We start from the raw sequence: 231,420 nt of genomic DNA, 5'->3' as shown, positions 1-231,420 counted from the left end.
AAATTCAGTCTGAATGGTGAATTACAAAACCTCTAGCTCCTAGAAAAATATGCTTCTTTAGGAGCCTGTGATGTGTCTGTTTGTCCAGCCCTTTTCCTGACTCGTGTGTGTGTGTGTGTGTGTGTGTGTGTGTGTGTGTGTGAGAGAGAGAGAGAGAGAGAGAGAGAGAGAGAGAGAGAGAGAGAGAGAGAGAATAAATCCAGACAACCAGTGAAGTTTGGAAAATGGACCCTGGAAGGGGAAGGTATCACTGATTTTGTCCATGTCCCTGCCATCTCCCACCTGAATCAGGCTGAAGAGTGGATGGAGAGGGAATAAAAACTAGAAGAAGAGATTCGTGGCAGATAAAAGTGCTTTGGTTATGCCAGAGAGGAGATATGCCTGGGTGAGATAATAACAATGATAATACAACTAATAATGGCCCATACATACATATCAGCACATATTTATGCCAGGGATCATATTTAGCTGCTTATCCATTCATATATATATATATATATATATATATATATATATATATATATATTATTGATTTCAGAGGGAGGGAGAAGAGAGAGAAAAACATCAATGATGAGAGAGAATCATTGATCGGCTGCCTCCTGCACGCCTCTTACTGGGGATTGAGCCTGCAATCCGGACATGTGCCCTTGACAGGAATTGAACCTGGGACCCTTCAGTCCACAGGCTGACACTCTATTCACTGAGCCAAACTGGCTAGGGCTTATCCATTCATTCCATTGAGACCCTATTCTCTGCCATGCTCTGTTCCAGGCATTGGCACTCAAACAGTCAATATGCTCAGTGTCTTTGAATATAATATCCTTATGATGGTAGGTTCTATTATTGTAGTGATTTTACAGGTGAGAACACCGAGGCACAGAGAGGTTAAGAGACTTGCCCAAGATCACACAACATTGGAGTCAAGCAGCCTTGTTTCAGAAGCGTATGCTCTTCCCTACTCTCCTGTACTGCCCGTCTTCGGTAAAAAAATAAAAGATAGTCAGTATGTAATGTACTAGTGCTTCCTTATCTTAGCCTCACTCGAACCTTAGGAAACACTTCAAGATGGATATTATTACCCCCATTTTACAAAGAGAAAACCGAGGCTGGGAGAGGATAAATAGTGGATCTGGGCTCAGACACCTTACTGACCACCAGCAACAGTGCTGGACTGCCCCAAGAGGGCGCCGAACTCCTGAGCTTATGGCTTGCCTTGTGTGTTCCAGGCACCAGAGTTCCCACAAAGGCTGGGCACTGCTACGTCAGGAGAGACAACAAAAATTCTCACTCTGAGGTCAGATTACTTGCATTCAAATCCAATTTTAGCTCTGCTGAGATAGGGTATGTGGCAGAATAGCCGCAATCAATAAAACCCACCGGAGCTGTCAAGAAGATAGTAAGACACAAGCCCATCCCACGCCCTCCACACACACACTCCGAGTTTATGGCTTAAAACCAGCAGAGACCAGCTCAATCCAATACAGCCACTAATTTCACCTAATGGTAACCCCTAGCCTTATTATATGCTTATCATAGTGCATTAGCATGCTAACAACACACCCAGAACTGCCCTGATCAGATATGGAAAGCCCATAGAAGAGCACAAAATGACCCTTGAGCTATGGCCAGGGTGGTTAAGTTGGTTGGGCGTCCTCTCGTGCACCAAAAAGTTACTGGTTGGATTCTGGGTCAAGGCACATGCCCGGGTTGTGGGCTCAATCCCCAGTAGGGGGCATGCAGGAGGCAACCAATCGATTGTCAGATGTTTTTCTTTCTCCCTCTCCCTTCCTCTCTCTCCAAAAATCAATTTAAATTTTTTTTTAATTGGTTGATGAAACTCCTCTGAAATTTCTCAGAGGAGAAATCTCCTTTCCCTGGAAGACCCTAAATATTCCTCCCCCTCATTGAATACCCTCCCCCCCATTAAATGAACCTCAAAAAGGAAGCAAATTCCACTAAAGGGGATCTGTGGAGTAGCCCATTCTCTGTCTCACTGTTTCACTAATAAACTCACTTTCACTTTAACCTCTATACTAGCTCAAATTTGAATTATTTCCAATGCGAAGCCAAGAACACACAGTGGGTCACGGACACTCAGATCCCTAGGCCCCTCCCTCCCCCCCCCCCCAGGACGCCTGCATCACTGCCACTTACTATCTAGGTCATCTTGGGTGGGTAACATCATCTCCTTATACCCCTGCCCCTCAGCTGTAAAGTAATAAAAATATCAAGATAAAGCACTTAGCATATCCTGCCTGGAACACCAGAAGGAGTTTCATAAATGCTGGTAATTTGTGTTTTTTAAACAGGACAGTGTAGGGGAGGAAAAATAAAATTTGCTCCCACCTTTCTAAGTTCTTCTGGCTAGGGGACTATTAATCAAATTAACATGAGACAGATTAACAGAAGAAAATAACCAAATGTATTACATATATACACTTTGGGGTTCTTTAAGAATATGAGACCCCAGGACAAATCAGGCAATTGAGGCTTATATGCCATCTTAGCTAAGGAAAGCTGTGTGGGGGGGCGGGGAGGGGAGTGGAGGGGAGTGGGGTTTGGGGGTGGGTACTGATTTGGGACTTCAAAGGGGAGGAAGGCAATTCACATGGAGATGGAAAAGCAAATGTTTGGGAAATAAATGTTTAATGGACCATCTTTAAGAATGGGACACAGAGAGAACTTTGATCAAATAGGCTAAATAGCAAGCTAGGTCCCCCCATTTCTAGTTCACATTAAAGTATAGTTATCTGTGATAATAGCTCCCTTCTTGGAGCAGGTCCTCTAAATTCTTTTAGGTAGTCAGGGTGGTCAGGGAGTCTTCTGTTTCTTAAGAATTACAAGAATCAATGTCCCTAAAAGCATATTTTGGGGTGGTAAACTCTAATTTCCCTCACAGGAAGAATGAGAAGAGTACAGTAAAGTACCCAATGGGATGTTGACTTGTCCCCAAATATGGATGAAGTTAGCAAATGTTGAGGGGCAGGAAGGAGGAAGGGAGAGGAGGACTCCAATGATGGATGATCTGGGGGAGGCAGGGCTATGGAGAAAATGTACCCAGCTGCCTATCATGTGAGAAGGTAGAGAGCACCTTGGACAGGGAGCTGGGGAAGCTGGCTCTGGTCTCAGATGAGCCTTTGGTGAGTCACTGTCCTTGGCCAGCTCAGCTGTAAAGGGAGCCTACCTGGGCTCAGGGCTATCCCAAGACCCGAGGAAGACCAGGTATGACACATACTATATACTGGGACTGCGAGGTATGATGACAAAGTCATTTTGGGGGTCTCATGTGGGCCATGACATCTCTTGTCTGCCCACCCCCCACTTGGACACCTGAGATGGGGAGACGTTGCCAGTTCCAGGTCAGGAAGCTTAGGGGAAAGGATCTGGAATTCCCTTTGGGTAACCCTCATATTGCCCCCCTCCACACACCCTGCTTACTCCTGTCAGTCCTGGGCACACCCACTCCAGGTGCAGGTACCTCTCTCAGGCTTCTTGGCCCCACCAGCCAGGAGGATTCAGACGAGCTAGCTCTGAATCCAGATGGTTTTCCAGGGGAAGATATAGGATAGTTCCTGTTCCTTACGGGGGGACTCAACACTTTGTCAGTGGCTCCCACACTAGAGCTGGGCCAAACACCCAGGTTCCCTTAACAGCAACGCCACTGGAGATGAAGTGAATCTTCTCCTGGTGGCAGCCCACATGGCTTCCCAGCTGCTCAGTTCTGAGACTCCCAAGGAGAGGGCAAGCACTCCTGTGACAGGGAAGTCCAGGTAAGGATGATCCTTGCCCTCTGATGGGGAAGGAGATGCACAGTATGAATAATATTGGCTTGAAAACCTCACAGAACTGATTTTGAATCCTGACTCTGCCACTTAGTAGCTGTGAGGCACTGGGCAAGTTACCTGCCTTTCCTGGGACTCAGTTTCCTTCTCTTTATAAAGGAAGCCCAGCTTCCTAGTGTTGTTTTTAAAAGTGAACGACATAATTCTTACTTGGTGCCTGGCAATGACAGGATGATGGCCACTTGCTCACTGTTAGGAGCACGCACTGCTTTAGGAGGGCTCCTGGGTAGATGGAGGGTTCTTTCCAGCTCCCTCCTTATTCATTTATTTCTTCATTCAGTTCATCACACACTTCTTCCCCCTGTCATCCTTCAGATATCTGCTTAAATGTCACCTCCTCACCACCCTACCTGAATATCTTCTGTCACCACACCCTATTTATTCATTCCCTTCACTGCACTTAGCTCAATTTGTAATTCTGTACTTCGTTCATTTTTAGGATTTTTCTATCTCCACTACTAGACCACAAACGATTTGGGCAAGAACTATATCTGTTTTGTTGTTGTTTATTCACTCTGCACAAAATAGCTAGCCTAGTGCCTGGGACATTGCATGTACTTAATATTTGTTGAGTGAATATCCAGTTCCTGACCTTGGGGAGCTGAAGGAGGGGCTGCCACCGGAGTAGTGACTAGTGGGAATGGTTGGTGGTAGAAAGGAAGGCTTTTTACCAATTGAGAACACAAATGGAGTTGCAGAATTTCAAGGTAAGATTTAGCCCCTTCTGAGCCGCATATCTCTGCATTCCTTTGATAGAGGACTTCAGGGTCCTAGTCCACTTAAGAGCTGTTCTTCCTCTGAATGAAGACTTCCTCCATATGACTGAGCTGAATTGTGTCTCTTCTTTGTCCCCATCATTTTGTCCTAGAGCTATCCTTGAGGCCATCCTTGCTGGTCAGTGTCCCATTTCTGGCAAGCCTTTCCTTAGCTTTCCAAGGAGGAGCCAATTGGAAAGTGGAAGAGAGAGGGAAAGACAGAGAAATATCGATTTGAGAGAAACACATCAATTGGTTGCCTCCTGCATGTGCCCCAACCAGGGCCCAGGCTGGGGAGGAGCCTGCAACTGAGGTAAATGCCCTTGACCAGAATCAAAACCAGGACTCTTCAGTCCGCAGGCTGATGCTCTAGCCACTGAGCCAATCAGGTTAGGGCGATAAACTCGTTCTTGCTCATGATGCCAGTGAGCCAATGTGAGGCTTCCTTCCTTTTTGAAGGCAGCTTCTGAAGACAAGATATTTTACCCAAAAAAGGGATTTTCCCAACCTGGGCAAAAATGAAAAAATAAATGCTGAGAATCCTAGAATGTAGATTTTTCTTAGAATCAGTGGCTGTTGGAAGGGAATTTGACGAAGTAACTTCCTATCTGAAATGGAGTTTCTCTCTGTAACATCCCCACCAAGTGGTCATCTTGTCTACTGCCAGTTCACATGACTTTCCAGGTCATGATAGCTTGGCAAACTAGAAAGCTCTGCTCTAGAAAAAGTTTGCTTGTGGCATTTGTCCTTCCTGTCCCATTTGGAGTCACTCAGACCACATCTAGTCCTTATTTCTTTCAGATATCTAAAGATTATTATTACATCTTACCTTCTACAGGCTAGTGGTCCTAGACTCTCTGAATTGCCCCATATGTACAGTAAAATATGGTTCCTCTGGTGCTAAGTGCCTGAAACAGTCACATTTTTAAGAGTTCAAACATTTTAAAAATCATGTTATTGCAGTAACCAAAGAATATGTTGTTATGATGAGTGTAGCATGGTGATGGCATAATTCACCAAGTAGAGAATGACCATGTGTTGATGTCACGGTGACCCAAACTTTAAGATATGGACAGGGCGGTTCAGGTCATAACAGATAATCTCAGGGATATCAGGGTGGTCTTTCTGGTAACACAAGTTTTATTATGTTTTTCAAGATTTGAAGTGATAACTAATATTATAAATGTTAAATTGTAATTGAGTATTACATATGTCATTCTCTATTTCAGATGGGGGCGGGGAGGAGACCAGGAGAAAATAACCAGAAGTTAGGGTTAGATCAAGTTGTTTTACTGTCATTGAAATGTTGGAGGGTAAATATATCTAAACTCCATAATTATCAGGTGGAGTCAGATTCCAAATAGGTCAGATCTCATTTATTGTACATAGGGTTTAAAAAATCCTTCATGTGGATGAAAAAGAGGTTCTATATAAGGTAACCTCACAGGGTGAAGTGATCATAAATCCCTAACTGGAAAGGTCTTGGTGGATAGTCACTCCTGAGGCATATACCTTTTTAGAGAAAGGAGCGCTGTCCATTGATTTTGTGCATCTAGATCAGCCGTGGGCAAACTACGGTCCGCGGGCCAGATCCGGCCCGTTCGGCTGTTCTAGCCGGCCCACGGAGCCAAAAGAGTGGAGGGTTCTCTTGCTCTCCCCTCTGCTCCTTCACCAGCAGCTGTGTTAACATGGCAACGTCGGGAAACACGGCCGCAGCTCCTTCTTCTGAGTGGGCGGAATTATATCCGCCCATTCAGTAGAAGGAACAACCTCTCAATCTTCCAGAGGCTCCTTGTAATGCCCGTGGACACGTCCCCCGACATCACCCTGGGAATGCGTAGACACATTATCGTGGTGATGTAGGGAGACACGCCCCCGGAGAGCACAGTATCAGAGCATTAGCTAAAAAGGAGACCAACAACACTGTTCCCACTGAAGTTGATGTTTTAAAGACCAAAAACCTTTCAACCCAGTCTAGATTGCCATCTACATCTACGTCCCGGGCATAATTTGGAAGTTGCACTAAAGAAAATGTTTAATTTACTGTTTACACATTTTGTTATTTTCTATTTGTTTTAGTTTTAAATTATTTTATTATATTTAAGTTTAATTTGAAAGGCTTTTGTACCTTTCCTTTGTTAGGCAATTTTATTTTGCCTTTGCCATCTTCAATATAAGGTATGTTATTGTGCTATGATTCCTCCATTTTTTGAAGTTTCAAATTATAATAATTAGTGTTTACATTCTTCTTGTTAAAATGTTTGAAATGAATAAAACTATTGAAACAATAAAAAAAAGACCGTACCCTTTTATGTAATGATGTTTACTTTGAATTTATATTAGTTCACACAAACACTCCATCCATGCTTTTGTTCCGGCCCTCCGGTCCAGTTTAAGAACCCATTGTGGCCCTTGAGTCAAAAAGTTTGCCCACCCCTGATCTAGATTAACACACCTTCGAAATAAGAGGACACATAATCTTGTTAACTATCCTGTAACCCAATTTCCACCTCACTGTCTTCCAACTTCATATAATTTTCCTTACGTTCCCTCCTTGTTTCCAAATGGATAAAAGAAACTGCAAACTTATTCTTGGGAGCATTTGAGATCTTGCTTAACAGTAACTGCCATCAGTTTGGGCTCAAATAAACTCATAAAAATTCTCTACAGATTTGGACATTTTTACATCAACATAGCAGCCTGGCCTTCTTAGAATGAGATCCAATTACTTATATCTCCCCTGGAGAGGTAGGTCCAGAGGGAGCACAGTATTTTCAGTACAATATTATCCTATATAATAACAGCCTAATATGCTAAGTGTCCAGTCAGCCGTTTAACCAATCAAAGCGTAATATGCTAATGATATGCTAAGGCTGCTCAACTGCTCGCTATGATGTGCACTGACCACCAGGGGACAGACGCTCTGAGTGGTAGGTTAGCTTGCTGCTGGGGTCCGGCTGATCGGGACTGAGCAAGAGGGGCTGGACAAACCCTGAAGCCCTCCCGTGATCTCTCCCCAGCTGGCCAACCTCCTGCATCCCTCCCCAGCTCCGATCGTGTACTGGTGGGGTTCCTTGACCTGGCCTGCACCATCTTGCAATCTGGGACCCCTCAGGGGATGTTGGAGAGCCAGTTTCAGCCTGATGGCAGAATGACTAGTCACTATGATGCACACTGACCACCAGGGGGCAGACGCTCAATGCAGGAGCTGCCCCCTGGTGTTCAGTGTGCTCCCACAGGGAGAGCGATGCTCAGCCAGAAGCTGGGCTCATAGCGGGCGAGCAGAGCGGTGGTGGCAGGAGCTCCCTGCAGGCCTAAGCTATCAGTCAGACCTCCCCTGAGGGCTCCCAGACTGCGAAAGGACACAAGCCAGGCTGAGGGACCCCCCTCTGAGTGCTCGAATTTCATGCACTGGGCCTCTAGTATTATATATTTGTTTCTATCCCTTTCTCTTCTCAGCACTGACACAGCAAGGGGCAATAACCACAACAAGAATGAAAAGGTTAAATGCACACACACCTTTCTTTAAATTCAATATGTATGTTTAAGCATAGATTACAAGGTAGTTCTCTAAGGAGGTTTATAATCTCAGTAAAAAAACATTTAAATATTGCCCTAGCTGGTTTGGCTCAGTGGATAGAGTGTCTGCCTGCGGACTGAAGGGTCCCAGATTTGATTCCAGTCAAGGGCACATGCCTCGGTTGCAGGCTAGATCCCCAGTGGGGGGCATGCAGGAGGCAGCCAATCAATGATTCTCTCTCATCATTGATGTTTCCATCTCTCTCTCTCTCCCTTCCTCTCTGAAATAAATAAAAATATATTTAAAAAAAAACATTTAAATATTCATCTACTACCTGATGGCTTTATGTAGACATAGATAAATGACCCGAGTACTCACAAGTCTTTGGCTTTCTGGGGCTTTTCTTCTCTCTCATAATGTTACCAGAAAGGGGAACCAGCCAGGTGCAGGTATGCCTAGGGCCAGCCAGTAGAGTGTGGGTGCTTGACTTCGTACAGGAAAGATTTCACAACACAAGTCCAGGTGGTTGTGAGAGTATGTTTATTAAAGTTGGAAAGAGTGAGACAAGGAAGGGCTTAGGATAGAAGAAGCAACAAGGGCTTAGGATAGAAGAAGTGGGGTTGGGGCAGGGGGTGATGCTTTGTCTCTCTAGAAACATTATAGGAAAGAAGTGAGCCAAGGTGGGGCCTGCTGTCAGCTCACTGGAGAGTCAGAGAAAAGGGTGCCGTAGGGACAGGTTCAGGGGGTTCGCCTGGGACGAGCTGCTGCTGCCCATTGCTCCCTTGGTTGCAAGTCTTGTGAGGCCCCTTAGAGTTTAGGAGATGCTTGCTTCTAGGGGCAGAAGAAGAAGAAGGAAAAGGCGTGGATGTGCTCCTGGAAGGGAGAGTGAGCACTGGGTCCTTGTCTTGAGGCTTTTAAAGGCTAGGACTTCAGGGGAGGGCTTAGGGGTGGATCTCAATAGCATATTCATCAGCTTTATGCTGATGCATCAAAATGAGATTTATTCCCCCGATGTCATAGTCCTTGGGTGTGGTTGGCACAAATGGTACTACAGTGGAGCCTCGGTTCTCAAACCTAATTCGTTCTGGAAGGCTGTTTGAGAAGTGATTTGTTTAAAAACGGAGTCGTTTTTTCCCATTAGAAATAATTTAAGTTGAATTAATTCATTCCAGACCCCCAAATGATTCCCTGTTTTAACCTTCCTTATATACAGTACATGTCTAATGTACTGTTTAATCTATAAACAAACACTTCTTTTCCTAAATTTATTGAACTACCTCCTACTAGCCTTAAAGGAATCATTTTCAGCATTCGTTCCATGAGTGTCTTTCAGGAGGACAGTATGCAGCATCTTCACTTTTTCACATGTCACTGCCTCTGAAATGCTGTCACCAGCTAACTGCTTTTCATTTATCCAAATCAACAACAGTTTTTCTACCTCTTCAATGGCCTGAGATCATTGTTTCTTTTGCACAATTAGCAACATTAACACTCTCGAAAGCCTCTTTATGTTTTAAAATTGTGCTAATCTCGCCAGGAACAAACAAACAAACAAACAAAAAACTACAAAAGTATTTACAGCACAATTTCTTGAGATGTTAACAACATAAGGTTTAGGGGTAATATGACTCATACTGGTACATTCTCTCCTTTGTTTGTGGCCTGGGAGATGCTTTTTGTCATGCTAATGTATCAGCATGAAAGAGTTGTCAAGTCCAGAACCAAAGTTTGTTTAACTGTGACATTTTTTCAGTGAACAACTTGGTAAAGAACCAAATTGTTGGAGACAGGTGAGGTTTGAGAACCAAGGTTTGACTGTAATTGGATTTCTGCTATCTTCTGAGCAGGGTTATTAAAACTAGTTACCCTCTAGTTGGGGAGGGAAAGTGGAGAATTAAAATATTTTTTCCTGTCTGAATGGTTGTCATCGGATATCACAGTTTAGTTGTTGTTTCTATTTTGATGCCCTTACTTTGCAAATTTAAAAATTGGCAAGCCTATACATCTCCCCAAATTGTGATCTGAAATCTTACTGTGGTAGGCAGTTAGACAGACATGAGCAGAGCAAGGACAATAGGCCAGCTATAGGGGGTCACCTGGGTGGAAAGCCCCAGGTACCCAGCAAAGGACAATTGTAGGGTAAGACCTGATCCCCGGGATGAACTTTTCTTCACTTAGCATATCGCTGTTCATGCAGTTTGGATAGTTAAAACAACGACCAGTTTACACCCTTCAGTAAGTTACAAAATCCCATCTTCCCTAACCAAGGATACTTATAAGTAAGCGATTTACACCTATCCCCCCACCCCCCATCGGGGATACATAGCTTAAATCACTATACTCAGGGAGATAAATCACAAAAATCCCATTAGTGCCATTTGTGCCAACCACACCCAAGGACTATTAAATCAGCGGAATAAATCTCATTTTGGTGCATCAGCATAAAGCTGATGAAATTCTATTGAGACCCTCCCCTAAGTCCTACCCTAAAATTCCCGCCTTTAGGAAACAGATAAGAACCCTCAAGACAAAGACCCAGCACGGGCTCTCTCTGGAGCACCCAGGCCTTTCTTCCCTCTTAGGCTTGCATCCCCACTTTTCTCTCCTAAAGTCTAAGGGTCCCTAAGAAACTTGCAACCAGGGGAGCAATGGACAGTGGCAGCTCATCAGGCTAATCCCCTGAACCTGTCTCCAAGGCCTCCTTTTCGCTGACTTTTCAGTGAGCCAAAGCAGCACCCCCCCATGGTGCACTTCTTCCCTAGAGAGCCAAAGCAGAGCACAGCCTAGGGCAGGCTCTCTCCCGTTGCTTCTTCTGTCTGAAGCCCTTCCTTTAACAAAACTATCCTTTGCTATCCCCAACTGTAACAAACATGCTCTCAACATCACCTGGACCTGTGTTGTGAAGTATTTCTTGCACAAAATCAAGAACCCACACATTACCAGATGGCCTGAGGCAGACCTACTTCAGGTCCAGTCTCCTGCCAGTGACATTCTCACCAATAGTGGGGTAATAATGTATACCTTGTATTGATTATAAAGATAACCTATTTAAATGGTGGCATATCAGAGTTTTCAATGACAGTCATTATCACAAGAATTATTTTGGTCTCAATGAAAACTCCTGCAATGGAATTCTTTCCGTTTCTGTCCCTTCTTTTGGGGACGACACATTGAGAAATAGGAACTGAAGGCAACCCATGCACAATTTGGCATGGCTTCTCTCCTATAGTCATGACTCCCAGCCTGAAGGCTCACAGAAGGAAACACACTTGCATCTGTATTTCTAGAAGGGAGATTAAATCTAGGATTAGTCTATTAGAAAGAAGACATTTCAAAATTTGGGTGCACAGCTGAATATGAAAAGTAAATTGCACTATAAGCCAGATGTTCCAAGAACTTCCTTTCTATTTTTTTTTTTCCTGAAGGAAAATTCTAGTTCATAAAGACAACAATGAGCAGAAATTGCTATCACAAAATTGTTCATTATTATTTAAAATGAGCCCATTTGAAAATAATCAAAGATGTGTACAATGATTTATAGAGAAAGTTGTTCATTTCAGTGTTATTTATCATGTGTAAAACATAGAAACATTCTAAATGGCTTAGCATAAAGGATTTGTTATATAAATTACAGTACTTTCATTTGATGGACTGCCATACAAACATTAAAAATCATGTTGTTGAAGAATATCTAATGACTTGAAAACGTGTTTGCAATATTTTCTAAGCAAGGAGAGCAGGTTAAAAAATAGATTTTGTAGTATGATCATATTTTATGTCATTATAACTCAGATATCAGCTGGAACTTTATAAAACTTTGGGATTCAGATAAGATTAACTCAAATTTCCAACCTCATGGTCTGGGGACATCAAAGCTTTGCAAAGATTTCTTCAAGATCCTAGGGATCTTGCAGTTTCTTCTGCCTCTTGTCAGTCACCACTTCTGTCTCCCATTTTGAACTCAGTGTGAAACTCAACCTCTCTTTTATGTTTGCAAAGCAAACTTTATAGCATCTAAGTCAACGTTATCAAAGTTCCTCCTACCTTTCATGATTTTGGGGTTGGGGTAAAGAGATGGAGTGAATGGAAGAAGCATAGAGAGGTAAATAGTGACCCCAAAAAGATATGTCCATGTCCTAACTTCATGAACTTATGAAGGTGACATTATTTGGGAATAAAAGGGAGTCTTTGCAAATGTAATTAAGTTGATAATCTCTAAATGGGATCATCCTGGATTAGCATGGACCCTAAATCCAATGATAGGTATCCTTATCCTATATAATAAAAGGCTAATATGCAAATCGACCAAGTAGCAGAATGACCGGTCACTACGACCAGAGCTGCCCCTGGTGGTCCATGCGCTCCCACAGGGGGAACGCTGCTCAGCCAGAAGCCCTGAGCCGGGCTCACTGCTGTCAAGTGCAGTGGTGGTGGCAGGAGCCTCTCCCGTGGGGAGCGTGCCTAAGCCATCAGTTGAACATCCACCGAGGGCTTCTGGACTGTGAGATGGCACAGGCCGGGCTGAGGACCCCCCCCCCAAGTGCACAAATTTCATGCACCAGGCCTCTAGTTCTATATAATAAAGAGGTAATATGCAAATTGACCCTCACACCCTCACAAGATGGCCGCCCCCACATCATCACAAGATGGCCACCCCCATGTCATCATAAGATGGCCGCACCCATGTCGTAACAAGATGGCCACTCCCATGCCATCACAAGATGGCCACCCCCAAGTCATCACAAGATTGCCACCCTACATCATCACAAGATGGCCGCCCCATGTCATCACAAGACGGCCACCCCACATCATCACAAAATGGCTGCTCCCACATCATCATAAGATGGCTGCCACAAGATGGCCATCCCCCACATCATCACAAGATGGCTGCCCCCACATTGTCACAAGATGGCCAGCAGGGGAGGGCAGTTGGGGACAACCAGGGCTGCAGGGGAAGGCAGTTGGGGGAGATTGGGTTGGCAGGGGAGGGCAGTTGGGGGTGATCGGGCTGGCAGGGGAGCAGTTAGGTGTCAATCAGGCTGGCAGGGGAGCAGTTAGGGGGTGATCAGGCTGGCAGACAGAAGTGGGTTAGGGGCAATCAGGCAGGCAGGCCGGAGAGTGGTTAGTAGCCAGCAGTCCCGGATTGTGAGAGGTATATCTGACATCCCCCAAGGGGTCCCAGATTGGAGAGGGTGCAGGCTGGGCTGAAGGACACCCCCACCCCCAGTGCACGAATTTCATGCACCGGGCCTCTAGTAAGAGATAAAAAAGAAGATAGAGGGAAACATAAGGGAAAGGTCATGTGAAAATGGTAGCAGAAATTTGAATTATGACACAGACAAGGAACACCTGGAGCTACCAGAAGCTGGAAGAGGCAAGCAAAGGTCCTTTCCTAGAAACTTCAGAAGGCACATGGCCTTGACACACCCTAACATCAGACTTCTGACCTCCACAACTGTGAGAAAATAAATTTCTGTTGTTTAAACCACCAAGTTTGTGGTAATTTTGTTATGGCACCCCCAGGAAACTAACGCAATCACTGAAGTGCATATAACAGTAAAACAACAACAACAACAACAAAAACCCTTGACTTACTAACATGGCCCTTTATTTCCTCCCACTGCTGCCACTGTGGAGTTTGCCAACCTTACTGATGCTTCCTTGAGCTTTTTTTTTTTTTTTAAATCCTCACCTGAGGACATGCTTTTATTGACTTTAGAGAGAAAGGAAGGGAAAGGAGAAAGAGAGAGAAGGAGAGAAACATTGATGTCTGAGAGAAACATTGATTTGTTGCTTCCCACACACACCCTGACTAGGGACCTGCAACCTGGGCATGTGCCCTGACCAGGAATCAAACCTGTGACCCTTCAGTGCACGAGACGATGCTACACTGACCAGGGCTCTCACTCTCTCTTATACCGCTCCTCTTCTTCCTATTGTCCCATGAGCTCTAACTTTTTTTCCCCACCTACAGAGCTATCAGCTCACAGCTCACTCTAACTCCTCTTCCCCAACTTACATGTTCCAAACTTACTTTACCCACAGCTTTCCCCATCTCAGTGAGGGCAACTTCATCCTTCTGAGAGCACAGCCTACAAGCACTGAACTCCCCTTGTCTCTGCTATTTGACTCAATGCACATCCAATTCATCAAGAAATCTTGTAGGCTCTACATTCATACTTGACTACTCCACTGCTACTAACCTGGTCCAAGCTACCATCACCTCCTACCTGGATGGCAGCAAAAGCCTCCTAATAGGTCCTTCTGATTCCATCCTTGTCTCCCTACTGTCCATTCTCAACCTGGCACCAGAGAAATCCTTTTATAAACATGGTCTTATCACATCACCCATTTGCTAAAAACCTGGCAAAGGCTCCCCATATCACCCAGAATAAAAGCCAAAATCTTTAAATGGCTCCAAGTCTAGATGATCTGGCCCCTGTTGCTCTTAGTCCACATCTCAGACTTTTATCACTTCATTCACTTCTACCTGCTCTTCAAACACATGGGGCACACACCTGCTCTAGCTTTTCCCTCTGTCTGGAATCCTCTTTTCTACTTGACCAATTCCCTGGCCTCCTTTAATTCCCTACTCAAATGTCTTCTGCTCAATGCACCCCGCCCCCTTTCCTTCTCTTTAACATGCTCTAAATTTTCCAATAAAAATAATCTAAGTAAAAAACTCATGGCAACAAAAAGAAATTCCACAATCAATCAATCTACCTACCAAAAATGAACTAGTTGTCATAAAGGTGTTATTATATTTATGTGAACTGAAATATGAAGTCATATTTTTTCTAACAGCTAATCATTAAATACAATTTGAAGCATAGAACTAAAAAAGAATTCAAATCCTTTGATCTGGCTGATTGATTTGACAATGTGGACTAGCTGGGTCAAGTATATGATAAATATTTTCCATAAGTTGCATGAGGTAAACCTTTAGTTATGAAGTTGTTTGAAAATATATTTAAGATGCATGATGGCCCTCACCAATTTGGCTCAGTGAATAGAGTGTTGACCCGTGGACTGAAGGATACCGGGTTTGATTCCCAGTCAAGGGCAAATACCTCAGTTTCAGGTTCTATCCCCGGCCCCAGTCAGGGCATGGTGTGGGAGGCAACCAATTTATGTGTCTTTCTCATGTCGATGTTTCTCTCTCTCTCCCCCTCCTCCCTTCTACTCTCTCTAAAAATCAATGGGAAAAAAATATCTTCAGGTGAGGATTTTTTTTCAAGATACACAATAATATTAAAGAATTTTAGCAAAAAATACTGCATTCACAATACTGTATTTGTATTGAAATTAACTATTTGATTGACCAAATTTTGAGTACATGTAGTTAAACAAGATGCCTCTAAGGGAAAGAATAACAGCCATTCTACAGGGCCACCCCACCGATAGAAAGGAAATGTTTCTGCTGGCATTTCCTCTCTCTCTTCTTCCACATTCCTAAGGCTCTGCAGTCCACATTGTGTGTTTGGACCCCCACACCCTCCCCTGCATTGCCCCAGTTCATGTCCTCTTATCTAAGGCTCTCCCTCAGCTCCATCTTATTCCACAGGACTTAAGGGAGTGGTGCAGGGATGAAGCTTCTTTGGAGCCTGGGAGTTGAAGAAAGAAGTGGCCTCAGATTGGATTATCTAAGAGATTATCAAACCTTACAGAATTGCCAAGATTAATTTGCTGACCCTCTGGGGTGTTACTCACAGAAGGCTATCAGAAAAACAGAGTGAAAGCAGAGGAATAGAAAAAAGAGTGAATGAGTCCAAGAGGCTTTGTCAGGCAAAATTAAACTAATATGAGAATGAAAGAAAATAAGGGAGGCCTAAGCTAGGTATTACTGGAGATAAGAAATTTACTTCTGGGCATTAGGTTAAGATAAATGGACCATCCCCATAAATAAATCTCAGTGGCAGATTCATATATATTTGGGAATCATCAACTCAGGGTTCAGAATTGAAACCAAGAGAACTGAAGAGTTCTTTTAGGTGAAGGATGTAGACAGTGGAAGAAAAGAAGGCTGAAGGTTTTATCCAATTAGGAGCTCGGAAGAAAATTAAAAATAAGCGGGGTGGGGAAGGAGCCAAAGAAAGGAAATGGAGAAGAGGGATGAAGTAAAAGGGAAAAGAGGAAGAGGGGGAGAAGGTAGAGAAGAGCATACTTATGTAAGTGCTCGGTAAAAGAGAAGAGATTCTACAGTGACAGAGAAATCCAAACACACAGCTAAAGAGAAGAGGTTCTTCGCAAAAAGGAAAATCTAAACAAATGCTACGTTTTAATTTGTCTTACATAACTGAATCCCTAATGAAACATCTGTGCAAGAATTGCATTCAATACATATCATGAACTCATAGCATTCACAGCACTACCTTTCGTTTCTTCGATGCATCTGAATGGCATACGTGTTACTTTTCAAGAAACACCACCAAAATGTTCCTTGCAAATAAAGATGGAGAAATTAAAGCAGCTTCATCTCTGTACGGTGCGCCACCTATTCATTTTATGCTGCACTGCCAATGGTCTCTGACGGGGGGGGGGGGGGGAACATTTGGGTACGCTGTGGGTTAGGTAAACACCAATAAATATTGATGCATGCATAATTAGAATGACTAGAATAATCCTGGCATATAATTACCCTTGCAGTTAGAGGAGAAACAAAATAAATACAAGTCAACTCTCAACTTCCAATGCAGCGAATTGAAAACCATTTATTATTCAAAGCTCGTTTTCTCTCCTGGTTTGTACATTTTTCTTCTTCCCTTGAGAAAGAGGAAGGAGAGTCCCAGGGGCAAAGCTGTCAGATTGAGATGGTGGAGCAAGAGAATTATGCTTATTTTTTTAAGACAGTGGCTCCTAAACTTTTACCCATATTGATTTTGCCAACTATGACACACTTCCTTAGGACATCCTATCCCCTTCCCACTCAAAATACATTGAAATTACAATGACATGTTGTTCTTGTTAATCTTCACCTGAGAATATATTTTTCTTTTCTTTTTTTTTTTTTTTTGCGAGAGAGAGAGTGGAAAGGAGGGAGGGAAAGGGTGGGGTAATGGGGAGGGAGAGAGAGAGAGACATCGATTTGAGAGCGACACATCAATTGGTCGCCTCCACATGCGCCCTGACTAGGGCCAGGGATAGAACCTGTAACCCAGGTGCATGCCCTTAACCAGGAATCAAACCCACGATCCTTGGATGTGTAGGCCACCGCTCTAACCACTGAGCTCACCAGCCAGGGCAAAATGACATTTTTAATAATACTTTTATTGAGATATAATTAACATATCATGCAATTTACCCACTTAAAGTATACAAATCAATAGTCTTTAGTATTCACAGAGTTGTGCAACCATCACTACATTTCATCACCTCATTAGCTGTCACCCCATTTCACCCCAAACCCTCAGGCCACTGGCAACCACCAATCTGCTTTTTGTGTCTATGGATTTGCCAATTCAGGACATTTTATAGAAATGAAATCATGTAATATGTTGCTGCCAATAACTGGCTTGTGAAACTGGCTGATAAAAATATAAGCTTATTGTTTTCTAGGCCTATCCATTGTTGTAACATGTATTAGTACCTCATTGATTTTTATGGCTGATTAATACCAACATGTATGTATATATCACATTTTATTTATCCATTCATTCATTGATGAACTTTTGGGTTGTTTCTTCTTTAGAGCTATTATGAATAATGCTGCTGTGAACATTACTGTACAAGTTTTGCATATGTAATATTTTAAAAAATATTTCTTTTATTGATTTCAGAAAAAAGGGAGAAGGATAGAGAGATAGAAACATCAATCAGTTGCCTCCTGCATGCCCCTCAGTGGAGATCAAGCTCACAACCCAGGGCATGTGCCTTCCAACCTGGAATCGAATCATGACCTCCTGGTTCATAGGTCAACACTTAACCCCTGAGCCACACCGGCAGGTGTGCACATGTAATCTTTTTTTTTTTTCTTTCTTTTTTTTTTTTTTTTAAATATATTTTATTGATTTTTTACAGAGAGGAAGAGAGAGGGATAGAAAGTTAGAAACATCGATGAGAGAGAGACATCGATCAGCTGCCTCCTGCACGCCCCCCACTGGGGACGTGCCCGCAACCCAGGTACATGCCCTTGACCGGAATCGAACCCGGGACCCTTGAGTCCGCAGGCCGACGCTCTATCCTCTGAGCCAAACCGGTTAGGGCTGCACATGTAATCTTAATCTTGATCTCTAACAAATGCAGCTAACACTGCCCAGGGAGTGTCAGTGAGGGACAAAGGCATCATCTTATTTATCATTTAGAACTCTTTTGTGCAGAACCAGGGTTCAAATCTCTATTGCTCCTACTCCAAAATCCATGCTTCTAGTCTCCTTGCCATACTTCCTCTAAGTCTAAAGATTAGAAAGGTAAGTCATTCATTAGTTCAAGTTAATTACTATACCATAGGTAAGACATTAATTAAGACAGCTCTTAGGTAATCATAGCACATCCTATTTAATAACCATCACCCCTAAAAGTGTGGCTCCCTGGAGAAATTATCTTCAGGGGTGAAGGAAGCTCCTCAAAGTGTATGAGGACAGTACTTTCAGATACTGCAGTTCACCATTACCACAGCAGAGCTCTAAAGAAGTTTCCAGAAGCCATCAAGTGAGTTATTCTGAGAAAAAGGGTATGTCAGGAGAAGGGTGGAAAATGGGGATCCATCCAGATCATGCCTTTTCCTTCCTGTAGACTTCTTTCATCTTGCTGCAGTGTACTGCACAGTCCCAACACATAGACAAGGTCTTCTCCTTCAGATTGATTAATCCGAGCCGTACACAGAATGGTATCTCCTTTTCCCTCCCAGCACAGACATAGCCAGCACCTCTTCACCCCTCAGACACATGGCACTCAATTCTGACTCTATGCTTTTGCCCATGATTTCTTCCACCAAAAGGTGTGTTTCTTCTCTTCTCTCTGGAAAACTTCTTTGCATTCCATAGGACTCATGCCACAAGCCCAAGCCACTTCCTCAATAGAAATTTCAGGAGTTGTGCCCAAGGAAATGACTGGGATAAGAGAGACACTGGATATAAGTTCAATGTGAAGGATCCTTAAAAGGCAAACCTTTATAGGATTTTGTATATATCAGATGCTACTGGTGCCCCACTGGCATCCCCTTCCTCCTGCCACATTGGTGCCTTCCTGCCCAGCTTCCAAATGCCAGCATCTGTATTGTTTTTGCATTGCTCTGTTATGGGAAGACTGGCAGTGATAGGGAATAAATACACCCTCATACCAGGCCCATAACATACCCTTAACAAATAATCAAAGGGTGTTAGTGAGTAAATAGTGAGCTGCCTTGCCCCTACCCCCCATCCCAATGAGAGGACTCTGAGAACGTTGTTTACACTGGGTTTCAGAGTTTTCCCAGAAGGAGTAAATGACAGTTATCATAGTAAGAGCTGGATTCCTTTTCCTTCCCTGTCTGATTTCCTCACTCCCTTACTGGTATTTCCTGAGGTCATTTCCCAAATAAACTACTCCACTTGACTTCTTGCCTCAAGGTCTGCTTCTGGGGAAACTAAAAATAGAATGTAGTGGTTTTCTCTTACAGTTCAATCAGCAGAATTCCTTGCAAAGCCTATTCTCAGTTATATCACCCCACCTAAGAGGAGGCCCCCACACAAGGAAGGAGTTAATGGGGTTTGCTCTTCATTTTCTGAAGGGGGTTCAAAAGAAGTAGCTCTGGAGCAGATGCCTGCTGGAGGATCCAGTCATTGTGAAGATGAGTGTCTTCTATATCCAGGTTGCTGCACAGCAATAGGGAGCAATATAACAAACGCCTGCTGCATGATAAACATACCCACCAGGGCTGTCATTTGCATTGCTCCCAACTTGACATGATGCTTGGTACACAGCCAGTGCCTAATACATGCTGACTATCACTTAATAAGATATTATTTGCACACCAGATAAGGAATGCAAAGAATATGGCTCAATCAACAGAATATGCGGGTATGCACAAGACAAGAAAACAAATTATCCTCTAGAATCTCAGAGATAACAGACCTGCCAACACCTTGACTTTCGCCCAGTGAAATTTATTTCAGATACATTTCAGTATCCCCTACCTTTGAATACATCATTCTTTCCTGGCACATGTTTTTCAACTGTCTTGTATTAGTATAAAGGCTAAACTGCTGAAAAAATAAAGCAAACCCTCAAATCATAGTGGCTTGATACATAAACTTACACATGATAAAATTGTAAAGAACTAAATACATAAAATACACACATAAACACAAATGAATACATGTAAAATTGAGGAAATCTGAATATAATTTGTGGACTCTATACTGTCAATATCTTGATTGTGATATTATACTATAGTTTTGCAAAATGTTACATGTAAATCTATAATTCTCATAAGAAAATTTTAATTAAAATGTATAGTGACATAAATAAGTTATAGTGCAGCTAATCTAGATTGGTGAGACAGCTCTATTCCACAAGGACATTCAGGGACCCAGGTTCCTTCTCTCTTATAGCTCCAACATCCCCTAATGCACCATCCTCACTCACTGGTTGAAGCTGGGTTACTGACCAAACTGAGTTATAGTCTATGGGAAGGGAGAAAAGAGGGCAAACAATTTCTTTTAAGCATGTGATGCAGAAACTGGATACACCATTTCCATTCATACTGTATTGGCAAAAACTTAGCCACATGGGCACATGTAGCTTCAGGGGTTAAATGTAGCTTTTATTCTGGTTGGTAATAAAACACTCTTATTAAGGAAGAAGGGAAAGATGTATTTTCAATAACAACTAGCAGTGTTCCACAAGCATAATTGGTTTTGTTGGTTGCTTGGTTGCTGCTGGTTGGTATGCTCTTTGGTTGTGTACCAAGAACCCTTTCTTTTGAGCAAATGCACAAGACACCTGATATGTTCTATAATAATTTTTCTTTATCCATTGGTTTGGTGGGACTGGATCCCATCTTTGGTAGGCTGAATATTGACCCCCAAATATATCCTTGTTCTAATCCCTGGAACCTATGAATGTTACCTTCCACATCTAAAAGGGCTTTGTAGGTGTGATTGAGTTAAGGATCTTGAGATAAGAAAATCATCCTGTATTATTTGGGTGGGCCCTAAATGTAACTACAAGTTTCCTTATAAGAGGGAGGCAAAGAAAGATTAAACTGTAGAACACAGAGCAGGCCATGTGACAACAATGCAAACAAAGAGAGACTTAAAGCTGCTGTGTTACTGATTTTGAAGATGGAGGAACAGGCTATTAGACAAGAAATTCAAAGAATATAGATCATTAACTGCAAAACACAAGGAAACAAATTCTCTTCTAGAGCCTCCATAAGGAACCAGACCCACTTACATATTGATTTTACTCCAATAAAATTGGTTTTAGATCTGTAAGAGAATAAGTGTGTGATTTTTAAGCTACCATGTTTGTGGCAATTTGTTACAGCAGCCATAGGAAACTAATATGCCATGTCAGGTAAATAAAAATCCAGTCTCAGTCAATCAGAATATATCATCTTCCAGCTACAGTGTTTCGTTAAGAGATGGTCACATGAATCCTGACTGTCCAATCAGAGTCTTCCCTGGGACTTCTGCTGGAAGTAACAGAAAAAAATCAGTCTTTCTCAAGGATACCACGTATTAGGAAGTTGTTCACTTTGACTGCCAATAATCTACCTTTTTTTTAAAATATATCTTTTATTGATTTTTTACAGAGAGGAAGGGAGAGGAATAGAGAGTTAGAAACATCGATGAGAGAGAAACATCAATCAGCCGCCTCCTGCACACCCCCTACTGGGGATGTGCCCGCAACCAAGGTACATGCCCTTGACTGGAATCGAACCTGGGACCCTTCAGTCCACAGGCCGACGCTCTATTCACTGAGCCAAACTGGTTTCAGCCAATGATCCTATCTTGCCACAGGAAGATTACTAGCCAAACAGTAGCATGAGGAGATGAGAGATGAAGAGAGAGAGCTCTGATGATGTTTGAGGCCTAGAAGCTAGAGCTACCTTCTGGGCTTCCAGTTACAGGAGCCAATGATTCCTACCTGGAATTTATCTACATTGGATGTATTTCTATGATTTGTAACCATACTCTTCAATCTCTGAAAACAATAAAGAACAAAAGGGGCAGAGGTAAGCTTTACCATCTCAGTAGGTTCTTTGTGTCCTTCTAAGAAACCTCCCATGCTTGAGCTCTGAACAGAAAGCCTTTGGCCAAGATACTCAAAATAACATCTAGTTTTAACCAGCACTATTTAAACAGTTTAATCAGCACCGAGAAAGGCATGGGTCATAATAATGAGATATCTCAAAAATTTTTAAAGGAAAAAGAAAAACCATTGACCTAAATATGATGCTTGATAATTCTGAATCAGTGCTGTAAATGATTATAAAAGAATACTAAGATGCTTAATTGCTGAATAAATGAAATATAAACATTCATTTTGTTACTTGAAGGGTTCTTTGATATGTAATGGGGAAGACATTTTATCAAATGCCCTATAAGTGATAAATACTAGTTTCCCTTTCTAAAACAAATCAATTCTTAAAACCATTAACCACCAATTAAGTGTAACTTTATTTTTTTTCTATTTATTTCTCCCTTTTATTTTTTTTCACTAATGGAAGAAAACATATTTATCCAGAAGATAGAGCAGCATAATGGAAGGATTGTGGAGGATAGAGAGATTTGGAGTTAGAAGCCTTCACTTTTAATCCCAACTCTGTCAATTACTGGTTCTGTGACCTTGAGCAAGTCACTTAAAGTCATTTGGCTTTTCAGTGTAGCATCTGACAACTATAAGGAATCTCTTACCCACATCTTCAGTTGTAGTAGTAAACACCTTTTAGGGCAATATCACTCAGCCTTTACTATACTGGTACATAGGAATTCCCTGGGTAATTTCACATTTTGCTAGAATTTTACAGATTCTTGTTAGGTTTGGAGTGGGACCTGAGATCTACATTTCTAATAAGCTCCCAGGTGATGTTGATGTTACTGCTTCACACTTTTGAGTAGCAAGGTTTTAGGTGTCTTCTAGGCTCACAATGATTTTGCTTCTCCAGAAACAGCCTCAGTTTATAGTGGTGGGCTATTAATAGCTATTCTTATACTCCCTTGCCATAGCTGACTATAATGGAGGTGATTTTTGACCTAACCTGGACCAAAAGAAGGTCCAGGATAGGTCCTGAAAATCTGATTTTGAACAGAGATAACCAGAGATGTGATATTTAATCACTCATTCATTCAGTAATTCTTTACATTCTCTCTCTGTCAGACACTATGACAGGAGTGGATAGACTAGCGCCAGTGGTCGGCAAATTGCAGCTCGTGAGCCACATGCGGCTCTTTGGCCCTTTGAGTGTGGTTCTTCCACAGAATACCACGTGTGGGTGCACACGTACAGTGAGATTGAAACTTTGTGGCCCATGCACAGAAGTCGGTTTTCGGCTCTCAAAAGAAATTTCAATCGTTGTACTGTTGATATTTGGCTCTGTTGACTAATGAATTTGCCAACCACTGGACTAGCTAGTCAAGCAGGTCTCTGACCTCATAGAGCTTTCACTCTAGTAATATACAAGGTAAGTCCAGATGGGCTGAGTGTTGTGAAGAGAGTGGATCATTTCAAGGGTTTCAGGAGACCTGGTTTAAATGGGGATGTTGGGGAAAGCCAAGCTCTTGCTTCCCTTTCAGCAGGCACCTTGGAGGCCACATGTTGAAGATGATGGCATAACAAATGAAAGAAGGCTGGGTCCCTGTGTGATTGTGTGGAGGAGAACCACTCTCCCCACTCTTCTCTTCCCTGCATACAGAATTGGACTATGATTAGAGTGATAAATAAACTTTATTATACTAAGCCATTGAGATTTCAGGGTTTATCTATTATAGAGGCTTGCACTGCTTACTGTAAATTTATAAATTGTTCAACTCTTTCCAAGTTTCTAAAAATTGCTTTTTTTTAAGGCTTAAACTAGCTAGAGCTACTCTCTACTACTTAGAACCCAAAGAACCATAATGAATTTCAAGAGTTGCAGTACTATTGTGAACTTGCTGACAATTACTATCATATTCACATCATGGTTTCCATTGTGCCATCATTCTCAATTTCTTTCTCTGGTCATTTCTATCATTGATTTCTTTTTCAGACCTTTACAAAATCAACTCTACTAAATTTCACTAAATTGCAGCAGAAACTAAGGAAGTAATTATAAAGTTTGTAATTTTCCTTTAAAACGTAAGTGCTTAGATTTTAAAAGAATCCTTGGTGGTACAAGAATATTAACATTTAAATTTGCCACACTTATTCTCATGTGCTACCAACATGGAATAAATCTGGGCATCCCTCAGAGGATCTGAAATCCCCAAGGGAAGTTTGTCTTCTATACTGCATCTTCAGAGGAGTCTTTTCTTCTTTGACTACTGGTCTCAAGAACATGTAGCTGGTCTCCCAACCCCCTCACTAACCTTCCTCTTCCCCTATTCTAATTTTTGTGCATCGTGGGAAGCCACAGCTAGGCTGTTAGTTAAGACTATTTGGGAGTGTTTCATCTTGAAGGATGTTTGCTGGTTTCTGTTCTGAACAAAGCTGCATTTAATACCAGTCTGTGCAGGTAACACTCATCATGATCTCCACCACTCAAATTGATAATCTGGGCCTGGTTGTGATGAATAATGCAGAGAGGATATTCAAGTAGAATCTGCAAATATTTCATGATTATTTCTGGCATTATGTTTCTTATCGTTCATAACCTGATGGCCTTTTATGACAGACTAGAGGCCTGATGCAGGAAATTTGTGCAAGAGTAGGCCTTCCTTTCCCTGGCTGCCATCACCGGCTTCCCTCTAGCACCCGGGACCTGGGTTTCCCAAGCAGCGCCAGCTTCATCCAGAAGGTCATCCAGAAAGACGTCCTATTATGCTTTTATTATTATAGATACTGGGAGTCACAGCAAATCTCCATGATCCAACAAGAATTATTGGGTGTTTCATTAACAAGGATCAAATTGATGCCTCACAAAAGGAGAAAATGACGGACATCACCACAGAATGATCTTAAATTAAACTTTTTCACCTTTGTGCCTTTGAGCCTTTTTAAAGTCTCTTGAGCATTTTTAAATAGAAATGAATTTGGGCTTCACAATCTTAAAAAAAAGAAGACTATTTGGTACAACCATAAGATTTATGGCTGGATCACAGTTGAGGACAAGACAGATGAACAAGATCAGAGAGGCCAATGCTAGAGACTTATCTTCCTTCACCTGGCCTTCATTCATTTTTATATTGCGACTAGAGGCCCGGTGCACGAAATTCGTGCATGGGGGGGTGTCCCTCAGCCCAGCCTGCACCCTCTCCAATCTGGGGCCCCATTAGGGATGTCCGACTGCCTGTTTAGGCCCGATCCTACCAGGCCTAAACATCCCTCTCACAATCCAGGACTGCTGGCTCCCAACTGCTTGCCTGCCTGCCTTCCTGATTACCCCTAACTGCTTCTTCCTGCCAGCCTGATCACCCCCTAACCACTCCCTTGCCAGCCTGATTGATACCTAACTGCTCCCCTGCCAGCCTGTTTGCCCCTAACTGCCCTCCCCTGCAGGCCTGGTCCCCCCAACTACCCTTCCCTACAGGCCCGGTTGCCCCCAACTTCCCTCCTCTGCCAGCCTGGTCACCCCTAACTGCCCTCCCCTGCAGGCTTGATCGCCACCAACTGCCCTCCCTTGCAGGCCTGGTCCCTCCCAACTGCCCTCCCCTGCTGGCCTGATCATCCACAACTGCTCTCCCTTGCAGGCCTGGTCCCCCCCACTGCCCTCCCCTGCTGGCCATCTTGGGGTGGCCATCTTGTGTCCACATGGGGGCAGCCATCTTGTGTGTTGCAGTGACAGTCAATTTGCATATTACTCTTTTATTAGATAGGATTGTCCTTGTAACTTTGTGTTCTTTTTTTAAAATATATTTTTATTGATTTCAGAGAGCAAGGGAGAAGGAGAGGGAGATAGAAACATCAATGATGAGAGAGAATCATTGATTGGCTGCCTCCTGCACGCCCCCTACTAGGGATCTTGCCTGCAACCCTTGGCATGTGCCCTTGACCGGAATTGAACCTGGGGCCCTTTGATCCGCAGGCCAATGCTCTATCCACTGAGCCAAACCAGCTAGGGCTAACTTTGTGTTCTTCTTCTTTTTTTTTTTTTTTAAATATATTTTATTGGTATTTTACAGAGAGGAAGGGAGAGGGATAGAGAGCTAGAAACATCGATGAGAGAGAAACATTGATCAGCTGCCTCCTGCACACCTCCCACTGGGGATGTGCCCTCAACCAAGGTACATACCCTTGTCCGGAATCGAACCCGGGACCCTTCAGTCTGCAGGCCGACGCTCTATCCACTGATCCAAACCTGTTTCGGCTAACTTTGTGTTCTTAATGGAAACAGCAGTAAATGGCATGGCTAATATGAGTTTCTTTAAGTCTGAATGCAGCAAGAGCAGCATATGAAGTCAAAATCTCCATCCTTTGAGGCATCATCATGAAATCCTCCCAGCCATGGGAGGGGGAGGGTGCACACAAGTGCGCCCGCAACTTTTAAGCAAATTACCACACAGAGCCTAAAACTTTCCATAGAACCAGCCTCCTGATGAGGGGACAAAAGATGGGCCTCTCAGGAAAACCTCTGAATGAGGATACCAACCTTCCTTTTTACATGGCTGTTTAAAGTTTTTGTTTCCTTCAGCAACAAAGGTTAGTCTTGGCCTTATTGCCTGCTCAGTGACCAGAAGTGGAACTGGAAAAAAGTAGTGAAAATCAGAAACACGGGAAAACATATGAGCATACATCAGTGGAAACTCAGAGATAAATATAAACTTTAAAAGATACATGGAGACTAAAATATTTAGGAGTGCCGTGGAGCCTCATCCATCATCCATCCATCCATCGGTCCATCCAATACTGACTGAGCTGAGCCAGGGGCCAGGGGACACAGAGATGGAGGTGGAAGTCTAAAGGCAGGAATTGGAGGTGGGAATAGCCGTAGATGTGACTCTGTAAGGGCTCCGACGACGCTGAAGTAGAGGAGTTGGGCACGCGGGGGTGTTCATGGAGTGAACCTGCAGCCCCAACACAGATGAGGCTGGACGAGAAACCTGCGCATCATAGAGATGCCAGGACCTCCGGGCTTCCTAGAGAGTCCAGGAAGTGGCTCTAGGAGACCCGTTGGAAGGCTTGAGAGCCGTCGAGACGGGCTGGTACCGGGCACACTTGAGGTCTGCCCTTCCCGTTCTCGCTGTCGCGGCGCCGGCGCCGTCTGCCGTCGCTGTGAGTGGGCTGGGGTCGAGAGGGCCGCCCCTGCGCGGGGACCCGGCCGACGAGCTGGCGGGAGCACCGCGGCTCCAACGCGCGCGGGGGCCCGCCGAGGGCGACCCTGGCTGTACCTGGGTGGGTGGCAGCCCAGGTGGACCGAGCCCTTGGCAGGGGGGGTCCACAGCGCGGCTGTGAGCAGCGCTGACCCGGAGGCGGGGTGTGGGGGGGGGGGGGCGGTTTGACGGGAAATCCTCTCATTTTCAGTTCTTTAGGGTTACAAAGATCCGGGTCAGCGTGGCTTTCTAGAAAGTCTCGAAGACCTGAAACGCTGGATAGCCCCCAAGTTCAGAGCTTTCAGCAGGCTCTGTATCTAGCTAGACTTCATTCACATCTTTTCGTTTTCTTCTCACTTTTGGGGGGAAAGATTACTCACTCTTTGACAAATGATAGTGGTTCCCCATATAAGTGGCAGCATAAAGTTTCCATTTAACGTGGATGTATTTCTTGTAAAAAGGTAGTAGATTTAAATAAAACATAATAGGTAAGTCAGTGCCACAGGTGCCAGGAGTGACTGAAGTTGTGAAAGTGCCACGTGAACACTGCATTACATTAGCCCAACCCAGGTGGGAGCCCCACAGACCGAGCCTCAAGCCCTGGGAAGCTCAGCCACCTTTAAGTGTCATTTGTGAGCCAGTTTTTTTTGTTTTTTTTTTCTACCAGCTTTATAGAGATACTAGAGGCCCACTGCACGATATTTGTGCACAGGTAGGGTCCCTAGGGGTCTCCAGCCAGGGCCTTCCTTCATTCCGCACTGCTCCCTGGTGGTCAGCGCACATCATAATGAGCGATGGAACTCCTAGTCAGTTGAACTCACGAATTAGGCTTATATAGATAGATAGATAATTGGCATGTAACCTGTAATTTTAAGCTGTACATTGTGATGATATATATACATGCATATATTGTGAATGATAACAACAAGGTTAATACCTGCATAACCTCACATAATTAGAATTTTTGGGTGTGGTGAGAACATTAAAGATGTCTTTTGGCAATTTTAAATCATATAATACAGCAGGGGTCCTCAAACTTTTTAAACAGGGGGCCAGTTCACTGTCCCTCAGACCGTTGGAGGGCCAGACTATAGTTTAAAAAAAAGCTATGAACAAATTCCTATGTGCACTGTGGGCCCGGGAGGAGCCGGCTGCTAAGCAGGACAGGCAGCAGCACCTGGCGGGCCGGATAAATGTCCTCGGCGGGCCGCATGTGGCCCGCGGGCCATAGTTTGAGGACCCCTGCTACAGTATTGTTAACTGTAGTCACCATGCTGAATATTAGATCCCCAGAACTTATTCTGTCTATATAATTGAAAGTTTGTACCCTTTGACCAACATCTCATCTCTCATCCTGACCCTCCACCCCCCAGTCCTGGTAACCATTATTCTACTGTTTCTATGAGTTCAACTTTTATATATATAAGTGACACATAGTATTTGTCTTTCTCTGTCTTATTTCAACTAACATAATGCCATAAAGTTCTGTTTGTGTTCTCACAAATGGGAGGATTTCCTTTTTGTGGCTGAATAATATTCCATTGTGTGTTTTTGTTTATCCATTCATCTGTTGATAGACACTTAGGGACACTTAGGTTGTTTCCATGTCCAGACTATTGTGAATAATGCAGTGGATGTGGGAATATAGATATCTTTTTAAGATAATGATTTCATTTACTTCAGATATATGTATGGGCAAGTTTCTTACCCTTCAAGCCTTTATCCTCATCTGAAAAGCTGAAGATCATACTAATTACTACCTCAGAAGACTGTTCCTGAGGCTTCAGTGGTAAATCTGCGTGTGTGTGTGTGTGTGTGTGTGTGTGTGTGTGTGTGTTAATCCTCACCCTAGGATATTTTTCTATTGATTTTTAAAGAGAGTGGAAGGGAGGGGTAGAGACAGAAACATCGATGTGAGAGAGACACATCGATTGGTTGCCTCCCACATGCACTCCGACCAGGGCTGGGGATCAAGCCTGCTACCAAGGTATGTGCCCTTGGCCGGAATCAAACCCAGGACTTAAGTCTGCAGGCTGCCGCTCTGTTCACTGAGCCAAACTGGCTAGGGCCTCAGTGGTAAATCTTTAAAGCCTCTATTCCATAAAAAACAACAACTGTAGCTATTGTTAGTTTCAATTCAGCAAAGAGGAAGTAGGATCAGAGAGATTAGTGACCGCCTAGACTAGAGTCACACGGGGAATTGGTGGGAGAGCCAAGTCTACAACCTAGGTTTTCTAATTTTCAACCTGCATCCCCATTACCTCTGTCTCATGGGAGGGGATGGGCACCTCTTCCCTCCTCCTCCAGGAAATGGAGGGGCTCTTATGAGGTTGCAGAGTATGTCAGCTGTGAAAGCCCCCACAGGACTCAAGTCAGTAAATTTGGAATTAACAAATTAGTACTCATCATCAGGAGAAATAATTCCTAGAAAGGGCTTAATACAATGCCTGGCACACAGTAAGTGCTTAGTAAATGGCAGCGGGTATTACTTGGATATGTAATCCAAGTAATCCAGACATGCTGAGCTAGAGAGGGAAGTGCAAGTGTAGTGCTCTGCAGATATGACAGAAAGGGGCATTAGAAAGGGTCGCAGAGCACTCGTTCCATTTGGATTTATTAGGTCTGTGATCGGCCAGAAACTCCTTGTTTCTGCAGATACTTCTGTAGCAATGGCCTGTGTCCACATGGAGTTTGGGAATCAGTGGGGAAATACCAATTACAAAATTATGTAATTACTTTTGTCATAAGCATTATGAAGAATTGCAAGAATCTTGTGCAACAAATAATTGAGTAAAAGAAGTTTGAGCGGATGGCTTGACAAGGAGGTTTGATACACCTAAACCAGTGGTGGGCAAACTCATTAGTCAACAGAGCGGCAAACCGCAGCTCGCAAGCCGCATGTGGCTCGCAAGCCGCAGTTTGCCGAACACTGACCTAAACTGATAAGAATTAGACAGCTGCCTTGCCACCTTCAGTTATATTCAAATTAGTGTGTGCAAATACCCCTATTTTTTATTAGTATATTGACTTTCCACTTGATGTTGTGTCCTTAGTTAATTTCCTCTCAAATGTGTTCGGCCTTTTTTGTTTTACACCTCAAATCCCTTTTACCTGCATCTGGGTTACTCCTTATTATCTCTAACTACTTCTTCTTTAGTGCTTCGACTGCTTTACATTAAACACAAATAATTTTCAGTTCATGCATGGAATTTGAACAGCACCATTTCTAAGCCCTCTAGCCTCAGTGTATTTTCCTGCTCTCAGTACAGTAAAGAACAGTTACCTTTTGCCTCTAATCAGTACATAGGCAATCATTTAAAACATATCATCAGCCCTGGCCAGATAGTTCAGTTGGTAAGCACATCATCCTGACACGCCACGATTGTGGGTTTGATCTCAGGTCAGGTCACATATAAGAAACAACCAATGAATGCATAAGTAGAACAACAAATCGCTCTCTCCCTCTCCTTTCCTCTCTAAAATAAAGAAAATATTTTAAAAATAAAACATCATCATAGGGTTAAACTACCTGAAGATATTTTTATCTTCCTTAAAATAAATTCAGTACATTTTTATTTTTAAGAAAGCAGTCTTCAATTCTCTCTGTTCCATACTCTAGTGCAGCCTTGGGCAAACTACGGCCCGCGGGCCAGATCCGGCTGTTCTATCCGGTTCTCTTGCTCTCCCCTCCGCTCCTTTACTTTGAATTTATATTAGTTCACACAAACACTCCATCCATGCTTTTGTTCCGGCCCTCCGGTCCAGTTTAAGAACCCATTGTGGCCCTCGAGTCAAAAAGTTTGCCCACCCCTGCTCTAGTGGCACCTAGATTTGTATATTGCATCATAATACCAGAGGGTTAGTAACATCATCTTGAACTCAAGGAATGAAGGAACTGTGTGTATAATCTAAGGTTCTTATTACTGATCCTTAGCATTTAATTAGGTCTTTGTAAATCTAAAGCACTCCTAGTCATTTTTATGAGTTTCTTCTCCTAACTTCCCTGTGAGATGTCAACTTTATTACCCTCATTTTATCTTCATATTATCAGGAGGTCAGGCAGGCTTTAAATTTATTTTTTTCCTCTTTGTAATTAAGATTCCTTTTTCTTGATCATGTATTTAACTTGTATCTGCTGAAATGACTGCTCAGGTCAGATGTGACCCTCCCCCGCCACCCAGAGGAAAGCAATTACTGAACACAGCCACGTTTTGGAAGAGCCTTAAAGCAATTGTGGTTACCAACGCCAATGAGTGCCCAGCCCCTAGGAGGAATTAGATGGAAATGAATTAATGGAACAGAAGCCATAAAGTATATAAAAATCAGGCAGCTGATGGAAGAAAAACTATGTATACTCTTTTTACCCCTTTTGGTTTAGAGTTTATGGGAATTACTTGTGGCTTTCTGCAAAATGTGTTTGCTGCCGTTTTCTGTGCTAACTGATGTAGGGAGCCAGCAAGGGAGAAAGTGGCTCCTGGGTGCACCATTAAAGCTGGTAATCTAAAATCTAGAAAGCTTTTACTGACCTGGTGGATAGACTTCTTTTCATTGTCGTTTGTCCTGCTAACGCATTTATTCTTCCCTACTCCTTGACACCTTTCTCTTCTGACCCTCCTGATCAGGTTAGTTATGCAAATTCTTGCCTCAGATCATGCTGGGATTAGTTGGGAGGTAATGAGGAGTAGCATGAATAGATCTGGCAGGTACTCTGAAGCATTAATAACTTGAACTTGTACATCCCCAGCATGATTAATGTGCACATGAGCCATGATTGACCCACTGTGGTCTTGTGACTGGCCTGGAATGTGCAGTTTTAAAAACAAAGTATAATTAGAGATTAAGAAGAATTCCTGTTGGAATTTTTTTAATTAGACTCTTTGGGGCCTTGTCCATTTTTGGAATCCCTTACAGTGGAATTCCTGTGGCGAGATTAAGAATATCTTAAACTTTGTTATCTGGCATCCTTTTAATCAAAACTCAATTAACCAGACGGCATTTCTAAAAACCTGTGTGTGCTTTTACTTAGATTTACAAAGACCTAGTTAAATGCTAAGGTTGTCACACTTTCCTCAGACTTCATCTGGGCACTGCCTGCTCCCACCTCATTCAGTTGCTTGCCAGCCCTCATCCTGAGTTCAGCTGAACACACGCATTTGTCCTCACAATAACCCTCTAGCCCAAGCATGCCAAACTCAAAGGCTAACACGGGCCAGGTAAACAAGGTGTAAGTTTATGTGGGCCACAAAAAAACAAAAGGTCCAATTTTCATAGAAATGTACGTTTATTTCAATAGAGACATGCTGAATACAAAGGGTTGAAATAAATGAGTAATCGTTAATATAGAATAATAGAACATTTTAATAAAAATTAATATTTTTCTTGAACATTAACTTACCAGACACTGAATAACTGCACAAATCAATAAGTGTAACACAAATCTATTTTTCTTGTTCTACAAAAGCAAAATATTTCCTGTTGCACACACCAAACAAGTCAGTCCAAGACTAATGACATGGCAATCGAATGCTAAAATATTCGCTGCTGGTATTAGTGGAGAGAAAAGGTGCGCCTGTAAGGGAAATGAATGCAACACCATTATAGTAATTAGTCATTAGTGAACGTTGTAGTTTGTTATTAATAACTAGAGGCCCAGTGCATGGATTTGTGCACCGGTGGGGTCCCTCAGCCTCATCTGCGCCTTCTTGCAATCCGGGACCCCTTGGGGGATGTTGGACTGCCAGGATCGGACTGAAATCGGCAGTTCCAACATCCCCCGAGGGATGTATTAGTGCACAAAGTGGCAGGTGGCCGGGGAGGAGCCCAAGCCCGGGCTGGGCGCTGCGCCACTCCTCATCCCGGCCCCGCTGTGCCTGCCACCACTGCTTGGTAATGCTGCTGCAGAAGCAGGAGGGGCTCACGCCACTGCAGCTGTGCTCCTCAGCTGTGAGCCTGGTGTCTGGTGCCCCTGGGTCAGCTGAGTGGCACTCCCGCTGTGGGAGCACACTGATCATCAGGGGGTAGATCCTGCATTGAGCATCATAGCAACCAGTTGTTTGGTTGCTTAGGCTTTTATATATATACTAGAGGCCCGATGCATGAAATTCATGCACCGGGGGGGGGGGTGGTGTTCCTCAGCCCAGCCTGCACCCTCTCCAATCTGGGACCCCTTGAGGGATGTCTGACTGCCCGTTTAGGCCCGATCCTGGTATGATTGGGCCTAAATGGCAGTCGGACATCTCTCTCACAATCCAGGACTGCTGGCTCCCAACTGCTTGCCTGCCTGCCAGCCTGATCACCCCCTAACCACTCCCCTGCCAGCCTTATTGATGCCTAACTGCTCCCTTGCCAGCCTGTTTGCCCCTAACTGCCCTCCCCTGCAGGCCTGGTCACCCCTAACTGCCCTCCCCTGCAGACCTGGTACCTCCCAACTGCCCTCCCTGCAGTCTGATTGCCCCCAACTGCCCTCCCTTGCAGGCATGCTCCCTCCCAACTGCCCTCCCTGCTGGCCATCTTGTGGTGGCCATCTTGTGTCCACATGGGGGCAGCTATCTTTGACCACATGGAGGCAGCCATCTTGTGTGTTGGAGTGATGGTCAATTTGCATATTACTCTTTTATTATATAGGACTAGAGGTCCAGTGCACGAAATTTGTGCACGGGGGGGGGGGGGTGTCCCTCAGCCCAGCCTGCACCCTCTCCAATCTGGGACCCCTTGAGGGATGTCCGACTGCCCGGTGGGATCGGGCCTAAACGGGCAGTTAGATATTCCTCTCACAATCCAGGACTGCTGGCTCGCAACCGCTCGCCTGCCTACCTGCCTGATTGCCTCTAACCGCTTCTGCCTGCCAGCCTGATCACCCCCTGACCACTACCCTGCCAGCCTGATTGATGCCTAACTGCTCCCCTGCTGGCCCGAATGCCCCTAACTGCCCTCCCCTGCTGGCCTGGTCGCCCCTAACTGCCCTCCACTGCAGGCCTGGTCACCTACAACTGCCCTCCTCTGCTGGCCTGATTGCCCCTAACTGCCCTCCCCTGCCAGCCTGGTCATCCCTAACTACCCTCCCCTGCTGGCCTGGTTGCCCCTAACTGTCCTTCCCTGCAGGCCCGGTCACCCCCAAATGCCCTCCCCTGTGGCCCGGTCTCCCCTAACTTTTCTCCCCTGCAGGCCTGGTCCCACCCAACTGCCCTCCCCTGCAGGCAATCTTGTGGCAGCCATCTTTGACCACATGGGGGTAGCCATCTTGTGTGTTGGAGTGATGGTCAATTTGCATATTACTCTTTTATTAGATAGGCTAGACTAGAGGCCCGATGCATGAAATTTGTGCATGGGTAGGGTCCCTAGGCCTGGCCAGCGATCAGGGCTGATCTGTGGGGCAACTGGCAGGGCGATCGGGGGGCCCTGCTGGCACCTGCCTTGGTCAGCCTAGCACTGCCCACTTGCTGGCCCCACGGCCGGCCCCACCCCCAAATTGCCCCGGCGGGGTGATCGAGGGGTGATTGGGGGGTGGCCCGCTCAACGGCTGGCCCCGCCCCCTGCCACTGCCGCTAGCCTCCCTCTGCAGGGCTATCATTATTTCTTCAAATAGGTTTTCAATATCTTGCTCTCTCTCTTCTTCTGGCACCCCACAATGCAAATGTTGGTATGCTTAAAGTTGGCTCAGAGGCTCCTTACATTATCTTCATATTTTTGGATTCTTTTTTTTTCTGCTCTTCTCATTGGATGTTTTTTGCTTCCTCATATTTCAAATTGTTTATTTGATTCTGGGAATCCTCTACTGTTGAATCCCTGTAAATTATTCTTTATTTCAGTTAGCGTATGCTTAATTTCTGACTGGTCCTTTGCCATGTCTTTGGCATTCTCACTAAGATACTTAAAAGTCTCACTAAGTCCCTTAAAGCTCTCATGAAGATCGTTGAGTAACCTTATAACCATGATTTTGAACTCTGTATCCATTAGTTTGCTTTCTTCCATTTCTTTCATTTGTGACATATTTTTTATGTCTCTGCATTTTGGCTGATTCCCTGTGTTTGTGTCTATGTATTGGGTAGAGCTGCTATGTCTTCTGGAATTGGTAGTGTGGCCTTGTGTAGTAGGTGTCCTGTAGGGCCCAGTGGCTCAACCTCACCAGTCACCTGAGCTGGGCACTCTAGGTGTGCCCCTTTGTGGGCTGTATGCACAGTCTTATTGTAATTGAGACTTGATTACTGTTGGTGTCACTGAGAAGAATTGACCTCCAGGAATATTGGCTATAAGGACCAGCTGTGACTATAGTGGGAGATCTGCTGTGCAGGAAAAACCCCTATGAAGCAGGACTTGCTTCAGTAGGGCTTTGGTGCTTACTGAGTCTGCCCCTTGAGTGTTTCACTTGTTGATGTGTAGAGTTGTAATCTGATATGGTCTGAAACTGTCCACCAGATGCACTGGCTTTTGAGTCTCCAGGGAGGTGCAAAGTCAGTCACTGCCTGGGGCCACCCAGCAGGAGCAAAAGAGAGATCTGCAGATTACTCCTTTTTGTCTCTGGTTTGGAAGTGCCCAGGTGAGGCCCAGCTGTGAAGCAAGGCAGGCTGGTGCAGGTGCCTGGTCTTGGGCCTTTTTTTGATAGGTTTGGGGCATGCTGTAGCTTGTTTGAGAGATTTTAGCAAAGTCTGAAGCCTGAGCCAGGACAGGCCATTCATATGGAAAAGCTACTGTAAACAGATCGGGTGGGGCTGCAAATTGGATGGGGTGGGGTCTCTGGGAATCACCAGGGTGGAGCAAACAGTGTGCTCCAGTTTGATGGGGACTCAGATATGGTTGCCAGTCAGCCCTGGGATAGGGGAGGTCTCGGCATAGGAACAATGACCCCTGTGAGCACTTCCGTCTGGTAGAAAGCTGCCCCCGAATTCCTGCCCCGATTCCAGGCAAACCAGTTCCTCCCCATTTGTGTCTGGGTCCTCCAGTGCCTCCTGGCACTGGAACTCAGTGGAAGTGAGTCTAAGTAAGTTCATGCCCAGCCCTTTAAGAGGGATACCTAGGTCTCTGACAGCCTCTGTGTCCCTTAGCCACAATCCCCACTGGTTTTTACAGCCTGAAGTTATGGGGACTTCTCTTCCCAGCTCTGGGACCCTTGATGGGGGGGGGGTCTGGTGTGGGGCTGGGACCCCTTGCCTTTCACGGCGGTTTCCACAGAGATAATCTTCCTCCTGATTAAAAGAATGGCCCACATGAGTGCCAGACCAGCCCATTCTGTGCCTTCGCCCTTCCTACCATTCTCAATGTGCTTTCTTCTTTACTTCTATAGTGGTAGGACTTCCATTCAACCAGATTTCAGGTTGTTCTGAATGATGGTTGTTCTGTATTTTAGTTGTAATTTTGATGTGGTTGTGGGATGTCCCAAGTACTATGTTTACCTCTGCTGCCATCTTGGTTTCTTGGTTCCTCCAAGGTCTGTTTTTCTAAATTGGATGTTTTTCATGGTTCAAAAGCATCCACAAACTCAGCAAGTATTTGTTGAACATTTACCATGTTCTACATTCTGGTGGGGACACACTAGAGAAAAAGGCCAATGGTCTGTGTTCTCGTGGAACTTACATTATATTGGAAGGAGATCAATAATTAAAAGTACAAACAAGCCCTGGGTGGTTTATCTCAGTGGTTGGAGCATTGGCCTGGGCATTTGAAGGGTCATCGGTTCGGGTCAAGGGCATATACCTGGGTTGCACATTGGATCCCCGACCTGGTCCAGCCCATGCAGGAGGCAACCAATTAATGTTTCTCTCTCTCTCTCTCTCTCTCTCTCTCTCTCTCTCTCTCTCTCTCTCTCTCTCTCTCTCTCCCCTTCTCTCTCTCACACTCCCTCGCTTTCACTCTCCCTAAAAATCAATGGAAAAAATATCCTCAGATGAGGATTAACAAAAAACATGTAAATTATTTTAGATAGTGAAATGTGCCATGAAGGAAACAAACAGCATTTATGGTAAGGGAGGCTGTTTTAGATGGGGTGACCAGAGAAGCTTCTCTGAGTTGTGTGTGTAACATTTGAACAGACCTAACTAAATATTGAGAAAAATGCAGCCATGCCATGACAGTGACACTGAGGTGAAACAGGAAGTGGGCCTCAAGGCACAACTGAGCTTGGCATCTTTATGGAAAGAAAAGGAAGTCCAGGTTGTAGGGTAAAGTACTAATGGCGGAAGAGTGTGAGGTGAAGTTGGAGAGGGAGATTGCCACCAGGTCTTACAGTGAAGGTAAGAAGTCTGGATTGAAAGGTCTGTGTACTGTGTTTTGAAACAGCATCTGTAACAAAGTTGTGTGGTTATGTTATATACTAAAATTGACTATGTTTAGTTTTATGGCTACTCCAAATCCAAAAATGAGTGTTCTGCATTGAAAAAATAATATAATCCTAAGGTCACTGTTAAGTGGATTAAAGGAATGCCAGCACATCAATTTTTTTTTCATGACTTTTCTTGTAAGCACAGCTGTGGCAATTGCTTAATCAAACCTTTGGAATCTGTCAGCCATCCTCCCAAGTCCACACCATTTTGCTCAGTTTTTCTAATATTTCTCATTCTTCTCTTCTGCATACCCTCAAGCCATTGAGACAGCCACTTGCCGAAACTTGTCTTCTGCTGTCATAACAACTGAGTTCTGCATGAATGATCTGATTAGCTTTCCCTGCAATCTGATCCACTCAGTACACTTATTCAGAAGAACCTATGCTTTTGAGAGACCTAATTATGGTATGTGGGAGTGTAATAGAATAATCGAATCCCCAGACTCTAGAGCTTAAAAGAAAAGGAAATTAGAGAAATTACATCATGGAGCTCCCATATTTTGCTGGGCATTTTTTATGCACTATCCCATTCAGTCTTCATAAGCCTGTGAGCTTACTATCAGCTCCACTTTTTAAATGTAGCAACAGGCTCAGAGGGATAAACTTGTCCAAGTGGTAGGGTTCTTAGTTGTTTGCAGTCTCCTGCCTAATCACATCTCTGAGTGTAACAGTGGGATATTATAACCCACCCCACCATTATTTTGACATGATTTCTGTAAATGCTGACTCTAATACATAGTTTGTAGATAAACAGCATGTTTGTATAAGAATCCTAGGAACTGCCCTCGCCAGTTTTGCTTGGTGGCTAGAGCACCAGCCCTTGGACTGAAGGGTTGCAGGTTCAATTCAGGACCTGGTTGGGACGTGTGCAGGAAGCAACCAGTTGATGTGTCTCTCTCACATCCATGTTTCTCTCTGTGTGTCTCTCTTCCTGCCTTTCACTCTCTCTAAAAATCAATAGAAAAAAATGTCCTCGGGTGAGGATTAACAATAGCAAAAAACGAATTCTAGGAACTAACTTCAGAAAATACCTTGAGTCATCCCAGTTACAGGACATTTGCTGACCTTCCAACATAAAACCAGGATGACACAAACCATGATGCTTATCAGACAGTCACTTAACCAGTTTCAAGATCCTATCTGAATAGACTTTGCTGGCCTGCACGTAGAGAACTTTTCAAACCCCTCCCTTTGATCTATTTTTTCTGCTTTCCCTCTCCTTATAAAAACCTCTGCCTGCACTGAGATGTTGAGATGGGCTTTGTGACAATAGTCCTCCATCTCCTCAGGTGACCGGCACTTGAATAAAACCTCTTTCCTTTTTTCACCAGCATCTGTCTAACAAGTTTGGTTTTTTTAGCAGCAGGCAGCCAAACTTGGGTTCCAGTTACATGAGTGTCTCTAATTACTTGAGTGAATATGTGTGTATTCCCATTGCATCTGAGGTCCTTCATGCCTCCTGCCTGTTCCATCTCTTCTTAAGTGGGAAGAGTTGAGTCACCCACTTTTTGCTTATTGTCTTGTTCTTGTCAGAATGGGGCCTTGGAGACATGAGAAAATATTACAGATATTTTTAATAAGCTATAGCATATAATAATAATTATTATTTTGGCATAGATGAAAAGGGAGGGAGAAGTAAGACCCCAATAGGCCTTGAGCACATGCAGTACTTATAGATCTCCTGGGATGGGGAATATGTTTTGCTATATGAAGGAAATTTTTGCCCCTTATTTAAAAAAAAAAAAAATATATATATATATATATATATATATATATAGTTAGTAAAGTACTAGTATTAAACCATGCTGCAAGTGTGCTATTTTATTTATTTATTTATTTTAATCTTTATTGTTGAGAGCATTACAGATGTCCCCCTTTCCTCCCCATTGCCCCTCCCTCTAGCCCAGTGGTCGGCAAACTGCGGCTCGCGAGCCACATGCGGCTCTTTGGCCCCTTGAGTTTTTAGCAAAGGCCAGCTTAGGAGTACCCTAATTAAGTTAATAACAATGTACCTACCTATATAGTTTAAGTTTAAGAAATTTGGCTCTCAAAAGAAATTTCAATCATTATACTGTTGATATTTGGCTCTGTTGACTAATGAGTTTGCCGACCACTGCTCTAGCCAATTCCCATCCTGCCCCACTCCAGACCTCCACCACCCTATTGTCTGTGTCCATAGGTAACATATTTGGTTAATCTCTTCCCACCCCTCTTCCCCCCTTTCCTCTCATATTCCTCAGTCTTTTCCATGTTTACATGCCTCTGATTCTTTATTTCATGTAATACTGGTTTGGTGGTGATGAAGCTCCTTGAGCTTTTTCTTGTCTGTGAAGCTCTTTTTCTGACCTCAAATTCTAAAAGATAGTTTTGCTGGGTAAAGTTATCTTGGTTGTATTCATCACTTTGAATATTGCTATTCATCATTTTGAATATTTCTTGCCGCTCCCTTCTGGCCTGCAAAGTTTCTGTTGAGAAATCAGCTGACAGTCGTATGGGCACTCCCTTGTAGGTAACAAACTGCTTTTCTCTTGCTGCTTTTAAGATCCTCTCTTTGTCTTTAACACTTGGCATTTTAATTCTGCTATGTCTTGGTGTGGGACTCTCTGTGCTTCCTGGACTTGTAAGTCTATTTCTTTCACCAGGTAGGGGAACTTTTCTGTCATTATTTCTTCAGATAGGTTTTCAATATCTTGCTCTCTCTCTCTTCTAGTTTCTGGCACCCCCATAATGCTAATGTTGGTATGCTTGAAGTTGTCCCAGAGGCTCCTTACACTATCTTCATTTTTTAAAATCTTTTGTTTGTTTTTTTTGTTAATTTTCACCTTAGAATATTTTTCCATTGATCGTTTAGAGAGAGTTGAAGAAAGAGAAAGACAGAGAGAAACATCGACGTGAGAGAAACACATCAATTGGTTGCCTCCTGCATGCACCCTGACCAGGGCACTGGAGGAGTCTGCAACCAAGGTATGTGCCCTTGACCGGAATCAAACCTGGGACCCGTTGGTCTTCAGGCTGATGCTCTATCCACTGAGCCAAACTGACTATGGCTCCTCATATTTTTTAATTCTTTTTTTTTTCTGCTCTTCTGATTGGGTGTTTTTTGCCTCTTCATATTCCAAATGATTGATTTGATTCTCAGAATCCTCTACTCTATTGTTAAAACCCTATAAATTATTCTTTATTTCAGTTAGTGTGTTTAATTTCTGACTGGTCCTTTTCCGTGTCTTTGGCATTCTAAGATACTTGAAAGTCTTCTCACGAAGTCTCTTGACACTCTCATATAGATCCTTGAGTAATCTTATAACCATGGGTTTGAACTCTGTATCTAGTAGTTTGCTTGCTTCCATTTTTTTCACTTGTGACTTATTTCTTTGTCTCCGCATTTTGGCTGCTTCCCTGTGCTTTGTTTCTATGTATTAAGTAGAGCTGTTATGTCTCCTGGAATTGGTAGAGTGGCCTTGTGTAATAGGTGGCCTGTAGGAGTCAGTGGCAACCAATTGATGTGTCTCAACCTCCCCAGTCATCTGAGCTGGGCATTCTAGGGGCACCCCTGTGTGGGCCATGTGCACAGTCTTATAGTTGAGCCTTGATTGTTGTTGCTGTCACTTGGAGGAATTGACCTCCAGGCAAATTGGCTATGAGGACCAGCTGTGACTATAGTGGGAAAGCTGCTGTGCAGGAAAAAACCCTATGGAGTAGGCCTTGCTTCAGTGGGGCTTTGGTACTCATTGAGTCTGCCCCTTGAGTGTGTAGCTTGTGAATGTGTACAGTTGTAACCTGCTATGGTCTGAAGCTATCCACCAGGTGCACTGGCTCTTTTTGGTCTCCAGGGAGGTACAAAATCAGCCACTGCCTGGGGTTACCTTGCAAAAGCTACAGAGAAATCTGCAGAAGGCTGCTATTTGTATTGGGCTAGGAAGTGCCCAGGTGAGGCCCAGCTGTGAAGCAGGGCAGGCTGGTGCTAGTGCCATGTTTTGGACCTTTTATTGATAGGTTTGGGGCATGCTGACACCAGCTGCAGCTTGTTTGAGAGATTTTAGGAAGTCTAAAGCCTGAGCCAAGATAGGCCATTCATATGGAAAAGCTGCAGCAAATAGCTTGGGTGGGGCAGGGTATCAGGGAATCACCAGGGTGGAGCAAACAGTGTGAGCCACTCTGATGGAGACTCAGATATGGCCTCTGTCAATTAGCTCTGTGGCAGGGGAGGTCCCAGCACAGGAACAATTACCCTTGCATCTGTGAGAAAGCTGTCCCTGAGTTCCTGCCCCTTGCCAGACAATCTAGGTCCTCCCCATATATGTCTGGGTCCCTCAAAGCTGCCCAGCATAGGAGCTCAGAGGAATGGAGTCCAAGTAAGTTCATGCTCCGGCCCTTTAGAAGAAACACCTGGGTCTCCAGCAGCCTCTGTGTTACTCAGCTTCAATCCCCACTGGTCTTTACAGCTCGTAGTTATGGGAACTTCTCTTCCCAACTGTGGAACCCTGGGCTGGGGGTCTGGTGTGAGGCTGGGACCCCTTGCTCTTCACAGGCGGCCTCTGCAGAGATGGTCTTCCTCCTGATGAAAAAAACGGCCATGTGGGTGTCTGACCAGCTCATTTTGCAACTCTACCCCTCCTACCAGTTTCAATGTCCTTTCTTCTTTACTTCTCTAGTGGTAGGACTTCCATTCAGCCAGCTTTTCGGTGGTTCTAAATGATGGTTCTTCTGTATTTTAGTTGTAATTTTGATGTGGCTGTGGGAGGCGGCATGTACAAGCATTTACCTACACCACCATCTTGGTTGTCTCCAAGTATGCTATTTCATTTTTATTTTGTTTTGTTTTATTTTATTTTATTTTTTATTTGTTTTATTTTATTTTTTAAGCCTCACCAGAGGATATTTTTCTATTGATTTTTTAGAGAGAGTGGAAAAGAGAGAAAGACAGAGAGAAATATCAATGTGACAGAAATACATTGATTGGTTGCCTCCTGCATGCGTCCCAACCAGGGCCCAGGCTAGGGAGGAACCTGCAACCAGAGTATGTGCCCTTGACCAGAATCGAACTCAGGACCCTTCAGTCCACAGGCCGGTGCTCTATCCACTGAGCCAACTAGCTAGGGCCAAGTGTGCTATCTCTACATATAAAAGCCTAAGTGACCTTTACGACCAGTTAGCAGAATGACCGGTTGACCAGTCACTATGATGTGCACTGACCACCAGGGGGGCAGATGCTAAACTCAGGAGCTACCCCCTGGTGGTCAGTGCACTCCCATAGCCAACCTCCTGCGGCCAGCCAAACTCCTGTGGTCCCTCCCCCCTGCTGGCCAACCTCCCGGCCCATGATTGTCCTGATCAGGACTGGGCAAGACAGGCCCCGATTGGCCCTGATCACGAGCCAGGCTGAGGAACCCCACCTGTGCACGAACTCATGCACTGGGCCTCACGTTTTAAATAAAAGATGTTAGAAATTGGCTTTAGACTTCTTTTGTGTGTGTGTGGGGGGGGTTGTTTTTGTTTTTAATCCTCACTCGAGGATATTTTTTCCATTGATTTTTTAGAGAGAATTGAAGGGAGGGAGAGAGACACAGAGAGAGAAACATTGATGTGAGAGAGACTTATCAATTGGTTGCCTCATTCATGTGTCCCAACTGGGACCAGGAACTGAACCTGCAACCAAATTATGTGCCCTAGACTGGAAGTGAATCCAAGACACTTCAGTCTGCAGGCAGATGCTCTAACCACTGAGCATAGTGGCTAGGTCTAGAGTTCTTTTCTTGCTTTTTCTGGTACATGGGAGAAAATGGCTCTCCCTGTCAAATTTGAATGAGTTCTTTCCAAAAAGGCTCTATTTTTTCCCAGTGATTAAGAATAATGCCTTACATTTGGAAAAGTGTTTTGCGGTTTCCAAAGCACTCCCAGGTAATTATGTTATTGAACCTTTACATTAACCTCATCAGGCAGACAGGGCAGATATTTCTGTCCTTATATTACATAGGAAGAAATTTGAAGCTTAAGAAGTGAAGGGAGGAGGAGTTGGCTAACTTCACACAGCCATGACTAGAACCTAGGTCTTCGCTTTTCTTTCTATTAGAGCATACTGCCTTTTTGTTTTTGTTAGCCCCAAATTAGGGACAGTCATATTTGCATTTGGATCAGTAACAGTGTTGCATACTTCTTTCTTATAGGTCCAGTTTTCTTTTTATTGCCACGTATGGACTCCCAAAAATCTCCGAAGGAAACTGTCCTCATTACAGGAGGAGGTGGCTATTTTGGTTTCCGGTCAGTGCATCTGTAAAATATGTCTATGAATTATTTACTGGTGGTTGGATAAAAAATATAGCTTTCAACTCTGACATTAATACAGTATATACTTTTACTTGTTTGTATAGTGTTAAGCCAGTAATGAACTATTTTGCCCACTGCTCCGATACTAAAATTGAGAGATACAGATATATTCCATGTTAAGAAAAATTATTTTTTAATTAAATCTTTATTGCTTAAAGTATTACATATATCCCCTTTTTCCCCCCATTGACCCATTTTAGCCCACCCTCACCTCCCGCCGCAGGCCTTCACCACCCTATTGTCTGTGTCCATGGGTTATGCATATATGCGTACAAGTTCTTTGGTTGATCTCTTCCCACCCACCCACGTCTGCCTTCCCTCTGAAATGCCACACTCTGTTCCATGCTTCTATGTCTCTGCATCTATTTTGTTCATCTGTTTGTTTTGTTCATTAGATTCTACATATGAGTGAGATCATGTGATTCTTGTCTTTCTCTGACTGACTTATTTCATTTAGCATAATATTCTCTAGGCTCCTTTATGCTGTCTCAAAGGTTAAGAGATCCTTCTTTTTCACTACTGCATAGTATTATTCCGTGGTGTAAATGTACCACAACTTTTTTATCCACTCATGTACTGATGGGCACTTGGATTGTTTCCACATTTTAGCTATTGTAATTGTGCTGCTATGAACATAGGGGTGCATACATTCTTTCTGATTGGTGTTTCAGGTCTCCTAGGACATATTCCTAGAAGTGGGATCACTGGGTCAAATGGCAGTTCCATATTTAATTTTTTGAGGAAACTCCATACTGTTTTCCACAGTGGTTGTACCAGTCTGCATCCCCACCAACAGTGTACTAGGGTTCCCTTTTCTCCACATTCTCGCCAGCATTGTCCTTTGTTGATTTGTTGATGGTAGCCACTCTGACAGGTGTGAGATGATACCTGTCATTTTAATTTGCATCTCTCTGATGATCAGTGACTTTGAGCATTTTTTCATATGTCTCTTGGCCATCTGTATGTCTGCTTTGGAGAAGTGTCTATTTAGGTCTTTTGCCCATTTTTTTAATTGAATTGTTTGTCTTCCTTTGGTTAAGTTGTGTGAGTTCCTTATATATTTTGGATATTAACCCTTTATTAGATGTATCATTGCCAGATATGTTCTCCCATGCAATGGGCTCCCTTTATGTTTTGTTGATGGTTTCTTTTGCTGTTCAGAAGCTTTTTATTTTCATGTAGTGCCATTTGTTTATTTTCTCCTTAGTTTCCTTTGCCCTAGGAGATATATCTGTAAACATATTGAAATGAGAGATTTTGCTGCCTATGGTTTTTTCTAGGATTTTTATGGTTTCATGACTTACATTTAAGTCTTTTATCCATTTTGAGTTTATTCTTGTGTACGGTGTAAGTTGGTTGTCATTTTTGTGTGTGTATCTGTCTGATTTTCCCAACACCATTTATTGAAGAGATTGTCTTGACTCCATTGTATGCTCTTGCCTCCTTTCTAAAATATTGAGTGTAATGCCTTGGGTCAATTTCTTGGTTCTCTGTTCTGTTCCATTGATTTATATGCCTGTTTTTGTGCCAGGACTAGGCTGTTTAGATTACAGTGACTTTGTAGAATAAATTGATATCTGGTAATATCCCTCCAACTTTGTTCTTTATCGAGATTGCTGTGGCTATTTGGGTCTTTTTTGGTTCCATAAAAATTTTTGGAGTATTTGTTCTAGATCTGTGAAATGTGCTGTTGGTAGTTTAATAGGGATTGCACTGAATCTGTAGATTGCTTTGAGTAGTATGGACATTTTAGTGGTGTTAATTCTACCAGTCCATGAACACAGTATATTCTTCCATTGTTTATATCTTCTATCTCTTTTTTCAACATCCTATAGTTTTCTGAGTACAGGTCTTTTAAGTTTGTTCCTAAGTATCTTAATTTTTTTGTTGCAATGGAAAATGGGATTGTTTGTGTAGTTTCTCTTTCTGAGAATTCATTATTGGTGTATTAAAATGCCATTGATTTTTGGGTGTTGATTTTGTATCCTGCTACATTGCCAAATTCATTTATTAAATCTAGTAGTGTTTTGGTGGAGTCTTTATTTTTTTCTATGTACAATATCATGTCATCTTCAAATAATGAGAGTTTTACTTCCTCCTCTTGAATTTGGATGCTTTTTATTTCTTCTTCTTGTCTGATCGCTGTGGCTAGGACTTCCATTACTATGTTGAATAAGAGTGGTGAAAGTGGACATCCATGTCTTTTCCTCTTTTTATGGGAAATGGTTTTAGTTTTTGCCCATTGAGTATGATATTGGTTGTAGGTTTGTCATATATAGCCTTTATTATGTTTTACCTTCATTATACCTCTATTCCCATTTTGCTAAGAGTTTTTATCAAAAATGAGTGTTGGATTTAGTTGAATGCTTTTTCTGTGTCTATTGATATGATCATGTGATTTTTGTCTTTCATTTTGTTTATGTGATGTATCATGTTTATTGATTTGCAAATATTGTACCAGCTTTGCATCCCTGAAATAAATCCCACTTGGTCATGGCGTATGATCTTTTTAATAAATTGCTGGATCTGATTTGCTAGAATTTTGTTGAGGATTTTAGCATCTATGTTCATCAGGGATATTTGCCTGTGATTCTCTTTCTTTGTAGTGTATTTATCTGGTTTTGGAATTAGGATAATGCTGGACTCATAAAAAGAGCTTGGAAGTGTTCTTGGATTTTTTGAAATAGTTTGAGGAGTACAGGTGTTAGTTCTGCTTTGGATATTTGATAAAACTCCCATGCGAAGCCATCAGGACCTGGGCTTTTGTTTGCTGGGAGTTTTTTGATGACTGCTTCTATTTCATCAGTTGTTATTGGCCTATTCAGGTTTTCTGATTCTTTCTGATTCAGTTTTTGAAGATTGCATTTTTCTAGGAATTTGTCCATTTCATTCACATTGTCCAGCTTGTTGTCATATAGTGGTTTATAGTATTTTCTTATAATCCTTTGCATTTCTGTGGTGTCAGTTGTTAGTTATCAACTTCTGTTTCTGATTTTATTTATTTGGATCCTCTCTTTGTTTCTTGATGAGTCTGGCTAACAGTTCATCAGTTTTGTTTATCTTTTCAAAGAACCAGCTCTTGGTGTCATTCATCTTTTGTATTATTTCTTTGGAGTCTATGTCATTTATTTCTGCTCTAATCATTATTATTTTCTTGTTGTTTTCTTTCTAATTCTTTAAGTTGTAGGGTTAAATAGTCTATTATTAACTTTTCTTATTTTTGAGGTAGGCCAGTAGTGCTATGAACTTTCCTCTCAGGACTGCTTTTGTTGTGTCCCATAGATTTTGGTTTACTGTGTGTTTATTTTGATTTGTTTTCAGTAAGTTTTTTATTTCTTTCTTGATCTCATTGGTAACCCATTCATTGTTTAATAACATGCTATTTAGCTTCCATGTGTTTGAATGTTTTTGAGTGTTTTTACTGTAGTTGATTTCTAATTTCATTCCATTGTGATCTGAGAAGATGCTTGATATGATTTCAATCTTCTTGAACTTGTAGAGACTTGTTTTGTGTCCTAACATGTGGTCTGTCTTTGAGACTGTCCCATGTGCACTTAAGAAGAATGTATATTCTGCATCTTTGGGGTGATATGTTCTCTAAATGTCAATTAAACCCATTGATCCAGTGTGCCATTTAGAATATATGTTTCCTTGTTAATTTTTTGTCTGGAGTATCTATCCAGTTAAGTCAATGGGGTATTAAAGTCCCCTACTATGACTGTATCCCTGTCGATCTCTCCTTTAAAGTCCTCTGGAAGTTCTTTTATATATTTAAGTGCTCCTATATTGGGTGCATATATGTTTACCAGGGTTATATCCCTTGTTGGATCGATCCCTTTAGTATTATGTAGTGACCTTTACTGTCTCTTGTGACGGCCTTCATTTTGATGTCTATTGTGTCAGATATGAGTATTGCTACCCCAGCTTTTCTTTTTTTTCGTTTCCATTTGCATGGAAAATTTTTTTCATCCCTTCAGTCTCATCCTGTATGAGTCTTTTGTTCTGAGGTGAGTCTCTCGTAGACAGCATATAATTGGGTCATGTTGTTGTATTCATTCAACTATCCTATGTTTTTTTATTGGAGGGTTTAATCCATTTACATTTAAGGTTATTATTGATAAGTACTTATTTATTGCCATTTTAATTATTTATGCCTATGTTTCTCTGTCTCTCTATTTCGTCTTCTCATTACAGAAGTCCCTTTAGCATTTCTTGCAGTGCTGGTTTAGTGGTAATAAAGTCCTTTAGCCTTTTTTTGGGGGGGAGGGAGGAGAAGGGGGATCTGGGAAGCTTTTTATTTTACAATCTATTTTGAATAATAGCCTTGCTGGATATAGTAATCTTGGTTTAAGATCCTTGCTTTTCATTACCTTGAATACTTCATGCCATTCCCTTCTGGCCTGTAGAATTCTAATGAGAAATCATTTGACAGCCTTATGGGAGCTCCTTTTAGGTAACAAATTGCTTTTCTCTTGCTGTCTTTATGATTCTCTCTTTGTCTTTAATTTTTGGCACTTTAATTATGATTTGTTTGGGCATGGGCCTTTTTGGGTTCTTATTGTTTGGGACTCTCTGTGCTTCCTGAACTTCTGTGACTTTTTGCTTCACCAGGTTAGGGAAGTTTTCTACCATTATTTCTTCAAACATGTTCTATATCCCTTGCTCCCTTTTTTCCCTTTCTGGCATATCTATTATATGAATATTGTTACATTTCATGTTGTCCCACAGCTCTCTTAAGCTGTCTTTCTGGTGGGTTTTTTTTTAGTTGTTTTTTTTCTTTTTGGATCTCTGGTTGAGTGATTTTTTTCTACCCAGTCTTCTAATTCACTGACCTGATCCTCAGCTTCCCTTACTCTGCTGTGTATTCCTTCCACTGTGTTCTTTATTAGTGCTATGTCATTCTTCATAGTTACTGTATCTTTTCTCATGCTCTTGAGCAACTTTGCCATCATTATTCTGAACTCTATGTCTGAGAAATTTCTTATCTTCATTTCATTTAGCTCTTTCTCTGGAGAATTCTCTTGTTCTTTTATTTGGGGTTTGTTCTTTTGTCTCCCCATTTGGGCTTCCTGTTTGGGTTTGTGTCTGTGTATTAGATAGATTTGCTATGACTCTTAATCTCTAATGCAGGACACTGTCAGATGCTGTTTGTGACTGGCCTTGAATACCCTGTTTGGAGGTATCATCAATCCACAGCTTTTGGCTCTCTCTGCTGGGGCTGGGTCCCTTTGGAAAGGAACAAGGTGTACATCAGAGTCTGCTTTTCTTATCCCTGGGCCTAGGATTAGGTCAAGCAAATACTCAAAACCTCCAGAGACCCACCTCTGCCTGCAATCTCATTGACCTTCAGTCTTGACTAGCCTCAGGCTATCGACCATACAGTGGGGTGAGAGGTCTTCCAATAGGGTGGGGTAACTGCCTTCCCCCCAGGTAAAAACCTCCTGGATAGCAAAGGTCTGCCAGAGAAAGATGTCCTCTACAGTGTGAGGGGATAACTAAGCACAGGAAACCAGGGTGGCTGCCCTCCAAGCTCCAACCCCAGAGCCCCCAGTCCTGGCTTCTGCTCATACAGCTCCAATCCACTCTGTCAGAGCCCAAGATGAGTGCTGCACGTGAAATTTTGTGCATTGGCCCTTTAAGAGGGTGCCTGCATTTCCAGCCATCTCTCTGTAGCAGACAGCAACTCAGCTACTTTTCACATCCAGATGTTATGTGGGCATCTTTCTCAGTTCTGATGCTCTGGGCTGGGGAGTCCAGCTTGGGGTTTAGACCCCAGAGTTCTCAGTGCAAATCCCCCCACAGCTGAGATATCTGCCCTCCCCTGCCCCCCTGGAACTTCAGCTGCTGTCTGTGGGAACTTGCTTAGCTCTTTTGTACCTCTGCACATCCTACCAGTCTCTATGAGGTCTCCACTTTCCGTCCTTGGTTATAAGATTCTGTCCAGCTAGTTTTCAGTTGTTTTTTCCAGAGTGTTTTTTCTGTATTTTAGTTGTATTTCCAGTTTGGTCCTGGGAGAGTGTCAATGTGGCTTGCACTTACTCTGCTGCCAGTTTGGAATCCAGATAAGCACTATCATCACATATTGTCCATTTTGTCAAGAAAATATCTTTATAAAGCCATTAAATTGTGGAAGGGAGAGATTCACATCACAAAACAATTTTAAATAATAGCAATTCTTGTCTGGTTGGTATTTCTCAGTGGTTGAGTGTCGATTCATGCATCAAGAGGTGGCTGGTTCCATTGCTAGTCAGGGCACATACCTGAGTTTCAGGCTCAATCCCCAGTAGAAGGCATGCAGGAGGCAGCTGATCAATGTTTCTCTCTTATCAGTGTTTCTATCTCTCTTTCCATTCTCCCTCTCTTTCTAAAAATAAATTAAAAATTTTCAATAATAGCAATTCTTTCAGTTATTATTCATAAATATTCCCAAGAATGGATGGTAGGTCCTAGAACCCGGAGGGGGGGGGATGAGGTGGTGGGGGCGAAAGGGGGGAATGTAGCATGTAGGTGCCACCATATCATCATAATTTAAGTAGATGTGAGTATTCTCATCCTATCTAGAGTAATATGCAAATTAATCACTCCACTACACCGACAAGCCACGCCCACCAGCCAGTCAGGAGTGAGTAACTCCACCCAAGATGGCTGTGGCTATGGAGCAAGCAGGAGGCTTGGGTTTCCCCGGCAATGGAGGAAGCCAAGCTTTCCACACACCCTGGCGGGCCCAGGCCTCCACTCAATGCTACAAAGTTTCAATTATAGAAGATAAATAAATCCCAATAAAAATGGCTGCAGCCATGGAGCAAGCAGGAGGCTTGGCTCTGCTCCAGGCTACAAAGTTTCAATTATAGAAGATAAATAAATCCCAGATACCAGAGCCTCCGCTTGGGTCATCGGGGGGCGTGGCAGGCCTGCAAACCACCACAGGCCCCTCGCCCAGGCTGCCTCACTCCCCAAGGGAACCCCCACCCTGATCTGGGACACCCTTCAGGGCAAACCAGCTGGCCCCCACCTGTGTACCAGGCCTCTATCCTATCTAATAAAAGAGTAATATGCAAATTGACTGTCACTCCAGCACATAAGATGGCTGCCCCTATGTGGTCAAAGATCCTACCCCCATGTGGACACAAGATGGCCGCCACAAGATGGCCAGCAGGGGAGGGCAGTTAGGGGTGACCAGGCTGGCAGAGGAGAGAAGTTTGGGGCAACTGGGCCTGCAGGGAAGGGCAGTTGTGGGGGACCCAGGCCTGCAGGGGAGAGCAGTTGGGGGGACCAGGCCTGCAGTGGAGGGCAGTTAGGGGCAAACAGGCTGGCAGGGGAGCAGTTAGGCATCAATCAGGCTGGCAGGGGAGTGGTTAGGGGGTGATCAGGCTGGCAGGCAGAAGTGGTTAGGGGCAATCAGGAAGGCAGGCAGGTGAGCAGTTGGGAGCCAGCAGTCCTGGATTGTGAGAGGGATGTCCGACTGCCCGTTTAGGCCCAATCCATCCCTCGAGGGGTCCCAGATTGGAGAGGGTGCAGGCTGGGCTGAGGGACACCCCCACCCCCGTACATGAATTTCGTGCACCGGGCCTCTAGTTTTTTAATATTTGGCTAAGACTTGCCCCAGTGAACATGTAAGGTGTGGGATTCAGATTGAGTCAAGAAGTCTTGGTAAATTATTCTACACACTTTTCCTAGGCATAGCTTAATAAGTGATTTGATCTAATTTTTACTCTTTATTATTTCAGCCTGGGCTGTGCTCTGAACCAGAAGGGGGTCCATGTGATTCTGTTAGATATCAGCAGCCCTGCTCATACCATTCCAGAAGGAATCAAGTTTATACATGGAGACATCCGCCACCTCTCTGATATAGAGAAAGCCTTCCAGGATGTGGACATAACTTGTGTGTTCCATATTGCCTCTTATGGTATGTCAGGGCGGGAGCAGCTAAATCGAAAGCTGATTGAAGAAGTCAATGTCGGGGGCACAGAAAACATCCTCCAGGCTTGCTGGAGGAGAGGGGTGCCAAGATTAGTTTACACTAGCACTTTCAATGTTGTGTTTGGAGGTCAAGTTATCAAAAATGGAGATGAATCTCTCCCTTACATTCCTCTTCACCTCCATCCTGATCACTACTCTCGGACCAAATCTATTGCAGAGAAGAAGGTGCTAGAAGCCAATGGTACATCCCTGGAAAAAAGCAATGGTGTCTTAAGAACTTGTGCTCTGAGGCCAGCTGGCATCTATGGGCCTGGAGAACAAAGGCACCTTCCTAGAATAGTGAGCTATATTGAGAGGGGTCTGTTCAAGTTTGTGTACGGGGATCCCAAGAGCCTGGTTGAATTTGTCCACGTGGATAACTTGGTGCAGGCTCACATTCTGGCCTCAGAGGCCCTGAAAGCTAACAAGGGCTACATTGCCTCTGGGAAGCCCTACTTCATCTCAGATGGCACACCCGTAAACAACTTTGAGTTCTTCCGGCCTTTGGTTGAGGGCCTGGGCTACTCATTCCCATCCATTCGCCTACCCTTGAACCTCATCTACTGTTTTGCTTTCCTAACAGAGATGGCCTACTTTGTTTTGGGTCAACTCTACAACTTCCAGCCCTTCCTCACCCGCACAGAAGTTAATAAAACTGGCATCACACATTACTTTAGCCTAGAGAAGGCCAAGAAGGAGCTAGGTTATGAGCCTCAGCCATTTGACCTCCAGGAAATAGTAGAATGGTTTAAAGCCCGTGGTCATGGCAGAAGTCCTGGGAGTCGTGACTCTGAGTGTCTTATTTGGGTTGGGCTGTTGGTCTTACTCTTGGTTGTAGCAGTTTCTACGTGGCTGTCCTTCGTGGGCTTGTCACTGTGAAGGATGAGTTAAAAATAAGGAGCTGACCACACTTGCTGAGATGCTTTCAAAGAAGGAGGACTTCTTAAATATAGATAGATCAGTATAGATATCTGGTGCCAAATTTTGGCTCTTCAAATTGCTACTTAAGAATAGATTATTGGAGTAAGTCTTAATTTCTTACCTCCTTGTACTAATCCTGATGGGAGGACAAAGAAGCAGATAAATTTGAAAATTTTTTTTTTGTGTGTGTGTGTGTGTCCTCCCTCTTTAGATAGATGCAGTATTAGTCATTTTGGAGCCATGGAACTAAACTTAGTTAGATTAGAAATGCCTTACCTGAATTTGTCCTAAGCCAAAAATGTACTTATTTTCATTTCATACACTCTGATTCTACTTAAAAGGGACTAAAACACACGCTGATACAGGAATGACAAACTGCTAACAGGCTTAAAATGTATGAAAAACACCAAATTGGGCCAGATCCCTACAGACCCACGCTCTGGGGAGATGGTGGGTGTTGTAGGGGAGGCATTAGCTATTCATAGCATATGTTTTGGAAATTAGTCTTTGCCTGTTGTGATATAAGCACATTACAGCTGTGTGACCATGTGCTAATGTGTGATGTTTAAACTAATAGACTTTTATCTCACCTCCTAAGATTCTTTTGAGGATTAAATTAGTCACAGGATATAAAGTTCCACTCAACAAAGTTAAGCCATTATTTTTAATATTGTTACTATCCATTCCTTATAAGGGTTTTCTTACTCAGGGTATCCTGTTGAAAAGGTGTTGCTACTAACCTTTCTGGAATGCCCTCAGAGTCTGTAACAAATGTGTTTGAATATATTCACTGTTCGTGATCTTTTAGTCTCTGAGAACAGCTTGAAGTTTAGGAAACAGCTAAAAATCCGATGATTAAGGAAGATGAGCAAGCTAGTGATGCCATTTATAATTAAAAAGAACACATAACTGTAAACTAATAGATTGGTTTTCTTACTGGGAAGAATTTTAGTTCTCTGAAGGCAATTTCCAATGAGGAATGTTTTGAACAATGGCGGCACTGCCTTGGGGACTGCCTTGGAAGATATTCAAGTTGTACCATTGCATAGGAACCAAAGTAGAAAGAAGACAGAGAATCTTACCTATTCCATAGTTCCAGCTACAGAAAGGACAGTATTATAATATTAGAAAACATTATAGATTGCTGTGGAAAATAATGTTAGAGTTGTCCTGAGAGTATTTGTAGAAGGAGGATGCTAGATAAACAGTTCCTGGTGAGTGCTGCCTGGATGTTTTGGATAAAGTGTTCAACCTCATACCAGAAGGCCTGCAATTACAAATATTTTATGTGGCCTTAACCAAGTAACTGAAGCCTCTTACGCCTTAGTTCCCTCATTTGGGAAATGGGAATGATGTATGATTATTTATAATCAAGTTTATAACCATCTTTCTATAAACCCACCTGCCTACCTCATAGGGTTTGTTGTGAACATAAAATAAGATGTGATGAAAATCGATTGCAACATAAATGTGGTAGTAATAGTTGTTTCTGGTGAAATATTTTTGGAGTTTTATAAGATGCTTTTGCTTTTTAGTCCCTGGGTAACTTGCATGAGCACCTACAGCATATCTATCACTCAAGGTGCTATGAGGCAGGTTTCTCTGCCCTTACAGTCTTACAGTCTAGTAATGACATGGTGTGTCCATATGACAAGGTCACTGATAGACCAGATAAGTACAGTAAACCATTTGTTCATTGCCATTGAGAGGTATCACAGACTTTCAAAGCATGTTTTTAATGAAATCTTTCAAAAGATTGATAGATACTTCTCAGTTTTCTCAAGCCAAGTATATGGAGCATAATGGGGTTTCGCTTGTTTTTAAAATGTTTTTGTTTTTGTTCCCTCACTCAATAAATCTAAATGAAATTCAGAATTGATATGTGGACTTTATTGTCATGCAGGTATGAGACATTTGGCCATTTCACATATTTGACATAGTTATCTACTCTGTCCTTGAAACATAGTTTATTTACTTTCCATGAACTCACACTCTTCTGGTCTTTCTCCTTGTATTAATGATCTATTGCTACATAATAAATTATCCTAAGACATCCTATCTAATAAAAGAGTAATATGCAAATTGACCGTACCTCTGCCACACCCAACAGCCATGCCCACCAGCCAATCAGGAGCAGGTATGCAAAGTAACCCAACCAAGATGGCTGCAGCCATGGAGCAAGCAGGAGGCTTGGGTTTTCTGGGCAATGGAGGAAGCCAAGCTTTCCGCACACCTTGGCAGGCCCAGGCCTCCACTCAAGGCTACAAAGTTTCAATTATAGAAGATAAATAAATCCCAACAAAAATGGCTGCGGCCATGGAGCTGGAGAGAGCAGGAGGCTTGAGTTGCCCCCAGCGATGGAGGAAGCCAAGCTTCCTGGCCGACCTAGGCCTGCGCTCAAGGCTACAAATTTTCAATTATAGAAGATAGATAAATCCCAAAAAAATGGCTGCGGCCACAGAGCAAGCAGGAGGCTTGGCTCTGCTCAGGGCTACAAAGTTTCAATTGTAGAAGATAAATAAATCCCATATCCCAGGGCCTCCGCTTGGGTCGCCGGGGGGGCGTGGCTGGCCTGCAAACCACCACAGGCCCCTCGCCCAGGCTGCCTCACTCCCCAAGGGAACCCCCACCCTGATCCGGGACACCCTTCAGGGCAAACCAGCTGGCCCCCACCTGTGCACCAGGCCTCTATCCTATCTAATCCTATATAATAAAAGAATAATATGCAAATTGACCATCACTCCAACACACAAGATGGCTGCCCCCATGTGGTCAAAGATGACTGCGCCCATATGGACACAAGATGGCCAGCAGGGGAGGGCAGTTGGGAGGGACCAGGCCTGCAAGGGAGGGGAGTTGGGGGTGACCAGGCCTGCAGGGGAGGGCAGTTAGGGGCAAACAGGCTGGCAGGGGAGCAGTTAGGCATCAATAAGGCTGGCAGGGGAGTGGTTAGGGGGTGATCAGGCTGGCAGGCAGAAGCGGTTAGGGGCAATCAGGAAGGCAGGCAGGCAAGCAGTTGGGAGCCAGCAGTCCCAAGTATTTGGGTATGCCAACTCTTGCTTAGAATCCCTCATGAGGGTAATCTCATGGTATTGGATGGCACTGCAGTCATCTGCAAGATTGACTAAAGCTAGAGAATCCACTTCCAGGATGGTCCATCCACGTGACTGTTGGCAGGAAACCTCAGTTCCATGCCATGTGGGCATCTCTGTAAGATTGCTTGAATGTCCTTATGACATGGCAACTGGTTTCCCTCAGAGCAGGTAATCCAAGAGAGCCAGATAGGAGCTGCAATGTCTTTCATGGACTTATCCTTAAAAATCACACACAGTCACTTCCCAATGTACTGGTTTCATAGATTAACACTATTCACTGTGGGAGGGAATTACCCAGTGTAAATAGCAGAAGATGGGGAATGTTGAGGGCCACCTTAGAGTCTGGGCTCTGGCTCCACCCTCTGAGTCATCCTTTTCTAGGAAAGGTAGCCCATATTTACAGCTACATAGTTTTTCTCATTCTGCTTTCACTCTGGAGAAATTAGGGGTGAAGGGGGTCCGAAAGCCTCTTTAGATTTTGTACTGTATCTCTTTCACTTCAGGGTGGTAGTGTTACTGTGAATAAAATTTTGAACACTATGTTTCCCCCTGAGTCTTACTTGCAGTTGACTCCAATAGAAAAAAGCTATGCCCACAAATTTTGAGATAAGTCCTCCTCTATTTTGGGCTTCTGCTCGTTAAGATTCTTATTGTCAGTACAGCTCTCATGTCTCTCTGAGGTCTCAAAATGTTTTATGCCCAGAATCTTGGCCATGCACCGTCATTTCTATAATATATTAGCTACATTGGTTACATTAGCTCAACTCCATGTGGGAGGAGACCACACAAGGGCATGAATACCAGAAGGGGATCATTGGAGTTTGCTGCCACACACCTGCATCTCACCAGTTTTCATATATCCTCCACTCCCATTTAAAATGGTAGATTTCTTCAGTGCTCAGAGCTAGGTCTTCTAATACAATAATTTTTCCCTAAGTGATCTTGTCCAAATCTCTGACTTTAATTTCCATCTCTATTCTAAATACATAGTTCTAAAGTTATAGTTCCAGCCCAGACTATTCTTCTGAGCGCCAGACCCGTCTATCCACCTACCTCTGCATCTTTATCTGGGCATTTCATATGTACCTTTCAGTCAGCATCCAAAATGGACTTCACAATCCCTTCAAATTCTTACAGGCTTTCTTCCCCTGGTAAATGTCACCATTATCTATTGAATTTCTCATGCCATAAATCAGTGGTAGTCTTTGATCGCTGCCTCCCCTTAACTTGGCACACCCAACCCACCTTTAAGCCCATTGATTCTACCTTCTGCTCATACTCAAAACTGCCCAGTCTACAAGTGTTACCTCTCTCCCCTATACTCCAACAATAAAACAATAACCTCCTTTCTCCCACCTACATCCATTCCTCCCTCCCTTCAATCCATTTTTCCATATGCCAGGCAGAGTGATGCTATAAAGATGTAAATCTAAAAAAAAAAAAAAAAAAAAAAAAAAAAAGATGTAAATCTGTTACTTCCCTGCTCAAAACTCATAGTGCAGGTTGAATACCTTTATTGTGACCCAAAAGGCCTCGTCTGATCTGGCGCCTACCTACTGCTCCATACTCATCTCACACCATACTTCTCTGCCCTCACTGCATCCATTTCTGTAGGTTTGTGAGTTCCAAGTTCCTCATGCCCCCACTCTCTTTTTTTTTTTTTGACTGCATAATGTTTATTTCATGCCTCAGCTTAAGTCTCTTCTTCCAGAGGCCTTCCATGATTCCAACAAGTTAGGTCTGCTCCTGCCACAAGCTCTTACAGCACCCTGCTTATCTTCTGTAGTCTTTATCACAACTATAATAGTTTTAAATTGCCTCATGTTCATAAGTTCCATGAGGGTAGGACCATTGTCTTGCTTACTACTGTATCCCTAGTGTCTAGCACAAAACAGGAGTTCAATAAGTATTCCTTGAATGAATGCTATTTCCCCCCTTTTGGCACATATACATAATTTACTGTTTCTAATCTGTTGAAGACAGGGAAAAATAGCCAATCTACTATGACTGTTTGTAAACTAAATCAAGACTAGATAAGGTCCAGTAAATAAGTGAGGTCATTCAGCATGTGATATGGTGGAGCTTTTAAATGCTGAAAGATATTTAGAGAAGGGGGAGGAATGTGGGCAGAGTGGAGAGTTATTTGCTCACTCCAAATCTCAGCTGAAAACTGACTATTTAAAAGAACTCAATTTATTATCTGCAAGGTAACTCCCTTCCTAAGGTCAGAAGATAATGATTCCATTAGTTCTAGGGTTCCCAGCTGCACTCACCTTCCCTCAATCTTTGATTGAATCCCCAAAAGTGCATAAAGCAAGGGAACAGTGCTCACACGTGTGCATGTGGGGCACTGCTAGATACCTGGGCAGAAGCTACCCAGCACTGCCACCCCAAGGTGACACTTCCAAGAAGTAGGTGGGCAATTATCCATTGGAAGATCACATTGGACAAAGAGCCCTGTAGTAATACAAAAACTACTCATGTCTGGGGGCCAAATGACTAATTCTGGCATATTACCGAGGCTATAGTATTTCTCAAGCCTGCAGCATAGGCCAGGGATTCTTTTCAAGAAAAGGTTTTATTTTCCTCAATCACCTAACATGGTAATTATGAGAAAGCCAATATTGCTTTGTCATAGTTTCAATAAGTTTATTAATAATTGTAGGGGTGTCCCCTGCTTTCTGTTCCAAATCCCTACCAGTTCAGCGAGCCTTACAGCAGAGTAGACGTAGCCTGTAGAATTCTACTCTCAGCATGACCCAGCTGTGAACCCTAGGGCTAATGGCCTGGCCCCCTGGTTAGCTGGCCCTGGCAGCCAACACTAGCAGTTAGCATCTTATTAAAATTGTCACTGTTTAGCCCTAGCCAGTTTGGTTCAGTGGATAGAGCGTCGGCCTGTGGACTGAAAGAGCCTGGGTTCGATTCTGGTCAAGGGCACATGCCTGGGTTGCAGGTTCAATCCCCAGTGGGGCCCATGCGGGAGGCAGCCAATCAGTGACTCTCTCTCATCATTGATGTCTCTATCTCTCTCTCCCTCTCCATTCCTCTCTGAAATAAATAAAATATATTTTTAAAAAATTGTCACTGCTAGCATCCCTTTGCTTTAGAGAATGATACCCCATTCCCTTTTTTTATTCGAGAAACCCATTCCCAGTCTTTCTCTAGGGCTGACCGCCAATTGCAAGGGCTGGCCAATCAGAAGCCTGCTGTAAGTTTTGACGGCAAGCATTGGGACAAGGTGGGCCAATCCGCGAGCTCTTCTCAACTTTTCTCCGGTGTGGTTCGGAGAAACTCTTTGCGGTGGCTGCTTCATCAGGAGGTTAGGCTTTGGGACTGCCCTGGACTCTCCTGCCCCGATGGAGAAACGGAGCTCTGATAATTTTGTTTGTGTTCCTGGCTGCAGCTGCGAGTCAAGGACACCAGGAAACTCAGAGAAAACAGGGTGGTGAAAACATCATTGGGGCTCTGCCACCCAGGCAAGCCCAAGGCTAACTTCATCCTGGATCACCCCATCACGTGAGTCTCAGAACATTTTCTTTTCTGCTTAAAGTCTTTAGAATTGGCTTTTTTCCCCCCATGAATTGGAAAAGTTCCTCACTTATAGTCTCCACAGTCCATTCCTGGACACGGGTGACCATACTCTGTGGTTTCCTAAGGTACTGACTCTCCTGTCTGCCCCCTTCCTTACAGAGGAGCTCACTTTTAGCCCCTGGGGAACCAAACGTTTGCTGGCATTCTTCCTCCAGAATCCGACTGATTTCCTTTTCTAGAATCATGTATAGTTGGGCTGGACGCAACCTTTAAGCAGTCTAGTTCAAACTCTCCTGTTCCATGGTAAGAAACTTTGGCAAAGTGATTTGTTCCCCCAGAATTTTGGCGTCCGTCGAGGGCAGGGACCGTGTGCTTTATCAACTTCTATATCCAGAGAACACACAACTTATTTACCCAATAAGTGCTTGTTGGTTGGCTGAGTGCATTGATCAACCAGATGGTTTTATCTGAGATTCCGACTGATCTCACAGTTACCCCTTACTTTAAGGCTGTGACTTCCAAGCCTACCTGAAAATAAGAATACTGGAGGCCCAAGGAAAAAAAAAGGGGGGGGCCAGTGTTCAATACAGTATTATTAATTACAATCATCATGCAGTTTATTAGATCTCTAGATTGATTTCAGGTGCTCTCATCAAAAAAAGAAGTAACTATGTGAGGAGAAATGTTAATTAGCTTGACTGTAGTAATCATTTCACTTTCTACATGTATATCAAATTATCATGGTGTCCACCTCAAATATATACAATTTTTATTTAAAAAATAGACTCTAGAGGAGTGATGTCATGCAGAATAGCAGAGTGGGAAACCCTAGGGGTCAGTCCTTATAGCCACAACAACCAGTAAACTGGTGGCAGGTGTGTGGGGGGGAAGATGATTAAAACCAACAATTTCAGAACTCTTGATGTTGTCTACTTTACCACAATACAAAATACAGAATGTCCCCAAAAATGTATACACTACTAAAAGCTGATAGCTCAATTGAAGTTTCTTTTCAGTTTTAACCCATTGGAACTAATAATTATTCAAAGTGTATATACATTTTGGGGGGACACCCTATATATACCCACATACTCCAAACTCTTCTCCTGGTTGTTCTTATTCACAAGGCCTGTGTGGGCTGGGAATCCTCACTCCAGGTGTTTATCTCCCAACAAGGAGGTGAAATGCTGTCAGATCCCAAACACCCGCTCCCTTTGCAACATGCTAAGTGAGAGGCTCCTGGGTTCTCCATTGCTCTCCCCTTCCCAGTGCTTTGCCACACCAGGTGCTCCACATACATTTGCTGAGTGAAAGAATGAGGAGATCGGACCCCCAAAAGGACATCCCTCCTCCTCCTTTCTGCAGGTCCAGTTGTTGTTTGTTGACTGACAAACAGTGCCACATCTCAGCACTGACTTCACCTGCCTGCAATGTGCTTCCTTTGGCCAAAGGGGTCCTGTTGGGACCCATCCAGCAGGGCATGATCACCTGATCTTTTAACACCAAATAGCCATTTGCTATTGAAAATCTTACCTGAAATGGAATCAGTGAGACCCCAGCATCTCTAAGCTGGATACACTCGTATAATGTTACGCTTCTGTATGTTAGGTCTCATGTACCAGGAAAGATACCTTTGGCATTGAACTCAAATAATTGTGACTGAGGCAAAATCTAGCTTACTACAAAGAAATGATCATAGCAAAGTGACCTGGGAAAATGTCTTTCAGCCAACAAGGGGTTCATCTGCAGTAATTTGTAGTGTTTATTTTAACAGAGCTGGTTGAGGTATAGTAATTTTTAAATTCTGCATTACTAATATGGAGGATTTTAATCCTGGCAAATATTCTAAGTGTCTTTTCCCCCAGTCACCCAGGATTGTCTATTACAGATCTAAAAATAAAATACTTCTTTACCAATATATATATTTAAAGACATGTACCTTGTCTTCAAGGTACATGTAATTTATTTTTTGATGTTTCTTTTCAATTGATTTTTTTAAAGAGAGAGAGGGAGAGAAAAAGATAAAGAAACATCTATTGGTTGCTGCAATGCAATTGTCCCAACCAGCGATGGAATCCACCACCTTTTGGTGTAAGGGATGCCATTCCAACCAACTGAGCCACACTGGCCAGGGTGAGGTACATTTAATTTAATATCAAGAGTGTGATACAAGAGGTCCAAATACAATGAAGGAATGCATTCCCGTTAACACCAACAACAGTGCTCTTTCAACATGAGCTTGTTGAATGGGATTTAATAAATTTCACTACTAACAAAATAACACAGTGAGTCTTATCATGGCCAATATCCTTATACAATCTAGTTTTGAATTGAATGTTTATAATGCTTCAAACAGTTTACATCTGAAATTTGATATCACTCCTTCATGTTTGTATAGTCCTCAATAAGATTATCCACAGCATTAACAAACATTCAAAGAACAATTTATTAAAACCACATTGATTTAAGGCTCATTCAAGTAAACTAAATGGTTAAATATATAAACTACTTGTACTGACATCTATTATTTGATTCTGTCATAACTATTACATTTTCTTAGCAAACAAACCCTTTAAAGACAGAAATCACTTCATTTGAGTTCTGACCCAGAAATTTAATCATGAAATCCAGTCTTACTGGCACAACTGAGATAGAGTGTCTCTAAGTCACTGTGCACAAGGTTAAGAGTGATGCATATCCCATTTTTACATTTTATTGGGATTTGACATGTTCAATTCATGATTTTAATTCTCCAGGTTTTCATTCCTCCAAACTCTCTAAAGACACTGAAACATTTCTCAAGTGTCCAGGTGTTCTAGAAGGGGACCTTTTCAGAGATGGCCACTTCCTTAGAATAGTCTGATGCCATGAGGCCTCTGAAGCAAGGGGAAGGGGAAGAGCAAAAAGCTGAAGAAGCACAAGGTTCATCAGGTAAGTGTTACATTAACTATTACAAGCGGATAGTATAAGAATGTGGCTTTTTTTTTTTTTTGGCTCAAAAAATCTGAGTCTTGGTGTGGAAACGAGTATTTGGCTGTCTACAACTGGTTTCTCGTAATGGGACTGTCAGGGAAGTCTTGGCTGAGGAGTGTGATTTGTCTGCCTATCAGGTGTAAACTTCCAGGCACTCAGCTCATTTTGGGCTTGTTTCAGTTTGTCTTTAGTCTGTTCCAGTTCAACTTTCATTTTTAGGAAAATGAGTTGATTGCTATCATTGTGGATCTCAGCGGGGCAGCACTGCAGGACTTGCTGGAGGAGCTGGATTTGAGGAGTACACTCTGGCATCGTTTGCTCCTGGGTTGCTAGTCAAATTGCAAGCATGTTTGACCTGTGTGCAGACTCTGGCTGCTGCTGCTTTTGTTTTTCTTCCAGCTCCCTTAAGCCAGCTATGTCACTGGAGTTCACATCTGTGCAATTTGCCCTCCAAAACTTGTAATATGCTTCATACCATTTCCATCTTAAAATCAACTCATCTTGTCCTTTTTGGGAAGAGATTGCTCATTGGTCATCTTGAATCCTCTCCAGACAGAGGACGCGGGCACGTGGGTGCCCCCCAGTTACATAGGTGGAGGCCACACTGACTGCCCAGGCCACCCGTCCTGCTGCTGGCCCCGCTTCTTCCACTTCAGCCCTACATTCCTCTTTATTTTGGGGTCTTGCCACCACAAACAGTGCTGAAGGAGAAAGTGAGGCTGCCACCCTTATATTTTTAAATTGTTACGAGGATGAGTCATCTTGTGCTCCTAACCATCCCTAGTGTCCTGAATAGCTAATATGGGTCTGAAATACTCCCCAGCTTTAAAGAGGAATGATTTGCTGTGTTGCTGGGGCAACTGCAACATCCCCACTGAGTGTGGTCAAGTAACTGCTACTGAGATTTTGCTTCTGGATCTGCTCAACATTGGGCTAATGATTGATATTAACCCTCATTGACTAAATTACTCAAAGATGATCATTCTTAAGAGTTAATTGTAACTATTTGTTGTGTTTGGGTACTATGTGCAAGGCTATTTCTTAAGATCGTATAGTTCTCTTAATGACTTTAAGAAGTATGTATATGTATTTCCAGTTTACATGTGAAGAAATAGAGGTTTAGGGACATGGAGAATCTTGCTCAAGATCACTCTGCTAGGAATTGGTAAAGCTTGGATTTGAGCCAAGTCCACTGAATCCAGACACCAAACTCTTGACTACTATGTCTGAGGTGGCTTCATGGTTTTGGCATTCAAGGCCAAACATCACCCAAACTTTCATTTGCAATGAAAAATAAACTATCTTATTTATTTGTTGCTAAAACATGTAACTGTACATAGTGAGTTTTGCTGCACAAACTCTTAAGTTACATTAAAAAAAAATCAAAGCGTTATTTTACCATTACAATGTGTGTGGGGTGGGGCTGTAGTGTGTGTGTGTGTGTGTGTGTGTACACGCGTCTGTGTTAATGTATTAAAATTCAACTTATTTAAAGTAAGGAGTATGAGGTGTTAACACTAATAACCTATAGGACATCCTCCAAGAAGAGCTGATTTGCTTTTGTATCTAATCATGTACTGACATTGGTCATGTTACACATGTTACACAATATCCTCTCACTGAGTCAGCTTTCTAAAGCAGTATCTTGAGAACAGAGCTCGCATATTATTTAGTTGGTTAGTACTTGCCTCCCCTGCAGTCTCTTGCATCATGCTTTATTAGGCACAGAGCATGGGCCTAATAAAAAATGTGCCAAAGTAATAAAAATGCGAAGTCCAACTTGTAGAGATACCCTTAGATGTTTGAATTTTCCCACAGGAAGGTAGACTTTTCAAAGCACTTCAGAGTTTCTCTAAGCACTGGGAGCACTTAGACCTTTGGCCCAAGTGGAAACCGGTTCTTTGGTGGTGACTGATCATGGCTCCTCAGTGCTCAAGGGACTCATGAGAATGCTTCACTTCCTTCAGCAGGATCTGTGCCTTATTTGCAATTCAACTTTGGGCAAATCTGCCCCTCCTCTGAAAAGTGGAGGTAATGCACTATCTCACAGGGAGCCTGTGTGGATGAAATGGCACGGAGGCCCTTTTGTAACCTGCAAAGAATGAATGCACGTGGATCCTATACTTAACGGTGGTTCTGCTGGGAGAGGCCAAAGGAGTTGGGGGGTAGCTGGTACGTACAGGAAGAAATGTGACATGTGCTGGTTGAGCTTGAAGCGTTCAAGTGGAATGCTCAGTGAGTAATGTAGGGCTGGAGTCTGAATGCAAACTGGTTGTAATGAAAACGTTTCATTGATTCACTGTTGTATAACAGGTGCTTGTTTGTTTACTGCGGTTTTAAATACCTCAATGTGAGCTCTAAACTGAAAATGGGAGGGCTTTTTTTTTTAAGTTGCAGAGTAGATTACACCATGCTAGAGGAAAAAATGCCACTGTACTTTAAATTTTGATGTATTTAAACACTCATCATGGTGTGTGTTGGTTTTCAATCACACGGGCCTGAAAAGCTAGCTCAAAATGGTCAAGCTCTTAATTCTATCCACTCAGAATACTTTTCTTCCGTTTTAAAAGTAACTATACAAGTAATGTATGAATACATTTTTATTGTAAAAAGTTAAAACATTGCAAATAAGGCCAAAGAAAACCTTTTACCAACGTGCCCCAAATTCTGCTTATGTTTATATTTGTATAGAGAATAGGTCTGGAGTGTTCATTTGTCTCATATAATTGTCCCCTACCCCACATTTCCTTCTGCTACTTGTGTTTCTCACTAAATAGTACATCATGATGGCCTACCAATATTAGTGTGTAGGTAAATATTAATATATTAGTATTCCTTATTTGCTGACGTAGGTATGCAGGTATATAAATATGGTGACTGTATGTCCCAGTTTGCCCAGGACCATTTCAATTTTATGCCTGTAGTCCCATCCTAATTTTTTAAAATATATTTTTATTGATTTCAGAGAGGAAAGGAGAAGGAGAGAAAGATAGGAACATCAATAATGAGAGAGAATCATTGATTGGCTGCCTCCTGCATGCCCCACACTGGGGATCGAGCCTGCAACTGGGGCATGTGCCCTGACCGGGAATCAAACTGTGACCTGGTTCATAGGTCGACGCTCAACCAATGAGCCACACCACCTGGGCCCATCCTAATTTTTAATAGTGTCCCTATCACTCTTAAATGTGTCCCCTTTGCATAAGCTAAATGGTCACATAATAAATACATATGTACTATTACAATTACATAAACAATTAAGTATTTTTCATAATCTATGTGTTAGAAGTTATCAGAAAGTGGTTGTGAGGGGAAAATGTCATTTTTACCTATATATAGTAAGGAAATCCTAAATCCTGAGTATGTGGCAATATTCTACCAACACTTAAATATCAGTATAAAATTACCTAGCTAAAGAACATTTTATGTATATATGTTTGTCAGTGATTCTTTCATGTAGCTAGCAGCAAAACACAAGTCCTGGTGGGAGAGAAGGTACTCTGACATATCCTATCTAATAAAAGAGTGATATGCAAATTAACCATCACTCCGCTACACCCACAAGCCATGCCCACAAGCCATGCCCACCAGCCAATCAGGAGCGAATATGCAAATAAACCCAACCAAAATGGCTATGGCCACAGAGAGCAGGAGGGAGGCTTGGGTTTCCCCGGCAATGGAGGAAGCCAAGCTTTCCGCCTGCCCTTGCCGGCCTAGGCCTCCACTCAAGGCTACAAAGTTTCAATGATAGAAGATACATAAATCCAAACAGAAATGGCGGCAGCCATGGAGCTGGAAAGAGCAGGAGGCTAGGGTTGCCCCCGGCGATGGAGGAAGCCAAGCTTTCTGCATACCCTGGCTGGCCCAGGCCTCCGCTTAAGGCTACAAAGTTTCAATTATAGAAGATACATAAATCCCAATAGAAATGGCTGCTGCCATGGAGCAAGCAGAAGGCTTGGCTCCACTCCAGGCTACAAAGTTTCAATTGTAGAAGATAAATAAACCCCAGATACCAGGGCCTCCGCTTGGGTCACCAGGGGGCGTGACCAGCCTGCAAACCACCACAGGCCCCTCGCCCAGGCCACCCCAAGGGAACCCCCACCCTGATCCGGGACACCCTTCAGGGCAAACCAGCTGGCCCCCACCCGTGCACCAGGTCTCTATCCTATCTAATAAAAGAGTAATATGCAGATTGACCATCACTCCAACACACAACATGGCTGCCCCCATGTGGTCAAAGATCCTGTCCCCATGTGGACACAAGATGGCCACCACAAGATGGCCAGCAAGGGAGGGCAGTTGGGAGGGACCATGCCTGCAAGGGAGGGCAGTTGGGGGCGATCAAGCCTGAAGGGGAGGGCAGTTAGGGGTGACCAGGCAGGCAGAGGAGAGAAGTTGGGGGCTACCAGGCCTGCAGGGAAAGGCAGTTGGGAGGGACCCAGGCCTGCAGGGGTGGGCAGTTAGGGGTGACCAGGCCTGCAGGGGAGGGCAGTTAGGGGTGACCTGGCCAGCAGGGGAGGGCAGTTAGGGGCAAACAGGCTGGCAGGGGAGCAGTTAGGCATCAATCAGGCTGGCAGGCAGAAGCGGTTAGGGGCAATCAGGAAGGCAGGCAGGCGAGCAGTTGGGAGCCAGCAGTCCTGGATTGGAGAGGGTGCAGGCTGGGCTGAGGGACACCCCCCGCCCCGTTCATGAATTTCGTGCGCTGGGCCTCTAGTGGGTAGTATAAAAGCACACACTGGCACTCAATTTCACTGAATGCTGGTAACTAAGAAAAGAAAGCCATGATGTAAAATATAGTCAAAGGAACTCCTTTTTAGTGCATGCAAAATAAAATATTAGTCAAAATTGGTAAAGCCATGTAGAAAATAATGATAATACATTTGAATAAACTCCTCTGCCAGTAACCATTGTGCATAGGAATGAATAAATATTTTAGTAAATATTGGTAGAAATTATGCAGCACAATGGTACACTTAAAAGAATTCCAATATCAACCTTGTGAATGCAGCAAAAACAAACTCAGAGAATACTGTAGTATTCAAACATCAAGGAAAATATTTCAATGAATTCAAATGGAACTTGATAGTTCAGTAAATAGAGCAACGTTAAGTCCAAAAGTATTTGTAAAATGCATCATACTCTTCATTCTCACAAAACCTAAAAAGCCCAAGTATAGGTAATTCTCCATGTAATTTGCCAACACTGCATTAGCAGTAGAGTCAATAATAGCTTCAAACAGTGCATTGTTTTGATATTGTGGTAATTGTCCTAGTAATTCTGCCTGAAACTTGTGAAACAATAAAACACCCTGGTGGGGCCAGCCCTTAGGAGCAGAGGTGTTCGGAGCAGGTGGAACTGTTGGCCCCGCTCCCACCTCAGGCTGCTCTGGAAGCCTGTAACTCCCCAGGTGTGGGATCATTCTTGCTTTATGTGCACATCCGAACTTTCCTAACTCTAGTTGTCCATCTGCATCTGGTGGTAGCGGCACATCTCTCTCTCCCTCCTCCTGCCAAACTCCCAAAGCTGAGTCATCTCCCTCTAAGGGTGAAGTCTACAAACTTGGACAGGCCTTCCTGGACTGCCTTTCTGCTCCTGAGCCTGGCACACATGCTGCGCTGCAACCTGGCTCCAAGGGAAGAGCCTGTGAACGTGGTGGCCCCCAGCCTAGGAGGGTGATACTTTTTTTTTTTTTTAAAGATTTTTAGAGATAGAGGAAAGGAGGGGGGGAGAGAGAAAGAAACATCACTGTGAGAGTGCAACATCCATTGGCTGCCTCCTGCATGCCCCCTACCAGGGATCAAGCCCACAATTTTGGTATGTGCCCTGACCAGGAATCGAATCAGGAATTGAATCAACCTTGCAGTGCATGGGACAACGCCCAACCAGCTGAGTCACACTGGACAGGGCAGGAAGGGTGATACTTTTTGATACCATGATGGCATGGTATCTTTATGATCATCAAATAAGATAGATATATCTAATTCTTTTTTTAAAAAAAAATTATTGATTTGAGAGAGAGAGAGAAAGAGAGAGAGAAACATTGATTTGTTGTTCCACTTATTTATGCATTCATCGGTTGATTCTTGTATGTGCTCTGGCCAGGGATCGAACCTGTAACCTTGGTGTATCAGAACGACACTCGAACCAACTGAGCTACCCGGCCAGGACACTGTACAAATACTCTTCCACCAGCCCTTGCTGGTTTGGCTCAATGGATAGAGTGTTGGCCTGCGAACCGAAAGGTCCCAGGTTTGATTCCAGTCAAGGGCATGTACCTGGGTTGCAGGCTCCTCCCCAGCCCAGCCCCTGGCGGGGCGCGTGCAGGAGGCAACCAACGGCTGTGTTTCTCTCACATTGATATTTCTCTCTGTCTTTCCTTCTCTCTTCCGCTTTCTCTGAAAATCAATGGAAAAATGTCCTCAGGTGAGGATTAAAAATTAAAATGTGCACTTCTCTGATGACTGCTGCAGGTAACATCTTGTATATCACTTTTTAAAATGTGCACTTCTCTGATTACTGCTGCAGGTAACATCTTGTATATCACTTTTTAAAATGTGCACTTCTCTGATGACTGCGTTTCCTCTCCGGTGCATTGCATGGGCATGCTTTTCCCCACTTCTCTCAGTTGCTCATCTCCTTTGTATAGGTTTGTGGGATGTAAGACATGGATAGTTTCTCAAACACTTGCCTTTTAACTTTGTGTCAGTTGTCTTTTTAACTACATAGTGCCTTTTTAGCTATATTTTTCTTTTTTAAGTTTTTGTTTGTTTTTTTTCAATTACATTCAATACTATCTTATATCAGTTTCAGGTGTACAGCATAGTTATTAGACAATTATATATTTTACAAAGTGTCCCTCCCACCTGATATTTCCAGGACCCACCTGGCACCATACATAGTTATTACAATATTATCGACTATATTCCCTATGCTGTATTTTACATCACTGTGACTATTTTGTAACTAGCAATTCGTACTTCTCAACCCTTGATCTTTTTAATTAGATAGTACTTTTATTTTGATGTCAAATTATTTCATCTTTTCTGTTATTTTTCTTTTGATAATTGTGTATGAAAGTCTTTTCCATTCTGAAGAAAAAATATTGAATGATTTCTTCTAATAACTTACAGTTCTGTTTTTACCCTTTTACCTTTATCTGGTGTTTAGTTTTGTGAAGAATGTAAGGTTCTAACTTGGTATTTTCTAAGTGAACAGGCAATTGTCTCAACATAATTGGATTACTCATCCTCCTATCAAATGCAAATACCAAATTCGCTCCCTCTCTCTTTTTCTTTCGCCCCTCTTTCAAATTGATCTATTTATATCTTTCACCATGAAAATAGCATAGTTTCAATTTTAAGGATTTACAAGGTCTTTTATATTTGCTAGGATCTATGTTCTCCCTCTATTTTTTTTTTCAAAATTGTCAGGCTATTTATATCCATTATCCATGCGACTTTTAGAATCAACTTATAAAATTCAATGAAAATCTTAAGTTTTTAAAATTAGGGTTGCTTTAATAGTATAGTTTAGATATCACTGACATATACAGTTTTGAGATATTTCCTTCACAAACATGGTATATCTTTCCATTTATTTTTGTGTGTCCTTTTGCAAAGTTTCATAGTTTTCTATATTAAAGTCTTGAACATTTTTTATGTTTATTCTAAGCAACTTAAAAGTTCCTATTTCTGCAGTTGTGAAATAAAAAAAAGAATTCTAAAATTTATATGGAACCTCAAAGGAACCCAAAGAGCCAAACAATCTTGAAAAATAACAAAGCTGGAGGCCTCATACTTCCTGATTTTTAACATATTAAAAAACTATAGCAATCGAAGCATTATTTAGTATTAGCATAAAGACAGACATAGGGCAAGTGAATAAAATACAGAGCCCAGGAATAAACCCATGTATATACACTCAGCTGATCTTTGACAAAGGTGCCAAAAATACCCAATGGGGAAGGAATAGTCTCTTACAATTTTTTTTCCACTTTTTAAAATTACAGTTGAAATTCAATATTGTATCAGTTTTAGGTGTAGAATGTAATGGTTGGACATTTATAACTTATGAAGTGGTTTCTCTGATAAATCTAGTACCCACCTGGAACCATACAATTATTTCAATATTATTGACTATACTCCCTATGCTATACTTCTCCAGAGAAGTCATACAAATGGCCAACAGGTATATGAGAAGACTAGAGGCTCAGTGCACGAATTTGTGCACCAGTGGGGTCCCTCGGCCTGGCCTGCAGGATCGGGCCAAAACTGGCATCCCCCAAAGGGTCCTGGATTGTGAGAGGGCACAGGCCAGGCCGAGGGACCCCACTGGTGCACAATTGGGGCCATGGAGGGACGCAGGAGGTTGGCCAGCCAGGGAGGGACCACAGGAGGGCTCCAGGGTGTGTCTAGCCCTTCTCGCTCAGTCCCGATTGGCCAGACCCCAGCAGCAAGCTCACCTACCAATCAGAGTGTCTGCTCCCTGGCAGTCAGTGCATGTCATAGTAACTGGTTGACCAGTCAACTGTCTGTTCCCTGGTGGTCAGAGCACGTCATAGTGAGCAGTTGAGAGGTCTTAGCATATCATTAACATATTATGCTTTGATTGGTTGAACAGCCAACTGGGAAACCAGACACTTTGCATACTAGGCTGTTATTATTTTAGCTTTTATTATATAGGATGCTCAACATCACTAATCACCAGGGGAACCACAATGAGATATCACCTCACACCTGTTAACATGACCATTATGTATATGCAGTATATTTTTTAAGTGTTGGAAAGGATACGGACACTTTAGCCCCACTGGTGGAATGTAAAATGATGCAGCCACTAAAAGAACATCTTCAAAAGATTCAAAATAAAACTACCATGTGACTCCGCAATCCCACTTCTGGGTATTTATCCAAAAGAATCGAACTCAGAATCTGATACTGCATCCCCGTACTTACTGAAGCATTATTCACAATAGCCAAGAAGTGGAAACAATCTAAATGTCCATACACAGATGAATGGATACATATACAATGGAATATTATTCAACCATGAAAAAGGAAATCCTGACATGCTACAGATGTGCATGAGCCTTGAGAACATTATGCTAAGAGAAATAAGCCCATCTCAGAGGACAAATGCTGAATGATCTCGCTTATCTTAAGGGTTGGAAAGAGTCAAACTCTATGAAGCAGAAAGTAGCTTGGTGGTTGCTAGGGGCTGACTGGAGGGGGACATGGAGAGTTGTTCAATGGGTATAATGTTTCAGTCTTGCAAGATGAAAAATTCCTAGTAATCTGTACAACATTGTTAATAATACTGTACTGTACACCTAAAAATGTAAGAGGGTGGGTGACAGTTTCTTAAATGTGTGCATTTTCCTCCTGAGTAAAGAACTGTGAACCGTAGACTACTAGCATCTGGGTTTTGCAGCACTATAGCCCCGTGCTACACACTGCTGTCACAGGTGGAGAATTCACGTGCTGCCACCCTACCTGCAGCTTCCCGGGAACTGTGTGACTGGAATTTCATCTCCCCTCTTACGGTGCCTCTGCTGCTTGCAGTGACAAGTCGGTAAAGAGAGGACACAGCTAGTTCTAGTCTCCACACTGTACTTTTTTGTGAGGTCTCGGAAATGTCTCGTTTGCCCAGTGACCAGACCAAATGGTTGGCTCAATTCTATTCATCTACTAAAGATACTAGTTAATGTGAATAAAGCATTTTTTTAATTAAAAGGGTGCCTGACCAGCGTGGCTCAGTGGTTGAGCGTCGACCTATGAACCAGGAGGTCACTGTTCGATTCCTGGTCAGGGCATATGCCTGGATTGTGAGCTCGATCCCCAGTAGGGGTTGCAGGAGGCAGCCAATCAATGATTCTCTCTCATCATTGATGTTTCTCTCTCTCTCCCTTCCTCTCTGAAATCAATAAAAATATATTTTAAAAAAATTAGGAGGGTGGTATCTCTCTCTCTTACACACACACACACACACACACACACACACACACTCACACTCACACACTCACACCCTCACACCGCACACACATGTTCTCTTTTTCTTTGATGTTTGGTAGAAGTTGCTCATAAAGTCATCTGGAGTTGCTGCCACCTGGGAGGCAGATCTTTGGCTGCTATTTCTGCTTTTTTTAATTGTAATTGGATTAGTCAGATTTCCAGTAATTCTTGGACATTTTGTAATTTTTCATTTTAATATAAGGCCTGTTTGTCTAAGCTAGCTATTTCCTTTCTTTTAAAATCTCCTCTATAGTTACAAAAACTTGCTTTTCAAAATACTTGGTACTGTTCATTTGTTCTTTCTTTCCCCCCCTTAATTTGTCTATTTTATTAGCCTTTTTCAAAAAGAACCATTTTATCAATTTTATTAGGTTTTAGTTCTCTGCTTCATGAATTTCTTTTATATTAATTTCTACTTTTACTTTTGAGGGTTTTTTTTAGCTTCTAAGTTAAAAGTTCAGAGTATTTCAACTTTTTATTGTTTTTATAATAAATGCACTTAAAGCTCTAATTTTTTCTGAGCAGAAATGTTCTCTTCCCTTTAACCTAAAAATATATTTTGGAAATAGGTTTTGAAGTTTTCAAGTGTAAGCACTTTGGGAGGGGGGTATCTTTTTGTTTGTGACTTCCATGAGGCAGTGAATTTGGACTTGTATTAGAGCAATTAAAGTAGTCCTTCCCCACCCCCCCCCCGCCCCCCGCCCCCCGCCCCCCGCCCCAAGGCTTGGCGTGCACTCAGTGTTTGTCCATGTGCTGTGCCTGACCCAGGGGTGTATTCTCCAGATACAAAGTTCAGTGTGTGTTAGCAGGAGCATGTGTGTGCATTTAGTCTAACTTGTGATTTATATTATTCAGATTCTCTATGTCCTTATGATATGTTAACCTAAGAATAAAAGGCCAACGTGAGAGGTAACAAGCATGCATTTGAGAGTATTAAAAAAAAAGAGTAGTTATTCCGGAAGCACAGATTCAGGCAGAAACTCAGTGTTCCTAGTAGGAGACAAAGGCAAGGGGAATAATGACATCAACAGAAGGAAGGCATTTCTAGAAACTAACATAATGTTGTTCACTCTGAACAATGGAATTTTCAGTCCAGTAACCATCAGTCCAGTCATCACAGTATCTGCTTCCTTGTTACCTTTGTGAACAGATGTTTGGGACATACTGTTGCGTTAGGCCTAGTCCAAAGGTTATTTTGCCCTGTTTTTACATTCCAGAGGTTTGAGGCACAAGGCATACAAGGCAATTCCTCTGCGATAGCAGCGCCGACTCCATTTCCCTTTTTTTTTTTTCTTACATTTCTGTCTCCTTAAACTATCGTTTTCTGAGAGAGGACTCTTGGTCTCTCACTATAATTGTGAACCTGTTGATTGTCTTCCTCAGTTTTTTCAAAACTATGCCGTGGGAAGCATAAAAGTTTGTGTTTGTTACAATTTGTTACGGCAATGTTCTTGTTATGGATATAAACCTGACCTTCCTTAGTGGTACCTACCTACCTTGCATAGAATTTTGTCTGATTTTAACAATATTACACCAGCTTTATTTTTTTTATTAAGGTATTATATGTGTACATATCTTACCATTGCCCCCAACACCAGCTTTATATGTATTAGAATTTACCTGCACATCTTTTTAAAAATAATGTTATTATTCCTTCCATCTTTTTTTGGAAAATAAAATTGAAAAATACAGGAAAATGAAAATAGTAACACAGCAACATTTTCTCACTGCCCAGAACGGCTAGCAGCTCACATCGTGTACTATTTCTCTTAGTCTCAGTGTCTCAGTCTTCCTCCCTCTGATCCCCCAACTCCCATTCCTACCTCTCCCTTGTTTATTTATTTTTTTATTCTTCTGTTTAAGTTTCACCTAGGAAACAGAAAGCTTGCCTGTGGCTAAATATTTTTTTGGTAGAGCAAGCCTACTTTTACATTTGTGCCAAACAAAGTGACTCTTCTAGTTTTAAAAAAGAAATAAAACATAGAACAGATCTAAAACTACCTTTCCCTGTCTCAGTCACATCGCCTTTACCTTACCCACTGACTCAGTTTTTACCACAATGTTCCTTTCAGTCCACTTTTATGCTTTTATCTATCTAATGGTATGTCTGTTACAAGCAATATTGTTTTGCAAGTAGTTTTTTAAATGTGTGTGAGTGGCATCACTGGGCATGCATTGTTCTGCGTTCTGCTTTTCTGTTTAAGTGTGCCCATCTGCTATATATGTTCTGGGCTCCATACCATTTCACTTCCTTATACTATCCCACCTTACAAGTATCCTATGTTCTATGTTTTCATATGCCCTTCTGCTAATTTATATTGTTCCATTCTTTCCTCTGGTACATTGGTGTGTGTCTAGCTTCTTTCATTCAAACTTGTACTTGCAAGATCCATCCATGTTGTTACCAGTTGGTGTAGCTCAGTCATTTGTTATTACTGTATATGCTCCATTGTGAAAACACACAGTTTACCAATTCGGCAGTAGGTGGATAGATAGTAGGACTCTTCATTTTGGCCTACTGTGAATACTGTGGACACTCTTGTACATGTGTACATGTATGCATCTCTAATAAGTATATACTTAGAAGTGGAATTGCTGGTTCATAGGCATGCATATGGTTAACTTAAGCAGAGAGTGTCAAACATGTTTCAATGTGGTTTTGTACCAATTCACACAACCAGTGTGCCAGTTGGCTCTATATAGTCTTGCCAACAATTTTGGTAGTATTGTTAGGTTTTTGAGTTTTTATCACTCTAATAGGTGTGTAGTGATATCTCACTGTAGTTTTAATTTGCATTTTCTCTTTCAAATGAATATCTTTTTTTATGCTTTCAGCCATTTGGATATACTCTTGAGAGGTATTTACTAATTAAATATGCCCATTTATTTCTAATGGGTTGTCCTTATTGACTTGGGGGGTGGAGTCATATTTATTGAGGTTCTTTGTCATATATATTATTGCCAATATCTTCTTCCACCCTTTGGCTTGCTTGCCTTTCCACTCTTCTAATAGCATCTTGGGGTGTTTTTGGTTGTTTGTTTGGTTTTTTTTTTAGAGAGGGAGAGAGAGAGAGAGTGGAAGGAAGGGAGGGAGGAGGAAGGAGAGAAACATTGATGTGAGATGTTGCCCTCCTCACATGCCTGACATGGTCAGGGATCAAACCTGCAACCTACGTACATGCCCATGACTGGGAATTGAACGCATGACCGTTTGGTGCTTGGGCTGACACTCTAACCATTGATCCACACAAGCCAGGGCTTCTGCTAGTATCTTTTGATGAACACCAGTTGTGAACTTCAGTCGCGGCTCATTTAACAGTCTTCCTTTTGCTTAAGCAAGTTTTCCCTACTTCAAGGTTGTGAATACCTTCTATGAATGTTACTATTTTACCCTTTACATTTTTCTCTATAACCCACTGGACTTGATGTTTTTGTGTGGTGTAAGTTAGGCATTAGATTTCCTGCCCATCAGTGATGCTGAAATAGTGTTCTTTGAATTCGCCTTAGAATAGTTTTAACATTTTTTTGTTCCCTTGTTAATTAATGAGGTATACATCTTTTGACATGTGTTCCTTTTATATCTTTATGAAGTATGATTTTATCTATTTAAGAATGATCTTTTAGCAGCTCTAATTCCTTCCTTGCTCTTTGCCATTTGCTGTTTATCTTCCAATGCAGGGGTTTATCATAGGCTGTTGTAAAATTTCTGGACCAGGGCGACTAATCCAATCATCAGTGGCTGAGGTTGGGGTGGGACAGTCATAACACAACATGGCTTCCTGTGCACCTAGGATTTTTGTCAAGAAAACACAGTGATTGACAGTTCATGCCTCTCAGTTATCTGAGAAATACAGGCCCTTACAACACCCTCATTGCTCCTCTGGCACCAAAGGTCCTTCCAGTGTTTAATCCAATGGCCACATATTAATTTTGTAAACTTAGGTTTCTATATAGAATGAGTTTTTGCTGAAAGCAAGATAGACCTGTAACCTACAGAAAAGTGTAATAGGATAGAAAAACACTTTAAAAAAATAACTGAAAAAAGAAAAATGTCTTGGTCTTGGTGACAGTTAGCAGTGGTTCCCAAGTCTCTTCCCATTCCTTAAACATGTCCCCTTACCTCAGAGCTCCTCCTCACGAAACACCTTTGCTCCTTTTCCTTTTGGTATTTAATAAGAAAAACACAAAAGATCCAAATCTCCCTTCTCTTCAAGCACCGGTGAATATCAGGTTAGAATAAAGTTCTTCTCATGGACGTCCCTTCAGGCAACAAGGAACCCACTTAACCTACCAGTTGACTGAAGAGGAACTGACCACCACACCCAAGGTCTTGTACGTGCCTGCTCAGGCGTTCAGAGAGTTCAAAGACCAGGATGGATGGGGAGATAAAAGGCATGAGGACAGCCTGACAGTCACAAATATCCCCAGGCTGGAAGAACCATGGAGACAGCTTCTTCGGGACAATGTTCTGTTGACCCTGTTAACCCATGCCACAGGCTGAGCAAGCTTGACTCAGTGATAGGGAGGCGTTCACCAGACTCAACTGGAGGGAACAGTGGGCCTCACCAGTTCATTATGGTCAGAAGATGATCTTGCATCAGTTGTTGGAACTGACAGGATAGAAAAACACATTTTTGTAAAGAATTGTAACTGTGCCTACCTCATGGTTGAAGTATTTCTTTACTTTATGTAGGAACAAAAAGTGACCAGCTTTAAAAAAGAAAAAAAAAAAACAGTTCTGGACAAATTGTTGCATTCATTCAGGCCAAATTTTTATTTTTTAAAAATCTGATACAGCCATTTAATTTTCACATGAACAATAGTCAACGTTTGTGTGACTCATACACATAATTCTCTATGTACACACAAGCACACACTATTTATATAGAAATAAATTAAGCTTTAATAATGAAATACAAGTTTACAAATGCAGCGTTTTAAAGCCTAATGAAAAATAAAGATGGAAATTTCTGAGAGACAGGATCACTGTGGAATCTGGCTCTTCAAGATGAAAATATTTTGAAAATTAAAAACCTGAGACAAATCATTGAGTATTTTTAAAATGCCAATTTTGTAATTCTGCATATTTCTTAATCTAATTATTAACTTTTTATTGGCTAGAATATGGCTTTTAGGGTTGCCTCCAAAAAGTTAAATGTCATGTAAGTTGAAAGTTAAGTTACATTCCTTTTAAGAGTTAAAAGTTTTAAGGCCCTTTCCAGCCATCCTTCTTGCTTCCAAATACAACTCATCATTTAGTGGCCTTTGATGAGCAACTTAAAATTTTATGCTCTGATACCTTTTCAGTAATTTTTTTTTGTGTCTAAAAATTTCATCTTAAATAGTTGCAAAGGATGTAAGTGCTGACATATTGTAGATATTGCATCTTTAAATGAAACTGTTACATTCCTTTTTAAATTTGGCCAAGAGGCTCTAAACCCAATACTTGTTTGAGAGGCAGTCATCCTTTCAAAAATTGCATGAAGAAAGCAATTTTTAATAGTAGGAAATGCCACATTTTTCCTTTTACTCCTTGAATTTGTATTTTTAATCTATTCCCTCCTCAAATTTTTAGCTTAATTATTTTTGGCCTTTTTATTATAATATAAAATTATATCCTATAATCATAAGGCTCTATGTATTCAAATTTTTCCACTGGATTGAACTTAATGAACAAATATAGTACAAATTTTAACAAATTGTTAAACATAGTAAAATTCCATTGGCAATGTATCTATCACTCAGTGAGATGAGGAAGGCCTCTCCCTGCCACCATTCCCCCAGTTATTTCATCCTTCTATAGATTAAGATGATCTTTGTTAGAGTGGCCATGGTACAGCATCAATTCTATTCTCCTTTTACATTTTCTATATGAAAGTGTAGATAATCCTTGTTAACACCAGTAAGTAGATGGGAACAGGAGTTCTGTGATTGGCAGGACAACTGAATTCTTCCAGCTCCTTCAGAATTACATTTTTTAAATATTCAGAAATCTTGGGGGTTCCTTCAATTTTGTTGAAAACAAAGAATAGGGAACCATCAGACTTGCAAAAGGATTTGTACCCTGCTGTTAAGAAGCTTTCACTGTGTAAACACCCATATTTTTTAATTTTATACCTTGAGTCATGTTTTACAGTAAGATTGAAGACGGGGAAAGATATGTTTTCTTTTGTGAAGGAGAAAAGGGCATTTTTCTCAGGCAGATGATTCATATAAAACTGTACGCTAGAAAAATGAGGATCTGAGAATTGATCCCCTAAAATGATTCAGGCCTGTGTATTCCTTGGAAAGCTCTGGTAGACTACTTAGGGGTGAGGTTGGCCCAGTTTAAAGACCATTGCCTGCCCAATATAGCTCAGTGGTTGAGCGTCAACCCAGGAACCAGGAGGTCACCAGTTTGATTCCCAGTCAGGGCACATGCCTGGGTTGCAGGGTCAATCCCCAGTAGGGGGTGTGCAGGGTTAGGGTTTCTATCTATCCCTTTCCCTTCCTCACTCTCTAAAATCAATAAAAACATATATTTTTTAAAAAGACCATTATACAGTTGACCCTTTAACAACACGGGCTTCAACCACATAGGTCCACTTATATGTTCATTTTTAAAATAAATTCTATAAATATATTTTCTCTTCCTTTTGCTGTTCTTAACATTTTTTTCTCTAGTTTACTTTATGATAAGGATACTATATATACACACACACACACACACACACACACACACACACACATATATATGTATGTGTGTATGTATGTATGTATTACAAAATATGTGTTAATCAACTATGTTGGTAAGGCTTCTGGTCAATATAGGCTATTAGTAGTTTAATTTTGGAGGAGTAAAATGTTGACTGCACAGTGTGTGTATGTGGGGGGAGGTCGGTGCCCTAACTCCCTTGTTGTTTAAGGTTCAACTGTAAACTATTAGACTATGTTTCCTGGCTGCCTTCTTAATGGAGCAGCAAGTCTTCTAATACATTCCACTATACATTAGTCCCGTGAGATATTCCTTGGCAAAAGGTTTCTGAGATCAAATTTGGGAAATGTGATATTCTACACCCCTCTTAACTATGCAAATTAGAATACCCAAGTTTTACAGGAAAAAAAAAGTTAACTTTGTATAACCTAAAATTTCCAAACTCAAATGATTTCACCAGCCTCCCCCTTTATTTTTTCTATGTAATAACTGATCCCTCAATAATACTAATCCGTAGAGAAATTATGAACAAAAACAATTTAACAACATCCACAATCATGGTTTTGGTCTGTCAATGCTGCTGCCATATTTTAGGATATTCTTGTCTTCTTCTGCTTGATCTGAATTAACTGTGTTTAACACATGACTGTTAAATCATAATCTCAGCTAGATATGCTATAGGACTTGGGTTTTGTGGCATCCAGGCAAACTCTAGAAAGAGCAATGATGTCATTTGCACCCTTCCCTTTCCCTTTCTGTGTCTTTCCTGAGAGAATCCTACCACCACCAAGAATCCAGATTCATGTGTTACCCTATTAAGAGAATGTTGCAACCAAAGCAAATACTCTCTACTGGTGGATTCAAGTTATGATAGCACCTGGAAGGCGGAGACAGTTTTAGGGAGAGAGTTTTGCCCAGCACCATTTATATGGTAACCCTTCCCGCCCCCCCCCTCCCATTTCCTGCCTGTTCTTTCTTTGCACTTGTTGCTAGGTGTGGATTTTACACAGTGGCAGCTGAAAGATGCTTAACTCCTGCTTTCTATGCCACCACTTCTCCATTTCTTTGATATGGTAGCAGAACATCCGTTTTAAGCAGAAAGGGGATCCAGGCCTTACTTAGCTTTTTGGCTTTAAAAGGGAGTGAAGTGCAAAGGTTAATGTCTTTTACTCACTCTTGAGCTGAAAACAGGTAAAAGACAGCAAAAGCTGAGCTCTACTGTGTAAGGTAATAATGGAGCCGGAAGAGGTATGGGGGTAGCGGCGGGGGGGCTAGTGGGGCACTGGCTACAGAATCTGTAAAGTCCTTCCCTGCAGCCTTCGGCTCAGTGCCTTTTCATCCAGCCTTTCCTGAAAGTTGCTTAGAACATCTGCTACCATCAGGAACAGTCTTCCCTCAGTTACTGGCTGCCAAATAAATAGCAGTTCCCAATTCAAGGAATAACTAAAATAATGTCACAAAATAAGAGCCCCACCTTGGTCAGACTGCTATTACCTATTCTCCTTGCTTCCTAGAAGGTAAAATGCATTTCTTTTAGAAGCATATGTAACCATAAGACCATGGCTTTTTTTTTTCTTTTTTAAAAAAACTTTTGTTAAACATTGTACCCCCAGACCTTGGCATAGTACTTGGCGTATGGTGGTGCTCAAGAAATTTTTGTGGAATGAAGGAATGAGGTCTTTTGATCAGAGAGAGCCTGGCTGGTTTCAACGTACTCATCAGCAGTACATGCACGCTAAGCCCAGGATAACCAGGGGAGGCCTCAATGCGTTTCTAGGACCCAGTTTCATCCAATTAAAGCCACCAGTCTTACCGCTTGCTAGTTTGTTCCTGCCACCACAATCGTTTTCACGATTTCACCTTTTCCCCTCTACGTCGTTTCTCGGTTCACTTTGAGTGATTTTGACTCTACTGACTACTCCCCCAACCACTAACCTCATCCTTAAAAAGCCTCCTGAAGTCATCACACTACACATCATTAAATTGTATCGCAAGGTGCAGAGGAGTGTCTTGTCCCAGGTGGGTCTGAGGCTTTGGGGTGGCTGCATTTGAGATTGTCTGTATCTTTCTAATGCTTCAGCCACAAGACTCAGCCAGCTGATTCAGAAAACTGAGAAACTGCCCCATGGAACCCAACTTGCATCACCTCCTTCAGTCAGTAAACTGACCTCTTGTCTGGGGGAGCCGCAGACCCAGAGCCTCCCCCGTGGTCACCCAGCCAGCTCAGGAGTGGGCAGAGCAGGAGTAAGAGGCTGGCTGAGCCTTCTCTGGGTCTCTGGTTTTTAACAGGTTTTTTAAATCAGCAGCTCCAAGATTTCCACCTCCCACCCCCAATAACTCCAGTCAGCAAGTAAATCTCTACCTTTAACTAGAGATTGTCTTAATGAACAGAGAGTCCAGGGACTCAGGCACCACAGCAGGTCTGTCTAGCCAGCTAGCCAGCCAGTGGTAGTTAAAGTGCATTGAGCTGAGTCCACTGACCTGGGGCAGGGAAGCTGGGCAGATGTGGCAGTCAGGGGCAGGGCTCCGCTCTGGGTCCCGGTGAAATCCGATGGCCTTAACCGTAGAATCATTTGCCTTGTAGTTAAAATCCTTTTCCAAAGCTAATTTAGTTCCTTACATTGCGGGCTCATCTCCCATGGAAGTCAATTACCTGGGTCTTTAGAGGCCAGAAAAGGAATCCTGCTCACTGTGCAGGTCATGCACAGAAGGTCTAACTGTTCGAGATTTTCACTGCTTTTATTCAATGAGGTTTGGAACACAAGAGGCCAAAGATGAGGAATGTGATTTGGGGATCCTCTATAGAGAATTATAAGTTAAGAAATTGTCCAAGACGAAAACATTAGGAGGAAATCACCCAGCTCATGCTGATTGAGTCTTCTTCAGGAATGTCATCTTGATTGCAGAGGATGATGTCACAGGCTAGCATGATGCCATGGTCTGAATACAGCACATTCTTCTACATGCAAACACATACACACACACAACACCCTTATACACGCACCCCGGCTTCTATGAGTAAAACTTGCTGTTGCTGACTCTCTTCTCTCTTAACCTGAAATAAAACAGATTTCACCATCATCCAGTAGGCTGAGGCACAGGCCATGTGCTTTGTAACGCACAATTGCAGGTCACTCTTGGTGGCGTGGTACAGGGCTGAGAATCGGGGAGGCGGCTTCCTGGCAAGATTTTTAATCTCTCTGAGTCTCAATTTCCTCACTGGTCGTTGCATTGAGGTCACTGCTACTTGCTAGGTTGAAGTAAAGATGAAATAAGAATAATTAAGGAGACTACACTCTGATTCCCATTGGGGCTGCTATAGGAATTTGGGGGGGCTAGTGCTTTTTAAAATTTTATTTCTTGATGAGAGAGAGAGAAACACTGGTTTGTTGTTCCACTTATTTATGCATTCATTGAATCTTTTTTTTTACTTTAAATTCTTTATTGCTGAAAGTATTACATTTGTCTCCTTTCCCCCCATTGACCTCTCCCCAGCTGCTCCCACCCCCCAGGACATGCCCTCGCCCCATTACTGTCATTGATTCTGGTATGTGCCTTGACCAGGGATCGAACCCACAATGTTGGCGTATCAGGAAGACACTCTAACCAACTGAGCTACCTGGCCAGGGCAGATAATGCTTTGTTAAGCAGGACTATCTGGCACACTGCAGGACACTAGGCACACCTGTCTGTAGCACAATCAAAAGGATCACTTGGAGGGGATTCAGCCCTGATTTAGAACCACTGGGCTAGCCCATTCTTGAGCTCGATAGGGTCTCTTTAAAAGGTAGTGGTAATTGTTTCTTTTCACTATTATCTTGAAATGTCCTCCTAGTGATGATAGTTCCTCTCAGGGAAGGTGCAGATCTAAGACACTACTGCAAGTTCAGTTATTGAGCAGAGAGAGCTAGAGTCAAGGGTACCAGGCAAAGGATTTCTAAAGACGATGGCGCCTTCCTGAAGCCTGGCCCCACGTGCCTGATGTCACTGTGCTCGGAGGAGTGAGATCTGAGAGTCTGCAGGTGGGGAACAGGTGACCTACCTCCGGTTGCACTTCTCCTGGTACAGATGGAGCTGGTTCTCGTTGACATTGAACTCTTTAACGAGGGCATCCCGGTTGGCATTGCGCAAGTTCTGGTGTGTGTCATATAGGAAGAGTTGGTTGTTCAGCTCTTCTTGCCGCCTCCGCAGCTGGCGACAGGAAGAGTACAGTTCCTCTTCACTCTCCTGGCGAGAAGAGAACAGCCATGTGGTGACAATGTCTTCCAAACCAGAAGGTGGGCCATCACATCTTAAGAGTGTGAAGGAAGTACGGGGCAGAAGCTCTGCACACTGGGATTATCCCAGAAAATCCAGAGCCCATTTTAACCAAAGGTAAGACTGGCAAGTATTGATTGCATTAGAAGCAAGCAGTTTAAAAAACCCTTGTTCACAATAAAGGAAGGCTTTATTGGGAAACACTGGAATAACAAATGCATTGCCCATTGACCCTATTTCTTAATCAAATCTGGTTTTTCACTGGTCTACACCATCTTTGGGACCTTATCCCAGTGCAGAGGGCCTAAGCAGCTCTGTGTGCAAAGTGGAACCCAGCAGGTGAGGGGGGAACAGACTAATATGAGGATAGAAAGGTAAGCAGGATGCAACAAGGCATCTAAGATCTCACAAAGAGCCTTATTAAAAGGCAAGGTAACACATGACAACATGGATGAATCTTGCTAAGGCAGTGTGGTTGGCAAACTCATTGGTCAACAGAGCGGCAAACTGCGGCTCGCGAGCCGCATGTGGCTCACGAGCTGCAGTTTGCCAACTACTGTGCTAAGGGAAAGAAGCCAGTTCCAAAAGACCACATACCATTATTTCATTCCTATAAAATGTCCCAAACAGGCAAATTCATAGAGTCAAAGTCCAGGGGTCCTCAAACTTTTTAAACAGGGGGCCAGTTCACTGTCCCTCAGACCGTTGGAGGGCCGGACTATAGTTTAAACAAAAAGCTATGAACAAATTCCTATGCACACTGCGGGCCCAAGATGAGTCGGCTGCTAAGCAGGACAGGCAGCGGCACCCGGCGGGCCGGATAAATGTCCTCGGCGGGCCGCATGTGGCCCACGGGCTGTAGTTTGAGGACGCCTGATAGACTATCGTTGCCTGGGGTGGGGATGAAATGACTGGAGACAACGAATGAACAGAACATTTCTTTTGGGGGTGATGAAAATGTTTTAAAATTGATCATGGTGCCTGGCCGGTATGGTTCAGTGGTTGAGCATTGACCCATGAAAAAGGAGGTCACAGTTCGATTCCTGGGCAGGGCGCATGCCTGGGTTGCAGGCTTGATCCCCAGTAGGGGGTGTGCAGGAGGCAGCCGATCAATGATTCTCTCTCCTCATCGATGTTTCTATCTCTCTCTCCCTCTCCCTACCTCTCTGAAATAAAAATAAATAAAATAGAATAAGTATTTTGAATGTCTGAAAATACTTTCGTTTTGCCCTCACTCTTGAATGGTAGTTATTAAGGTACAGAATGTCTAGACTTACAGCTTGTGTCTTAAAATTTAAGATATCCCTTAATCTTTAGGCTACTGTTGCTGCAGGTGGGAGTATTCCTGTCATTGGTCAGTCCTCTGTCATAGTCTGTCTTTTCTCATAACTTTCTTTATCCTGGTTCTGCCAATTAAACTCAATATGGTGTGTCTATGCATGGATCTTATTTAGTTATATTGCTGTGTTTATAGTTGGAGTCTTCAATGTTGGGAAATTCTCAGTCATCAACATCTCAAATATTTTATGTTGAAGTTTTTCATCCTGCCGTCCTATTTTTAACTCTTGTTTTTCACATTTACATCTTGTCTTGCTTTGTTCAAAGCAAATTCTCCAACACAATCTTCATGTTTACTAATTCTTTCCTTAACTGTGTCCTCCCTGGAATTTCCCACTTACTAATCTTGAAAGCAATTTCTTTCATAATTTTTCATATTGCATTTCCAGAATTTCTAATTGGTCCTTTCATTCCTACATGATCTTGATTAACAGTAAGAAGGGTTGGTCTTCATTGGGTTCTCTCTGGGAAAAAACCCCACACATTTATTTCAAGGTTATTTTTAGATTCACTGGAGTGAATTCTCTTGCTTTTACATTTGTGAGCTAAATTGGCATCGTTTTCCTTAAGTGCTTTAAAATTTTAATGCACAAGCTCATCTTGGATGGGAAGGTTGATTCCTCCCTTGAATCTATATGTTGATATCTGGTTTTCTGAATGTTGTAAATGGGGGCTGGGGGTGCTCCCAAGGGCAGGATCAGCTAAGTTTTAGGGTGATGGCTTAGGGCTCTGGGTTCTCAAGAACCCTACAGGTCACAGCCTGTGTTCCGGCTGCAGGACTGTGTCCACTTTTATCCCAATCCCTCAAGCAAGAGCTGGCCCTGGCCTGAGTCCTGCGTACTTGCCAAATCTCTTTCTGGAGGGGTTTTCAGAAAAGCGAAGCCCACCTTGCCCTGAATCTTCTATTTGTGCACAGCCTTCAGTGCCCATTGCATTAGCCACAAAAATAAAGTAAGTGAATTGAGTATCCAAACACAGGAGTTATAAAATGAAAGAAGTTTGAGGAAAGCAGACTGAGTCAGTAAAGATAATCATGGAAATGGTTGAATAAGAAAACCAAAATATAAAATTTAAAATAAATGCAAGAGCTAGGTTGTTTTGTAGGAAAAACACAAACAGAATCAACCAAGTAGATAATCCATTATCTAATCCAGAAATGTGTGAAAGTCCAGTAAGACATAGGCACAGGTATACAACTATAGATAAAAAGCAATGGAAGGAACCTGTAAAATAAATAAAAACCAAGATGATAATGGAAAGAATGAATATATGTATTCATACTTATTCATTATAAGGTTCTATCTCCAATATATATAAGTATATGTATATATAGATATATATACACACATACATATATATTTCCTATTATAGAAAATTATCCCATAAGAGAAAAAAATTGAAGAGACTTTTTTTATTCCAGAAGAAAAGGACAAAGTTTTATAACCAAGCCCAGAAAGTTTCACAAACAATATCTGTTACATGTTACAGTTAACTAGTTTTATTCAAAATGTGCCATAGCCCTGAGAAGGAAGGAAGGTCTCCAAGTAATTTTAATGAAGCCAGTATAACAAAACCTAACCAAAAACTACAGACTGAATACTCAGTGAAAACCAGTGCAAAACTCCCAAGAAAAATATTAACAAATACATTATTGAAGCACATTAAACAATGCAATCCTATATTTCACTAAGGAATTCTCTTTTCTGCCCCTTTAAGATGACTGTTCCACACCTCCGGCTCTCATCAGCCCTTCCCAAGCTCAGCTGATGGTTTTGCTTCCTGTTTTACGTAAAACATAGAAGAAATTACATGGGAAACCTGCCCATCCTGGGCCCATATATCACATCCCATGCCTTCTCTCCTGCTGGCCCCAGGGTCCCATGTCCTCTTTCCTACTCAGTTCTTCCTTCCTGTGCATACCCTTTCTCTCTCCTGTATCAGTGTTGCCCTTTACTACTAACGCATCCCCCTCACAGCGTGCAAATACATCTTAAGAAGCTCTCCCTTCACCCCACATTTCCCTCCAGCTACTGACCCATCTCTGTCACCTTCACAGCAAATGTCCTTGAAAAACTCCAATGCTCCCTATCAATGTATCTGTCATCTACTCCCACTTAGATTCCATTCTAATTTCAGTTATTGCCCTTCAAATGTTTCCTATAGGATTTTGTAAATTTTTGTACTGCTTCTTGAAACAATTTTAGCCCATTTACATGCTTCAAGGCAGTCACCCATTTGCCCTCATTTTTCATATTTATTTATCTTATTATGTGGAGTTCAGTCTTCTTTTCAATATTTACTCCTGTGTTTTTGCTCTTACTGTATTCCTTGATTAAACAGGCAAAGAGTTTACTTAGTTGGTCTTTTAAATGAGTCAGCATTTGTTTTTTCTTCTATTCTCTTTGTTTTATGTTTCATTTAGTTGGCTTTTATCTCTATTATTTTAGTCCTATTAATTTATGAGTATTTATAAAATTTTAAAGATGAATGCTCAGTGCATGTGTTTTAAGTCTAGTTTCTAATACTAAAATGGACAAATCTGATGTTAGATTTATTTTTTATTTGTAGATGACTTAGTGTGTTGGGAAGTTCAGTTTCTTTTTAATTTATCCATGGCATTCAAAACTTTTACTAAGCCCTGGCCAGTTTGGCTCAGTGGATAGAGTGTCGGCTTGTGGACTGAAAGGGCCTGGGTTCGATTCTGGTCAAGGGCATGTACCTAGTTTGTAGGCTTGATCTCTAGCCCTGGTAAGGGTGTGTGCGGGAGGCCACTAATCAATGTCTCTGATGTTTATCTCTGTCTCTCCCCCTCCCTTCCACTCTCTCTAAAAATCAATGGAAAAATATCCTCAGGTGAGGATTAACAACAACAAAATAACCAAGAAACAAAAAACTTCTACTAAAATACAATAGGGGGTGGGTGGGTGTGTTTTCCATTCATCCAAGTGAACTCTTAAGCAGCAAATCAGAGAAAAGTCCCTCTGTTAACTGTTTCATTAATAGCTCCTCAGCCATCTGTCCCACTTTGTCCTATGCAACATGCTTGCATGTCAGGTCATTTGCGTCTGTCCTCTGAGCTTATCTTTTCCTTTATGATTTCCATCTCATGGTGGTATCATTCTCAGTTGTGAAATATTTCTTTCATGTTATCTTTTACATCACTGATTAGGATGTTTCTGCTCCTATGCTGAATTTTTAAATTTTAAGAAATTGTTTTTTGTTTCAAATTCATTTTTTTTCAGTGCTCTACTTGGATATCCTTGAAAGCTCTTATTGACATACTAGAAGCCTGGTGCACGAAATTCGTGCACTGGGGGGGGGGGGGTTCCCCTCAGCCCAGTCTGCACCTCTCGCAGTCCAGGATCCCTCGCTTGTTACCACCCACATGCTCGCTGCTCCTTATCGCTCAGCTCGCTGCTCCATAGTGCTGCCATGGAGGTGGGAGAGGCTTCCGCCACTGCCACTGTGCTCACCAGCCATGAGCCTGGCTTCTGGCTGAGCGGTGAATCCCCTGTGGGAGCACACTGACCACCAGGGGGCAGCTCCCGAGTTGAGCGTCTACCCCCTGGTGGTCAGTGCACATCATAGCGCCTGTGCTCCGCTGGTCGTTCTGCCGTTGGGCAATTTGCATACTAGGCTTTTATTATATAGGATGAGTTAGGGTTCTCATTGGATGCTTCCAACGGTTCTACTTCAACTACCAGCAACCTGTAGCAGGTGTCTACCTGGGTTTATCTTCCTTTTGTTATTCTACGCGAGTTCTTCTTTTCATTGTGTGCTCATAGTTTTTTTGTGTGTTTTTTTAATATATTTTTTTTATTGATTTCAGAGAGGAAGGGAAAGGGGGAGAGAGAGAGAGATAGAAACATCAATGATCAGAGAGAATCATTGATCGGCTGCCTCCTGCATGCCCCATACTGGGGACCGAGCCCGCAACCCAGGCATATGCCCAGGACCAGGAATCGAACCCTGACCTTCTGGTTCATAGGTTGATGCTCAACCACTGAGCCATGCTAGCCAGGCTGTGCTCATGGTTTTGTCTGTTTGGTAGTCAGGTCAAGTTTTGGGTCTTTGTGTCAGGCCCAGAGTTTCTGCTCTTTGGGACTGACAATGGGCAAACTTTAGCTGTTCATGTTCAAGGAGGGTCTTTCTCTGTGCCTCTGGATCTCCCCAACTGTAAGGAAATCTTCCCCAACCTCAAAAACCAGGACCAACTCAGCTCCAGAGTGCACCCCAACCCCTCCTGGTCCTGTAGGACTCCGGAGTGTGTGCTGTACCCTTCCTGCAAAAGGATTCACACGTCTTGTGGCTGAGCACTCACCAGGACCCACAGCATTCTGGTCTTCCCACTAGGCTACTCCATCCCCGCATGTCAGCTCCCACCCAGTGCAAAGCTAAAAACCTTCCACCCCAGGGTCAGCATTCCAAGGTCCCAGGGTGGCCAGTTTCTCAGTCACACCATCCAGGTGCTGCCAGCTCGCCCATAGATGATGTCTAGGATGGAATATTCAAGTTCCTACACTTTCTCCTGGCCTGTTTTTCTGAATCTCACAAGTTTAAATCAGTTGAGTAAAGGCCCTTTTCTATTAACGGCAAGACTGGATATAATACATCAACTTAAAAGAAACTACTTTCAGAGAACAATTCGACATGTATCCAAAAGTATATGGTCTTTCTTTTCTCTCTTTGATCTATTATTCCATTACTAAAGATCTAGCCTCAGGAAGTAATTTTTAATCAAAAAGTGTTATAGGAAGACTTTCATTATTTATAAAGTGAAAAGCTACCAACAACCTGTCCATCAGTGAGAGAATGGTTAAGTGAGTTAGGGACTCACACCTAATAGGCCTTAATGGTTTGGAAAATCATATAATAATATAGAAAAAATGCTACAAATCATCTGTGAAGTGGATAAAGGGCACACATTCATATGCATTAGATGACTCTATGAATATATCCTAGGCAAAAAATTATCAGGCAAAGGAAATATACCAAAGTGCTAATAGAGGTTATATACAGGTTGTTTATGGGAATTTTTTCAAATCCCTCTCCTTTTCTTTTCCTGCTCCAAATTAAATATAGTATGTGATAAAACGGTACTAAAAATTCTCTTTGTAAACCATTCATACAGCTGAGTAAAGGACTGGGAATTGATAAAGTAATTGTGCCTTGTAAATAAATGGCTTCTTCAGAAGGGGCTTAAAGTGTTTATTGACAGTTTTCGGGCTTTAACCTCTCTCTCAGCAAATGTTTTATGAGTAAACTCCATCTCAGTCCTCACTGGATCAATCATTTGCTCAGACAAATCTCTCGTGAAGCTGTTTACCAGGGCCTCTCCCTGGCATCACAGAGGATACGGTGATAAATCAAACAGGGTGTGACCTTGGGCAGCGAGAAAGCCCAGGTCTATGGAACACAACCCAGCTCGGCTTCCCAGAAACTCCTATGGCAGTGCGGGGCAGACACACCAATGGCCTGGTGGCTCAGAACCCGGCGACAGCTGCAGAGTTAAAGAAAAGCCCGAAAACCAGCAGCTGAAATGAAATTTGCACACACTCAGTCATTTCCTCCAAATTTCCTTCTCAGAGAAGCTCTGTGAGAGTCACTGTTCCACCTGGAACCCACACCACGGCCTGTATCCCTGCCACACTCCATTGGCATCCCCAACAGCACCCAAAGCATGAAGCTTCCCACACCCAGGACGTCAACTCTGGATAAACACATTTTCTTTTAAATATAGTAACTTTCTCTGCTGCCAGCGGTACCTAATTATTTAAATTATGTATAATGTTTCCAAGTTGTTCACGACAGCTTTGCACAGCAAAGGCAGAGGAGGGAGGCAGACGAATACTGTCCAACCGCCATCTGAAACTGCTTTTATCACTTCATTTTTCAGTGAAACGTCTGGAAAAGGGCTTTACACGCAGAGGATGTGCTGGCTTCCTTTCCCCAGGCAACCTAATCCCAGACCTTTCAGTGGGCTGGGGAAAGGTCAGCTTGACTCAGGCAAGATTCTTCAAGCTTGCTTATTTGTTCCAGGCTTTTGCGGAAGGCCCAGGCTTTACAATTTTACCATCCTGCTCAATGAACTGATCCCACTAATTCCATATCTGGCAATTGATCCTAAGGAATTACTTCTGAATTATAGGAGGAAAAGAGTAACCACATGAAGATGTTCCTGAGAGCCTTATTTGTAAGTGGCTCCTGTCTAAATGCCCAATTTAGGGGAATGCTTAATCTATGGTCCATCAGCTTGATGGAAAAATCTGTCAACCATTAAATGCTAATGAAGACTAATAGTATGAAAAGTGCTTATAATCTTGCTTTAAAGCAGTGGTTCTTGATTGAAGATGAATTTTGCCACCCTGGGGACATGTGACAATGTCTGGAGATAGTTTTGACTGTTATACTAGGGCAGTGGTCGGCAAACTCATTAGTCAACAGAGCCAAATATCAACAGTACGATTGAAATTTCTTTTGAGAGCCAAATTTTTTAAACTTCTTCTAACGCCACTTCTTTAAAACAGACTCGCCCAGGCCGTGGTATTTTGTGGAAGAGCCACACTCAAGGGGCCAAAGAGCTGCATGTGGCTCGCGAGCCGCAGTTTGCCAACCACTGTACCAGGGGAAGGGCATGCTACTGGCATTTAGTAGATCACGATGCGACTAAGCATCTTACATTGCATTGAATACCTCCCACCACAGAGAATGATCTGGCCCCAAATGTCAGTAGTGCAAACAAACAAAAAACCCTGCCCGGCCAGTGTGGCTCAGTGGCTGAGTGTCGACCTATGAATCAGGAGGTCAAGGTTCGATTCCAGGTCGGAGCATGTGCCCAGGTTGTGGGCTCAATCTCCAGTCATGGGGTGTGTGTAGGAGGCAGCCCATCAGTGATTCTCTTATCATTGATGTTTCTATCTCTCTCTCCTTCTCCCTCTCTAAAATCAATAAAAATATAATATTAAAACACTGCCAATAAAAATATCTTTAAAAAACTGCTTTAGCCAAAACCGGTTTGGCTCAGTGGATAGAGCGTCAGCCTGCGGACTGAAAGGTCCCAGGTTCGATTCCGGTCAAGGGCATGTAACTTGGTTGCGGGCACATCCCCAGTGGGAGGTGTGCAAGAGGCAACTGATCAATGTTTCTCTCTCATCGATGTTTCTGACTATCTATCCCTCTTCCTTCCTCTCTGTAAAAAATCAATAAAAATATATTTTTAAAAAAAACTGCTTTAAAGAAAAAAATTATACATGTATACAGGAATCTGTTATCATATTACACTTAAAAATGCATTGGCCTGGAAATGAAGGAAGCAAACAGACCAAATGCTAGCTTTATCTACTCATCTCTTCCCCCCAAATTAAAAGACTACTAGAGGCCCGTTGCAGGAAGATTCCTGCAATAGGGCTTCCTGCAGCAGTCTGCTTCCCTCCCTTCTCGCCTGCCCCGCCTCCCACCCTTCTCCGCAGCCCCACTTGCTTGCTTCTGCGCAGCTTCGCTCCCTTCTGCAAAGGCTTGGCTTCCTTCTACGCTGTCTTCGGTCTCAGCTCTACTCCTGGATATGCAAATTAACCACCATCTTGGTTGGGTTAATTTGCATACTCACTCCTGATTGGCTGGTGGGCATGGCTTGTGGGTGTAGCGGAGTGATGGCTAATTTGCATACTACTCCTTTATTAGATAGGATATTTTCTACACAATCTGGGCTATGCATGGTTGTTTTTGTTTTGTTTAGAATCCTCACTGGAGGATATTTTTTCCACTGATCTTTAGAGAAAGTGGAAGGGAGGAAGAGGAGGAGGTGGGAGAGAGAAATATTGATATGAGATAGAGAGATGGACTGGGGCTGGGGATTGAACCTGCAACTGAGGTATGTGCCCTTGAACAGGAATCGAATCTGTGACCCTTCAGTTTGTGGGCCGAGGTTCTAATCACTGAGAAAACCAGCCAGGGCATGTGTGCAGTTTTTAAAAATCATTTATACAAAATAATATACTGTGGCTTCAGTCTGTTAATGGACTTCTGAAAGACCTCAGGTAGTCTTATTAATGATTAATTGACAAATGCATAATTCATTGTAAAAGAGGAGAAATTTAAGACTTGCTCATTTCCAACAAGGACCCACTGGCTGACTCAGGCGCCTGGTAAAGGGAGGAATTGATATAAACTTTCATGACCAAGCATTTCTATCACTGGAAGAATCAAGAAAGGTGATTTTTTTATCCATAAATCAAGGTTCAAGTGAAAACTATAATTTTCACATAAACACTGCACTTATTTTGACAGAGTCCAAAGCACTACCATTGAAAAATTGTTTCAAAATGGAAAACTTTCCATCATCTACCCCCTTACCTTTTTGAGACAGAATTTCATTATTGTGAGCTTATGTTTTACCAATAGAAAGTGATGCCTTTGACTGCCACTGAGGTTCTAGGGCCCCCAACTAGTGCTCCTTTTAAGTCTCTGCTTCCTGTTTTTATTGCTTTCTGTCTCTTCTTATTTTTGCATCCCCTTTCATCTCGATGCTTCTAAAATGCTTTGGAATGTAAAACTATCACAGTTGCCACACTGAAACAGCTATGCAGAAAAGGCTATGTTCTCTCCTGTGAGTCGAGTTCATGAATTTTTACTGCATGGACTATGGCTATTAAAAGGCGTCCCCACCCCTGCCATCCTCCTTTCCCATTTGGTAGTTCTCAGCTAGATTCTGGAAATTCCCAAATTAGCAACTTCCATTCTTTTTGTTGTTGTTGTTAATCCTCACCTGAGGATATTTTTCCATTGATTTTTAGAGAAACATTGACATCGATTGGTTGCCTCCCACCTGCTTGGGTCTGGATCAAGCCTGCAACTGAGGTACGTGCCCATGACCAGAATTGAACCTGGGATCCTTCAGTCCACAGGTTGAGGACATCACTGTATAGTTCTTGCAGCCAAAAGAATGGCAAACCATACAGGCTGTGACTTCTCTACCCAGATAATAATCAGATTGAGAAAACAAGATGTGTATCCAGAAGCACTGACTAACCCCACATCAGCGTACGGGGGTCTGGAACCAGGATCCTCGTTTATCCCAAGAAAACTGGACTGACCACAGAAATCCCCCCCCGCCTGCACTGGGTTTTGTGGCAAGGGACTGGAAAGGTCTTTGGAGACTGTATTGACCACGTATGAGCACTTGCAAAAACACACGCTGAGTGGGTTTCATTCTGCGGGAGAGACCACCAAGAAGATTCAGAATCTGAAAGTCCAGAATCACAGTAAGGATCCACATCTTCACCCACCATCAAACCAAGGCCTTAACTACCTACAGCTCAGAGCAGTGTTCTCAGCATCCCATCACAACTTCTTGCATAGTTCAAGGAGGCCAAGCCCTTTCTGCTAAGTCTACCCTAGCTGGCTAATGAAAGGAGGGATTAAGTATCTTCAAGGCCTTGGCAAAACAAAAGGACCCAAAATGCAGGCCTCTCCAGTAGCAGAGAGAACCACAAGAAGAGCGCTGCTTACTGTGGGAAGCTGTGCTCTATGAATGTCCTTCCCCATGACAAGGCCTTGTTGGGTGCTTTTAAGGGATTACCCTAGACCCGTGGTCGGCAAACTGCGGCTCTCGAGCCACATATGGCTCTTTGGCCCCTTGAGTGTGGCTCTTCCACAAAATACCAAGGCCTGGGCGAGTCTATTTTGAAGAAGTGGCGTTAGAAGAAGTTTAAGTTTATAAAATTTGGCTCTCAAAAGAAATTTCAATCGTTGTACTGTTGATATTTGGCTCTGTTGACTAATGAGTTTGCCGACCACTGTCCTAAACTAAATGTTACCGTGTAGTTGGAAGCTGTGAGGATTAGGCAATTGTGGCATATTGTGTGCAAAGAGGTAAAGGGTAGTATATGAGAGTGGTCGGTACACTCATTAGTCAACAGAGCGGCAAACCGCGGCTCGCGAGCCACATGTGGCTCACGAGTTGCAGTTTGCCGACCACTGCCCAAGAACCACAGGCAGAGAATGGCACCCAGGAAGGATGAACTTATCTAGAAGAGCATTATCTTGCCTGGCTCTTGCTAAAATGAAACTATGAGGAGCTTCCAAAGAGCTTCTCCCTTTCCAATGACATAGCCACTCCTAGAACCATGCAGTATTCTCCAAGAAGGATGGATGCTGGGAGAAAAAAGGACCTATGGGGAAATCTGTAGCTGAAAGGAATTCTTTTGTAATGATGTGGCATGTTTGGCTAGATAATTCTCGGTGGGTTTGAGTCCATCAGCCAAGCATACTCCTTGACCATTTCCACCCCACCAGCAGACGTAGCTCAGGGAACCCCGAGGTGTCTCTTCACTCACCAGCACTGGCCGCATCTCACAGAAAACCAGGAGGGAAGCCAGCTCAATGTCTTCACTGTACCCGTTCTTCAGAGGAACAGATCTAAATCCTGCAGCAGGATGGAAAAACAAGGCAAAGGCAGGCAATTAATGTCTGACCTTGGCTTTCTTGGGGTACCCAGGGGTCACATGCCTGGTTTAAGGCACAGAGAGGTCAGTGCCCCATGCTGGGGCTGACTTTCCGGAAGCCAGAGATCCTGTCCTGATGGTTATGGAGAGGGGCTCCAGGATACAGCCTTGACTGACAGGTCCATTCGGAGAAGTGAAGTAAAAAAAAATCTGCCAACTAGAAATGAAAATGATTCCCTCAGAAGAAATTAAAACCCACAGAACATTACACATTGAATTTAGAGTGACTGCAGCTATGGTTCAATTCCTTAAGTACTCCAGAGGCCAAAGACTCAAAAGAATAATGAATCCTCACATCCATTTCCTCCAGTTAGCCCTTTACAAAGCACAGGAGGGGGAGTGTCTTTAAAGATTTCCAATGGGAGGAAATCTTCCTGTCCCTTGGCAGTTCAGAGCAGTATTGATTATCCTCCACTGAAAGTCTATCCCTGTTTACACTTAGGACCTGAGTCTGACAATCAAATGTTTACTTAGAGGAGGTGGAGGTAGAGCTGAATTCCCCTGCCGCCACCACCACTCATTAAGTAATGTTTGAGGCAACACATGTCAAAGGTTGGTTGGTTTGCTTGTTTTAGTTAAGTAGTATAAAAGAATACACAGTAAATATGCAAGGCTCACCCCCACCCACTCATAAGCCCTTATTCCACAAGGAACCATTGTTAACAGTATCATCCCAAAACAGTCTCTGCATTTGTTTGAATTTCCTTTAAAATCGCAAAGAATAGTACCCTGACCTAAGCTATTCTGAACCTTCCATTTTCCATTTAATCCTGTGTCTTGGGGATTCACTGTATGGCTCTAGGTTGACTTGAAAGCTTTATTTGTTAAATTAAAATTTTAAATTTAAGTTAATATACAATATTATACTAGTTACATTAGTGTCAGGTGTACAATATAGTGATTCCACATTTTTATACCTTACAATGTGATTACTCCACTAATTCTAGTAATCTTATTACATACTAGAGGCCCGGTGCACGAAATTCGTGCACTTGGGAGGGTCCCTCAGCCCAGCCTGCATCCTCTCACAGTCCCAGAGCCCTCAGGGGATGTCCAGTAGGGGGAACAGGCCTAAGCCGTCAGTCGGACATCCTTACTGCTGCCACAGAGGCGGGAGAGGCTCCTGCCATTGTTACTGCGCTTGTCAGCTGTGAGCCCAGCTCAGGTTTCTGGCTGAGCGGTGCTCCCCCTATGGGAGCACCCTGACCACCAGGGGGAAGCTCCTGCATTAAGTGTTTGCCCCCTGGTGGTCAGTGCACGCCATAGCAACCAGTCGTTCCACCATTCAGTTGATTTGCATATTAGCCTTTTATTATATAGGATTATTGACTATTCTCCTTCGCTTTTTTTCAACCATTCCCAGCATCATCCTCCCCTCTAGTAACTATTCCTTTGGTCTCTCTTTCTATGAGCAGTTTTTGTTTTGTTTGTGGGTGTTATATTTTTATTTTTATTTCTTTTTGGTTTCCACAGATAAGTGAAACCATATGGTACTTGTCTTACTCTGACTTATTTCACTCAGTATAATACCCTCAAAATCAACACATATTGTCATAGATGACAAAATTTCATTTTTTGTTGCTGTGTAATATTCCATTGTGTGTGTGTATCACATCTGCTTTATCCATTCATCTATTGATGGACATTTAGGTTGATTCCACATCTTGGCTTTTGTAAATATTATAAATAATTGTGCAATGAACATAGGGGTGCATATATCTTTTCGAATTAGTGTTTTTGTTTTCTTCAGATAAATACCCAGAAGTGGAATCTTCATCCTGTTTTTCATATTGACTACACCAATTTGCAGTTCCACTCGGTGCACAAGGGTTCCCTTTTCTCCAACACATGTTATTTGTAACTTTTTAATAACAGCCATTCTGACTGGTGTGAGGTGATATTCATTGTGTTTTTGATTTGCATTTTCCTGATGATTAATGATGTTGAGCATCTTTTCATGTCTGTTGGCCATCTGTATGTTTTCTTTGGAGAAATGTCTTTTCATGTCCTCTGCACATTTTTTTAGATTGTTGTGGGGTTTTTGTTGTTGTTATTGAGTTGTATGAGTTTCTTATATCTTTTGGATATCAACCCCTTATCAGATATCATTTGTAAATATATTCTCCCATTCAGTAGGTATTTTTTTTTTTTTTTGGTTTTGTTTTGTTGATGGTTTCCTTCACTGTGCAGAAGCGTTTTAGTTTGAGGAAGTCCCATTTGTTTATTTTGCCTTTGTTTCCCTTGCTTGAGGGGATGTATGCTAAGATATTCCTCAGATTGGTGTCAAATAGCTTACTACCTGTCTTTTCTTCTAGAGGTTTGTGGTTTCAGGCCTTACAGGTAAGTCTTTCATCCATTTTGAATTTATTTTTGAATATGGTGTAAGAGTGGTCCCATTTCTTTCTTTTTGGGGATGGGGATAGGGAAGGCATATATCTATCCATTTTCCCCAGCACCACTTGTTGAAGAGATTGTCATTACTCCATTGTATACTCTAAACTTTGTTGTAGATTAATTAACCATAAAAACAGGGTTTATTTCTGGGCCCTCTATTCTGTTCCATTGGTCTATGTGTTTGTTTTTTGTGTCAGTACCATGCTGTTTTAATTATTATAGGTTTGTAATATAGCTTAAAATCAGGAAGCGTTATACCTCCAACTTTGTTCTTCTTTCTCAAGATTGCTTTGGCTATCTGTGGTCTTTTGTGGTACCACATAAGCTTTAGAACTAATTATTCTAGTTCTGAGAAGGCCTATTACTATTTTGTTATATATCCTGAGGATATATTTTCCATTAATTATTGGAAAGTGGGAGAAAAAAAATGAGAGAGGAAGAAACATTGATCTGAGAGAGACACATCAGTTGGCTGCCTCCTGCACGTGCCCTGACTGGGGCCAGGGATTGAACCTGCAACCCAGGTACATGCCCTTGACCTGGAATTGAACCCTTTAGTGCACAGGCTGACACTCTAACCCAGGGGTGGGGACCGTTTGGCCTGCGGGCCACATAAGGCTCGCAAACTCATTTAGTCTGGCCCTGCCAGGGCATTAGGGGTGAGTTAATTAAATGTTTGACCAAATATAGCAGGCTAATTTTTTTTTTATTAAATTGATTGGGGTGACATTGGTCAACATGAACATATAGGTTTCAGGTGTGGGTTTCTACATTACAAGATCTGTATATTGCATGCAGGCTAATTTTTAAGTGGATAATCCCTAGGGCCCACGAATGATGTTATAAATATCATCTCCTGCAAGTCTAACCTCCAAGTCAAACCGGCCAGGGCAGCCATTGTTATTTTGATAGGAATTGCACTGGATCTGTAGATGGCTTTGGGTAGTATGGTCATTTTAATTATATTAATCCTTCCAGTCCATGAGCATGGTATATCCTTCCATTTATTTAGGTCCTTTTCACTTCCTACAGTGTTTTATAGTTTTCAGAGTACAGGTCTTTCACTTCCTTGGTTAAATTTATTCCTAGGTATTTTATTCTTTTTGATACAATTATAAATGGTATTGCTTACTTAATTTCTCCTTCTGATCATTCATTATTAGTGTGTAGAAATGTGACAGATTTCTGTATATTAATTCTGTATCCTGCTACTGTACTGAATTCCTTTATTATTTCTATTAATTTGGGGTGGATTCTTTAGGGTTTTCTATATATAGTATTGTGTCATCTGTAAATAGTGAGTTTTATTTCTTTCCAATATGGGTGCCTTTATTTCTTTTTCTTGTCTACTGTGGCTAGCACTTCCAATACTATATTGTATAGTAGTGGTGAGAGTGGGCATCCTGATCTTGTTCCTGATCTTAGAGGAAAAACTTTCATGTTTTTACCATTGAGTATGATGTTAGTTGTGTGCTTGTCTATATATATATATATATATATATATATATATATAGAGAGAGAGAGAGAGAGAGAGAGAGAGGGGGGGGGGAGAGAGTCTTGATCAAGTTAAGCTGCATCTATACCCACTTTGTTAAGAGGTTTTTTAAAATCATAAATGGGTGTTGAATTCTATGAAATGTTTTTTCAGCATTTATTGATATCATCATGATTTTATCCTTGGTTTTGCTGATGTGATGAATCACAGTACTAGTTTTGTGGATGTTGAACCTCTCTTGCATCCCTGCTATAAATCCCACTTGATCATTGTGCACATTCCTTTAAATACTGTTAAATTTGTTTTTTGTTGTTGTTGATAATTTGGCATCTATGTTCATCAGAGATATTGGCCTGTAATTCTCTTTTTTAGTGTCTTTGTCTGATTTTGGTATAAGGGTTATGCTGGCTTGTAGAATGAGTTTAGAAGTATTCCTTCCTCTTCACTTTTTTGGAATAGTTTGAGAAGGATAGGTACTAATTCTTCTTTAAGTGATTGATAGAATTCACTTGTGGCCCTAACCAGTTTGGCCCAGTGGATAGAGCCTGCGGACTGAAAGGTCCCAGGTTCGATTCCAGTCAAGGGCATGTACCTTGGTTGTGGGCACATCCCCAGTGGGGGGTGTGCAGGAAGCAGCTGATCGATGTTTCTCTCTCACCGATGTTTCTAACTCTCTATCCCTCTCCCTTCCTCTCTTAAAAAAAAAAAATCAATAAAATATATATATATATATATATATATATATATATATATATATATATATATATATAAAAAGAATTCACTTGTGGAATCATCTTATCCTGGGCTTTTGTTTGTTGGGAGTTTTCTTTATTAAATGTTTGTTTTATTGCTAGTAATTGGTCTGTTCAGATTCTCTGTTTCTTCCTGGTTTAGTATTGGAAGGTAGTATTTCTTCTAATTTGTTGGCATATAATTGTTCATAGTATTCTTTAATGATCCTTTGTATTTCTGTGATGTTGACTGTAAAATATGCAAAAAAGAAAAGGCCACAACCAGAAATACAGGAAGGAAAAATTTTTCATTTCTGATTTTATTTCTTATTTTATTTATTTGTATTCTTTTTTTTTTTTTTTTTTTTGCTTAATGAGTATTGCTAGGCTTGCCAATTTTATTTATCCTTTCAAAGAACCAGCCCTTATTTTCATGAATCTACTGTTTTTTCTATTTCCACTTTGATCTTTATTATTTCCTTCCTTCTACTTACTTTGGGTTTTGTTTGTTCCTCATTTTCTAGTTTCTTCATGTGCAAATTAAGATATTTTATGTGGGATTTTTCCTCCTTCTTGAGGTAGGCCTGTATAGCTAGAAACTTTCCTGTAGTAAGTGCTTTTGCTACATCCCATAAATTTTGTAAGGTTGTATTTTCATTTTCATTTGTCTCAAGGTAGTGTTTGATTTCCTTCCTGACTTCCTCTTTGACCCACTGGTTGTTTAGAAGCATTTGGTTTAATCTCCATGTATTTATGATTTTTTCAGTTTTCTTCCAGTAGTGGATTTCTAGTTTCGTGCCATTGTAGTTAGAAAATATGTTGATATAATATCAATCTTCTCTCATTAACTGAGGCTTGTTTTGTGGCCTTGTAGGTATGTGATCTATCCTGGAAAATGGTCCATGGGTAATCTACAATTTGGGGGTGAAATGCTCTTAAATGTCTATCAAATCAAACTGGCCTAATGTGGAATTTATGGCCATTATTTCTATATTAAGTTTCTGTCTGAATGATCTATCCACTGAGGTTAGTGTAATATTAAAGTCGCCAACCACTAAAGTATTACTGTTAATTTATGTCCGTTAACATTTGCTTTATATTCTTGGGTGCTTCTATGTTGGGTGCATAGGTATTTACAATTGTTATATCCTCTTCTTGGGTTGACCCCTTTAAAATTATGTAATGTCCTTCTTGGTTTCCTTTTACATTCTTTGTTTTGAAGTTTATTTTGCCTGATGTGAGTATTGAGACCCCAGCTTTCTTTTTGTTTCTATTTGCATGGAATATATTTTTCTATCCCTTCACTGTCAGTCTGTATGTGTTTTTCAATCTAACATGAGTATATTGCAAGCAGCGTATAGACAGGTTGATTTCTTGTCCATTCTGCCACCCTATGTCTTTCGATTGGAGCGTTTAGTCCATTTATACATAGAGTAATTATTGATGAGCATGTGCCTGTTGACATGTGTTTTTTTTGTTTTTTGTTTTGGTTGTTTTGTTCTTTGCTGCTCCTTTCTTCTTCTTCTTGATCTCTTTCCTTTTAATTTGTTGGTTTTCTTTTTGGTTTATGGCTACCATGAGGTTCATATCTATCTATCTATCTGTATATGTGTGTGTGCGTGTGTAGATAGATCAGTCTATTTTAAGCTGATAAGCATTTAAGTTCAATCATATTCTGAAAGCACTATATTTTTGCTCCCCAGTTCTGTTTTTAATATCATGTTTTCTATCTTTTTGTTTAGTGTAGCCCCTGATTATTTATAGTAGTTATAGTTAATTTTGCTACTACTGTCTTTTAACCTTCATATTAGTTTTTTAAGTGGTGGATTCACTGAGATTATTTATATTTGCCTTTACCAGTGAAAATTTTTTCTTTCCTGTATTTATTTCTGGTTGTGGCCTTTTCTTTTTTTGCATAAAGAAAAAACCCTTTAACATCTCTTATAAGGCCATTTTACTGGTTATGAACTCCTTTAGTTTTTCTTGTTTAGGAAAATCTTTATCTTTTATCTCTCCTTCAACTCTGAATGATAACCTTGTTAGATATAGTACTCTAGGTTATAGATTCTTTTTTAGTTTATTTTTCAATTACAGTTTATTTTGAATAGTATTCTGTATTAATTTCAGCATAGTAGTTGGATACATTCCTTTCTTTCAGCACTTTAAATATCTCCATCACTACCTTCTGGCATGTAAAGTTGCTTGTGAGAAATCAGCTGATAACCTTATGGGGTTTCCCTTATATGTGATTTGATGTTTCCTTCCTGGTGCCTTTAAGAGTGTCTCTCATTTTTAACTTTTACCTTGTATAATTACAATATGTCTTGATGTGGGTCTCTTTGGAACTCTCTTTGCTTCCTGGACCTGGATATTTGTTTCCTTTGCTAAATTAAGATAGTTTTCAAACATTATTTCTTCAAATATTCTCTCTGCCCCTTTCTCTCTTTCTTTTCCATCTGGACTCCCTATAATGCAAATGTTAAGATGTTTGATATTATCTCAAAGATCTCTTATATTATCCTCATTAAAATTTTTTTTTCATTTTGCTTTTCTGATGGGATGATTTCTTCCATTCTGTCTTCCAGGTAGCTAATCCATTATTCTGTATTAACTAATCTTCTGTCAATTCCTTCTGTATTCTTCATCTCTGATTGCTTCTCTATTACATTTTCTCTCTCTTCGTTGGGGTGCTGAGTTCCTCTACTGCATGACCAGGTTCATTGAGCTTTCTTATGACCATTTCTTTGAATTATTTATCAGGCAAATTACTTATATCCATTTCATTGGTTGTTTTTTTCTGGAGATTTTTCTTATTATTTCATTTGGGTCAAATTCTTCTGTTTCTCCATTTTGTTTGACTTACTGTGTTTGTTCCTATGAGTTGGATAGAATAACTATCCATCCCAGTCTTGAAAGAGTGGTCTCTGTGTAGACCAGGGGTTGCATAGTTTCGGCAGTCCCATTGTATTCAGAGCAGGCATGTGAGGTGCCTTGGGTGTCTCCTGGCCTGAGAAATCAGTTCCAAGTGGAGCCAGTCTGCTGTGTGTGCTTCCTTGCCCTTCTAATCTGGGTGAGGCTACCTGATGTAGATGGGACGGCTAGGTACCTTCTTGGTGTGCCCTGTTGCTCTATCTGTGATCAGAACAGAGTCAGGGCCTGGGTGGGGCTGCTTTTCATGCTTGTGTCTTAATGCCCCGCCAGTTCTGCCCTGTCTCTGAGGGGGCAGGTATGGTGTATGCACAGCTGCACTTTGCTTGTTCTGCTCCCTCTCAAGGCAGTGCCGCTCCTGTGCTCAGCTGTGCCAGCAGCCCTGTGTGCATGTCCGATTGCTTTAATTGTCCACCCTTAGAGCAGGGTCTGGGCGGGACTACTCTGCAAGCCTGTTTCTCAATGACCTAATGACTCTGCATGAAAGGCTGCCCTACCCAGAGAAAAAGCATACAGCAGGACCTTACTCACTGCCTGGGGCAGCTCTGTGTATGGGCACTGCAAAGTTTTGCCACGTCTTTGTGGACAGGGCGAATCCCTTGTGTGTGCAGCCCAGTGGGTGTAAAAAGCAGCATCCTGCTGTACCCACTGGATCAATCTCCTGGTGGAGGAGCCAACTTTGTATGCATACCATGGTGCCTTCCTCTTTCTGCTGGGGCCTGCAGGTCAGCCAGAGAACCTGGGTGGAGCTCTTAGAGAACCTTTTACTATCAGTTGGTTTATAACCTGTGAATAGTATCTATTGAATCAATTGCTTTCCACTGCTTAAGATGAGGATATTGGCATGCTTACACACCCTGTACACCTTTTCTCCCCCTAATTTGGTAAAACTGCATTATTTCTACACTGGCATGGTGTATAATGTATGTTCCATTTTATAACCATAATTCTCCCACAAAGGGAGGCTTGGTTATATTTTTCTGACATTTATACAGCAAAGCTAAAAAAGAATATTATAAGGAACACTTGTATAACGATTACCTAGATCTCATCATTAACCTTTTACTATACCTTTTTATCACATTTCTCCACCCATCAAGCTATCGTGTGTATTTCAAAGTGAGATGAAGACATCTGTACACTTCCCCCTGAATATGTCAGCGTGCATCTCATTAGCTAGTGCTCAACATTTATTTACTATGTTCTTTTTCTGATATAAAATTGATACAATGAAATGCATAATTTAAAAAAATGTTCAATTCTCACCACCCTTTTACTGAATTTTTCTGTTGATATCTTGGCTGGTAGATGTGTCTTCTTTGTTCTCTTCAATATGAACTCCTGGGACATGTAATCCCTGAACTGTGCATGTTTGAATGCATCCGCCCTTTAATTTTATGCCTGAGTGCCAGTGAGTGAGTTTAAAACTCCCGAGTCTTAGTCTTTTCCCTGGAGGATTTTGGGGACATTGTTCTCCTGGAATACTGCTGTAGAGAAGTTTTCTGACCTATTTGCCCTTTACACAGGTGATGGGAATTCGGTTGTTGGTTTGTATGCTTGGTGACTTTTGCCTGGATCCCCTCAGAATTCTTGCAGTCTAGCTTAGTGCTTCCTCAACTTTAACGAAGGTGTGAACAACTTGTGGGTCTTCTTAAAATGCAGATTCTGAGTCAGGAGGGCTGGAGTAGGGCCTGAGATCCTGAATCTCTAAGGAGCTGGTCTGTGGACAGTGGGGAAGAAGGCAGTCTGTTGACAGACTGTTCGAATGTACTGGAATCTGATTGCTCCATGGTGTCTGGGGAGGCTGCCAGGCAGCCCGTGCCCTCCACTAACATGGTTCCAAGTAAAGTGGGACTGCTGCACTCAGCATGTGGAGAAGAGTGTGTTCGGTCCCCTTTGCCTCCAGCTCCGTGTACCTCCCCTCACTGCCCAGGTCTCATGGATACAAGCAGCCCTTCATGTACACTGGGAATTGGGACTGAAAGGTGTTTGCCAGTTTCACCAAAAACAGAGTTTGTTTCTAGTTGTGTCACAGAGGAAAGGGGACTAGCGACTTCTTTTGAAGTAAGAGCAGTATTTTGGCTTAGGAAGAGTAGAGGAGGCCTGGACAGCTGGAAGAACACAGGGTTTGAGGTCAGACATTCCTAGGTTTGGATCCAGCCGTCGTCTTACAGGTGTGTGACCTTGAGCAAGTTCATTAACATCTCTAGGCCCCCACGTGTTCCTGTTTAAAAAGCAGAGGTGATAAAACCTCTTTCACCGATTGCTATGAGGATTAAAGGGGAAAGAGTTTAAGGCACCTCACACAATAAATGATGTTTTCCTTCCTTCCCCGGGCCCAGCTGGCTTAAAAGCTTAAGCGCATCCCTAATGACAATGGGCAAAGTTTATTTTTGCGTTCAGAAGGCCCCCAATGCCTTCTGCACAAAGGGGTTGTTCACTTTATTTCATTTCCTCCATGAATATGGATGTGCCAGGCATTGTCAAAGCTGGAACAGGGAGAGTCACAGTTTCCATCCTCCTTGAAGTTTTAGTCTTTGTTTTTTAAATCTTCAAGCTAAGCCATAGCATTTTCTAGATAACACGACACAGTGTGGTGGCAGGTAAAAAGGCTCTGATCTCCTCAAGGAGCTGGGAGGGGCTGCGGTGCTCATGGCCCTTAGCCTTCCAGGGGACATATGTAACAGCTGGGTGAGTCCACATGCAGGGTGGACATGGGCAGTTACCCTAAAAAGGAATTGGTCCTAAGCCTTATTTATTTTAAAAGAGGCAAATTACAAAGTTAAGAACTGTACCTAAATTGCTGGGTTTAATGTAGTGGGCAAGTTAACCAAGAGGGGTTGCACAATATAAGGCCTCTGGGACTTAAAATGAGCATTTGCTATCCTTATTAGAGTAAATTAGGAAGCGGGATATTTCTAAAGTACTAAAAAGCAGGCAGTTTAAACATTTCTAGGGTTCTTGTTTAATCTACTCATTTGCTTAAGAATTTGTTTCCTTGATGATAATAAGATGGGCAGCCTCAGTCTAGCTCAGTTTTCTCAAGTGCCATCCTGGGATCCATCTGAGGAGCTGGCTAAGCACGCAGATTCCTAGGGCCCAACCTGGACCAGCTGAATCCACACCTAGGAATGGGCTCAGGGACCTGCATGTTCTTAACCAGAATCCCCAGCATGCCTGGCAAGTGCCCAGTGATGGAAATGATCAGACTTATCATCTAGAAATGTAGGGAATATCCATTATGTTCTACGTTTGGGGGGAAAGACCCCCAGGAAACAGGACCAAAAGTTTCCAAACAACATCGAGAAAAGAATGCTTAGAAAACAGGGAAACAGTGACCTCATGAGGAATCCAGAAGGATCTATATGATCTTATGTCTCAAATACTAAGAAAGGGGAAGAAGGGAATTCAACATCAAGTGCGGGTCTGTTTGGCAACATTCTACATAAAATCCGGCAGGAAAATGAATTAGAGAAACTATACAGGAAGCGGCACCAAGCTCATCTGCCCCAAATCTCCTCCTGCCTGGGGGAGTCTGTCTGGCCTGGAGCTGTGCGACTCAGTCTCCTGATTCCCAGCAGCTGGTCACATGACCCAGCTTGGGCCCAGGCAAATATAAAATGCCCCTTCTCAAAGTATAAGGGGTTTTGTGTTTTGTTCAGCATGAAAGAAAGTTACAATTGAAAAAAAGAGGCAAGTGAAGCCCTGAAGCTTCAGCAATTTGCCCAGCTGACTCGGAAGAGGCAGACCTATGACCTATGATGGTAATTCACTCCATTGCTGAAGGCCTTCTCCTTCCCAGCCAGAGCGAGGGTGGGAGGCCCAACTAGCAGCTAGCCCCTGGCTGAGGACAGGCATCAGCTTCTCACCTTCCCAAATGAAATCAAACCACAGTGCCAGGTGGAAAATCAACTCACAGTCCAATTCCGTCACCTTCCCCGTGCCTGTGCTGAATGAGGGCCTGCCCGTGTGCCACGGGCACTACCACGAGATCAGCCGCCTAAGCCTCCTAATTGGTTTTGCAGTGACTTCAGAAAAACCAGGGAAAATGCGTTTTCATTCTTTTTAATCCAGCAGCACGGACCACAGAACAATGCTAGCCCAAGCCGAACCTCTTAATGAGAAGCCGCTTACCTGATTTGATTCCTTTAATGGGGTAAGTAGCATGAGCGAGAAAGTTGGGGTCGCTGAACATATCTTCCTCATACACAACAAAGCGCAGAAATGCCAGGTTTGGATCATAAATTTCAAATGTCACCTTCTCCTGCGTTGAAGCCCAAACAGGGCTTAGGCCATTGTCATCTGGAAGGTGATCAAAGCTTATTAAAGACGCCATTCGTCCTGCCCCCTCCTGGGAAAACCATCTTTACATGCATCGGCTGGGCTTTGAATCTCCTTAGCAACTGTGTAAATATGCATCTAAGACAGTGGTCAGCAAACTGCGGGTGGCTCGTGAGCCACGGTTTGCCGCTCTGTTGACTAATGAGTTTGCCAATCACTGATCTAAGAAAATAGGAATAATCTTTTTTCCAGTAGCAATCGTGGTAAAGCGGTTGTCACAGGCCTGAGTAAGGCGGGGGAGACCCCTTTATACAGCTCCCATCTCAACTCCCCAGGATGCGGAAGGGAGGCCGCAGCAGAGAAGGAATGGTGGGCACGGAAGAGCTGAGGGGGTGGGTCAGGCCGTCTGAAGAGGTAGAGCCAGCGTGGGTCTGTGGTTGTCAGGGGAGAACCTGCCACCCTCCACAAACACCAGTTTCACTGATTAGCGTGTGAGCTGCCAGTGAGCCACCTTTCACCAGGAGCAGTGACCCCAGCCTGCCAGTTCACGGTGTCTTCCTGGATAAAGTAGAAGAACAAGCATTCCTAGGTCTCCCTGCCCTCTGTGGGAAAAGATCCCCCGGGTTAGGCTGCAGCCTGTGGGTCAGGCATCACATCCTCTGTGTCTCTGCTCCTGTCTTGGGCTAAGGAGATGAAGCGGGTGGGGCTGTGGCACAGAGCGAGGGCCCTGCTGCCTGCGTTAGGGGCAGAGCATCACAGCAAGGGGTACAATCCGACTAATCACGTGGTCCCGTTTCCCCTCCCCAAGCTGAACCACAGTGAGCAAAAGGGACGAAGGAAAAGACACGGCCAAACAACGTGCCTTACAACCCCCCCAACATGTGACTCAACTCGCTTGAAGTTTAAGAGAAGGATGTACCCAGGCGACTTACTCACAACCGTCGTCTTAAACTTGTTGTTGTCATATTCGGCTCCACATATTTCCACCTCCACAAAGGGACATGCGATACTTCGTCCGAGCTTGGGGAGATGGCGAGCCCCGAGAACCTAGGAGACCAAAGGTAAGTACTGGGATTCTCCCAGACCCACCCTGGGAAGAGATAACAAGTTCTGCGTGGGTGGGCTGGCAGGGAGCTAGGTGGATTCTAGGGTCAGACCACATGAGTTCAAACCAGCCTCCATTTCTTCATTGGAGAAGTCCTGACAACCTTGTCAAGTGGATCCCACCACTGTTTCCTTCTCGTGGATGAGAAAATGGGGGTGGATTCCTACAGCTGTGAGGACAGGGGTGGGGAACCTTTTCTCTGCCAAGGGCCATTTGGGTATTTATAACACCATTTGTGAGCCTTACAAAATTATCACCTTAAAAATTAGCCTGCTATATTTGATCAAACATTTAATTAACCACCCCTAATGCCTTGGCAGGGCCTGATGTTCCCCACCCCTGTGTTAAGCTGAGCTAGGAGCAGGGCGCCCAGGCCATCAGAATCAACAGGAGGACCTCACCTGAGCACAAAAACGCATCCGCCCATGCCCAGGTGCGCACCCACAGGGAGAGCTCCCAGGAAAGGATGGGGGAGTGTGTGTGATTTTCTTTTAAAGGCCTTTGGTTGCAAAAGCTTCATTTTTTCCCCTCCTTAATCTTATGAGAAATGCAACTTTTTTTCTACCTTGCATAAAGAGGAAAAACAAAAATTCTCATAAAGAGACCATACATTCTCTGAAAGTTGAATGAATTTTAAAAAGCTTTCACCCTTAAATATGGCCACTGTGGGGACAAACACTCCCCTCTATAAAGACCAAAGGTCCGTTTTCCTGTCGAGAATCTGTCCTCGCTGGGACCCAGGAGATACCCTCCTGAACCCTGCAAGAGCTGGATTCATACCTTAGCCCCGCAGATGACATGAGTAAGGTGTCCAACATGGATCTGAGAGGGTCTGTCTCCCTTTCTCCTCTGGGGTGCACTGTAATTTAAATCCTCAAACCATGTGATGGTTTAAACAAAATGACAGGCGTCACTTACCTTGACTGTCAAGGTCATCAGAATCTTCCTCTGGGACTCGGGCGGCATGGGGTCGTACTTCTCCGTCCTCATGCTCTCGGGTTGCAGGACGTAGCCGGTCCTCCCGTTGAGTGAAAACAAGGCCTGGTTCATCTGCATGTATTTGTCTGGGAAGGAAAGGGCACTGCTGATGGAAGTCAGGCAGGAAAAGGCTGGCCTCCTGGGCCAGGTGGTGTCAGGTGGGGAATGATTTGCTCATTTTTCCAAAAATAATTTAAGCCAGTTGTTAAGATATCTAAACTCAAAATATGGATTTTTTTAAAAATCCATGGAAAACTCATATTACTGGGAGAAAAATATGAGCTTTTTAAAAAAATTATCAGACCAGGAAACACTTTCCAAGTATGAAACATTAAAAAAAAGATAATTAAAAATATGTCTATAGAGGAAAAAATTTCCGCAAAAGTTAAGACATGCTGTGGAAAGAAAAATCCTTCTAACTCAAATGTCAAATAAATATACGGTGTCCCCCAAAAATGTATACACACTTTGAATAATTATTCATTCCAATGGGTTAAATCTGAAAAGAAACAAACATCAATTGAGCTATCAGAAAGAAAGTGTGTGTACATTTTTTGGGACACCCTGTACATATAAAGTTAACCTACTAAGAGATCTGATATGTGTGCGCTATAAATACCTACACCCCATTAGAACAGCTGGGTCAGAAGCGTGAACAGTTTGTAGAAAAGAAAAAGCAAGTGCTTCCTAAATACATGAGAAACTGCTCCTGTGACTCATAAGGGCAAAACCAATAAGGGAAGCTTCAATGACAGGTGACAGCAGTTTTCATCTATCAATCAGGTGGGCAAAGATTAGAAAGTGTGATAAAACTAAGTTGATGGAGTTATGCCAGAAGGATGTATTCAAATGCATTACCAGTTTGCAATCGCACACACAATCTCTAGGGAGGCGTGTGGCCGAGTGTCTCAGCTCAGGCACCACTGGATACAGGTGTTCAGTGGTTGTCCTCAGGGCCAGGTTGATCAAAACGCTAGTGATGTTTGACGCACCCTGCCTGCCTGAGAATTGTCTGACAGATGCAGCGCCGCATCTGTGACGCGATGCTCACAGAAGGTTACAGAAGGCAGTGCCATCTGGAATAGCAAAAGATGGGGAGTAACCTAAATGTGCCTCAGCAGGGGGCAGCTGAATAAATGATGGTTCTAGTCAGTGGGATCCTACACAGGCATAAAAGCCAGAGAGAGGACACCACTGACGAAGAGATCCCCAAAAGAGGCTTAACCAACACCTAAAGTCCAAAACACTGTAATTTATGCTACCATTTGTGTAAAGGAGTTCTGCATGCTGGTTCTCCCAGCATGTAGTCCTCAGAGATGCACCAGGAAAGGAGGAGAGCGCTGAAAAAAGTCACTGATCACCTTCATCCACTGTGCCTGGAGCTGATACAACCCCTGAGCTTTTTAATTACATGAGCTAATGCATTTCCTTTCTCTCAATCCAGACTCACTCAGTGTTGTCACTTGCATCATGGAACCTGCCAAATACAAGTGCCTAGCGTCAGGCGTGCTCATCAGCTCCCTCAATCACTCTATTCAACCGATGGCCCTCACCCTCGCATGCTGGTTGGACCTGTTCCTCAAACAAATCACATGTTCTGGACGCCACATCCCCTCGGTGGCCCCAGCAGACTGCCTGGACTGACACCACCACCATCTTAGATTTAGTGGCCACAGGAAGCCCCACTTTACCTCCAGTCTGGAAATTGAGTGCCACCATCTGGGAGCCGCACAGCCAGAGGCGGAAGGGGTCGTAGTTGGAGGAGTCCACCCTCTGTCCCTTCGGGTAAACACGGGTCAGGCCCTTCTGATTGTACTTCAGGAGCTCGATGGGTTTCTGTCTGACGACGCTGTCGGCCTTCGTCTCCACAAAGGAACGGATTTCTCGGAAGTCGGGATTTTCTGCACACAGCGACAGAGGCACGGCTTATTTTGTGTCTCCTGCATTTTCTTAGTGCAGAGGCTTACAAAAGGAAACCAGGAATCTCTGTGACAAGACGCGCACGTGCTTCTGATGCTATTGCCATAATTGGGACTGCTGTGGGCTCCTGCGCTTCGGGGAGCCTAGCTATTAAAAGTGCCGAGTGTTCCCGCAACCTTTTCATCTAGGATTACTGTAGTTTCCTTTTTGTTTAAAATTACCAGCAGCCTTGCACCAGAAAACACAGAAATGGTACAATTATAGAAAGGGGGCATGGCCTCAGGGGTCAGCACGTAGCCGATCTTAGGAGCGCTTTCTCATCAAAGGTACTGTAGATACAGATGAGTCAACAAGCCTCTTGGAGGAGGGGGCACTGAATGGGGGGGAGGGATGGGAATATGCAAACAATTCTTTGTTGGATGAAGCTTTGCTACTTCACATCCAGCTGTGGTGGGACAGCCCAGAAACCTGGGGAGTGGAGGTGCCTCCCAGCGACCATTAACTCAGGGGTTTAGTACTGGTTCTCTGGAATCACAAGTTCTTGAGATCAAAGATAGGATCTGCTCAAAGAAAGGGGGAAGAGAATGTGAATGGGATCCTTCTAAGATCAAAGAATTGGCTACTTTAGAGAATCTGGTAGAAGAGCCATTTTTTAATCCTGTGCTGGATACTAATCCCTGGAACCGGTGAATATGCAGCCTTTTATGGCAAAAGGGACTTTGCAGATATAATTAAATTAAGGAGCTTGTCATGGAGAGATTATCTTTGCCCTCAATGTTACCACAGGGTCCTTATAATAGGGAGATATTTTGACCACATAGAAGAGAAGGCCATGTGACTGAGAGGCAGATTGGAGTGGTGCAGCCACCAGAAGCTGGAAGAGACAAGGAACATACTCTTCCCTGAAGGGAGTGGCTGAAATCTTCCCACAGCCTAGAGATATTGACTTCAGATTTCTGGCCTCCAGGAGACCAGAGCATAAATATATATGTTGTTTTCAGCCACCAAGTTTGTAGTTAACTTGTTATAGAAACAGGAGGAAATGAACAACCTTCCCTCTGAGAGGGTTTTCCTCCTAAAGCTATCAGAAGGGCCTGTTACGAGCACCATGGCCCTAAGGGCTAATTCAGGAGGACGCTCTACCTAGAGCAGTGCAGAATGAGCAGGAGCCACACTCGCTGTGCCCTCTGACATGCCACCCTCAAAGAGGAAACGCGTTCCACCATGTCTGGAGGCAGTCATGGGAGACAGTACCTAAATTGTCTTTGGTCTTGCTGGTTGGTTTGCAGTAAACGACCAGGTCCGAGAGCTCGATGGCGATCGACTGGTTCTTCTCCCAGTATTTCATGTTGTTTTCCTGTTGGGGGCCAACTGTCTTAGTTTCAGAACTCAAGCCAGCACCCGCGAAATCCCATCGCCCCAGCTCACCTGGCAGGCCTTCCTCTCCTCTGCTTCCCCTTTCACTCCTCTTGGCCCTCCTGCATGCTCAGATCTTTGACATGGTTGAATATTTTCCTGGCCCCTGCCCCTCCTCTCTTCCCTTCCTCTTCCTACCGAAATTCTTGACCACATTATTTCCACCCAGGATTGGTGTCTGTCACCACACCATTCTCCTTAACCCTCTGCTCCCTGGCCTGTCCCTTCCCCTAAAACCACTGTTAGAGTTCGTCCAATTCTAGTTCTCCAAGCCCATGACTTCATGTCCTCCTGGGCTCTGTAGACCACAGCATCCTTCTTATAACTTGCTGTCCCCTGCACCCCTCTCCTCTGAGGCTGAGGAAGTGTGCACAGCCTCTTCCTGCCTCTGATTTCTCTAAAATGCCCCAGAGTTCATATCCCAGGTCCCCTGAATCACAGCAGTGACCTCCTGGCTCCTCACCCTGCAGCTCCTGTCCTCTCTCCTCTGCATTCCATCAGTTCCCTCCTCTTGGACCCTGCCCAGATCATTCCTTCTCCAGGGAGCTTTCCTGGATTACTCTAGCCAGGACTGGAAAAGGATATTGCCTTCCTCAAATCTCCCAGAGTGCTCATCATTTCACCCACACTTGGCCTTGCTCAGCCTTACACTGTCCCTTGTCCTGCATTGATGCTATTCATCACTATTGCCCACACCCTGTTTCCCCACTGAGACACGTCCCTTGGGAGCAGCACCCTGTGGGGAACAAGCATTCAGGTGGCAGGTAGTGAGGGGGGCTACTAACACAGTGTTAATGACAGGGGAAACCAATCAGAGACATGGGTTTGAAAGTGGGCCCTGCTATTTATTAGCTGGGCCAACAGGGCAAGTCATAGACACTCTCTCTCTGCACCTCAGTTTCCTCAACTTTAAGGCTAAGACGAGTACTCCACTCTTAGAGAATTAGACAAGGAGGCCTTACCACTCCTCCAGGCTTGTAGCGCCACTCAGAAATGTCCCCCAGGCAAAGGATAGAAAAAGTTCACTCTTTACACAAGCGGGTGTGGGACCTGATTTCTTCTATAAGAATGCCTTCAATTCCTAAGTGCTCACATAAATCCTGGGACCAAAGTGGACCTTGGCAATGACCGGCAAAGCCTTTTATATGAGCCCCAGCAGTGAACACATCACCAGGACAGATTAGAACGTGACTGTAACCCTCCGAAATTTGTTCTAGCTCATCTATGCATGCCTAACTTTCACCAGCCCTTTCCACACTTCCTGAATGCAAGCCATAATGGTAGGGCTAGAAGGGGTTGTTGTAGGTGGGATGGGCCAGAATAAGTGGCAAAGATGTCAGCCACATAGTTAATAGCAAAATGCCATGAGGAAAACAGAAGCCTTACTTGTTTTCGGACTTCAGGTGTTTTCTCCTGAACCTTGTATCAACTTGGCTTTGTATTCTGGGTGGTTTCACCATGGGGTGGTGAGAAGACAGAAAACCCCAGCAACAACACAGTTCACCTCTGATGACAACAGAATTGCTTTAAATGTGTGTGTGGGAGGGACATACCTATGGTGAATTATGGAACTTTGGTCTCACAAAGCACAGAGCAATGACAAGCTATGGGCTTCACTTTTTCCAACCTTAGCAGGAGACATATTAGTTTAAGATGAAATACCACTTGCTTCCTCAAAATCTTATAACAATTATTCTGAAAAATGGCAGAATTTGCCTGCCAGGCCATCTCAGAATATGAAGTCACAACCCATTGCATGGGCAGGCTTTGGAAATTCACTAACCAGATGGATCTTAGTGACTGGTCTTGTGCCATGGACTGAAGGAGCCCAGGGACTGTGTAAAATTACAGGTCCCTGATCGTGTTCTTATGGGCAGGCACGACAGTGAAGCCTCGGTGAGGAGCTCCCAGCAGTGAGCTGAGAGCTCACCTCACCTCGGTCTCCCAAAGGCAGGATGGGGCCTCCTTCCTGTTCCCGCACCAGCTCTTCTTACAGCTGGTTGTGCCCAGAGCAAGACTCCGTCAATTCCAGTGACTCCTGTTTTTTTTTAACCTTCATATACTACTATAATAAGACTTTAAAAAGCTTTTCTCATGAAATCTTAGCAGCTATAAAAACCAATTAGAGAGGAATGTTGATCAAAGAGAGGACAGCAGCCTTGAACAGCTAGGCTTAATTTCCGAAGCCTTATGCAGGAGAGGAGAGAAAGGGGCAGAGAACCTTGGAGTGAAGTCACATTTTCCTCCATGAATAGCGGTGGAGAGCTGGGATGCACCGGGTGGAGGAGGGTGCCATCGCCATGCCTATACCGCTGAGCCCCACACTCAGACCACTTTGAGGGGCGGTTTGGGTGCCTCAGAATAAAGTCTACGGAGAACAACTGCTAAGGGCTTCGTCAGTGGTGTTTTCTCCATTCTCAGCTTTAGGGGCCCAGAATCACAAATCCTAGAACATGCTTAGGAGGGTCACATGCTGGCAAATGGTGCCATTCAGTTCATGATGACAACCATTCAACCGGCAATGAGAACACACCTGGAAGAAGTTAGGGGAAAATGATCTTTCAAATGAACCTTGGTACGGTGGCACCCCCCTGTGCCTCAGAGCAGTTCTACATGGAAGGCCCGGAGGCAAATGAGATGCCCTGACCAGGAAAGATGGGAACTTGCTGACCACAGCTCATCCTAAGTATCTGGTGATGGTGTAACAAGACAAGGGAAGAATTAGGACTCATATATGAGCCAGTGACTAGACCCTGGGACAGGAAAGATGACAGGTCCTACAAGGGAGGGTGCTCTTCCTACCAGCTCTCTGTAGAAAGTCTTCTTAGTAAGAGGACATCACTTTAGGCTGTTGAAAGGGTGAGTCAAGGTGACCAGAGACTGGCCGAGTGTGAGGTCCCCCAGGGGCAAGGAAAGACCGGGCTGCTGCCGTCCTCCCAGTACACTAAAGGAGGAAGACCATCAACTATAACCAGAGGTCACAAAGGCCCAAGAGATCCTGGGAAAACTTTAAAACCAGTCCTTTGGGTCAAGACCTATCTTAGAAGCACGTGTGCATATGGGAAACCCTGAAATTTCTTCCCAGTTCTTTCACAGGAAAGAGCAGACGGCACCTTACACCTCCCCATGCCCTCCTGGTGTGACAACAATGTGGTGACTAAATACCATCATGAGCTGAGCACTTGATGTACGTCAGGCACCAGCCTAGCACTTCTCACGCTTCATCTCATTTCACCTTTGGCTCCTCATTTTGCAAACAAGGAAACAGGCCCAGAGAAGTTTAGTGACTTGCCCAGGGACCAGCCCTGCCTAGAACTACCCCTCCTGCTCTTACCCAGGACCCTTCTCAAACCACGTCCAGCCCAACACTAAGCTCCGGTGAATGACCCTATAAAGTCCACGCCCATCTAGAGTGGAAGTTCCTCCACAACACAAACTTCTGGAGGGAAAGAATGGGTCCTGTCGATGACATTTTCCCAGGGCCACTGCAGGCCCAGGGAGGTGAGCTCGGGGCATGCTTGCTGTCGGAGGGATCCCGCCGGCTTTGAACAACGTTTAGAGACAAGAAAACACTCAAAATAAGGAAGGCAAAACTCTCTTGTCAAGCTATGGCCCCAAACATCAAGAGTCGCTGCGCACACTCTGACTTCTGAAGGTCTGCACTAGCCCCAGCTTCCAGGGGACCTCCAACATCCCTTCCTCTTCAAAATGATTGGCGCTCCTATTATCCGAACCCACCCCATCGCCTCCCTGAATTCTGTGTGGCCCCCGGGCCCGCACCTCCTGCTGCCGAGACCCACCCACATCTCAGCAGAGCACACCAGGCCCACCTGGGCCCAGCTGAGCCAAGGGCCTACCTTGGTGTCGATCTTCCAGGTGATCTGCCGGATGCTCTGAAACCACTCGAAGAGCTCCTCCACCCGGTCCGTGGCGAACTCCACCGGGGGGTCACCCTGCTTCTTGGGCTCCAGGATAAAGACAAAAGGCTTCTGGTTTTTCCCGTGTGGGGCTTTCACTTGGTGAGAGAATAACACAAGCCCTGGTCAGCCTGTTAGAGAGCCACGAAGACCAGCCTGCACGCTGCCCGAGCCACGTCTGTCACGAGCCCAAATGGCACTGCGTGGGCAGTGCCGACGGGGACGTGGGCTTTGTGCCAGGCAGTGTCTGCACTCCACACGTCACTGCGCAAGCTGTGCAGCAGCCTGAGCTGTGTTCTCCCAAGCCCTGGTGCCTAGGAAGGTGAACACAGTTGGAAACGGGGTCTTTGAAGATGTACTTAAGGATCTCAGGATGAGGCCATCCTGGAGTCATCCAAGAGCCAGTGTCCTTGTCAGAGAAAGAAGAGGGAAACTTGAGACACGGACACAGGGATGGCGGCCACTAAAGACAGAGGCAGAGACTGGAGTGATGCAGCCACAAGCCAAGGGACCCCGGGGGTGGCCAGCAGCCACCAGGAGGTGGGAGGGAGGCATGGAACAGATTCTCTCTGCAGAAAAATTGTTTTCTAGGTAAGAAAATGAAGGCCACGAGAGGGTAAGTATCTGCCAAGTAACATTAGTCACTAAGATCTCTGGGCTTGTATATGCTAGGCAATGTTCTAAGCAGATTACACACACTGTATCTCATTCAATCTTTATCACGGCCTTCTGGGGTAATACTCTTGTCACACCCATTTTACAGGAGAGGAAACAGAGACACACTGAGGGGAAGTGACACATGGAGGGTCGCACAGCTAGTCACGGCAAAGCTGAGGCTCGAGTCAGACCCGGCTCCGAGGCTCCTATTCGTAACCACTCAGCCACGTGCCTGTGCCCTGCAAACACGGGGCAGACGATACACAAATCAACACAAGTGAGTCTCAGCTCAGCCATGAACTTGCTGGGGACCTCGGGCAGGGATTGTGGTCACTTAGGGGCTTGGTTTTCTCACCTGTTAACTGGAACCAAGAATCCCTCTCTTACCTACCCTATCAGGTGTTGTCAAGAAAAAAACAAACAGGTAATAAGTGGAGAAAGCAAAGAGCTGACCCTAGAAGCAGAAAGTTCCTGGCATTATTGTTATCTGAGGCTTGGGACCCTGCTCAGGCCTCCCCAGCAAAAACACTGGTAGGAATAGGCCCAGGCTAACGCCTGGATGGACTGCACGGAGCTGTGGAAACACGGCTGCTCGGAGAGGAGCGCTGTGTGGGCTTCTGGCCCAGGGTGTTCTCACTGCCTTCCGTCCCTTCGTGCGGAAGCTGCTGCATCCCCACCTAAAAGCGGGCCTGGTCAGGCCCAGATGGATGTCTCGGAGGAGGAGACTATCACTGGTACCGTTGGATGTGCCTGTGTGCGTGGTCTGTGCATTCACATCTCCCCTTGCACCAGACTCCAAGGTGGGCCGGCCAAGGTTTCCCCATGTCCAGCTGAGCAGCCAGCAAGTGGAGGTTCAGAGAGAAGTGACAGATCCAGGGTCTCATAGCAACTGAGAGGCTGAGCTGGGCTTACAACCGGACACTCCTAACTCCATGCTCCATCACAGCCAGGCCAACAGCCCAGCTCCTCTTAAAATAGCGTGGGAAACCCCAGCAGATCTCTGGAATGATGATGTTTGGAATAACAACATTAAACATTCATCTAGCACTTACTCTGCACCAGACCCCATGTTAGCACTTTACAGTTATTAACAGCAGGCATGACACTGCAATCAGCAACCAGCCTGGCCCAATACTCAACTTGAGCATCCAAGTCAAGGCTAGAAGGACCCAGCGAGAGCCGCCACCCTTCGGGGGGTGGTTCTGAGGCCAGATTGGAGGATTTGGGTGGGAATCCAGGCTAAGACCATGTGTGAACGTACCAACGTTATAGGTGTTGAGATCCAATATTCCTTTGCAAAGAGACCCTAAGGGATTGTCTTCAATAATCTGTGAAGAAATAAGACATAACTCACGTTAGCCTTAACAGGTATAAACACAAAAGACAACCCGTTTCCAAAGCACACCGTTTAGCAGAGACACTGCCGGTGGAACTGTTTAAAATGCCTTTTCATTACAGGATACGTCCAGGGGGAGAGAGCTAACTAATGAAGCATTTTACTGATAGGGACTCAGCAGTGAGCAGGTGCCAGCAGGTTCGGCGATTCATTTTCCAATCTGTAAAAATGTGCCTTGTGAATTCTAGAACAGGTTTTGAAGCATTTCCATAGATCTGATTTCAAAAACATCCCAGGCCCTTTATTCTGACATTATTATGAAATGGGACTATCTGGTTTCCTAAAGCACAACGCAAGAACCTTCTGTGACTCTCCATGTCCTATGGGAGCAACATCCACGCTCTGTCATCTGACTTTAGCAGGCGTCCTCAAACTACGGCCCACGGGCCACATGCGGCCCTCCAAGGACATTTATCCGGCCCACCCGGTGCCGCTGCCTGTCCTGCTTAGCAGCCGACTCGTCCCGGGCCCGCGGTGCGCATAGGAATTTGTTCATAGTTTTTTTTTTAAACTATAGTCCGGCCCTCCAACGGTCTGAGGGACAGTGAACTGGCCCCCTGTTTAAAAAGTTTGAGGACCCCTGCTTTAAGGCTTTCTAAGAGCCCCGATCAGCCTTCCAGCTCTACCTCCCACTGTACATCTGAACCATCCCAGGGTCCAGGTGAGATAGGGAACACATTGTCTTAGGAGAGCTGGCAGAATTGTGCATCTGCCCATTGCCTGTACACCTCCGTTCCCCCACCAGGCTAATGCTCTGTGGGTAGGGGCATCATGGACAGACGCAATAAGGGGGTTACATCTCTGCCTCAGGTTGAACACACTGAACACAATCACGTTCCCACCACCACACCTTTGCTTAGGCTGTACCTTCCACCTGAAATTCCCTACTGTCAGTCTCTTGCTGTTGATCTCTAACTTGACTTTTAAGGTTCAAATGCCCCTTCCTCCATGCAGCCTTCCCAGATTGCCCCAACTCACTTGGAAAATTCCTTAAGCTCAAAGAGGACCTTAAAGCCCTCATTATAAAGAGTTCATCCCTGGTATAGTGCTGTCACAATCAGAGTGGCTTCTCTTTCAGTCTGCTGGGCAAGAGGAAGCAAGAAGCAGGAAGCAGAAACCAGGTTTGTAGTGTCACCAGGAAGGCCTCAACGCGCCTTCCACTTTGGCCTGCTTGCTTATCCACACCAAGCACGTTCGTTCTGAATGTCTGGCTGGCCAAACGAAATGTGTTTCATTTGCAAGCTGCTTTAGGCAAAGGACATATTCCCCATTTGGCCATTTTCACTCTAGAGAGGTTTCTCCTGCATATTCAAACCTTTCCAGCCCAGAACAACCTGATTAAAATATGATGGCTCGTCACAGTGACTTTCACCCACGACAGCTCAGGGCACACTCCTGATTTCCATGTCACTCTGCTTCAGGGCTCCTCGGGGACCACACGCTGTCATGTATAAAATATAACCACTGAGGTGACTCAGTGGATTCCCCGAGGATTAGCAGGTCCCTCCCTGCAACGATCGAGACTCACCTGCTTCTCGAGCTCCTCCACATCAACCGTTGAAATGTCCTCGACGTAATTGGACGGGAAGTAGTGCTGGATTTTGGTTCCATAGTCTCCTTTCCACCTAGATAAACACAGAGGGCATCAAGGGCCTCGCTGGGCCGTATTAATCCATTACTGTCCCTTAGACCCCGGTTGCTGGTGGGAGAAAGGTGGCCAGTGACCGAATGACCAGAAGAGGTGTTGAGATAATGGAGCATTTCAAAGGGATCCTCTTGATTTTTTATCAGCAATGAGTGGGACTGGGGGGAAATCCTCTTGCCATTTGGTCGAACTCATGGACCCCGTACATGAGTTGGGTTAAGAGTGTGCGCTCTGGAGTCAGAAGGTCTGACTTCAAATCTCAGCCTGCTGTGTAGCCCTGGACAAGTTACTGTACTTCTCTGTGCCAGTTTGTTTGCAAAATGCAGGTTCAGCTCTCTTGGGGGAAGATGAGATACTGATCTTGTGAGGTGCTTGAATCTCTGCCAGTGTTCATGGCTACGAACAAATTCTTACGGCTCTCAAGTAGAAATCACCCCATAAAACCACCTACGAGGGGCCTATGGCTGGGCAGCAGGTTTTTCTTCCCACGTGAAAAGAGGGAAGAGCTAACTGGACCTCCGCACATCTGGTACCTCTGACCTAAAATGTGTCTTCTTCAACCCAGGATGGGGCCACTGCATAGGGCACAGGACTAAGCTGTAGCATAAGAATTTGAATTCAAAATAATGCCAGGCTTATGGAATGGAAACAGCCTGTGTTACTTAGCAGCTGTGGAAGTTTGGAGAGTCTCATTTGCCACATCTGTAACGTGGGGATAATCATAGTAAAAACTCCACAGGGTCGGAATGAGGATTTGGCTAGATGACATCTGAAAGCTATTAGCACAGTGCGTGGCATACAGGAAGACCTCAGAAATGGTAGCTGCTATTACAATAAAAATAACATATAATATGATATTATGCTATGTGATTTAACATGATAATAATTGGTGTCTATCCGCTTTTCCGCATACAGCATGCAGGTATGAAGCCATTTCCCAGAGAAGGTAGAACAGGTCAAAGCCAGCTCGGAACACAGAAAAAAGGGGTCTCAGCTCAGCTGGCACTTGTGTCTCACCACCAAAAAGTGACCCATGGAGGGCATCCAACAAGCGGCTCAACCTTACCAGCCCCCAGGCTCCTTGGAGACGTTGTGAATGAGGGCGCCACGGCAGAAGCTCAGCTCATCACTCTGCTTGGCTTTGTAGTCATACAGAGCTTTCACGGTTCTCTGAGGCTTTCAGGGAAAACAAAAAGAAAAAGGTCAGGCAGGCTGATGAGCCGAGGGAGGCTTCTGCATTTACTAGTACTGTCGCACATTTAGTTCTCCTTGAGGAGCCAGAGGCTTCAGTCCAGGGTTACAGCGCCATCTGCTGGCGAGTTTCTAGCATTGCGAAGACTCCGTAGTCTCAAAAAGTCACCAGTAGAGATGGGGACTGGTCAGAGCCAAGGGCACCTCAACCACTCAAAATTGCTCAATTTCCTCAACACGCCTTTCAGATTAAGCCATGACCACCACCTTTGAAGTCCTCAGAGCCCATGCTCAACAACCCTCCCAGAAGTTCAAACTCAACACCATTCCTGGCCATCCTCGGCCTCACCAATATTTAGCCAGGAGGGGTCCCCTAACTGGACTCCTGCAGGACACTGACATTTTACAAGAGTAACGGAGGCACTCCGCCATGAAAGTCATCAAAAGGTGGTCTTGGCAGAAACAACCCAGAACTTACTCAGGATAAAAATTTTCTTCAATGAATTTGCTTTAATGCCTGCATGGCAAGCATAAATCCATGGCAAAATGAATACCCATGCAGCAAGCAAATATTAATCATAAAATCTGAAGCTGTCAAACCTGTTTAGATCAGCAACTCCCCTCCCCTCCAAGGAAAAGTGGACAGGTTTTACAAGGAATCCAGTAAAACGGCTCCTTCAAGCAGAGGCTATGGAGTCAAACATGTGGGTTCAAATTATTGCTCTGCTCCTTACTACTATATAACCTTGAGGCATTCCCAGACTCAGTTTCCCCATCTGGGAAAGGGGAATTAAAACTTTACATGCTTCACAGGGTTAAGACTATTTAATGAGATAGTGCATGACAAAAATGATAATATCTAGCATTTATTAAGGGCTTACTACAGTCAAAACACTGCTCTAGGCCTCTTATCTATAGTATCTCCTTTAATCTTTCCAACAACCATAACAGGTAGGTAGCAGTGTTATTATGCCCATTTTACAGATGAAGAAACTGAGGTTCAGAGAGATGAAGTATCCTGGCCCAAGGTCAACTAGCTGGTAGGTGGCTGAGTGCAGAGATGAATCAATCAGCCTGAGTTATTGCCGTAGTTTATGATATTCCTTAAGAAGCAACCTAGCCCTAGCCAGTTTGGCTCAGTGGATAGAGCGTTGGCCCGCGTGGACTGAAGAGTCCCCGGTTCATTTCCGGTTAAGGGCATAGACCTCAGTTACAGTCTTGATTCCTGGCCCTGGTCAGGGCTCATGTGGGAGGCAACCAATCAATGTGTCTCTCTCAAATCGATGTTTCTCTCTGTCTCTCCCCCTCCCTTCCACTCTCTCAAAAATCAATGGAAAAATATCCTTGGGTGACGATAAACAAACCAAAAAAAGGCAATCTAATCTGGGTACTGCAAGTTCTACCATAGGTACCCCCAACCAGAGGCTAACCAGGTCTCCTGCCCTTGTCTCCCTCTCCTGCAAATGGAGACTAACTGCCCCTCTTGCTTCAAGGGTGGATATCAGAATGTGAGCCACATCTCTCCCCATGAATCTCCACAAATCACTGCCAGGGTCCCAGAACACAAAGAAGGTACAGCCAGTGGCAGAGGTGGGGGTGCCATAGAATGGCTTCCACAAGGAGCAAGTCCCCGGCCTGACACATGGTCCCACAGAATCATCTGACCAAGTAGGCAGCAGCAATGCCAAGTGGCTAAGAGCACACACCTCACAGCCAGACTGCCTGGGTCCAAATTCCAGCTCCACACCTTCCTAGCTACGTGGCCTCAGCAATTACTCAACTTCTGTGTGCCTCGGTTTTCTCAGCTGTACAATGAGCACAAAAATAGTACCCACTGCATGGAGCTGTTACGAGGACTAATAAGCTGTCAAGTACTTAGAACAATGCTTGATGTGTGGTCGTGGATGTGTTACCTGTTATTATTCATCTAGTCATTCCAGTTCTAAGAACACATCCAAAGGAAATAATGCTAGAGATGCCCAAAGCTTCACAGGGGAAGTAGTTCACGTGAGGGTTAACTAAAGAGCAAGAGACCAGAAATGACCCCAATGGCCACTGGATGGGGACACTGCTAACCTGGCACAGTCTCCCAGACTATTCTACAGCACAGACAACATGCTTTTTTTAAAGTTAAAATTCCAAGCCACGTATTTCATCTCAGGGGCTTGGCCTACCAGGTTAGACAAAAACGGTCAATAGGAAGGTTAGTGATGGAGAAGCCCACCCGTGACCAAGTGGCAAGTGAGCAAAGCAGAATGTGGATGACAGGTGCAGGTGGTGGTGACTGTAAAGTACGGGCCAAGACCAGGAGAGACAGAACGCCCAGCAGCGGTGCAGACAGCCACTGCGTCAGGACAGTGAGACGAGGACGGACTATTGGCCTGTTTTTCAAATGTGTTGTTTTAATTGTCACACCATTTTCCAATCTTTAATAGTAACAGCTTTATTTCCAGGCATTCATCTCAGTTGGGCAACTTGCGATCAAATTCAGCATGCAGCCACGTTTTGCTTGGCTCACGTAAAATAGGAAGATTTTCTCTTTTAACTTAGTTGCCAGGGTTTAAAAATGGGGAGATTTCACATAAAACATCTAACGTATTGGCTTATCTTAAGCCAGTCAGAGAAAGATAAATGTCACATGATCTCACTCATTTGTGGAGAATAATGAACATTAACTGATGAACAAAAATAGATCCAGAGACATAGAAGCATTGAACAGACCGATGAACCTCAGAGGGAAGGCGGGGAAAAGGGGGAGGGCGGGGCGGGGGGGGGCAGTAAGAGATCAACCAAAGGACTTGTATGCAAGCATATGAGCATAACCAATGGACACAGACAGTAGTGGGGTGAGGGCCTGTGCTGGGGGGCGGGAGCAGGCGGGGAGAGGTCAGGGGAAAAGGGAGACATATGTAATACTTTCAACAATAAATAAATAAATAAAGTATTGGTTTATCTTGATAAATCAGAAGACCTGACCTGCTCTCTGGAGAGGCAAGGATGGCTGCCCCTGGGGAGTCCCCGCCACCCCGACATCCCGCTGACATGAGGCCAGGTCATTCTCATTACCAAAGCATCTGTCTTTAATAAAAGGTTTTGCTATCAAGCGAACACATTTCGCACACAGCTTCATTTGCCGACAACTTTTCAAGACTTCATTTCTTGCTGAAAGGAATTTGCATTGGCCAAGAATTATAAGTTAAGCCCTAACCGGTTTGGCTCAGTGGACAGAGCGTCAGCCTGCGGACTCAAGGGTCCCAGGTTCGATTCCGGTCAAGGGCATGTACCTTGGTTGCGGGCACATCCCCAGTAGGGAGTGTGCAGGAGGCAGCTGATCGATGTTTCTCTCTCATCGATGTTTCTGACTCTCTATCCCTCTCCCTTCCTCTCTGTAAAAAAATCAATAAAATATTAAAAAAAAAAAGAATTATAAGTTAAAAAAATAATAAATTTGTCTCTAGATTGCCACAGAGCCCACAGTGCAGCCCCTCTCTGATCAGGAATTTTATACTGATGGCGGCCCAGACAGCGCCCCCAAAAACAGGAAATTCACACCATTCTTCCTCCTCCACAGGCTCACACTACATTTGAGATGAAACCAGAGGGAGGAGGAGCTGGGGGCTGAGAGTAAAATCCAGCCCTACCTGCAGGAAGTCACACTGCAGCCGGGTTGGGAATATGAAATGGCGTTCTCGCTGCAAGGTCAGTGAACGAGACAGAATTTATAAACACCACCCACTCAGCTGGCGAGCAAGAAACATTTGAAAGACTTTTAATTAGAAGCTGTGTGGCCCAAAGGTGATTCATCAAACCTCAGAATTTTAGCGCGGCACAGTCACATTTGGAAGGAATTCTATTAACCTCTTCCCTAGATGTCATATTGTCAATCATTTCCTCTAAAAAAAAATTTTTTTCTTTTTTTGGCTGTTTCCCAAAATGTTCTCTCGCCCTATTATGACCAGGGGAGGGGGGACCCCGGGGGAGGGGGGGCAGGAATTGGACTCCATGTCAATCTAGTGACCAGGAAAGAGTGTAAATTAAAGGTTGGCACTTTACCATAGAAGGATTGATTTCACTGGGATCCACATACATTCTGCTGACGTCATACAGGGAGTTTATATCTCTTTCCTAAAAAAGAACAGAGAGAATAAATGGAATTATCCCCGCTCTGGGACAGCCCAAGGACTGCAGAGCCCTATGGCTTCCTGCCCTCCAGCAGAAGGGGTGAAACCTCACGTTTACTCAGGCCCTGTGGGTAGAGACAGCGAGACATCATAAAGAAGTTCCCCAAAACTTGGAAATTTTACCCCCAAGTGAGAAAAGCCCTGTTGTGGCCTCCTGTGCGCCAGGCTGTGCGCCTTTGTAAAACACAAACCCTGGTGTGCGGGAGCCTGTGGTATGTCTCTTCCTGACTCGCATTCTGTGGTGGTCGCTAGAAACTGGCCACCTTGGAAGTGTTTACACCATGGAAACTGGCAAATCCCACACACCAGGGCTTCTTTCTGCAGAGAACTGGTTAAACGTTTACCGCACACACTGGATCCCCCCCCCCCTTACCCACCCCTCCCCCCGTCCCCCCCCCCCCCCCCCCCCCCCCCCGTCTGCTTCTCTCATTGGGTTCCAGCCACATCAGCCACCTCAGTCACTCCCGGGCTTGTGGTGGCTGCTCCTCTGCAGAGAACCAGCTTCCTTCACAGCAACCATGGCCAATTCACTGCCTCTTCCAGCTTTCAGCTCACATTTTAGTCCTCGCAAGAGGCCTTCTCTGACCTCCCCACCCCAACCTAATGTAACGCCCACCCCTCTGCACCATCCTGTTTGATTTTTCTCCTTGTGATTCACACTGCCTGAAGGCACCTTATTCTGTGACTGCGCGTTATCCAGCTCCCCTGCCTGGAACCCAAACTTCCCGAGGGCAGCCACTGTACTCTCAGATGGAGGACAGTTCCTGGCATGTGGGAGGTGCACAGTAGATCTCATAAGTTAATGAATGCACCTGATAGGAACTGGGACAGGAAATCCGATCAGGTCTCGTCTCTGCTCAGAACCCTCCAATGGCTCAGAATAGAAGCCAGTGCCTTACCATGGCCCTATACCACGCAGAGCCTGTTAGTCCCGATCTTATTAAGTTCTACCCCCACACTGGCTCTCTCTCTGCACCTCCAGGGACGTCCTCACCTCAGGACCTTTGCGCTTGCTGCTCTTCCTCCACATAACTGCATGATCCACTCCCTCACCCCTGCTAACGTCTGCTCAAATGTTTCCTTCTCAGTGAGATCTCCCCAGACCACCTTTGAGAACTGCAACCCCCTCCACGTCACCCTGAATCCACTTACCCACCTGCTGTGTTTGTTTTTCTCCACAGCACTTACCACCGTCCCACAATGCTCTCTCTCTGTGTGTGTGTGTGTGTGTGTGTGTGTGTATTTTTTTAATTTATCTCATCTATTATCTGTCTCCCCCTCACTAGACTATATATAGGCAGCACGACAGGGTCTCTGTGTGCTGTGCCCAGTTTTGTATCCCCGGGACTAGAGCAGTATCAGACACGTGGTAAGTGCTCCATAAGAGGTTTGCTGAATGAATGAACAGACGAGTTATAACCTCAGGCAAGATATTCCACCAAATGACAGAGTCAGCCGCCTACCATATTGTAGCGCTCCAGGAGCTCGGGGGTCACGGGGTAGCGCAGTTTCATCTTCCGGTAGAGCGCGTGCTTCTCGTAGTAACTGACGAGCTCCACCAGGCTCTCGAAGTAGGCGGAGGTCCCCAGCACGAAGTGCCGGCCGTCCCGGTTGATGCGACAGTGCTTCACCTTGCCCCGGGCCCTGGGGGAACCACACAGGCTGACACGCCGAGACTGTGGCAGCCAGGCGACTGCTGCGCAATAGACAGTCCCCACCTCTTAGAAACCACCTAGTTATCCCTTCTTAGGGGACCACATAAACAGGGTATAACGTGCCTACGACTACAGCGATGTGGATCTCTTCAAAACAGAGAAGAGTCTGTACAGCTAGCTCCTCTCACCGGTCCCCTCCTCCCCAACTACAGGACTTGACTTCGGGAACATCCAGATCAGGGTTGGCAAACTATGACCCACAGGCCAAATCTGGCCCGCCTCCTGTTTTTGTAAATAAAGTTTTATTGAAACACGACCATGTTCATTTGCTTACGTATTGCCTGTGGCAATACCATGGCAAAGTGGAAGAGCTGCAACAGGGACCATATGGCCTGAAAGGCCTAAAGTATTTATTTTCTGGTCCTTTACAGAAAACGTTTGCCAGTCTCCGCTCTAGAACTCTAGGACTTGCTGCCCCAATCCTTAAATCTTACCCAAAAATTCCCCATCTGGTGCAACAACGGCTTGTTTTCCCCAAAAAAAGGAAACAAGTCTTTTATTTCCTCACTCACCCATTGGAAACAAGAGGCAGAAAAAAAAAAAAAAAAAAAAAACCCAACCCAGAACAGACTCCTCAGCCTTATTCCTCAGCTTTTATCAGCAAGAATAGACACATTTGGGAAAATAGGTATTGAGCTTAACTTTACAGCCAAGAGCATCTTTTTATTAAAACTGTCTAACAGTACAGTTACTACGGGCAAACTACTCATCTTTTTTAAAATGTTGCACCTTAGAGACATTTTTTATGGATTTAAAACACACATCCTGTTTAAGCCACTTCTTCAGAAAGCCTGTAAAAAAATGCCAGAAGACTTCTGTTTCAGTAGCTTATTTGCAGTGATATTTTAATAAATTTTTTAAAAAGATATACTGCTGAGTAGAAATACAAGTTGCAGAATAAAACCATGGCATGATCCCATCTGTATTTTTAAAAAGTAGCACAGACTGCCCACACACAAAACGGCACTATGGATTTCCCACAGGTGTACCACACATGTGTGTACGTTGTTCTGTCTAGATGGAGACACCAGTTAGAAACCTGCACTTCCTACCAGGACAAGGATGCAGGCGAGTAGGACCACAAGGGGCTTTCGCCTTCACTGCAAATGTCTTAATTATTTATTATAAGGAGGTCACATATTTATACAATTAAAGATTGATTTTAAAGCTTTTTACAAACCCCCGGGGGACAGGGAGGCGCTAGGATATCAAGGGCGTGCATCAGGTTCGGTTCCTCACCACGTGCTGGGGTTTGCAGCTCCCGTCTCACGCAGCGTCAGGGCTGCTGTCTGTCAGGTCACCCGGGGTAAGCCCGTTGCAGTGTGTCCCGCCCCAGGAGGGTGCTCAGTAAATGAATGGTTAGGAAAATATAACCACGGTCAAGGCCACAGGAGCCACCCTGGGCAAGAGCAGGAGACGGGAACAGGCTGGAGGTGAGCTGTGATTCCTGGCGCCCTGGAGGCTGTTGCCACAAGCCCGTGGTCACCACAACCTGAGGTCTCAGCTTCGCCAAGAAACCCCTCGCCCCACCAAGGGGTGCCTCCCACCCTGCAGCCCAGACAACAACTTCCTCTCTTCACAAGGGTTTGAAAGCTGATGCTTCTCTGCTGTGGATGGCAATCTATCCAGAAGTTTAGTGCATACGCTCAAGGGGCCGGGCCAGGGGAGAGGTGCTCCCCAGCAGATGGGGAGGGGAGGAAGAGCCTCTAGGCCTGTGTGCTCCTCTGCCTGGAGGACGTCCCCCACCCCCAGCCCCTGTCCCCCGGGACGCCTATTCCCCATCACCCTGCCTGGCCTCTCTCTGTGGCACGTATCACACACACCTGTTTATGTGACTATCCTCCCAGGGGCAGCAGTTCTTAACGAGGGACAGTGATGCCCACCCCACACCCTGACCAGAACGAGTATGAAAAGGTGTGTGTGTCAGGGAAAAAGATGTCCTTTCTGACTGTGACAATGACTGAGGGCCCCCAACTGGCACTCAGTGGGTGGAGGCCAGACGTTCCCCATCCCAAGCGAAGGAAACGGCCTTTCCCTCCCTGCTCTTGGCGACACAACCTGCTGGACGAAGCCTTCCTGGCAGAGAAACCGACCTCATCGCTGACTCATGGGCTGGGAGACAGCACGTACTGACCGCCTGCGGCCTCCCAGCCCATGTGAGACAGGAGAAAAACGGTTAAAAGCAAGAAACCCTTGAGAGTAATGTGTCGTCTTCATCCCCACCAGACCATTGGCCTATTTTTATCACTCCTGTATTTCTGGAGCCTAGCACAGGGCCTTTTTCCTAAGAAGCAATCTGAATTTTCAAGTGAGATTTCTCCGTTTTTAACATCACCATGCAGACGGAGCAAAATAGCGGCAGGCCCAATCTGACCCGAGTCTGAAATTCTGGCTCAGCCCAGGACTAGGCTGTGTGGCTCTAGACAGCCCACTCTACCTCTCTGAGCCTCCTTGTCCTTACTTGCAGTAACTGGATCTACCCTTCATCGCTACAGTGGAGGACTCAACCAGATGAAGATTCAAAGACAGCCCAGTGTCTGGACATTAGCTAGGAACTCATACAGCAGCCAGCCTTCTATCAGCATCCTCAAGCACCCACTGGGGCTGGGAGGACAGATGACGGACTGGGTCTGAACCTCACCTCCTTGTCATTGGTGGAAACTAGAGGAATCAGGTGTCATGGGTTGGAATTAAAGTAGAGAACCATAATCCTAGAGATGGTTGGCCTTCCCACTGGCAGTGTTGGGTGGCAAGTGAAGCTGGGAGGAAATCAGATCTATGACATCACTGACCTGGGCTGCCAGGGGTGCCTGGGTTCGAATCCCAGCCCCACTACTTACTGGCTGCATGTTTCAGCAAGTTACTTAACCTTCCTGTGCCTCAGGTTCCTCCTCTGAAAAAATAACTGTCATGGTCCTAGATCACTACGAATATAGACCAGTGCCCAGCACAGTGAAAGCACATATTAACGAAGGCGGCATGTGTCACTATTTTTGCCTTCATTATTGTTAACCCGAGGGAGAGAACCTGAGCTAAACCTGCAGTTCCCCTTTGTTCTCCACACCTGGCCTTCCTAAGCCTCCTCCCAAGAGCACGCTGCAGGCTCCAGCCGTGTGCTTACCTGAAGGTGATGGCGTAGGAGTCGCTACCTTCCCGCTTCCGGATGAGGAAGGCGCCGTCCCGGGGAACCCTCATCAGCATGTCCTCCGCTTCTCCACGGCTCAGCCCGTCGTAGTACCACCTGCAGCAGAGGCCGAGAAACCGCCAAGTGAGAGGGTCACCCACGGTGGGGGCAGCGGGCTTGAGGACGCCTGAAATACGGCCCCGGAAACCACTGGGCAAATGAGTGGGCCTCCCATCCAAAACCCTCTGCAAATAGCATTTTTGGAAGACCACCGAGACATAGCTTGGGTGAAACGTGCATGTAGCGGATCTGTTTGAAGCACAAGACAATAAGTCAACCAATCTTGACCCCTCCTCTGCCCAACTCTGAAGGGCCAGTATCCAAGGATGTCACGAAAATCAGAGGCAGAGAACACAGGGAACAGCGTATCCGAGGATGGCACAGAAAATCAGAGGCAGAGAACACAGGGAACAGCGTATCCGAGGATGGCACAGAAAATCAGAGGCAGAGAATACAGGGAACAGCGTATCCGAGGACGGCACAGAAAATCAGAGGCAGAGAATACAGGGAACAGCGTATCCGAGGACGGCACAGAAAATCAGAGGCAGAGAATACAGGGAACAGCGTATCCGAGGATGGCACAGAAAATCAGAGGCAGAGAATACAGGGAACAGCGTTTCAAACAGGTTCTCTTGTTTAGTTGGTCATTGGTTACTTTTAAAGATGTGAAATAGCAAATTTTAAAAGGCAATCCGTACAAATATAGATGAGATGTCAAAAATAAAGTTGCTGTGTGTTACATGGCTTTCTCAGAAATGTGCACTTTAACAACCTCCTGCTTAAAAAATGTGGTTTTTGTTTGTTTTGTTTCCAAAATTGGTTAAACCTTTGCAAGGCATAACTGATATTCACTTTATCAGTAAAAAAGTGAAGGGGAAATCTTTACCATTATTTTTTCCTTGTCTGCTTTCAGAACAAACAGGAATGATCTTTGACAAATAGAAAGACATCACCGGGCCAAAGTTAAGCTCTTAAAACCGAGGCCCAGGAACTCAGGACTACGAAGATAAAGTAGAAGGAAGGGAGAAGAAAGAAATGGGGCAAAAGTAAGGGGGAGCGGGCATTTGGAAATGGTGGCCACCGTGGGAACTTTAAGAGACCCTGAGGAATTTGGGCCCCAGCACGCCCACAAGACTGGCTTTTCTGACTGGTGGACACACTCTGCAGGGGTGTCTGTCCCCGCTAAACCCATGGATGTGCTGCCCGAGATCTCGGGCTCACGTACGGCTTTGATTCATGGGGGTTGGGGTTGGGCACGGGGTCGGTGAGTCGGAGCTCAAACTCGGCGCAGCGCAGGTGCGTCTCGCGGTAGTGCTGGATGAGGGCGTAGATGCTGGTGAACATGAGGTTGTCAGTCAAGTAGTACTTCATGGTCCCGCCCTCCATGGTGGAGCGGATCCGGCAGTGCTGGACCCGGCCGGACCGCCTGTGGGCAGAGGGACAACAACATCAGTGTCCAGGCCAGCCAGCTGGCCCTCTTGCACTCTGGGCATCAGACAACACAGGCGGGGGCCAGACTGAAGCCAGGGGTGGACACTAGATGTGGCCTCACAGGCTTCCCTCTGCTCTTAGAATAGACCCCAGGCTTCCAGAACATTCTTCCTCCCTCCTCCACCTCTGCCCCCTTTTACCTACATAACTCCTACTCTGGAGCAAGAGGACTTAGGTTCAAATCCTGACTCTGCCACATGACCTGTCCTCCCTTATCATCTTAGTGGTCACGCAGGGATAATAACAGTATCCGCCTCACAGAGTTGTCCTGAGGCTTAAATGAGATCCCACACAGAACGTGCCTGGAATGCTGCCTGGCACATGGTAAGACTGTGTTAGCTATCAGAATTTTGTGTTTGTTGTTATAGTTTTACTAGAGGTCCAGTGCACGAAATTGTGCATGGGTAGGGTCCCTAGGCCTGGCTGGCGATCAGGGCCGATCTGTGGGGCAACTGGCGGGGCAATCGGGGAGCCCCCCGCTGGCACCCACCTTGGCCAGCCTGGCGCCGCCCGCTCGCCAGCCTGCCCCCCTTCCGCCTGTCACTTCCCTCTGCAGGGCGACCAGCTGGCCTGGGGCCTGCAGGCTGGGGGAAGCTCCTGTGTTAAGCGCCTGCCCCCTGGTGGTCAGTGCACATCATAGCAACTGGTCGTTCTGCCAGTCATTCTGCTGTTCGATTGATTTGCATATTAGGCTTTTATTATATAGGATTCTTCAGGTCTCCATTTAAACACCACTTTTTTCAGGAAGTCTTCCCTGACCACCCCTCCCCGCCCCCCAATATTACATTAGATCCCTCTCTAACAGACTTTCATAACATCTTGCATTTTTCTCATTGCACTTACCACAACTACAATTATGTATCATTTGCATGATTACGTTTTCATTGTCACCATCAGGACAGAGCCCCTGTCTGTCTGATCACTGCTAAATCGCAGTGCCCACCACAGAGCAAGCACTTGATAAATATTTTTTCATGAGTGAGGCATAGATGAATGAATGAAAGTGTGAATGAATGAATTAAAGAATGAATGAGAAATCTCATGACAGCTCCATAAGGCTGCTTTTAGAATCTCCATTTTAGAGAAAAGAGGGAGAATCCCGAAGATTGAGAGAAGTGCCCAGGGCCATATCACCTGATCCAGGGCTGAGATTAGGGGAAGGTGAACAAGGTCACATTGTCTTATGTTGATATTTGGCTCATCATGATTTTCTTAAAATACATTTTTATTGATTTCAGAGAGGAAGAGAGAGGGAAAGAGAGATAGAAACATCAATGATGAGAGAGAATCATTGATTGGCTGCCTCCTACACTTCCCACACTGGGGACCAAGCCCACAGCCCGGGCAGGTACCCGAACCTGAAATTGAACTGTGACCTCCTGATTCATAGGTCAACGCTCAAGCACTGAGCCATGCCAACTGGGCCATTATGGTTTTTTTGCATTACTTGTTACTTTTTTAAATAGTGCATTGAAATATCACTAATCCTGACTACTAAGTTTTTAGGCCTAACCCACCTCATCCAGTCCTGTCCCACACAGCTCACTAAATGAGGTCTGGGGTTCCGGTCCAGGCCTGCCCGAGTCTGGCCTGCACTCCCACTACCTGCCACCGAGCCTCCCCGCTGGCCAGCTGCGCAGAGAAGGCTGCACGCCCTGGGAAGAGGGCCATTACCAGAAGGACAGGGTGTAGTCGTTGGGGAATGTCTCGCTCTCCCGCACCAGGAAGGTCCCATCCTTGCCCCCCGTCTCAGAGCAGTATTCCTGCAACAGCTTCTCAGCACTTGTCCTCTTCTCCACCTTCTTGTGGAACCACTTCTCTCCAAAATGCAGCTCTGTGGGGGGCGTGTCCTGGGCCACAAAGAGAGGAGGGGTTTCTGAAAACCTGGACCAGGCCTCCAGCATTTCCAGACTGGCCCCCCTTCACATGCTGACCCAGGGGACTGGAAACAGACAGAGACCTCCGCTAGCCCTCACCCCGAGAGTTTCCACTGCCCTCCCCTGCCTGCTAACCTACTCCAGACAGCCCCCATCTGTGGTAGCCTCCTGGAGTCCTGAGACAAGGGGTGAGCATTCCCCAGTATAGCCCTCAGTCTATTGAAAAGGAAGTCTGAGAGCAAAAATACCCTGGGAGCTCAAGAAACAGTACCAAAGACAGCCAGCAGCCTGAGGGGAGAGGGCAGGAACATTGGGTACAAGGCCAGGGCGTGGGGCTGGACAAAATATCCAAATGACCTCATCCTCTGGAGGGAGCACAAGCCATTCAGGCCCTTCAAAGAGCAGGAAAGACCCTTGAACCTCATTGGTGAAGTCCCTGGGCCAGCCAACCAATCAGAGAAGAGCCAGGGAGGAGGCCTTGGTACCCAAAGAGGCAGCTCCTTAGGCTGAGGACGGCCAGGCCTGATGGCCACAGGATCAGAGGGGCCATCTAGGAGGTCTCCACCTACCTGGGGCAATTCCTCTTCCACACTCTGCTCAATGTCGTCGCTGAAGGACAGCTTGGCATCGGCAATGGCGCAATAGTGCCGAGTCCATTTCTAGAAAGTAAAACCAGCATTGGCTCCTCCCCAAAGTCTCTACCCTATCAATTCTGGGCCCAGAACCCTGCCTGGCATCATCATCCCAGCATTCCCTGGGGGCTAGCATTTCCCACATTCATAGACATTCCTGGTGGTTTCACAAAATTTGATCGCCTTTGAGACATTTCTTTTAAAGCATTATTTATTTGGGGTTTCTTTTGGCATTTTCAGAACCATTTCTGTTCAGTATATGACTTACTATCAAATTTCTGCTTCATATTTCATTGGAAGCCTTTGTGAATGGTGGCATTGTTTTTTATGTCCTCCTGTCTTTTTCTATTTCATTCACTTTTTTAAGGATTTCTCTGCCAGCTTGTTTAGAGAATCTTTCTCCAACATTTAATTATTACTTAATTCTTTATTTAAATTTTAATCATTTTTAATGTTTATTTCTAGGATATAAGAATAGTCGTGTAAATATGGATTTGCATGTTAAAGGATATGAGAAGTGGTGTTAGCACTCAAAATGCCTTCTTCTCATAAAAAAAATAAGGTTACCAGCCTGACTGGCATGGCTCGGTGCCTGAGGGTCGACCTAGGAACCAGAAGGTTCGATTCCTGGTCAAGGGCACATGCCCGTGTTGTGGGCTCAATCCCCAGTGCAGGGCGTGCAGGAGGCAGCCAATCAATGATTCTCTCTCCTCATTGATGTTTTTATCTCTCTCCCCCTCTCCCTTCCTCTCTGAAATCAATAAAAATATATATTTTTTAAAAAGTTTGCCAGTGGGAGTGTCTCAGATTGGAAGATACTAAGGAGTTAGGACCACTAAATGCCTGAACTGGTCCTTGGACCAGAAAAAGGGCACTAGCGGACAAATCGGTGATGCTGAAGTAAGGCTCATGAATTAGTAGTTGTGCCAATGTTAACGTCCCGGTTATAAAATGATACTCTAATTATGTAGGGTGTTATTATCTGGGGAATCTGGGTGAAGGTTATATTCGTTGTGTGTGTGTGGGGGGGGTAATATACAGTAAATTATATTGAATACAAAGTTATTTCAAAATAAAAAATAAAAATAAAAGTTTCATTGTAATGATAAACTCATTGCGGTCAAAATGGGATCAGGCAGGAACAGCCTCAGAGCCCTCCAGCAGACCTCGGACACACTCAGGGCTTGAGAAGGGGTGCGAAAGGCTCACCAGGTCGATGGGATCCCACATGTACAGTTCCCCCTGCTGCTTGTGCTCATCTTTCTTGTCCTCCATGTTGACATCTACGTCGCCTCGGGGGCCCAGCTTCTTATGCTGAGGGGGGAAAATACAGAGAGCCCGTTGCCCTGGAGACCCAGGTGTAGGATGTTTGAGCCAGCAATCATCCATCCGCAATGCCACACCTCAGGGCCTTTGCACTGTCTGTCCTCTCTGCCTGGCTCCTCTCTCCCTACATTCTACCTGTGGATTCTCTGGAGGTCTGTGGAACCCCAGCTGAAAACCCCTTCCCTGGGGGACTGTAGAACAGGACTCTGCACCCCTGGATTACCTGGTGGGCCAGAGCTCAAAGCTTCCAGAACACTCTCCCTCAGATGAGGAAGAAATAAACTCACACGCTTTAAGCCACTGTGTATCTGGTCTCCTTATCCTAGTAATTCAAATACCCAGATGCCACCCCTGCCCATGGCATCCCTGGCACTCTTGGGCACAGCAATCACTCATTTCTCCCCACAGTACTTGGCAGCCCCCCCATTAGTGCACGCAGCCTTTTTGGGGCAACTGTGCACCTCCAGTCCATCTCCCACACTGGACTGGGAGCTCCTGTGGGCAAGAACAGTGCCTGGGACCCTGGAACACCCCTGGCACCTTGCACATGACTCAGAGGGGCATGGGGAAGGTTTGCCAAAAGAATGGCCGTGTTAATATTTACATGCGGGTAGCACCCGCAAAGGCACAGGTGCAGCCCTAAGTGCTTGCAGGCATTCTTTCACATTATGCTCACAGCACACCAGCCACGTGGGTTCTATTGGTGTCCCCACCCTCTCCCAGACCAGTGAGAACACAGAGGCACCAAGAGGCTAACTGACCTTTGGAGAGTCACTGGTTAGTAAGGAGAGCCATGTGAGCCAGGGCAGCGGGACCTGGAGCCCGGGCCCTGAGCCTCTGGCTCTCCTGAGTGAGTGACAGCAGCCCGAGGCTGCCTACCTTGATGATGATCTTCTCCCGCAGCTGGCTGGGCGAGGGCAGCTGGTCAGCGCTGGCCTCCGTGGGCTTCGTCAGCAGCAGGTCGCCAAACACCTCCTTGAACACTCTGGCCATGTAGCGCTGCTGCTCCACGCAACAGTGCTCCTCGATGGACAGGATCACGGGGAAGCTGCGGGCGGCAGGGGCCGGTGAGCTCAGCAAGGGGGGCAGGCACCCCGCCTGTGCCGGCCTGGCAGAGCTGCTGGGGACCCCAACCGTGCCTGCCCAGCAGAGGGCAGGTGGGCTCAGGCAGGGGGAGCAGAGGTCACTGAACAGCCACATGGTTTACCAGCTCCAGGTTCTGGAACCAGGGAGTGACTTGTGCTCTTGGCCTGTAGGGGGCGCCATCACTCAGCTGAGGAGTTGGTCGTGACTTTGCTCAGGATGGAGCCGAGGCTGGTGTGTTTGCATCTCTGTGTGTGTCTGTGTGTGGGCAGAGGGAGGGGCTCCGTCTGCTCAACCTTTGCTTCCTTTCCCTTAAAAGTGAACACACTGACCTTGAGGTGACGAAGGCGTGGTCTTTGATGGCCTGCACAACGTCATCGAACTTGATCTTGGTGGTCCGGGTCCAGCCGTGGTAGATGATGGGCTTCCCGTCGGGCCCGTCCCAGCAGTCCACTGAGGGGAGAAACGGGCAGCCTCACCACCTGCCCATCACTCTCGGCCTCATGCGCGCACTGATGGTGGACATGTGCCCAGCCAGCCACGAACTCGGCCCTGACCCCCATGCCAGCTCAGTTACTAGAACCTGGGGGTCAAACCTGATAATCACACTCAGGGGCCACCAGCATCAGGACGGGGTTACCTGTGCACATGTGTTACCTCTGCGGTTATAGGACGATTTTGGTTGTTTAATTAAAGATCCTTTCGTAATGCAATACATTTGTCCAAAGAAACTATTTTACATGTTTCTCTTCGAAAAAGATATTTACATTGTGTTTTATTTTCTGACTTTACTTGTCTAAACCGTGGCTTGCTCTTTCTGCTAGTGGAAATAATACGCAGCAATGTGATTTATCCTTAAAGGTTCACAATAAAATATTCAAACGGAACTAGATTATGTAGAAAGTGAACATCCCTATTTCTTCATCCCCCAGAGGTAACAGGAGCTGACAGTTTCAAAGTTAATTTTTTCACATTTGCTCTTTCCTGGTGGGGGGAGGGGTAATAAACTAGGCAACATGCTGTAGAAATAACTGCCGATAGAGTTTCATACTATGATGAATTTATTTAAAATAAAATTGGAGCCTAAATCAGTGGTTTGTGTCTTTTCTCAGCCTAATACACCTATGAGCCTCTGGTGGTCAAGTCAGGCCAGGAGTAAGAGGTGAGGAGAAGGGAGGAAGCAGCTGGGTCCTGGGTGTGTGCAGGTGCTTGGAGTCACCTGTATTGGGGTGTCTGTGAGCAACCATGACAAGAACGGTCAGGATGCCATCCATGGCTGAGCCAGCTGAGGGGCAGGTGGGCTCAGCAAGAGAGAGCAGAAGTCACTGAACAGCCACATGGTTCCCCAGCACCCGCCTCCTTCAGGCTCCGGACCCAGAGAGCAACTTGGGCTCTTGGCCTGCAGGGGGCGCCAACCATGAGCTGAGGACTTGTTGGCAATGACAATTGGCTTCACTTCTCAGTAGATGTTAGCTCCACCAGGAAAAGGCTACTCACGCTCAATGCAGCGACAGCCCATGCGCAGACAGCGGATATACGCCTCCGGGGACGACTCACTCCGCAGCTGGTCACCTGTGAGGTACCTGAAGGAGAGGAGGCGGGCCTGCACCTAGGGTGTCCTTGGGGAACTTCTCAGCCCAAGCTCCCAAAGGCCTGAGTTCTTCCTGTCTAGAAAGACCCGCCGTTAGGATCTGGGCCAGACCCTTGCCATTGAGTGGCCACGCCTTAGACTCAGGCAACGATCACAAGATGTGAACAGTAACCACCTTGGTGATCCAAGTGTGGGGTCAAGACCGTGTGTTCTTTTGAGAACTGGGTCAAAGGGTGTCAGGAGTGAGATTAATGGTGGCTGATAAATTAACAACCCTCCCTTGCCTACCCACCGGCCCTCAATCTAAAGGGGGCAGAGATGGGCCAGCATTTTGATATCAGGGAGCCAGGCATGAAGAGGTAGGTGACCAACAACTATAGGTGGAATTTACTATGCTATGAACTATGTCCACCAGACATAAAAATACATATTTTTATGCACGTTCCTCCTCACCATGTTCTCCCTTTGAAGGGTTTGTGTTCCTTAAATGTCTTCTGGGTTTGGTAGAATTCACCATTCTAAGACACAACTCTTAAATCAATGGACATGGTGGGGAAGCAAGAACCATTAAATCAATCTGCCCCCAGCCAGGCTTCACCTCCCAAAGTGCCTCGAGGTAAGCGTAAGGGCTTTCGTACAAACTCCTGCCTGGAATGACACTTGGGAAACCCCAAATCTACAGCTCTTAGGGTGCCCAGGATCCAAGGCCTTCACCCTCTCACCTTATAAGGCACACTAAATATTGAAACTTGAGTGAAACATCATTTCTTTCTTCTAGTCTATTTTCTTTTTTGCAATCAAGGCAATCTTCCAAAGATGTAAATTTGAGCATGTTGCTCTCTGGCTTAAAAGCCACCAGTGGTTCCCACTGCCCCCCACCCCCTGCTGTCACTTAAAGATTCCACTCAATCTGTAACAGACCCTGCTTGGTCCCTCCTGCCCCTGGACCTTTGCACACGCTACTCCTCAGCCTAAAACCATCTTCCTCTCCTCACCACCTGTTCTCCTCTCACCTTCTTTCCTTTGTTAAGATTCAAAGGAGGTCTTTTCCCCTCCAAGCACATGACAGCAGTGTTGCTCTGTCCTACCCCGCTCACTGCTATATCCCCAGGACCCAGCAAGCACAGGGTAGACAGTAAATAGCAGTTCAATGACTAATTCAGTTGCTTTGCTGTGGCTACTATGAGATGCCCAAACGGTCAAATCCAGCTTTGCTGATTGGCTTCTTAGGGCCACTGAAAAAGGATGACCCTTGCAATGCCAACTGGGAAAGAGAGGAGCACTCCCCCACCCCTCCCAGAAGCGTTTGTTTATTCCAGTCTGAGCAGCGTGTCCCTGCACTCCATCTGCACACTTTGCCAAAGCAGCGCACTGGAACGTCCGCCGTCTCGCCCTTCATGGGCAACCCATCCCAGGCTGGTGGCAAAACTCACGTGTTATGTGATGAGGAGATCCAGTAATGAGACAAGGGGTTGTTCATGTCCTGCATGTCCACCACGTCATACTTCTCATCCCAAATGCTGTTCTCCCGTGAAAACAGGTACGTGAGGAACTAGGTACCACAAACACAAAGACCGGATCATCATGATGGAAGATAAGGAGGGTGGTATCTGGTTCTTTCTGGTCTGACCCGCACGGGGAAATGGTAACTCTGACACATTAACTGCACAGATAGTCTCCAGGCCGTCTGACCCACGTTTCCACGCAGAGACTCAGAGAGCCACAGGCTGTACTGATGCATGTTCCACTGACCTACACAATGTTTTCCTTATTAATGTGTACCCTAAAATATTTGTTGCTACAAGAGTATATATGCGTCCTTATATACGAAAAGTTTTAAGGCATAATACCATAAACATTTGTGAACCCACCAACTTGATAAACAAAACATTAACATTGTATCATAACATTTAAAAGGCAGGAAATGTCATATGCCAATGCTTGACCCTTTTAAAAAAAATCAGAAGACTGAGTGACACTGGGCAACACTGCTTCCTGGGAATAACCTTACAGATAACAGGAGCTCCCAGTTTTCCCTCAGTCTTACCTCCCTGCTGCCTGCCTCACTCAGGGCCAAGTGCAACCATTTCAACAGCTCACAGGAACCCCCAAAACCTTTGGATTTGGTATGTTTACAATGCGCTCCCGGGCATTAGACGCCCTCTAGTGGCAAAAACAAGGAATGCACCCAGGAAACGAGGTCAACAGATAAGGAGTGAAAAGGAAAGACTGAAGAAAACCAGCCCCTGGGGAACAGCTCAGAAGGAGCCCACTCACCTCATCGACAAACAAGAAGGGCTCCGCAGTTTCCCTCATCGTGTCGTCGATAAACTTTGTCATCCTCTCACGGACTTTGTTCACATCCTGGGCCCAAAGTTCCTTAGAATGACAAAGAAAACAAGAAATCACCGCAAGGAGTCATGTCAGCCCGTGGGGGTGACGCGCCTGGCTGACCCCAGCAAGTCGCGTACTCTGTCTGCTCCTCTGCATCCACTACATGGAGGGATAATACCCTTGCACAGAGATTCCGTGAGGATGCATACTATAAAGTAACTTCACTGTTTTCCTCTCCAAACCCTAATCCCCCCTCTCCCGCCAAGTGTTTATCAGGCACAGGGAGGAAACAGGACCCACACACTCAACTTTGACTAATGCTTTCCGGGTGACGAGTATTCTAAAGCCCTTATCAATAAGAATAATGAACACAAATGTGCGGTATATGTGGTTGGGTGAGAAGGGTCGGACCAGGATGTCTGAAAGAGAGAAGAGCTTAAGGACAGACACAAATGAGGGGGCGGAGAAATGGCCCCCTGGCATGTGGGTGCACGTCAACAATGAGCCGTGCTGTTGATTCTTGCAAATCTACTTGGATAAGGGGCACAAAACAGCTGGGAGACTGGGGAGCAGCCAGTCATTTGAATACAGAAGTGTTAACATCTTTGAATACTAAAACATGAGACTCAAATTGTAGGATACTTTATGCAAAGGCCATGCCAGGCCTCGATGTTCCCCCCCCACCCCCCAAGGCCAGAAGCTTCCTCCTTTCTTCTGCAAAGCTTCCTCATCTCATCAACCCCAGGAGATACTTACTATCCTCCTCATCTACAAATGGGAAACTGAGATGTCGAGTCATTAAAGAACTTGACCCAACGTTGAGCTTGAGACCAACTCAGGCCCATCAGTTTTGGGGTCTTCCCCTTCACCCCCTTTCTATAATGTGACCCACCCCTCCCACAGCTAGACTGGGGCATAGTTAACCAGTCCCTTAACGTAAATTTAGATTAGTTCCATGTTTTCATTTCTATTGAAAATGATGCTTTAGGATAAGTTCCTAGGAGGGCAATTATTTAATCAAAGTATATTAACCTTTTTTCAAAGTTTTCATTTTAATTGCTTATTGCCAAAGTACTTTCTAGAAAACTTGTACTAATTTACACACCAAGTGCTACAGTGACTATTCCACATATGAGCATCCATCACACCAAACAAATGTCCTCGATGATTGGCTCTGCTTCAGAGCACCGGCACATGGGACAGTAAGGATCAGCCAGGCTGACGGCTCAGGGTCCCCATCCCTGTCATCATGCCTGGCGTTCCTGTCACACTCACACAGATGCTCAGGGGCTGTCCTGCATGTGAAGAGCTCCAGTCTATATCCCCAATCTCCAAGGACAGCACAGCAAAGGGGCTGGGGTGGCGGGGGTGGGGGCAGGAGGGGATGAGGATGGGGAGAGCTTGTCATTCTCCCCTGTAATGAAGTTAAGCAGCACTGGGTGGTCACTTCTGGGATGCAAGGCCACTTGTCCCCAGGAGGTTAGCCATGTAACTGCTGACAAGGAGAAAATTCTGAGCTGTCCTAAATTACATGGCAGCCGACCGGAGGGTGGAAGGAAGGGACAGGACAGGTTAATCCGTTAAACGCAGGGCAAAACCAACAAAAGACTGCGTGCCATCCTGCGTGCATGCTGAAACCCTGAAGTAACTTCCAGGTGGCCGTTCCGACAATTTCCTAGAGGACAGCCAGGTGCCACCGGCCACCAGGACTTTCTGACTGCTTCCTCCCACCAATCCAATGGGCACACACTTCCTCCTTTCAGACTGCCCTCCCCCTGAACCAGCCCGCTTCACCTTCTCCCACCCCCTTCATCTACAGCCAACGTGCCTTCTTTCTAAGCAACTTACACCTTTCTTCCCGCACTGCTCTCCTAGACAAGCCCCTCAGCTCCAGGACAGCTTCACCTTCTCCCACCCCCTTTATCTACAGCCAACGTGCCTTCTTTCTAAGCAACTTACACCTTTCTTCCTGCACTGCTCTCCTAGACAAGCCCCTCAGCTCCAGGACAGCGAGCACGTCTCCCCGCCAGCCCTGCTGCCAGCTGCACAGGCTGCGTGCCCCGGGCCCTGGCCCTTTTCTGGCCGGCGTTTGGCTCAGTAAACCCTTTCTTTCAGAAAAGCCTTTGGTCATGAATATATGTGTTTAACACGTCAGTAGCTCCTCACAAAAGTGAGTAATTCGCCTGGCAAGTGTGACTCAGTGGCTGGGAGTCGACCTATGAACCAGGAGGTCATGGTTCAATTCCCTGTCAGGGCACATGCCCAGGTTGTGGGCTCAATTCCCAGCAGGGGGCGTGCAGGAGGCAGCCGGTCAATGATTCTCTCTTGTCATTGATGTTTCTCTTATCTCTCTCTCCTTCTCCCTTCCTCTCTAAAATCAATAAAAATATAGTTAAGCCCTAGCTGCTTTGGCTCACTGGTTAAAGCATTGGCCTTCGGACTGAAGGGTCATGGGTTTGATTCCGGTCAAGGGCACATACCTAGGTTTCAGGCAAGATCCCAGCCCCAGTCAGGACATGTGCAGGAGGCAACTAATTGATGTATCTATCTCACATCCATGTTTCTCTCTGACTCTACCCCTCCTTCCACTCTCTAAAAAGTAATGGCAAGCATGGTGAGGACTAACAACAACAACAAATATATATTATATTATATTATATTATATTATATTATATTATATTATATTATATTATATTATTATATATATATTATATATATATTTAAAATGTTATATATATATATATATATATATATATATATATATATATATAGCATAATATGCTAATTAGACCCGATGTCCTTCCAGACGACCTTCCGGATGAAGCCGAGGCTGGCAGGGAAGCCTGGGTCTCAGGTGCCAGAGGAAAGCTGGTGCCGGCAGCCAGATGAAGGAAGGCCTACTCTTGCATGAATTTCATGCATTGGACGTCTAATATGTGTGTGTGTGTGTGTGTGTGTGTGTGTGTGTGTGTGTGTGTGTGTGTTTAAGTGAGTAATTCAGTGCAAGGAAGAGCATGGTGGAAAAGAAACAAAACATACAGCTCTCTCTCTGCTTCACTGCACTAGCGGCTCAGTACTGAGGGTGTAATTGTGCCAGAGAGAACTTTTCCTTGGTGGTAGCTCAGGCTGAGCAAATAAGCCCTCTCTTGATCACTCGCACTCAACCCCCACATGGGCAAAGCATGACACCTCAATGTCCTCAGTCACCATTCATCATGTTACAGTAGCTACAGCCATTGCCTGGGCCCTCCATGTGGCTGCCCTGCGCGAAAGCGTGTGTCTGTTCATTGTTTTCTCTACAGTCAAAGAAATCTTTACACAGGATGACAGAGAAATTAGTGTTGAGTGTGCAAGGTATAATAGCAGTGTTATGATTATGCTTTTTAAAAAAAGAAGTCCATTTCATGAGAGAGGCAAGCTATTTACAAGTGAAATGATACATTGTCTTAATAATACATTGTGGTTTACTTTAGAATTTTCCGGGCCAAGAAACAAAGACGGGGGAGGAAAGGGAAGGAAGACGGGTGTGAGATGGAGGACAGATGTAATAAAATGGCACATGTTCATAAACAATGAATCGGAGTGCTGGGCACATGGTGGCTCTATGCCAGCGTGGCTATTTTTGTGCATGTTTAAAACATTTTGCAACACAAAGATTTTTTTTAAATATAAATGAACTGAATATCGTTATGAACCTAAAACTACTCTAAAAAAGTAGTCTATCAAAAAACAAAAAATTAAATCGAGAGAAAATGTAAATGAGACTCCAGTGATATAAATAAAACGCTGATATGTGATTATGCATGTAGATGCATATACACAGAGATCAATACAACCTTCTCTGACCCCCCACAATTCTGAGAGGCGGGGCTCTCATCCCCATTAAAAAAACTGGGGTACAGAAAGGTCAAATTGCTGCCCAAGGTCACACAGCTATTGGGAGGAGCTCAGCTTTCTCTTGGCCTAACTCAGTTTCTCAGCTGCGCCCCATTAGCCCTTGGGGTCGGGTAATTCCTTGCTGTGGGAGGGCTGACCTGTGCATGTGAGGCTGTTGAGCAGCATCTCTGGTCTCTACCTACCACATGCCGTTAGCTCCCCCAGTTGTGGCAACCAAAGCTGTCTCCAGGTATCGCCCTGGGGAGCAGAACCGCCCAGTGGAAAAGCCCCCCCAAAACTGCCCCCCACAAAACTCATGCCCCTGCCACCAGCGTGGAGCCTGGATGTTAACACTCCAGGAGACTTCTTCCCACGTGTCACCTGTTAGAGGACAACTGGGCTCACATATGCCCAGGGGACCTCGCAGGCTCACCGCCTTAGTCACATCCTCCACCAGTCAGAGAAGGCTTCCTGAGGAAGGGACACCTAAGCTGAGCCAGGAGCAGGCGCAGAAGCCAGCCAGGTGAGGCACAGCTGCCTGTAGGCCGTCAGCCTGCCTGCCTACAGAGAAAAATTCTCACTTTTGCTCGTTCTCAATTTGCACCTTGAAAAGGGGCTAATTATGGGGCTGTCCTCGTTCCAGAGGCTAAGACAGCAAAGAGGCACTGGGCAGGGAGACCACAGCTGTTCATGACTACCGGTGGCCAGAGGAAGGCACGCGGCAGGTGGTGAGATGGTGAGAAACCATCCAGGAAGCTCCTCCCATCCCCCCTCCCGCCATTCTGTTCTCTCACCTGCTGCTCATGTAAGAGAAACCGCTGGAAGTCATGCAGGTGAACCGCGGAGGCATCCGGCCGGTCGGTACTGCTGCCCTCGGGGAAAGAGAGGGTGTTTAGAGAGGGACACACGTCAACAGTCAAGAGGCCATTCCTGCCAGCAGACTGCCTGCCACCCAGACACCCTGGCAAGGCCTCCTCTGTGCCAGGGCCAGGCTTGTCAACGGGAAGACAAAGGGGACCTCGATGACATTCCTGACCTCTGACAGTTCAGAGAGAACGCGGACACCTTGGAGGGTGGGCCCTGGGACCTGCATTTAGCTGCTCCTCGGTGTTTCCAGTGCCGAGGAGGGAGGAGGGAGGAGGGAAGGAGTGCACGGATATGCGTGTGCCCACAAATGCATGGGCACACTGGGTGTGAACAGATTTTAAGGGGAGCTGGGGCTACATCAAAGCGTCTCCTTAGAAGCCACAATGCAGAGTGTGCTGAGCCAGGGGCTCTGAGGCAGGACTGGGGCCAGAGGAAGCCCCCTACTCTGGGCAGCTGGGAAGAATCGGCGGGAACATGCAGGACCTGGCCATGGAGCAAGCAGAGGCCCGCTGTTGGGAGAATTTGCCATTTGGGATGAGGGAACCCTTCACCCTGAATAAAGGGGACTCCACCTCGGCCAGCAGCTTGATGACCAGTGGCCTTGGGGAGAGGATGCTCATGGCTATCAAAACGCTGGGCCCTCCCGACTGGCACAGGCAACCTGGTTCCTACGGAAGTGCAACCTGCACAACAGCGGCCCGGCGAGACTCGTCCTCGTCCCTGAGCCCTTGCCAGCGGGTTGGGGGTGGGGACTTTTCAAAATACAGGAGAAAAAACATGCTTTAGGTTTCTCCCTTTACTAAGCACCTGGGGTCCAAAAGCCTATTGTCTTTCATTACAAGCGCATTTCTACTCTTCTTTGCAAACAAGCCTCCTAGTTTGCTTCACAGCTTTTCATCAATTCACTCGTCTTTTCATTAAAATACTACATAAACTTGAGGTTTGGTTTTTTATACACTCTGAAGTCTTGGGGTTTCTGGTTTAGAACGTGACAGAGGAATCAGTGCCAGAGTGTCCGCATCAGGGAGGGTGGTCCCAAAAGCAGGTCCAAATCACGTTCTAGGTGCTGTTAACTCCGCGGAAAACCTTTCTCCCCGAGCGCACGGGCTCGGGAAACACAGAACACTACAAATCCCCTACTTAGGACACCGGTAGCACAGTAAAGGTCCTGACATGTCCTGCAGCACTTACTTTTTCATAATATCATTACTACTATTTGCAGGTCCTTGCCACACCCCATGTGAAGCGCTTTATATGCCTTCCACTCCTTAATTCAGTTAAACCTGCTTACCCAGGGATTTCCCAAACTCGCTTGGCACTAACAGTGTTTTAATTTGTATTTTTTTAAAAATGACCTCTCGCCAAAGCCGGTTTGGCTCAGTGGATAGAGCGTCAGCCTGCGGACTGAAAGGTCCCAGGTTCGATTCTGGTCAAGGGCATGTACCTTGGTTGCGGGCACGTCCCCAGTAGGGGGTGTGCAGGAGGCAGCTGATCGATGTTTCTCTCTCGTCGATGTTTCTAGCTCTCTATCCCTCTCCCTTCCTCTCTGTAAAAAATCAATAAAATATATTAAAAAAAAAAAAAAAAGTTCACTTCCTGTGGAAGTTCCTTTAAAAAAAAAAAAAAAAATGACCTCTCCACCAGTCATGTTCTATGAAGCACACCCCAAGAAAGGAGGTCCTAAAGCATGCAGGGCCACCCGCCTCACCCCCAACACCCCACAAACTCTGTTGCTACTGTTCCTGTGTATCCATGCCACAAGGGTCGGCATGGCCAATCCCCAGATAGGCAGACCCCTCCCCCCCCCCGCCCCCCCGCACCCAGTGCCCACCCACAGAGAGGCGGCCCTCCCAGAGCCGCTAGCAGGACTGGGAGGAGCCCCAAGGGCACCAATAACCGGCTCGGCCACCCTGAACAACCATAACCCAGAAGAGGTGCCTCACCCCAGGATGAACACGGAGGAATCTTTTTTGAATTCGTCAAGAATCTGAAATGGAAAACACACACAAAACAAGGACAGTAGACAAGTCAGGCCACTTAATGCAAATGGACAGATCTGGGGGGTTAAAAAATTAACACCATCATTTGTGTGACTTGTTAATGCAAATGAACAGACTTCTTTTTTCTGCGAAATTATCACTGTAATCTGAGTGACTTGTAAATAGTCAAATACAACCAGAACGTATGAAGCAAAAGGCAGAAGTCCTGACCTCTGGCATAATCTTATTCCTGAGAATCAATCACTCTTAATGATTCTGTAGGCTTCCTCCTAGAATTTATGTTATGGATATTAGTCTGATTATATCTAATCATAATATATTACGTCATGTCTCCCAACTTTCTGCTGCTGTTTCAAGCTTTAAATATGATTCTATAACCTCAAATAGTCCAGCCTCATTCCTTTGAAAACCCACATGGTATTCCATAACATATGTACCATCAGTTTTCTGCTACTATGTCCAGTCTTACAAAGAAGGTCCTCATACATATCTTTGCCACGTGCACCAGTATGTCTGTTGGGTGGACTCCTAGCCAGGAAAACACTTGGACGTGGGGTGTGCACATGAACCTCAGTAGATTCCATCAACTGGCTCTCCAAACAGTTGTCCCAACTGACACCCCCACCAGTGAACACACAAACTTTCCTATACCCTCATGCTACATTTCAAGTCCTTAAAATTTCAGAGTATTTTATTAAAATATTTAAGGGAAGATTTATACAAAAATCCTATGAGAAGAGGGAAGTGGGTAGGGGCATGGATGAAATAAGATGGCCATGAATTGGTTGATCATTGCTGAAGCTGGCTGATGGCTACATGGCGGTTTGTGATACTATTATCCCTGTTTGTATGTGTTTGACATTTCCCTTAATTCAAAGTTTAAAAACTTAAAATCAGTGGCTGGGCACTGAAGGTGGGCATGGGAGAACTCAAAACCCAGCTCAGCTTACTAGCTGTATGACCTCCAGCAAGTAACCTCTCTGACCCTCAGTTTGTTCATCTGTAAAATGGGGTCACGGTATCTCTCTCACAGGGTTGTGAGAAGAATTAAATGTATGTAAAACACTTAGCACAGCACCCAGCATAGAGTTCACACTTAGAAAATGTTAGCTATGATCTGTGTTCATAATCCTGTTATTATAGCCAGGTTAGAGGTATAGCCCCTCACCAGGGGGACACACGTAGAATTACAAGTCTTATCTTCCTGCTGCTGTCAAACTTTTGGAAGCTCTGAAGCAGGTGGGTAGATACAAAGAACTGACAACCTCAAGTTGGAAATGTCTCCCCAAGGAGCCCAAGAAATCCAGCTGAGCCCCTAAGAGCACAACTAATCTTTTCTCTGTCCTGCTCCCAGGTAGAGCTCAGGAAGTAAATTATATGCTAAGAGGGGAGGGGCAGTCACCTACCACAAATGCGCTGCAGTTTCCCAAGTCAGCCAGCAACTACCTAGGGAGCTTGGGGCTTCATTATTCAAACTCCAAGTCACTGAATTAATATATGCAGTGGCCAAACTGGACAGGAATACCACCCAATGGTGGAGACCACAGGTTGCCAACCCAAAAAGTCTTCAGGGCCAGGTAGGCAACAGAGATTAGCAGGAAGCTGGCTGCAGGTGAGGACAGGGGCCACCAGGGAATGCCTGCCTCCTTTCCACTCAGAGGTCAGCACTGGAACGCAGGACCCTCAGACAGCCAGATCTCAACGTTTTTCAAGAGGAGCTGAACATCTGGAGCTTAATATGAAATCTCCCACATTTTAAATGTAGGCACTTCATTTCAAAAACATTTAAAACCATTAGGCCAAGTACAACTGAACACATGTGGCCACCACAGGCAACCTCTGGTACATGCAAAACTGGGCAATCTAGGGAACCCCCGGAGGATCTGCGGACTCCAATTTCTTACTCTCCGTTCTCCCTCTCAAACACACACACATTAATTAGCCTGAGAAAGAACCATACCGGAAGGTGCAGGTTGAAATACCTCTCGTGTGGAATTTTATCCCAATGGAGACTATCCAGGGATTAACCTGTGCTGGCAGACGAAGTAGCTGTTTTGAAAACCTTATTCTCAAGCTTTGCCTGCCATCTGTCCCATGAGACAGCATCCTGAAATTTCAAGGCAACTGATTATAAAAACTGTTCTTGCAATCACTTATCTTGAATGAAACAAGCTTTTTTTCCCCAGTCCTGGTCAATTGCCTGAGACAGCAGCTGTCATTATTCTGGATTTCGTAGGTACACTGCCATCAAAACACCTTCACGGATCTCAAGCACTGACTATAAATAAAGGTTATGGATGTTAACCTAAAAAGTGTTTGGATCAGCTTTTATGCAATAGATTTCTTTTTATTAAGGTTCCGTATTAAAAAGGGGAGGGGAGGTATATAGTTTTAAAAGTTTTATAACCAGTAACCTGACTTAATACCTTTATTTAATAGAGGATGCTTGAGTGAGGAGGAAAAAGATGGCTTTCCCCCAAATCATTTGGTCAGTTAGAGGTCAAGTTGGGGTTGGAATCTGGGTCTTTCAACTCACAATACCTACAATCTTTCTACTCTTTTTGGCAAAACAAGAACCAATCCTTATATATATGTGGGGCGTGGGGATAAGTGCACTGGAAGTTTTTACTCCATAAAATAACGTATTTCTGCCCAATCTAGACACACAGGAAACGCTTCTCCCATTTCTCTACCTTGGAGACATCCAAAATCTCATGGTCATTGGTCACCTATCAAGGGGCCTCACCCTGTGGCTGGCCTGCCAGCCTGCATGTAAAAGGCAATTAAAACTGTCTTCTAGCCCTGACCGGTTTGGCTCAGTGGATAGAGCGTCGGCCTGAGGACTGAAGGGTCCCGGGTTCGATTCCGGTCAAGGGCATGTACCTGGGTTGCAGGCACATCCCCAGTGGGAGGTGTGCAGGAGGCAGCTGATCAATGTTTCTCTCTCATCAATGTTTCTAACTATCTATCCTCTACCTTTCCTCTCTGTAAGAAATCAGTAAAATATATTTTTTTAAAAAAACAAAAACAACAACAAAAAAAAACTGTCTTCTAGCCCTAGCTGGTTTTGCTCAGTGGATAGAGAATCGGCCTGTGGACTGAAGGGTCCCAGGTTCAAGTCCAGTCAAGGGCACATGCCTGGGTTGTGGGCTCGATCCCTAGTGGAGGGCATGTGTGAGGCAGCCAATCAATGATTCTCTCTCATCATAGATGTTTCTATCTCTCTCTCCCTCTTTCTTCCTTTCTGAAATTAATAAAAATATATTTTTTTAAAAACTGTCTTCTAGCAACTTTCACACTCATCACTTAAAAATGATTGCACACTCAACACCCAATCCCTCATTTAGTCCTCCTCAGAGCCCTGTGGTGCAGGGATCATTACACGGATGAGAAGACTGGGAGTGGTCAGTGGCTGGCCCACGATCACACAGCTGATTGGAGAAACCAGATAATCCACTGGCTCCAACTCCCACCTATTCTCTGCTCCCTCTCAGCTCTGCTTTGAATCCACCGTTGCCACCTGCAAAGCCCTTTGCCAACAGTAACAGCAGCGGCTCCTGTTTGTGGCATGCATGCCACCCACCAAGCACTGTGTCCTGTGCATTGCACCGAATGCCCACCTTTTAAGCTTTATACTTTTGGGGACTTTTTTATTGCAAAAGTAACACACCAACTTGGAACAAGTCCAAGAAAACTGAGGTGTACAAAGAAAAATGCAATTCTCTCTCCTACCCGTCTTTCCAAACTCCTCCAGAACACACACATAATCAACATTAAATGTGAGGTGTGTGTTCTTCCATACTTCCTCCTTGTTCATAAAAACACACAGAGACAATATATAGGAGGATTACTGTATTCTGTTTTGTTTTTTACAAAAAAATCGGACCAAACTCCTCACATGAATCTGCTGCTGGCTTTGCTCACAAAATTTCATGAACATCCAGAAACACAGCTGACTTGGAAGTCTTCACCAGCTGCATGATGCTGCGCAGTACAGCCGGACCATGATTTACCCAGCTGGTCCTCTGAGAGGTATTTTGCCCGAGTAAGTAATGCTACGATAAACAATCCGGTGACACATTCTTGGGTCCCAGTGCTTTCATTTCTCTAAGACAGAGTCCCCAAAATGCCACTGTCAGACCAAAATATATTTTAAATTTAAAATAGCATACTATCTTAACCTTTAATTTTAATTTTAAAACAGCATATTATCTTAAAAATATATTCTCATAAAAATGAATAAAAGTATACAAAGAAGGCACACACACATAGTCCCTCAACCCAGAGATGGTTACTATTAGTAATTTGATAAATGTCCTCCCAAATGAGATAATATAGTTAGAGTTGGTGAACTGTTTTACTTTAATAGATTCAGATTAAATTCTAATTAGAGGTACAGCCACTCATATTCCCACCAAGAAGGTATGCGAACCAATTCCCCACACTGTCCCCAAAGAACTATCACCTTCAAAAACATTTGCCAGCCTAGCAGGTGAAGATGGTATACCACCGCCATCCCCACTTTCCATTTCTGTGACTAGGAAGGAGACATCTCTGTTTTTCCTAGGAACGTGCTGGACTTTGAAACACGGGGAAACAAAAACATCACTCGATCATCTGCTCAAGAATCACCTTACCGATTTTTGCTGCTCAAACATAAGTTTTTTATAGAGGAGATGGAACTGTTCAAAGCTGAATTCATCTTTGTGCGCACCTATTTCCTGTAAATAAAAAAAATAAAAAATGACCGCACAAGTGTTGGTGTCGACCACGAGAATGCCTCCTCCCTGATTACAGCAACAGGACGCCTTTCTACAGCGTTGGCTAAGTTCAACCCACATTTCTCTGAACCCGAACTGTCCACAACCTTCCTGTTTACCCGTCGGAAGAACATACCCACCAGGGACCCCACCAGGTAAAATCCTTTCGGTGATCCCAAAAAGGGAAGAGTCTCCACCAGAATTCCATGAGCCACAATGAGAACTTCTCCTTTTGGGGGCATCAAAGACATGTTTAAATCTAGACATATTTATAGGGTAGATTGGTACAGGTCATTTTTTCAAAGCGTAAGAAAACTAACCAAGATTTTAGATTATATGGATCTCAACTCCAGTCAAGGCTTATCCCCTGATATGCTTAATGGCTTTGGAAAATTTACAGGACCCTTTCAGACCCTCAGTTTCTTCATCTGTAAAATGGGAGAACCAACATCACCCTCCTCAGACTTCCCTGAAACCGAACTAGATAACACCAAGTGAAGGCTTGATAGAGAACAAAATTCCAATTAAGTAGTAATCAATGGTAAATGCTTCTCCCATCTCTTCTCTTCTTTCAATCCCCACTCTTCTCTATTTTCATCTTTTTGAATTAGATTGTTTGGGGGGAAATCAAAAGGTGGCTTGATAAACCATAAAGTGGGTTAACTATTCCAGGAGGTCACTGGTACAAAAACGAATGAGCTTCTTTGGCTGAGGAATCCTGTGACTGGGGCTGCCGTGACCATGGCCATGTGAGTCCTCCAACAGAGGATACTGGGGTGGAGTGTGGTTGGGCTCCTTGACAAGAGTTGGTACCTCTCTGGGGCCAGAAAGGGTGACACTACATCATCTCCATCGTTACATCATTCGGAAAAACCCCACCTCACCTCCTCTACCCCATCACTCCTGGAGTGGCTCTACCTGCCCCAAATCTACCAACAGCTTAGTCACACAAGAACATAAAGAAATTAAATGATGAGTGGAAGGAGGAATGGGTGGATGGCAGGGTGGGTGGGAGGAAAGGTTCATAGGGGAAAGGTGGGTGGGAAGACTGATAGGTGGGAAGTGAAGGAAAGGACAGAGAAGAATCAACTCTGACAACTACACTATCAAGACTTCATACAAAATTCTACATCCCTGGCAACCTACATGAGGAATCTTTCAAAATATTTTCCAAAACAAACACATTTGTTCATATTACTAGAAGGGAAATGGGCTGCAGGATGGGGAGGGAAAGGAAAAGTTGGGCTGGTGAATGTGTTCAAGTCAAGCATCTGCGTAAGCACAGTCTTCAGAGATGATGTCCTCTGCTAGAACTGAGAACATGGTCTCTAGATCTTCCCACGATTCCTTTGTCTGGACTAAGACAGAATCTGGGGTGAAGGACTTTCTTGGGCACCATTCCACAGGGCTACAGGCCCGTAGTGGCTTCACGTGAGAGGCACAAGTAGCCGTGAGTCACAAAATTATCAGGCTGAGCCATGAAACTTACCGCAAACTTATCCTTGAGGAACTTGGCACTGCTCACTTTGAAGTTGACCAGGGGCAAGATGGCCTTCAACTCTCGGAGGCTGATGCTGCAAAAGAGAGAAACCCAGCTCCGTCAACCTTGAGGGGTTTCGACAGTGGAGGGTTTGGCTATTCCCATCAGCTACCACCTCAGGTAGTCCTCCATGGGAAGACCCTGCCAAGAGCTGTTAACTGAGCACGAGAGACATGGGTTCAAGGTTAGGGTGACACCTCGGTGCACAAGGCTTATCTCTACCCATCAGGGGTGGCCAGGGACATGGCCATGTAGGAGATACACAGTGTGAGCAGAACATGGTGTTAGATGACCAGATAACCTCTGCAGATATGAAATGTCACAAAGGTTCAAACTAATGAGAGGTCACTATCAAACTATACTACAAAGCCATTATAACCAAAACAGCCTGGTACTGGCACAAGAACAAGCATATAGACCAATGGATCAGAACAGAGACCCCAGAAATTGACCCACACCATTACGGTAAATTAACATTTGACAAAGGAGGCAAGAACATACAATGGAGTAAAGACGGTCTCTTCAACAAATGGTGTTGGAAAAACTGGACAAACACATGCAAAAAGATGAAGCTAGACCACCAACTTACACCATACACGAGAAAAAACTCAAGATGGATAAAAGTCTTAAATCTAAGGCATGAATCCATAAAAATCTTAGAGGAGAACATTGGCAGTAAAATCTCAGACATCTCACATAGCAATAGGTTTATGGATACATCTTCTAGGGCAAAGGAAACTAAGGAGAAAATAAATAAATGGGACTACATCAAAATAAAAAGCTTCTGCACAGCAAAAGAAACCACCATCAAAATGAAAAGGGAACCCACTGTATGGGAGAATATATTTGCCAATGGCATGCCTGATAAGGGGTTAATATCCAAAAATATAAAATACTCATACAACTAGACAAAAGGAAGACAAACAATCCAATTTTAAAATGGGCAGAAGACTTGAATAGACATTTCTCCAAAGAAAATATATAAATGGCCAAGAGACATGTGAAAAAATGCTCAAAGTCATTAATCATCAGAGAAATGCAAATTAAAAGCACAATGAGATATCACCTCACACTTATCACAATGGCTATCATCAAAAAATCAACAAATGCCGGCGAGGATGAAGAGAAAAAGGAACACTAGTACACTGCTGGTGGGAATGCAGATTGGTGCAGTCACTATAGAAAGCAGCATGGAGTTTCCTCAAAAAATTAAAAATGTAACTTCCATTTGACCCAGTGATCCCAATTCTGGGAATATATCCTAAAAACCCCAATCAGAAAGAATGTATGTACCCCTGTGTTCATAGCAGCGTTATTTACAATAGCTAAGATTTGGAAACAGCCCAAGTGCCATCAGCAGGTCAATAGAAAAAAAAGCTGTGGGACATTTACACTATGGAATACTATGCAGCTATAAAAAAGATGGATCTCTTACCCTTTGGGACAGCATGGATGGACCTGGAAAATATTATGCTAAGTGAAATAAGCCAATCTGAGAAAGACATATCTTAATATATAAAGAGCCAGGGTTCGTAATGTCCAAAACGACTGAACAGATGACTGAATACCAGGCTGCGTGCGCAGCAGGCTCAGGTGGGCGGGGACTGGCGAGCGGACTGAACTGCTGACCTCTCAGTCCCTCCTGGGTTCGGGTGCCACGGCGACCCAACACTGACTGCTGCCACCAAGGCAGGTGCGATGCAATTGGTCAGGGGGCCCCGCCATCACCCTGCAGAGGGAGGCCCAGGCCACCGGCTGGGGGCTCCACGATTGCCCCAGAGGGAGGCCCAGGCTACCCGGCTGGCAGCGGTAGGCGGGGCCTCCCTCTGTGGGGCGATCAATCGTGGGGCTCCCGGACTGCAAGAGGGCGCAGGCCGGGCTGAAGGATCTCCCCTACCCCGAGTGCACAAATTTCGTGCACTGGGCCTCTAGTATAACATGTCACTTACTTGTGGAATCTAATGAGCAGAATGAATTGGCCAACAAAATAAGACCTGAAGCATGGAGGCATGGAACAGACTGGCATACCTCGATGTAGGGTTGGGGGGACAAGAAGAGATAAACCAAAGAACTTGTGTGCTTATGAGCATAGCCCATGGACAGGGGCAATGGGGTGGGTGAGGACATGGGGGGATGTAGGGGCTGGGAGGATGGGGTAAAGAGGGAAAAAGAGGAAATATCTATAATACTATCAACAATAAAAAGTATATTTTTTAAAAATATACTAACATGTGGCAAATGCTAGCAATGTTCTCCCTCCTCCCTAATAGAACCAAATCCGTTATCTGTAAGAGAGCTGAGGAGACCCCAACATTGCATGGAAAAAAAAGAAATGATCAAATAAAAACTTTAAAAGATGAAAAAAAACACAAAAAAAAACAAACAGAGGTCACTGAAGGTCAGAGAGGGAAATGGCAGAGGACACAACCTTATTTGAGCATCTACTATATGCCAGGCTGCCCTGGGTGTCATTGAGGCAATGTTACCTAACCCGGCACTACATTCAACCCCTACACAGTGTGCATTACCAACCCCCAGGACTCAGAACAGGCAATGTTGGGGTGGGGGGTCACCACTCAAGGTCAGAGCTGGGTGGCAGCAGGGCCTGGGTCTGAATCAAAGCCCAAAGCACACAGTCATTTGACCACACCACAGAGATCCTCATGAGTGTGTGCCTTCAGGTCTGCTGTCACCACCAGCATGAATGGTGGAGAGAGGTGGGTCAGGGCATGAGATCCAGTCCCATGTGGCTGCAATGCCGTGTCCCACAGAGCGAGAGGGACACGGGAAGGAGGCATTGGTGTGGTCAGAGAAAACTGCCTGTGTTCTGGAAACGTCAGATTGGTCAGGGGCTGTGCATGGCTAAGGAAGGCAGCCTGCCCAGGTTGAGGGCAGAAAATGACCCAGTTCAACACTGTCAACTCGGCCTCTGCCAGTCAATCTGGAAGGAAACAGCATGTTCATTACACTTAGCATCTGTCACTGGAGATGACCAAGTGGGACTCCTGGCCACCCAGTGTCCCCACTTCTCACTTTCTGACCTCTGGTCTAACAGCCTTCCTATCGTCAGAGACCTTTACCTGAAAGATGCTTCCCTACTGCCCATCCTCCCAGCTCAGCACCAAGGGCTTCCCAGAGAGATACTGAGAGTAACAAAGAGCCTGGCGGGCTGGGTGGGGCTGCCTGAGACTCCTTTCTGACCAAGCGCCTGGCATGTCCAGAAGAGCCTGGCAAGAGCAGGATGAGAAGAGAGGAGTGGAGGGGCTGGCGCTGCGAGAGGAGGCAGAGGAGGATCTGGCCAAGCTGGTGGCTGAGCGGAGCTCATCCCAGAAACAAGGGAGAGATGAGAGTCCCCTTGGGAACCCAGAACTTCCAGACAGAGACAGGGCCACGAGACTGTCCATGTCCAGGAATAAAGAGGTTGGGGGCTGGGAGCCAGTGCAGCTGCCTGGGGGCCAATGGAGCAAACTTGGGGTCCTGGGACATGAGCATCTCAGCACCAGGAAGTCAGAACCCACCTGCTCTAAAAGTCTCACCTGACAGTGGAGCACCTGAACGCTCAGGTAAAGGTGGGGGCCACAGAGCCTCTTTGGGCTCCTGTGCTGGGGCCTCACCACTCCCCTACCCACCCCTCCCTCACTCCCCATTTTGAGCATATGGGTCTGCACTGCACGGCCTGACCCCAAGCCAGGACAGGCAAGCTGGTTACCCAACGGCTAGAAGGGAGGAAGGGAGCAGCTCACAAGCCCAGCCCTCTCCCCAGCCAGGACCTGTCATCAGATAGTGTCCCAGCCAGGACCTGTCATCAGATAGTGTCTCAGCCAAGGTCACACCCAGCATTCGGTGACTAGTCAGAGTGCCTGGCTCTCTGGCCTCAGTTTGGGGGGCTCTGCGGTCCCTCCCCACTGCTCCCTCTGGAGCCGGCTGAGGCTGGGCTCTGACTGCAATGCAGCCCAAGTCCTCCTGCTACCTGTACTTCCACAGGTGCTGGTCCGCTATGCACTCCCCCATGTGCTTCTTGAACACAAACCCACATCTCAGGCTCGGCTTCCTGGGCATTCAGCATGTGAGGGCGGGTTAGGAAGCAGGGCAATCCCTATAGGGAGGGAGGGCAAAAATGATGCCCCTCCCAATGAGCCACAAATGGCCACTCCCTCTGCCATGGAAAACATCACTAAACAATCTTGAAATCTTCACATCCCCACCAGGCTTAGTCCCGGCTCCTACAACACCTCACCCCAGGCAGCCTTTACCAAACAGGCAAGGTTGGCAGCCCCAGGAAACCTACCTGCTACCCTGAGGCTGGACCAACACATCCACCATCCATCCCCAGCTTCTTATCTATATATATAAAAGCCTAAGCGACCAGCCAACTGGCTGACTGTCCGGTAGCTATGATGTGCACTAACCACCAGGGGGCAGATGCTCAATGCAGGAGGGGAAACCACAGGCATGGAAACATAGAACAGACTGATGAATCTCAGAGGGAAGCGGGGAGGGGGAGGGCAGGAAGAGATTAACCAAAGATCTTATATGCATACTAGAGGCCATGCACCAGTGGGCTCCCTCAACCTGGCTTGCAGCTATCGGGCTGAAACCAGCTCTCTGATATCCCCTGAGGGGTCCAGGATTGCAAGAGGGTGCAGACCAGGCTGAGGGATCCCACAGGTGCACGAATCCATGCACCGGGCCTCTTGTATAATAATAAACATTTGTTAGTGTTTACAAGAGAAGCCAGGCCCAATCCAAGCACTTTTCACATAAGTAGAAACTATTACCTCTCTTTTACAGATGCGGAAACTAAGGCCCAGTAAAAGTTAGTAATCTGTCCAAACTCATACAACCAGCAAGTGTTAGAGCTGAGATTCAAACCACAGTACTGCCCAGAATTTTCAACGATGATGCAAATGTTCTAGATCGGGCTGTCCAACACAGTAGCCACTAGCCACATTCGGCTATGGAGCACGTGAAATGTGGCTAATGTGACTAAGGAACTGAATTTTTTCATTTTAGTTCATTTATATTTAAATAGCCACATGTGGCGAGTGGCCCCAGGTTGGTCAGTGCAGCTCTAGGAACTTGCTGCTCTGAGTCGAGTCCCTGGACCAGTAGCATCAACAACAGCTGGGAATTTGTCAGAAAGGCAAGTTCTTGGATTCCAGCCATAATGTCCAGTGAAGCAAAATGTCTGCAGGGGTGGCTGTGCACACCTGTGGCTGAAGACCCCCCAGGCGGTTGCAAGGTGCCAAAGCCACAAATGTTAACCCCATGAAAGCTCTCAGCCTCCCCTCTTTCACTGCCAGGCTGAAGCACGGGGAGTGCACAGGGCATATACAGATCCAGCCTATGTGCAAGGGGCCAAGGGCAAAGGGGGTAAAAAATGTACCCAGCAGGCAATCTGCTACCAGCCCTTCAGGCTGCTGCCCCCTCAGTGGGACTCCGGCCCCTGTGAGCCTCACACTGAGGAATGCAATTCCAGAGACCCTCATAGAGGGTGCAGGGATTTTCTCAAGGGGAGTTTTGACCAGAGAGATTTTCACCTTATGCAGACCTTAGAACCTAATTCCCAGATAAGAGACAACTGAACTCTAAAGGCTCATAAAGGGGAGGTCTCTGGAAATCTGGCCAAGATTATACTGTTAAAACCTTTAACCCACTTTCCCCAGGCCTAGAAATGTCATAATGAAAATGTCCAATACTAGAACGTTCCATGTGCCGGATGTTATGTCTAGGAATGAAAAAGGAGGAGTTTCATTCGTCCAGCAAACACTATTAGAGTGGAACCAGCCAGATCCCTGACCTCAAGGAGCCCCAGCCAACATGAGCAGCAACAACAAGGGAAAGACTTAAATAAAGCAGAACACTTCCACCAACAGGGGACAGACGGGTCATGGCATGAAGGCTGAGAATCCTACAGTGACCCCAAAAGTGCTTCTCACGAGGGTCACATCATAAGTTCACTTGGAAGACAATTCTGTGACAGTAGGAACATGAAAGGCTGGACACAAAGTAAATGACAAACAAAAGGCAACTGTTCAAGCCAAATTCCTATTGGTTGAATTATAACATAGGCACTGACATAGTGTTTCTGAAGAGTTGCAATGAAATGTAAAAGTTCTTATCGTTTGACATGACGTGAAAACAGTTTAATTCTTTTCTCCTTTAGTGAGGGCCAGACTTGATGAGTTATTACCAAAGAATGGAAGGGGGACAACTTTACAAAGGAGAAATCTGGAAGATACCACCTTGGCCAGGTGACCAAAGTTGACATCACCATCGATAAGCCATGTTGGGAGTATATTCCTCTTGATATGATGTGTTGAAAGACCTTTACTTCTGTGATAGTCTTCCCAAATACCGATCACCAGGCTATATAACTCCAGTCTAATTATGAAAAACATATCAGACTAATTGATGGACATTCTATAAAATACCTGAGACATACTCCTCAAAACTGTCAAGGTCATGAAAGTTAAGGAAAGACTGAGCAAGTGCCCCAGACCAGAGGAGGCCAAGGGGACAGAACAACTAAGTACAATGTGTGGTCCTGGGTTGGATCCCAGACCAGGAAAAGGATGGTGGTGGGGGAAAATGAACTCCAAAGAAGTCTAGAGCTCAGTTAATAGTCACATATCAAAGATAGTTTCTCAGTTTTGACAACATACCATCATAATGTATGATTTGAACATTAGGGGAAACTGGGCAAAGAGGAATATGAAAACTCTCTAAATACAAAATTATTCCAAAATTCAAAAAGTAATTAAAGAACAGGATATAAGCATAGGTGTAGTTATCTTTTAATAAGGAAAAGTGAACAAGGAAGCAAATAAAGGAAGTTGAGGGTGGAAGACAAATACAAAAAAAAATGTAGTTGAAGTTAACAGCGTTTACCATTTAATATCAAATTTATACAAGTTTTTTTCTAGTCTTCAGAATTTCCAAAATTTCTTTCTATAATGAGGAGTGATTTTCATCATTAAAAAAAAATCCATATGCAGCTTGAGACCACATCAAAACACCACCAACCACCTCCACAAGAGACACACTCAGTGTGTGGACTCTGCAGCACCAGAGCCTTGCTGAATGAAGTAAGTCCTGCTCTGTGGGGTGGGCCCTGCACAGGTGACCCTCCATGGTGGTCAGTGGTCGCAGCCAGTCCTTGTTGTGCCAACAACAATCAAGGGTCAACTACAACAGGAGGGGGTGCACAGCCCACACAAGGGTGGGGCGTACCTAGAGTGCCTAGCTTGAGTGATTGGAGAGGCTGTGCCACTGGATCCTACAGAACACCAACTACGTTAGGCCACTCTACCAAGCCTGGGAGATGCAGCAGCTCTATCTAATACATAGAAACAAACACAGAGAGGCTGCCAAAATGTAGAGATGAAGAAACATGTCCTAAAGAAAGAACATAACACTCCAGAAAAAGAACTAAACAAAATGAAGACAAGCAATCTACTAGATGTGGAGTTCAAAACACTGGTTATACGGATGTTTAATGAACTTAGTGAAAATTCCAACAGAATAAGAAAGGACATGTAAACCATTAAAAAAAAAAGTCAGAAATGAAGGATACATTAACTGAACTGAAATGAAGAATAATTTATAGGGAATCAACAGTAGAGTAGATGAAGCTGAGAATCAAATCAGAGATTTGGAATATAAGGAAACAAAAAACACCCAATCAGAACAGCAAAAAAAAAAAAAAAAAAAAAAAAAAAAAAAAAAAAAAAAAAAAGAGAGAGAGAGAGAGAGAGAGAGAGAGAGAGAGAGAGAGAGAGAAAGAATCCAAAAAAATGAAGATAGCATAAGGAGCCTCTGGGACAACTTCAAGTGTACCAACATTCACATCATAGGGGTGCTGGAAGGAGAAGAGAGAAAGCAAGAAATTGAAAACACATTTTAAAAAATAATGACAGAAAAGTTCCTTAACCTGGTGAAGGAAATAGACATATAAGCCCAAGAAGCACAGAGAGTCCCAAACAAAATGAACCCAAAGAGTTCACACCATAATTAAAATGCAAAAGGTTAAGGACAAAGAGATAATCTTAAAAGCAGCAAGAGAAAAGCAGTTAGTTACCTACAAGGGAGCTACCACAAGACCATCAGCTGATATCTCAACAGAAACCCAAACAAGGCCCTACAACCAAAATTACTCTACCCAGCAAAGCTATCATTTACAACAGAAGCACATAAAGAGCTTCCCAGGCAAGAAAAAAGCTAAAGGAGTTCACCACCACCAAACCAATATTACATGAAATAATAAAAAGATTAAAAATATGAACAATAAAATGGCAATAAATACATATCAACATTTAATCTAAAAAGCAAAATAACCAAACAAGCAGAACAGAAACACTCACAGATACAGAGAACATTTTGATGGTTGCCAGATAAGAGAGGGGTTTGGGGAAATGGGTGAAAAAGGTGAAGGGATTAAGAAGTACAAATTGGTTGTTACAGAATAGTCATGAGATATAAAGTACAACACAAGAAATATAGTCCATAATATTCTAATAACTATGTATGGTGTCAGATGGGTATGAGATTTATTGGGATGATCACTTAGTAAGTTATACAAATGTCTAATCACTGGGGTGTACACCTGAAACTAATGTAATATTGTAATTTTATTTTATGTAGTTGAAAAGTAAAAATGATTTAAATTTTTGAAAAGATAAAGTACAAGAAGCACAGACACACAATGGAGCTTGAGAAAATTTAGAGAACACCTTAAACTACCAACCAATGAGTAATATAAAGAGTGCAAAGAGCAACAAGGACCACCAGGCTGGATAAACACCCAGAAAGACATCAAGGGGACCTCATTGTCTTCTCTACATATCTAATTCCTACTCAAACTAAAATTCCCACGTCAAATTCCTCCTCAATTCTTAAAGATTTCCCAAAGCACTCGAACCCACATGTCATCACTTCCTTCTCCTGACTCTTAGAGAAACGTGTTGTCCTAAATTCATTTGGCGTTGGGTTGTGCTATCTAGTAAACTTTGTTTTGCTACTGATTTTTAAAAGTCCATGTGCATTTTTAAAAAAGAAAGCAATAAATGAAAGTGTAAAAATGAAAACTAAAAGATTATGTAGTACTTAGCCCATGGTCAGTGCTTAGAAGCTGAATAAGGATTAAAATCAAAATGTGAAATTTTTAAATGGGCAAAGGACTCAAGTAGACATTTCTCCAAAGATGTACAAATGGTAAAAAGCACGTGAAAAGATGCTCGACATCACTCATTATTAGGAATATGAACATCAAAACCCAAACGAGATACTACTTCACACCATTGGGATGGCTATCAGAAAAAGGAAAATAAGAAGAGTAGGCAAGGAAGTCGGGGGAAAATGGAGCCCTTGTGCTGGTGGGCATGTAAAGTGGTTGTGGTTGCTATGGAAACAGTATGGCAGTTTGTCATTTGATCCAGCAATTCCACTTCTGGGTAATGCACAAAAGAATCAGAAGCAGAAACTCAAACACCCATCTTCCAGCAACAATACTCACAATAGCCAACAGAGGGAAGTAATCCAGGTGCCCACCAACAGAGGAACAAATAAACGAAGTGTGGTCTATGTAGACAGTGGATATCATTCAGCCCTAAAAGGGGAAGAAATTCTGTCCTGGCTGGGTGGCTTGGTTGATTTGAGCATCATCCCAGACACCAAAAGGTTTCGAGCTCGATCCCCAGTTGGGGTATATAAGAGAGGCAACCAATCAGTGTTCCTATCTCATATCAATGTTCCTCTCTCTCTCTCCCTCCCCTTTTCCCTTTCTCTCTCAAATCAATAGACATATGCTCGGGTGAGGATTTAAAAAAAAAAAAAAAAAAGGAAAGAAATTTTGACATGCTACAATGCGAAGAAATCTTGAGTTGCTGAGTGAAACAAACCAGTCATAACAAGACAAAAAGTATTAGATTCCACTTATATTGAGATAACTAGAGTAATGGGATTCATCGAGACAGAAGGCAGAATAGAAGTTAGCATAGGCTGGGAGGAGGAGGAACGGGGATTTATTGTCCAATGGGGACAGAGTTTCAGTGTTACAAGATGAAGAGTTCTGGAGACGGATGGTGGTGATAGTGCACAAAGTGAATGCCCTTAATCTTACAGAAGTGTACACCTGCTCAGATGGATTCTTGCGAGTCCTTCATAGAGATCTGTCTTTCTGGCAGCTGGTCCAGAACCTTAGCAAAGAGGAAGTCTGTGATAAATTTTAGGTTATGTATATTTTACCACAATAAAACAAACTAAGTAATATGTTTTAGGTCAGCGTGAGGAAAGCAAGATTTTTGCCTGAAGAAGGAAAGGCAACGTCAAGTACTGGTGGGTGAGCCTCAAACCCTGGTGCCACACCTGACCAGGTGGGGTGCTGCAGACAAGTTCCTTAATGTGTCCTGGCCTCAGTGTCCTCATAAAATGGACAGAAGGGTACCTGGCTCCCCTGTCCGTCAGCATTCCCTCGGGATGGAAAGTGCTCAGCACCGTGGCCGCTGCAAAGCAAGTTCTCACCAAGTGCCAGCTGCTGCCAGTTGGTCGCTAGAGATGCTGACAATGAAAGCAGGTGCCCACGCCAAGGAAAGCACCCGGAGGCTGGGCACCCGCGCAGGGCCCACTCAGAGCCTGCCTCCTGCCCACTGAGTCTTTCCTTTGCTTCTGTGGCTCCTTTGTTTTCTTTCAGGAAACGCAATTAGTCGTGGGCGACAGGAAAGGAGGGGAAATTGGCAGAACAGAAGTCCGTGCCCTTTCATTGGCCCCTTGGTCAAAGTTCCTTTTGAGAAACTCCCTCGGGGCCTCACAGAACCACAGGAAAGGTGGGATTTTCCACACGCTGGCGGACAGACGACAGGGCTCTGCCCCTGGGAGGGAGCTTGGGGAGAGGGAACAGAGAGGAATCGAGTCCAGAAACAGACTTCCTCTCTGCGGAAGGTTCTGGACCAACTGATGGAAAGATGGACCTCTAAGGACTCGCAAGAAGGATCCATTCTGAGCGAGAGAACCACTTCCTGACAACAGATAAAGGAGACTCGGACTTGAGAACAAAACCAACAACACCGTACCACCACCGCACGAGGGGAGGGCCCGGAGTCTCCACCTGCCACCCCTGTGCCAATCTCAACTATGAGTCACCCCTGAGCCACAGAGAAAGGAAGCACTCCGAGGAGGCCCCACCCCGGGCTGAGAGAGGCCAGTGTGTACTGAACCCTCCAACGAGGGACCCTCTGTTCCACCACTGTGACCCTGGAGCAGGACCCAGGGCGTGGGGCCAGAGTGGATGCAGAGTGAGAGGAGGAGGAGGGAAAGGCGGACGGGGGACATGGAGCAGGCTGCTGGCTGACCTGACAGTACTAAGCTTTTCAGCACTTTACGGTTACTGCTTCCACATCAGGCCGTCGGTGTGTGTAGAAAGAGCGTGGAAGGACTCTGAGTGACAGGGGCCACTGGCCTGGAGAGGGGAGGACATTCAAGAACAAGAGGGAGGGAGTCACTGCCTCAGGTATATGACAGTGACATACCTTTTGTTTGTTGTTGTTGTTAATCCTCACCTGAGGATATTTTTTCCCATTGATTTTTAGAGAGTGGAAGGAGGGGGAGAGCCAGAGAGAGACACACACACATTGACGTGACTGCACGGGGGATCAAGCCTGCAACCGAGACACGTGCCCTTGACCAGAATCAAACCCTGGACCCTCCAGTCCGAGGGCCGACGCTCTATCCACTGAGCCAAAGCAGATAGGGCAATTGTGACGTATCTTCATGGAGGGAAAGAAAAACATTTAAAATTTGAAAGAAAAAAAAAAGGGCCTGATGTGAGGCTAAACATGAGACAATGATTATAATGTGCTCATAGTGCCTAGCGTGCTCCATAAATGGTAGTTTTTATCATTACGTTATCAATAAAACTGGCTCATGCCTAAGAAAAACGGGGCACGAGGGGGTTCAACCTCACCCATAAAGAAAGAAATGCAAATATAAGCACTTCACCCATCAGGCTGACATCGGAGTCCAGGGTACGGGGCGGAGGACGCGGGAGCTCCCCGGCACCACCTCCCTCAAAACGTCAGGCCGAACCGCCCGCTGCAGGCCGTCCTCCTCTGGGATGTCACCCTGCTCATGTCGTCCTCACCCAAGTTAACAAAAGACGTCTGACCCCCAGGTTTTTAGAGCAGCGTTATTCCCAAAGGACCAGGGACAACTTGTGCCCATCAAGAAGGAAATCATTTCTCACCAGAGAGGAAATGACACTGCCTTCCCCCGAGGACAAACCACGTTTGTTACAGACGTGTCCGGCCTAGAGCGCTGTGTGCTGACAGGGAACCACTCCAAGACGTGCTGTTCAGTGAACAGGTCAAATGCACTGAAATGGATGTTATCACATCGCCGTCTCGTCTGCACAGCCCTTGTAACCATGGCTGTTCGCTTGGTTTACTTCTGTGTGGTCCACCTCTCCCACCACAAAGTCAGGGCAGGAGCCAGGCCATCCTGTTTCTCCCCAGGACACAGAGGTGCTCAGATGTGAAGGCCGAAATGATGAGGTCCAAAGGCCCCATGCAGAGAATTCGTCTCCGCAGATGGACTTGAATTTTCCACTGCAATGTGGCTCCGCCCCCAGCACCTAGCACCGCGTCTGACGCATTGTAGGTTAAATGTGACCTCGTGAGGACCTTTCCCCAGAACAAAACATGACCCATCCCCAACCCCCTTGAACATTTCAAGAAAGAATGAAAATCAGAGTGCACCACGACCTGGAAGAAACCACCAAGATGTGAACAAATGTTACCTGTTTCTTCTGGTTTGATCCACCGAATAAATCTGCTTTCTCAGCCAACTAGAAAGAGAGTTGAGACAGAGAGAGAAAGTTGGAAAACAGTACAAGTCTGAGTTCTATGGAGCAGGGACTAAGGACCCTGGGAAGGGTTTTCCAACTTTCTAACTTGGAAAGCAGCTTCCTCCTTGTGGTCAAAGAACCCTTACTGAGCCAAGAGGCCCCTTGAGCTCGTACAGGCTGGCGTTCTTTAACCGGTGAGTCCCTCCGATGATATCCATTAATCCCCAAAAAGCTGGTCAAAAAAGTGGTGGAAATCAGAGGGCTTTGGTTTCCTGGGGGCGGGGGGGTGCAGGGAGGGGACAATCCCAGCCAGACATCCATGATGCTGACCAGACAGACACTCCAGGTGGAAGGTGGAAAATTCTGGACCTTGTGTCTGACTGCCCTTTGAAACAGCTAGTGCCTTCTTGAATCCTTTAAGAAGGAAGCCCTCTGGTCCTCCCCTCAAACACAACACCAGTGCAGGTTTCTGTGTCATTTCAAAGCACTCGGCATGCCAACAGGCAAAGGCCAAGGCCCGTACTGACAGAGCCTTTTCTGGGAGACACTGGAGGGTCCACAGCTACTACGGGGCATCTACTGCACACAGGATGCTCAATGAACCTCCAAGATCAAATGTCTCATTTTTCTTCCCTTCGCCCATGTTGGCTAAAGGGAGCAGAATGGCTGAGTGAGCGAAGACAGAGATAACAGGCGAAGCCGATACCTCTCAATGATGGTGGGTGTGGACGCGCTCATCGCTTCTTGGTGTAAGATTTTCAAGCCAGAGAGCCACTTGGTTGCATCTTCCTTCGAGTCAGCTAGTGAGGTGAACGGGAACAGAACGCTGGGTTACGCTCTGGGAAGACTGCTGCTTAGAGACCTACTGACCCTGGCTCCCCGCCTCCCCGGCTCCCCGCCTCCCGACCTCCCCAGCGCCATACAGATGGTGGGGGTGGGAGAAGCCTGTGCCCATTTGCAGTTTTGCAGCAGGGCACCAAGAAGGCATCTCCTTCGTACCTTCAAGGTTCTGAGACCTGCTTTTGGTCTGAGATGAGGCCGTGAGTCTATTACAAGCCTTCTATAGCAGAGGTGACAAGTAGGCATTTTTTAAAAGAAGTTTTAGCTTTTAACATTATGCTAATGTATAGGACACAGGGCCTGCAATAATTTATACCGCAATCCTGTTTCCAACCAAGGCCAGAGAGGAGGGTGGGAAGTAGGAGATGCTGATGCCCATGAGGGAAGCGAAACAAGTGGTGGTTAAGAGCTTGGCATCATCGCCAGGTCCCACTGCACCACTTCAGGGCTGTGTGACATCCAGCTGGTTACTTAACCCCTCTGTGCCTCATTTCCTCATCAGTGAAATGGAGCTAGCAATGAAAACACCTGATCTGGTTATTAAACATCTCCTAACCACCAGGTATCTTGTTAGTCCAGACAATATCATGCCAGCATGGCTGCTCTCATTCTTCCCGTGCTGATGAGGAGAAAACCAAGGCTCAGCAGGTTGAGAGACCTGTCCCAGCCAATAAAGGAGAAGCTGGGGTGTGAATCTAAGTCTTGTCCATCTCTCTACCCAACCGTGAATTCCAGAGCTCTGGAAGAGGAACCCCAGAGTGGGACAGACTGGTATCCTGAGCTCCAAGTCTTGCTTAGTTTTTCCTCTTCTCCTACCAAGAACAGCGGCCAGGCTCTGCCTGAAGTGGGGTTAAGTGGACATAGCTCTGAAGATTCAGGGTCACAATCCCCTCTCTCTCCTGCCCCATCTCTGCCACCCACCACACACCATCAATCAGACATACACTCATTATTCCCCAGACCCAGCTTGCTATTTCCCTAAACCCTCATACAGGGTGGGGCAAAAGTAGGTTTACAGTTGTTCATATGGAAAATAATATAATAATCCTATATAATAAAAGGCTAATATGAAAATTAACCCTCATGCCCTCACAAGATGGCTGCCTACGACCAGGCCGGCAGGGGGTTAGTGAGGGACAACTGAACAACAGACTGCGTGGGGCAACCAGGCCGGCAGGGGGGTTAGTGAGGGATGACTGAACAAACAGGCTGTGTGGGGCAACTAGGCTGACAGGGGGGCCGTGAGGGGTGACCAGGCCAGCAGGGAAGTCAGTTAGGGGCGATCAGGCTGGCGGTGGGGGGCAGTTAGGGGCAACCAGGCAGGCAGGTAGGTGAGCGATTAGGAGCCAGTGGTCCAGGATTGTGAGAGGGATGTCCCAGATTGGAGAGGGTGCAGGCTGGGTTGAGGGGACTCCCCCAGTGCATGAATTTCATGCACCGGGCCTCTAGTTAATAAATAATAATACAAGATTAAACTGTTTCCCATACTCACAACTGTAAAACTACTTTTGCCCCAGCCTATATATGCAATACCCTCTCCTTCTTCTTTCCTTCCAATTGCTCCTGATCCCTCAAAACCCAGGTTAAAAGTCACCTCCCCCCTCTGCAGAGCCTTTCCTGGAAATAGATACTCTATGCCCCTCAGCACACTGTATTATGCTTGGACTTATTGCTCTTATCACAGGGGACTGTAAGCTCCTGTCCTCACATCTGTCTCCCAAATACTATGAACTCCTTAAAGGCAGCAACTGTCTCACTCATCTCCAGAGCCCCACTGACTTCTAGCACAACCAAGTTCAGGGCATAGCTCAAAAGATAGGGGAAAAGGAAGGACTAATTAAATCAATAACAGCTACTTGACCCTTTATGAAATGTGCCTACCGCTGCTCACCTTTCAAAGCTCCCCCGACTTTGGTCGGCTTTTAATGGTGTTAATTTTCTCTCTCATCAGCCATGATTGTGCATACAGTTCTGAGTCAGGAAGTTCTAGGATTGGCCCTGAAGGCAGCTCCAAGCTTCTGCCCTGAGTAACGCGCCTCAGCTTTCTCACAGCTCTTCTGCTGGCCTCCCAGAGGCCTCTCTGGCTTTCTGGTGGATTCACAGGGCTGACCAGAAATCTGACCTCCGGATACCTATGCCTATACAGGTGCACATATGCATGCATGTGTGTTTGTGTGTGCATACGTGTGTGTAGTATGCAAACATGTGCGTATGTGCATGTTTACTTGTGTGAGATGTAAGATTTCAGGATAGTTCCTTCAGATTAGATAAACTGAATAAATGGTGTAGGCCAGGCTCTGCTGAATGAAAATGTAACTTGCTGTTAGCTCTCAGCGTGAGCCAGGCAGGCCCTTAACCTAATCCTTACAACATCCCGATGAGGCCAGCATTACGATTCTCCCCATTTCATAGCTGAGCAAACGGCAGCGCAGGGGGGCTGAGTGGCTTCCCAAAGGCACACAGCTAGAAAGGGGCAGGGTTAGGATTCAAAACCATGGTGCCCCCAAACACGTTAGTAGGAAGGCAGGTGTGAGCATCCTGCTTCTAGAGAATGCCCTAAGAAGGAACTGAGGCACAAGGAGGCAGAAAAGCACCCGGACGTGCACCCACTTGCTAAGCTGAGTGTGCTGAGGACGAACTGGGTGCCATACAGGATGGTGAAGCAGCAGTCTTCCTTCTGGCGGACTGCCTTTGCACGCTCAAAATCCTTGGAGCTCTTCCCTGGGCGGATTTCCTTGATCTCCATGATATCCACTAAAAGAAAATGAACATGAACCAATTAGAAGCCGGAGTTCACTCCCCCGAGGATGCAGCCACATGCCTGCATCCCAGAAACGTGGCCCAGCGCCTTCATTCCCCAGCCCCTCAGCCCTGCCCCAACTGCAGGATTATGTGCAAATAAATAAAATGCTTATTGTTTTAAGCCATTAAGTATTGGAACAGTTCTACAGCAACAGATAACAGAGATAAAGAGGAATTCCACCTTGACCCAAGGAGACCCCCCCTTCCCTGCCAGGAGACAAACTTGACTGGTCCCTTCCTCCCCTTTTTTTCTGTCAAAAAGCATCTTTTCCTGGGATGGACCCTTTCCACATGCTTCAGATGAAGCTGACCCACCCCTCTTGACCTCCCACCACAACAAGCCAAAGACAGGTCCAAGGTCCTGGAAATAACCATAGTGCCCATTCCCGGTACAGTGATTAGTTCAGGGACGAGCACATGGCCCAAGCGAGGCCCATCAGAATCCTCCTGGGACTTATTTGGCCAGAGCTCTTCATAAAATTTATCCCACTGCTGCCAGCTGATAGAACATGAGGCTGGGGGAGCAGAGATGGTGTGGAAAGAAAAGATTGAGCCCTGGTACACTATTTAAAGCCCTGGGTCCCTTGCAACCATAAGAGTCCTGGTACATGCATCTCAGTGCTCGCGCTGAACAAAGACACAGGAAAGAGAGGTCTTCCTGGAGAAAAGAGGGGAGGGGAGAAGATCTCAGCTTTGACGCAGGATCAAGGAAGAAGGCAGGTGAAGTCTAGAAGGTGAACGTAGCGTCAGGGTTGGAATAGCAGGGAAGGTGCATGGCCATTCGCAGGCAGCAACGGGAGTGTGGGTGCAGAGAATGAAATCATAGATGAGAGGATGGAATGAATGAAGCTTTCTGCTTTCTTACAGGATCTAGCTAGATTGAAAACACCAGCTAGATCCTGTAAGAGGGGACCAGAGTCATGAAGTAACGTGGAAAGAATTTAAACAAACAACATTTGTTCTGCATCCTATGAGTGGTGGCAGCCACACAGATCAATACATGAGATAAAATTCTGTAGCACTATACACCAACACAGAAACCAAATAAAACACGATTGCATGTAAAAATGGTGAAAACCAACTAAGGTCTGTAGTATATTTCATAATATTGTCAATTTCCTGGGTTTTTAACTATAGTTATGAAAGATGTTACCAACAGGGGAAGCTGGATGAACGGTTCGCAGAAACTCTGTACTAGTTTTTCAATGCCTGCAGGAATCTAAAATTGTTTCAAAATAAAATGTTTTGAAAACCACTGATCAACTACAGGTGGCCCTATCCCTGGAAGGGGCGATGGTGTCTATAAACCTGGGGCAGGTAGAGGGGTGGAGGGTCCGATCCCCCTTCTTCACCCAACCCTGAAACCTGGGAGTCTTATCTCTTCTCTTTTTCTTTAGTCCACAAAACAAACAAGACACAGATCCTTTGTGTGTTCTGAAATTCATAAACTTCTAGAAGGAAATGAGCACTGCTGATGTAACTGCTTTGGCAATAACCTAAAAACATGAAAGGTATTCACATTTATTCGCAGAAATTACTCACCCACCCAGCTGACTGCTAATCAAGAGTTTAGTGGCTTCAAGCAAATATTTTTTTCCTATCTAATCTAACAATGATTACCTAACCAGTGTCTTTCCCCATAAAATATCTAAGAGGGAATCTTTGAATTAGCCTACTGTGAGTTTTCATTTTCTTTGCAGCAATATTATAATAAAAATTTGAGCTGTGACCAGTGTGGCTCAGTTGGTTGGGCATCATTCTGTGCAGAAGGTTGCCAGTTCGATTCCCGGTCAGGGCGCATGCCCAGGTTGTGTGCTTGAGACCCTGGTCAGGGGTGTACAGGAGGAGGCTGATCGATGTTCCCCTCTCACATTGATGCTTCTCTCTGTATGTCCTTTTCCTTTCCTCTCTCTATAAAAATATTTTTTTTAAAAAGCAGGAGAATTTAAGACCTTCCCTGACTACTCTTTAAAAAAAATTGACAGATGTGACTAAAAAAATTTTTCAGATAATGTAACATTATTGTCCTCAGTCAATCACGACGTCTTATCAATTCTACTTTCTAAATTGCTCTTGAATTTGTCAACTTCTATCCATTTGCAAGGCTAGCACACTGTTATATCTTGCTTGGTCTACTGAAGTAGCCAGAAGTTACTCCCAGAACCATTTTTATGAAATGCTCATGCCACTCCTGGGCTTCAAACCCTCAATGCTGTTAGCACTAAGAACCAAGGCCCAGGGTTGACCCCTGCATGCCCTCCCTTCTATGCTCCTGCCACAGTGGCTCAATCTCAGAACCTCCAGTGGGTCGCACCACAGACATTAGCACATGCTGCTGGTTCTGCTAGGAAAGCTCTTAGCCTGGCTAGCTTCGAATTCTCCCTGCCAGTCTCAGCCCACTCACCACCAAACTCACAAAAAGCCCTCCATCCCCTCCTATTATACAGACCAAGCCCCTGTCCCCCACTCCAGGACCAGAGGCAAGTGCTTACTATGTGAACAATGGACTCAGTGCTCTTTCCCTAGATGGTGCTCCTTCCCTCACCGTGTATCCCTACCGCAAGCAGAGACGGTGGGATCCAGCGCAGCCTAATAAGTAGTTGTTGAAAGAGGAAAGGGACAGAGGGAGATGGGGACATCGACAGGGACAGCACTAGAAATGGGGCAGAGGGAGAGGGGAACATCGATAGGCACACACAGATATGAACAAACACAATCAGAGACACCCACACAGGGCAAAAGGGGACAGACACCAGACACGAACAGAGGACAAACCACTCCGACAAGGAGAGAGATGCAGACACACATGCACACCAAGTCAGACGGAGAAAAAGCAACGTGTGGGACAGAAAGACAATGAAAGACAAGTGGCCACCTAACGATGCAAAAGGCCCTGATCAGCCACACACTGTCTTTCACTTCAGCAAATGCAAGCATCCTGAGGAGGCCAGCCCTGTCCCAGCTGAGGGCTGCAGGCATCCACCTTCCTCGGCCAGGACTGGTCTCCTCCATCACGTCATCCTGACCCTTTCCCTCTCGCACCTCCCCCGATTCGTACTGGCTTATTCATCATGCTTCTGAAAAGACTATGCTTCCTCCATTCAATTGCTGTTGCTCCTTTGTAAGCGGTCAGCTGGTGGGTCTATTTCTATGCTCTCTATTCTGTTCCATTTCTGTTTGCTTCTTCTTTCGCTGATACCACACCGTCTCGATAACTATGGCTTTACAGTAAGCCCCGCAGAAGGGTAGGATCCGTCCTCTGGCTTTGTTCTTCACTGTTGTGCTGGCTATTTGTGGGCCTTCTGCCTCTCCACATAAACGTTAGGGTCCGTTTATCAATATCCACACAATAGCTTGCTGGAATTTTTATTGCGATTGTGTTGAATCTGTAGATCAAGTTGGGAAGAACTGACATATTGAATATTCCTGTTCAAGAACATGAACTAGCTATTCATCATACTTTTAACCATCAGCCAGACATTCTGCTGACTGTACTCGGTTCAGGTCCTGAAGAGTCTTTACAGACACATCAGTCTCATCCTGGGTAAAAATAAAGGCAGTCACAATCATGTAAAACTCTTGCAGTGCTAATGCTTTCTGAGTGAGGCAGGGATTCTTCTTCAGGTGTTTACTGGGGCGGGAGGAATGCTCACAGGAGAAGGAGCGTGGGGGCAGGATGGGGCGGAAGAAAGCTGAATTAGGCTGCAGTCCTCAGCCTGCTGGCACGGGGCTCTGGACCATGGATCGCCCCAGGGAAGGGAGTTCTCCTGGGGGCAGGAGGCTGGCCTTGTCCTCGCTGCCTTCAGCAGCTGGGCGAGGTGTACAGGCCTGCTAATGTGATCCGGGTGGGCCAAGACAGCACCTCTGCACTGACTTCTCAATCCTCACAACACTGTGACGCAGGTACACTGGCTGTCCCTGGCTTATAAATGAGGAAACTGTGGCATGGGGTCCCCTGCCAGGGTCACCAGCTGCCAAGTGGAAGAACCAGGATTTGAACCCTTATATTGCTTCTTGTGGTCAAGCAAGTGACTATGAGAAGCAACATTAGGATATGCAGCCCTCGTCCCACTGTGCTCCAACAGGAAGTCCCACCGCATGCATGCACGCATGCACACACAGGCTGCCTCCTGCCCACATCAGATCTCATTTACGAGACTTCTCCCCAATACTGACTTCCTCTCCACCTCTCTGAATTGACCGGCCTGCTATTTTATATCTGTGCTATAAGGTTCCTTACTAGCACCGTTTGTATTTATAGGTTTATTTGTTCACCCCCAGGAGAACAGCGATTGTGTCTGTCCCTCTACAACCAGAGCCTCACAGCCGCCTACATCAGAGCCTGGCTCAGAGCTGAACTCAGACCTCTGTGCAATGAACGAATTAGGTTTCTCGGGTGTCTTGGTTTGGCTTTCCCCAGAAACAGACCCTGAGACAAGGACGTGAGCACAAGCAGTTAATTCAGGAGGTGATCCCAGAAAACAGCAGTGGAGGAACAAGCTGACGCCCACGGGGCACTCTGAACCGCTTACAGAGTTCACCTCACTGAGAAGCGAGGGAGCTGGGGTCTTTACCCCACAACCCCTACCTGCAGTGGGCTGAGGGCTCCCCGGGCCTCAGGCAGAGGGCTGCAGTGTTCACACCACACTGCCCTCAGCTTGCAGAAGAGAATGCTACAGCAATCGCGGTCAGCCCTCGGCAGCCTCTGCTAGGTCAGACAATCCACTTCTGTGCCACCCCACTGGATGCAGGGATCATTATGTCTGAGGGGGCAATGGCCCACTGTCTCTCTAGTTTAGGCAAAACAGTGATGAATGCAGACAAATACCAGTTACTGAAGAGATCAGCTTTCCTTGGCTCCCCCAGCAGAGCCACTACAGGGAGACAGACAAGATGTGACTGCCCCCAGAATATCCCATAGTCCCAAAGGTGGGTCTGGAGTTACAGGTATCAGTGTGTTCTCTCTCTCTCTCTCTCTCTCTCTCTCTCTCTTTCTCTCAGTATAATGTCTTTATTAAGATACTAGAGCAGCCGTGGGCAAACTACGGCCTGCGGGCCGGATCCGGCCCATTCGGCTGTTCTATCCGGCCCGCGGAGCCGAAAGAGCGGAGGGTTCTCTTGCTCTCCCCTCCGCTCCTTTACTTTGAATTTATATTAGTTCACACAAACACTCCATCCATGCTTTTGTTCCAGCCCTCCGGTCCAGTTTAAGAACCCACTGTGGCCCTCGAGTCAAAAAGTTTGCCCACCCCTGTACTAGAGGCTTGATGCATGAAATTTGTTCGAGAGTAGGCCTTCCTTCCCCTGCTGCCAGCACCGGCTTCCCTCAGGCACCCGGGACCCGGGCTTCCCTCCGGCAGCCAGCAGGCACCCAGGACCCAGGCTTCCCTCCCAGCCTCAGCTTCATCCGGAAGGTCGTCCGGAAGGACGTCCAGTCTAATTAGCATATTATGCTTTTATTATTATAGATAGTTCACATACTATACAACTCATCCACTTAAAATGTACAGTTCAGTAGCTTTCAGTACATTCACAGACACCACCAAAGTCAATTTAAGAACATTTTCATCAGCACAGAGAAACCCAACCCTTTAGCTGTCACTCCCCACCTTCCCCTCAAGCCCCACACCAGCCCCTGTATAAATCTGTCTCTACAGATTTGCCTATTCTGGACATTTCATATAAGTGGAATCCTGTAACACGTGGTCTTTTGTGCTTGGCTTCTCTCACTCGGCATAATGTCCTCAAGGCTCATCCATGCTCTAACCTGTGTCAGGGCTTCACTCCTTTCTGTGGATGAATTACATTCCATTGTCCAACCACCCACTGATGGACACTGGGGTTGTTTCCACCTTGTGGCTATGAACATTCACGTACAAGCTTCTGTTTGAACACCTGCTTTCAGTATCTCCTCAGAGTGAAAAGCAACCCTCCACTGACTACACCCTCAGGGCTGCAGGGGAAATGGTGAGGTTCCCAGCCATCAACCTGAGCAGGGGAGGGCACTCATGGGTAGGTGTAAAGTCACCTGCTGAGCATGAGCCTGTGGCTGGGGCTCCATGAGAAGACAGAGATGGAGCCCCCACCAAGCCCTTCACAGCTGTCACTACCACTTCCCAGGCCTTGCGGGTGGGCAGGGGCCAGCTATGAGCACCAGAGACTGCCCACCCCCTTGATTGACAGGAGCCTCAAGAAGGCAGGAAGCAAATCCCTCACCAGTGGGGATGGTTTTCTATGGCACTCAGCAGTCCGAGGGGCCTGCTGAGCACTTTTGTTGACGTGCCCTGCACTTGATCTTGCACCATTCAAGGGCACCCATGGGTGTGGAGCAGGGAGGCAGGGAAGGCCTTTGGCACTCACATAAGTTAACCCCAAACCACCTTTCTGACCAGCGCTGGGGTTGCAAACTCACATGTTCCCAGAGGCTTTCTAAGTCATAAGGAGCTTGTGGCTGGTGGTTAGTGGATGGACTCAGGAGCCAGCCCACTTGGGTTCAAGTCCAAGGTGGCTTCAGGCAGGAGCTTCACCTCTCCATGCCTCCAGGTGACCAAGAGAAGCACTAAGCGCTCTTTGAGGATTAAATGAGTATGTGTCTGTATGTGTGTGCACATGTGTGTGTGTTAAAATAGTGCCTGATTTTAACTAATTTATTATACCAACTTCTAAACACTTGTTAGCTATTATTACTAACTTCTAAACAGTTGTTATATACTAACTTCTAAACACTTGTTAGCTATTATTTTTAAGATTAATGCAATTGAACAAAGCTGCTCACGTAAGGCATGAAAAAAACAGTCCCTCAATTTATCTGTTGTGGGAATTGAAGAGGCAAATCCATATGTACTGCTGTGGAAAAAAAAACTCCACAATGGCATATGTAAAATAGGATCTGGATATATGTGCCTGTGTCTGTAGGTGTTTGTTTAACCACATGTATGCACACATGTGTGCATGCAAATATTATACACAGGTGTCCATTGTTACTCAAATTCTATCTGAATATCCACTATAACCTCCAAACATGGTTGACCCAAAATGCACCTGTGCTGAGACCACATCTACAGGCACCCATGAAAATATTGGTGTGTATCAGCTGCAACCGGCGCTGCAGGTCCAGTGCTTTCATGTTGAAAGTCATCATGCATCTAACCCAGGGTCCCGCCCGCTTAGTGCGTCCTTCTTGAGCCCTAGCATTGGCTTCCAACAAGCAAATGACCAGAGTCCCAGTTAGATGACATCTTTAGCATTTTTAACAGACTATTTCATTGTCATGTCTATTAAGTTACAAAGTAGAGGACAGAATAAGAAAAAACAAATTTCAGAACCAATCCCATATAGTATCCTATGTAATTTTCACAAACATGCCCAGTAACAGTGCATTAAAGTGACAAATAATTAGGTATTTGTTGCTGCCAATGCAGAAGTATTTGACGTGCTGGTTTCTAGATGTTTAAGGGTGTTAAGCAACATGGGGGACATCTGATCAGTGGGTTAATACACTACATTTGTATCCATGTAATAGGACGTAATATACTGCTGTGCTGTCCAAAAACGATGCTCTCCATCATGTGTTTAGGAATGCAGTGGGCTCGGCTAAGAAGGGATACCTGTGTTTGTACATGTGCATGTGTGTCTAAAAGTGTGAGAAAAGGTAAAAAAAAAAAAAAAAAAAAAAAGATTACCACCGATTTGCTCACAGGAGTTCCAGTGGGAAGGGTGATGAGCAAAATGGCCAGCACGCGGGTCTTGGCCGGCACTGGTTGGAATTTTTGCCCAGGGCGCACACAGTCATTCAGATGACTGACTTTATTCTCAAAGTAGGCTGTGGTGGCCAGAGCTCAGACCCTGCTCGCTGGTGCGGTGGGGCTCAGCAGCCGTGCTTCCTGCTTGAAGAAGTAAGATAACAGCCACAGCAGCAAGACCTCATCTTTGCACAACCCTCGCCTGCCTTCCCGGCATCACCTGGTCTTCCCCAGGCCCCATGACCTCCCGCTGCCCTCCCCACCAGTCACCTGCAGCAGGTACACAGTTGGGTTTTCAGCCCCCGCCCTGCCTAACTCTACCACCCCCTTTGCTGACTGTCCACATGACCCTATTCTTCAAACTCCTGTTTCCTCTCTCCTCCCACTATTGATTCTGGGCCCCTCTCAGGCTGCCTGCCACCACACCTAGACTTCCTCCTACCTTCACACCAGGCACGTGGCCTTTTTCCTAATTCCCATACTCAACCTCAAGGGGCACCATCTGCCAACAAGCTTAAAGCACCTTCAAGGAAGCTCCAGGCAGATTCAAGGGGAGAAGAGACAGCCAAGGCTTGGCTTGCGCACCTTCCCACATGTAGGCCACCCTCCTCTCCTACTTTCTGTCATTCGATCAGCCAGGTAGTGACTGAGATCACGCTGAGAGTGAGCAGGGATGAAGCAGACAGACCCAGTCCCCACCCCCCGGAAGCTCAAAGCCTGGAAGAGAGGACAGACCCTGTCCAAACCGGCACCTGAACACGTCAACCTACATCTCAGAGGAGCAAGACACCATCGACAGTGGGACTTCTCCCCAGCCACGGGGAGAAAGGCTTCTCTGAGGGCAGGCATCTTGGCTGAGTTCTGAAGGCTGGAGTGAAGCTGGTGACGGGACAGGAGGGAGCCCTGGAGGGCAGAGACCTTCAGATCCCTGCTCAGCTCCACAATGGCAGGTGGGGGATTGGGCAAGTCACCTCTGCTCCTTCCTCACCTGCACACACAGGGATAACAGTACCTCCTTCACTGAGCTGTTCTGCAACCAAGATGCAATTACACGAACTAAAAGCTCTGTGGTCCCAAGAGGTCTCAGGCAAGCTTAGTTTAGCTATTGGGATGAATGTTCTTTCGTCCACCTTTCTGTGACACCTTCACCACGGCTGGTGGTTTCGCTTTGTCTCAGCGCTGTGTCTCAGTGAAGGACCCTGCTTGAAAAACCAAGGGGAGTGGGTTATTTCAAATGCATAGCGACATCTGACCTTGAAGCCAGATTTTTAAAAAAGTGTGATTCGCTGCAGCACACGTTGTTAGAGAAGGTCTAACGTGGGAGAGTAGAAAGAGCCCAACTTCACAAGAATCTAGCAGACATGCGCTTCAAGTTGAACTCTACCTACCGAACTATGAGCCTTGAGGTGGGTTTCTTTATTCTGGCTCTGCCTCTGCTTTCTCATCTGTAAAACGGGGAAATAGTATCTATCCTAAAGATAGATATACCTAAAAGAACTTGGTAAGATGTAAACTGTTCTGTGAGTTTTAAATATTAAAATCATTTTAAAACCTAGAAATGGGGGGAGGGACTGCCCTCATCTTTGTTAAAAAATAATGAACAATTGCTGAGACTATGTTGACAGCCAGTGGAGAACATGCCAGCCTCACGCTTCCCATGGAGAGACTCAATAACAACACTCAAATAACTAGGCAGCTGTTACTGTGATGCTATGTCTTCACCCAGAAATGTTTGCTGGACCATCTGGTGGGGGGGTTAAAGTAATCCTGGAGAGACTGACCAACCTCCTCTTTCCTCTGGGGACTCCCTCTCCCCAGGGGAGCAGGGAATTCACTCCAACAGGAAAGTCTGCAAGAAGGAACTGGGCATGCCCAGCTCAGCCTTCTTGTCCAGATCTGGTTCAATCTATGCCCCAGGAACCACAGGCTCTGCCCTACTCCCCTCGGCAGCTGCTTCTAAGATGCCTCTGGGCATCACACAGTCCCAGTGATGGAGTGAGCAAGTCAGGGGTCAGGGGCCACGGACTCTCCAGGCAGCTCAAACACAGAGCAGGCCTCAGAGCCATTCACCAGTGACCTGTGTCTCGGTTCTCTGTTGTTTCCACACTCGGGGAGAGGAGAGAAACGGGAGCTTTATGACCTGGCCAGTTAAAACCCAAACACGGACCATCAGATAATCCTTTACATAGTCATAGTCATAGTGTCACTCAATTTTGATGTCTACTCCCTCCTGCTGAAAACAAAATGAGAATAATTTCATGCACTGACATGGGAGATGACTTTAAATGGCACACACATTGTATTATGTCTTGTGATGTATTGTAATGTGAATTGGAAAAATACTCATCTAGCACCTCTAAATGGTAAGATCAAAATTTCTTCTTTATAAATTTAAGTTAAAAAGAGTAAGTCAATTTTAAGACATGTATTAGGTATAAAACAGATGGAATGCAGGAAAGACAAAATCGTTAACGCATGGAAGGACTTGTCACTTTATACAAAGCCTCTTAAAATGTTAATTTGTTTTGCTGTGAGCCAGTTCTGTATAGCAAAACCACATAGGAGAGCCTCACTATATAAAACCAAAATACAGATTTCACCACCCCCCCCCCGACTGACCAGTTTTTACTTTTGGTTTTTTTGGAGCCATATACTTTTGCTTCTGACACTATTTCTCACATTTCAGTCATTTGATTATCAACTTTATAAAGCTTGTCGTATCTGCATAGTGCTCGCACTGTTTGTCTAATATTTGTCTCTAAGTCAACTCACCCTTTTCACTTGAAGAGCTATATTTTACGACTAAGTTCACGCCTTTGGTTAAAAAAAAAATCTCACCCATCTATAATAATAAAAGCATAATATGCTAATTGGACTGGACAACCTTCCAGACGAAGCTGGGGTTATGGACTACGAGGGAAGCCCAGGTCCCGGGTGCCAGAGGGAGGTTGGTGCTGGCAACTGGGGGAAGGAAGGCCTATTCCTGCATGAATTTTGTGCATCAGGCCTCTAGTCCTATATAATAGGAATTGTAAACTGAAATCAGTGGAAACTGAACAATTGACTAAATTCTGCCTAGAAACTCTGGATGCCTAAGGTACAGCCCTCAGCCTAGTTCTGAGCTATAAAGGGAGAAGCAGTTATTAGAGGGAGTGAGGCCGAGTGAGCCACAGAAGGACTCACAGAAAGAGACAGAAGTCAGAGTGCTGACTACCTCAGGGTGCAGTCAGATTCGGAGCTTGGGGATGGTCTAGATCCAACCTGGGAAGGGTGAGGGTCACATGTAAATTTGAGTCTACACTCACCATTTGTGTGTCTTACCATATGTATGTTATATCTTATTAAAGAAAACGTATGTCTTTCAGAAAGAAACATTCAAATGTTAGAAATGGAGGTGGGTGTGGCTATTAGGAAGGAACCTGAGGGGTCCTTTTGGGGATGGAACTTATCTGAATATTGACTGTGGTGGTGGGTGCAAGAACCAACACATGACAAAATTATATAGAACTAATCACACACACACAGAGCACAGGTTAAACTTGGGAACTGAGCAAATCTGGCAATGGATTGAGTCAATGTCAATATCCTGACTGTGATATCGCACTATAGTTCTGAAAGGGAAATTGGTTCAAGTCTATATGGATCTCTCTTTATGTGAATTTACAATTATCTCAAATTTTCAATTAAAAAATAAAGAGTATCAAAAAAGTAAAACAAACAAACAAAAAAAAAAAAAACACACATGCTTATCCCAACAAATGTTCTCCTTGACATGGTCAGAAAGGCCATAAAGGACTCTCGAGGGAATTGTGTCCCTACCACTGACTTGCGTTCCCTGGGCCCTGCATGGAAATCATGCTTTGCCATGGCACCCAGGGCACAGTCCCTCCTGGGGGACACTGGAGAGAGCATTCCTCACTCCCACCCTGTAGGCCACCACGCCATCCTAGAAGCCAGCTCCGTGCTCTGCTTTCCGCCACAATCCATACTATTTCTAGCCAGACCAGAAATAGATGCTCATGCTGCCTTCTGATAAGGCAGTCATTGAAACCCAGAGGAAGTGGCATTGCTGGGCCTGGCGTGGGGGCCCACCCATTCGCAAAGGACAAAGACAACCGAGAACACGGTTTCTATGGAAGTCTGCAAGGAATCCGAGTGTTCTCAGCCCCCACAGAAGAGCAAACACAACCACCCCCCTTTCAACAAGAACCTCTCATTTCATCACACCCTTCCCGACCGCAGTCCAGCCAGCAGCACTGCCCAGAAACATACGCTCATTTTTTGAGTCTGAGGGTTTGCCCTTGGTTTTTTATAGGGAAAGAAAGGTTCTGAGAACATCGACAATTATCTCAACTTTGACCACCTGGGGTAAAGAAAATTCTAGAAGTTGACTGATATTGAATCCTCCCATGGAAAATGCTGGTCCTCATCCTCCTGCCTGGGACCTTTTGGCTTCAGAGGAAACCAACGAGGAGGAAGAGAAGGGGAACCATGTTTATAGAAACACCTAGCACAGCCAGGCAGCAAACCAGAGATTCTGGTACAGGTGTACTCATCTGAGGCCGAGATGGCCATCTGCATTTCCCAGAGAGGGAAAATGAGGCAGAGATTCAAGGACTTACCCCAGGCCACACTGGTCCAGCCAGGATTCGAACCCCAGTGGTCTAGCTCCGAAGCCTGCACTCTTAACCACTGCGCAGGGAAAGATGTGTCCTTTCCAAGGAATACCGCCTCCTCTCTGACCTCGCCCTGGCCTGGCCGGTCCTGCTGGATCCTTCCACTCAGGAGCATCCTCGGAAGGATCCTGGCCCAGAAGCCCCTGTGGGCAGCGGCAGCTCTGAAAGTGTGTGGTCTCCTGACCACTAGCCAAGTGCCTAGTGTCCATCATCTCAGTGGTGCCTCCCTGCCACCCTGTTATCAACACCCCCATTTTGTAAGAGAGGAAACTGAGGCTCAGCAGGTTAGGTGAGCTGCGGTCAGAGCCCTACCAGGCCAGCTCCAGAGACAGGGCTCTCCAATGCCACCCACACCAGCTTCTACGAGACTGACCTGCCAGTTCTGCCAGCAGAAAATGGAACGCTGCCAAGGTCAAGCCCAAGGGCAAAGACACCTGATTTGGACAGAGAACAGACCAGGCCCTCCTTACGGAATATTTATGAGGTGTCAGAGCTGACTTCACCGCTTCCTGGATCCTCCCTCCAAACGTAGGAACAAACCCCCATTTTCCAGAGACGGCTCAGGAAAGTGAAGTCATCCACTCGGGGCCACCTGGCTGAGCTGCGATGCCAAACACAACATGGCAGTGACGGGGTGTCACAGAGCCCTGCGGACAGGCGAGCCCAGCCCTTCCCTCCCCATTGCCAATTTCCAGCCGGCTGCTCCCACAGCGGCCCCTCAGAAAACCCTGGGGCAGCCAGGATAGATTCTGGCTAACGGGGCGTACTTTCTATGAAGCCAAGTGTCCATGGGCGGGGACAGATGCCAAAAGTATTCAGGGCTCCTACTGTCGATGCCAGTGATTAGATAAAGCAGGCAGACATGCCTTCATTTGTCAGTGGTCAGAACAGGCCTGGGGCTTCCAGACACCTCCCGCGGCAGCAGGCCCGCCTGGTGCACCGGCAGGGACTGGGCCACGCTGGCCGGACACTGCAGCTGACCGACGGGGCCATGACCAAGGGAAAGGGCTCAGAGAGAACAGCCTACACGAGAAGGGTCTAGTTCCAGAAGCCCTGTCAGAGCCTGGTGAACCCACCACACACCTGGTCCTGTCCCGCCCCCACCCCCACCCACCCACCCCGCCTGGTCAAGAAAGCCCGGCATCGAGAGGTAATGCCCTCATTCTCAAAGGGGCGATTTCATCCTGGGCTTTCACAGGGTCCTTAAACCCCAAAGGCGGTGCCCTCACACTGCAAGTTGCCCCTGCAGGGAAGGAGTCCAAGGACAGGAAAGAGCATTCACCTCAGCTCCAGGCCCAGCTCAAACGCCCGGTCAGGGAGGGCTTCCCTTCCTCTTCTCCACTTCCCCTTTCCTCGCTTGCATCGCATTGACGGTAATTACTCATTCCCTGCGTTAGCGCTGCAGCCCAGCACCTGGTGAGCTGGGCACACCAGGAGCCTTCAAACAGTTCCCGCTGGGCATGCCCGGACCTCTGGCACACGACCACCCTCCCATTCTGGCACTCGCCCTGCTCCCTTACAGCTAGTGGGGCACCCACCGTTCCCACCATCAGACAAGGCAGGACGGCAGCCTCTGTCTCACTCCCCAGCTTTGTAGGAACAGGGTCTGGCCCTCACTATGCTCTCAGTCAGCTCCATCTCAGACTGTTCACCGAAGTTTAACTAAAATGGCAAATTCTTCTAAAAAAAAGGGAAAGAAGAGCAAGCCTTAGGAGATATTCATTCCTTTTTCGCCTGTTGCTTAACCTGAAGTAACTCCTGTAAATCGGCTACTGTGTGGAGGACAGGCCAGGAGTGGGGTGCTGACAAGGTCTACAACCACCACGACTGTGATGGCTAATGTCCCCCACGTAGTCACAAGGACAGGCGCTGCAGAAGGCTTGACATGCATTTCCTCATTTGAGTTTTATGACAGCTCCACGATATTCTTCTTACTCCCATTTAACAGAGGAGAAGTCTGAAGTTGAATGACTATAAAGCCCACAGCGGTAACTGTCTCCGAGCTCCCAAGCCCAGGGGTGATGGGTTCCAGCGAGGCAGGGCCTGCGGAAGCCAGTCCCTCTGCTGGGGGTCAGAGAAGGGCCTGCTGCCCCTGCTTTGCCTTTGCAAATGAGTCTTCACTGTGGTTAGCAAGCCAGCCCTTCATTTCCCCACCAGGCTCAGAGTTTTGCAAACTAGGGGTGGGGGGTGGCAGTTCCTGTTACAGCCAGCTAGAAGGTGAGAATCTTCCTTCCCTCTCAGAGAAGGCAGAATTGGGGCAAGAGGGTCCCTCAAGGGGTCTGGCGCAGGCAGGTCCCTCCCAAGCACCCCTTGCACAAGATCTGAGTCCGGCCAGAACACTTGTCTGGCTCCATAGTCTGAGGCCAAAACCCACAAGCTGCCTACTCCTTTCCCAGCATTTGCCAGGGACCCAGCTGGGCTCCCAGCTGGACCTCGGGCTCAACAGGGGTCCACAGCCCAGCCCCACTGGTGTGGCCACCCCTGACCCCCTGGCTCCCATTTCCCCAGTCAGATGGAGACACAACCAAGGAGCTTAGCAAAATGCATGTCCCAGAGCTTGTGCCAAGCGCAGCCACCACCCTCCATAGATCATCACAGTAATGGCAATGCCCATCCACTCATTCAGTCAGCAGAGAACTGCTGAGGGCCCTGTGCCTGGTGCATCTGGAGAAGCTGGGGACATGCAGTGAACCAAAGAGACCAAATCAGACGTCCTCAAACTATGGCCCACGGGCCACATGCGGCCCGCCAGGTGCCGCTGCCTGTCCTGCTTAGCAGCTGACTCGTCCCGGGCCCGCAGTGCGCATAGGAATTTGTTCATAGTTTTTTTTTTTTTTTAAACTATAGTCCGGCCCTCCAACGGTCTGAGGGACAGTGAACTGGCCCCCTGTTTAAAAAGTTTGAGGACCCCTGGACCAAATCCTGCCCCATGGGAATGAAGGGGGGTTAGACTGATAAACAAATCAATAGATGTTCCCTCTGGTAGTGGAAGTGCTATACGAATTAAACCAAAGCAGAGTGAGGCATGGGGGCGACAGGACAGGGGGAGGGGCTCTGGTAGCAGGTGTGATCTGGGAACCCTCCCGGAGGAGGTGCCGCGAAGCTGAGGCTTGAAAGAAGTGAGGGCAGATGGATGCGAATGTGTGGGAGGAATAGTCCAAGAGCCAACACCAAGTGCAAAGGCCCAGAGAGGGAGAAGTGCATGGTATGTTCTAGGAAGAGCAGGCGGCCACTGGCTGGATACAACATATGTGCTCCCTCGAGCTACATGGCCCCTGATGCCGGCCTTGCCTCTCCTGCCTCCACACTGATCACACCGGCTCTGCATCCACACATCCAGTCATTCCACCTGTCTCTGCACCTGCCTGCAGTCCATCCCCTCACCTTTCTCATCCCTCCCCATTGTCACCCACTGTGTGACCAGCTCCCTATAGGGTCCTCTGGAGTCTGCTGCAGCCCTTAGTGGGTGGTGTTGCCTTTAGGTATTAACTTGTCTCCCAGCTCCTCAAAAACAGGGACTCGGACAAGAGGCAAATCGATGGCGAGTGATTTGGCAATCCCCCAGTACCCTAGAAATGTACACTCCAGCCCACTGGAGACTCCACCGCTCAGCACACACCTGCCCAAAACTCCCACCCCGCTGACCGCAGCACGCCTACAACTGCAAAGGAGCAAGGAGATCAATGCGAATGCCCAGCATTAGAAGAGGGAGCAGATGGGCCTGCCATCAATGGGGCCCTCTGTGGCAACGTGTGGAAGATCTATAAATTGATGTGGATAAATCAGAACAACTCAATGCAATATGGTGTTCTGGATGGATCCTGGAACAAGAGTGGAAAAGCTGGTAAAACCCAAATAAAATCTAGAGCTTCGTTAACAGTGACTGCACCAACACCAACATTCTGGATTGAGCACATTCACCCTGTGATGTAAGATGGGGTGACCTGGGGGAAGAGCATGAGGGAACTCTGTGGGATCTCTGCATTCCTCTCTAAATCAAAAATTATTTCAAAGTTAGAAGTTTATTTTCAAAAACTGCTGAGTAAGAAAAAAATTGCAAAACGTTTTAAAATGTAGACAAGCTGTAACGACTTAAACAAAAGACACAAACCCATCATCATGGGTAAGGATGAGTCCAGCTATTCCCGTATATTTATTTTTTATTTTTATTTTTTAATATATTTTATTGATTTTTTTTACAGAGAGGAAGGGAGAGGGATAGAGAGTTAGAAACATTGATGAGAGAGAAACATCGATCAGCTGCCTCCTGCACACCCCGCCCCACTGGGGATATGCCTGCAACCAAGGTACATGCCCTTGACCAGAATCGAACCTGGGACCCTTCAGTCCGCAGGCCGACGCTCTACCCACTGAGCCAAACCGGTTAGGGCTATTCCCGTATATTTAAAGTATAAAACATAAAAGAGAGGGTACACACCAACTTCACGAAATGGTTATTTCAGGGAGAAATGACAGAGAGCTTCATAGCCATTATCGATAACATTTAATAAAAAAAAAGGTCTCAAGCCAATATGGTCATGCTAACAGTTGATAAACTGGGTCAGGGTGCATTAAGTATCTACACTAATAAAAGAGAAACATGAAAATTGACCATCACTCTGTTACGCCCACCAGCCAATCAGGAGGGAATATGCAAATGAGAAGGTCAAAGATGACAGTCGCAGCGAAGATGAAGACTGCAGACTCCGGAGTCTGCAGCAAAGACGAAAATGGCAGACTCCAGCCAGAGTCTGCAGCAAAGACGAAGATGGCAGTCTGCAGCGAAGACGAAAACGGCAGACTCTGGCCAGAGCGAAGGCCTGCATCCCGGGTGCCGGAGGAAAACAAGTGCTGGAAGCCAAGGGAAGGAAGGCCTATTGCACAAATCTCTTTGTGCAATTGGCCTCTAGTCATTTATATAAAATTCTATGTCCTATAATGTATTTTGAGATATTTCATAACTTGAAAATGCAAGCATGTATTAATTAAAATAAACAAAAGCTCATGAATAGATGAAAATCACAAGATCAGAAAAAGGCAGGGCAGAGCTGAGGTACATCCCTCATCATCATTAAAACCAAGATTGCCAGTTTGGCTCAGTGGATATAGCATCAGCCCTCGGACTAAAGGGTCCCGGGTTCGATTCCAGGCAAGGGCACGTACCTCAGTTGCAAGCTGGATACCCTGGTTAGGGTGCATGCCGGAGGCAACCAATCTATGTGTCTCTCTCATATTGATGTTTCTCTCTACATATCTCACCCGCTCCCTTCCACTCTCCCTAAAACCAGTGGAAAAATATCCTCTTCAGGGGTTAATCTGACACAGTCTATGAAAGGATCGATGTGCACACCCAGGGGTTCCTCTCCTAGGAAGCCATCCTGCAGAAGTGTCAGCACAGGTGCACAGGGATGCAGGCACAGGGGTGCAGGGGCACACTGGAAATGACACCTGTCCACCTGGAGGGAACTTCAGTTAAATGAACTACCGTACAGCCACCATCTGGAACACAAGACAAAGAAGTGATAACAGACCCATGTGTACAGACAAGAAAGCAATCTATCCCGGAGGTCAGCAGAGGAAGTGCCGGCTGCAGAACAGTAGGCATGAGGGCCCCTATTTTTGTTTTGCACGGTGGTTACCAGAGGGAAGGGGGGTGAGGGTCGTAAAGAGTTGAGGGGTCAAATACACAGTGACGGAAGGAGATCTGACTGGGTGGTAAACTCACAATGCAGTATGCAGATCATGTATCACAGAAATGTATACTTGAAACCCATGTACTTTTATTGACCAATGTCACCCCAACAAATTTAATTTCAAAAATATTGTACACAAATTTGTGTGCATAAGTGTATGTGTACATATGGATATTTGTACACATAGGAGAGATGTTAAAAAACAACAACACCCTAAATGGTTAACACTGGTTACCTTCAGGATCTGGGGAAGGAAGGATAAGGAACTTTTTTTCACGTACACTGCTTGAGTTTGTTATAGTAAGCAGGTGTTAGTTGTGCAATAATAGAGCAAGAATGGGGCCCCTTTATCTCAACGTTTGCAGGGGCTAAATAAAAAATGAAAAACCTAGAGACACACTCAAGGTAGAGGAATGGCTGAATTAACTGTGGTTCAGCCACAATGTGAGCTATTCGGCAACCAGTAAAAAGGACATATTCGACTATGTGGGTCAGCTGAACTGGAGAAGCTTCCTGAGCTGTTTCTCAGTGACAGAGGCAAAATGCTGCATACACAGATGGTCAAGTCATAAAGAAAGTGAAAGGCAGCTGGGAGGGCAGCGGGGGGACCTGGAGGACGCATGTGGGGCTTTCTGGGAGCTGGCGATGTTTAGGTCTGGATTTGAGTGATGGTTACATGATAGTTTTCCTATAATTATTCGTCGTACTGAATATTTAACATGTTGCTTAAAAAAAAAAAGCTTAAAAATACAAGAGAAAGCTGATGCGGAGTCTCTATAATGACTGCATGCCCACAAGCTCAATGACATCACTCCCAGCCACTCTGCTCCCAACACCCTGTTCTTTTTGCCTTTCCCCCCCTTAAACACAGCAAACGCTCTCTGACCACAGGGCCTTGGCACTTGCCAGGACTCAGAACTGGTTCTCTTGCAGTGCTCATTCTCCCCTCCATGCCATGCTGCCCAGCACACCTCCAGGCCCAAGCCAAGTCCAAACAAGTCCAACCCAAACAAGAAACCAAAACAGCCGGCGAGGTGTCAGGACGCCTGGGTGACATGGGACGTGGCCCTGGAAAGAGGCCTCTAGTTATGAGCCCCAGGCCTTTCTCGGTTCCTTTCTTTCTAATCCAAAATTTGGAAAAGAGAAGGAATGCAAATTGAGGGGAAGGAAATTCACATTTATTGAAACCTTCTACGTAACACGCCCTTCCCCAGGCGCTCTGAAAAGGGCTTCCCATCTGAGCTTTGCAGCAGCTTTGGAAGGTGGGTACTGGAAGGGACGGCTCCGGTATAAGGAAACTGAGTCTCGGAAGAGTTTTATAACTTGCCTAAGGTCACACACCAGGGTCTTCCCAGGATCCCCGCCTGCCCCAAGGACCTGCCAATCAAAACTGTGGCTGATACAAGCAAAGGAGGAGACAATAAGAATCACGGAAGTCCTCAACAATCTAAAACAGATCATAAATCATTGGCCTGGGAACTACATCTGACCGCAGAAGAGTTCTGTTAGGTCAAGATCATCGTGTTTATTTGTTGGAATCCACACTTTAAAAGTGAGAGGGTTTCACAGTAACAACCTGCACTTCCAGCCACAATTCTGTGGACACAGCATGGGGTACAGCAGGGGTCCTCAAACTACAGCCCGCGGGCCACATGCGGCCCACTGCGGACATTTACCCGGCCCTCCGGGTGCCGCTGCCTGTCCTGCTTAGCAGCCGACTCGTCCCGGGCCCGCAGTGCGCACAGGAATTTGTTCATAGTTTTTTTTTTTAAACTATAGTCCGGCCCTCCAATGGTTTGAGGGACAGTGAACTGGCCCCCCGTTTAAAAAGTTTGAGGACTGCTGGGGTACAGCTTGCCCACCTCGTAGCAGGCACTCATGGGCTTCCCACTGACCACGGTGCTCACCAAACCTGGCATCTCACCCTCTCTGCAGCCCGTGTTTCTTGTCACTTGTCCCCAGGATCCAGCCCATTTCTCTTATTTAGGTCCCCTGCCTGGCCTCGTACAGGCAGCTGCGTTTCTGATCACTCGTCTGGAACAGAAAGGGTAGGATTTTAAAGGAGTACGTGCAAAGTCCTAGTCGTAGGTCTGAAAACTTAATTGCAGCTGCACAGAAGCAGCCAGAGCTCTACAACCCCATGGAGCCTTCAGGACTGTAGTCGACATGACTTTACCAGGCACCTTCCCATGCATCCTACCCAGAGGGTCCCACCAGAGATGCACAAGGTCAGCAGGGAAATGCACCACGAGCATGGTGACGGAAAATGTGGAGCACAGGCAATTCCTTATGGGAACTGAGGAGGCTGAAGAGAGACCAATTCTAGGCCAACTGCCTTGGTTTCAGTATCTGCTCAGTTGTCCAGGGGAAGCAGGAGGCTGTTCCGTAGACGTCCAGCAATAAAATCTAAGACTTCCAAATGGATGCATTGAAGAACTTGCTATAAAAACAGACAAATCCAGAGTTGCTCAAAAGTGTCTCAAGCTGCCATGAAAGACATATTAGAAAAAAACAAAACAAACAAACAAACAAAAAAACACTGCCGAGCTATTCCCGCTAAGTGGCTTCAGGAAAGTCATGCTACTTTTTGAGACTCGGTTTCCTCATCTGTAAAATGGGCAGACTCATCAAGAGGCATAAGGAGGCTTTATCAAGTGTCAAGGACAGACGTTAATAAAACTACTCAGAGGACACAGTAAGTGGCTGCGGCTTTTATGATATTTAGTGGCTTATCTATCAACTGCCACTGCCATGTATTGTGTTATTCTAAGTGCTTTTTATATATTAACACATTTTATTCTAAAACTATGGGTCCCATAGCTATTCCTATTTCATCAGTGAAGAGATGGAGGCCCTCACGATCAAGAAACTTGACCTCAACCTCACACCCGTAAGTGCAGAGCTGGGATTTGAACCCGGGAAGTTCACCTTCCCGGTCCAACTTTTTGGCCACAACACTTATTGCCTCCTGCTTCCTGAATGAGGAAACAGGTCATATTAAATGTTTTTCTCAGTCTCTTCCTTCTCTGCCCCTGGAAGGAGGGAAACATATCTCCAAATGGGGATAAAAGCTACGGACCCAGGGGGTAGATTTGATATAGCAGGTGAAGGAGGGGTCAGGAGGACCCCAGTTTTCTGGTGTAGGCAGCTGGGTGGGTGTCCATGTACCTCTCACTGAAATGGGAAGCAAGGAGAAGTTGGTTGTCAAGGGGGAAACCCCAAGTTTTTTGGTGACAAGTTCCATTTTGGTCAGGCTGAATTTGAAGGCCTTACTAGATGCCCAGGTCCAGATAACCAAGGGGCACCTGGACATTTCCAGCGTTCCTACTCCAAGTTCAAAGTTCCCCTCAATGACTTTCCTGAGGAACATCCCGATCCTATGTCTTTCTCTACCCTGCACGTACTCTGTCTCAGCATCGTCACCTTCGTGTCTACCTCCCCCTGTGCCGTGAACTCCCGAGGGACAGGACCTTGCTTTATTCAACTTGGGAACCGTGACGCCCAGCAGTGTCTAGCAATGGCTGGTGTTCAATAAACATTTGTCAAATGGACTAGTGACATGGATCCCGGACAGGATGTATGTATATTTGGAAGTGTATGAGTTTCCTATTACTGCTCAAATAAATTACCACAAATTTAGTGGCTTAAAACAACACCAGTTTATTATCTTACAGTTCTGCAGGTCAGAATTCCAAAACGGGTCTCACTGGGCTAAAGCCAGGGTGTTGGGGGGGCTGGCGGGGCGAGGGGGGGGGGGCGGGGGGGCGCGGCTGCGTTCCTTCTGAAGGTTCCAGGGAGGATCTGTTTCCTTGCCTTTTCAGCCACAGGCTGTGCACATCCCCTGGCTTGTGGACTCTTCCTCCATCTTCAAAGCCAGACTGTTTCAATATCTCTGACTCTGACCCTCTACTCTCCCTCTTCCGTCTTTTAAAGACCCCTGTGATGACATGGTGCCACCCAGATCATCCACAATCATCTCCCCATCTCAGGCCCCTTAACCACAGCTGCAAAGTCCCTTCTGCCAGGTGAGGCCACAAATTCCCAGGTTCATGGGCATCTTCAGAGTCCACTGTCCTGCCTACACAGGAGTCATCCTCAAGAAAAGGGGATGTAATGGGCCAGGAAAGGGCAGAGGTCACAGACGGCAACCAGTGAGAGGAACATGATCCTAGCCATGTGATTTTTTTCATTTCTCAGCCCCAGGGTTATTCCATAATTCTAACAATTATTACTGAATTTGCATGCCCAACCCCCTTCACCCCATCACCTCACAAACGTGGCTCAGGCGGAACATGGAAAGAGGGCCCCAGACGGGTCCAAACAGGGTCCCAACAGGAGTCCCAGGTCCTGCTTCTCCACAGAGACTGGCAGCGGTCTCTAACATTCACATCTCCAAGGCCATTTGGAGCCAAATCACAATTAAATAAATGTTTTAAAAATTAAACCAGCCCTAGCTGGTTTGACTCAGTGGATAGAGCATCGGCCTGCGGACTGAAGGGTCCTGGGTTTGATTCGAGTCAAGGGCACATGCCCAGGTTGCAGGCTCAATCCCCAGTAGGGGGCATGCAGGACACAGCCAATCAGTGATTCTCTCTCATCACTGATGTCTCTATCTCTCTCCCTTCTTCTCTAAATCAAATATATATATGTGTGTGTGTGTGTGTGTGTGTGTGTGTGTGTGTGTGTGTAAAATAATAATAAAAATTTAAACCAGACAGGGAGGAGCTTGCTTCAGGAATCCCACGGGCAGTGAGCCACATGCCCAACCCCCCAACTGCACCCCAATGTGGTGGCAGCACACAGGAAGCCTGACCTCTGTGAGCACACAGCGCGTTTCTCCTCCTGCTCGAGAGAGCAAGAGAGGAAGCCTCTCTGCAGAGTAATCCCGGCCAGGAACTACATCTGACCGCAGACCATGAGGCACCAAGCCCAGGTCCCAGCGAAGCCAGAGCACCCCAAGTCCCGTAGGCCAACTAGACAGTCCACCCAAGTCAGAAGGGCCAACACTTGAACAAAATGCCATCATCTGAGAAGTGACCTTCCTATGAAACCATACTAAGCGTAGCATGTTGTATACGTTTCCTATTGCTGCTGTAACAAATTACCACAAACGAAGTGGCTTAAAGCAACAAAAATGTAATATCTTTCAGTTCCAAGTCAAAATCAGCCTCCCTAGGCCAGTGGTCGGCAAACTGCGGCTGGCGAGCCACATGCAGCTCGCGAGCCGCGGTTTGCCGCTCTGTTGACTAATGAGTTTGCCGACCACTGCCCTAGGCTGATCAAAGTGTGGGCAGGGTTGGGGCCTACTGGAGGTTCTGGGGAGAATCAGTTTCTACATCTTTAGCTCCTGGTGGCCTGGCCCTCTGCATTCCTTGTCTCTTGGCCCCTTCCTCAACCTTCAAAGGATATCACCTCTGCTCACTCTGACCCTCCTGCTTCTTTCTTATAAGGCCCTGGTGATTTCATTGGACCCACCTGGACAATCCAGGATGCTCTCCCCAGCTCTAGGTCCTTAACAGCATCTGCAAAGTCCCTGTGTCCCATAAGAGAGCAGATCGACAGGTTCCGGGGATTAGGACCTGGACATCTTGGGGGGCATTATTCATGCCTACCACAGATACCTCCCTTTCTACTTCCTGTCCAGTGATCTGCAGCGGTGGGGTGCATTACTTAAAAGAAAGGCCAAAACTCACCCCTCCCCTCTGGCCTGCCACGCTTAGTAAGCTCATAGGAACCGAGGCCTAAGTTCTAGGACAAGGAAAGAGGACAAAATAAAGAGAGAAAAAGACACTCTATATTTACAGCACCCCACCATGTGTCACATGCAGTGCCAGGTGCTTTGCATACACACACACAGAGTCTGGTCTCATCTTTGCCAGTTAACATGGGAAAACTGAGGCTCAGAGAAGTGAAGGAACTTGCCCAAGATCACACAGCGTGCAAAATGGTGGATCTGGAATTCAAACCCAGACCTGTCTGGCTCTCATTCTGTGCTTCTCAGGAAAAAAAAAAAACTTGGATCTTTTTTATTTTGGTCCCCAAAAGTTATTCCTTGTAAAACCTTTGCTTTGGGGTAGGAAATTATGCAAAGCATTTGCCACTACCCCCACTTGCTTGGCGACGTAGCAGAGAAAATCTATTTTGGGGCTTTGTGCTCCAGTGATCTGCTCACTTGGCCTAAAGCTCACCACCCACCGGGTGTGTTGGGTTTTTTTCTACAGAGGCCACTTCCTGAGGCTCGAATGAGGCAAGGTCTGCCCAGCAAGACTAAAGCCAGGCTCAAGGCAGGACACAGGGTGAGAAGCAGGGCCAGCACTGAGCAGCTCCAAGGCCCCAAAACAAAGCACCCAAACCTCAAAACAAAACCTGCCCATCTTAGAAGAGGCGGCAGCTGGCTACTGGCCTGTCCCCAAGATACACAGCCCCCGAGCTGCAACGAAGGCCATCTCCAGTGAGGCTCCCCTTCCTATGGTTTCATTCGTTCATTCATATTATTCAAAAGAACTGAAACCACCTTCAAAGTTTTCCACTACGTTCCGGGGGTGGTTTGTGACATGGCAATAGATATAATAATGGTTTTAGTTCTGAATCAATAACAACCACTGTTCACTGAGCACTTGCCATGTGCCAGGCATTCTTCCCATCACTCACAGGAACTCTGACCTCACAACAATCCAGTGAAATAGATAAGACTTCCCCCCATTTCATAGAAGGGAAAACCCAGGCACCCAAGGTCACCCATAAGGAGAACGGGTAAACAGATGGAGGCGTACTCAGACAATGGAATACCACTCCACATGAGAAAAGAATAGACTGCGAAGACCCACAACAGCATGAATGTACCTCACGATCATTATGCTGAGCATAAGAAGCCAAACCTCAGAGACAGGCAGACCAGGAGTTGGATCCCAACTCTGCCACTCCCTGGCTGTGTGGCCTTGGGCAAGTTGCTGAACCTTTCTGAACCTCAGCTTCCTCATCTGTAAATCAGGGAAGTTGCACCTGCCTGTAAGTGGGTGCTAGAATGATAAAATGAAATGAAAGTATTGACTATATCCTAAGTTCTCACTCAAACGCTATATTTGTTTTTAATTTTGATTCAAAGAGTCCTGTACCAAAAATAATAATAATAATAATAATTCTGTGAGTCCCCAGCAATTTATGGAAGAGGAAGCAAATCTCCCCTATTCATGCTCCATCTAAACACGAGGGTGATGGGCTAGGCAGCCCTCAGTTTCCATGGAGACTCATGACAAGGACACCCTCATAAAAGCTATTCCAACCATTTCCCAGGCTTGCCACATCTGACGATGGTTGTGCCCGATGGTTGGCTCTGGCCTGGCAGTTGTCCAGGCCACTGAGGCCTCCAGAAACACAGCTCTCGCCAGACGGATGGCTGCGGAAGCTCAGATCCCCAGCATTCCGCTTCACTGCAGCCAAAGGGTATCCCCAAGGCCCAGGCAGGGGAAGAACAGTATTCAGCAGTAGTGTCCCACGTTTGGGCTCCAGTTTGTAGTGAACCCCTTTCCACGTCCCGCGTGGTTCAGGGTTCAGGTTCAGGGTTCAGGCTCTGGAGGAGGCCCCACACAAATGAAAGAGAACAAAATATTAATTTGGAAATAGTGGGGGCCAGGCGGGAGCCCAACTCAAGGGGAAGGACTCCGCTTTGCTCCAGCCTAGCGATCCCTTTTACCATAGCTCTAGGCAGGCAATTCCAGTAATAGCCAATCAGCAAGGATTTACATAAGATTAAAAGGTGGATGTTGCTTTAGCTACCACTGTCTCAACAAGACAGTGGGTGGTTGGCTCTGACCTTTCAGAGCTTCAAGGTTGACCAGCCTTCCGGGTTCCTTGTCCGCACCTCTCTGCTAGTGAAGACAATGGGTGGCTTCCAACATTCAGCCCTCGGACAATGTTTACGGTGTACCTGGTGTGTGCCGGTCATCGTGCAGGGCACTGAAAGAGTGAGGGGAACAAACACAGCCTCCTTCCAAGGGCCGACAGAAAGGCAGGAGGCACCAGATGCCCACAGAAACAGTAATTACAAGTATGACAAACTCTCAAAGAGAAGAGCGTGGTGGGATAAGAGAGACTAATGGGGACGAACACTGAGCAGAGGCGGGAGGGGAGGAGCTGATTGAAACCATAGAATCTCTGAGCCAGAAAGGCCCTCACCAAGAAGGAAACCAAGCCACAGGGGATGGAAGCGATCAGAACAATTGTGAAAGCTTAGCACACCAGCTCACTGAACCCTCTCAACAACCCGATGAAGTATTGTAATCCTCACTTCACAGATTGGAGACCTGGGCCCACAGAGAGGAAGTGACTAGGCCCAGGTCACGTGGGAGGAAGGAACACAGAGCAGATGACACCCAGGTCTCTCTATCTTGTCCCCTCCCTCCCGGAATCTGACTTCTCCTTTGAGTTCTTGCTCTCAAACCAAAGGTTCACTTAACCCCTTTATTTCTCCACCAAGGCACAGGGACGACAACAGACTGTATTCTCCATGAGGACAGGGAGCTTGTCTGGATTTTGCAAACCCTGGGCCAAGCCTAACATGTAGTAAGTGCTAACATCAATAAAGGTGTTAAGTAAAAGGGTAGCCACATATTCTGATATTTTACATACACATTTGGAGTCTTCTTAAAGGGCAGGTGCAATTTGAGAAATCCTCTTTGACCAACTGTTTACTAAAGTTGTAATCACACAAAATACAATTGATAAAGGGCATTCAAACCCGCTCTCGTGCCTCTATAAGGGAGTAGAGGGCGACCCTCAAGTTGATGATGATGGATGACGAGGACACGGTGGTACATTGGAAAGTACTGCCATTGCATCTCAGAGCGCCACCCACCTAAAGAGGGGTCTATTTCCCCCTTCTTGAATCTGGGCTGGCTTTCTGACCGCTTTGACCAATAGGGTGAGACAGAAGTAATCTTGTGCAAGCTCCAGAGCCCAGCCTTTCAGAAACCTTGCAGCTTCTGCCTTCTGCCTCTCAGAATGTTCCTTTGAGACCTCCACGTAAGGAAGCCGGGCTCACCAGCTGGAGGATGGGAGGCGCCTGGAGAACAGAAGCCACGGCGGACAGCTGACCACCAGCAGAGGGACTCTCTCAGAATCATGCAAAATAACAAGCGTTGCAGTTTTAAGCCCCTATGTTTTACGGTAGTTTGTTACACAGCAATAGATAACAGAAACCATTATGATCACAATCAACAACCACCACCATTCATTTAGCAGTTACTATGTGCCAGGCATTCTTCTAATCACCCCTATACTAACTCATTTAATCCTCACAACCGTTTGATAAAGGGGATAATATTTCCCCTATCTATAATAATAAAAGCACAATATGCTAATTAGACCGGACAGCCAGACGACCTTCCGGACGAAGCCGGGGCTGTAAGGGCCGAGGCAGCCGCCGTGGCTGCAAGGGCCAAGCCCCTTGCATGATTTCATGCATCAGGCCTCTAGTTTGATACAGGAGGAGAAACTAAGATATGGAGAGGTCAAGTAACTTATCTAAGGTCACCAACCCGTCAGCATCTGAACTCAGGGTGGTCAGCTCCAGCCCACGAGACACTCTCTCAAGCTGAGGGAAGAAGCCAGACGCATGCTCTCCACCTAACCTCTGGCCTCTGCAGACCCCATTCTTCTAGAATTCACGTCATTGGCCCAAGTGGTGGGCAGACAAAAGCAGAGCTGGAGGCTGACCCCTGGATTGACATCGAGAGCCAATCCTCACCTTCCGAAGTCAGCAGGAACACTGGACTGGCAAACCCTGAACCAACTCTCCTGAGGGAAACACACAGGTAGGTTCCTGTGAGCCTCTGGTCACAACACTTTCAGCCACAGATCAACACATAACCTCAACTGTGTGTGTTTCTGCGTAAAGACACCTCATTTCATAAGTACTGTTAATTCATTAACATTGCACTCGCTGCCAACAGCAATATGACTTAGCGCCTGAACAAAGCTGATCTAATACATGTTCTCTTCTCCATAAAGCACCTCACAGCCTTCTTGTGATTAGGAACATGGGCTAGCATGGGGGGGGGTGCATTTTAAACAACAAAATTACCAACAAAAATGAGAACAATGCAGCAGTTAGTGGTTTGTGAAAAGGACACTTGTTAACAGCATGAGAGCAGCCACAGAAGGCAGCGGCTGGGCATGTGCTTGCAGGACGGCTCAAACTTTTCACTGTTCTGTGCATGTCCGCAGACGCCTGCAAAAGTGCCACAAAATTTGCTCTAGGAGTTATGAGTAAATTTCAGCAAGTGGGAGAATTTGGCACTGTGGTTTCCACGAATAAGGAGACCTGCTGTGGGAGCTGAGGAAAAGCAGCGCTCCCGCCGGCGGTGTCGGGCTGCGCATGCCACACCACCTGCTCTACAGACCAGAGAAGGACAGGACACGGACAGGGCAAAGGTGGCAGGAAGATGGAGCAGAGAGTGAGGGGCAGCTCTTGTTTCTGCTCCCCCAGGCCCTGGTTCCTTGGGCTCAGTGAGCTACAGAGCATTCTTCTCAGCCACATGTTCCAGTAAATTCTCTTTTTGGCTGAAGCTAGTTTCTGACCCCACACTGGTCAACAGATCCAGGCTTGTGCACTGGCTGGTGGCAACTGGACCATCAGACACACTCTGTCTGGAATCAGGACAGGTGTCAGAGAAGACGGAGCCAGCAGCAGCAGCAGCAAGAAGAGCCAATCACATGCATATGTCTTGGCACCAATAACAAGCGTGTGCATACACAGAGAACAGAGAAGCAGGGAGTCTCGGAGCAGCCCAATTCTGGCTCAAGTGCTTCCTGACACAGGGCTTAAGTGTCTCTGTCGCACAGAAACGGACTCTGAGGCCAGGATGCACATTTATCCAGGAATCACTAGAAGGGGCGGGGCAGTGAGTGGGAGGCAACGCAGTCCGCACAAGGTGTCACCAAGCCCACTGCCCCTGTGGGCAAACGGGGCTTACACCACTAGGAACTCTGGGAGCCAGTGAGGGCACGGGGGTATCGACACATCTGTCCCGAGTCCCCTCCAAAGGCATTCACTCTCCAGGACTGCCCTGCCCCAGAGGCCAAGAGCCCTCAGGCACAGTCGCAGGTGTTGGCGGAGGTTTGCCACAGAGCTCAGGGCAAGCACCAAGAGTGTCTACTCGAGTTTCTGTCCCCTGCCACAGAACCAAGCCGTCCAATCACCAGCGTGCTGGAGGATTCCGAGACCCAGCCGCTGCCTGCTACACTCTTCCCCCGAGAGTCCACAAGCTCACGTCCTCACCTCGTCCAGGTCTGCTCAGAAGTCACCTTCTCAGAGAGGCCTTCCACACCCTGCCCCTCCCTGACCCGCCCTGTCCCCTGCCAGCTCTCTATTTTCTTCCATAGACGTGTAATTTACTCAATTACAATTTGCAAGACCAGTTGCCAACCTGTGCCACACATCAGCAGACAATCGATTACCAGGTCATAGTGCAGACACAAGTCTCGACATGCACCGAAGCTGATCAGTGCTACCTGGGACAGGCCATGCTTCCAGAAGGTTCTACTGGGACTACTCAGTCATTTGCATAAGCTGGAAGTGGATGCTCAGGCCCCTGGATCAGGTGCCACACCTAAATCTAGGACAGACACCCAAGCTGATGGCAAAGCCAGCAGATATGCACCATTCCACGTTTTCAGTCTCTGTGGGAAAATAAAGCCACCTGACTTCAGGAAGCAAGTCATAATTCACCATCATGGTCATCAAAGCAGCTGCCACACAGAGAACACCTGTGCTGCCTGGGGAAGAAGGAAGAATGTGGAGATAACCAAGGTGGTGGGTGAATGCAAAAAGAGGAAATAAGTATATTCTAGAACCTGCTGTATGAATACAGTAGCTCAGGGGTGGGGAACCTTTTTTTATTTTATTGATATTTTTAGAGAGAGGAAGGGAGAGGGATAGAGAGATAGAAACATCTATAGAGACAGGAACATCATCGATCAGCTGCCTCCTGCACACTCCACACTGGGGATGGAGCCCACGATCCAGGCATGTGCCCTGACGGGGAATCGAACTGTGACCTCTTGGTTCCTAGGTCGATGCTCAACCACTGAGCCACACCGGCCAGGCAGGGAACCTTTTTTCTGCTAAGGGCCATTTGGACATTTATAACATCATTCGAAGGCCATACAAAATGAGCCTGCTATATTTGGTCCAACATTTAATTAACTCACTCCTGATGCCTTGGCAGGGCCAGACCAAAAAATTCTGCAGGCCTCATACGGCCCACGGGCCAGACGTTCCCCATCCCTGCTAGTTACTGGCCCGATTTGGCTATTGAGCACTCAAAACTAAATTGGTCCAAACTGAGATGTTCGGTGGGTATCAAATACACACCACATTTTGAAGACTCAGACCAAAAACAAGAATTTTAAATCTCATTAATAATTCTATTGTGTCCATGTTGAAATAATACTGTGGATATACTAAGTTACATAACATTTATTATTAAAATTAATGTCACCTCTTCTTCTTTTTACCTTTTTTAATGCGGTGTCCAAAAAATTTTTAAACGATACACATGGCTGGTATTGATGGGTCACATACCTCTTCTGGACAGCGCTGCCTAGAAGCCGCCCAGGTGGTCTACAGCAGAATGGAGTGGTGAACAGCAATGTGACTGGGATGGGAGAAGAGTGAGGGAGGTGTCAGCTCAGGTCTTTTGGCCACTTTTTAACTGGATTGCTTGTTTTATTATTGTTGAGTTTTAAGAGTTCTTTATATTTTGGATACAAGTCTTTTATCAGCCACGTGTTTGCAAACATTTTCTCCCAGTCTGTGGCTTCTCTTTCCAGTCTCTTAATCTACATTTTTATGGCAGATGGTGGTTGGGGAAACGGGCCTGCTATACAGTTCCTCTAGGAAGTCTGGAACCCTTGGGCAAGTCACCCAAGCTCACTTGACTCACAGAAAAAGGGTTTAAGTCACAAGTATATTGTGATGACTGGAAACTATACATGAATATCCCTATGCATGATGAATGTTACATATGTGCTTATAGTGCTCAGCACAGTGTTGACTTGTGGCAGGTGCTCAAGAAATGCAAAATTACATGCCTTCCAGGTGCTCCCAAACTTTTAGGAACATGCCCCTGTCCTGGTACCAGCAGTGCCTCCCCAATTCCATTTCCCCCAACTCCTCTCAGGGGGTGGCTGGCAGCCAAACAGCAGGCAGAGGGGCTCGAGTGGGCAGTGAGGAAGTAAGCAGGCATTTCCAGGGCTCCATGAACAGATCACGAAGTAGGGACACCCTGGACCACGGTATCAAACCCTGAAAGCATGGAAAACCTGTGCCATGCTTCACCCTCAGCATAGGGTGACGTTAAACATTTACTAAGGGAACTAAGACAGGCTACCACCTTCAATAAACGATTCCTCTCTCCCCAAAAAGCTGTAATGGTTAAAACTTATGGTTCTAGACTCCAGCCTGGATTCATATCCCTATTGATCAGTGGCCATTCCCAGGTGCTCTCGCTAAGCTTTCCAGAGTGCTACCCTCATCTGCCCATAGTGAGCAGCCAATGGCAACGCTACACTAAGGAAAGTGAAAGTAAGATTGGAATGCTGCCCACAGAAAGCAAAGGGTTGATGAGAAAACATTGCATAAATAATGAGCTCTGTGTAACACAGAACAACAAGCCACCCGGCAAATGCAAATCAGAACCACAGTGAGATGTGACTTCACCCCCACTAGTGCAGCTATCATCAAAAAGAAAGGTAATAACAAGTGTTGGCGAGGACAAGCAAAAACTGGAACCTCATGCAATGCTGGTGGGAATGTAAAATGGTGCAGCCACTTTTGAAAACAGTGTTGGCAGCTTCTCAAACAATTAAACAAAGAGTGACATGTGACCCAGCAATTTCACCCTTAGGTATATATCCAAGAGAATGAAAACATAGTCACACAAAACTTGCACATACATGTTCACAGCAGCATTATTCGTAAGAGCCCAAAAGTAGAAACAACTCAAATGTATACAAACTGCTGAATGGATAAACAAACTAGTCTATCCATAAAGTGGAATATTATTCAGCCATAAAAAGGAATAAAGAACTCATACATGCTACAACATGGATGAACCTTGGCAACATTATCTATAATAATAAAAGTATAATATGCTAATTAGACTGATGTCCTTGAGGACAAAGCTGCAGTGGGCAGGGGCCGGGGCCAAGGCCCTTGCATGAATTTCAATCGAGCCTCTAGTATTAAATAAAACAAATCAGATACAAAAGGCTGTGTATTGCATGATTCCATTTATGTGAAATGTCCAGGATGAGCAAATTTATAGACAGAAGGTAGATTCCCCCCTAAAAATAAAAGTTACAGCTCAACAGCACACATTTACTGAGCATCTAACCTACTGGGGGCGCCTGGTGCCAGACGCTAGACATACAGAGACAAGACACCATTCACCTCAAGGAACTAGAGTCCAGTCTTTTCATTCCACACCTGACTCTGGCCGGCAACTCGGCGAGCCATACAATTTTTGGAACCAGCTTCAAAATGGAAGGTCATTAAAAGCCTTATTCTTTTCTTTCTTAAGATTTTTTTATTTTTGATTTTACAGAGGAAGGGAGAGAGAAGTAGAAACATCAATGAGAAGTGAAACATCAATTGGCTGCCTCCTGCACTGTCCTCACTGGGGATCGGGCCCACAACCCAGGCATGTGCCCTGACCAGGAATGGAACCATGACCTCCTGGTTCATAGGTCGACGCTCAACCACTGAGCCACACCAACCAGGCAAAAGCCTTATTCTTGAGAAAGGAAAACGACTCCTCAACTATATCCCAGAAGATGGCTGTTCCAGTAACACCTGAGCTGAGCGGTCAGAATCACTGGAACGAAATCCCAGCCGTCACCTTGGAAAGTTCCTAGGCTTCTCTCCACATCAAGTTTCTCACTGAGATCAGGAAAATGCCAACTTCATGTGTGGACTGAATGAGGACATGCCAGCAGCCTCGGTCCACAGGACAAGTGCCTACATCTTCTGCCATCCCAGGTGGCCATGCTATCGTCACAGTGAGAGCCACAAGTCTTTAGGGGAATCAAGCTTCTACTTTCAAGCCTGGACCAGAATAAATGTCAAACCAGGTGGAGAAGGAAGCACAAACCACACTCATAAGACCCTTCGTTTGTGGAAGAATTCTGTATCTGTAACAACTGGAAAAGCCGACAGGTGCCCAGGTGCTGGCAAGGCGGGCGGGGGGGCGGGGGGGCGGGGGTTGGTGACATGAGTTGGTGCAGCTTTCCTGAGGAAACTGAACACTCTGCCCTGAACAGCCTGTCCTTCCTCCCAGGAGTTCTTTTAGAAATTTATCCTATGGAATTACTGGGACGTGCCTGAGAGTTAGCTAAAAACATGTTCATTCCCAGCCCTGGCTGGCATAGCCCAGCTGGTTGGAGTGTCGTCCCATACCCTGAAAGATCAAGGGTTCGATTCCTGGTCAGGGGTCATGCCTGGGTTGCAGGTTTGATCCTCGGCCCCTGTTGGGGTGCGTATGGGGGCAGCCAATCAATGTTTCTCTCTCACATTGATGTCTCTTTCTCTTTTTCTCCCTTTCCCTTTCCCTTTCTCTAAAAATTAATAAACATATCCTCCAGTGAAGATTTAAAAAAAAAAAAAAGTTCCTGGGATCAATGTGTGACACAGCAAAATAATAAACTATGTAATCTCCAAAAATAGGAGATTGGTTAACAAATAAGACTAAAGTGGAAAACTATAGCCATTTCAAACTAAACAGAAGCATATACTTGGAAAATTTTTCACAATTGGAAACAACCTAAGTGTCCATAATGAAAAGGACAGATGAATTCTCAAGGTGTACTGAGGCCATTAACAGCAGTGAAAAATAACACTATCAATAATGATGTGGATACCTCACAAATATATACTAGTTATAGAACAAAATGTTTAAAATAAATGTAAAACATATGCATGGGAACAGCAATGATCACATGACACTGGTTTCTCTAGGTAATGAGGACTTAGCAAAATTTATAATATTTTATTTCTTAAAAACAAACAGCCCTAGCAGGTTTGGCTCAGTGGATAGATCATCAGCCTGCAGACTAAAGGGTCTCGGGTTCAATTCCAGTCAAGGGCACATACCTCGGTTATAGGCTCAATCCCCGGGCCAGTCAGGGCACATACGCTGGAGGCAACCAATCGATGTGTCTCTCTCACATCAATGTTTCTCCCTCTGTGTCTCTCCCCCTCCCTTCCACTCTCTCTAAAAATCAATGGGAAAATGTCCTTAGGTAAGGATTAACAACAACAACATAAAGACCCAAAGCAAATACTATGATTTGTCTAAATTGGTTAGAATTGGTATTCATTTGCTGTGGCTGCTAAATAAATTACCACAAACTTAAGTGGCTTAAAACAACACAAATTTATCATCTTATAGTTCTGGAGCTCAGACATCCAAAATGGGTCTCACTGGGCTAAAATCAAGTTGTCAGCAGGGCTCTGGGGAGAATCAGTTTCCTTGCCTTTTCCAGCTGCTGGAGGCACCAGCATCCCTTGGCTCATGGACCCCCTCCTCCCTCAAAGCCCCCGATGCCATCCCTCTAATCTCTGCTTCTGTCATCACAGCTCCTTCTCGGACTCTGACCCTCCACCCTCCCTCTTTCAGGAAGGACCCTTGAAATGACATCAGGCCCACTCAGGTAACCCAGAATAACTCGCGATCTCAAGGTCATTAACTGAATGGCATCTGCAACGAGCCTTTTACTATAGTATAGCATAACTGAGCCATAGGTTCTGGAGATTCGGAAGTGGACATCTTTATTTTGCCTACTATAGTATAGAGAAATAGTAATAGTAACAACAACCACAGCAACTGCAGCTGACTCTCACTGAGTGCTGCGGGACACTGCGGCACTATCCCAAAGTGTGCTATATAGCTAGCTTACCGAATCCCCGTGAGAACCCAGTGGGGAGGCACCACTATGATCCCGCTTTACAGATGGGTGCAGTGGCCATGGTCACAAACATTATAAGCGTCAGAGTCAGACCCTAGAAGGCTTGCTCTTGAGTACATAGGTGTTTGTTTGTCATCTTAGTCTCTACATTCATCTCAATGTCTAAAATAGCTCACAGTAATAATAATAAAACATGGTCCCAATGTAACACAAAATGAAAGGGGCATATTATCTAAAAGTATTATGAAAGGACTCATTTTATAAAAATGGATCAATGTCTTGCAAAAAAATATATCTGGAAAGGTGTACACCAACTGGGTGGGGGGTGGGGGGGTGAAGGGGTTGTTACCCTACCCAATTGTAGCTAAAAATGTTCCTACTAATGAATACATGTTACTTCTGCAATGAGAAAAAAACTGAAAGTTGTTCTAATTAGGGAAAATAAAACAAGGTCAGATCAGGCCAGCTCAGGACTGCCTTAAACAGGAAATTAGCACAAGGTTCATACTTGGCCACCCGGCTTGGGTCCTCCTTCCCTCCCCAGGGACACAGGTCCTCCTCCAGCCAGGCCCCGAGCCAGTGTGTGTGTGGGGGGGGGGGGGGGAAGCCTGCTCCCATCAGCAGGGGCTGGCAGCAGGCCAGGAGTGGCCTGGCGTGGCCGAGCTGTGCTCACTGTCCTTTACTAGTCTCCTTTTTACAAATTAGCAAGTTCCCGTGGTTTTCTTTGTCCGAACAGAATCCTTCTTCACAGGCACAGACCCACCAAACCCAGTCCCACCGTGGCTGCCAGGACAACTCATGTAAGATGAAAGCAGCATCTCACAGCTTCTTCCTAACTGTGCCAGGAGGGTGCAAAGAGCCTCTTGTGCCCCAAATTGACATCATCACTGATTCTGTTCACAAAACTTCACCACTGCCCTGTTGACACTCCTCCTCCAAGTCCAGGCCTCCCCGGACTCGACTCGCAGAAGGGAAAAGGCAAGGAGCTGAGCTTCCTGCCTACACCTCTTGCTCCAACCCAGGGGGCCTTAACTCCAATCGGACCCTTACACCCAGGCCCAGGACAGCAGGAGGAGGAAGCGTCCACACGTGTGGGCTCCGCCACACCTCCAGTGCTCGCGAATGCAAGAGCGCCAGGCACCCCGCCAAGTACACGTTACATACACTTACAGATTGGATGCTCACAAGATCCGACAGGGTAGCTCCATCATTACCCCATCTCACAGGAGCGTAAACTGAGGCACAAAGAGGCTAAGAGGCAGAATGGGTTGTCCAGGGTCCCACAGCCAGTAAGCACAGGGCCAAGACCAGAACTGCAGTGTGGGGAAAGAGGAAGTTGTCACAGAGATGTCCTGTCTTAACCCCAAATACTTCTGTGTCTGGAGAGAAAGAGGAGGCGGAGGCTAAGAGGGCATCCAGTCCTTTCCCTGATCCGTCTGCTCCCATGTGTGAAGCATCCACTGTGGGGCAGGCTGCTGGGGACCCTCCTCGGTGAGAGAACAGATGGGTCCCTGCCTCCCAGAACTCCTAGTCTGGGGCGAGGACCCTGAGGACCTGGCTCTGGGTCAGGCACTGCCAGGGGACAGCAAAGTCGCCGCCAGGATTTCTGGCTTCCACTTCACACTACACAGCACTTAAAATCTCTTCCGGGACAAAACAAGACCCATCACTCTGCTGGTCTGATATGCAGAAATGCACGCTAAGGTAGATGGCGTGGAGGGGCAGGCGGTGGGAGCGATCCTCTCCAAAAGGATGCACCAAGGATACCTCCTAACAGCTCCCTCCTCTGACAGACATCCAGGAGAGACCTGACTTACACCAACTATCCAGGAACCTCTAGTTACACAAAGTGGGACACACCTGCACTCCAGAGCCTGGCACTGTTGCAAGGGACAGCGGCTTCCTGTGCCCTGCCCTCTGGCTTCTCAGAGCTGGACGTGCCCACACTTCCACTGCCTCTCCTTTCCTCACGACGGCCAGATGGAATTCGGGGCTGGGACACCTAGTTCCCCAAATCCAGACAGAAAGAGACCCACGTCCATGCCCCGCAGCCATAGGTGTGTAGAAATGGATCAGCCATAGCTCACTGGACCTGGACCTGGTCCTCCAAGGGGGAGGCCTGGTTGCTTGGAGTAGATGTTTCAAGGGGATATGGGAGAGAAGCAAGAGGCATAATAGCAAGAACAAACCTTACCTAGTATTTCCCAGGTGCCTTTCTGAATGATTTGCCTACAGGAACTCATCTGATCCTCCTAACAACCCTACAAGGTGGGTACTGTCATTCTTCCCATCTTATAGGTAAGGAAACGGAGGCACGTAGAAATAAGTCTCTTGTCCAAGATCACACAGCTAATAGGCCATAGAGTCAAATCCAAGCAGGCTGGCTCTGTTTCCCACACTGAACCAGTACACTACACTGCCTCTGGCACCCTATGACCCAACCCAAATCCAGTGCCGCCAGGAAACAAGACGACACTTGGAATACACTTAAATTCCTTTACAACGAACTCCAACTTCTGATCCACAACATCTGTGGCCAAATGGATACATCAATGGCCCAGCTCACCCCACTGTCCCCATCCTCTAGGGCTGCTGTAACAATGTACCACAGTGGGTGGCTTAACAACAGAAATCCATCGTCTCACATTGTGGAGGCTGGAAGTCCGAACTCTAGGCGTTGGCAGGGTCGGTTCCTTCTGAGGGCTGGGAGGATTTGTTCTGTGCCTCCCTCCAGCGGCTGGTGATGGCTGGCAATCTTTGGTGTTCCTTAGCTCGCAGATGCTTCACTCCAATCTTTGCATCCACCATCACATGGCCTTCACTCCGTGTGTGTGTGTGTGTGTTCTTATAAGGGCACCAGTCATACTGGAATAGGGGGGTCCACCCTACACTTAACTAATTGCATCTGCAATAACCCAATTTCCAAATAAGGCCATTCTGAGGTGCTGGGGGTTAGGGCTTCAATATATGAATGGGGGGGGGTGGTAATTCAACCCATTACAGGGGCCCAAAAGCCCTGAAGAAGTCAGACTATGTTCTCCAACAGGAGATGCCCTCTAACCTGCCCCCTCAACAAAGCTGACCAGAGAGGTCTCTGGCCTCAAAACAGCCAATCCCCGTGCACTGGCTCCAAAGATCTGGCCAATCAGAGGCCTCTCTCAGGAGTCCATCCTTGGGAGGCCGGGAAGCCAAAGCCTTTGCTAATGGGGCCACACAGAGGTTAAGGTGGAGAGAGGCTTTGCTGTGAAGGGTCAAACCATGGCTGCGAGGAAACCTAAGAGGGCAGAGACAAGGCCAGTCTATGAACAGATGTCACCTCCAGTTGCTTTTGTCTCAGACAGGATGGAAGAGACCTCAGTGCCACCGCCTTCCCTTCCCCTGAGGCCCAGTGGTAAAGCTATTCATTTTCCTAGATTCATACAAGACCTCCCAAATCCCTACAATTATCTATTCTTTAGCATCAGTGGGGCTCCTACAGCCACCTCTGCACCCTCCAAAATTAGGGCTGTGGAAGCGCCTGGGAGATGCCCCCCAAACCCATTTCTTCTTTTTACCAGCATCCTTTGCAGCTAGTCACAGGCCAGGTTCTGCTCAATGGGAGGTGGAAACCTCTACCTTCAGGACTGGCTCATAAAACCCTGCTAAGCCATCTTCTACTCTTCCTCTACCCCCACTTGCTCGCTGGACAGAGGCTCCCGAGGTGGCCTCAGATGCCTTAGGGGTCGGTGATGCCACCAGCCAGCAGAGTTCCCCTCCCCCCCATCCCAGTGGAGCATGACTTGAGTGATAAAGTTGTATCATATCACTGAGGCATGGGTCACTGCAGTTAGCCTTCCCTGGCTAATGCAGAAGCTTTATACCTGTGCCTTCTGCCTGGAACGCTCTCTCCCCAGAGCTTCCCGTGGCCTCCTCCTCCCCACCCTTCAAATCTCAACTCACATGTCACCTTCAGAGAGGCTTTTCTGATGCCTGCCCAACTAAAATAGTGTCCCTCACTGGTCCTCCAATGCCGTTTCTTTCCTTCCTGGCATCCATCACAATCCAAAATGACTGAAGGATGAACTTTACCTATCTTTCCTATGAGGCTGTAAGCTCCTCTAGAGAGCTCACTGTCCTGCTCCCTTCATCCCCAATGACAAACATAATACCCGACACGCACCAAGTCCTCTTGGAGTATTTGCTAAATCAGCAAAGGAACAAATTCTAAGATCAAGTACCTGTGGACCAGGACAGAAGATACCCCTGGAATGACCACAGATACAGATTTCTCAACCATCCAGCATACAAGTAGGTCTGTCTCAATGTCAGGAATACAAAGTTCTGTTTTCACACCAGCAGGCTCCAACGGGGAGAGTGTATATCCCAGAAGGGGAGCTGGACAATCCATCGGGTGCAGCAAGGAAAATCACGATATAAATGGAAGTCCTACTGTTCATCTCACCCTTTCTATAATGCCATTCCCCTTTATGTTTGATAACGGTGACAATATCGATGATGGCAAGGAGGACAAGAGCAGCAAATACTTGAGCACCTGCCTCCAGTGTGCCTGGCCCTGCTGAAAGCAGTTACATGTATCACTTCATTTAAGCCTTACCAGAGCCTAGGGAGGCAGGTTCTCTCGTTATCCTCATTCTATAGATGTGAAAATGGAGGCACAAGGAGGTGACATGAGTGGTCCAAGGTCACACCCCAACTGAGTGGGAGGTCTAGCACAGGAGCCCAGCACTCGGGCTCAGAGTCCGTGCTGTTGAAGACCACAGCTGCACAGACAGAACTGACAGGTAAGGGAGTTTACAGCCACTGGGACACTGGCTGATCTTACTTCTGATGGATGTGTGACTAGAGGACCCTGGGACCACTTTGTACTTTCACAGTGTAGATTTCTTCTTTTCTTTTCTTTCTTGTGTGTGTGTGTGTGTGTGTGTGTGTGTGTGTGTAGATTTTTTTTTTTAATATTTTTTTATTGATTTCAGAGAGGAAGAGAGAGGGGGAGAGAGATAGAAACATCAATGATGAGAGAGAATCATTGACTGGCTGCCTCCTGCATGCTCCCTACTGGGGATCGAGCTCACAACCCAGGCGTGTATCCTTGACCAGAATCGAACCCTGTACCCTTCAATCCAGAGGCCGACATTCTATCCACTGAGCCAAACCAGCCAGGGCTTAGATTGCTTTTTAGACAGGAGATGCCAGTGGGAAAAATATCTGCTTTATACTATTTTGAAGATATTTTGATAAAATAACAAATTTCAAAAATACTCATTTTTTTCATGGATAAGAAGCCCAAGCATGGATTTCAGAATTGTCTTAGAGGCCCCATGACCCCAGTTCACCACCCCGGCTCTGCTCCCGCTTGTCCACACTGCCATGTCCGTGGTCTCCTGGCACCTCTGCCTCCCGCTGACCAGGGCACCCCTGGAATCTCCTTCCTCGTGGCATCGCCAGCGCCCAGCAGAGCGTGTCCTCCGCACGCTGCAGGGATGGCTGCGCTTCCCTCCCGGGTGACAGAGTGTGAGCACTGTGGCTCTCGGGCCCCCCATCAGGATGCTTCCCTGTCACACAGAACTGAAAGGTCTCCAAGGTGATGTAGGAGCAGGAAGACGATTTCAGACTCCGAAGGCAGACAGAATGAGAGAAACTGTAGCTCAGCCCCTTCCTGAAGGTGTGGCCCTGGGCATGTCATGTCACCCAGTCTCCCTGGGACTCAGCTTCCGCAAAAGTAAAGCGGATGGTCGCTGTCTCCCAGGGTCACTGTGAGGATCCATTACAGAGGGCGGCAGCTGCTGCTACTACTCTCATCATCATCATCATCATCATCACCATCAGACAGGCAAGCCGAGAGCCTAATACCAAGGACACAAAACTGCTCTGTCTTTAAGCATTCCTCATTCGGGGCAGCCACATCTTGCTCAAAAGGAGCAGACAGAGAAGTGTCCGTGAAAACTGCAGGGGAAAAGCCTATTCAGTCGAGACGGATGCCATCCAAGCCCTCAGACGTGGCTTATCACCACACCAACCAGACTCCACAAACAGGCGGCACCAAGGTGGCTCCTGGGACACATTCCAGGCCTCACGAACCCACGAGATGCAGGAGGACCCCGAAGTTCAACTCAGAAAGACCCTGCGCAGGCGGCTCTGTACGAAGTCTGCTCAGCTGGTCCCCGGGAGGAAAGGAAAACCAGAGACTCTCGGGAAGCCGACTCTCAGGGAGGGAACCTCTTCCTGTGTTCTGTTCCAACTGTGCCATGTTTCTAACATATATAAAAGTACGTAAAATAAACCCATTTCATTTCACCCAGTAAGTTAGGAACTATTGTTATCTCGCTCGTCACACACCTAGTAGAGGGCAGAGCAGGGATCTGAACCCAGAGTCCAGGTGTGCTCGTGGTCGCTGGCTCCCAGGTGCTCACCATCAGTGTCTTCCCTCCCTGGACGGGCACGCGTGCCACTTTCTCTCCATGAGGAAATTCCCCATTCTGTTTATGTTTTTAATCCTCACCCGAGGATATGTTTTTATGGATTTTAGGGAGAGAGGAAGGGAGAGGGAGGGAGAGAAACACTGATCCGTTGCCTCGCGTACACACTCTCACCAGGGATAGAACGGAAATTCCCCGTTCGTGAACCTGAGCCACCGCGGTGACCTGAGCGGGTGCAGGTGGCTGGACCTCTGAGGCTCAGGCCTGCAGCCCCTGCCCGGACCCCTGGAAACACACCTTGGGGGCCACCCGGAGCCATGTCCCAACTGCAGCTCCCCTGGACCGCCGGGCGATCAACCATCCGGCTGAGCCCAGTCCTCCAGCATTACTACCAAGGCAGTGGATGTGTGAGCAACGATTCTGGGACCTTCCAGCCCAGGGGAAATACCAATTCAGTACCACCAAATCACCACAGCCCAGGCCACAAAGAACGGAAGAAATTACCCAGCCCAAATCTCCGACCCACACATCTCCTCGCTCAGATGCGATGGCAGCCACTGAGCCCACTCGGGATGGCCCTCCTGCTGGCCTCCCAGCAAGCCTCTCCCTGGACCCCCCACACAGGCATCTGCTCCGCTGCGAGGCCTCCCCCTCTTTCCATCACCTGCCCCGCCCAATGGACAGAGCCTGCCTTCCTCACAGGCACCCAGTGCAGACCCTCACTGTGGTGGTGACCCGCAATCCCACCTCGGCTGGTGGCTGAGTCTGCTTCCCCTCCAGGGCCAGGACCCCATCCCCCCTTCAGCAGAGTCTAGGTCCCAATAGGACAGCAAATATGGGCCGAACTCATCAAACAGCTCTGCCATGAAAGGGTCCAGAGAGAAGCCCTATATACCCAGGGATGCTTTATGGCTCTAAACAAGTCAACACATGGCCTGGACCAGTTTCTCCACCTTGGCACTTTGCACTGAAATTAGTTTGTAGTGGGCTGTCCGTGCACTGTAAGGTGTTTAGCAGCATCCCTGGCTTTGACTCACTCCCTAGATGCCATGAGCACCCTCCCCCTCCATTATCACAACTAAAAATGTCTACAGACATTTGCCAAGTGCCCGGGGGAATCGCCCTGGTGGAGAGAACCCCTCACTGCTCTAGACAGTGGGATCTGTGTGAGTCTGGCCTCATCCAGGCCCACACGGAGGGTGCGACACCTGCCAGAAGTCACGTGCCACATGCCCCACAACCACACGCATGCTCCCTCATGCCAGCCTGCCCCTCGCAGACCTCACAGTTACCTGCCGTCCCTGCTAATTAGGACCCTGAAGAACACTGCGGGCGGGGGGGGGGGGGCGGGGGGGGGTAATCCCCTCAGGGCATCTCACTGACAACAGGAGGCTGAAAACATGGTCCTAAGTTCCCGCCCAGGGCCCAAAGGCTTACTCACTCATTCCTAAGCTCTTTACCCCAGAAGTGGCTTTTCCGGTCTCTTTACAAACACAGCTGCCTCACACAGGACTGCCAGAGCATGATCAAAAACACACATGGGGCCACAGCATCCTCTTCTGGAAACCCTTTAATGGATCCCACCAGACAATGTCCAAACACCTGAGCCAGACTGCCACCCGCAGAGCTGGCTGCCGCTCGTCACAACTACAGGCAAACTAACAGCAGCAGCGCCCAAGGGTTAAATGCTCATTCCGTGCGGCTGCATTGAACCCTTCTGGCATATTCCCTCCTTCATTCATTCCCAAGTATCACTGTGTGGAGTGGGCACCTGTATTGTGCCCATTCTATAGATAAGGGAATTCAATCTCAGAAAACAGATGTAACTTGCCCACGGTCACACAGCAAAGCTCACCAAATGTGGCTTGACTCAGTGGCACAACGTAGGCTCCACAAGGAGGTGAGTCTCATCTAATTACTGCTGTGTCTCTGGTACCTAGAACAGGCCTGGCAGAGCAGGCATTCAAAAATGGAAGGGAGGGAGGGAGGGAGGGAGGGAGGGAGGGAGGGAGGGAAAATGGATTGGAAGGAAGGTTGCAGAACAGTGTATGTCAAACCTAGCTAATTACCATGATCAACTGGGAGTCTATTAACTACAATGCTCAGTCCCAACCAACCTCGGCAGTGACACCATCCTTAGCCACCCCAGGGAGAAGGGGGAATTGCTTTCAGTTAACTGAGAGGGAGAACTACCCGGCATGGATTTCAGAAGCCAAATCCTGTCTGGTGCCCCTCAGAACGGGCCTCAGGAGAAGGTTCCAGCAGCCTGTACTTTCAAAAGCCCCCAGGCGTTTCTCATGGTCAGCAGGACCCATCCACTCAGCTGGCACACCTGTATTTACTGTCAGTGCCCCTGCAGCCTCCCCCTCCCCCACTGCAGCTGCAGTGTACCTTTCTGAGCCACCTGAGAGATCGAGTGTGGCCAAAGCAAACAAAGATGGGGAGAAAGTTGGCTGCTTCCACATAGTTTCAAAGCAGGACTTCGGGCTCTGGGCCATCCGAGGCCCCCTTGGCTCCGAAGCCAGGAGCAACCTTTGGGAAGCTGTTTAATCTCACACATGACAAGAGAAATCAAATGAAGAGTGATACCAAGCTACCTGACTCTACCTGTGAATGGCCCAGTTCAGAATCGCATCACGGTGTGGATGAAGGCGTGGGGACCAGGTCCTCTCACACACCGCATGGGCTGCTGTGGGGTGTTGTCAAACTCCCAAGTTAATTAATACTCTTTAACTCAGAAATCACTCTTATAGGAAGTTGTCCTTCGGATATCCCCATACATGTATAGAAAGTATAATGCACGGATAACCCTCATGCATGGCGGGTGGAAATGTAAAACGGTGCAGCCAGTTGGAAGACAGTCTGGCAGTTCCTCAAATGATTAAATACAGACAACACTCCTAGGCATATACCCAAGAGAAATGAAAGCAGACAGCCACACAAAAACGTGTACATCAACGTTCATGGCAGCACTGTTCCTCATCGCCAAACAGTAGAGACAACTCCATGAATGAGTGGCTACACAAATGGTGGGAAATCCATGGAATGGATGTTCTTCAGCCATAAAAAGGAAAGAGGGTGACACATGCCACAAGGTGGACCAACCTTGGAAACATGATGCCAAGTGGAAGGAGCCAGACACAAAAGACCACAATTCTATTTTTTTAAATATATTTTATTGATATTTTACAGAGAGGAAGGGAGAGGAATGGAGAATTAGAAACATCGATGAGAGAGAAACATTGATCAGCTGCCTCCTGCACTCCTCCCACTGGGGATGTGCCCGCAACCAAGGTACATGCCCCTGATCGGAATCGAACCTGGGATCCTTCAGTCCATAGGCCGACGCTCTATCCACTGAGCCAAACCGGTCAGGGCAAAAGGCCACAATTCTAGTTAAAGGGAATGTCCAGGTCAGGGAAATCTAGAGAGGCAGAAAGTAGATGAGTGGTTGCTCAGAGCAGGGAGAGGATAGGGAATAGAGGGTGATGCCTAATGGGTTTGGGATTCTTTTTGAGGTGATGAAAATGTTCTAAAATTGATTATGGTGGTGGTTACACGTATCTGTGAATATACTAAAAACCACTGAGTTGTTCATTTTAAATGAATGAATTGTATAGTGTGTGAACTGTATGGTACGTGAATCATAAAACTAAAAGAAGAAGGGGAAGGGGCAGGGGGACAGGATGAGGAATAGGAAAGGGGGAAGAGGAAGAATGCAAATATAGCAAAAGACCAGGAACAGTCCATGGCCCTCTGTAGGGGTTACACTGTTACCTGCAGCCAGAATGCTATGTAGCCCTGAAGGAAGGCAGATCAATGAGCTGATAACAAACCACCTCCAAAATAATTATTAAATCTAAAAAAAAGGAACCAGGGTGCAGAAGTGTATGCAGTAGGTACCCACTTGTGCAAAAAAACATGACACACATTCACAAGCATAGAGTTCTTCTGGAAGATAAACTTGATAATGAGCTTGCCTGTGAATCATGGGATGAGGGCTGAGGAAGAGAGACATTTATTTATGAATTGTTTTTGTTTTTTCCCCCCAAGTATACATTTCAATTTTTCAATTAAAAAGTAGTCAAGCTCTGGCCACTGTTGCTCAGTGGTTAGAGCATCAGCCCATGCCCCAAAGTGTCATGGGTTCGATTCCTAGTGACGGGCATGTATCTGAGTTATGGGTTACAACCTCAGCCCCGGTCAGGGTGTGTGCAGAGGCAACCAAATAATGTGTCACTCTCACATCAGTGTTTCGCTCTCTCTCTTCCCCGCTCTTCCTTTCCACTGTCTCTAAAAATCCATGGAAAAAATATCCTCAGGTGAGGATTAACATTTTTTTTAAAGTAGTCAATAAAAAAATGCAAATTAAAGCAAGTCTCTGCAACTGAAACTTGCTTAATTGAGTCTCCTCACTCTGTTAAAAAAAAGTCTTAGAAACTTTAGGAACTGAGCCAATTGCCTAAACTAAGGGGGTTGGGGAAGGGAAGACACCTCCACCAGAACCAGAACCTCATCTGAAAGCTGCAGAGCATGCTCTGTCCACATGAGCTACAGTAAAGGCCTCTCAGTCTGTGGTTTGCAGTGAAATGAAACAGACATGTATCTGGCTACCAAGCTATGAGTTTCCACAAACTCTGGCCTATTAGACCCTAAGAGGGCAGAGAGCTTGACCATCGACAGGAACCAAATGACCCTGATGCTGTCAGACTGAGCACAGCCCCTGCTCGCCCAGGTGAGCTGTCTGGGTGTCATTTCCAAGTTGGCCTCAGAAGACACTGGCTGAACTTCTCCCACCTGCTGTAAACCCCATCAGAGACCCAGACAAAGTGGCCACACTTCCATTTTTAGAACAGAAGAAGGTATCAACACAACAACTGCAGTGACAAGTGAAGGCAGGAAGGTGAGAAGCCGCACAGGCCAGGCCACAGGGAGGCAGGCCGCACTGCCCTGCCCAGCAGGTACTCACAGAAGCCCTCGATCTTGTCGGCCGTCTTACTCCACGCCACCTGCCGCGTCTCCATGATCACCTGGACGGTCCTGCGCTCCGGGGTGGACTTGCGGAAGCTGAACACGGTCATCACGGTGCCCAGCTCCAGGGCTCTCTTGATCTGACTCTTCTCATATTCCGGAAGGGCGTCCACGTTGACCATGGTGGTCATTGTTGGCCACTCCAGGGAGGAGGAGTGAGGAACAGGGAGGCTGGAGGGCGGGATAGAGGAGTGTGAATTGGCTTTAGTTAACTGAGGAGGATTTAGGTAACAGGGCTTGGACTTCCAGAGCCAAATCCTGTCTCATGCCCACGAGGACGAGTGTTAGAAGATCCTAGTGGCAGCGAACTGCTGGCCGCTCAGACCCACACAGAGGTTTAAATGGAAGTGGAGGTATGGGAGGACACCCCTGACCTCAATGGCCCAACCGTCACCCAGGCTTTGAATAACCAAATCGTCGCAGCCTGGCCAGGAGCCCCTCCCTCCCCACACACTTTTATGCTGTAGAATACTTAATAGTGTAAGCAGCCCAGGTTGGCTCCCAGCCCTCATCCTTTTCTATCCTGCCTAGAAATTTCTAACCATCCCTTTATTTCCTAAACGAAGTTGGAAACAGAAGAACACAAAACTTCAGAATGTGTCCGTGGAGACCTCTGCATGGAAATGGGGCCAACAGGGCAGAAAACCTCGGGGCCCGGCAGCCTCAAGTTCAGTGCTGGTGTAGGTTCCTGCTGACTGTGTGGCCCTGGGCAGGCTGTGTGACCTCTGCAAGCCTCAGAGGCTTCCTTTCTTAGAAAGCTCGGGATCCGATGTCACCAGCAAAGCTCAGCATACAGCAGGTGATCTTGATCACCACCTATTCCCGCAAACAGCCGATGTTTAGGAGAAGATTCTAGTGGCAGTCAATTGTGTGGCCAGAGAGGCGCTAGGGCCCCAAATCTCAGGGCCTTCCTTGTCTGGCCTCTCGCACCACCACACCCAATCCAATAGCAAATCCAGAATCCAACCCATCTCGCCCCTTCACCAGTTCTTCCAAGATCTTATACTTGGACTAAAGGCCCGGTGCATGAAATTCATGCATGGATAGGGTCCCTAGGCCTGGCTGGCGATCAGGGCTGATCTGTGGGGTAACCGGTGGGGTGATCGGGGGGCCCCTGCTGGAACCCACCTTGCCTGGCCTGGCACTGCCCACTCATTGGCCCCAGCCCCCAACGCTGCTGTGACCAGTGGGGCAATCAGGGGGGCCCCCCGCTCGCACCCACCTTGGCTGGCCTGCAGCCTGCGGGCTGGGGAAAGCTCCTGCATTGAGCATCTGCCCCCTGGTGGTCAGTGCATGTCATAGCGACCGGTCATTCCACCAGTCGGTCATTCTACCAGTAGGTCCACCATTCAATCAATTTGCATATTAGGCTTTTATTATATAGGATTATCCTAAGCACCTACTAACTGGTCTCCCTGCTTCTGCCCGCCTCCTACAGATAACTCACAGACCAGTAGCCAGAAGAATGCTTTCAGAACAGGAGTGAAATCATGTCACTCCTCTGCTCAACCCTGAAGTCCCTCCCTGAGCCCTTGCTCTGCACCCTCAACCCCCAATTCTGCCCCCTGAACGTCCAAAGACGCACTGCCTGCCACTCAGAGGGGACTTGAACTAAGGCTGGCCCTACACCAAGTCACTTAAGCCCCTGGGCCTCATTTCCACACTTGTAAAGAGGAAAACAGATTAAAGGTTCTTGTGAGGATTAAGCCAGAAAGTATGTCTTGGCCAAGCATGTCAGACATGTGGCCCACCAGCCAGGAGTTTGACATGTTTGGTCTTGGCCCTTAAAACAAGGATGCAAAGTCAGTGCTCCTGGGAGTTAGCTACTGCTGAATCTATTGCCATCAATTGTTCTGTGTGCCTTCCTTCCCTCCCTCCAAATCCCTTTAGGAGCCCACAGTTGTTACTCCGCAGAGAGGCAAGTTGTCAGCCAGGGCTGTCTTGGCCTCTACTCTGGCTCTGACTTGCCCAGAGTCTCCTGCCAAGATGCTCAAACTCAGGGCCTCAGTTTCCCCATCTGTAAAATGGGGATAACAGTGCCACCCTGAAGGGGTGCTGGAAGGATGAAAGCTACAATATATACGCAGCCCCCAGCATTTAGCAGGGCCTCAGATAATATTTTTGAGGGGCCTCAGATAATATTACTCAGCCAGTTAGTCAATACCTTAATCGAGTGTCAACTCTACTGCCAAGCATTAAGCTGGGGACCAGTAAGCAAATGAGGGGGAGTGGAAAGAGGCTACTGGGGAGGGGCCCTGAGTTTAGTCTGGGGTGAGACCAGGAGCTTAGAGGGCTCAGAGAAAGCTTTTGGGGGGAGAAGGCATCAGAATCCATTTTTTTTTTTTTAAATGAAACAGGAGGGAACAGTGTTCTAGGCAGAGGAACAGGCTTAAACGAAGGCCCTGCAGCAGGACTAAGAGGGTGTGCCAAGAACTCTGCCTGAAGTGAGCCTCCTGCCTCTTCACCCTCTAATCCAGGTCAAGGGGAGAAGCAAGGTGCCCACGGCCACTCTCACCCAATAACTGTTAATTGGCCCTCCCAGTTGACACCAGCTGCTACACCTGGTTCCTCTCATTTATCTCAGTGAGAAATACAGGAAGTGAAAACAAGCCCTAAGGGGTGAAATGATGTGATCAAGGTCATGCAGACAAGGTCATGCACCAGGATTAGAACCCTGGTCTGAATCCCACACCTCTGCTCCTTCAGCACCTGCCTTTCGCAGTCAGAATCCCACGGCAGAATTTGGCCAGACGGAAACTTGTCCAAGGTCACAGAGCTTGGTCCCAGCTCCGCAGCTCTTTACCATGCTGACTCTGGAGTTTCCCACTCCCAGGTCTCAAGTCCAACGTGCAGGAGGGCATACAGGGGAAACACACACCCTGTCACACCTCCACTTTTGATTAAACCTGCCAGCCGGAGGCACTGGGGCTCTCCGTTCTGTCTGACTCTGGCTCTGGGAGGCCCTTGGATTTAACCATCCCGGGATTCTGGTCACTTCCAGCTCAAAAGCCCAGTGGATTGGCTTCACCATAAACAAGTCTTTCGTGCTGCCTCTGGCCAAGAACTGAAAGGACATCCTCACGGCCACAAGATCCTTGGAATCAAACACCAAAATGTAGCCAGCTCCCGACCCAGGCTTCCAGAGCCGGATGGTCAGCATCTAAGGCAAGGATGTCTCCGAGGCCTTGACCCCGGGGGAGGCGCACCTAGCCATCACAGGCAATTTCCATTTTGCTTCTGCTTTCAAAAAAAAGGAAAGAAATAGCCTTGAAATCCCTTTTTTGTTCCTGTTTCTCATCTTCCCTCGGTAACTCTGTAAAATGACTTATGGTATAAATACAAACATGGCTGAGATTCAACAAGAGGTTTCACCATTTCTACTTTTCATGTCCTTCTCTTCAAAATAAACTTCTGGGATTCAAGGAGCCAGGGCCGGGAAGCAGGGGAGTTTTCTTCTCTTCTGCACATGTTAGGCCAGTACAGGATATTATACAAAATCCCAGGAAACAATTCTCTGTTAAAAATCAGCCGTCGCACCCCTGAGAGGTTACCATCCCTTGTACCGCTTGAGGGATGTATTGCTGCCCTCACACCCACCCTGCAGCATCAGGACTTACGTTGTCACCGGAGACACAGGCAGTACCAGCCACTGCAGGTAGGGGTGCGGATTAGCTCAACTTGATTATTTTAGGAAAACCTGTGAGCATCTAGTAAAACATGCATGCGCTTTGATCCAATAATCACATATGTATAGAAAGAAACACGAACAAAGATGTTCACAGAGGCATCACTTGTAACAGAAAAAGAGAAAGAAAAACAATGCGGGAAACAACCTAACTGCCCATCAATTTGGGGGGGGGGGCGGGAGTTTAGGTAAGAGTCCTGTCAATAAATAATGAAACACACACCTTAAAGAACACACCATAGCTATTGGAGAGAATGAGAGTGATATATAAGCGATTTGATCGGAAAAGGTCACGAGAGAGATGAAAAAGTTGCAAACCAGTCAGTATAAGATAACTACATTTCTAAAAGGCTGTTTACTTATAAGTCCAGGGAGAGCAGTTACTATGGGGGCAGTGAAAGAGGGGAGAAAGGATGACAACGTTTTATTAATTTAAGTGGTGACATAGTGGATGAGTTTTTCTTCTTTGTGTTTTTCTGTTTTCTAAACTAAGAACTGTTTTCAACTTTTCTCACTGGCCACTTTCCAGTGACTCCACCCAGCAAAAGGGCTCTGCATGGGGGTGCCCGCTCTGCCTCTTCCAGAGAAGCCTCAGATGCTCAAGGTGTGGCGGTGGGGAGGGTGGGCAGTGGGGGAGACAGCAGCACCAACAGGCAATTTCAGCATCAATGAAGCCTGCAGCGGTTATCTCCCTGAGCCAATCCACAGGTGGCGCACACACCTTCGTAACAGGGTAAATGCCTGGGACTGGCACAGACCCCGAAATTAGTAAGCCCTCCCTGAAGAACTGTAGCTAAGGTTGATGGCCTGAGCCCCACGCAGACACCTTACCCAGAGGGTGAGGAGCTAGCCAGGTACGCTTTCAATAGTAAAGCCCCAAGTCTCATCACAGCCCTGGCGTGTAGCCCGGAGTCCGGGGGAAGAAACTCAACTTGCCCAGGACCACACAGCTGGAACTGAAATTCAAATTAAGTTGACTAAAAAGGCCACCTGTTCCCCTTGAGCCACGTCAGCCCCCTCACCCCACCATACTCTCTGTCTCATTCAAGAACGGGGTGCTAAAAGTCCCTCCCCAGCCTGCACCGAAATCCAGGCGCCAACCTCCAGTCCAAACGGGACCCATCTTTCCCTCAAATTCTTCCGCTATGGGGGTAATGACCTCTTTGGGAATTCCAAAACATAGCCAGGAAAACGCACGGACGACACACATAATGATGCATCCGACTGTGGGGTGGAAGAGGGAACCGCGAATGCCCACCCCCGCCCCCCAACGCGATCCTGGCCTCTCTCTCCTCGGGGAAGGGCTGCGCCTTCGCAGTATCGCGCCGCCACCCACCCTCCTTCCTCCCTCCCTCCCTCCACCACCTGTGCAATACGGGGAAGTGCCGGGCCCGCCTGGCCGCGCGGAGTCGCCGAGCCCTAGGCACAGGGGTGGCCAAAACACGGCCCGACCCCACGCAGGACCCTGCGGCCACCGGAGCCCTTCATGTCAACGCCAGCGCTCGCTCGGCAGCCCGGGACCGCAAGCTGCGCCGTTTCCTCCGGGTTCCCATTCAAAGCCGGGACTGTCCCAGGGCGAAGTGGCACCAGCCCCGCGTGAGGAAGTGTCCGGTGACGGGGCCCGGACCCCTGCCGTCACCGCCCGGACCTCCGGCACCGCGGGTGGGGACCTAGACACCGCTCCCACCCCTGCCCGCGCCGGCTGCGCCCCTGCGCAGGTTCCCCCTGGACGCAGCCCTCCAGGAGCGGACCCCGCGGGCTCAGATCCCCGGGCGCCCACGCGCGCGCTCCCATCAGGGCGGGCCACCCACCTGGCCGCGCCCCGCCGCGGGTCCCGGCTCCGGGGTCCCGCGCGCAGCCGCCCGCCGCGCTCCGGGCACTCCCTGACGCTCACGCCCTCCGACGCGGACGCTGCTACTTCTGCTTTGGCCGCAGCCGCGCGCCACGTGACTCCTCCGGGGCCAGCCCGCCCCCCTCCACCCCCCCCCCCCCCCGCGCCCGGCCCGTCCCCCACCGCACCCCGAGGCGGGCCCTGCCCATTCTGTGGCTTTGAGCACTCCCGCGGCGGACCTGGCATGACACTCCAGCCGAGGAAGAAACCGAGCCAGCAGGAGTGGAAGCGAAGTCTCTTGCCAGGTAGAGCGAAAATTTCCACATAGAGTAGCATTTATGGAGCGCCTACCGCATACACGTGTTTTACATACATTTAATATATTCCTCATAATTACCGAGAATTGGCTGTTCATGGCCCTAATTTGAAATAGGCTGCGCTGGTGTCTGACCACCTCTTAACTACCTGGGACAAGCCACTTCAATACCCTCAGACTCATTTTCCCCATCTGTCAGACAGGATCAAAATAGTGCTGACCCCAAAAGTTTGTTGTAAGGAATGTAGATTACCAGATGATTGAGCTTCCATTTTCCCAATGAGATTTTTTTTTTATGGCTCACTTTATAAACTTCTAAGCATATAGATGACTTAGTTAAATGCCTAGTTATGATAGTTGATTCATGTAGCTAGCCCAGTGGTCGGAAAACTCATTAGTCAAGAGCCAAATATCAACAGTACAATGACTGAAATTTCTTTTGAGAGCCAAATTTTTTAAACTTAAACTTCTTCTAACGCCACTTCTTCAAAATAGACTCGTCCAGGCCGTGGTATTTTGTGGAAGAGCCACACTCAAGGGGCCAAAGAGCCGTATGTGGCTCGCGAGCCGCAGTTTGCTGACCACGGAGCTAGCCTATTTCGAGTCACTTACTGTATGTGTATGATGTAACATATCTTTTGGAGAAATATATTGCTTTTTTCATTCTCTGGTTTCGTGAAGCAATGTTATTCAAGCTTTCATATGTATCTCTGCTACAAATGCCTTCGTGGTGACTAGAGCCAGCTTTAGGGTCACCTATAGAGCTGTAAGACAGACACGTGTTTTACTCCTCAATTGCTTGAGTTACATCTTTTGAATCTAAGAATGTTGTTGTGACTGAGAATGTTATATCTGAAGCCACAGGACTCACCCGCTGGCTTTCACAAATCCATGGATTCATTTCTTTTACTGCTCCTGTCTCAGGGTGTACCAGGACCAGCCACCACAGATCACTTACTGCTCTGTTTTTTAAAAAGATCTTTGGAAGGCTTGTTATAATATCAACCACTTGGAATCACAGGGCCAATTTGCCAGGAATAATGGCCAAATCTGGACTGTATTTCTTTACCTTGTTTTTTGTTTGGGGTTTTGTTTTTTTGTTTTGTTTTGTTTTGTTTTAGGACTTCAACTCATATTTCCACCCATCCTTTTAACAATTCTATTTTGTAACGTTATATAATGTACATGATGTATTAGTACAACCGTGTATGTGCATAATTTGTTGTTGCAAAGCCTGCCTGTACAGAGAACATGGTAGGTCTGCTGAGAAGATGAGTGCAAACAGAACTTTTGGAGAGACTATAGGAAGCTTTGGCTCCTCACCTCTGTCCAAACAGATGCTAATTCTGGCCAGTGTTTTCTCTGGTCCCTTGGGAGCAAGCAAGAAAAGAACATGTACAACAGGCTTCCACTGAAAAACGCTCTTTTAATCTATGGTTGCAAGCCTACAGTACTTTTCGAGTTAAAATGTCTGTTGTATATAAGATAATGGTGATAGTAGACAGCAGCTTTTTTCATATTTTTAATTGCTTTTTCCTTTGCCTCATTTTTTACCCTCAGGTGAACAGCGAATGGAATCCAGTGCAATGAACAAGTGTTTGGGGCTCCCCATCTCCTTTTTTCTCAAACTTCAACTTGGCTGTTCAAAATAAAATAATTAAGGCAGCAGCCCCGGTTCTGGAAGGACTTGAAGACAAAATGACACTTCTTTTCCAGAGCATGATGGGTAGGGGGAGAAGTCACTCTGTATATTCAGGCATGTACTGCAGAAAGCCTGTCGTGGGTTGGCTATGGAATGACAGTAAGTAGGTGGGTGGCGGAAGCGGGATTTGCACCAGGTCTGTCTGCTGCCAGAGCCCATGCACATGCAGGCCCACTGCCCATCCCCAGCATTAATAGGAGGCATTCAGGCAGGGAGAAGGGAATTTGTAACCAATCCACAGACATTCACAAATGGGTCAGGAAGTGACCTCAGAGGGTGGAGGGAACTTTCTTTTCCTTTTCATATAAAAAGAAAGAAGGGGAAGGGAGGATAACCTAAGAGAAAATAATCTTTTAATCATCATTGTTTCAACTTTAGATCCTCTGTCCCTCACAAGTCCTCATATATATACATGTTTTTCCCCATAACCTTCTTCCATTTGCTAGCAGCCATGATGCATTAGCCCATTAGTCCCTCGGCACCTCAGTTTGCCTCTCTGCAAAATGGGTATAGGTAAAAACTTTACCTATCTCCCAGGGTGATTATAAGGATTAAATGAGACAGTGGAGGCAAAACAGGGCATCTCAATTCAACCATAAGGGCTATTTTTAATATTGTTACTGGGAAGAAAAAGCTCTGGGTGCAATGGGATGATGTGGACTTGGAGAACAGGAACACCTGAATTCAAGTCCACGGTCTTTTACTTCCTTAGCTGTGTGACCTTGAGCTGGTCAGTTACCCTCTCTGAACCTCCCAATTTCCTCATCCAATCCACCTTTGGGATTCCACAATAGGGAAAACTTTAGAGACAGAGCCCTTGCCAGTTGGTTGGAGTGTCATCCTATACACTGAAAGTTTGCAGGCTCAGTCTTTGGTCTGGGCACATACAGGAGGCAACCAATCAAAGTTTCTCTCTCACATCCGTGTTTTTCTCTCTCTCCCCTCGTCTCTTTCTAAAATCAATAAACATATCCTCGGTCGAGGATTTTAAAAATAGCTATAGAGACAGAAAGTAAAATAGCAGGTGCCTAGGACTGAAGGGAGAGGGCGCTGGAAGGAGATGACCAAGGCTTTCTCTTTGGAGTGAGGAAAGTGTTCTCAGACTGATTGTAATGATAGTTAAGCATCTCTGGGAATATACTAAAAGCCATTGAACTGTACCCTTTAGATGGCTGAATTGTATGGTATGTTAATTATATCTCAATAAAGCTGTAAAAAAAAAAAAAAAAAAACCTACCTAAAGAATTCAAGGTAATGGGTGACAAAGAGCTTAGCATAACGCAGCCATTGATAAGTGATAGGGTCTCATTATTATAACCATTATTTTACAGTGGGCCCTCCTAACCCAGCCTCCCTCCCTGCAGCCAGGCTGAGGCCCACCTCCCTGCCCAGGAAGCCTTGCCAACCTCCCCTCCGCCCCCACAGCCAAAAATGACCAGAAAACCCCTGAGAGCCTTTGAGTTTGGTTTCCTTTCCCGACATTGTTCAGAGAAGTGCATGTCCCCTGGGGACAAGCTGGGTCCCAGCTGCTGGTTGGCAGGCCGCTGTGACAGGAAGTACCACCCAGAACTGGCTCCCAGAACTTGTCAGGGTTAGGCCCAGCCTCGCTGCTTCTGCGTGGGGGGCAGACCCCTCTATCTTGTAAAATTTTCATTGCGGTACAATTGGTATACAAAACCTGCACATAGTTAATGCACACCATTTGATGAGCTCGGACATACGCATATACCTGTTACCTGCACCACAATCAAGGTGATAAACAGATCCATCATCTCCAAACATTTCCTGTTGTTGCTTTGTGTGCTGTACTCTGTGTGTGGATGGTACTTAAGATGGTATTTACCTTCTTAACAAAATTTTAGGTGTACAGTGCAACTATAGGCACACCATGGGACAGCAGGTTGCTAGAATTTACTCCCGTATAACAGAAAATTACATCCACTGAACACCTCCCAATGCCCCTCCTCCCAGCCGCTGGCAGCCATCACTGTTCTCTGCTACTACCAGCCTCTTTTAGATACTTCCTATGCGAGGGATCATGCACTATTTGTCCTCTTGTGACTGGCTTGTTTCACTTAGCATCGAGTCCTCCTGGTTCATCCATATTGTCAAACAGCAGGATTCCCTTCTTTTTTTAAAAAAAAAAAAATATATGTTTTATTGATTTTTTACAGAGAGTAAGGGAGAGGGATAGAGAGTTAGAAACATCGATGAGAGAGAAACATCGATCAGCTGCCTCCTGCACACCCCCTACTGGGGATGTGCCCGCAACCAAGGTACGTGCCCTTGACCGGAATCAAACCTGGGACCCTTCAGTTCGCAGGCCGACACTCTATCCACTGAGCCAAACTGGTTTTGGCAGGATTCCCTTCTTTTTAAAGGCTGAATAATATTTCATTGTGTGTATATATCACATTTTCTTTATTCATTCATTCATCAATGCACATTTAGGTTGTTTTCACCTCCTGGCTATTGTGAGTCATGCTTCATGAGCTGGGGAGTGTGGGTAACTCTGCGATCCTGCCTTCAATTGTTTTGGATGTAGACCCACAAGTGGGATGGCTGGACCATACGGTAGTTCTACTTTTTAATTTTTTGTGAAACCTCCTTGCTGTTTCCTACAGGAGCTGCACCAATTTACATTCCCACCAAGAGGGCATAAGGGTCTCTTTCTCCACATCCTTACCAGCACTTATCTTTTTTTTTTTTTTTTATAACAGCCATCCCCACAGGAATGAGGAGATACCTCATTGTGGTTTTGATCTGCATTTCCATGATAATCAGTAATATCTACTACCTTTTCGGATACCTGTTGGCCGTTAGAATGTCTTCTCTGGAGACCTGTCTATTTAAGTCCTTCGCCCATCTTTAAATCAGGTTATTCGTGGGGGTTTTGTTTGTTTGTGTTTTTGCTATTGAGTTGTAGGAGTCTGCTATTTAAACTGGGGCCTGCTTGGAAGAGCCTCGGCCCCATGGTTTTTCTTTGGACTTCTCAAGCCTTGGATTCCTGCTGGGGCTCATTGATTCATTCAGCAAACACTTGAGTGCCTGCAAGAGGCCAAGTACCGCTGGGCTCCGGGGACGTAGCAGTAAGGATCCAAGTCCCACCCAATGAGCATAGATGTAGTTGGTGGGGGCCGGGGCAGGGGAGACACACAAAAGGGCGCTAGCATCAGACTGGCCTGGTTTGAACCCCAGTTGTGCCCCTCACTGCGTGGCTCTGCACAGAAGGTTCATCCTCTGTGAGGCTCGGTTTCCTCACCTGCAAGTAGGGTAACTGGAGGAGCGAGCCAGCTCATGCATGCCCGGGCCCTGGGCACTGTTCCTAGTTAAACGGGGCCCCCGAGCTGACATGGCCGTCTCCGCACTGTGATGGAGCTGTCCCTGCTGGGCTGAGAACCCTCTCCCAGGCCCCAAGTCCCATGTGAAATCAAGAGAGCCCGTGTAAAGCCAGGGGTAGCAGTGTGCAAGAGCAGCTGAGAATGCAGGACAGGGACACAGCCTGCGTGTGAGTTCTGGTTCCATCGCTTACCCTTCTTGTGTCCACGGTGAAGGGATTTGGTTTCTCAGAGCCTCCGTTTCCCACTCTGCATGGCTGAAGGCAAAGCTCCTGCCTGTGGCGGCTGGACTATCAGTTAGGATGTGTTCGGCTTCCACAGAAAGGCCACCTGTAACCTCATGTTGCTGGAAGCCCAGGAGGACTGAGGGGCAGGCGCGAAGCAATCAGAATTTTAAGTACGTCAACAGGACCACGATTCTCTCCGTGCCCGCCACTCCTGGCAACCAGGCCTGCCAGGGGAAAAGCCTGAGGGAGGAATCCTTTCCTCCAGCCCCGGGCACACCTCCCCTCTGGTGTCATTGGCCAGAGTCAGGTCACAAGCCCATTCTGCCTCAGTTACTCTCAGAGAAATGGGATCCATATCTGGCTGGACGCTGGGGATAGTCAGCTTCCTCCAAGTCATGTGAGGGTCCCCGTGGGTGTGTGGCAACACAGGAGGGAGGATAAATGATGTGACATGGGCAGTCCATCGGGGTCTGTGGTTGTCCCAGAGCTACGTGAGGCGGCAGCACAGAAAAAGTCATCCCAGTACCACTTTTGTTCCCACCACGGGCCAGCAAGCCCCCCTACTCAGTGCTTTTATTCATGCAACAAACACGGAGCCCTATTCCACACCACCCACCACGTATTCGTGTCCAGGGGCTGGGTGGCAAAGCACCGCAGATTGGATGGCTTAAGCCAACAGAAGTTTATTCTCGCACAGTTCTGAAGGCCAAGGTCTGAACTCAAAATGTCAGCAGGGTTGCTTCCTCTGGAGGCCCCAGGCAAGGCCTCTCTCTCAGCCGCTGGTGGCTGCTGGCCAGCCTTGGTGTCCCTTGGCTTGGAGCTGCATCACTTTAATGTCTGCCCCATCTTTCATGGCCTTCTGCCCTGTGTCTGTGTCTCAAACCACCCGCTCCTTTATCTGCTATGGAATTAGAGCTGCCCTAAATCCAGGACGGTCTTATCTTGGGATCCTTAATTACATCTGCAAAGACCCTACTTCCGACTAAGGTCACGTTCACAGGAACAGGGCCTTGGGACTTAGATCTTTATGGGGGTCACACTTCAACCCACTCTACCCTGTGTTGGGTAAATAGGGCAGCCTATTTACAGCTCAAGGGGGGCGACAGCAGTAAGAGGTATTACAACCACAGAATGGCAACAGCGGGGTTAGAAGGATAAAGCAAGGCCTGGGAAGTCTTCTCAGAGAAGTCTTGAAGGATGTGCAAGTGCTCTCCAAGGTCCCGAGAGAGGGAGAAGCTGTGTTATAAACAGGGCTGTTTGGACAAAGCTGATCAATGGCCTGAGAAGCCACAGTGGTTCCCTTTGACTGGGAGGGAGCAGAAGGGAGGGTCTCGGGGGGCTGAGATGTTCTCAATTCTGATCTGGTGGTTATGTGGCATGTTCTCTTAATGAAAATGTATTGAGCCTTATACTTACAATGTGTACAGCTCTATATATGCTATATCTCCATAAAATTTAGTCTTTTTAAAAGGTTGTTCCTATGCTAATGGGGTGGCTCTGATTTGTTTTTCTGCTTTCATGTTTTCTAAATACTAGAGGCCCAGTGCACAAAATTCGTGCACTTGTGGGGGTGTCCCTCAACCCAGCCTGCACCCTCTTGGAGTCTGGGAGCCCTCGGGGGATGTCCTACTGATGGCTTAGGCCCACTCCCCGGACATCCTTTGCACTGCTGCTGCGGGAGAGGTTTCCGCCACTGCAGCTGTGAGCCCAGCTCAGGGCTTCTGGCTGAATGGCGCTCCCCCACTTCGGAGCACACTGACCACCAGGGGGCAGCTCCTGCATTGAGCGTCTGCCCCCTGGTGGTCAGTGTGCATCATAGCGACCAGTTGTTCCCCCATTCTGTCGATTTGCATTATTAGCCTTTTATTATATAGGATCTTTTATTTCTAGAAGTTCTACTTTGCTCTTTTTTTTATTTTATATTTATTTCAGAGAGAAAGGGCAAGGGAAAGAGAGATAGAAGTATCAATGATGAGAGAGAATCATTGATTGGCTGCCTCCTGAATGCTCCCCACTGGGGATCAAGCCAGCAACCCAGGTATATGCCTTGAACTGGAATCAAACCTGAGACCCTTCAGTCCATGGGCCGACGCTCTATCCACTGAGCCAAACCAGGTAGGGCACACTTGGCTCTTTTCTATGTCTTCTATTTATCTCCTTATTATGTTCATGCTTTCCTTTAAGTTCCTCAACATATTTATAATAGCTGTCTAAAATTCTTGTCAGCTTTCGATCATTATTGGGTTTTTTTAGTCTATTTATACTTCCTGATTTTGATTCACACTTTCCGGCTTCTTCCCAGTAATTGCTAAGTGTCTACATTTTTTGTTTTTCTTTTAAAGAGCAGCTTTATTTGGAAGACAGTTAAATTGCCTGAAGATCAGCTTTCAAGACTTGAATGTAAGCTCTGTTGGTATGGACTTATGGTGGCCTTTAATCGAGGGTTATTTATTAGTAGCCTTAATATCAAGGCATGGCCCTTCTGGGGTCTCTATTAACTGTACCAGATGTTCAAAAAGGTCTCATTACTGTGTGGGATCAGAACTCTACCATCTCTCAATTCTTTGTTAGTGCTGGGACTTGTTTAGCCTATAGCTTCCTAGTAGTTTGTTCTGTTCTCAGTAATTGTTCTTTGACCAACCACTTGAAATCTCTTTCTAAGTATGCAGGGCACAGTATGCAGCTAGAGACTCAGTGAGACCCCATGCAGATGTTTGGGGCTCTTTATCTGGGCGATGCCCTTCTCTCTGTACACTGGCCCACAAACTCCAGCCACCTCCCTGATCCCCAATCTGTTTCCCCAACTCAGTGAGACCGCCATGCTCTGTTTAGAACCCCCTTCCACGTACTGTGTACGATCCAGACCATTTCTCCAGGCAGGAAAGCAGGGACATACATGTTAGGGCTCCCTCCCTTTGTTTCCCTTCTCTCAGTGATCAAAATTCTGCATTGCCAGGTGTCCAATGTTTGCAAACAGATGTTTCATAGACTTTGTCCAGTTCCTTCTTTCTTTACAATGAAGAAAGGCACCCGGGACCCAGGCTTCCCTCCGGCCCTGGCTTCATCTGGAATGAGGTCGGTTCTAATTAGCATATTACACTTTTATTATTATAGATTCTTTACTGAGCGTGTCTTAGTGATACTAGAACACCAACACTGTTTTAAAATCAAGGCTGGAAGAGGTCGGGAGACGGGTCACTGGAAGGTGATGATGAGAAGTGAGCCGAGGGGAGCCCTGGGGATGTGAACATGTTCTGTATCCCGATGGGGCCTCGGCTACAGGGGTGTGAACATTCACCGAACCTGCCCTGGCCGCTGTGACTCCATCACTGACCTATCTTGTGGCATCATCCCGGGCACTGAAAGATTGCTGTTCAATTCCCAGTTGGGGCACATGCCTC

The 231,420-nt window shown here is 45.9% G+C and overlaps 2 protein-coding genes and 1 long non-coding RNA gene across 4 annotated transcripts; 2 read left to right on the top strand and 1 right to left on the bottom strand.

The window, feature by feature from the left end:
- Positions 1-27,394: 27,394 nt before the first annotated feature.
- On the top strand, positions 27,395-52,964 carry SDR42E1 (short chain dehydrogenase/reductase family 42E, member 1; the record flags this gene model as incomplete). Its single annotated transcript, XM_080646057.1, has 3 exons — positions 27,395-27,449; positions 43,967-44,060; positions 51,854-52,964. Exons 2-3 carry the CDS (start codon positions 43,993-43,995, stop codon positions 52,962-52,964), a joined length of 1,179 nt encoding a protein of 392 aa, XP_080502183.1. The 5' UTR covers positions 27,395-27,449; positions 43,967-43,992.
- A 6,302-nt stretch (positions 52,965-59,266) lies between these two features.
- Positions 59,267-111,425, top strand: LOC308236394. The gene is made up of 6 exons (XR_013959275.1): positions 59,267-59,420; positions 59,505-59,617; positions 62,389-62,563; positions 107,029-107,110; positions 108,044-108,296; positions 110,763-111,425. It is a non-coding gene; the product is annotated as an uncharacterized lncRNA (long non-coding RNA).
- Positions 80,891-222,521, bottom strand: PLCG2 (phospholipase C gamma 2). 2 transcript variants are annotated; one of them, XM_080646056.1, is made up of 33 exons: positions 222,417-222,521; positions 216,859-217,091; positions 170,206-170,349; positions 167,462-167,555; positions 166,708-166,755; positions 153,867-153,951; positions 152,255-152,338; positions 147,561-147,604; positions 145,545-145,617; positions 140,818-140,919; positions 139,974-140,092; positions 138,447-138,532; positions 137,282-137,402; positions 136,746-136,914; positions 135,750-135,854; positions 134,478-134,567; positions 133,706-133,881; positions 131,766-131,966; positions 130,478-130,597; positions 127,105-127,285; positions 125,514-125,585; positions 121,336-121,445; positions 120,153-120,249; positions 118,490-118,556; positions 116,512-116,669; positions 112,493-112,595; positions 111,010-111,219; positions 109,259-109,404; positions 108,168-108,282; positions 107,089-107,256; positions 95,239-95,327; positions 83,352-83,536; positions 80,891-82,559 (listed from the first exon to the last, which is right to left on the bottom strand). In XM_080646056.1, exons 2-33 carry the CDS (start codon positions 217,049-217,051, stop codon positions 82,553-82,555), a joined length of 3,762 nt encoding a protein of 1,253 aa, XP_080502182.1. In that variant the 5' UTR covers positions 217,052-217,091; positions 222,417-222,521; the 3' UTR covers positions 80,891-82,552. The 2 variants fall into 2 exon arrangements, with proteins under 2 accessions (XP_080502182.1, XP_080502181.1); XM_080646055.1 differs by having other exon boundaries at positions 80,891-82,364.
- Between the last annotated feature and the right edge of the window lie 8,899 nt (positions 222,522-231,420).

This window comes from Plecotus auritus, assembly GCF_963455305.1.
Source record: "Plecotus auritus genome assembly, chromosome: 10".
NCBI classification, from domain to species: Eukaryota; Metazoa; Chordata; class Mammalia; order Chiroptera; family Vespertilionidae; genus Plecotus; species Plecotus auritus.
Note: the sequence above shows the minus strand (reverse complement) of the source record. Positions and strands in the feature narration are given on the sequence as shown.

Bases quoted from the DNA above. Each gene is read 5' to 3' on its own strand.
- PLCG2 (XM_080646055.1), bottom strand. From the start codon at position 217,051: ATGACCACCATGGTCAACGTGGACGCCCTTCCGGAATATGAGAAGAGT. The intron at 140,093-140,817 runs GTGAGTGGGCTC...TGTGGTACCTAG, and splicing joins CCTTCTTGTTTGTCGATGAG to TTCCTCACGTACCTGTTTTC. The intron at 118,557-120,152 runs GTGAGTCTCGAT...ATTTCTTCACAG, and splicing joins TGGAGGAGCTCGAGAAGCAG to ATTATTGAAGACAATCCCTT.